Genomic DNA, 288,358 nt, shown 5'->3' on the forward strand with positions numbered 1-288,358 from the left:
ATTATTATTATTATTATTATTATTATTATTATTATTATTATTATTATTATTATTAATAATAATAATAATAATAATAATAATAATAATAATAATAATAATAATAATAATAATAATAATATCTATGAGTGTGCTGCGGAAATTCAAGTTACGCTCGTAGTGTGCCGCAAGTTGAAAAATGTTGGGAAACGCTGTTCTAGACCTTTAAGTGTAGGAACTTAGATTTTCCTTCATAAAACATTGGTTGATAAGGAGTTTTGCGGAGAAGAGAAGGAAGGAAAACAGGTAAAGAAGGGGAGAAGGAAGGTATAGCTTTTTTTTTTTTTTTTTTTTTTTTGTATCCGAAATCGTTGGGGAAAGAAAACTGAAAACTACCAATATTTGACAAAATCTCGATTATTGTAAAGTGGATTTTTGAAATTCAACACCTAAAAAGATGGAAAGAACAAATATTTGTTGTTCTTCCTTACATTTTCCGAAACCTTAGTAGTCTTATACTCAAGATTACAGCTAAAAATGAATTTTGGAGATTCCACTCGGAAGGGAGGGTAAAGATAATCTTGTGGTGCTGACGTAGACCTTCTCTTAAGGTCTACATAAAAGGTGGCTAAAGCAGCAGATACATAAAATTGAATGATTGCTGCGAGATTACATTAAAATATATTCCAATATCTTTCCTTGTTTCTTAAAAGTGCTATACATAAAACCATGGGTTTTATATATGAGAAGTGTTTGAATCACAGAAGATGTCTCTCTCATGTGAGAAAGCTACTTGGATAAGTTTCAGAACTGGGAAAAGTGACTTTAGTTTTGAATTTCCTGGAGAAATATAGCTAATAATTTTTAGTAACAATTTACACGATTGAAGATAATATTTCGATTTCGGCTGCAAGAAAACAAATTGGTCACAGCTTTGACAAAACCATTTGCATAAACCTCTGAGAATACAAATTTTGCCGCAATTTTTACCGAACTATTTCCATGAATAAGAGTGGATTCTGCTGCTACTATTTCAGCATTTATTGTTTAGATCAGTGGTGTCCAATTATAATGAGCCTGAGGGCCATAACCGTCTTTGCTAACTAGGTGAAGGGCCACAGCTAATAATAATAATAATAATAATAATAATAATAATAATAATAATAATAATAATAATAATAATAATAATAATAATAATAATAATAATAATAATAATAATTATTATTATTATTATTATTATTATTATTATTATTATTATTATTATTATTATTATTCCAGCCCTTGTAAACTCTCCTAGTTATCCTCATTTATCACCTTGAATGTAATATTTCAAATACATTTCTATATTTTTCTTTTGTAGTATAAGAATAATAAATATAATAATAATAATAATAATAATAATAATTATTATTATTATTATTATTATTATTATTATTATTATTATTATTATTATTATTATTATTATTATTATTATTATTATTATACTACAAAATAAAAATATAGAAATGTATTGGAAATATTACATTCAATGTGATAAATGAGGATAACTAGGAGAGTTTACAAGGGCTGGAATATCTACATTGAATCCTGTTGTTGCGAGCCGCAGAAGATGTAAAAGAGAAGAATCTCCAAGGCAGCTTCTGAAGCGGTTCTTCACAATTTTCATGGTGAATTGGTATGGTTGGTTTGGTTTGGTTAATTGAAGTAATCGTTCTTTCAGCAACGATGCCTTGCCTATAGCTACATTACTGACTCCAGTGTTGCCTTAGATGTCCGGGCCTTTTTGTTGTACAGAAGCGCTAAATAAATGCCTTATTTCGAAAGAAGAGTGGAAACATTAAAAGAATGAATATAAATGAAAATATCAGTAATAACAATTGTATGTTGTGAGAGCTTTGTGGGCCGCAGAAAATGGTTTGGCGGGCCGCATGCGGCCCGCGGGCCGCCATTTGGACAACTCTGGTTTAGATTATTATTATTATTATTATTATTATTATTATTATTATTATTATTATTATTATTATTATTATTATTATTATTATTATGTATCTTTTAGCTTACGTTTATTGGAAAGTACACTAACACAACTTTTGCAAAAGTTCCTTCCGGTTAACACCTCAAAAGAAGTTGAAGCAATTGTAATAGTAGGTGTCAACTTTTCCCCTATAGAATGGTTAATTTTTCGCGAATAATTGCGACAAAATTTTTAAACGGTGCTATAGGAAGACTGAGAAATAATTTGTTTATATATGGTTGACATACTTGTCTATAATTTTAAATTTATCCGAAACATTGTCTTTTCTTTACGATCGCATATGGTGTGACAATAGGTCCTCAAGCTGGTATCATGATAATCTTCTAGGAGTGATGTTTTACTAGGTAACTTGTATAGTTCATGCTGGCAATCTTTAGACTTTTTTAAATATTTGAGATTGGCATTTTAATCGGCAATGTGTGACCACCTAACTATAATTGTATTGCTAATTAATGCAAGAGCATACTGTATGTCACTGCAAAACCAAAAGCACGTCTTTGTAACTTATCCTGGGCCAAGATAGTCTAGTCACGAACGTTGTTAACCTCCTTCCCCAGTCTACATATTTATATTATCTCTCCACCTTCTTGGTGTAAAAAAATATCCCAGGCTGTTTCCAGCAACTAATAGTGAATACACTCATTTCGTAATTCCATGCAGTTGGCTGTCCCACGGCCTTTGAACTATCTGATCTTATCATATTTTATTATGTGCATAAATACCTGAGCAATACAAGTACTATAATGATCCATCTTTCTTTGAAAATTAAGAAGAATAGCACTTATTTTTCACACTACAAAGGTAAAGAAATGATGAGTTTGTGTAACTCTTTTTAGAAACGACAATTCCATAGATTACATACCTATAAGGCTATTTAATGACAACATACATTCCCAGTTATCAATTCCGCATCAGCCTCACACACATAAATGAAATTCAAAAATGTTTGACGGCCCTAGAACCCTGGATTGATTTTGTAGATTTTTGATACATTAGTGTACTGTAGCCAAGTTTAGGTTTTTATTACACCACTCTTCCTCAAGAGTGTATCCCAAGGAGTGTAGAGGAGAGCTAATTTATGCCATAAATGCAGCTTCTCACAAGCCCGTCAAGTTACAAAAATGAAACTCGGTATATAAACTCCTCATTAAAAATAAGGATAAACTTGTCCCGGCGTTTGTGAAAATTTCCATTTTAACGGATGGTGACGGGCATTTTCTAAATAAAGAAAAATGAATGTAACGATGTTTGGCAGCCTACTCCTTCTCGAGGAGCGCACCGAATTTGATTATTTTTGGTACATTGGTGATCTAACTTAAGCTTTTAATCATACTATCGACGTGAAACGTGAGAACGAGTGAAGGGTGGAGGTGGGAAAATAGTGACCTGTAAAAATAATAAAAAACGACCAATGGGTATCCAATGGGTATTGGTATCCAATGAGTAGTTTTCGATATCACTGAGATGAATAGTTACACTCCGGATGCTGCTTGAGTCCAAATTCATCCTCCATCGTCATAGAGGTAGAGTGGGAAGAGGTTAAAGGTGAAAAATAATCGAAAACGACCAATAGTAGTGTTCAATACATAGTTTTCGGAATCACTGAGTTAAACAGTGATTCTTCGGATGCCGTTTAAGTTCAAGTGTGACTTCATTGACATAGAGGCAAGAAAGATGGGGATGGGAAAGGATGACATTAAGGATTTTTGTCAGTACACTATCATAAGCGGAAAAGGACTTCAAATACTTTCAATAAACCTATTTCTCCCCACGCGAAGAACGGGAATTTCATCTAGATAAATGCAATTTGATCCTTGTAACAGGCTATACGACGTGGCTGCAATCATTACATTTTTATGACACTCATACGTAGGATACGTAGCTACCCAGAAAAACAAATACACTGCGTGGAGTTTTTATCACTTTCACTAATATGTAAGTAAAAGTAGTTTTGTTCCATCTTTGCATCTTATTTAAAATATTTTTGATCAACATTCAAGTAATAAAGAATGTAAATATCTCACAATTACTAAAAAATCCACTGTCCTTCTTTATCAGCAAATTTCACTGTTGTCATTGATCGAAATTCGCAAAAATAAAAGGAAAAAAACTTTTCTTAAAGCATTTAGAGGAACGTACATATTGTGTTTGTTAACACTGATTCTAGATATATAGTGGCGGGACACTAGTTAACCTTGTCGAATACGTAATACATATTTGTTGAGTAAGAGCGGAGTACCTATGGGCTACATTTTGTAAGTAACATACTGCAACGTGAGATGGGTTTTGTGGAATTGAAATATTCCTTCCGGCTGCGAGTCCTTCAGCCAGATTAGATGAAAAAGAAAGTGAAAAATAAACACATACGCTGAACATAAATGACGGCAGACAATAAATAACTTGATAATAGATAGACCTACCGTGACTATTAGATTATATAAACTGACGTAAATTCAAGAGTTAAAAAAAGACATCCAAGGAATCGTGGAATAAATTTCGGGACATGTGCTTTTTATTCACGTACTGTATCGTGTCGACCTTGTTAGTACTGTGTAAATAAGCTTAAAGATTTTAGTTGATATGCGTGTGTAGTACACGTGAAGCTTTGATACATTGATTCTCATGTTTTTTAAAATCTGAAACCAAAATTAATAGCAAACAACATTCACTTTTTTTTTTTTGTAGCTATAATATTCAACCTAATATTTGTAAGTAAATACTCCCTAGAAATGTGATATTCGTTGATGAACGAAGTAAATTCATGATTTTTCATGATTTTATCCTTTGTAAAGTCTCAGAACGAGAAGTCGGTGCTCAAGTTCTGAACATGAATGTACAGTTGCGACAAAAGAAAATACAGGATGTATGATTATCACATATTACGCAATAAATTTCTTTTTACTTGTAGACTGCATGACTCTTGGCATTTCAGTTCTCAAGGTTAATATCATCGTTAGCAGCACATTTTTGCAGCAGAAATGAACTTTGTAACATATCTACTATCATTCTTGAGAGTTCCTCCATGGCTATATGATTAGCATATGCACCTTCAGCCTGGAAGACCATTGTTCGATTCTCGATGAGATCTCAGATAATTAGGATTTAACAACGTTAAGCTGTGGATCCATGTCTCATATAACTTCAGCGCTAAAAGGAACGCTAAACTCGAAATCAACCAAATTTATCATTGTTTTACAGTTTTCCATAATTACTGCGTCTCATTTGTCCAAACCCTATAATTTTCGTCTTACATTTTAATTTGAAGATACCTTAGAGCAGCATTTCTCATTTTTCTTTTCTTTTTGAGCACACCAAAGTACGTTTCAAACTTTCGCGACAACCCTCCTAAATGCAAAAAAAAAAAAAAAAAAAAAAAAGCAAACACACATAAATATATACAATACATTTATTGTTATTATTATTGTGGAACGACTATGAGATACAAATCTCACAGCGTTAAAAGCAAACTTTCCAGCTTTAAACTTGGAAGATAAGTATGAAATAATCGATTGGCGATAATTTTTTATTTCTTTCTAAAGATAATTTCTTTGCGGAAGATGTTAGAAGACATTAAAAATCTTGCGACACACCAATGTGTCGCGATACAGTGATTAAAGAAATGCTGCCCTAAAGTACAAATCCATCGTAGTCAAATATGGACTTCTCATAGACAACTGAGAAGGGACTTTTTTTTTTTTTTTTTTGACAATTTGATTTGTGAAAATGCTTTATCATCGGATGCATCCATAACTACTCAACACATAAGGGTTGGTAAACACTAACTTCATATTTGAATTTCTGGGAACAAGCTAGCTTAAATTGGTATGCCTCATGATTTTCTTCCCGTTTCTTTATTTTCGACAACTCCAATATGGCGACTTTTAAGATGGCCGACATGATGCGCAATATACCTATTCCGAAGAGCTTCACACTCGATACTCAAATTTGATCTCAATTCCTCCACTCGTTTCAAAATTACATGATGTTTATATGCACTTTCTGCGTCCTGTATTCGAACTTTGAACCCCTTTATCTGCGGCCCTGTTTACAGTCTGCCATTAAAAACTTGTTTTTCTTGGTTTCTTTGGGTACTACATCCGATGATAGCAAGCATTTTCAGTAATTGAATTGTCAAAAAATGAATGGTCCCTTGTCATTAGCCTCTCATAGACCACTCAGAGATAATTCGGTCTGACGCTACTTTCTCCACTACGTCAAAGGTGTATAAAACAAGTGAGTGCATTTAACAGCATATTATCATTATTAAATTATCTGTTCTCCAAAACTTTCATGTTCCTTGTGGTTATTTTTTTGAAAAGTAAGTCATCATATACATACTGTGACGATATTTAACACCAGGATATTAATGTTTCACAATAAAAGAAAATGAAAGAAAAAAAGATTGAGAAATATTTTCGAATACTGTTTTGCTGGTTGTTTGTTGCTCGGGGATCCTTTTCAACACAAAGGCTGTAGGAGATAGGACAACAATATTTCAGTTGGAAGTTATCTCCTGAATTTCATAACGTATTACCTGAAATACCAGTCCCTTACATGGAAAAAATAAGTTTATGGAACGTATTTCAATGCTATATTTTAATTCCCTTCCCACATTACGATTCGCATTTCGTAATTTTGGAAACCACTGGGACATATTTACGCTTATTTTTAATGAAGAGTTTATGCACCCAGTTTCATCTTTCCCTGAACCAGAGTCATTCCATGTCAAATCACCTAATTTTAAAACATGACCGAGCTTCAATGTCTCAGATTGTCTTCAATTTTTTTTCATACATTAATACCAATTAAATTATGCTAAATGAATTCTTTCCGACTTTTTGGATGAAAAACGGGCCGGGGAGAAATTTTTGAAAAATGTGAATTTTGCTTCAATTTCACTTTTTGACACTCAGCATCATGGAACTAAATTACCATAACTTCCTTATTTTTGAAGTTATTGGGCTCATCCAGGTGTCAAAGGAAAGCTTAATTTTCGCTCTTTCAGTAGATCCTAAGTAGCCTTGCAAAAAGTTACACTGTCAAATATTAAGAGGCATAGAAAGAAATTTTAGGGATTTTCACAAATTGTGTCATTCAGTGGCGGCTAATGTTAGTGTTGCAGCGTTGCGCAACGACCAAAGTATTTCAAGAAAAAAATATTATCATCAATAGTAGTAAAGAACAGAAAAATACTTTTTAATACTTGCATATATACACTTTAAATAACATATTTTTTACTTCTGTAACTGTGAGTTCCGTTAATCCGTTTTAAAAAGCGAAAAATAATCCGTCACAGAGTCTCTAATTTATATTGTGTTGCAGCGAGCATACAACGACCAGATTCCTTCAGCGCGGGAATTGGAGTGAATGTTAAGTCTCCTTTCCCCTATCTCAGAAGTTAAAGGGACTGGTCGTTGCAGTGCTTCTGCAACACAGCACGGTTTCCAGTGAACGAGAAGGTTTTTCACGCTAAATAAGATTTCTGAATTTTCTTTCATTAGCAATTAACAAATGGAATTTGTTTTTATGCATTCATACTTTTAAATTACGGGACCATGCTGAAGCAAATAAATATAATGACAATTAAAAAAAGTGATTGCAGATAGAGGAGAAAACAACTAAAAGTAGACCCGCATTTACAAGTTAATTCTTAGCTTATATTGATAATAAAGGCTTCTTCTACAGTAATTTGTGAATCCAATATTAATAAGTCAGTATGTAGAATCGCTCCCCCCTCCCCTCCGTCTGTGGATAGTATTTTAGTATAAACGTATTTCTTTTATAAAATAAGTATATTTTATACTCTTGATAATTTCCACATAAAACTGTATGATGGGGAACGCCACACTGAATTTGGGACTAGTTTGCAATGCTCAGGGGCGTAACCACGAGGGGGGTCCACCGGGTCCGGACCTTCCAAAAATTTCGAAACTTGACCAACATTTGTAGACTTTCTTAAAAAACTATACTTGTTTAACAGAGAAACGATTGATGTAGACTAAATATTTTATTTTACGCCTCATCATGTACTCTTCTTTTCTTATAAAAATAATCGTTCTATCATTTTTTCTAAAAAGATAGATGACAGTAAGTAAGAATTACTTATCGTCTTTTCGGATGCAGTATAAGACAGGTTCCATAATATGTAGACGTATTGGACCTCCCTCAAATACTTTGAACCCCTCCCAGTTAACATTTCTGGGTGTAGAACTGGCAGTGCTGTTTGTTTTAATGTTCTTTGATTTTTGGCCTCTGTTACATGCTGATCCTTCATCTGGCGGGTTTCGAGGTTTCCTTTCCAGAACATATCACATTGGTAAACATTGTTTCGCCTCATGTGGTAGTATATTGTGTTCATCGTGCATTGCGTAACAACCAATGAATGATTGGAATGTAGTTTTTTTCTTTTACGCACATGTGTGTGTGTTGATGTATAAATATGTGACATTCGGAATTCATATACCAGTACCATTCGGAATTCATATACCAACTATTTTGTATAAGCTGTTTTGATTTTTAATTATTAGGTTTAATTTTATTGTGTGTGCTTTAATTCTGTAAATAACCTACAAATTCTGAATGAATTGTATACCATGACTTCTGTAAATAACTTACAAAAAACATTGATCGGCTTTCAACTGAGGAAAAGTTTGCAATTAATGCTTAGACAAAACAAGCAAAGGACAATTCAGGAGAGTGTTCGAAAAAAAATCCAGTTTAAATTTACAGGATATCTTATGGCAGTAGTGTTGTTTGCACCAGATACATTTCCTCAATTTATTTTAAATTTTCCTGGATAAACTGTGAATAAAGTGTCTTCAATGTACATTTTTTTTTATAACACTAATCTCTGCTACGAACTCTCTTCAGTCAACGCTGAAGAGGAACTCGGATCACTGTCAGGGACTGAGCTTGCTAGAATGAATCGTTCGCAATAATCTAGAAAAAATATTTAGTGAATCTACAAAGCTTCTGAAATTAATATTAACTGTACCTATGGCGTCAGTAAAAGAAGAAGTTTTTTTTTCACATCAAAAAGAATTGACACTTTCAAGAAATTGAATGTCCCAAGAAAGGTTATCACCATTGGTTATGCTTTCCATCGAAAAAGACCTGACAATAAGAATACTAGAGTTCAACCAGCATGTATTAGGCAGATTTGTTCCAATCAAAGAGAGAAGAATGAACTTACTAATTAATTAAGGTGATTAATCGGATTAAATGTTCTGCATTTTTTTGTTTTTTAAAAACAGAATTTTATTTAATTTAACATGTCACATAGCATTTGCATCTAAAGTTATGCTGATTAGTCAATGAGTCCACTTTATATCTTCTGTCTCTTATCGTTTGTACTGCAACACCCGAAACCACAATCCACCGGCCGCCACTGGTGTCATTGCTCAAAAGTTATAACTATAAAACTTTTGAAACTTTTTTGTACATTCATCTTACCACGTACATGGTATGGTAAAAAAATAAAGAGGGTATTTTTTGTATTTTTGTAATTATTATTTTTTGGTATTTTACATGTATGAAAATATACAGTTTTAAGTTTTGTTACAAATTGTGTCATTGCTCGTAAGTTACAACTATGAAACTTTTGAAACTTTTTAAATAGAATCATCTTAGCACATGCATGATATGGTTAAAATATAAAAAGTGTGCTTTTGTTATTTTTGTAATTGTTATTTTTGAGTATTTTACATGTATGGAAATATACAGCTTTTAGTTTTGTTACAAATTGTCATTGCTCGTAAGTTACAACTATGAAACTTTTGAAACTTTTTCAATAGAATTAGCTTAGCACATAAATGATATGGTTAAAAAATAAAAAGGGTGCTTTTGGTATTTTTGTAATTTTTTAAAAATTTTACTGTACGTGTACGGAAATATACAGTTTTAAGTCATGTTACAAATTGTGTCATTGCTCATAAGTTACAACTATGACACTCTTGAAGCTTCTTTTTATAGAATCATTTTATCACATACATGATACGGTTAAAAAATGAAAAGGGTGCTTTTGGTATTTTTGCAATTATCATTATTATTATTTGTGTTTTAAATGTACAGAAATATAGATTTACTGTTGTTTACAGATTATGCCTTTCCTCTGAAGTAGAGATGGCCAATTCCGGAATTTTACTTTCCGAATTCCGGAAAATAAGATCGGAAGAATTTCGGAATTCGGAAAAATTCCGATTTCGGGAAAATCTGGAATTCCGGAAAAAATTCGGAAAGTGAAATTTCCGAATTCGGAAAATTTTGGCCATCCCTACTCTGGAGTGACAACTGTCACACTTTAAAACTTTTTCAAATAATCATTTTAGTAAATATTAAGTATGCTTAAAAATAGAACTGGTGTAATGTGTAGTTTTGGTATTACCATAATATTATATTTTTGTATTTTACCTATGACTTTCAACTTTTTTCCTAATTGTACCATGGCTTACGACTATCAAACTTTTGTAACTTTTTATGGGATTAGTTTGCATTTCCTAGGTATGATTAAATAACAAAAAGGGATAGTTTTTTGTAATAATCTTGCGGTTTTGTGAATGGAAAATATAGGCCTGGTAATGTAAATGGTTGAGTGATTATTACAAACCCTATCAACAGAAATAAGAAATAATAGACTAATGTACATAGATGAAAACAATAAACATACATACCAGTAATCCTTCTTAGAATTATGTAGATTTACATACAAAATGTTGTGTCCTATATTTCACAGCTCATCCTTTTCATTGAGGATATGTTGTTTTCTTTCAATTTTGTTTTCAGTTACGTAAGTCCGGCCTGATTAGCTTGCAAGAGATGGAACAGGAACTTCCCAGATGATATTTTCGAAAGGTATCCAACAAAAGTCTTCATTTTCTGGCCAGTAGAATATAGAAGGCCCAGAACGATTCATGAATTGCAGTTTGATGTACAAAAATAATAATTACAAAAATACCAAAAGCACACTTTTTATTTTTTTAGCCATATCATGTATGTGCTGAAATCATCCTATAAAAAGGTTTCAATAGTTTCACAGCTGTAATTTACGAGCAATGACATAATTTGTAACAAAACTTAAGACTGTATATTTCCATACATAAAAAATAATAATTACAAAAATACAAAAAATACCCTCTTTATTTTTTAACCATACCATGTACGTGGTAAGATGAATGTACAAAAAAGTTTCAAAAATTTCATAGTTATAGCTTTTGAGCAATGGCACAATTTGTGAAAATCCCTAAAATTTCTTTGTATGCCTCTTAATGTTTGACAGTGTAACTTTTTGCAAGGCTACTTAGAATCTACTGAAAGAGCGAAAATTAAGCTTTCATTTGACACCTGGATGAGTCCAATAAATTCAAAAATAAGGAAGTTATGGTAATTTAGTTCCATGATGCCGAGTACCAAAAAGTGAATTTGAAGCAAAATTCACATTTTTCAAAAATTTCTCCCCGGATCATTTCTCATCCAAAAAATCGAAAAAAAAAATTTAGCATAATTTCATTGGTATTAATGTATGAAAAAAATTTGAAGACAATCTGAGACATTGAAGCACGGTGCTGTAGGTGATTTGACATGGAATTACTCACCAGTGTGTAGCTCACGAGGTACTCTGTTTTTGGCACAAACTTTTAGCTATCTCTCCTCGTATAATAGGCATTTTAAACAAAGTGAAATGATAAAAACCCAGTTTAAGGTAGGTAATCATTATGTTCTAAAATTCATTTCAAACAGTTCAGCAGTTTCTTTGCGATGCGATTACAAACAAGATCACGTCCATTTCTATATAGAGTTTCACATTTTGAAAACACTGCAAGAATAAATAAATAACAACATTAAAATTTTAGAATAAATCTTGAAAAAAAAATTATGATTAAAAGTAGTGATGTTACTCATTGCTAAAAATAATGTCTGTAAATTAGTGAAGACCAAAGCATCGAGCTTTAATGGGGCTTTTGTGACATACCCCTCAACAGAAAGGGACTTATTGTGAACGGTTTCTATTTAGTATGTGACACATCCATAAAGCTACAAAATTTTATCATAAAGTTATATATTTAAAATATGAAAAAGAAAATCTGTAAAATTCAACATTCAGCCTTAACAAAGGACCTCAATAGGCCTATTCGTACGGAGAATCGAACTACGTCTTCATTACTAAGATGAAATCTCTAATCACTTAACCACAAGAAATTACATTTTATTCAAGCGAAATTTGATTGGAGTACAACTATCTTTGGATATTCTTTTATATTTATGGATGAATACTTTAAATCCCGCATTTGAACAAACAATTTTTGATTATAATTGAGTGCAGTGAAAAAACTAAAGAGGAACATCAAAAAATACGCTACAAAAGTAGCTAGCTGTGGTCTACAATGCCATGTAGTAGCGAGCCATGCGCTTACCCGACATGATCCAGTTTAATGTGCACCATCTCACCAGTGTACGCTGTAGAGCTACATTCTGTTAACTTACAATTCGAATTATATGAAGAAATTCAAGATTTCTCTTCTTAATGGGTGAGGATGTTGGATATTCAATATTGAAAAATGAAATGAAATCTTTGAGTTTTACGTCCCACGGTTATGCCGGTTAGGCTAAAGGAGACGGTGATGATGAGAGATGAGTGAAATGGTGGAATGAAGAAAGTGGGAGGAAACGGGAGAACCCCGAGAAAACCCACGAGCACGGTGTTTGTCCACCACAAAGTTCACTTGGCGGGGGCTGGGGATATTCAATATTATTATTATTATTATTATTTTGTACTTTGTAGGCGAAATTTTACTTTTATATTGTTCCGGAAATAATTTGTGCTGTAATGAATAAGAATTCCTTGAAAAGTATAAGAGTGAGATAAATTATCTCTAAAAGAGGGATATTGCTGACATAAAATCTTGGAATCAAAATTAAAAAGGTAAATAAAGAAAGCCAATAAATATGTTACAAATTATCCTTTTTGCCACAATATGAATTATATATATATATATAGAGAGAGAGAGTTCGTTCAATAATGATTGGCACTCTCCACTCTCCCCTATAACTGGTGCCAAGTGGCAGTTGGAAATGTTTGTGCTATGAAACCCCACTAAATTGTATTGTTTCTTTCTGTAGGTAGCACGTAGCACATTGTACCAGCACTCGTTCCAACTTGCCAGGACGCTGGTGGACATTGAAAAGACAGCATGGAAGCAGACACACATGGGCAACGGTGGACAGTGTGATTTCTCTGGAGGGAAGGAGTGAATACTTCAGACATCCACAACAGATTATTAGCCGTATATGGGGACACAGCACCAAGCCGCAGATCCGTGTTTCGTTAGGTATCCGAATTCAAAGAAGGCAAAGACAGTGTTGCAAAAAACAAAAGCACTGGGCGTCCTGCAACTGCACGCAGACCAAGCAATGCCGCGCGAGTGAATGATTTGATAATGGAGCACAGGAGAATCACGTTTTATGAACTTGAGAAAGAAACAGGTCTATCACGGTATTCCCTCTACACTATCATTCATGACGATTTGAAGCTGCACAAGGTGTATGCACAATGGGTGCCTCATGACCTCGTCGTTGCACAGAAACAAAAGCGTGTGCAGATTTGCCAGCAGTTGATGCAACAGTACAGTGAAAATCCGACCAAGTTCTTTGAGCATCTGGTCACCGTCGACGAAACTTGGTTCCTCCACGGGACTCCAGAAAAGAAACGCCAGTCCATGGAATGGAGGCATACTGGAAGCCCTCGTCCCAAGAAGGCACGGATTGGACTATTCGTGCGGAAACAAATTGCGACCGTTTTCTGGGATCAGGAAGGGATACTGCTGGTGGAATGGCTCCCTCCCAATACGTCCATCAACACTGAGAGCTACTGCAGTGCACTGCATAGACTCCGCCGACACATCCAACAAGCCGACGAGGAAAATGGGACCCTGGCGTTCTTCTCCATCACGACAATAAACGGCCACATGTCAGTCGCCAGACAATTACCACAGTGCACGAACTAGGGTTTAGTATACTGCCGCATCCTCCATATTCGCCGGTACTGGCTCCTAGCGACTATGCTTTATTCGGCACAATGAAGGAGGGCATGATAGGTAAAAAGTTCAACACAAATGATGAACTCCACGCATTTGTCCGCCAGTGACAGAGGGAGACAAATAATGAACTCCCAAAGAATGGTTTGCTACACAAATAAGGAAGCTTCCAGAACGGTAGCAAAGGTGCATAGACATTGCCGGGAAATACCTCTAAAATCTATATTATAAAAGAGAACGTACAAATCCTTTGTTCCCTCATCACGCTAATACGGCTGGACCAATTTCTTTCATTTTTGGGGGGTTATTAGGATTTGGACCCTAGATGGTTTTTATCATATCACTTTAATTTTTAATTACCAGTGTCTTGAGATAATTGACCATTCAAGTGTCCATACGTACAAATCCTTTGTTAGTTCATCATAGGTATAAAAATAAACGTATGTATATGCAACCCGCATGACCGTGTCACTCGGCGGGTTAACATAAATGACAGGCGCTATAATGTTAACATTTACTGCAATTTGAAAGCGAAAAAGTAAAAATTATCTAAGTAACAAAGTTTATTGCGTTCCGGGGTGACCGCAGCGAAGCGGGGTGAACGCTGCTAGTAAACTATAATCGTTTGTTCAATAAATGGTTCCTGTGAAAACAAATTAATTGTATTGCCAACCATTTCTGAACGCCCCAAGTGTATATATATCCCATCGTGGAAAACAGCCCAAATAGTACTCACCCACAAAAATAAACTACTCCTCATATATTCCTTCAGAACAAATGAATTATGCTATACAGGGTTAGTATAAATGATTCATTCGTTTTGAAAACACTATATTTTCAAAAGTATTACACGTGCACACATGAAAGATATAAAAAAAGAACCAGAAACTTTATGAGTGTACATGTAATACTTTTGAAAATATAGTCTTGTCAAAATGAATGAATCATTTATGCTAACCCTGTATTGTCAGGTTACTAATGAAATATTTATTTACGAAATATGAACCAAATCGCTGGAGCCCGAAAAACTCGCCCTTAAGAGTAAACTATATTCCTTCTTCCCATAGAAACAGCTTATATTACAGTATGGATTTATTATCGAAAAAAATATATATTTATGAAATATAAACAAAATTGTTAAAAGTAGTAATTTTTCATTTTCACCCTTCAGAAGGAAATTAGAAAAATCCCCTTGAAAAATCACATTAAAACTATAAGTTTAAAATTTGGTTCAGATATGTTGAACGGCAGTAGCGTAGCCAGGATGTGTGTTTGGGGGGGGGGCAAGTGTTGTTATAGGCACACATAGAAAAATTACAAATATAAAAATATATAAACATAAAAATATATAAAAAAATTACAAACATCAAAGTACCAAGTACATTGCCGGACCTCTTTGGGGGGCCCGGCCCCTCTGGGCCCCCTCCTTCCCTACGCCACTGTTGAACGGTTTGGCTTCTAGCCGAGTGTGACGAATGGACGAACAGACGGACAGATGCCGAGAAACAATTTTTCCTATATGTATGGGCCATGAAACGTGTAAGTCCGTTAACATTTTGAATTCACGATCATCATACTTTCTTCTCTCCGTTGTTTCTATTTTTTTATTCGAAAAGGGAGGGGGAACTTCATAAATATGACTTTTGCCTGTCGTCATCTATAGTCCCCAATATCCTTTTCCTACCTAAAAAGTGTAACTAGCTGATATTAGAAATAGAAGAAAAGAATAACAAATCTAAGTTTTGTGGATAATTCAATTCCAGTATAATAGAAATACATTAATTCATAGGCCTGAGCAGGCGTTAGATTTGTTCATGAAGTAAGATTTATTTTAGCACACTTAGTTTCACAATATTTACTTTGACCACATTACGTTTACAGAACCATAAATATGAATCACTTCCTTACCATAAAAAAATGCAAGCCTCCAGATTCAAACATCAAAATCGCTACATGTCGCCTACGATAGTTAAATATCAATGTAAAACATATTCATTTCGTCTTCCTTCCTTCCACAATACGTGCTACCACGCACGTCTCATATAGCCAGGTTGCTGAAAGGGACGTTAAACTCAAAATCAACTTCTACCAAGCCGTCAGAACTCTTTCTCAAAACAATATGATCCAGTATATTTTCATGTCCATTACAGATTTATAAGGGGATACTAAATTACCTATTAAAAAAAAAAAAACCGTGCTTACTCGAATATAATCGTCCCCATAAAAAAAGTATCGGTTTTGAGAATTCGTTTACTGTACAGATACAAGTATCCTTATGAGATCACCACAGAAAATTTACATAACTATAAAATCAAAGACTCATCATTGCCTGCAAAACCAATGACTTCTTAAAAGTGGATTTTTTAAAAAAAAGTTTAACGTCCTAAGATTATGACAGGGCTAGGGGAAACGGTCATTATGATAATGAACGAAATGAGAGAATGAAGAAAACTGGATGAAATGAGAGAGATCCTATGCGTACGATGTTTGTACAATACAAAGCCCACTTTGACGTCATGAATCGAACAAGTATCTTTCCACATAATACCGATAGTGCCTCTATCTATTCTTAAAAATATATGCTTGAATTTACATACAGTGTTACATTTATCGTACGAATAAAATAATAAGCTAAAAGCAACAAAATGAAAATTAAAAAACACCTACCGGTATTCCTACTATATACACAATTAAAAGCATCTACCTGTATTTCTACCATATATGCAGTTATAAGCCCTACATTTAAAAAACGCTTATACATTAACTAAATATGGCATATACTATTGACAAAGAATGTTGTAGAACACCGAAACATTATATGAACCTTTACACCCTCTTTCCCCTCCATATGGGTACTGTTGTAAGTATGAATTATACTGCATAACTTTATTATTAGGCTAGATTACTAACAATCTATTCTTTTTCTCTAGATCTAAACAACGTTACATTGGTCCATACCTAGAAGCAAGAACTGGTTGCTTGAGCAGTTTAAGGATACCGTAGCTTGAAACAGGCCCGTATCCACGGGGGATTAGAGGTTCGAGTCCCCCTAAATATTTGCTGGACCTCTAAACTTTTCACGGTAGACATGCAAGTGAAGTACATTGACAAAAAAATCGTATGAGGGTACTTAAAAACGTATGTTACATGTGTAAATCCTGTGGTTTTTGGACTTTAGGTACAGCAAACGTATAACTGAAAACGCATGTTTTATAATACTTTCTGTATAAGTGTTCCATCTATACACACTTTCCGTATGAAATAGTGCAGGCGGTCATGATCTCACATACAAATGGGCGTATATAACATATAGCTGACGAATGTAACATAGGTAGCCTATATGTATATGATGTACGGAAGACAGTTAGATGTCAGACATCCCGTAACGCCATGATGTAACATCAAAAGGCAGTGCGTATGTAGCATGTGGGTAACGTATGCTCCGGACTGATTTCTGTAGTAAGCAAGAGGATTCCGTGTATTTGTATGTACAATATACCGCTGTCCGGATAATGGATTTTTCTCAGTGTATAATATAGTGATGAACTAAAATATGGTTGGATTGGCCCCTCCTAACTTCTCTAGCCTCCTCTCCTAATTTTATGGCTGCTTACGTTCCTGACGAGATCGAACCAATGAGTTCTTGAATAAGGGAGATGAATGAAGTAACCATTCGACTGTTAATTATGTTGCCTACATATAAGAAATTATATTTTTTAAAATCATAAGAATAAAACATTGATGCTCAGAAGTATTTAAAATAACAACCTTGCAAATACTTCTGAAAAATACGAACATTATAATAACATGGATTATTCATGTATATACTGTACATTCCATCTAGAGTAATTTCAAATCTCTACTTTACTTCCTATTACCTTTTAAAAGGTTGTAAACATTGAGCATTTCCTTTCCTTATACAATGTCATTGGAACTTTCTTAGTCACCAACTCTGATGCCGAAGCAATAAGGAAGAAAAACCTTCCGATCAAAAGATGGAAATAGTTCCTCCTCCGATGCATAGTAAAGGTCACGCAGGTAAAAATATGGTCTCTTGACAACCTTGCTGGAAAGAGTAGCAACGGAAGGTCAATATTCGTTATATTACATAGGAAATTATACATTATGTTACACTATTGTTTTATTGAAATACAAGATGATGAAGAGATGAAGGTTAATCAGTGAATGACCTTGTCATTCAACTTTTCTTAGAAGTTGGTAGAGGAGTCTCGTAAGGCGTAAAGTAGAAGCAATTTCGTATGTTAATTCAGTTCCTAGAATTCAAGTTAATGTTTTATTGCCTGCTTGAGCCGTAGTATAGTTATGTATGGCACCTAAGAAGTCTGGAATCAAATAATGGTATTCAACAGGGTTGTACCCTTGCACCCTGGTTCTAATTCTTCTTAAATGTCCCCCACAGACCAATATCTGTTCTCAAACTTCTTCAATGGTTCTGACCTCACAGTAATGTCTTTGATTAATCAAGGACATTGTCTAAGGTTAGAACTATGGCATTGTACTTGGGTAAATTATATGTATACATTTTATATAAATGTTTGGTTCCTACCTTGTTTAAATCTAATTTTCTCCTTCCTTACCATCTAAAATTAAATTACGTAACTTTCGTCATGACGCCAGCTTGTGAATACCTTAGTATTCCTGCATACAATTGATTTTTCCACTGATTCGGCTTCGATTTTTAATAATAATAATAATAATAATATAGTCCGTGTTGTTTGAGAGTAGTTCGAACTTCAGAGTTTAAAAACAGAAAAGCAAGTCGGACAGCTCCTATTACTAAACTAAATGGATTCTATAATACATCATTGGCATTCATCCTAGAATATAATAAGACTTTCATTCGTCGTTTTTAACCACACACGCATTTATTATCATTTAAAGTTGTTTTTTTTTTTTTTTTTCTATGTGGGAAGTGGTGAACCTTTTCTTAATATCTAACATATTGTTTTTGTTCTAAATTCCTTTTCGGCTTGTAAAAGTATATTCAGATCAATTTTCCAGTCCTTCTTGCTCTTCAGTTTTTAACTCAAGACGCCTACTAATCTCTTCATTTAAAAAAAAAAATCTTCATTCTCACTTGAATATTCCTTTCTCAAGACAAACATCGTTTTGACTATGAATATTAATGAGATCGGAAACTTCCCTTGAGAAAAATTTATGAACGAAAGGTTAGTCAGAATGGGATTTAAAAATAGCAGTAAGAAAGAGTTTCATAAAGATTTCACCTATGTTGACCTTAGTCAAGAAATAGTTTACTAACAAAAATAAAATAGCGAGTTTTCTATTCAACTTCAAGAATATGAAATTCTTCAGATAATTAATAGCATCCTTAATATTTGTGTTAACATTTTTTCAATACTTGATTCAATAAACATGTCATAATTATAAAACATTATGATTTTTTTTGTAGCCTAAAATCATGTGTCACATGTCCCTTCTCATTTGAAATATTGGTCCTGAATAATTCAAAATGGCCGCCATGAGGTCAAATGACATCATTTGGTCCACCCTGCCCCAATTACCCACATCCAAAGTTTCGTTATCTTTCCTCAAGCTGTTTTTAAAAAATGGTGCTAGACTTTTGCCTCACCCTGCATAGTATATACCATACCATATTCTATCTCATACCAGATTCTATGAATTTCGGTTTTAGTAGAGGGTAAGGATGGGTCAGTTGCGAAAATCACATTTCTCTATTATCAGTTTTGTTCTGCAGCGATCAATTTAAAATCGGAAATGGTTAATATCTATTACTTTTGATTTGAATATCGGCTCCAAAAACTAACGCTATTCCTAACTTTTCACCTTCTACAGTTTGGACAAATTTTGTGATGATTGATCAAGTAGTTCTTCAGATTCTGTCTTCCGGACAGGGTAAATATAACTATGCGTGTATAAAGGAGGTTTGGTAAACTAGACTCCTTAAAAACGTTTGTCAAACTGAGTTCAATTTAGCCTACGCAGTGGCATTCTATCTATTGTTTAACGTAATTACGTGAAATGTAGTAATATGGTAAGTACATATCAAATCAACAGGGCGATCGTTTACTACGTTTTCCACCCTTACCACAATTCACAGCTAAGTTCCGTTTCTCGAACTGCAACGCTACGTACAAATTAGGCAACGACACACTATGTCGTTCTGCGCAAGTTTTTTTTTTTTTTTTTCTGGAAATTTACTTCCTTATATAATGTTTGAATAAAATGTGAAAGATAACACGAAAAACACCAAGTGCCATCTTGTGTGCTCGTTGCAAAACGAATCAAGTGTTTCTTTTACTTGTAACCTTTTTTGATATCAGAATACATAACCAAATGAGTCAGTATATTGTGTTGAAACTTAAACATAAATATTTTATAGTGCAATATTTATATGTAACGTGTCATTATGTAGTAGTTAAGGAAATGAACTGAAATGAACTAAAAACTCGATTTAACGGATTGTGGATAGAAACGGACAATATCTGGAACAGCTGATTCAGTTTCAAAGACGTAATTTTAAACCTAAATTTTGAATTTACTGTATTGTAGGGTATATTTGAAATGTACCAAGTACACAAGGTGGACAGAAATATGGAAACGCCTCGTGAAATGATTATGGTATTAAAGTTTTCTCAAAAAGAAACGTGTAGGTGGCACTGCCGTGTCTGCCCAATTTAACCATCTGTATAATCTCCGTAACACCTGGCAAAATCTATTTCTAGTCGATACAGTGTTTTGTGCATTTGAGATTGGAGTCATGTCAGAATTGACGGAATCTCAACGAGGCCAAATTGTTGGAGCTCGAATGATGGATGCCTTGGTAAGCAAGGTAATATAAATGTTTGGTGTATCACGAGGCACAGTACCCAAGATTATGTCGGCATACAGTAAGACTGGGAAAATCGCATCGGACAAACACAAACGTGAACGAAAAATTGTTTTAGGTGATAGAGATGACGAACATTGCGCAGGTTGTGATGAAAAATAAGAAGTCGATAGTAACAGAAGTGCCTGTAGCAGCTCAAATGAATATTGTGCTTTAAAAGCCTATCAGCACCAAAACAATACAAAGAGAACTACGAAGTAAGGTATTTATGGACGAGCCTCTCACCACGAAGACAAATGCTACGAATAGAAGAAAGTGTGCCAAAGTTATAAAATCTGACCGTTGCAACACTGGCAGAAGATGATAATGTCGGCAATGGTCATATGGGCCGACATTTACACTATTTCCGACTTCTGGCCGAATTTACGTGTGGAGAACGTCATTCCAAGCTTACGATCCAGATTGCTTGCCACTACATGTGAAATATGACGGACCGTCATGATATGGACAGCCATATCGTGGTACTCCGCTGGACCATCGTTACCCTGCAAGATCACATCACTGCCAATGACTACATTATCAGATCCGTTCCATAGTAGAATGTCTGTTTCTGATGGTGATGCTGTTTTCAGGATAACAACACCCCTGCTCACACAGGTCACATCGTGCACGACTGGTTTTATGAGTACGAACAGGAAATTGCAAGCTTGCCATGGCCTCCCTAACCTACTGATCTCAATATAATCGAGCCCGTGTGGTCAGTGTTGGAGAGAAATTTTCGAGCATGCTCTTATCGCTAAAAGGGCTTGTACAGGTTTTACAAAAAGAATATTACACAATTCTTATGAAAACTATATTATATTAGCCACTCATATTTATTATAGTGGACTTATATTTATCTATCCCAAGAAGACTGCAAGAAGTTCTGCATGCCAAAGGTCGTCTTACTCCATATTAATCTCAGGCAGACGCTTTTGGTCGAGTGTTTCCATATATTTGTTTACTTCCTGTATCTTACACTGTCAAATTGGATAGTATGCTTGATTAAAAGTGCCGGCACTGCATTATTCTTTCTTCCGCAATGCACGTTGTGGATATTAGCCAGTACAGATTTAGTGTTGGAACTTACGGACAATCGGTAACATCGGACCCTTTATTGCTATCTTTTAATCCGTTAAAACAAGGGATATGTGTATTGCATGCCACAAACAAGATGTGATATCCCAAAACCGTGGAGTTATAAATGAATTGCAGGTAGATGAAGTTCTAAGGATGAATGTGTCGTCATTAACGGAAGCACATTTAACGACCTTACAAACAAGGTTCATCCTAGGAAGCGTGAGCAAACATGAAAATTGTTCAAGATACTAGCTGAAAGACTGTTCTTAACACGGGAAGGGTAAGGTTTACGCAATATATCATATTTGAAGATGAAGAAATGCAAATAAATAACGAAGAGCAATACCTTCAGCGTTGTTCCTCTCAATATGAGTAAAATAAATACTGAAGAGAAAACCCTTTGGCGTTGTTCCTGTCAGTTCCCCGACCAGGTGCCATGTCCCTTCTTGCCTAAATTTGGGCTCAAATATCATCGAGACTGTGAGTTTTGTGACCCTAAAGATAATTAATTTGGCACTATAATATCGGTTGTTTTGCACTTATTAGGTGCTATAATATTTTTAGGCCTCCCAACCTTCCAGACGATGGGGCTAAAGTTGGACTCGAACTGCGTAAGGTGTATTACTGTACGTCTCAGCACCCTAAAATATATGAATTTGACACTAATATCTGGTATCCCGGGTATTTATCATCTTCTTATATGTATTCATTTTGATTTCTTTGTAATTCGCTCCCATATCGAAATTCGAAAAAAAATAACTTCCTAGGGAATTAGATCTGGTAAAGATCTATCTATGGGTAAAATTTGGTAGTTCTAGGTCACTCCTTTCTGTGTGAAAAGCTGATGACAGACGAACGGACGGACACACAGACAAACCTAATTTATTATTATTATTATTATTATTATTATTATTATTATTATTATTATTATTATTATTATTATTATTATTATTATTATTATTATTAAAGATTGGTTGCGACCACGACAAACTTGAACAGATCGGCCGAGAAATGCATTCATCAGCATCCTTTGAGTGTTAATGGATTGACAGGCAACATGGACTGAATCTCTGTATTAGTGTTAATAACGGGATCATTTCTAGTGTGTTGTCTAAAACTCATGAGAAATTACACGAGACTTTTAGCATATCCTGTAGATCCAGTTCCAAAGCTACCGTGTTCAATTTGAAATTTGATTCTAACCATAAATCTTAATTTCATGCCCCTAATTAGCACAGTTTAAATCATATTCAATAATTCTGCGATTCTCGTTAGTACAGAGATTACTTTTCAAGTTATAAATATTGAGAGATAGCCTCCCAAATCGAAAACTTTACATTTGCGTAGTGATGAGTACAAGAATCTTGGTCTTGCAGTTTGTGCAAGAGTCTTGCATGCAAGACCAAGACCAAGACCAAGACCACGAATTGCGATGCAAGACCAAGAACAAGATCAAGGGGTGCAAGACCAAGACCATACCTGCAAGATCAAGACCAAGACCATGGGGTGCAAGACCAAGACCAAGACCAAGACTATTGCACAAGAGTCTTGCATAAGTACCGGCACTACTTGAATTTTTCATAGAATGTGAAAAGGAAAAAATCATTATATCTTTCAATGAATGTCTTGACTTCAGTAAAAATGCTGCTGGAGTGAATGTGTTCCCAGTAGTTTATGTAATTCGTGTGAGTGGATCTGCCCCTGTAGTATATAGCTGCAATATGTCGTTTTTTGAGTCATGATTAGCCTGTCGTTAGTTGTCTAGGATTGTGATCACGCGTCTTCCGTAGTAAGCCAACAAGAGTAAATGTAGTCAAATGCAAAGTCCTTGTATCTTTGGTATTTCTTTGGTACTTACTGGAACACGGAAAATTACAATGAATTGAAACCGTGTTTAGAAGACGACTGAGAGCATAATTCTATGAATTGTTACAAGGTATAAGAACTTCAGTGTCTGATTTACTTTGGTCATCGTTTGATTCATTTACGACAACTCATGATTGGATTTTGAGAAATCATACGAAGAATAATTGTGTCCATAAGAAGCGGATAAGCGAAAATAAACTAAAACATTATATTTAGTTTATTTAGGTTCAGGCATCCGTCGAAAATTTTTAATGTGTGCTCATAAAATTAACATCGAAATAACATTTTCATGACATTGACACGAACTTAGTGCATGTGACCGCAAGTTTGATTCCATGGGTGGATGCTTATACGTATGTTGAATAATTGTTTATCAATATAACTTTTAGCCTCCTTAGGTGCACGGCACAGCAAGGATTGAACGATATAACATTATGCAACAATAAATAATCCATATTCACCAATGAGAGTGATTTTGTACATTTATTTCTAATAACTTGGAGTTTGATGCCATTATTTTGTATTTCTAATATAGGTCAAAATTATTTATATAAATTGAGTTTACACAAAAGACATATACAGTTGAGTCGTTTTCATTTTTCACTCAAATTATTCTAAAATAGAGTAATAATAATAATATTCTCATTATTATTTTATTTTTTCTCTCTATTTGTTGGCCAATATTGCTAACATATCATCATCATCATAGCTATTCTGCCATTAATGGCAGGTCACTTGCTGCAACTAAGAAGCTTCGATGTACGGTGGTCCTCAGCTAGTCTCTTCGTCTTGACTAGCAATTTTCTGTTTTAATATTTTCCTTCAACTACAGTTTCCTTCCCCACTCCCTCTCTTTCCTTCCACCATACCCTCTTGTAAGTCCTTCATAATACAGTTCCTCTTCATCCAATGTCCCAATCGGTTCCTCTTCTTCCTCCTAATTACATCTAAAAGTCTTGTTTTCTCCCCTATGCTACTATCTCTAACACCTTCTCATTCGTTTTCCATTCAACTCATCTAATTCTCTCCTTTTTTCTCCATGTCCATATTTCGAAAACCTCCAATTATTTCGTCGCTTTTGCGTAATGTCCATATTTCTGCCCCATAAAGTACAAATTGGAATCAGTAAAACAAAATCTCAATATTTAATTGGAAGTTTGTTCAATACAAAGATTAACTATTCGAGGTTGAAAAGAAAAAAAATATATATATGACGCCTTTAGAGTGTAAAAATAATTTTGCAATTTATGGTATTTCAGTAATCTGTGCAGTATTGATTTTATATCATGCGTCTCAGGTGTAGCCTCCCCAGTTTGGGAATCAGTGGAGTATTGAATCTGTCAACAAAAAAAAAAGTTACAAAACGTGATTTATGTTGTAAGTAATGAAGCATGGGCACCCATTGAAAAAGAAAATAAAGGTTATCGCCTATGTTGTACACTATCATCATACTTACACGAAGGTAAATTAATCACTTTATAAACATACAGTACATTGTATTTCTCTTACTATTGGAACATTGCAGAATTTATTATTAGTGCTGTTGAATTTTTGTGACATTTGCGGTTTTCGGTTTTTGAGAAAACCGATTTTCTGAAAACCGAAAACCGCAAGTGCGGTTTTCAAAACCGAAACCGCAAATGCGGTTTTCAAAACCGAAACCGCAGATGCGGTTTTCAAAACCGAAACCGCAAAAGCGGTTTTCGAAACCGAAACCGCAAATGCGGTTTTCAAAACCGAAACCGCAGATGCGGTTTTCTAAACCGAAACCGCAAAAGCGGTTTTCAAAACCGAAACCGCAAATGCGGTTTTCCAAACTGAAACCGAAAAAGCTCTTTTCGAAAGCGAAAGCCGCCCGAAACCGTGTTTGCGGTTTTATAAGGGATTGTCCTTTTCAAAGTAGAAACAATGTTTGCTGTTTTTAATTACACCTTTTAACAATTGTGAAAGCATCTATCGATCGAGACAAATGTATTGATTTATATGTGTGTTTTAACTTTTTTTATTTGCTCCAAGACTATTATGGTAATATGTGCAGCACAGTGCGAAAGGGATAATTCGATGGTTGTACAAGTCACAGCTAAATTAGGGTGACAAATACTGACGTTCGATCCTTAGCTTTTTTTTTTTTTTTTTTTTTAGTTATTTCTTTGACGACTATTCAATGTACTTTTCGGCCGCAGGGAAGCAAACTTGACCCCACCTGATTTTCATATATGTTGTAAATTAGACCACCAGGAACACGAATCTGAAGGAATTTTGACATTTCGAATGTCGGAACTCGAGATATTCGAACATAAATTGACCATGGAAGCAAACTGGACCCCACCTGATTTTTATATATTTTGTAAAGTAGACCACAAGGAACACGTATCTGAAGGAATTTTGACATTCCGAATTTCGGAACTCGAGATATTCGAACATCAAGTGAAAACGGAAGCAAACTAGACCCCAACTGATTTTTATATATTTTGTAAACTAAACCACGAGAAACACGAATCTGAAGGAATTTTGACATTCCGAATTTCGGAACTCAAGATATTCGAACATAAAGTAACCAGGAAGCAAAAAGGACTATTTGATTTTTATATATTTTGTAAACTGGACCAAAATTAGCAATTATCTGAACGAATTTTGACATTCCGATTTCCCGATCTCGAGATACTAGAACTTATACAGTAGTTTTATGTAATATGTATAAAAGTAACGAAGAAAGTTCTGTCGCTTTTTGATCTATCACTTAGAGCATAGATATGTCACCAAAGACGTACCTGGAAGATCAAAAATAGTACCCATCAGTATCAATGACCTTCTGCCAACGTTCGGGATGGGCATGGATTCCTTCGCGGTAGAACTTGGTTTGCCGTGAAGCGAAGGTATCAAGTGCATTTAGCACCTCTACTACGGAGTTGAACTGGAGTCCTCTAAAGTGAGTGTCCAAGGAAAGGAACAGGTGATAACCGGATGGTATAATGTCCGGACAGTATGGCGGATGCAATAGTGTTTCCCATTCAAGGTGTAGGATGGTGTTCCGGCTCATTCTAGCTATGTGGGGCATAGCGTTGTCCCGTAATGGGGGAACCCCTTAGCGATTGAGAAGTGTTGGCTCCAGGGTATTGAGTTTTTCTTGAACACGGCTCAACTGCTGACAGTAGACAGTTGCATTGATGTTCTTCTCTGACCGCCCGGTAGCAGTTCCCAATGCACGATGTCGTGAGCAGTCCACCAAACACACAGGAGGACTTTCTGGCCCGGAAACAAATCATCTGGGACACATAGACCCAACTTGTAGTGCTTCCCAAATTGATGGAGGTGCTGGCAAATGGTTTCTCGCTCGACTAACATTGAATGTTAGCACCAGTTCCTCACATGTCTGTTCGGCTCAATTGCTACCTGAAGATCCTCATTTTGTACATGTGTTGGTCTTCCGGCACGTGTGGTGCGTCTTTCGTGAATGTTTCGTCACCGTTCTTAAACTTGCTAAACCACCCTTGCACTGTCTGCGTAATCACGACACATTCACCAAAGGCATGAGGTATCTTCCGCCCCGCTACAGTGGCGTTTGATCCAAGTTGGAACTCGTACAGCATACACGCCCCTATGACGCTCTGTGAAGGTTCCATATTCACTCCGTCCTTACATACGTTTACGTTGTAACTGAACTTCCACAACCAGGTAGAATGTCGGATATACCCACACCAACAACTGACCTTCGCCTTATCTCCATTCGCATTAAACTCACGGTATGAGGGTCAATTTTACACAGAATTCCACAAAAAGCGACAGAACTTTCTTGGTTACCTTTATATATATCTCTCAGGACATAATATGTTTCGTATAGAGAATATTGTGTTTTTTTCATATAGCGTCTATATTAAACTTTAAGTTTTAATATCTCGAGTTCCGGAGGTCGGAATGTCAAAACGCCTTCAGATTCGTGTTCCTCGTGATCTAGTTTACAAAATATATAAAAATCAGGGGAGGTCCAATTTGCTTCCCTGCATCCTACTTTTCAAACGAAACAGTTTTCCAGATTGTACATTTTGCTTCAAACTGAGTTCTGCCCTGGCTAAGAAACGTAAATTCGCTTCTATAAGAGTCTTTAAAGTTACACTTGAAATTGTCGTTCGGCATTCTTGTAGCTTGTGAAGGTATGAATAATTCAAGTATGTTTGTTACAACATCTACAAACGAATATTCATTCGTATAGAACCTCCAATACATTACATAGAAAACACATGAACTATACAAAGAAAACCATTGTGCATTAGAGCAGATCTCTTATTAGCAAATGATTCTGCACACGCGCACTGCTCAGATAGCCCAGAGCTTGAGCCTGAGCGCGAGTCCAAATTTAACTCAATCGCGATTGAGATTGTCAAAGGTGTAGCGGTTTACGGGGAATATATCATACCAACACTTTATCAACTAAGTTTTCTTAGATTTTTCTCCAATCCCAAAAAGCGGGTGGTTTTTCGTGATTAAGATATGTTTAAGCGGGGGACGAATATATAACCTGAAAATCGGGTGGTACCCGCTAAAATAGGGTAATAAGCCAACACTCAATAGAAATAAGGTATATCCCTATTTAAGATCACTACACATGCAACTCATGAAATTCAATTTGAAATATCATCCACTTAGACTGACATCTTTTATATTATTATTACTCTCTTCCCATATTTTTAAAAATAGTACTGCCACTCTTTCTTTTGTTAACAAAAAGGCACCACCTCCCTTTCTTAATATAAAGAAAGAGAAAAGAAAGAAAGAAAATCTCTATCTCAATACACAATTTTATTGTTGATTTGTTGCCACTCCGATAAATGTGAATGTTGTGGTTTTGCATGTGTCGACTGGCTTCTTATCGCAAGTCCCAGACACCTGCAATAGTTTATACTAGACGGAAACACCGATCATATTTTATTCTGTATCTTTTTACTTCCCAATAACGATAGCCCTGCCTCTTTGAGAAATTGCAGCTTATTTTTTTTTTTTTTTTTATTCTGCCAATTGTAAAAGTATAGAATTTCCCTACACTTTAGGACATTTTAAGAAAAAATACCTTCTTTTCCTTCTGCAAATTTTGATCATTTTTCCCTAAGCCGCCGAGGGAAATTTCCCTCCATCTGGCAACTGATAGCCGGTATGGGGAAAGATTCTTTGCTGTTTTCTCGTCGTTACTTGATATTAGTGCTGTAGAATTTGTGACATTTGCGGTTTTCGGTTTTTCGGAAAACCGATTTTCTGAAAAACCGAAACCGCAAAAGCGGTTTTCAAAACCGAAACCGCAAAAGCGGTTTTCAAAACCGACATTTCGGTTTTATGAAATTTCACTTTTTTCAAAAACCGGTTTTCGGTTTTTTCAAAAACCGATTTCGACAGCACTATTTATTATCCCTTATATCGAGAGTAAAATTTACCTATGAAAAGCATAAAATTTCTTAAAAGCAAGATTTGCAAGACTCTTGCAAGCAAGACCAAGAACAAGACCAAGACTGGGTGTGCAAGACCAAGACAAGGACTGCAAGATCAAAACCAAGACCACCCGGGTCTTGGTCTTGGTCTTGCTGCATTTGCTCATCACTACATTTGGGACCTCCTTCTCACTCTTAATAATAATAATAATAATAATAATAATAATAATAATAATAATAATAATAATAATAATAATAATAATGATAATAATATGAATTTTCACAGGTTAACCTTCAGATTTTTTTTTCTTTTTGGTAACCAATTTACATGATGAAACAACATTAATAAACAGAAAAAGAAATGACAATCAAATGCCATTTTTTGTTCGGCAGGTTGTTTTTAGAAAGACAGTTACGCAAAGTGCGCCAAATTCTACGCAGCTGTTATGCCTCACAACGCAATTTTTACCCCAACCACTTTTAAGCAAGAAGGAGAAGTGGAGGACCTTGAGTAACATTGAGACAGAAATGTTCATTCTGTTTTGCAGTTAAGTGCGTTGTTCTTGATGTAGGCAGTTTAGGGGGAAAAAATGGTAGAATCTGATAGGTGTGTCAGTGGGAGAGCCAATAGAAATTGAGGAAAACTGAACTACCTTCGGTGCGACAGATTGTCCCTCAGTCGCAGTCTCTCCTTGATATTGCGTCATATCTAGTCATCCATACCCACATGTTATGGCTTTCATTTAGCTAACTTCCTGCTTAGCATAAGAATTTCCGAATACACCATCATAGGCATATAACCATCCTTGGTGTAACCTTGAAGTTATATTTCGAGTTTTCCTTTTTGCTAGCCTTTTTTTTCTTTCTTCTTCTTTTCAATGGTTCCTTCCTGACATTGCCAGATACCGACCTAATATTGTATAAGATATACAGACTAGAATCTCAATAATACCTGACACATATGGCTTTATGTACTCCACGTATATTAGCAAGTTGTAATATTAGTTCCTGGTAAATTTCCATTGAAGTTGTATTCAAGTATCATGTTGTGTTAGCATTAGTTCTACACAGTGCTGTAGTCCAAGAAGTTTCAGAGGATATACGCTGGTTTGTGATAATTTATGATTGTCATAAAAGACATAGAAGGCATTTTTTTTTAAATGAACAATCTAAAACGCATTATTAATTCGATTAAAATGTAAAGGATGATTTACCCTTTTATAGTGTAAAAGCATTTCATGCTACTTTCTTCATGACACTCCTTACTTAAGTCACACCGTTAGTATCATAAATAGGTGTAGGTAGGGAGAAGGAACCAACTCATTCCGAGAAGGAATAGAAAAAATCACGCACGATGTGGCAGAACTAAAAAATTTAACTTTGTAGTCATTAAGATTCTTTTTCAATTAATTGATTCTGTATTGCTGAAAGTCACGTATTAACATTGGCGTGATACTGAAAATATTCATACCTTAGTTTAAAAAATATCCAACAAGTTTGTTTCTCTTCAGCAAAGACCAAGGTTTTATGCAATTTAAATATCACAGCAATCGATCTCCAGAACGCTTGGATATCCTCTCAGAATAAAAATGTGCCATTTCGCATCGATTTATCCCTTCATCCCAAAACTAACAAGGTTGTGTTTTGGTTCCTTCCTGTATAATAACATCCAAATAATAGTAGCTAGTAACAACAGTAACAATGAAAACCTTCAATAAAATATAAGATGTGACACTAACCTTGATAAACAATTAATCAAGTTTCCGGAAGCTACTTGCACCAGTTTGCTCAATAAAACTTTATGTATTATCATACTTGCCGCTAGAATACTTTTTAAATACCTTAAACATCACTAATAACAATACGAAACATAGAAAACTTGAACGAAGTACTTTGAACGCCCTAGAATAGTAAATTCGTCCTCTGAAGCTATTCACATCTCTTAACTCGAGCCGACCCCACACTTATCACATTAAAACTCTTAAAAGATTTTTAAAAGTTTGAACGAAATAACGTTACCTTAAAGATCTTATTATTTACCTTCAACACTAGTTTTCTTCTACAGCTATTTGCACCAGTTTACTTAAAAACACTCCAAAGAACATCTTCTGATTCTTCCCAATAGTTGTCATTTGCACCACGGTGATTTTGAAGCCACTTATTCAAGGGTTTATAAGCTTTGAAGTAGGTTGTACACTCTAATGACTAAGATTAAGCAGAGGGTATACCGTGTACCCTCGACTACAGCTCTGGTTCTACACCAGAATAGTATCGAAATTCAGAAATTATGCTCTTAGTAGGCATACGCGCAGGATTTTATTTCATGCTAGAGCAAATTCAATATGAGGATAAATTATATTAAAATTTGTAAAAACCATCGCCAAAATTAGATTATTTACAGAAAAGTTGTAATTTCCCGGAGGGGAGTCCGGATATTCTGGACATATACCCTGCTTGTTTCTGGAGTTTGGAATGAATAATTAGGATCTGTAAACCTTACCCACAAAAAATTGGTATCCTCCTTTATTCAATGCGTTCTTACATTCACAATTTAAATACTTCTAAAATATTAAAATTCGACACTTTCTTGAACCGAATTTTATCTTTGGAATATGCACAAAAAAGGTTGTTACGTCAGCATTGTTAAAGTGCACCTCTTGGCTGCATATGAATAAATAAAGTATTTACACAATGTATTTACTTCCCTTACAGGTGTAGAAACTGAAAGTGCATACTTTCAAAAGAACAATATAAAACTTAATTTATTATTTTATTTTTAAATTATACTTTTGACTAAATAAATCACTAAAATACATAAAACGTCTACATGAAAGTCTAGAGTGTTATAATTGTGCAACATAGCATATGCTGGTTTGGTGTAAGAAACTTTGGTTCGATTTCTTGGAGCTCATGTGTTTTGGATCTCACGTTAAGCTTTAGATCTTATGTCTCATCAGTGGCGGACGATGTATTGTGGTTTCAGGTGTTGCAGTACAAACGATCGGAGACAGAAGATATAAAGTGGACTCATTGACTAATCAGCATAACTTTAGATGCACATGCTATGTGACATGCGAAATTAAATAAAATTCTGTTTTTAAAAAATAAAAAATGCAGAACATTTTATCCGATTAATCACTTTATTTAATTAGTAAGTTCATTCTCCTCTCTTTGATTGAAGCAAATCTGTCTAATACATGCTGGTTGAACTCTGGTATTCTTATTGTCAGGTCTTTTTCGATGGAAAGCATAACCAATGGTGATAACCTTTCTTGGGACATTCAATTCCTTGAATGTGTCAATTCTTTTTGATGTGGAAAAAAAACTCTTCGTCTTTTGCTGACGCCATAGGTACAGTTAATATTAATTTCAGAAGCTTTGTAGATGCACTAAATATTTTTTCTAGATTATTGCGAACGATTCATTCTAGCAAACTCAGTCCCTGACAGTAATCCAATTCCTCTTCAGCGTTGACTGGAGAGAGTTCGTAGCAGAGATTAGTGTTATAAAAAATGTACATTGATCACACTTTATTCACAGTTTATCTAGGAAAATTTAAAATAAATTGAGGAAATGTATCTGGTGCAAACAACATTATTGCCATAAGATATCCTGTAAATTTAAACTGGATTTTTTCGAACATTCTCCTGAATTGCCCTTTGCTTGTTTTGTCTAAGCCTTAATAGCAAATTTTTCCTCAGTTGAAAGCTGGTCAATATGTTTTGTAAGTTATTTACAGAAGTCATGGTATATAATTCATTCAGAATTTGTAGGTTATTTACAGAATTAAAGCACATACAATAAAATTAAACCTAATAATTAAAAACCAAAACAGCTGATACAAGAGGTACTGATATATGAATTCCAAATGTCACATATTCACACATCAACACACACACATGTGCGTAAAAGAAAAAACTACATTTCAAATCATCCGTCTTGGTTGTTACGCAATGCACGATGAACACAATATACTTCCACATGAGGCGAAACAATGCTTACCAATGTGATATGATCTGGAAAGGAAACCTCGAAACCCACCAGATGAAGGTTCCGCATGTAACAGAAACCAAAAATCAAAGAACATCAAAACAAACAGCACTGCCAGTTCTACACCCAGAAATGTTAACTGGGAGGGGTCCAAAGTATTTGAGGGAGGTCCAATACGTCTACATAATATGGAACCTGTCTTATACTACAGCCGAAATGACAATAAGTAATTCTTAATTACTGTTACCTATATTTTTAGAAAAACTGAAAGAACGATTATTTTTATAAGAAAAGAAGAGTACATGATGAGGCGTAAAATAAAATATTTAGCTTACATCAATCATTTCTCTATTAAACAAGTATAGTTCGTTAGAAAAGTTTACAAATGTTAGTCAAGTTTCGAAATTTTTGGAAGGTCCGGACCGCCCTCTGCCTACGCCCCTGAGCATTGCTAACTAGTCCCAAATTCAATGTGGCGTTCCCCATCATATAGTTTTATGTGGAAATTATCAAGAGTATAAAATATACTTATTTTATAAAAGAAATATGTATATACTAAAATACTATCCACAGAGGGGGGAGGTGATTCTACATACTGACTTATTAATATTTGATTCAAAAATTACTGTAGAAGAAGCCTTCATTGTCAATAGAAGCTAAGAATTAACTTGTAAATGCGGGTCTACTTTCATTTGTTTTCTGCTCTACTAGATATTTTCTTTTTTATTTTGTAATTTTGCAATCACTTTTTTTTTTAATTTCATTATATTGATTTGCTTCAGTATGGTCCCGTAATTTAAAAATATAAATGCATGAAAACAAATTCCATTTGTTAATTGCTAGTGAAATAAAATTCAGAAATCTTATTTAGCCCGAAAAACCTTCTCATTCACTGGAAACCTTGCTGTGTTGCAGAAGCACTGCAACGACCAGTCCCTTTAACTTCTGAGATAGGGGAAAGGAGACTTAACATTTGCTCCAATTCCCGCGCTGAAGGAATCTGGTCGTTGTATGCTCGCTGCAACGCAATATAAAATTGGAGGCTCTGTGACGGATTATTTTTCGCTTTTTAAAACGGATTAACGGAACGGACAGTTACAGAAGTAAAAAATATGTTATTTAAAGTGTATATATGCGAGTATTAGAAAGTATTTTTCTATTATTTACTACTATTGATAATAGTAATTTTTTCTTGAAATATTTTGGTCGTTGCCCAACGCTGCAACACTAACATTAGCCGCCACTGTGTCTCATATAGTTTCAGGCTGGAAACGAATGTTAAATATAGAATAAAGTTTCAATATATGACATCGTATGTAATATATAGGCCACATGCAAGAAAATTTAGCTTTGATTTTAAATAATAATAATAATTCTATAATATTAACGCATTTCACAAGGTTATTTTAGAAAGATTTTTTAAGAAGGAAATAACGTTGGATGATTGGTTTGGAGATTAACGTCCCTTTCAGCACCAAGGCTGTACAATACGTTGACTTAAAATGACATATGAAGTCGCGTCATCTCTCTTGAAGTATTAAATGTTCAAATAATGCAAATTTCAATTATAACTATAGTTGTACAAACTATTGATTGAGTTTTATGTGTAATAGACATCTGTTGCTTTAACCCTTAACACAGCAAGCGGGGTCCTCTAGGGACCCCAGACGGTGATATTTGGTGATATTGCTGCAACTATAAGAACCAATTTACTCTGGATTTTTATATGTACCCTGTATTCTTTTGGGATATCTGCTACATAATTAGATCAATGATACGTTCGTTAAAAATAAGTTGAGAAATTAAAATAATACCTGGCACTTCATTTCGACGACGAGAGCAAGAAAACGTATGCCACTCTCCTAGTGTTTATTATTAAGGTATGGGACATAACCATATAACTATATTTAGATTTGAGCATTAATATTTGTGTAACCGCGTTGATTGATAGGGAAACTATATATATATAATTAAATTTAAATAATTAGATTTTAATTAAATACAATTTTAACATAAAGCGTGCAGCAGGCCGAAGGTAGTTTCCATTGACTAATCTGAAGAACTCTAAATTGATAGAAAAACAAGCCTGTCTTTGTTCTCAAAGCAATTCGTGACTAATTATGATAATTTACTTACAAATTTTGTGCGTTTCAATATCAAACTCATCCATGTAATTAATTATGTTACAATTCTATTATTTATTTTTTTTAAAAAAATGTAAAAATTGTTTGTAGAGTATTAATCCTTACCTGCATTCAAATATAACACATACCTAGATATACTAAAGCCTTTCTCTTTCGTTGAAACAAACGTCCTTAAAATCAATAGATCAAACTCAAAGGATAAAAACGTCGATTATTAAGTGAAGGTTGATAGTTTTTGTACATGAAGTAGAGAAGGTATCACTACTACTACTACTACTACAAAAAAAAGTATTTATACCTTTTACTGTCTTTCCAGTATCTGGGGTGTTGTCTGAATATATATAGATTTTTTTAAAACAAAGTACCGCGAACAAATAAATGTCCTCGTAATATGGTTCGTGGTAGTTGAGAGAACATTAAATGTGTATACCCATGACTAACCAAGCAATGTCGGAAGTGCGATAAGTATTTAATGTATATATGTGTGTCTTGTATATGTACGTATGTGTGACTCGGTGTCACTCGCAGTGGCTACGGAAGAAGGAGGTCAGGATCCGGAGCGAGGTCATCATTCGTTGATTGAGGACAAGGTGACTAACGTGCTGCCATGCAGGGAGAGTGGTTTACGAATGCATACGCGTAAAAAAATAACATATAGGAGGACAAATAGGTGAAAGTTTGTGTGTGTGTATATATACACACAATACATACACTCACTAACTCTCCTTCCTACACTTACTTATCTTGCATTTCATCAAATACAATGAAATAGAGTGCAGCAAACACAGGACATCTTTGATGTTCAATTTACACTTCTATTTTCATAAAGACATATAACTTCATTATGAGTATTAATCTTCTTCTCAAGCAATAATAAAATAGCCTACAGAGTTCACAGTCTGGTTAATGTATAAATGAGTCAAAGGCATAGTAAAAATCTGCGTCGAACTTCCACATATTTAGCTCTAGTAGTGTCCAAAGTTATTTTCAAAGTAAAAGGCATAGAGGAATAACATAGTGATCCCGTACTAGCTTCTGCAGTTATCACAATCTCTTTGAACAAAGTCGCATTCCATTTTAACGAACTGGAATACTAAAGAAACACGGAACAATACCTTATCACTGTGAAATCAAATGATCGTCCAACTTTCAGTGACTTGCTACTCCTGTTATGTTCTTGTTTGTTGAAGTTTAGCGTCTCCTTCAACATCGAGGCTGTACAAGACAGTTTAAGGTGGAATCCGAACCATCGAGAATAGGGATGGCCAGAACCGGTTCTTGGTGGAACCGGTTTTCGGGTCTGAACGGATCCGGTTCTAGAAGATCCGGTTCCGGAACCAGTTTTTCGGATCCAGGTCTGGAACCGGTTCTTCGGATCCAGGTCTGGAACCGGTTCTTCGGATCCAGGTCTGGAACCGGTTCTGAAAACAGAACCGGTTCCTCGGGGAACCGGTTCCGCTGGAACCTTTACTTTGTTACCATCCCTACCTAAACGCGAGCTGCTGGCAAGCTGTGAACAGTATGCTAGATGAAATGGTGGAAGCGACAGGCAGGCTCCCAGACGGCGGCAGTTTGTCTCATTTGGCTAAATAAACTGGGTAACTGGCAAACTCATTGGCTAAACAGGCAAACTGGCAAACTCATTTGGCTAAACACCCACTGGTGGACCAAATTTTTTTTCTGGGGGCACAAGCTGGTCTGGGCGGGGAAGGCACAAGCGCATGGTCCTCTTTGCATTACTTTTGAAGGTGAACTTTGTGCCTCCTTTACGGGTCTTTGGAGGCTTTCGGATCCAGGTCTGGAACCGGTCCCTAAGATCCGGTTCTGGAACCGGGTTTTCAGATCCAGATCTGGAACCGGTTCCTAAGATCCGGTTCTGGAACCGGGTTTTCAGATCCAGATCTGGAACCGGTTCTTAAGATCCGGTTCTGGAACCGGGTTTTCGGATCCAGGTCTGGAACCGGTTCCTAAGATCCGGTTCTGGAACCGGGTTTTCGGATCCAGGTCCGGAACCGGTTCCAGAACCGGTTCTGAAAACCGGATCTCCGAGAACCGGTTCCTCGCGGAACCGGTTCCGCCGGAACCGGAACTTTGTGGCCATCCCTAATCGAGAATCGAATATGGGAACACGTATCCCCAGTGGTGCTATTCTAATCTTTTAACAACCGGTTCTCTCTCTCTCTCTCTCTCTCTCTTTCTCTCTCTCTCTCTCTCTCTCTCTCTCTCTCTCTCTATATATATATATATATATATATATATATATATATATATATATATATATATATATAGGGTGTTCCATCAGGAAAATGACAAATTTTGAGGAATGATAGTATTGGTCATGATAGGCAATCGATCGAGATATCGATGAAAATCCACTTTATTCTACACATTGCTTCAAAGGTACATATCTCGAGAACTAATAAAGACATTGGAGTCATTCAAAAACTTGTTGCAGATAGGTAGCACACGTAATGGGCATTAGAGGCCGTTCATATATTACGTAACGCTATTTTTGATCAATTTTGCTCTCTCCCTTGTCACACTTCGTAATGCAAGGCTGAACCCCTCCACTTTGTTACATAACGCATTTTGATTTTTGTTTTTTCACCGATTTTGCTCATTTTAATGGCAGAATTTTTCATTATAAAATGCTTGTATTTTGAATACATTTGTAGTGTTTTTTCGCCAACAAATCAAAGTATTAGAAAATGGTAGTACCGTAATAATATTTTAACCCCATAAGATTGTTTAATTAACCAGTCTTAATCCTTCGAAATTTCATACTGTCGTTACTGTCACCAAACCTCTTAGGTCACCGATGATTGGCAAGGAGGAAGTGCTGCAGGAAGATACAGGTGAAACAGAATCTAGAGAATTGACATTGACCTCTTTTTTTCTGGAATCCAGGATGCTTCCTGTATTTGAAGTTTCCCAATGTCGACGATACAAAGAAGTTCTCTTCCCCATAGATCACAGATTCGACGTGGCTACACACATGAAGGACCAGGGACATCTCATTTATGAACAAGCTTTCGGCCATCTTCTTTGGGCTTCAGTTTACCCCTTTTCAAATTCTTCTTATCCTAAATCAGTGCCAGAATGTGAATAAACTCGATTTCTCTTGGGAAATTCAAATCTAAAGATATAAAATTCAGTATGAGTTAAGTATCTGACGAATTTTTAATATCTTATTTTGCTTGGATCGTTCTGTCGCGGAAAATATTATTTCACAAAAAAGAGTTTCTTCTGTTTCACATGCGAAACTTCTTGTAAAAATAGAGTGGGTAACGATTCAAATCAAAAGTTTTAAATCTATTCTCAGAAACAGCGATACGAGTGGGAACGCGAGGACATTTTCAATGGTGGGTACGATCACTAACAACTAACTCCAGAAAAGCGTGTACTGTAAATGCATTGCTGCGATAGCCACAAAACAGAGTTTTTTTTTTGTATTGAAATACACGCAGGGTTCGTCACCAGTCATGCGGGTATCTAGTAGCGTCTTCGAATCCCTTCTGCATTATTCAATTTATACAGGCTATATGTTCTCATATCCCAAAACAATATAAATATCTATATATATAATTTATTTATAAAAATGAAAAGAACTGAATAAAATTATTTGTTTAAAAGATTGTATATAAACCTGAGAATAAAAATAAAGATTACAGAAAAGAGACGTTACGTAACGAAGACATTAACCCCCTCCTCCTTCGTGTCATACTTCGTAAGACAAAGCAGAACCCCTCTCCTCCTTTGCCGCATTACGTAATATGTGAACGACCCCTTAGATACGTATCACATTTTTTACACTCCCAGATCCCAGTGTCCCGGACAAAATCTCGGAATTCATATTCAAATTTCTATCTGCCCATTCAAATTTCTGTTTGTCCATTGAATTGAAACAATTGAAAGTTGTTTGTTTTCACAAAAATACAAGCGAGAAAAGTACAGAGGTGTTTTCAGTAATTTATTTGGCATCTTTCTTTCACGTTGGTTAGGTCATGCGTTAGGTCATGTGTGTTTATGTCTGGGTATATATAACAAACGGTTCTGCGAGCTCGAAATATTTTAACAACCGGTCCTAGCGAACCGGTGCAAAGCGGCTGAATAGCACCACTGCGTATCCCATAAAAGACCCACATGCTAGTCATTAGACTAGGGGGAGGGTTACTTGCTACTCCTTGCCAAAATGGTTAGGGCACATGGTCCTGGGTAAATGGATGAGGAACAGAATTTTCGTTGTTAATCCAGCATCGTGTTAGATCCCCGACCAAGTAAGCTTGTGGTGGACAACATCGTGTCCGTGGTTTTCTCAAGATACTCCCTTTTCCACCCACTTTCTCATTTCAGAAACTCTTCCATCATGGTTCATTTGCCTTATTTATCGTCTTCCTTAGCCTATAAATGGCATAATCGTGGGACGTTAAGCTGAAATAGTTCATTCCATTTTTTTCAATCTAGAAGACTAATAATAATTGAGATAGTAACTGATATGTTATCCAGACATCTATATAAACAAAAACATCTGGCTTTCCATAGTTTTTTTTTTATTTATTTATTTATTTTTTTTTTTGCAAACTGCACCGCGTATGCAAAGAGAGAGATATACAGTACTTTAATGTACCTGTACTTTTTAAATGCCTAAAAATGCTTTAAGTAAAGTCAAAATTTGGGTTCACTCTTTCTAAACTACGAATATTGTAATCTGTTAGTAACTAAACAAAACTTAACTTTAAAAAAAATACGAACATTTTTATCTGGTAATAATTAAGTTGTGAAACGGTTTTCTTATTTGTGAACTAAATGAGTGTTGTCTGCTAACAGGAAAAAGGTTTACTGTTGGATTAACTCGGTTCAGATTTCCCATTTAACTTAGATCCACCTTGTTAACAATGTTGAAAAAAGTGTTAAAATTTATGAAAAAAAAAAAAAAAACAGTTGTATAGTATTGAGTGGTACTTTTACTCTGTCGTTAAAGAAAGTGAAATCACAAGAGAACGGACCTTTGAAACGGAACTCTGTATCTATCATCCACTTTCTACAGGGAACAACATAAAAAAAATAAAGTTTGCGTACAATACGTGGAAGTTACCAATGACGCAGGAAACTCAAAGATTCTGGTTATCCTAGCCACTACGTTAATCATATAAGACAGGAAGCATTAAACGACACAGTAATTTACACATGGATAATGTGTTAGTATTTAACATAATGTATCTTCTTACATTTGAAAATGGCAGGGCCGGATTAAGGGCATGTGGCTCCACTCTGATCAAAACCTGAACTATCTAAAAGGAAACATGAAGATACAATCATCATAAAATAAAATATGACCAAAAATATGAAACATATTCTTAACTTTCCTATTGTACTTTCACAGACAGCGACGCAAGCGACCCCCTCCCTTCACCAATCAAATCAAAACGCTTCGCAACAACACCTGATACTGGCATCAAACAGTAATTCTTCTATTCCATTTTTTTTCTTCGAGTGGTAAAGCTTGATTTCAAAATTGTAGTACGTAATTTAATTCTTAGTACAAGATAAAAGTCCAAACTAATAACATTTGATTATCAAGTAATTTGAGAGTAGCATGCTTGATATATTCTTATAGTCTTATTATAATAACTGCAAATCACAATGTTTTTGGAATTATATCGGGATGTGAATAATTTTAGAATGAATCAACAGTCTGTTGCTTTAGAATAGAATATTTAATTAACACAAACAGTCAAGCTACTGTCTCGAGTATCAATGTAAGTTAAAGGAAAACACAAAAAGCTGGAACGAAAATTTAACTTTCCAGGATCTTTTGACTGCAAGGGTTTTTACAATGTCCTATAAATATAGCTTTGAAGCTAACTTATGGTCTATGGATATGATCCTAAGGTTGGAGAGTCGTTGTTATTCTGTTAAGTTTCTGAGGTAATTTTTTAGTCTTTAGTTTGCTAGAACTCCTTTCCTTGCGTTATAGTAAAAATAAATATTCGCCCAGTTTTGTACCTCCCAATCCGGCGCCCGGGGCACAAGCCCCGTTTGTGCACCCTTAGTTACGAAACTACTCACAGAAATGTAAAATATTAGGTGAAGTCTGCAGGCTCCACATATTTTTCTAGCCCCAGGCCTTCGGATGGGTTAATCCTGCCCTGGAATTTGGCGAGGTGTTTGTTAAATAAAATCAAGAAATAAGTTCAAAAATTAGCCTAACCCATAAGGAAAATGTTTGTTATTGGGATTGTTTGCAAGAAAACACTTGTAATATTGAATGAAATATCTGTTTTGACATCTATTAGGAAACTCACTTCAGTAGCCCAACACAGAGATGAACTAAGGTTAAGCGTCTAACGCCATCAAACTCGTTGAAGAACCCAGACAACCAGGAAGTAGCGAGTTGTTCAGCAGGATTCGCGTGTCTTTTACCAAAACTAGACGAAAATCAAGACTATAAGTTGTTTTTAAATGTCGAAATAAGACGGAAAACATGGCAATAATTCTCTTTACGTTTTAGAGACCAGACAAGTAATTCACGAGTCTCTTGGACAACATTAGTTCTCCAACACTTAGATTTCGAACACAATTTTAGTGTTAGTGGTGTTATAGTATAAAAACTACTTGGGGATAAATTGATAAAGTGATTGTAAATACAATGAAAGATCATTTATCAGTATATTTGTAAAGATACAAAGTTATATAAAGAAAGAGCATTTATCAGTATATAAAGATACACAATATGGTTTAAATGTATCATTAAAATAAGTATAGTTTAAACATACAATGCAACTTAATACATTATAATCATACTCCATTTTTTAATATAATTTAACATAATTGGAATACGTATTGCGTTCCGAATATTTAATTTCTTCTTCAAAATAACTTACATTAGATAAGAAATTATGAAGTTCCGAAGTTAAATCTTTGTCATATGTCAAAACAAACATGATTTTTTAGGGAGCTCTAAAATATATAGTAATATTAATAAACATTTATTGGTTATATGGAAGAACCTATTACTAAAACATAATATATAACGTACCAAATACTATAGACACGCACAACAACAACATAAGGAGTACGTTGATTATTTTATACTTCAATAACATATTAACATATTTATTTTTCTGTATTTTCACGTATAGCCCATTGATTCACAAGTTAGCGTCGCGAATGTTCCATTTATCTTTTACCACTTTCTGAACGTAAAATATTAACATCCTTCCAAATAACACTATTCATGGATTGCTTTGTAATTATGTTGCTTTTCAGGCGTGATACTCATACGTAGGGTTGGATTTCAGATACTTTAGTTGGAGATGTATCGTACTTTATTAAACATCATGTTGAGATAATAGCATGCACTGCACCAAGTTCACTTTCGTTTTATTACCACTCATATATTTTTGAATATAAACGTACTTTTACACTGCAAACAAACGGTATATTAAATATTTCGAGCGATGAGTGTATTTTTGTTGCACTAGTATGCATATTACATTGATGGAAATTAAACTGATTTTATAGACTAAACCGCCAATTGAAGGGGCACAAGAAGCTAACTATATCTTGCTTTTTAAGACACCAACACTCCATTACCTTTGCTTTTTTTCGACTTCTGAATTGTTCGTCTCCCGCCCACCGCACAGAAGAGTACTCAGGAGGAGAATGAAGTGTAGTGTTATTAAGAAAGTAAAATCACATTTAACTCATTTTTCATTGTTTTCGGAATAAATATCGAGAATTAGAGATACAATTAATTATAATCTTTGACACTTTTATTATAATTCTGAAACATCAATTTTATAGGAACATTCACTTTTAAGCACTGTTTGTTTTAGAGCAATCTGGAAAGCCCCAAAGAGTTTTAAGCACTTTGTTTTGACAAGAGTAGAAAGAAAGAAGTTATTTTTACAAATGTTCTAATTAAGTTTATATAATTTGGTAACTTGTGATTATATGCTATTAGACGAGGTTTGTTTAAATTATTGAGTTTTTTTGGTATTAATATCTTATGACACTACCAACGTGTCATACGATTCGTTGCATTGCTTTCGTCCATCGTGGTGATTGTCCGTCATGGCTTTTATTTGTGGCTTTCACCTTCCTATCGTGGTTATTCTCTGAAAGTCATGAGTCAGAATCTAAGGTTGTAAAATCTGTTGACTCTATCTAAATCGCGAAAAGAAAGACACACAGAAAGAAAGAAAAGAAAAGAAAATTGAAAGAACTTGGCAAAGTATTTCAAATTGCTTTTCCTTCATCTTCAACTGAAACAAAACGACACAACATAATATTTTTTTAAAAAAAATAGCGTAGGTACGTATATTAGTATACATTTAAATACTTTATTTGAGATAAGAGCAAGTTTCATAGATACTACTGCTGTTTATTTCCTATTGTGTAGTTTATTTCCTGTTTAATTAGATTGTATAGCATCCTTTCCTACTTTGTTAATTTCTCTGAAAGGTGATTATTATTCAAAAATAACTTTTAATTTGTAATTTATTTCCAAGTAGCTGATGTTAGAGAAAAGGTTGTCATGTAAAAGCAAATACAGTTAGTGTGAAGCATAAACAGTTATACCTATCATTTGATTTTTGCCTTTCTGTTAGTATTTTCTTCCAGGGATACAGTTCTTTTATTGCATTTTTTTAAAATTCAGTTTCATTCCAGTTTCAATGGTTTTGTGTAGTGTTTATGCATTATAAGTACTTCTATTGTTATTCTATACAATTTTAAGTGTTGTAAAGTTTGTGCATATTCCGAGCCAGATCTAACACAAATATTTCCTAAAATTGCTCATAACAATGCACAACTAGGATCAAATTAAGTGATTTTGAGTCAAATTCTGATGCTAGCAAGTTGCTTGATATAGTTAATTACATAATCCTTAATTGCAAGAATATCAACAGCAAAGAAGTGGCACCGCGTAGCGTAGCCGCTTAAGCTCTCGCCTTCGGTGCGAGCAGTCCCGGGTACGATTCCCGGTGGGGGCACTCGGTCGAAAAAGTGTAAATGCTTTTTCAGGCCAGCCACCCTAAATGAGATTTTCCTGAATTTTCCACATTCACACCAGGCAAATGCCGAACTTATAGGTCCCAGGCAGCTTCCTTCCTTCCCTTTCCCCGAATAATGTGCTCGCCGAAGTGTCATCCCTCAAATGTGATAGGCTAAATGGCCATAGATGCCGAACGCCCAGAAATCTAAATTCTAAATCCTCAACAGCAAAGAAAAAAGAACATTATATTTCAACTTTGAGAAAATATTTGGTATTGTCATTGAAAAACTGTTAATAAAGACATTTTTAAAAATTCTAGAAGAAAAAAAAGTCTACCGTGGATAGGTGTTCAAAGAATTAGAGACAAGGGTTTGTTCATATTTTACAGTTTAGGCCAATCATAAGCTATCATTGGCTTATACTTTTTTCTGTGTGTCTGTCTGTATGTATCCTACAATTTTCATTTTTCTATAAAGTATCTCGATAAAGTATTCTCTATAAAGTATCCCGATATTTGCATATTCACCATAGTTACTGTTCTTACGTGATCTGAGAAAGACTGACAGAATTATAGTGCATAATCAATGGGGCAAATCCCAGGGGGTATGAGGGGGACATGTTTCTCCAATCTTGGAACTAGGGGACTGACCCCCCAATAATCCGATTTGGAATGTGATTTTCTGTATTCAGATTTCAGAATGTGTTCACGGCACTGATTTGTAATACTGATATGTACCACGACTTCAACCAATCGCCTGATATATAATATACAACAGGTTCACCTCAGAAATCAGATCCATCTACCGTAATATGAGTCTCATCTCTCTCTCTCTCTCTTCCCTGCCCCAAAATAAGCCTCAAATCTGCCCGCCTCTCAATGTTGAAGACAACTCTGCTCTCCTTATCCTTCACAGCATTGTTTTTCAACTTCATAAATATTTTGAATATTGCTTTAAAAAAAAAAAAAAAGATTATGGGAACGGTCTTACGCCCCCACCCCTCCCCCAATGTTGAAGATAGATTTAACTTCAAACTGTAACTCTGAGTCCCTACTAATATTGAAAGATTTAAATGCAGTAAAGATTAAGAATGAATTAATCGTCTTGGTTTGACTTTGGGCAAGGCCAGTTCGTTAAGGGCAAAATCCAGGACAACATTCTTCTTTCAGAGAAGTGCCACGAAATTCACTAATGGTTGATCATCACTACGCGACTGGCAAAATCTATGACAAGAAATTTTCAAGATAAAACGAGAAGAGCTTTATGAGAATCGAGATGAGACAAGACGAGGAAAGTTATTTTTAGTGTTGTCTCGTCACGGCAACGCTATACCACAATATTCGGCGCCTCGTTGCAATTGGTAGACTGAGAAAGTTGGACTCAGGATTGCCACATGAGTTGACACCAGCCAATAAGAATCACCGACTGAAGGTTTGCAGTTCTCTAAATGTAACAAATAACCAGTAAACTTTCCTGCATCGGATTGTCGCTTCCGATTAAAAATATATCTGCTTTGACACTCGTAAATGGTCAAGATAATGGTTGGATTCAATGGCGGCTAATGTTAGTGTTGCAGCGTTGCGCAACGACCAAAGTATTTCAAGAAAAAAATATTATTATCAATAATAGTAAAGAACAGAAAAAAATACTTTTTAATACTCGCATATATACACTTTAAATAACATATTTTTTACTTCTGTAACTGTCCGTTCCGTTAATCTGTTTTAAAAAGCGAAAAATAATCCATCACAGAGTCTCTAATTTATATTGTGTTGCAGCGAGCATACAACGACCAGATTCCTTCAGCGCGGCAATTGGAGCAAATGTTAAGTCTCCTTTCCCCTATCTCAGAAGTTAAAGGGACTGGTAGCTGCAGTGCTTCTGCAACACAGCACGGTTTCCAGTGAACGAGGTGTTTCGCGCTAAATAAGATTTCTGAATTTTATTTCACTAGCAATTAACAAATAGAATTTGTTTTTATGCATTCATATTTTTAAATTACGGGACCATACTGAAGCAAATCAATAAAATGAAATTTTAAAAAAAGTGATTGTAGAATAAAAAATAAGAAAGAAAATATCTAGTAGAGCAGAAAACAAATTAAAGTAGACCCGCATTTACAAGTTAATTCTTAGCTTATATTGATAATGAAGGCTTCTTCTACAGTAATTTGTGAATCAAATATTAATAAGTTAGTATGTAGAATCGCTCCCACCCCCTTCTGGGGATAGTATTTTAGTATAAACATATTTATTTTATAAAATAAGTATATTTTATACTCTTGATAATTTCCACATAAAACTATATGATGGGGAACGCCACACTGAATTTGGAAAAATGAAATGAAATGAAATCTTTGAGTTTTACGTCCCACGGTTATGCCGGTTAGGTTAAAGGAGACGGTGATGATGAGTAATGAATGAAATGTTGGAATGAAGAAAGTGGGAGGAAACGGGAGAACCCCGAGAAAACCCACGCACATGGTGTTCGTCCACCACAAAGTTCACTTGGTGGAGGCTGGTATCGAACCCGGAACCCCAAGCACCAGAGGTGAACGCTCTACCACTGAGCCACCGCGGCCCTCACATTGAATTTGGGACTAGTTAGCAATGCTCAGGGGCGTAGCTACAAGGGGGATCTACCGGGACCGGACCCAAAAATTTCTAAACTTGACTAGCATTTGTAGATTTTCTTATGGAACTATACTTGTTGAGCTGAGCGAAGCGAAGCTCTTATACTCGGGTTAGCCGTTTGGTTGTCCGCGAACTCCTCCTAGACCGTTTGGCCGATCTCAACCAAACTTAGCACGCTGATAGAGTATGTCGTCCTGAGTGACAACATAGGTCGAAATCAAAAATCCGATGTACCATCGAGGAATAATCACCGAAAAACGCTTCCTCCTAGACCGTTTGGCCGATCTCAACCAAACTTAGCACGCTGATAGAGTATGTCGTGCTGAGTGACAACATAGGTCGAAATAAAAAATCCGATGTACCATCGAGGAATAATCACCGAAAAACGCTTCCTCCTAGACCGTTTGGCCGATCTCAAGAAAACTTAGCACGCTGATAGAGTATGTCGTGCTGAGTGACAACATAGGTCGAAATCAAAAATCCGATGTACCATCGAGGAATAATCACCGAAAAACGCTTGCATAGACTTAACATGGGGAAAAAGTTTTCACGCGATTTTTTTGTCAACAATTAAAAATGGCATTTATTATTGCATAATGGCCAGGAATGATTACGTAGTTTAAGCTCGCTCAGCTCATTTCATTGCAATCGGGTACATCCATTGCATTCCTAGTTTAACAGAGAAATGATTAAAGTAGGCTAAATATTTTATTTTACGCCTCATCAGGAACTCGTATATCAGGTATAAAAATAATCGTTCTATCATTTTTTCTAAAAATATAGGTGACAGTAAGTAAGAATTACTTACCATCTTTTCGGGTGCAGTATAGGACAAGTTCCATATTATGTAGACGTATTGGACCCCTCCCAGGTAACATTTCTGGGTGTAGAACTGGCAGTGCTGTTTGTTATGATGTTCTTTAATCTTTGGCTTCTGTTACATGCTGATCCTTCATCTGGCGGGTTTCGAGGTTTCCTTTCCAGAACATATCACATTGGTAAGCGTTGTTTCGCCTCATGTGGAAGTATATTGTGTTTATCGTGCATTGCGTAACAACCAAGAAGGATGATTTGGAATGCAGTTTTTTTTTCTTTTACGCACATGTGTGTGTGTGTGTGTGTTGATGTATGAATATGTGACATTCGTAATTCATATACCAGTACCTCTTTTGCATCAGCTGTTTTGGTTTTTAATTATTAGGTTTAATTTTATTGTGTGCGCTTCAATTCTGTAAATAACCTACAAATTCTGAATGAATTGTATACTATGACTTCTGTAAATAACTTACAAAAAACATTGACCAGCTTTCAACTGAGGAAACATTTGCAATTAAGGCTTAGACAAAACAAGCAAAGGGCAATTCAGGAGAGTGTTCGAAAAAAAAAATCCAGTTTAAATTTACAGGATATCTTATGGCAGTAGTGTTGTTTGCAGCAGATACATTTCCTCAATTTATTTTAAATTTTACTGGATAAACTGTGAATAAAGTGTGTTCAATATACATTTTTTATAATACTAATCTCTGTTACGAACTCTCTTCAGTCAACGCTGAAGAGGAATTCGGATCACTGTCAGGGACTGAGTTTGCTAGAATGTATCGTTCGCAATAATCCAGAAAAAATATTTAGTGAATCTACAAAGCTTCTGAAATTAATATTAACTGTACCTATGGCGTCAGCAAAAGACAAAAAGTTTTTTTTTTTTTTCACATGAGAAAGAATTGACACTTTCAAGGAATTGAATGTCCCAAGAAAGGTTATCACCATTGGTAATGCTTTGCATCGAAAAAGACCTGACAATAAGAATACCAGAGTTCAACCAGCATGTATTAGACAGATTTGCTCCAATCAAAGAGAGGAGAATGAACTTACTAATTAAATAAAGTGATTAATCGGATAAATGTTCTGCATTTTTTTACTTTTTATTATTTAATTTAACATAATTTTATTATTTAATTTAACGTGCCATATAGTATGTGCATCTAAAGTTATGCTGATTAGTCAATGAGTCAACTTTATATTTTCTGTCTCTTATCGTTCGTACTGCAACACCCGAAACCACAATCCACCGGCCGCCACTGGTTGGATCGTGATCAACGTCCAGGAAGGTCCTCTATCCACAGAAAGTGTTGTTATTGATGTGGTGGGAATGATCCATCATGTCTTACTTAGGCGAGGTGAAACCATCAACACAGGTCGTTACAGTGTTGGTGCAATGTCGTTACAGTGTCATTACAGTGTTACCCCACGAACTGCACCACAATCTTGTCCACAAGCATTCCGAAAGAGTCAACGTATCATACATGGTGTCCTGATGTTGCGTAACTAGTAGCACTCAAAGAACGATGTAGGCCCTCCATGAGTTACATGAAACTCTTCCTCTAGCATTGCATTCTGCTGACGTCTCTCCCTGTAACTACCACTTCTTTTGACATCTCAATCAGTTCTTGAAAGAAAACACCTTTCCTAACGACCTAGCGGTGCAACGGGCGTGGATTCCAGAGTTTTTTCGCAACGAAATGCAATCATTTTCTGAATGATGACAGAAGTGTATGGTTGCAGACAGCTCCTATTCTAATTTACCAGATATTGAAAGTTCCATTTCTTGAATGCATTTGCATCAATCTAGTAAAACAAATGTCATTTGACAAACGAGGAATCTTTATTTTCTATAAAAAATACTTCAATCAGCATGCACTCAATTTTATGTAGATTATTGTATCACTAGAGCCTAGCATGTGTTTTCGTTCTTCATTTCTTTCTCGAGATCGAGATGTCGTCATGACAATTGTTTTCTGAATAAATAACAATAGACAAATGGTGGAGAGCAGTGCGAACACACAATTTCATTAAGGTTAGTGTAAAGGGACAAGTTTTGCCGATAGATGTCACTACAGTCTTCCTATCTCTCCCATGTATTTTTTACCATTCACGAAAATTTACAGTTTCTCTTACAAATTTCAACCTAGAGAGTTCATTTTTTTAGAGAATGAAATTCATAACCTATTAAAGGGAACAATCCGTGTCGATTTTTTAATTAGAATTTTTTTCATTGTTGAAACAGTTCCATTGATAAAGGTTTGGATATCTTTTCAACAATCAAGCCATTTCAAAAATGAAGAAAATTCTAAATAAAAATCGGCACGGATTATTGCCTTCGATAGATTATAAAGTTTCTTTTCTAAAAATTTGAAGTCTGTAGGTTGAAATTTGTAAGAGAAATAGTGAATTTTCCTGAAAGGTAAAAAATACATGGGAGAGATACGAAGACTGTAGTGCCATCTATCGGCAAAACTTGTCCCTTTAAACCAACCTTAAGAGGGATTTTTAGTCTCCAAAGTCTACATCTTTTTTTAAAAAAGGATTTTTGTATATATATATATATATATTAAAATGGTAAATGAATATTCTTTTCAAAATATCTTCTTGAAAGGGAGGGAGTAAAACTCTGGGTACGCCACTTGGGACAAGTATTATCTGTATTCAAGCCATAGACTCTAAATAATAAATATTCCATATTATTAAACTATATAAATATGGATAATTTGTGAACAGAATGGTCTTGGTACGTGTATTCCAAGGGAGAGGCTGCTTCAACACATGTTCTTTTCGATGAACCGATTCTCGACAAAAAACGTACGTTCTTATATTGATAAATTGGGAGCACGGTAGTTCAGTGATAGAGCGCTTACCTGTGGTTCATGGGGTCTCTGGTTCGATCCCCGACCAAATAAGTTTGCTGTGTACAACATCGTGTCCATGGTTTTTCTCGAGATACTCCTGTTTCCTCCCACATTTCATTCCACCATTTTTTCCATCATCATTTACTTGTCTTCAACATCCGTCTCCCTTAGCCTAAAGGGTATAATCCTGGGACGTTAAACTGAAATATTTCATTTGGTTTTCATTTGTAATAGATAAATCTGTATCTGAGAGCATGAAGTGCGTAAGTCCAATTTTGGCGAAAATTAATTAAAACTAGTTTTGTATATCTTTCGGAGGTCTGCAAAGAAATGGTTGGTTGTATTTTGTTCTGTACGGGTTGATGACGTAATTAACCAAGTATATAGTGTAATATGTCCAACATGTATTCGGTGCTTAAGTAAGTGTTTTTGCTGTTTTCTGGGAAACAAGGATTTGTGACGTACGCCCTTCATGCTCTCAAGTACAGAAATGAGTTTCCGAAGCATCTTGTAGATTTAGCATTAAAAGCTTACTTAAATAAGTAAATAAAACCCAATTTCCACAATATCATTGAAAAATGGCAACTGTATTACAACAACAATAATAAAATAGAAAAAGCTTGTTGTAGCTAAAAGATTTCATAAGCTCAGGTACTTATTTAGTATTTTAAGATCTGCACGTAGAAGTCAGATTGCATATTACGCAATACTGACCAGCACATATGAAATCTGGCATAGCTCATTCAGGAAGTCTTATAAGGTACAATATAGAGTGAGTGATTCATATCCAGTCTGAACTTGACCTTCAAATATTTCAACTAGTACTTGTTTGACTTATCTGCGCGTATGATAAAGCTGCAAACTTTTTTACCTTGTTTACAAATGACGTTGGTCACATAATAGGTTTGCCAAAGGTACTGGTTTTACTTCAGATTTACTACTTTTGTAGTTTTTCAAAAAATCAGATGGACATCCTGAACCAATCAAAGTTAAAATGGGAGCAGTTTTGTTTATATATTTCAAGTTCTTGTGCGCTGAATACGTAAACTGTTTAACATGGAATCAAACACTAAAGCATGTAGATGGCTGCACTGCATGATGTTTAGTTCTCCTATATGAAAGTAGAACTTAAAGAATATTAGATAGAATTTTTACACCTACAGCAGAAAGCATCATGTGTTTAATAAACTGTCATGTTAAAGAAGCATATATATGACAGTATATATATATATATATATATATATATATATATATATATATATATATATATATATATATATATATATATATATATATATATATATATATATATATATATATATATAGAGAGAGAGAGAGAGAGAGAGAGAGAGAGAGAGAGATTACTTATTTATTTATTTATAAGCCAATGAACTGACAGTGCATCACCAGCTATAACGTTCGTTGCATGGTCTGACAGATTTTCATATGCTCTTGCGACACCATTTTAAGTGTTTTATTTCAGTGCACAGAAGTGAGCCTAATTGCAGGAAAGACAAATAAGAAACATGTTTCATTCTTTCTAATTTTCTAGTCATGAATTTGAAGCACCGATGAAATTAGTTAACAGGTAGAAGGAAGTACTCAGCTCACTACCTCTACAAACCATAAAGAGCTATGGCTAGTCAGATGTAGCACATTCAATGTAATGATGCAGGGCAGTGCATCAGCTCTCAGGTTCATTTTTTTCTGGCTTTCTGAAACTTCGTTCGCTACTTCTTAATTCACGATTATGAAAAATGCTTCATGATGAAAAATGAAATGATTTTTTTCAGTTTTACGACCCATGGTTATGCATTGGTTATGCCTAAGGGAGATAATAATGAACGAAATGGTAGAATTAAGAAAGTTAAAGGAAACAAGAGAAAGCCCATACAGTAGTGATTGTCCACGTCAACGCGCACTTGGCGTGAGCTGGGATCAAGCGAAGGACTTCATTCTCCAGAGGTAGTGTTGTACCATTGAGATACCGGGGCCCCTCGCGATGATGAGTCAATACCAGAAAATACTTATTAATGGTCCAATTGGGAGTATAACCGGGAGCCACGCACTACGAAGTCGCGTACATCTATGAATTCAGCTAAGTACCTAGGTAGACTAACAAAATTAAAAGATAAAAACACACACGCACCTCTTGAGCAATCTGTTTCTTTTTAATGCTCATACTCGCACCCGTCGCAGACGGTACGTTTTGATGCTTATACTGACAAGAAGGAGTTCTTCCTCCATAAGAAGAGTTGTTCATAACCAATTTGTGGAAATCTTATGTAGGGTTAAAGAGAGCTTCTGGGAAGTAAGTTTTGTTTTTAACATGACTGTACAATACTTGTGATAAGTTATAAGAAAAATCGTATTGTCAGAGATCACAAATGAAATAGACTATACTGCATATTAGCATAATCTATTTTTTTATATAGCTATATTAAGAGGTGGTAGGCTTAAGCACGTCAACCCCTTCCCTACGCCACTGATGTACCGTGTAGATTTATGAACATACTTTGAATAGTATGGTTAAATTTAAATAAAATATACCAGTTTTTAATAACAGTTCTTATACTTCTTTTCCGCACAGGCAGCTCTTTCGGCTGTTTTATTAAGTGCAAGATGAGTCCATTTTGTCCTTCCTTTCCTACAAAGTTTTAACACTTTATAGGGCCTATATAGTATCTCTAATATGGCAGTGTATTACTTTGTGTGGAGATTTGTTTTCGTCTCCAGTTTCCACTTCAAATTACAACAATGACTTTAACAATATTTTAACACAACAAACCATATATTGACTTTTACTGCTATAGTACGGAAGGTATAACGTCGTTGGCTTCCCGCGAAAAGTTGTAGTGACGTTTATGGGGAGTGTACAGTTTGGTTACTCGTGGCTCGCTGAGCGCAGGAGACGGTTCGTAGTGATTGGCTACCCTCTTACCACACCTTCAGTGACGAGCAGGTCCAAGCGCGGGAAGCCAACGGCATTATACCTTCTGAACTATAGTATGTTCTGGCCACCCTGAAAACCAATGCAAAAAAAAAACCTAATATTCCTCGACAACGTCTTCAACCAATAACAGCATATAAACGCACTACAGCAACTCTACAAACAAACGCAGCAACTCGTCAAATAGGTTATACCTACAATACATTAAGTGTATGTTGTAAAAGAAGTGCATAAGGCTTGTAAACACACTACGTAAGATTCAACAAGAACTTCATATGAAGCATTTTATCGTACAGATCAGAAATAACGAGGAAAAGAAGCTGGAATCATTCAAAATGTGAGTATGAATAAGAATAGAAAAAAATAGATAAATGGAATGAGAAATAAATGAGAAGCTTTGAAAAAGAAATTAGGAAGAAACAACATTGTAGGTAACATTATAATTTGTTTTGTTTACAATTTTTCAGGTGTATTATAAAGACTAGGCTTACCCTGGAAGCCTTCCGCACTACTGTAGTGATTAACGTGATGTATGTGGTCCTGGGTTTGATTATCGGTGGAAGCCATTGAACGCACTACGGCGGTTAGGATTTACCTAAAACTGTAGGTCCACGTCTCACATAGCCTCGAATAGCCTCGAAACAATGAATAACTTCAATCAGAATTGTTGGCTAAGTGATCCAAATTCAGTACCCCCTGACTTCTAGGCGAGAATGTTAATAATCATTCATCTGCACCGGTTCATAAAGCAGAAGTAGAAGAAGAAAACTAGTTTGTACTGTTAGAGAAATTTCAATAGAATAATAGAAAGTATGTTGGAACGTAGACAAGGAAACGAAAGGGGGCATTCAGGCAAAGAAATGTCCGCAATACATTGAAATTGTTAATTTCCAGTAGCAGATCTCTTGGAGGCACAATACTTCTGGTGATAACATATAATTATGGAACATATGGTGTACGCAATTATTGTAAACACAAAGCGCGAAGTAAAAAAGGAGTTTAATGTAAGTTACATTTTACAAACAAAAAGAAAGAATAATAAAAGAGGAAGGAAGAAAGAACGAAAAGAAATGCAAAAAGTAAGAGTAACTCTCGGGAAGTCTCAGACTATTAGAAGTTTGAACAGTAGCTGGTTTAACAAACATATGCTGAGCTTCTAACAATTTTGCTCAAATATACATACAGCGATGCTTTCTGAGAAAATGAATTTGTATGCGTTCCTTTCTCGTATTATTGCACTCAACAAGATGAAAGGACAACAATTAATTTCTCTTCTGATTAATCTTTTAACAAAATTCTAACGAATGATATTAAGTAAGTGAATTTCTCAACTTAAGACCACTGTGGCACTCGTCTTACGCTAATTAAGATTTTACTTAAGCAGCATATAAAACACAAACGGGAAAAACTCAAAATACGTATATTAATCGAAATTTGGAAAAATGATACTAATAATGTTGCCGAATAATTAGCGCTTGTATGTTTTGCTCATGGGTTTGGTCGCCAGCACAGACAGAGAGTTGTTGAAGTGCGTTTCGGAGGAGTAATTCGGAAATTTCTATTTAAATTTTGTATTACAAAAATTTGACCACACCAGATTAGAGTGAGCATTAACTGTATACCTATTATTACTTTGATACTAACATTTTGCTATCGTGAGTCACAGATACTCCTGTCTAAAGCATGAAATTTGACGAGTTGGAACGAAAGATATACTGAAAATGATATATCTTGTTCTAATTATAAGGCGGATCAAATTAAAGCCGTTCGGAGCCCATATGTACACTATCAGTAGGTGATTATTAAAAAACTTGTACAGGAGCAACAAACATACACGGTGAATATGTCATGGTATTTGCAATTCAGAAGAAGTCCCCGTAAACGTTCAGGCACCTGTCCCACTGTACAATCAGCCGACGAGTTCGGTACAGGTAGACATCAGTTGGTTGTTGGGTAAACCACTTACTGACTGCATCCTAAACCGCAGCATCACTGTGGAACAGACCTTTAGTGCCTTCTTCTGTGGACATCACGCAAAACAGAACAGAAAAGAGTCCTTTTATTACCCCTTGTAAAGAGGAGAAGGGACGTCTTTGTCCAGTGAAATGTTGTATATACAGGGTGCGGCACGTAAAACCGGCCCGTCGTAATATTCTGGTATATTGTGTTTTTGGCAACACTTAAATAATCTATTCTTTGAGACGACAGTGAACAGTAACGTGTATATGGGAATCCTGGAGGAGTTTTATACACACTTGACCGAAGAGGAGCGTCAGTTATGTTACTTTCAGCAGGACGGTGCAACATGCCACACATCAGCTGCATCATTGTCCCTTGTGCATGAGATATTTACACCAGAGAGGACAATCATCAAAGGCTTGTGGCCTCCTCGGTCACCAGACTTGTCCACGTGTGACTTTTACTTATGGGGACTGTTAAAGGGAAGAGTATACGAAACAAATCCACACACAATTGAAGAACTCAAGACCAGGATCCAGGATGTCACCAATAGCATTACAACACAAGAACTGACAAGGGTATATATGAATCTCCTCAATCGTGCTCACATGTGTGTTGAAGTGGGCGGAGGACACTTTCAGCACCTGCTGTGAAGGTGAGTAGTCATATTCAATACATTACATTTCATTTATGTGTTGTAGTTAATCATATTCAATACATTACATTTCATTTTATGTGTTCACTTTACGGGCCGGTTTTACGTGCCGCACCCAGTATTTTGTTAGATGGTAGTTGATGCATTTTATATCCCCGCTTTTAGTGACGCTGAAGGTTTTGGGTAGGAAGCTGGTTGGCGTGAGAAGGCAAGGCTTGTTGAGGTGGTGCTTGCAGTGTGGGAGCTTTAGGGCGGCGGTATCTTCCTATATTTCTCTGGTATCGGCTGTGAAATCTTCAGTTTTTCTTCTTCTTCAAGTTTAGATTTTGGTTGTCTTTGTTGTATATGCCTTACAACCCCGCATGGCCGGTTCCAAGCCCGTGCTGAGAAAGGGGAGGGATACTTAGTGTTGTGCCAGTCCACATGCCATGTGGTGGCCTGGTTAACCCTAAGGGGGAGATAGGTGACAAGAGCTACGTGAGAACACGATAGATTCTTGTATATCCTGTGCCAAGAGCTGGCATCATTAATTAGTTGTTAGTGCGTATCAGGATAACAACCTACCGGCGGAGGTGAGGCCTTAGCTATTCTCCGTGGGCGACTAACTCGTCCGGGAGAGTACGTGTGAACTTGTCTCGTCCTCAGCGAGGTAGGTAATTTTCAACTGCCGCCCCTGCCGGCGGAGGTGACGCTTGGGCTATCCTTCAAAATGGTCAACTAAGCCGTGCCCTTGGGTACGAAAGATAAGGCTACGTGGTACGCCAACACGTATGAAAGAGTGGATAGTTGGTGTGCCCAGGGGAGCGGATCCAACGATCTACCGGGAGGATGATGTAGGTACTGCCCTCAAAGAGTGTGTCGTGCGTGCTCTTGCGTCCGGAATGGAATACCTAGTATCCAACGCACACACGTACCTCAGGAGCGCTGAGGTAGTGTTGCTGCATTCTTGTTGTTACCAACTGGGTGCAGTATTCACGACCCTACTAGAGAAGCCGCCGTTCCTAAATGGTCATTGTCTTTAAAGAGAGACAGTCAACATCAGCCATCGGGTCTTGTAATGTACGGTGTACCTCTACCGTAATCAGAGGAAGTCCCGTTTTACAACGATTTCTGCACTAATGCCATATATGCCACTACATTTTATTACAACAATACAATCTTTTGACTTTAACTGTTCCTACCAGAGGTACCGAAAGAGTTTCATTTGATCATCTCCTATATAATTCTTAAAATGAGCATACAAAAAGACATTATGTAATAAATTTTGCACAGTATAAACAAAAGTATGGAAGACGAAACAATATGTTAGCTTTGTTTGAATGATATACACATACAGAATCAAAGCAGTGGTGAAAGAAATTCAAGAGGAAAGCAAAATTGATATGTCTTGTTGATTTCATAACATTTCTAAAATCCAAAAATACCATATTTTGAAAATTGTTTACGATTCCCAATTTTTCTCGGGGTAGCAACGACTAGCAGTACATATAGGCTCCCACTAAGCGACAATTGAGCACAGAATGCCACATATAGGCTGTCGTAAACACTTTTCAAAATATGATACTTTTGGTCTTTTAAACCTTAACATCAATAAAATTTAAAGAACTATAAAATATGTAAAACTTGTTTTTTATTTCAAATTCCCGTCAGTGCATTCGGCTCCTATATAAACATCATTCTAATGTCTACATCAATAAAACCACTAGGCGGAAGGAACTCTGACACTGCGACGAAGTTCTTATGCCAAAATAGCAGGTTCACAGTGTTCGAAAACTTTTGAAGAGTAATGTACTACAGTATACAATACAAAGTCTGAAATAATGTTCTTGGGATACGAGGACTAACCATGTATAACCCAGTTAAAAATACGACACCTTTATGTTCATAGACGTACGAGAGTAATATTGCTGGGGAGTTTAGTATAGGAATGATGGGCAGTGGGAATATTCCCGATGGGAAGAAAAATAAAAAATGAGAATATTCCCGGTTTTTTCTCTGGTATATAAATTCCCGGGAAGGAATTTATTTCCATTTCTTTACTTTATCTTCCAAATTATAAGATCCATATGACTAATTACTTTTATTTTTATTTATTATGATTTACTTCTAGGTTTTAAGTAATTTGGAGGTTAAAAAAGTTAAAATTCGTTGACTGTACTTTATATAACTAATAATATGATTTTTAAAATTTCATTTCCATTTACACGAGAAAGTAGCAAAGTACTAACTTACAAATGATGAAAAGGGACCAGTTGGTAAAGTAATGTAGAAATTGTGTAGAAATAGAGATGAAATACTATCAATACACCCCGAAACATCGTTAGTAATAGACGTCGATCTGTCTCCTGTCTCTGACTCGAATTTCTAAAGAGGTACTCGGACTTCTCTTACAGGTGATTAACGCGTGAAATTTCGAGAAATAGGTACGAAGAAAGGTCGTATGTGGCAATGTTACGGACAAAATTATAAAGATAAGTCAGTGTCTTGCGAATATTGTAAACAAATATGTATGCGCAAATATTGATCAAATGGTGAGACATGTGTTTTCTGGCAGTTACCCAACCGAATTTGTTTATAACATTTAAAAATTTAATATGTTTTTAATAATAGTAGCAGTCAAGTTTAGAAAATCCACTTACATACAAATTTAAACCGTTTTGCGGTGTAAAAGTATGTAAACTGAATATACCATTTTTTTCACACATTTATTTCCATAGAACATATTGTAAGTAAATATACATTTATGCGTACTCTCTAAATATAATAAAATAAGATAATACCGTTCAGAATATACGTTTTAAAGAATTCTCTGGAGACAACAGTAATAATACACTATGATTTAAAAAAAAAACGAATTTAACATTGAAATCATAATATAGTAATATAATGCAATTTTCTTTGTAATTGTATACAAATTCCCGGAAAATTCCCATTTTTGGGAATCTTCCTGGGAATATTCCCAGTGAATACTCCCGAAAAATATCTTCCTTGGAATTTGCCCATCACTAGGTATAAATGAAGACCACAGGGGGAAAAGGAGGTAAGTCCAGAAACGGTTGAAAGTGAGTTAACACCTGAAAGGTGTATTTTGCATTGACTAAATCACACAGTAAGAAGGTTAGTCACTAAGAAATTTAATGCTAAAGAGTTTGCCCACAGGGGAAGAAGTAGGTAAGTTAGTGGAAAACAGGGTAATTGTGTAAAATTATATTTTTAAAAAACTGACTTACATCCTTTTTCCCCTGTAGTCTTAAATAATAAGACCCTTTACTATCCAATAAGAACTATACAGTACATTAGATAAATCGTTGATAGTATATACTGATACATTTTATGAAAATTAGGGAAAAAATTTTCCATATCAGAAAAGGGCAAGGATAGAAGAACTCGAGTCAGAAAGTCCCTAGTAAAACAGCTTCTGCATTGTAGTGACGGAGACATGAAAAGTCTCAATTTACTGATATTTTTCGGCATTTAAAAGACTTTCTTCTTTCCCGTGATCGTTCGACAATATATTTAAAAAATGATAATAGTACACTTTCAGATCTCAGAAATATTGTCCCCTATTTCTTGTTCCAATAACAATAATAATGAGAAAAGGCAGAGGAAGGAAATCATAGATTAGTATTTCATTATTATTATTATTATATTTTTCTCTAACCATGATGACAAGGATGTGATAAATCAGGTGAAAGGACATAAAGAGACCGAAAGAGAGCTTGCTACATTTATTTTTTTTTTAAAAAAAAGGAAGAAAGAAAAAATCGGAGCGGTCTCTCAGATTGATCGTTGCTCGGTCAGACTTTCATCAAAAAAGCTTTCTCGTATATTTTCTTCTATCATTGTTTGGACAGTAGCGCGCTCTTAAGAAAAAGCTTCCAAATTTCCCTTCTCTCTCTCTTTCTTCTTTAACTGTAGCTTAACTTTCAAAAGGGCATTCACCGTGGCCATGAATGTTGAATGTTTAAAAAGTCATTCTTGGACATATCAAAGCATAGCCTTGACGCATTGCAATGTGATACTTTCTCACCTTGGTCTGTATATATACTGTATGTTCACATATGCAGTATGTATATATAACACATATGAAATAATAGAAGGGAAAACAAAAGTTCTGTAGTTATACACAATGAAAACGTTCCAAGATATTTAATTCGTATACAACGCACTCGCATTATGATTTGTTAGAACAAAAAAATGAAAAGTGAAATTATAGTATAGAAGTATGAGTTGTTTTTATTTTTTCCTTCGAAATTACTCTTTTTTTTTTTAAATAAAACTGTTTCCTTTGTATGTATACATTATCAGTACCTAAACTACATAGCCTATACCTGTAGATAAACATCATGTTTGAAGATAGTGAAAGCTTATATATACACATAGTTGTTTGTGTCACTTGCTGTTGAACATGCTTTGTATAGAATGCTCTAAATTCGAATCACAATAAACACTCTCTAGACACCAACATGGAATTGTTTCGTTTCATACTTGTGTACTGTTCTTCCAATCAGCCGATACCACTGAAATGAGGCTGTTAGGCTTGATAAGCATAAGGCGTGCCGTGGTTTTGCTCTGTGCAAGATGATCTTACAAGAATGACCGTGTACTCCCTAACTGCGATGGATATTCCAGTGCCGACATCCTTCATAAGTTGCGTGTTGCATAAGGACATAAACTGAAATAAATGAATTAATGGTATTATTATTATTATTATATTGGATGAGTAGGCAGTGTCTTAGAAGCCTTAGGTTCAAGTCTTCTGAAGAACTTTTTTCTGGCCTTCTTTCTCTTCTTTCGTGCTGACAAAACCTACCGCAATTGAGTACTGAGAAATGGAACTGAAGTACTGCATGAAACAAAAATAGAAATCGCATTTGTTTATATATATATATATATATATATTGAAGCATATACACACATTTTATTCCAATCCTTATGTTTACTGTATATTTAGATATTTATAGAAAGCTGTTCATATACGAGATTTACATTACTTTAAATGTGAATTTTCTTGCCATATCGGTATTCATAGAACTGTAACAATTTCCTCTTCAACAAAATATTCCTATGGTATGATATAACAAATTGTTGCAAAACCTGATTTTTTAAAATATTATTACCTAGGTAGTTGTAACAAAGAAATTGTCCTCTATTTACTTCAAATAAATGTGTGCTGTAATTTTCTTTTCTTTCTTACTGATGCTCTAAAATCAATCATTTCAAATTATGGATTAACCGCACAAAACTAAAATCAACGTACGAGAAATAAATCTATTTAAAATTTTGGATATCTTTACAAACTACAGGTAAAATGGATAATATGTTGCACTTTGTATACAATGACAATCAAATAGAAGTTATGTGCCACAGCACTAAATATTTAGCTCAAAATTGCGATTGGCTAAATCACACTCAAACCAACTACTGAACTAGATGTTCCCATCTATCCTCCTTTACCTGGTGCCACTCCCTTCATAAACATCGCATACTACATCTAGCTCCTTTCCGCTCCTTGATCATACTTGACCCCTTTACGTGATTTCAGTTGCAACGTTCAATTCTAAAATCTTCTATAATAATAATAATAATAATAATAATAATAATAATAATAATAATAATAATAATAATAATAATAATAATAATAATAATAATAATAATAATAATAATTTGCTCTTACTTGATAAGATTTTGAGATCGGTATTGTACACTAAAATGACATTTTGTATTATTTTTTTTTAAAAATAGTTTTTAAAAGAATTTTAATTTGTATATTATTTAGTTTCAACAAATGTGGAGATCTTGAATAGAAATAGTAAAAACAAAATATCAAACATGTAGCGTCTGTAAAGTAGGACTAAAATTAAATTGTGTAGTAAATTGCACTAGCGGTTCGAGGTCTGTAGAAGCACCAGTTGCAATGTTGCAATATCAAAGATGTGTAGGTACGCGCAAGTGTTCCCTTCTCCCAGCATTCTTGAGTCTTGTCCAAGAAATATTCAGGAAATATGAAGAGGAAAGCCCTTTTAAGCTCTATTTGTATATTTATTGATTGAGGTGTATTCTCTAATATTGGTTTAATATAAGCTATTACCTTTTTTTTCAAACAACCACTATCAATGTACGTTTACACACTATTTATATACAAAACTTCTTCACTCATGTCATTGAACAAGAGATAGCATGTGCTGTAAGCCATGGATGATATCGTTAACCCGAAAAGAAGAAAAAAGCAAGAAAATTGCATATATTCATGCACGCAGTTAAACAAAATTATTTAATTAAGTAAACTATGCATTGTTTTTAAAATGGAAGATCTTTCTTCGTTCTTTTCGAGCTTCAAATTTTTCTATGACTTCTTTAAATCTGAAATGCTGCTCGCCAAGTTTTTCTGAAAAGAAAACATCGCTACCGCAAATATTTTCTGCTTATTTTATTTAGGGTACAGAAACACCTCTCTCCTTCGACAATATGCATTTTGTTAGCATTTCTTTGTATGAATATAAGGGACAAAGAGTCCATTTTCAGTAACCACGTATTTTTGTCTGCTGTTTTACTATAAAGAAGCATGAAATCTAAGATTTTTTCCTTCGAAAATGAAAAAATATATATATATTAGTTTAACATTCCAGCAATTTAGGCTAAAGAACACAGATGAGTATTGAAAGTGAATGATTTGAGATAATTTTTTATGCTCTCCGCCGGAAATCGAACATGGGATCATGTGCACGGAAGACACAGAACTAGGAATTAGACAAGTGGTAATACATTTTCTGCTTTGAGACTCGATCGCCCCCCCCCCAAGAATAAGATATTTTTTTATTTTAAAAATAAAACCTATAACAAGAATTTTCATTGCAACTGGAAACGTAAATCACTCTCTTTCTTTCAGTTCTTTTATTGATTTTTTTAAGAAATGCATCAATACTGTTTTGTGCTCAAGAGCAAAGGTTTATTTTTTACTGATACACTACTTTAATACCTAAAAATATCTTTAGTGTTAAAAAAAATATCCGGATGCACAACTATGTAACATATAGTACCAGCCGCCGCTGGTAAATTGTCATGACAAGTAGTGCTTTATTCATAGTGTAAGTATTTTGAACTCCTGTTTGCTCGCTCTCCACACCCTCTAGATTGGAAACTAATGCACTAAACGAAGTCCTTTATATTATGTTTAAAAGAAAAGGAAAACTGTTCTGTTTGAAGTTTTCAGAAGAAATTAATAATAATATTTTATGGATAATTAAAAGAAACTCCTACAAGAAAATTTTACAAAGCAAATCCATCAATATGACTAAAGCTCCTCTCTTGCATCTTGTAAAAAAAAGTGCTTAGTGCCATATTGTACATTCATAAATGACAAATTAATTTATGAAGTTCGAACAAAATATTTAGGAGCGATCAGATATTAGAAAGAGCACACTATTCGATTTTTGTTTATTACTAAACTAACCTTATTTGAGGATTAGAGGGAATTCCTTGAACCATTTTTAGTCACGTGCAGCATAGGTACTTCATTAAAGATTGTAATTTAAATACTACAACTATTGTATTTTTCCATTAGTTTAGTCTCTATAGTTTAGACCCAATATTTTACTTTGAAGTTTTAATTTTTTTTACTAACTTACAACTCTAAAATAACAAAATTAAATTTGCCCTATGTGGTCGAGCGGTTAACGCATGTGCTTTCTGTGTGTATGGCCTCGGATTTGATTTCCGGTTTGATACAAACCTCAATAGAGGTTTGGATTCCACTTTAAGCAGAAGATCCTGTTCTATAGCCTCTGTACTAAAATGGGACGTTAAACTCCAATAAATAAACAAAATGTAGGTAGTAAAAAAATTGGTCCTTAGTAAGTTAAGTTCAAAATTTTGATTTCGATTCGTTGAATAGTGTGTGGACACAAAGTCTTGGAACATACGGACGGTTTGATATCCAAAAATCGCCTTTTCGGCATGTAAGAGTGTCACGAAACGTGTAACTTATTAAGTTATTTAAATTCGATCGTTTCAAGATTACAAGATTTCGTTCATTTGTATTGTCGTTCTTCATTCAAACGTAAAAACTGTAAATTCAAACTTAACGACTTTTTATTGTGTACTATAAGGTACCATATATCTTTAAAATGAAAACAATGAGTTCAGGTAAATGTTTTAGAAGAACTCAGCAGTAGCTTTAGAATGAAAATTTCATGAACTTCACTGGCATAAACATATACTGTATGTGTACTGCATTGCTCACATTAAATTCACGTGAATATTTCTTTATTATTGTTGTTATTTAAAAAAAATTCTTTTGAGTATAAAAACAGCAGTTAACAAATTATTCTATTGAACAAGTCAAAGTTGACATGGATCGATGAAGAATGATTGGCTGCTAGTATGACTCATTTGATCGATTGCTATTTCTTAAATTATTATTATTGCTATCGGGTGTGACCTCGGATGGTGAACACCTAACTGTAGGAATTTTCCTAGACTTCCGATTGTAATATATGTATATAAAAGTGTTTGTATGTGTATGTAGTTAATCATTTCATATCATATTTGTCCTATTTCTTTAAACTTCCTGGACCATTTTAAATTTTGTACGTTTCAATTTTCGTCTGTTGGGTGTTAAAGGTACAGGAATTGTCTACATGAGCTTGAATATAAATTAATACAAATACAAACTGCATTGTAATAGTTTTATATAATTTTTACAGCCACTTATGGATTTATGAAATATATAGGAAAGACTATTATTAGCATTAAAAACAGTATAATTGTTAACACTGTACAGGAAACAAAAAAAAAAGTCTTAAATTATCTTATCGCAGTTAGAACTGCTTTTGCTTATTTGTTTAAAATGTTCTCTTAATGATCATAGGGAAATATATGTTACAGGTCATATATAGAACCCATTGAAGTGATCAATTTGCGATTTTTTTTTTTTTTAAATCTACATATCAGCTTTAGCATGAATAGCTCGAAAAATATTTCTCTCCTAGTCTACAATTCTTATGGGCCCCAAGAATTTAAACAACAGGTAGATGCGGAAGAGGAAAATAAAGAAAATATAATCATAAAGAGTTAATGATTCATCAGTTTAAGGTACGCAACAGGAGAGACAAGATTGAGTTTATTAAGGTTACTGGATAGCGGGGAAATGATAGATACTGAATTGTCCATGGCCTGGAAGAGTCAAAAATTGTTCTATGGCGGTAATCTAAGTGTTAATTAAGAAATAGTTGCAAGTTACAAGAAAAATTATCATAAATCGAAGAACTGTATAATGTATATTCACTCCACAACATTTTTGAAATTATAAGCTGAAAATTATTTAAAATTTTATACATGCACGTGCTTTTAAAGATCTTCCACTGAACTTATTTCCCAATACACGCACATGAGATGATATATTGAATGCACGAACGCTTCGTAGTGGTCATTGTTTGTTTGCAGTAAAAGTGAGCTAGTATTCGTGAAAAGTATTTCTGGAAAGTGCAACTAATACACGTCAAGCATAATTTTCACCAAATGAGATTATCATAAACGATGCACTCCTTTCACTTTGCACTTTCCAATCACCATAAACACTATCTCATTGTATTAGTCGCAATGACAGATTTTGTCATAGATATGAAAAACATGTACGATACTCTTCCTTATAAAACTTCGATAGAGAACTACTCGTTTAATACATTTCTCATATATATTATGTATTACGAACAAAGAAACATTACATGCCCATAATCTCGAGTAAAATTTACCTTAGCATCATTATTAAGGGAGGTATAGTGGTTTAATAGTAGAGTGTTGAAAATAGCAAGAGTACAAAGTAGCTTGTCCGAACATTATCGATACATTTGGATTTAGAGATAGGTGTACCACTGTACAAAAGTTTGTTGTTTCGTGTAGTAGTACGAGAAATGCATGTAGTAAAATTTGACTTCCATTATCAGTTTGAAATAAAGTATGCAACTACAAAGTGCATCAGTATAAGGTTAACCATTTCAAGCTTTCCTAACGTTCTTCAGATGATACATAGAAAAATTATTATCATCCTCTAACATCAGTGATCAAACTCATTGTAATCGTATGTAAGCATCAACTTAAACATATATTCCTGTACCCATAATTATATCTGCCAACACACATAAAATCTCATGTAACATTCGACAGTACATGTTAATTTTTATGGGCATGCGACCATTTCTAGGTGCTCGCGCAAATTTATGCTGTTCCATTTCTTTATGAAGTTCACTTCTCAAATCCATAGCTAGGAAGTGGCTAGTGGGGATCCGCCCCTGCAACCACCTTTAGTCCCTTGAAACTTTCATCTGTTTGTTAGTGTGTATGTACCAATCTAAAATAACCTCAAGTCACTCCCGCCAAAAATATTATCTCGGCCTGATTACGGGCCTGTCACTACTATAGGCTCGGATCGTGTATTTAAGCCTGCAACTGATAATAATTTAGTCGGTAAATATACATACTACTCAACGCTACAGGATAAAGTCATTGTGTGACAGCATAAATGTAAAACCATGTTTGTATGATTGAATACTTAGATTGAGGTTATAATGAAGCATGTATAATTTTTCAATCTTCTAACTGAAAGAACTTAGTTAACATTTGTAATAGTAACCGTATTATGGCCCACTCCGTGTACTTTTTATATTTCAAAAATAAACGTTCTAAAATTACTACTCCTATTTCTTACTTTAAAAATTTCCTACAACACGTGCAAGGGCTCGGAAAAAACCGGCTTTTTTGAAAAAAAAAACTCGGTATTTTGGACTTTGTTCAAAATTCTGCTTTAAATTGAAAGTAGACTTTGTTTCGCTTCTATATGACACAAAAAGTCATTTAATTAGTGGTTGATGCCGAAAACCTCGAAAATGAACCATGAATTTCGAAAAAATATTTCAAACAATTTTTCTTCAACATATTTCCGTTATGAATTCCAAAGGATTAACCAATGTATATAATAAGAATTTTTTAACCTCCTATATACAAAAGTAAACAGGGTTGGCAAGAACCATGGTTGTTTTTGAAAATTTCAAAAACCCGTTTTTTCGGGGAAGATTAAACCAGGTTTTTTTGGGTTAAACCAGGTTTTTTGATTTAGATATTTTGCTTTATGTATTTATATTACATATTCACAGAAATAAGTTTGTTTCGTCTTGGTGTTATTATGCAACAACGGGGTTATGCTGGAAGAGGTTCCATAAGCTTAAAGAAGTCCGGTCAGTAAATTTCTTGAATTGAGAAAATCCCGTCCCAGTCATAGGGAAAATCCCGTCATTACTTTAAATGTAAAACAATAACTGGAAAATCCTGTTATTGCTTTGCATGTAAAATTTAAAGGTCAACGTATCATAATCAGTACCCTAAAACTGAGGTGTTAAATTACAAATTTAGTATGTAGATATCATTGAAAGTCCAATCCAAGCTAATGTTGGAAGCTACGTAGGCAATCGATAAATTTTGCCAATTTCTATCAATATATTTAAGCACCCCTTAGCTTCTTCATAAAACAGCAGGCATTCAGGCATGCAGAAATATACAATTTGGTTTCGTTTCGTATGTTTAGACTTAACATCCTTAAATAATACCGAGGTTATCAAGAAGACTTTCGCTTAAAGTGATATCCGAACCGCTACTTGGTTTACGCATGAAAGAAGGGTTGTGGTTCGACCGAGAATTGAACATGGGACATCTTGATTAAAAGGTGAAAAGGAAATAAAACTAATGCAGATGGTTTGATATGTAGAAACGTCACCATGAAGTTCACACGATTCGCATTTTTCGTTCTTTTTAATTTTTTGTTTTAAACCAGTTATTAACAAAAAAAAAAAAAAAAAACAACAACACGGTTTACCCAATCCTCAAGTTTTCTGAATTTTTAACAAGAGGGATTCAACATATCATTAGGGAGCTCCCTCCCTACCAAAAAAAGGACTACGGAATATATTTAAGATAAATACAACTGCATAACAAACATGACTGAGTGGTTAGCTTTTGCGCTTCTATCGGGAAGTCCAGGATTCAACCCAGCATTCGACCATTCTGACAAAGCTTTTCTTCATTCCATCTGTGAATGTAGAAATAGTGCGTGTACTGTGAGTTGGCCGACTTCCTTTCTTATTGTTTTTAAATCGGTATTATTACTAATTACCTGCAGTGACGGTTTTGGGAAGGTTAGAGGGGCGGTCTTTCGGACTAAAGCCTGTTCCCCAAAGTTACGGAATGTCTAAAACAAACGAAATATCTATTAGTTATGCCTTTACTCATAAACTTTAAGATCCCGTCAAATAAAAATTACGAATGTTTACAAAAACTAAACATTAGTAACAAAAACCCCTCCCAAAATACTTTTCTAAATCCGCCACTGATTCTCAGTATAAAATGATCTTCAACGTTGTATCCGGAAGAGATTACTGCTAAATATATAAACGAAACGAAATATTAGTTCTCCCAAATAAAATTAGGGCTTTTTAGAAAACGAAACAATCAAAGAAACCCCTCCCAAAGTACTTTTCTAAATCCTCTACTGATTATTTGTATAAATTGGTATTCAAGGTTGTATCCGGAAAATTATTGCTAAATCATTGCACAGCTACAGTATAACAGAAATGTGAAGTACGGTTTGACGGATATATAGAAAAACGTAACTTTAACTTTTGCGCTAGAAGCTGGAGTACTAAGCTCTTAGAAATAAAACACGGATGACAAACTAAAATGATCTAGAGAAGAAAAAATGTTAAATAGCCTCTAAAATTGCCCTCAAATACTACATTCTTCTTGTTAGCTGTAATTCGTATAACATGTGCTCCATCCACCTTGATGGTGAATTTCAGAGCGAAATACGGCATTTAGGTCATGGAATCCTTATCTAACTATAGAATATACTATAAGAAAGCTATTTAGATAGAAAAATCATGAAAATGAAAAAAGCCAAAATTTCCAAAATTCTCGTTTTTTCCCCAAAAAGCCGACTTTTTATGTGAAAAAAACCATCGATTCAAAAACTCAATTTTGAGATACAGATTTATAAAGATTTTTCCATGCTGACAATAGAATATTGTTCCTTAATATCTGAAATATTAAATTTTTCTTCTTTCAATATGTAATATTGTAGAATGTAATATTAGATAATGTTTGCCACACTGCCATTCCCTTGATATTAATGTAATTTTCTTTAATTTAACAATCACGTTACTCATATACCCTTGTGTTGTGAAATGTGTTTAAGCCAACGAACAAGATATATGAAAATATTTCAAAGAATTTTCAGAATTTTTGTTCTCAACTTATTTTATAATTTTTTTGTCTTCTGTAAAATGTTTTTGAAGGTCCAACATATAAATGGAACCAACTATCATTGATAAAATGGTACCTTGGGTCTATTTTTGGAAAGCAATTAAGATAAAAACCTTATTTTGCAAGTGCAAATAAACATAAGCCATCCTAATAGAAATTTCTATTAATTAATTTATTAATAGAATCATCTAACATTAGTGAACGAATGGGAACGGTATGAGCCAGTATGACTCATCGATAGTAAAGTGAGATGTCAGAAATCATACTGATTCGGCTGCAAAAATTTAAAAATAAGATTTACTTGTATATTGAGAATACCTAAGATCGTCTATGAACACAAACATACCGGTAGTAATTTATTTCCAATTCGAACATTGTATAACATAGCAAAACTTGTTCATATCGTAAATAGCGCTTTGAAATTGTAACTTCAATTCAAATGTGAATTATATGAAGATACCAAAGCTACTTGTTTTCTCACCTGAACAACATAAAACAGTAAATCCACGTAAAACATTTAATGTCATCATAAACTAAACTATAAAGAAGACATGACCTTATAATTGAAAGTCAAAAGGCACAAAATGAAAGTAAAATCTAATACGATTCGATATGGTGAGCCCACGAGGGAACAAATCGTGATTGCTTGGGAAACGAGGCAATATAAGAGAAAGATTATAAAGCGAACATGTAAAGAATAAACAATTCGTGTGTTTACGCTCTTTGCAAGATAAACAAAACAAATGTTCTTAGAATTTCCAGCACAGTAAACGAGAAACATAAACGTGCTGTAGAACTCAAATTTCCGGGAAATGTCCAGTTCAACAGCTAGACAAAGTTGCTGTAGAGTTGACAAGCCTCCTTGTGTTTCAAAACAAGTTTGGAAAGCTGTTCTTCTCACGGATGTTAACACAAACAAACAGTAAATAATGAATACTTTACTCTTATTCTATAGACCTCTATTGACAACCGGGTCGAATCTAATTTTGTAATCATGATGAAATACTGTATAAAGTTAATTCTTAGTATCGTCATTATTAAATCTACTTTTGTGTTCATTATACTTCACCGATAGGGTTATGTTGATAATAACTTACTTTTTTAAATTTTACTATACAGTGAGCTAAGTCGTTAAGCTGGTGATTGCAAGGCTTGTCTGCTAGCAATTTGAATCCCGTTCAGGGCAGGAATATCAGGTTTTGATCTTTTACAACTTACTTCACTATCTCATTCATTTCTCATCACTTCATTTGGCTTAAAAGATCCAAACCATCCAGGTATTGGATGTAAAACTCAAATACACTACAAAACAATCAGGGGCGCCAAGAATAAAATTTTCTAGGGGGGGCATCTCCATGGTTGCTATATTATGTCTAGTATTTCTAATATACGTGGTTCTAATATACATTTTCGTGAGCCAGGGGGCCGGGCCCCACCCTGCCCTCCCCTTCGGGCGCCCATGAATACAATAGACCTATATTATCCTGTAGATTAGTTTAGAAAAGGGCGCGGGACGTCGAATAATTGAAGCACACTGCCCTGTAATAAAAAAAAAAAAAAACAATGCTTAATTCAAAAGTCACAACTAAGAGAATTTATTTCCATTTTTTCTCCCATAAAATTGTATGGTTATTAAGTTATTTTATTGTGTATGGCAAGAAGACTGATCTTTTCATTATTCTATACCTCTTCAAATTGAATCTTTCATGAATGAGACTTATAAAATACTAAATGTAAATATTAATAATACTTATTTTTTTAAAAAATAAGAAAAAAGGCGTCTATAATTTTCCGCATAACATTGAAGATATTGGACTAAAAGATTACATACTTTTACTTAACAGTTTTCGTTTTACATAACTTTTTTTTTTAATAAAGCTAAATTCCTCGATACGATGTTCGGTTTTATTAGGCTAACAACTTCTTAAAGACCTGCAGCTAGAATAGGAGGAAGTTATTATGCATTATTTGATGGAAATATATGATATAGGTGGGATAAATGGGGGGAAATTAGCTAGAAGAAAGATTATTGTATTTGATACAACATAGTATCATGAATAGATTTATTATTGTTATGATTAGTGTTAGTAGTAATAGTAGTAGCAGCAGGATCTTCTTTTTCTTATGCAATGTCATCTTGTAATGTATTTAAAGAATTCATATGCAACAATATACTCCAATGTACAGGATAATTGAAACATAACAATATTATTAATAATTGACAGCTTCAAAAGAACTGTTTACATTTGGTTAAAAGAAAAGTACTAAAACAGTATAATCATCTTATTTTCAATCTATCCTGTAAAATTAATTATTATATTTTAATATTATCAATGACAGTTTCAACAGAATGATTGAAAACCTTTATTTGGATTTAGAAATTGCCTTGAAATATTCCACAAATGAAAATTCAAGGCCTCAATGATAATGCAACAAGAAAAAAATAATAATTTCGCCGTTTAATGAGCAATTGTTAGCTAAAAATTGTTTATGTAATTCAATGTTTTAAGTTCAAAAATGTCCATATTTTTCGTCAAAGGAAACGAAATTAATTAGACTAGAAACGAAACATAATTATTATAATTGAGGAATATTAATAAACTTTCTAAAACAGAAACGAAGACTTGAAGACAAACCTAAATATTCAGCCAAAGGGCAAGAAGAAACAGTTGTGGACCAAGGAATGAGTCGATAAAAGTTCGACGGGGAATTCTAAATGAAAACATTTATCCTCAGATTTAAATAATTGTTATTAGTTCGTAGATACCCTTACAAAATTGGCAAGCACCAAAATGTAAAAGTTCCCCCTATTAGTCTGTTAGCTCATGTGCGTCTTTGGTGCACGAAATCTTGGGTTTGATTCCCGGAAGGAAAGTTTTAATTTAAACGTTTATTTATTTATTTAATATATACAACACAACAGGCTTAATACCCAATTACAGTGTTGTGTACATACAGCAAACGTTACATATATAAATTTCTTAACTATTACTACAGAAAATTTCTTGTTTCACACATGATCTGAACCTGTTTTCTGAGGGACTAAATACATCCACTTTATCAAGCTTATTTACAATGTCATTGTATAATTTACACAGCCTCCACATAGGGGATTTATATAAAATATTGCTCCTGGCCTTTGCACAATAAAATGTCCCTGTATTTTCTACTCTGGTTTTGCAAGTGGGAATCCGTAATGATATTTTCGAGACCAACTCCATACAGTCAATCTTATTGTTTAATAACTTGTATAAGAATAACAAGTCCAACATCCACCTTCTTTTTTCTAGAGTTTCAAAATTAAAGTTGTTTACTAGATCATTGTAGGAAAAATATTTGGGATAATTATTAGTTTTTTTTATATGTAAGCATTTTCAAGAATTTTGTTTGGATGTTTTCTATTTCTTGAGAGTATTTTTTATTATTGGGGGTCCATATTGTAGAACAATATTCTAATTTTGATCTAACATATGTAAAATAAAGTGTTGTAAACGTTGTCTCACTGGAGAAATCTTGCCCTATTCTGTAAATTAAACCTAAGTTTCTATATGCGCTGTTTGTTATCATATCTATGTGTTGATTGAAATTTAGTTCAGGATCAAAGATAACGCCTAAATCTTTGACAGTACTTGGTTTAGACAATTTAGTTTTTTTCAGTGTATAGTCAAAAGTGATAGGATTTCTTTTTCTCGTAAAAGACAGAGATTTACACTTGGATACATTTATTACTAATTTGTTGTCATCGCACCATGTTTGGACTCGCTGTAGGTCTTGTTGTAGTTGTATGCAGTCTTCAGTTGAATTAATTCTAGAATATAATTTGAGATCATCAGCGAATAGGAGAATTTCAGAGTTTTCAATAAAAAGTGGAATTTCATTAATAAGTAGAAGAAATAGCAGAGGACCCAGATGAGATCCTTGAGGAACCCCAGACAGAGTAACAAACTTTTCGGTGACATGCCCCTTGTATACAATAGATTGTTTCCGGTTACATAAATACGATACAAGATATTCTATTGCCGACTTTGAAAAGTTTAGGCTTGTTAATTTCGCCATTAGAACATCATGATCCACGACATCGAATGCCTTACTGAAATCGGTATAAATAACGTCTACCTGGCCGCCTTTGTCTAACTCCGTTGCTATAAAATTTGTTACAACTGCTAGGTTTGATGCAGTAGACCTATTGTGTAAGAAACCATGTTGATGTATAGATATAATTGGCTTAACGTGATTCAGAATTCGTGTATATAAAATACTCTCAAGAATTTTGGCAAAAGGAGATAATATAGCTATAGGTCTGAAGTTTTGTATTTCGCTTTTATTTCCAGACTTTGGCACTGGACACACTAAACTTTCTTTCCATAAGTCTGGAAAAGTGCCTGTTCTTATGGACATATTGAATATAGTATGGAGCGGATGCTTGAATATATCAATACAGCCTTTGACAACATACGGAGGAATACCATCCGGTCCACATGACGCTTTTGGTTTGAGTGCCTTTATAGCCACTTCAATTTCTCGCAGTTGAATTTCACCAAGTTGAAAGTTGTCATATTTGATTTGATTTTGTGTTTAACGTCCCGTTCAACAGCGAGGCTATATGAGACGTGGACCTACTGATTAACGTGAAATCTGTACCATATGAGCTCCCGTCGGGAATCGAACGCCATAGGCGCGTACGCTAACCGCTTTGATACGAAGGAGCTCCCGTCTCATATAGCCTCGCTACTGAAAAGGGACGCGAAACTTCACCAAACAAACAAACAAAAGCAAGTTCAAATGTCTATGTCTATTTTTTTCTTTGGTGATGACTATACACAGCTCCTAAACAGGATACAGAGTTGAAACTGGTATCAAAATTTTGAGTTTCTGTTGATTTCCTAATTAAAGTGTATACGCCGCCACTCCGTGCAGTGCGTCGCACAAGAGGACCCGACGCCTTTGCTCTGGTAATATAGCAGCCAGCACCTGTAGTCCAAAAAGCTGAGCCGGCATACGTCGAAGTCTCGAAAGACGTCCCGCACTAGACGACCTCCAAGAAGGACTTCAGGCTCACAAGTTCAGTTCCATAGAGGGAGACATCGAGGACAGCCGCCAGCGAAATCGAACCCAAGACCCCGACGTCCAGTGCCGAGCAGCGAAGAGATTCAACGAGTCTGCCAGGCAGCGCCAAGAAGAGAAGAGGAAAAGACTTCCAGTGGATTCGAAGCAAGGACTCTCACACTCTAACCAAAGTGCATCGTTAATACTCAGCTAAAAGTGACATCAAGCTCCAGTGCATCCAGACAGCAGTAAGCAAAAAAAACGTTAGTAAGCAAAACCATATTTTGATTTGTTCTCAAAAAGGTTTATTTGAGAAAGAAGAAAGCTGATATTATATTTAAACACATAGCCTTGCATTGGCATGTTCAAAATTTATTAGTCTCATTTGGTTAGCCTTCAGCTAACGAAACAACCGATCAAAAACCGAGACCCTTCAGGTCAATGTGATAATCGACATTAAAAATTCAAATTATCCCCTTTTAATTTAGAGCCCCGGATCTTTCATTGAATTAATTTCATCATTACATCATCATCATCCTTTATTAATAAAATACAAAATTCAATTCCTTATCTTTTATTTAAGTAACCTGCATCTTCCTGCTGCATAGTTTATAACTTAAACAATTAAGTAAATATTGTCCGGACGTTTGCTGTTCCAAACAAGCAATATTAATTTCTTAATGATAAAAATTATTTTGAAATAAACTTATAATTCAGCCCATTCTGGCTGCATGTTTGCTACAATAGGCTGCAGAAAACATGAAAAAATGAATTTTAAAGGTCCATAGCTCCAATACGAGGTACTCGCCTAAGAATTTTTATAAAGGGAGTTTAGCTACGTGCATATAATTTGAACTGCTCATCAACTACCTCTATAAAAATTGTTAAGAAGTACCTTAAGATTCTGAAACATAGATATTTGAATAGGGCACCTATTAGTTCCTAAATAAAGTCTTGACCCGACTACGGTAGGTCCCATAGTATTGGAGCTATGGACCTTTAAAATTCATTTTTTCATGTTTTCGGTGGCCTATAACTCCGAAAGGAAGCATTTATACACTCAGGTTGGTCTGTACTTTTCGTCTTATCTTGGTGTCAGGAATCTCCTCCCAACGTTGTCGGAGTTCTTTTGAAACACCCTATATTTAATAGTTTCCGGTTTTGAGACGCACACAACTTATCAAGCGATTTGGCAAGAATGGATAACATTTTGTAGAGTCTATCATTCATAACGTATGATGAAACATGGATGTATTACTTCATTCCAGAGAAATTTATAGCAGGGAAAAAGAAAATCAATTCAAAGAGGAGGTTATTGTCACTGGAAGAATGAGTCAATACACATGAACAAAAAACGTATCTATTCTTTTGGGATTAAGATACAGGGTCGACTTTAGAATTTTAATTTTGGGTAGGCCCGCTCCCTTGCTTATGGACCCATACACATTTGATTGATTAACGACAGTAGAAAATTACTTTTACAGTAGTGGTTGATGCTACTTGTTAAATAATTATCTAGCATTGATATAAATAGGGGAAATATATTTACTCTTTATTGTATCTTTTAGTGTTTATATATTTTTCAAAACTTTTGGGTAGGTCCGTTCCTACCCAGCCTACCTGCTAAAGTCGCCACTAATTAAGAAGCTTTCTCAGCGCTAAAACAAGCGTATTGTAATGGCATAAAATTACTCAGAAAAATAAGACAATTGTGTTTAATAAATAACGTATAGCACAAACAGTACTTTTTAATTTTGAACGCTTGGCCTTTTAGGCTACAGTTAAGATATAAATAACGTATATACCTATATATAACAGTTGATTTAAATAAATATCTCGTTTAATAATGTGTATTAGAACATATTTACTTTAGGAAACAGTAGAAATACAGATGGAGGCATCTAATTGGATTCAATGACCCACAAGTTGCATACGTTTCTTCATACGACAAATTTCAAGTTTTAAATTACACTATTATTAAGGTAACTCATGCTCCTTCCTGTAGAATGTAGTATGTAGGGCAGGGAAAGTGGCATATTTCCACCACGTTCCCATCCCGCTTCACAACAATAATAAAGCAATATGCCTCTTAGAACTTTATCCTTAATAGAGAGACAAGAAGTCCGTGGCAACCTACGCATAGGTTTTGTCAGTAAACATGCATGCCTCAAGAAACAGTAAATACACATATTGCCTGCAGTCAAGTCATGTTTCAAGATTTCTAAATCACGAAATTCGGAGGACGAAATTTCAATAGATTGTTATTGCACCTGGTAATGTCTTTTTCACAATGTCAAGGTCAGGGTAAATACGAAAACAAAACAGTAAAAAAAAAAAAAAAAAAATGACCTTGATTTTAAAGAAGAGGAAACATACTATTTGACTTTTAATGTACTAAGGAAGGAAAAAGAATTTCCTCCGACAAGAAAGAAAAAAAAAGATAAACCAATCAATACCAGCGTTCGTGAGAAGAATGATTGGTAGCACATGTCTTCAGTAAATAACACATTTACACTTTGATATAATGGACTGTTGCTTTGTAAACGTGTGTGGTAAGTTATTTACATGTACGGCCTTTAAATCGTGAGTCGACAATCAACACTATTTCACATTATGATGATATTTTGTCAAGATGGATTTGTACTGTTATTTCGTGCACGCAAAGACAAGACGTTCAATTAGGTAAGGTAAAAGGAGGGAAAACTTTATATGCAGGATGTAAAGTCTTCAATTTCCTGTACACTATTTGAATAATGTTAATAGGAGCGTGATAACAATGTGGGAAACCATAATAATATGGCGTCCCTAATGTAGAATTATCACCTAAAGGGAAGAGAAGATAGATTTAAGTGAAACAAAGAAGATTAGATGGGATTGTTTGGTCAAATTTTCCATTCGCATGTTTTTGAATCATTGGATCAAAAGATTCAATATATTTCAATCAAAAATTTTCTTGTACACCTTATATCTGGAGAACTAAATATACTGTAGCCAAACCCAAAGTATCACTTAACTCAGTATGATGTGCTCATTCCGTAGAAAATACGAAAACTCGATTTAGTGACCGTTCAAAAATTTTGTGGCCTCTGATCCAAAAACTAATTATTGGCCAAGATCGCAATCTTTTGATGCATTTTTGGGCCATTTCTAAAATTCTTGTTTCTTTTTCTGTTTCTTTTTTGTTTGATTTGTTCACAGAACTTACCGCTGCTCACATTATCAGAATAGATTTAGCATTTTTACGTTATTGTTGTTTTTGCCCTTACTTGATTTTTCTTTTTAGAGACCACAAGATCACAAGTATCCCAAGTTTCACAAGATCACAAGGAATCGATGTTGAGATTTTAACTTGGTCAAGTGTTCGCAAATGAAAATTTCTCTAATTGCTATTTGGATTAAAAAATGTATGAAACAAAGTTGTTAAATGTTAATTTGAGCCTTAAAAAGTAAATTATGCGATGGCTGCCTAGCAGTGTGTACTTATAAATGAAGATTTTCTTAATGATCGATGAAGGGCGAATTACTCCGCAATTGGGAATCTTAGCATCATTAATTATTATAAGTTACTGTAATTTATCTTAGATCACATAAGTTCCTTACCTGCTCATTAGGGATTTCATTTGAAAGTAAATATATAAAGGTACCCAAATTCAGAACATATTTCTTTTTTCCGAATGCTATCACGGTGACATACACGTATATGTATGGACGTGACACTCCACTTGTGTATAAAAAAAGACATACGGGATTACGAAAGAACTTTTCATATAAACCAAGAAGATGAGAGTGTGCTATAGAATTTTATTTCAGGTACTGTGCAACCATTATAGGCAAAACCTTCCTGACTAAAATGTCTGTCATACATTTTCTCATACAACTGAATGCCCAACTGTTAAAAGGTATATATGTATTTAAATACCTTATACAAGATTATTGTTCATGTTCATTAGTCGTAATATTAACTGGAACTTTAGTCGTTAATTTGGTTTAGATTAGGTTAGATTAGTTTACTCATTTTCCGAAGTTTTACTTTCGTCGTCGCAGAATAGACGGATAAAAACAATCCTAATTGAATTTACTCAGCACTGGATATGATCTAATGGTATGCTTTTGTTTAAGCGGTGATTATCTTTGTGTTTCAAGCGTAACATTAGTTTACTTGGAACTATTAAAATTTATATTTTTTCATTGTACTTGTTTCACCATAGATTAATTTGTTACTGAAATCATCAGCGCGTGTTATGATCAAATCATCAATGTGATTTACATAAGTTTTGTTTGAACACAAATATATAAAATTTTCTTCAGTTGGAAACAAACTGTTACTCCCACTATATCCCCTACTGAATAAAATTTACTGCACAAGTAGAAGGAATGCTTCTGTATTTACTTTGATGTGAAACAAAATAGATGAACTAGAACTTCATATATATATTTTTTTAGATAAGCTACGTTATGTCATGTATATGAACAATCCTCATCTAAATAGAACGTTACAGCCAGCAATTGAAGAAGATTTCACATTTATTTGAGTTGTCACTTATTACATGACCCACTACACTTTTCTATTTTGTCATATTCAAACACAACGAGTTTTACCAGTTACTTGAACACTTTAGTACCATGACAATCACTTACTTTTGACAATAGTTTTATACAGAGGTTGTTCAGTCTACATTTGGCCAATTTCGACTTACCTAAAAATATAGAAGAACCCATGGCGCCAGGTCCATAAGTGCTCGATGTGTTTCCCTTGGTTCCTAACAATTGCCCGACAGCGTAATTTCCACTGTAATAGGCTTCTCTGAAGAACTGGGAGGGGAATCTTGTCCCATTTCCTTTGCACAGCTTTCCAAAGTCCTTCCACAGTTGTCACACGCCGTTTTCCCAAAGCCCGCTTCAGCAATCCAAATTCACAATAGTCCATAGGACTTGCATCTGGAGATTTAACAGATACCTCATTGAAAGGTATCACCTGTATACCACTTGCCTCCTACATCTCCCTGTAGAATGCGAGGAACGATCGTGAGGTATGTGATGAGGCCTTGTCCATGTGAATGCGCACCAGATTGGTGTCATTTCCGTACATTGTTGGAATCCCATGCTCGTAGATCGGCCGCATGATCTGCTCCTGAAAATACTGCGAATTTATTTTGCAGTTCTTCGCCACCCTACGAATCTTCAGTTTACCTAGGTAACAGTAGCCAGTAACGACCATGAACCCTTTTGGTAAGGATTCTTTACAGACACGGACCCACTTTTTAAAGTTCTTGGCGCCTTTCTCTCGGTATATGATGGCTCTCTGTTTGCCACAGTCGGAAAGGTAAATCCATGCTTCATCGAGCGTTAAGGCGTACATCCACCTTTGTTTTGCCAGATGCCGTTCGTACAGCTTCCGGACGTTACACTTTCGTTCCTTTTGGTGAGCATCCGTAAGAATATGGCCGCGAGCTTTCATGACTTTTTCCAGCTTGAGTTGATGGTGTAACGTCTGGCTCACAGTCCCCAAAGACACGTCAAGACGATTAGTTATACACCTTTGTGTTGGCGGATTTTCTTGCATTGCCATTTTGCAAAGTTTCCTCTGCATGGTGGAGGTGGCCTTGGTGCATTCCCGCTTCCTAAGCAACTTCGTTTGTGATCCAAATGGTGAAGCTACGTTGCCCTTGTACTTTTTAATAACATTTTTTATTCCACTTAAACTTATGTTGCAACCATTCTCCAGTGTTGCAGTGTTTCCTAATGACAGAAACACTAAAGTGGGCGTCATAAAAAGCCGCAACATAGCCTTCCCAAAACCGGCTTAATTTTGGCGGCATTTTGGTCACAGAGCGAAAACCCACCCACTTCGAAACAAATTTAACACAACACTCACAACAATGGTCCTGTTTTGTGTGTTATTGTCGTCCGCGCGGAAAAACAACCCCGTTCCCAGGAAGCCACTGCACAACACTGCAGGACGCCATGAGCCAGGTCGAGTGAGTCCATTCTGCCCGGGAGGGGGAAGGAACGAAATCGACCAAACGTAGGCTGAACAACCTCTGTAAACCATATTTGTCACTTTAAAATCAGATTTATACACTGATTCATATTTCTGTTTAAAAGTTCTGGATTACAATGCATACATACGTATAAAATTGTAAGTTTTTCTCTTTAAAAAAATGCAAAGTTAAATAATCGTAATTGGCCATACAGCAAACTGAGTAACTCATTGAATGTAGCTTCCATAACCTCTATAGAGCAATTTACATGTAGTCGTGGTCTTGCATCACTTTAAACATTTACGTCATTAAGAATTCGTATGATTATTGCATCCCTGGTGTCTTCCTTAAATGAACAACGTAAATAATATTTGCAGTTTAAATACTAGACTGACGTAAAATGGTGTGACTCATAGTAGTAAAGACATATGACGAAGCCCACATTCAAAAGTGCCTATCCATAAAAAGTTTAGAGTACATCCCGTTAGTTGTCATTGCAACATAGTACGCACAGATTAAAATTTCTTTCTAAATGAATAAGAAAAGAGCAGCCATTAGTTGAAGATCACAAGACAACCTCGACATGAATAGACTGTGAATGGAGCATCAATGGAGATATTTTGATGCTTTATTTCCGTGGTCCTCTGACAAGCTACGAAATGAAACGAAACAAAAAAGAAAGAAAGAAAAAGAAAAAAGTACAACTCAATAAGCCGTTGATCATAATTTCTGAATAGTTACACACATATATAACTAGAGTTCATTAGTATAATGTGTGTGATGTAAAGTCATGTATTATAACTCCGACAGACTAGAATGGAATCTAATTTCCCTTTAATTTCCTTTTAAAAAATTATTTTCCATTTTCAACGTATTAAGTTTTCATTTGTCCTGCATTTTACTGCAATTCCCATAATTAAAACTACAAAACATCAATATCTCTTCCTCTGATTTATAAGTGGCTGAATTGTGCTTTAAAATTTATTTCTAGATAACTAATAACAGCACTTGTGGCACTGAGAGGCTGACCAACTCGCCTTTCATGTGATTGAACTTTTATAAGAATAATTTATATTGGCACAATTAACTGAATATTCAGTATATATGCACGTATTTAATCCTGCCCTTGGATGTGGTAAATGGGTACAGATGTTGATGATCATAGTATGGCAGAATTTGAATTTTCTTGTGCTCGATTGTATTACTAAATTCACGAAAAGTCAATCTGTCGTAAAGATTGCTTTCGGATGGAACATAATCAGATTGTGATCTCAATTGTCTTCCCGATGTTAAGGCTAACAATACAAATTAAAAGCAAAAAAATCGGTAAAGAGAAAAAAACCTCTATATCAATGAATGCCTAATGCTTATTAGAAATAATTACTTACCCTAAGTAATTTCCTGATGAATATATACTTTGTGAGTTTCTATTAAAGAAAAAACTCTTAAAATGTATGAAACCTCAGATACTGTAAGGCCACAATGTTTCCTTGAAATAAAATGCAAATCTTCGGTTCGTTCTCTTACTTTGACTAACATTTCTGCAAGTTCGGTAATGCCATATTAAAAAAAAATGCACAAGTCTCAAGTGAAGTGATACCACACTCTACTCTTGTCAATGCTCTTAACATAATTCAACATACATTATGATTCTCGAATATAAATATTAGATAATAACACGTCTTTAGTTACAGTTTAGAGTTTTCTGACAAGTGTTGAGCTCGTAAATTCTTCCGTCTTATTTTCCTAAGTTTACACCAAAGAGGGAACTGTAAGACAGGAAAAGCTTTAGTTTTTATGGTTGCAACGCAGGTGACAAAGACAAAAAATACCAATCATGCATTATAAAGTATTTTGTCATATTATAACATAATCGACAGACCAAGGTTGTTATATGCCTATATTAATACTTTTAATGTGGTGAAAACAGAAAGATCATTATACCATATATTTACCATTATCTCTGTCTCACAAATCGATTAAACTCTTCTTAGAAATATAAAAGTTTTATCTTCGTGAGACCAGTGGCGCACTCAGAAGTACTACCACTGTTAAGAACTGCAGAACGCACTGGTATAGGTATATAGTGAAAATAGTGATGAAGAGGGGATGATTGCACTTCGTAGTTGAAGAAAGGGGTATTCAATAACTTTGCCACTAGACATCTGGTGTGATGTAATACGCTTAGTTTGTTTCATTTTTATTCTCAGTTTACAACATGAACTAAACAAACAGAAATACTCAGCTCGGAAGCATAATAAAAGAAATAACTAATACGGGGCACCGCACTAAGCTTCCTCGCTCCAATTCCTTAAATTACATCACATTGTGCCACAGTTATCAATGAAACATTTTCTTGTGAAATACAAGAAAAATTATAAGGTCTTTTCGGAGAACTTCGCCGAAAGAAAACTCATCTTCAAAAGTAAACTATCCTTTGTTGATTATTCCGTAAAAATTTACTTGTGACATATGCTAGAGTTATTAAGAAATATTTATTTATAAAATAACTACAAAATCGCATGATTCGTATGTTACAAAACTGTAAAAATAGTCAACCCAAGAGTGAATTACCCCTTGTGGATATTCTCATGGAAATAATTTACAAAACATTATAGGAATATTAATATTTATTTATTAAATATGAACAAAATTACTTGAGTCGTTTCTGAGAAAATAGTCTGAGAAGAAACTCAGCCTCAAGAATAAGCTATCCATTGTGAATTCTTCGTATAAAATACGAGGGGCATACTGAAAGTCGTGAGCAACATTTTTTTTCACAACTGTAATCTTTATTTGTAAGTGAAACCAAATATATCATCTCAATCCATAGACCTTTCTTTCACTTTTCCACATAATCCCGTTTTTATCACACATTTTTCCCATCGTTCTGTAAGTTTGAAAATACCCTTGCAATAGAATTCCATTCGTAATTTACACAACATGGAATTACTTATTAATGAAATATTTATTTCTGAAATATGAGCAAAATTGCCTTAGTCGTTTTTGAGAAAATTGTTTGAAAATAAACTAATTCCCAAGTATAAACTAACCGTCGTAGATTTTTTTTCAAAACAAATGAGTTATGCCGTATCGCCAGGTTGTTAATAAAACATTTACCGTATTTATTAAATATAAAGAAAATTGCCTGAGTCATTTTTGAGAAAATCGTCCAGGAAAAGGAACTCACCCCCAACAGTAAATTACCCATTCTCGATTTTTCCCAGAGAAATAACTTATACCACAGTATGTGACTGTTATCGAGAAATTTGTTTATGAATTATGAAATATAAATAAAATTGTTAGAGCCATTTCTGAAAAAATAGCATTTTTTAAAATTTTGACCTTTCAGTAAACTACCCTTATCTCTAGGGGTAAGAAAAAATTCTAAACCTCTTCTGGAGAATTACATAAAAATCTTAAGTTTAAAATTCGTTGAGATACGCTAAACGGTATGGCCTTTAGGCGAGTGTAAATCGGGACAAACAGATGAACAGACAGGCAGATGTCGCAAAATCACTTTTTCGGCTTGTAGGGGCCATGAAATGTGTAAATCTGTTGAACTCTAGAATTAGGTATTTGGTCTAGGAATTAATTCGTGCGGTTGGTACGCACACATTGAAGCTGTAGTACAAACACAAAATACATAAATACCTTAAGAAAAATATTGTCCATCGCTAGCCACCACTTTCGCCCATCTGTCAGGCAATGTACGGATTCCGTGGCGAAAGAAGTCCTCATCCTTGGAAGCGATCCAGTCAGAGACCCATGTTTCGATATCTTCTGAAGAAGTAAACCGCTGTCCAATCAAATCGTTGTTCATGCAATCGAACAAGTAGTAGTCCGAAGGAGCAACGTCTGGTGAATACGGCGGGTGGGGTAAAACTTCCCATCCGACATTTTCTAAATAGGTTTCGACCGGTTTTGCGACATGTGGGCGAGCGTTATCTTAGGGATGGTACCGAGACCGAGACTAGTCTCGGTCTCGTCTCGGTCTCGTCTCGAATTATCGAGACGAGACCGAGACCGAGACGGACTTTTATATACCGAGACGAGACCGAGACCGAGACGGACTTCTAAATACCGAGACGAGACCGAGACCGAGACAGACCTCTATAAATCGAGACGAGACCGAGACGAGACTTAGGTCAGTCTCGAAAGTCTCGGTCTCGTCTCGAATATTGATATTGATATATACTAAAATGCCTTCACTCAAAATTTGTTTCGTTGCAGTGTTAGGTAATATGAGAACGGTTGACTGATGTACAGTGGCGTATTTAGGGGGTGGTTATCAGGCTCAAACCCCTCCCGAAATAAATTTGCGATATTTTTTTTGCATTGCACGTACAACGCAAATGTTTCTTACTCCGTTCCTCAAGCCTCTCCCGAAACAAAATCCATTGCTGATGCAAATAGAATTCTCTCTCTCTCTCTCTTTCTATATATATATATATATGGTCGCGGTGCCATCCAGGGCTGCCCTGCATGGGTTCCCGGGGCCCAACTTTAATTTTCAATGGAAGCAAGGGGGAGTGGTACCTCGTTCGATACATCTTTAAAAACTAAAAAGCGTTCTGGCAAAAGATCTCTCATATCGGGCACTGTATTTAAAATGGCCGCCAAGACATGTTGTCTCTACCAGATACAGTAAAACATGCAGTACCACTAATACGAAAACGATTGAACATAAATGAACCGAACAACAACTCAAATAGAAAATGTCATGTGACACATCGATTGATATTGTCGCGGAGCTCCCAGGGCCACCCTTCATGGGGGCCAAGGGCGCAACTTCAAAATTGTAAATGGAAACATGAGGTGAGTGATACCTCGTCCGACATATCTTTAAAAACTAAAGAGTGCTGTTACAAAAGATTGTTCATATGGGTCACCGTTTTCAAAATGACCAAGACATGGTACCTGCATCAGATAAAACGTCCAGTATCACTAATATGAAAACACCAGAACAAATATTCGAATAGGAAATCACAGAGGGTATTTATCATTCTATATCTCGGGAATGTTGCAACAATCTAAAAAAATGATTAGAGTGAAAGTACCATAATGGAAAGGAAGAAATCTAACTCTTAGAAAATTATTGCTCCAACCTCACTCTGTAAGTGAGTGAAGCGGGAAGGATCCGTAGAATTGCAGAAGAGAGACTTAGTTTTTGCAAATTGTATCTACGAAACAAAGTTATTTGAAATATGCTTTTATAAGAAATAAATATGTCTGTAATGTGATAAAGTATGTAAAATTCTTGTTAAATGGTACCTTCCATTTTGATTGCAGGCAAAGGTTTGATGTAAAAATGAATCAACTGAAATGCGAAAAAAAATTTGTCGAACAATACAATTTTAGAACAATATTTACAAACGTTGGTTTTGTTCAACAGTCGTCTGCATGATATTGGTTCCCTTCTTTTCCTTCTATGTCTTCTTGCATGTGATAGAATATGAGTTTCATGAGGTGTTGTCCACAGTTACATTCCGAATAACTTGGTAATTTCAGTTGTGATCCTTAGTAACGACAAAAATCTTGCACGCATTGCGTTAAATTATCAGGGGCGGGAAAACTGTTGTTAAACTTGGATTTCACCTTATTTTTATTCACCTTATTTCACTTTATTTTGATTCATTATAGTACCAGTCATTTGTACACACAAGTGTTTCAGACAAACCATATCTATTGCAAATAAAAGTGAGGTTCTCATTTGAGATTTTACCATTCATTCCCGCTTCACCTACTTACGGACAGAGATCGGAAAGATAATTTTCTATCATTTCCTCTTTTGCATCATGTCAATTATACTTTAATGATCTTTTTCTCCGGCATTTAACTTGAGCTGTGGAATGATAAATACATTTTGTGCTTTCCTATACGAGTTTTATTCTGCTCATTTATCTCCAACTATTTTCATATTAGGGGCCTAGTGGTACTGGACAGAGATGGAGTGGGTCAGTGGGTCAAGTTTTTGAGTGGGTCGTGGGTCAACAGCATGTGACCCACTGTGACCCACCACCCACCGTGACCCACTGCGATCCACCACCCACCATGACCAACTGCGACCCACCGACTCATTATGATCTACAAACCCTCTCTGCTCACTGCATTGTAGACAGCATCTTCTGAAGACTGGTAAATTTGTCTTCGTTTTACTTTCAAGACCTTCATTTCCCTTCCTTTTCCATTTGTTTCTGTCTACTTACCTGAGGTGAGTATATCTAACCAAGTGAAGAAAAGAACTTCAGGCACTTTTGGATATTGATATTTGTAATTATAATAATAGCATAGGACTTATACTACTACTTGGCTTTCGAGACCTGTGAGTTTTTAGAGGAGCTAACTACTGGAAAAAATACATTTTTGAATCACTATAATATATAAATTATTATATAAAAATTGAATGTAACTATGTGAATGTATCAGCACGGTCAAATTGCAAAGTCAAATGAAATTACTTTTGGTATATAGTTAGGCCTTATTTTCTAATCCAAACTGGGATGTTATATTGCTTTCATTATAATGCATAATATCAATATCCTAAGGATGTAGTGAGGATCCGAATTTTTGCGAAAAAAAATTAGTATCTCGCACGCCGTTAAACTTACGGAGCTGAAATTCAGTGTATTAACTCTTTATTGAAAATAAACAGAATGTGTCCTAGCATTTTTAAAATTCTCCTTTAAGGGGGGCTGGGGGGCACTTTCTATATATGGAAAATTGGTAGTAAGTTGGTTTGTAAAAATGATCGAAAGCGATCGATGTTATTTAAGAAAAAAATCAGAAACAAAAAATACAGTGCTTGGCTTCATATATCCATTGCTTTCTACTATAATAATTGCTGAAGCTTATGTTTATTATATGGAGCGCTTACAGCACAGAACAATCAACCCATAAAGTTGTGAGAAAAATAGGCATAAAATTTGTACTGTAAGTTTAATTACACGGAAATTTTAAGTTTGGATTGTACGCATAATTATATGGAAAATTTTACACTTTTTTCCCTTTATGTTGGACTACTTACCTTGATTTGGAACTTTCAGATTTCGTCCTTTTTTCCACCGAAAAGTATCGATAATTCAATAAGGAAATAATTATACTATGATATTTAATTGAAATTCATCGTAATTTGGCACATGGCAAACATCAGTGTGGTAATTGAAGGGGAAGAAGGAGGGAAATTCCCATTCACCTATGAACACTTTCCAGGAACCTCGTTCTCTTTCGCTTTCTAGACGGAGGAGGGAACTTGGTAATGGCATCAAACCTTCATGTGTAATTATAAAAATTAAATTTATAAACAAATAAGAAATCATCAGTTTATCAGGCTTTAATTGATAATTTATTCACAAGATTCCCTATCGAAGGCGTGGTAGATGAAGTTTCTGTTCTCCATGAGTTGACATTGCCAACTGATATGGTCAATATGGAAAAGATGTTGTGTAGTGATAGAGAGATGATACTTCTTGCTGAGTATTTCAAAACTGACCAAGAAAACTCGTTGTCAGACTTAAGTCTAACAAGCAGATTGTCGATGAGGAGTTGCAGAAATCGGGTAGAAGTATTATCAATTTCCACGACAGAGTGCGAACGGGGATTTCCCCTTATGAATTTACAGATGACTGCAATTAGAAATACACTAAGTGCTCAAACATTGTCTAACTTGTTGTTCATCAATGTTAATGGCTTACCGCTAGACAAGCTCAAAGTAGACGAGCTAGTTATTTCTTGGCTGAAGGATGGACATAATTTTGCTACAGATGATTTACCACGAAAAAGTTACCAACAGGAAATAAACCCGATTTCAGATTTGTTTTAAGGAGGATAATTACGAGTTATGGAATATGTATACTTGTATTACTAATGGCTTATTTGTGTTATTCAACTTTGTACCTACTTTTTAGTAAGTCTCTTCTTTGCTTTAGGTAAACTACTTTGAATAAATATCCATAATAATTGCAATTATGCATATTTGTTAAATTTAACGTGGTGTTTTAATGATTACACAAATTACAATTATAAGTATATTTTATGGAGATGCTCTCACAAAGGGTACCCGAACACCTTTATACAATATGAAAAACTGATTTTTCAAGTCTTTTGTGAGAAAAATACTGTGAACTGAGAAACCATAACCTTTTCCATATTGTACACTGGTATTTTCCTGCGAATAGAAGTTTCTTTTGGAACGCGTTCAGAAATTAACAATTGCAAGAATACTCTCTTAGTACAAATATATTTTAGGCACACACTAATTTCCCTTCATCTCGAAGTGCTTCAATTTCATCACTGACAAACAATTTACCATTTGATATTGTAAAGATCATGAGATCCACCGTTATTGTAACAGAGTGGTGCTTGAGCGATTGACTAGAAATTCAAACTCTGATTAGTGATAATTTCACATTCTTGTTTTATTACAAGTGTAAACTCTTTAGTCAGTACAGAAGAAGCCGTGGATCGTGTTCAGAGTTGATGACGATGGATTTTGGTGAGTTAGAGTAGGTCACAGTGGATGATAGTGGTTCATAGTGGGTGGTGTGTCACGGTGAGTCAGAGTGGGTCACGGTGGGTGGTGGGTCACGGTGAGTCAGAGTGGGTCACGGTGGGTGGTGGGTCAGAGTGGGTCACGGTTGGTGGTGGGTCACAGTGGATCATGGTGGATGGTGGGTCAGAGTGGGTGGTGGGTCATGGTGGGTCGTGGGTCAGAGTGGGCCATGGTGGGTCGTGGGTCAGAGTGGGCCACGGTGGGTGGTGGGTCAAGTTTTCACTGACCCACGCCAACTCTGGTGGACTTTTATCTGATACAGGCACCATGTCTTGGCGGCCATTTTGAAAACGATGACCCATATGAAAAATCTTTTGCAACAGCACTGTTTAGTGTTTCAAGATTTATTAAAGACGTATGACTTAACCCATATTTCGGTTTCAAATTTCTAAGTCTGGTCCCCTTGAAAGTCATCCCTGGGAGCACTGCGAGAACATTACTAGACGCGCCCCATGCCTTTCCTGTTTCACTTTTTGATTGTTCGTTTATCTTCAACTGCTTTCATATTAGTGGTACTGGACGTTTTATCAGATACGGGCACCACATCTCGGCGGCCATCTTGAATACGGTGACCGATATGAAAAATCTATGGATCTATGGAACGAGGTATTACTCGCCCCATGTTTCCATTTAAAATTTTAAAGTTTGGTCCTGGGACCCCATGAAGGGCGGCCCCGAGAGGCACCGCGACAACACCGTTCGGTGTGCCCCATGGCATTTTCTATTTGAGTTTTTGTTCGGTTCATTAATGTTCAATCGTTTTCGAGATATCTTCGTGGAAAGATTAAAATGGGTCATCCTCTCTCTCTCTCTCTCTCTCTCTATATATATATATATATATATATATATATATATATATATATATATATATATATATATATATATATATACAGCCACGGATCCAGTATATGATCAAGGGAGGAGCTAAACCATGGTTTACCACTTTATTCAGTGTAAAGAAAGTAGGATTGAAGCCCATTTTATCCAGTGTATACCTAAGCGTTAAGGGGAACTATAGTCCCTATAGCCCTCCCCTAGGATCTGCGATATATATACAGTGACGGATCCAAGGGGGGCAATAGGGGCTATAGCCCCCCTTTGACGCTCAGATATACACGGGATAAAATGGGCTTCAATCCTGCTTCACACTGGTTAAAACCGCAAAATATGGTTCAGCCCCTCCCTTGATCATATCCTGGATCCGCCCCTATATATATATATATATATATATATATATATATATATATATATATATATATATATATAACTTTTACTAGGTAAAGTAGGGTAAAAATGGATCCAAAATTTAATGGAAGTCGTATAGGCAGTATTGAGGCTATCTGAGACAAAGTCTATTGCTGAAAGTGAAATATGGGTTACTATTAGGGTTTTAGGGTGATATACCCACTGATCATTGAACCTGGAATACACGCATGGAAAACATTAGCACTAGCAAATTAGCTACGAAGAGGTACACCATACCATAATTCTAAGTCAAAAATGAAAGGAAAAAATAAACGGAAACGACAGACTGTACGAGAATAATACTTTCACTATTTTAATTTCACACCATTTATTTCGAGACTTTCGAGACGAGACCGAGACTTGGTACTCGAGACCGAGACCGAGATCGAGACAAGCATCTGTTGACCGAGACGAGACCGAGACCGAGACGGTGATTTTTTACTCGAGACGAGACCGAGATCGAGACCGCTATTTATCAACCGAGACGAGACCGAGACTGTACAGAGTCTCGTCTCGTCTCGTCTCGATACCATCCCTAGTTATCATGTTGAACAATAAGTTTATCATGTCTGTTCTCCCATTCTGGTCGTGTTCTGGCCAGAGCTTGTTTCAAACGCATTAATTGTCGTCGATAACGTTCTCCATTCATAGTTTCACCCGGTTGCAGCAGCTCATAGTACACCACACCTTTCACATCCCACCATATGCACAGCATAACCTTTGCACAGTGAATATCTCGTTTTGGTTGTGATGGATCTGGTTCACCTGGTTTCACCCAGGCCTTTTTTCGTTTAGGGTTCTCGTAATGGATCCACTTCTCATCACCCGTAATAATTCGATGCAGAAACCCCTTTCTGCTCTGTCGTTGAAGCAGCAATTCGCAAATGGTTTTTCGTCTTTCAACGTCTCTGTCTTTCAATTCATGTGGAACCCAATGTGACATCTTTTGAATCATTCCCATGGCTTTCAAGCGTTTGGAGACTGTTGTTTGATCAACGCCTAATGCTGCTGCAAGTTGTTCCTGCGTTTGACACGAATCCTGCTCGAGCAATGCTGTCAATTCTTCGTCTTGAAATTTTTTTGGCTGTCCAGCTCGCTCTTGGTCTGCCAAGCCGAAATCACCACTTCTAAACCGTGCAAACCACTTCTGACACGTTCGCTCAGCTAGAGCATGGTCACCATACACTTCCACCAAAATACGATGACTTTCAGTCGCACTTTTCTGCATGTTAAAGTAATGCAGCAGGACACCCCGCAAAAACACTTTATCAGGCACAAATTGCGCCATGTTCACTTAACTACAAACTGGTGTTGTTGACGCTTTAATCCACTGCCCTATACTACGAACGATACGCGATGACAGGGGTTTGCAACACATGTGTGGATACACGGAACTGTGGGACGCTCCGTTCGTTGCGCCATCTCTTGTCCACCCGCACGAATTAATTCCTAGACCAAATATTATTTTTCGCGACCATCATACAATCTTCGCTCCATTCGTCGCTCGAAAGTAGAAAGAAAATTATGAGTCGTAATTTTCATATTAAAATTTGATTCAGCAATGTCTAAGAGTTATGACTAACATATATTTGTGTTATAATTAAAATAACAAGAAAAAATATAAATTTTTTCACGATTGAGACAAAATCAATATATCTAATTTCAATTTGGAAAATTTTAAGCAAATGAATCTTTATTTAACATAGAGAAAATACTCCTTTTTTAACCGATGTTATATACCAAATATGTTCAACTGAAATAGTAAATTGATAAACATTTGCTACAGCATTTCGAAAATGTTTCTTTCTACTGAAATACGTCTTCTTTCGGCATCCTATCCGTAATATGATGGCCCGGGATGCATGGTTTGCTCGACTTATCTAGTTATGATCCTGGTAAGCAGACTGACCACGATCATACTGTTTTATTTGAGTACTATAACCTCACTAATATTGGATGTTGTATTCGAGATATAAGTAAATAGATTAATGTTAAACAGTAATAAAATGTTTTATTTCAAATCACACAATATTATTTTACAAGACTAATGGAGAGAGTGTGTTAGATAAATATGTTAATTTAATTTTTCTCATACCTAAAGGAAAACTGCTGCATCATACAATATTACCTCTCAAGCGTTTCAGATTACGTTTCCATATGTAAATTATAAATAGTTAAATTAAATATTTAAAAGAAAAATAGTTGAATTATTCATTTATAAGAAATGGCCAATTACATATTAACGGTTTTGTTTCGAAGGTTTCTGTTATTAATTCTCCAGATCATTGTGATATGCACTATTAATAAGTACACTACATTGTATGTAAATGATGAACATGAAAAACATTGCCAATGTTGCTTTCTTATCCTTGACACAATACTTAGGTACTACAGTAACAATGAGGAATTACTCATAATCACTTTTGCTCTTTCTCTCCTTCTCTTCTACTTTTATAATAGAAGAAATTCTAATGGGAGATGAACACTGCTTCATGTGTTATTGGAGATGTAAAATGGAAAAGTCTTTCAGACAAATTTAATCAATGAAGTTGAATTTGTTTAATGTTTACACAATCCTGCTTTACAAATTTTCTAACACTTGATTAATTTGTTAGCTTAAAGTCAAAATGAAAACATTGTGATTACTGATTCTGTATAAATGCATATTGATTACTTGAAAAAAAATAGAATCCATGGGTAGCATAGCTCAATGTAAGAAAGTAGTCTCAGGTAAAAAGGTACAAAGGTACTACAAGACAGGTGAGTTTTTGGTTGACAAACTTTGTGTCTCTGTTATGTGTTTCGGGATGCTTTCATTATTATTATTATTATTATTATTATTATTATTATTATTATTATTATTATTATTATTATTATTATTATTATTATTATTAATAGTAGTAGTAGTAGTAGTAGTAGTAGTAGTAGTAGTAGTAGTAGTAGTAGTAGTAGTAGCAGTAGCAGTAGTAGTAGTAGTAGTAATACCTTCATTTTATTGATATCTTCATTATTCATCTCATTTACAGGTTATATTAATCTCTCGCTGTATGTACTAAATATTATTTGATTTTTCATAGAATTTGGATTAACTTTCTTAGTCTCTATATTTCAGAATATAAAATAAATAAACCAGTCTCAAACACTCCACAGTCCATCTCACGAATGAAACCACCACTCAAAACTCTATACGTACTGTGCTATATCTGGAATATATACAAAACTCTATGACCTATAGAACCCAGACGTTCAATGTCGCATTCACAAAATAGTTCTCCGTTGACTTCTGTCCTTACCCAATTGGATTCAGTTTCTACTTTGTATTCCTATTTCTGCAACATCCATTGTAATATTGTCCTCCCATCTACACCTATGTCTTCTACATATAGTCTTTTTCCTATTGGGTTTCCAGTTAAAATCTTGAAAGCATTCCTACTTCCTTCCATTCTGGCTACACGATCTGCCCACCTGAGCCTCCTAGATTTAATGACCCTAACAATGTTTTTCCGGTAACTACTGAAGACCTAACATCTAAATACTACAGCTTAATCTCAAGACAAGATTATAGAATTAGCTCTCAGAGTAAAATAATTGTTCTTGTTTTGCTTTAAGTAAAATCTATAACTATTGAAATTTATAACTAATTTCCTATTAATTATTCCTGTTAATTGTATATTGCTTCTTTAAAAATCCATGAAAATAGCGATTGTTGCACATAAGTTTCCTTGTCTTGCATTAATACGCCACTAGAGGTTTTGCACAGGTCAAGCAAGATATATATTTTTACTGCTTCAGGTCACTTTCTCCGAGATCTTCCAAAATCAAGAAACCTTGTTTGGATTTTAAGAGAACAAGTCACGATCTCACCTTGTCTGGTGCCTTGATGAAGTTTTCTTCACTTCTGGACTACCAAACACCTTCAGTTCATCCCCATAGAGAAATCTCAAGATTACTCTTACGATATAGCTGGGTAGGCACGCGTTTTCGTTTCAGAACAAAGTTAGAAATATTGATTATAAGAGCTCGAAGGACGATTTTGTTATATCTTCTAAGAAATTATTTTTTTAAATAATAATAATAATGTACGATTTTTTTTAAAAAAAAATATATATATAATAATATGAATATTAAAGATGAGGAAAATTGTTAATGTTGCGATGAACAATTAATGAATGAAGGATGTTATATTGAGTTGAAAGGACTCCTTCTTAAACTACGACTAATTTCAGCTCCAAACAGTAGAACAATTCTTAAGCCTCAAGGGCGATGTTAAAAAGAAAAACCGTGAAGCTTTGAGAAAATTGCCTTTCATAAGACGCGTACATAATGCTGCTGCGTTAATGGGATAACATATCGCTAATAGACCTATGAATGTGAGAAATTAAATAAGGCTATATTTTGATAGTTATAAAATAAACTGAAGAATTTTTGTGTTATTGTATATGCACTGAGTTTGGGAATCATTTTATGGTAATTCTATTGGAAGAAAGTAATTTTTAGTAATGATCGTGTTTGCAAGGAGAGAGGTCCAAGGAGTTCTTCGTTTTACCCAATATTGAGAATGAATAATAAACGCAAGAACAGAAATAATGTAATCGCTAAGCGGTCTTCCTATCATCCGTACGACCCCAGTTAGATTTAGGGCGGTGGGATATTCGGATATTTTCATTGGATATTGAAAATCGATATAGATAACGGATATATCAAAATGTTGAATATCGAAAATATCGAAGTATGTAGAAGCATCCTATATCAAAAAATATCGAAATATATATAAATCAGTGATCTTTTTCAACATCAGTATTATGATATTTGAAAATATTGATCGATTGATCGATTTATAAAAATGTCGTACAGCCCTAGTTCGATCTCCAATTAGAGATAATATTTTTTCAGTTTTACTTTCGTTCTAAGAGACTCAGAAATGTACCCAGCCTATGGAAAGGGTACTACACAATCAGAGAGTACAAGCGGCTAGATCATACTATTGACTGCAGCACCTTCCTTCAGTGAGTGATAAAATGAAAAAAAATGGAGCCTTATCTGCACATTGTTAGTGATCTATCTTGATTTTTTTCGAATTGGAGGCACCTTTACCTGCACTGGGAGAATCAATTCTCAAATTTATTCTGGATATAACGCAGTGCCCGAGCTACAGATAGGCTAGTGTCCCGTCTCCCTTCTCCTTGTGCTCTCCTCAGTAGTGGACATTTTGCTATGGTACTAGTCATCAACGAGCATTAACATCATCTATCATTTTATGTTATCAAGCATTCGAAACTTTTTTAAAATGCAATCACAATTAGAGATGATCCTTAAAGGGCTAATCTTTGATCTAGCACTAGAGAAAAGAGTACTATAATTAGTCTGGAGTGTAATATTTGTTGTGAAATTATATTATAATTCTTTACTATTTTTGGAGAGAGAGCCACCTAGCTCAGTAGTACAGCACTAATCTCTGGTGCATGGGATGCGCTCAATCCCTGCTCGCGATGGGCAAGATCACCTTGTACGTGGGTTTTTCTTCCCACTTTATTCATTTCGCCACTTCATTCGTTATCCCGATAAAACCATGTTCCACCACGTTCCCGTTCAAATATATATACAGTGGCGGATCCAGGATATGATCAAGGGAGAAGCTAAGCCATAGTTTGTCGTTTTATTCAGTGTAAAGCAGGATTGAAGCCCATTTTATCCAGTGTATACCTAAGCGTCAAGGGGAGGGGGCTATAGCCCCTATAACCCCCCTTGGATCCGCCCTTGCATGTATAGCCCATATATATATATATATATATATATATATTGTACAAATGGTCCCTTCAACATTTTAGTAGCCCCCTCACTGTTCCCTTTCCATAAAAATAATCCTAGTTACACTACTGGTCTGACGACACTGTAAGTTATTTCAAGTTCTTTTATACCTAGGTAAATCCCCTTTGATTTGTTTTCCTTTTGTGGATTCATGCTTGATAGTTTCAGGTAATGTCTCTCAATACTAAGTAGTTAACCTGTTCTGTCTTTTTAGTATATTAACTTACGGAGATACAGAAGCATTGCAAAGTCGTAGCATTTAAATATTCTTTTCGTAAAATATTAAAAGATGACATGTGGAAAATACTGTTGTCATCCTTAAATAAGCTGCCAACAATTTTCAATAGTGCGATTATCGAACAGTATCAATATTTATAAATAATCGTCTTCCTCGATTTTCTTCAAAACTAGGCCAAAACCATTTACATTTACCTATATCATTTTATTCAGCTTAATGAGATTATCGACTAGTTAAACGCTAATTTCCCGTTAAATGCTAATAATAATAATAATAATAATAATAATAATAATAATAATAATAATAATAATAATAATAATAATAATAATAATAATAATTTTAATAATAATAATAATAATAATAATAATAATAATAATTATTATTATTATTATTATTATTATTATTATTATTATTATTATTATTATTATTATTATTATTATTATTATTATTATTATTATTATTGCTGTATCTCGGTTTAAACCGGTTTCAGCTTAGTAATCTGATGACCGTTTCTGGCAAGTGCAGATTATTTGAACAGTTCTTCTCCAAAGAATCTTCTGACCATATTACAGGTGTCTGTCTAGTGTTACTGATTTTTGTAGATTTGTTAGATGTTTTGTGTTCATCTGTTCAAGTTATGTCACAGTACTTTAAGGGATAATTGCTGTAGTTGAGATAATGATTTGTCTTACTGTAACTTTCTGACATTTCCATAACTTTTTTATTTCGTCAGCAAGGTCTTTATATTTGCTAATGTTCGTGCTGAATGTTGTACGTATGTTATGAGTCAATGGTACTGCTACATCTATGAGGGTTTCTTCTTGGTCCATTTTATTGATAATAGCGATGTCGGGTCTGTTTGCAGGGCACCGTTACATCTGTTCTGATTTCTCGATCCCAGTAGAGTCTGTATTTAGTATCTATTTTTAACAACTGGACTTCGTAGTATCGCTTATTATCGGTAATCAGTTCCATGTTATGTGCCAAGAATTGGTGAATATATATATATGTATATATATATATTGCAATATTGTTGTGTCTTTTTAGATAATCTGTGGACCCATTATACGGAATGAGCTTGTGATGAGTTCAATTGTTTCTGATGTGTCTCCGCTTTTTCTGTAGTTTTCGTCCGCTACATCCTGGTTCAATATGTATTAGGTTCAGCTTGGTATCACTCGGTCCTGTATAGCCTACTATTTCATAAACCCTACTATTTCAGATTATTATTATTATTATTATTATTATTATTATTATTATTATTATTATTATTATTATTTATTAAGAATTACTTTTTAGTTCCCACTATGTTTTGTTTTTCTTCATACCTGTTATTCTTTTTTTTCTTGTTAGTGGGTAATATTGCTTATTTTTTACGTCATAACTCTAACAAGATTAAGGAGGGAACTGACATAACCAAAAAAAGATGCTCAAAGAAAGAACAAAGACAACATTTCATGTTTCAAGGTCGTGGACATTTTCACGCCTTGCTTTACTACGAGTTCCCTCCAATATCCAACCCTTGTACAGATAAACAACTTGTACTCTTTCAGTAATTATGTCTCTAATGAAATTACGCAACACGATGTTATATAAGACTTATTTTCTTGATTCTTTTTCACAAAAAATGTAAGTTTATCTTAATAAGGAAAAAGGTATGCTTAAAACACGCAATACTCTCATCATGGAGTGAAGAAAAAACCAAAAGCGATGTCAATAGAAATTACACAACACGTTATTGATGTTATATTGATTACAGTACCAGTGTTACCAGATATCGAAGGGCAGAAAACCGTCAACACATCATAAGCTGACGTTCAAAAGATTTAATGGGTCCAATCTTCATTATAATTGCATGGTTAATCATTCAACTGTTTCTTTGTCCCATTCCACCACCACAAATCGTTGTCGAGCGTTAGAATGGCTATTCCAGTTGGAAATTCCCTCTTGGATTTCCAATGACGTCTTAAGCCCACAGAATGGATTGCCGTGAAAGAGATAGTTTACTCACGTAGACCATGAATATGTTTTACGGTTGTTCAAATACATATTAGTTTTACGTTCCACGATTAAGCAGCGAAGCAAAGGGAAACGGCGATGGATGATAACGACGAAATAAAGAAGTAGGAGAAAACCCACCATAAAGTTTACTTGGTGACAGTTGGGATCGAACCAGGGATCTCACGTATCAGAGGTGAACCATCTACCACTGAGCCATCGTGGTTCCCTTGAATAAAATTATACACTTTAAAACACTATTTTTTCATTTGTTAAAAGAATTTTGGCGTCGTTTTGCTTCTCACGTTTTTCTCAATACCTATGAGATTGGGTTATGTAAATCTCGATTAACGTCACAGTGCATGAAGAAGTGGCCGTTTTAATCAGTATAAAAACATACAGTGAAACCTGTCTTTAGCGGAATCGAGCGGGACTTGCAAAAATTTCCGTTAAAGTCAGGCTTCCGCTTAGTGGAGGTAGACCTTTCCTTTCCTTAAAAAAAAAAAAAATACGTGCTTATAAAGGGACACACTGGGAAAATATATTGCTGTACGTACATTGTTCGATTACAGTACTTCTTTCTTCTACGAATAAATACACAAAAAAATTAAAATGAATACAAAATATGCTATGCACACGTTTTCTTTATTTTTCTAATAGTCAAGCAGGGTTTTCTGTGTACATTGCTGCTTGACTGCTTGACTTTCCGCATACACTTTAGCCTGAGAAATTATACTAAGTGAATCAGAATCATTTTTTCGTAAGGCAAATTTTTGCAGTTTCTTTAAACTTCTGAGAGAATCTTGATATGTATTTATTCTACACTCTTCTTGGAACTCGGTATCGTATTCCTCTTCTTTCTCTATCTCGTTTTCTTCTTTCCAATATTCCGTATGATTCTTGATTAAGTTGCGGGGATTAAGGACAATTTGTGGGGTCAATATGAGTAGTGGTTGGGGAAGGTCAACACTGTCCAGAAATATTTAACAAAAGAACGAACATTTTATCGCAGATAGTGTAATGTATATGTCTCACAGAATGTTTAAACATCTTTTAAACGCTGTAGTCCGGAACTCAGAATTTTCCGTTAAATGTTTATTTTTCTTTCCGTTGTCCGCGTAACACAGTTTCCACTTAATGAAGGGAGTTTTACACGTTTTATTCTCCAAAATTCATGGGACCGTGAAATATTTCCGTTAAAGACAGTTTTCCGTTTAATAAAGGGTCCGTTGAAGACAGGTTTTACTGTACTACGATTCTCTTTTCTGAGTATAAAGACGTTACAATTTTCATATTAGTTTTGAATATAGAAATAAACACATTCAAACGTATTATGTAAATAAATTTACTAAAGAATAAAGCAATCTAGTAAACGACCTATTCTTTTAAACAAAGAACAATCAAACGAATGATGTAATGTGCATCCAATTGTGACTGATAGACATATTAAAAGGATTTTCATGTTTCCATCATAGAAAAGGTGTATCTTGAAAGTCAGATAATTTCAGCTTCTACGTACAGTTTCTCTGGCAAATCATGTTTCCTACTACATATTAAGATGGTATGTCCCTATGGAGACCTCTTTCGGTAATGTAGGCAATGTTGTAATGGACTTTGTGATGGACAAACACTGTGCAAATGGATGTTTTTCAAGGGTATGCCGTTTCTTCTTATTTTATCATTTCGTTCATGATCACAATCACCGTCTCCCTTAGCCTTGGCGCATAATTGTGGGACATCAAACTTTAAAAAAAAGGTACCCAGAGTCGATTTTAGGAACGGTTTCTTCCAATAATAATAATAATAATAATAATAATAATAATAATAATAATAATAATAATAATAATAATAATAATAATAATAATAATAATAATAATAAGTGAATCTCGTCTCACAGTGTGAAACTATGACTTCCAAACTATGCAAATTCAATGCTCAAACTTGAAGTAATACACCTATTAATACTGGTTGCAATAAAGTAAGAAGCTCAAAGATAGAACCTGTTCCTCAGAAGCTGAATCCATACCAGAAAGCCATTACTCGCTGTGCCTTATTGTTTATGTTCTATGTCGATAAAGTATTAAACAAAAAAACAGTCATTAATTTTAACCACTTTCGTAATGATAGTTAAGGGACGAGATAGATCATATTCTAGATCGTTCGCAAAAACAAGATTAAAAAAAAAACACTTCTCGATAACTTTTACATTTTACAGGTTTTGCTCTATGAAAATCTGAAACCAAAAGTACTAGTAAATTCAATCACTTTCAGTTTCGAAATAGTGTTATGAGTTGTGATGATGTATGTACGATTGAGACGTTGTATCAATTGAAAACCCCATTCGTCACTATTATCATTTCTGTTCAATGGTGATAAATTTTGAAACTGGAAATGGTTAATTTGAACCACTTTGGTTTGAAAAAAGGGTTAACGGAATGGAACTGAATGGAACGGAATGAAACTGGAATCAGTGAAATCTCTCCAGAGGTATGTTTAATAAAAATGTTTGAAAATTAAAGATCATGTGAACAATATTATCACGATGGTAATAGTACTGTAATAATAATAATAATAATAATAATAATAATAATAATAATAATAATAATAATAATAATAATAATAATGCGTATTCGTCGGTACTTACAATGTTTATTTACGTATTTATTTCAACACAATAGGCATTTTACCGAATCAGGGTTCTGTGTATAGAACCACAATTATATTACAATAATTTAATACATACATAATATTAGGTACACTTTTCCACACAGTGTTCGTTTGTTTACAGTTATGGTCTTCATTCACCGCATTACATACAAATTCTCCTGAATAATATAAGAAGGCTTATTCTGTGAAGTCATTAATACAGATTAAATATAAGACGTAATATGAGACAATTTGCATTACGAGTGTTGTTGTGTGATGTTAGATTATATATAGACATGAAATTAAACAGAATATTACATTTGGTTGAAAAGTCAAAATTTGATCCAGTAATTTTATCATCACATCAGATTTATCGTGACTCCCATTTCTTGCTTAACACAACTCTCTTAGAGCCTTTCTATTTGAACTGTGCCCCCTGTTGGCGCTACTATCGATATGTGATTTCCCGTACCTCCCTCGAAAGAGGAGGGACAAGTTGCTGCGGCCGACATCCTTCAATTGTTGAATGCGGAAGCCTTGCCACAATGAATTATTTCACGGACTTCAGTGTCCTCTGTCTTGCTAGCCACTCTAAATAACCTACGATCTTCACTCGTCAAGACCAAGCGACTGAATGACAAATTGACAATACAGCTGAGGTCATTCACTTCTTTTCCCTAACCAAAGGGGGCCGAAGTATAGTTCGCATAGTTTCCGAGGGCACAGGTGGAATAGACAGGCTCTAGCGTAAATTTTCCAGTCATACTTTTTCATAAGAGAATAATTTTTTTCTTTTTTTTAACATTATGCTTCCACTCATAAATGTAACATTATTCTGTCCCAATCTTATATATAACTGAGTAACATATATAATACACGGTCTACATAAAATTATATAATGAATAAGAGACTGAGACATTTCAAGAACTACTGTGTAAACTGAATCTGGCTACACTGCAATAGTAAATTCTAGAAACAAGTTTGGCGCAATGGTATATGGCTTCAGCTTCAGTCTAAGGGGATAGAAAGAAGATAAATCCAATTATGATGATCAGTTACATAAGGTGACCGGAATGGGATGACGAGACTTAAAAATGACAAGTATAAGGAAAAAAATGGGTTAATCTTCTACTCACTTTCACATAGTTACCATATATGGTAATGTTTTGTAAGTCAATATTGAACACATAACGTAATACAGCGGCGTCATTGGGGAGAGCATGGAGACACTTGCCCCCATATCTGACTCTAAGAAACGCATGCATTTTAATAAATTGTATATTGATGTACTGCTAAATAATGTGAAATTCTTATGTCAGTGAACAATCTTGTCCTCCCTGGCAAAATCTTACATGACACTACTGATGCAATACCTGTATTTGTGTAGGCCTATATATTTTAATGATTAGACACGTTGAATTTTCTGTCATTGTCAATATTGCAAGAATTGGTGTTTAATATTTGTTTTAATTATTGGCGTTTATCGTTTCTTTTCAACATCGAGGTTATATGAAACCAGTCTCGTGCCGTGGAAAATCAGTGTACATATGAATGAGGTCGATAGACCAGCCGCCAAGAGCCACCATGGTTGGCGCGAAACATAAAAAGAAAAAAAATCAAAAATAAATCCTGCTTTTCCTTGATTTTGAGCACTTTTCATTAAATTTTTCGTTCTATCTTATGTATGTGCATATGCACATCCTCTCGAATTTTGCGCTCCCTTATTTTGGCGCCCGGGGCCTTCGGCCCGCTCGTCCTCCCCACGGCACGGCACTTTATGAAACAGGACTACTCCTTAAAATGGGATATGAAATACTATACTGTTTTGTCTGAGGCAAATAACCACATTAACAATCGAACCAAGAATTACGTGCACAAAAACCACACTATATCCACTTATCTATGAAGGGGGATTGTTGGTTTATATTGTATGGAAGAATAGCCCCATTCTCCAACGTATTTTCCAAAAATTTGATTATATGACATTACTCATTGTTGAAAACTGTATCCTCGACTGAATTATGTTAAAAATCAATAACAACAACAAAACAGTATAATACAAACCATTGAAATATTGGAAGGTGTGGCCGGACAATGTTTTGAATGGAAAAAGAATAAAAAGTTGGACACTTCACCATTCTGATGCACATAACTCAGTTTTCTCTGATTTTATGATCTTGCATTACAATTTTATGGAACACCGAAGGTATTAACGACGAAACTACTATTACATTGGGATCTGAATCATAATTGATTTTTTTTATCCGAGCTGCTATACTCTGAACTATGGTTTAAACTTGTCCATGAGCGGATGTTTATCATAGAAGAAGTTCAGTCAAACAGAAACTATTTATTATTTCGTTACTATTATCATCATATGAAGAAATTAAAAACAAGAAGCTCCTGTAAATATTGTGTCATGTAATATACCTAGATAGGTCTATATATCGGTAGATACTTCAATTTACAAAGTCAGATATCTCGTTTAGAACCACATACGCAGGAATTTACTTCAGAAGCTTTTTGGGGTCCAAATTCAATATAAGGGTAACATACAGGGCTATTATAAAGGATTCATTTGTTTTCAAAAGGAATAACCGCAAACTCACCAAGTTTTCTGCGCCCTGTTCAAATGTTCTATATGCACCCCATTGACGTCCTTGTTCCACACATTTTGGTCTGCATTGCAGCATTGATGCATTTCCTGAGCTTGAATAATAATTGTCGTAGTGAGGGTACATAAACAAGGTCGTTAATGTAGGTTTACCTGCAAAGAAAGAAGTCACGGGGCGTTAAATCAGTTGATCTGGGGGCCAAGGGAACAAACCTAGGTCGTCCTCACCAACATGCCCAATCCAGCGATGCGGAAGATAATCGTTTAGTTATTCACGAACCTGGATGTTTCAATGAGGGAGTGCCCCGTCTCCTTGAAAGACAAAATCCAGAGAGTCAGCAGCCAATTCTAGAAATAATCACGATTGCAACATGTCCGGGTAACTTGTACCTATCACAATTTTCTCAAAGAAAAACGACCCATACACCTACGTCTATAACACTGTATAGAAAACATTCACCTTTGGCGAATCGCTTTCAATAGTCACAATTGAACGTGGATTTCCAGTACTCCACAATCGCACATTCATGTTCCCGGATAAGTGGAAAGTTGCTTCATGGCTGAATATCAACTTGCAGGAGAACTCATAATCCTCCAATGCATCCTTCATTTTGACGCAAAATTTCTGTCCACGGATAAAATCTTCCGGCTTTAATTGTTGCAGAAGTTGCACACGGTATGGTCTGAAATGTAACCGACGATGCAAGATTTCCCACACAATTTGTTATGATATCCCAAGTTCGCGGCTTGCTCGAGCCGTTGATTTTTGTGGACTACGCACGTAAATAGCCCTCACTATCTTCACTGTTTTGTCTTGCACTTTTGTTTGATAGGTGCTTTTACCTCTGCACAAATAACCAGTGACCATGAATTGCTGACTCCACTATCACTGCAAAATGCTTTGTTTACATGACGGTTCTTTTTCGTACTTTCTTTTGAAACAGCGTTTCATTGCTATAACAGACGAACATCTCGCATATTCTCAAGGCTCCTTTACACTACAGGATAAATCCTAGGATTATCTTCGGAAAAATGTTATGACGAACGAAATCCTACCCTTCTGTGCCATACACGTAAAGAGTTTTCCTGTCTGACCGAATGACGTTTCTTCAATATTATGAATTGAAATAGTTCTATTTGATAAAAGTACACAATTGAATCCCTATGCTAAATACATTATACTGATATTAATACCAGGCTCTATATTGTTAAATTGAATACATCTAAAAAAAAAAAAAAAAGGAACAAAAATCAGAACGGTGCTGGTGTACTTTTGGCGCACCACATTTTAGAGGATTTACAGGCAAAATTCAATACTTTGCATGAAAAGACATTATTATAAAGAACAAACTTCTGAAAGCAATAGAATTAAATACAAAGTAATACACCTGCATTTTATGTTTACAAGGGTAGGGTTACTAGTGTAAAATTATTATAAGTATTTTACGACGGATAAAATAAGTGAGAGACAATGTTTAGCAGAAGGGATACAGCTATTTTAATAAGAAATGTTAAAATTTCGGTAGTTTCTGTTTACATTAGTTTAGTTAATGTTAGGTTAAGTTATGTTATGTTAGATTATATTAGTATAGAGGTCGAGCATAATTTTCATAAAATGACAGAATTTCGCTTATTTCTATTAATATTAGGCTAGTTTAAGTTAGTTTAGTTTCCTTAGGTTAGATTTGGTTAGGTGTGTTAGGCCTAAGTACTTGCATCTTCCATTTCTCCCGTAAATTTTGCTTTTTTTTTTTACGTACTTCTGGACCCCTTCTGCGAAACATTTACCTAAGATGACCGGTCATATGAAAGATGACCGGTAATACTATTTTCCACCACGGATGTATTTCTGCACAGTTTACAGAAGCTGTAATTTATGTTTACAAGTGGAGCGCTACTACCATGATACCATGACCAATGCTATTCAAACTCGTACCATTGCCAATGGCAATGCCCTAACACACAGAATCTCTTTTCTTGTTTTACCTCAATTTTGGATAGGTCTAAACTCGTGATACTTTATTTGTTACTTTCCAACATGTCCTAATTTTTCTCAAAATTATGCTAAAATGCACAAATGGACCAGAAATTTTACATGCAACCCTTTCTCTTCTTATGACGGGGTTTTCCTATCCTATGACAGGCAAAGATGTTCTTGTGACTACGGGAGCAGCCAGTTGACAAATCCATGTTGTTCCACTTATTGATTTTAGTCTAACAACTGTATTTCGTTATGAACACTGATAGAAAGATAACATTCAGTACTGTACAGTTGAGCCAGACATTAAAATGTACAATTTCTCCATTAAAAGAGGAAAGTTTTCTAGCAATTTTAATATTTTGCAAGCAAGCCTTGACTACAACCATGTTTAGACGGTGATTTTCACAGCGCATATAAATTGTTTTTGTACTTCCTTTGGTATAAAACATGGTCTGACACCATTGATCAATTTCTGCCCCATCATATTGCACGATACAATTCCGTAAGTACGGAAGACTAGGAATTGCTTGAAAGTGCAAGTCCATTTCGTCTTCATTGAGGTAAGAAATTATGGGAAGGAATATAGTTTTGTCTTTCCACGAGAAGCACATTGAGTGGCAACTGTCCCCTGTTCCTACGTTGCTACACGCAAAAACAAACACTAGGCTAGTTATTTTTAAAAATCACATATACATGAATATGCTTTCTTCTACCAAAGTTAATGGAATTCATGCGTCGTATAAAATTTCGAAAAACATGCAGCTGATTACTTCAGCACGCAATGCATTTTCTCATTAATATTACAGACTGAATAATTGTACTGGGATTAATATTTATTCAGTGTTTCTACGAACAACTGTTTCAGTATTAAAACAATTGTATGGCTTATTTAATTAGCGCTATCCTATCGCAGAATCATTTGTTACGCTTTGCAATAACAACAGCTGTTCATTGGTTCCCGTTTTTGTGTTCAAATACAATCTAAACATGATAATATATTAGCAACTAATTCATAATTGTGCAGAGATATGCAGAAAAGAAAACCCATTCATGTTTAATTATGACTACAATTAATATAATGCACTCATGTGTTCGTTCAAATAAAATGCATTTCATAAGTTAAGGTAGATTGAGAGTCTTAAGAAGGGACGTCCGCAGGATTTTTTTCAAGGGAGAGAAAAAGACTGGTTCCAGTGAGCAAACGAAAGACCAACATAAGCAGAATTCCGAATACAGACACTTTGATATATATGTTTGCATGTAAAATAACAGTTATTCAAGTACAATTACTTATGTAACTATAGTAAATACATTTTAGTATTATGGTATTTAGTATAAATATGTTAAGTATTATAGTATGTGAGTAAACAAATTTGTATGTTTTAACATGCACTTCCAAGAACTAAATACCCTTCTAAAATCCAGGGGGAACTGTTTCACCCTTGCTGTCCCCTCCAGACAGCCATAATTCGCTAAGCACAATCCGTATCTTTCAAAATTCTAGTGGATACATTACAGACAATGTAGATTATTTTTAAAAAATGTAGAAAGTGTGTCAGATAATGTCTGCAAAATGCTATTAAATAAACTAATAACAGTTTAGCCTTACCTTTTCATGTAAACCAGAAATTTGATGACGTCATAATTGTTGGCAGTTCAATTATGGCAACTGCCATAAATTCATGGCAGTTGATGACGTCATAATTACTGAATACCCAAATTTATACACTATACGAAATGTCTTGCATGCAATAGCATTTTGCTTATACTGTCTGGTCATCTTCTGTATTATTTATATTCTTCATTGTCTTCAAGCTATTCACTAAAAGTTTAAAAAGTGGTGCTGAAAATAGCGAAGAGCCTTAATATCGTTTTGGCCAACATGCCTTGTGCAATACTATCAGCTTTTTGGAGTATGTTTTATAAATGTAACCTCGTATAATTGACCTTAAGCTAGTGTTGCATTATACTGCTCCGCAAGTTCGCTTGATCCCTCTTCAAACGCATTCACTTCGTTCAAGAAGACTATCATGTTGAATGGCTTATCAAAGTAGAACATGGAAACATGTAGCTCTTATAAAATACAAAAAGAAAAAATATGATTTAAGATAATCTTCCGTTCATTATTTCTCAGGTTAGTTGATTTGGAGTTTAGCGTTCCTCTTTAGCACCGAAATTATATGAGACTCGGACCTACAACTTAACTTTGGGTCCGAACCACATGAGATCATCTCGAGAATCGAACCAGGGGATTTAATTACTTGTAAAGTAACGGAATGTTGAAATGATACAGTTCATGAGGCGAGGAATGTCACATATACATGAAAGAACTGATATACCATTCAATTCATATACAATAATTTGTGAGTTGCATTATTAACTACAAAATCTTGTGTTGTTAATATTTTACAGTAAACAGAAGTACATATCCACGCCATACAAAACTTCGAACAGAACAAATTAACTAGTTTACTTGCTTTGCATTCCTTTGATGTTAAAAGAATATATTTCTCTATAAGATACAAAGAAATCGGTATTCGTTCAAAAGTTACTGGCGAGAGAATATTTATAGGGCGTATGTGCTATTCGCTAACGACTGCACAGTACAAATAAAATGTACATTCTTTTAATAGTTTGCCTGTTATTCAACTAATTGTCCCAAGTAACTCAGTTTTACGCTTATCCGTTAACACTAAATTTGAAGAGTGACAGATATCTTCAATCAAATACTTATATGTTGTAGCTAAGTGATGTGGAAAGAAACTGTCATATAGTAGTTAAGAAAGATCATAATATTTCTTTGCTAAGCAAAGAAACGAAGGAGAAATTTAATTAAAATAGAGCCAAAATAAAATAAGAGCATTCTCTTCCTCTTGTACATATTCAACCAGTGAGTTAGTGAATTCCAAGAAAATATTACAGAAAAGACTTTTATACTATTTTGTTTTTGAATAAGTAGTAAATATATAAAGAGTTAAAATCATTATTTTTGTTTCGAACCATCACACAAGTAACAAGTATCTCATATTACTCTTAAGGGTTTTCACTACAGCGAAATTAAAGTACCGTTAATTTTAGAGTTCTTCTGTAATATCTTCAAAACAAATAAAAATATTCGAAAAGCAGAAACGTAGTGAACTAGAGAATACCATTTCGCATGTGATACCTTTACCACAATTCACCTATCTGCTTTTGGTATGCCGCTATTTGCAGAGCCCGCAAAAATGCTAAATCTTTCTACAGTTGCAAATCGAAAAAAGATAGATGAGTTGTGATAACTGTATCAGAAGCAAAATCGTATTGTCTAGTCCACTACGTTTCTGCTTTTCGAATATTTTTATTTGTTTTGAAGATATTACAGAAAAACTCGCAAATTAGCGGTAGTTTAAGTTCGCTGTAGTGAAGACCCTTAATAAGAGAACATATTTCTCATTCGAGTGTAGAAAAACTAATTTTCATGCATAAAGTCAGTAACTGTAACGCGGTTGAATGTATTTACAAAGAGCATAAAAGCGAAATATGAATCTATTAAGTTATTTAATCACTTTTAAGTCATATGTGTGTGTTTAATACAGAAAACAATTAAGATCCAGTAAGAAATACCTTACTGATTTAAAAGGAGTTTAATAATAATAATAATAATAATAATAATAATAATAATAATAATAATAATAATAATAATAATAATAATAATAATAATAATAATATAATAATAATAATAATAATAATAGTTTTATTTTCTATGCTACGAACAGCTGTATGGCTAAAATACAACACCTTGTAAAACATCGATATAGAACTTTCTATAATGCAATAGAGAAAATAGTAATATATTGCTTGCTTAGATTGGAGTTTAGCATCCATTTCAGTAGCAAGGTTATATGAGACGAAGACCTATAGCTTAAAGTGGAATTCGAATTAGGCCTATATGAGCTTCCGTCGGAAATCGAAGACGGGTCTTCCACGCTGAGACGCGTAAGCTAACTACATAGTCATGAGGAAGCTAATTAATAACAAAGTAGTAATATATAGTATAATGAAGCATAAATGTTTGCTATGCAGGTTAGAGTCCTTGCCAGAAAAATAAATATTCAAATTCCCTACATTCAACCTGATTATTTAAAAATAAGTTTCGAAACAAAACAGTCAATTCTTTAGGGAAAAAAAATCAGAATCACGAAATCCAAGCAGCTTTATTTAAACGAATTAGTAGTAGAATGAATTTCAAAAATATTTAAGTAAATTATAAGTTTTACTAAATATTTTTTTAAAAAATTACATGTAGTGGACAAAAATGTTTCAATTTGTTGTCATATTTGTAACATATAGCTTGGTTAAAGTATACTGAAGATGAATATTAATAATTAGGAGATACGTAATTCCTTATTATAAAGCCAAATTAATTCATTAATCTATGTGACAAATAATCTGTCAATAGTTATTGTTCCATCCAGATGACTGAACCAAATTTTTGCTTGAGACTAACAAATGATTTCATGGACTACCATTTTTAAAATCAAGCCATTGTTTGATCATGAAACAAATGTTTTTCTTCTCCCTTACGCTCTATCTTTTATATGAGTCGTCCTGTTCCGAAACGACTCTTGTCCATTTACAGAAAATCCTACAAAACTTAGAAAAATGTAGGATCTGGATGTTTTGTAAAACTGGGAACACTTCAGTGTGATCCTGTGAAAAACTCGAAAATCCTCAAATATTTCCAGTTCTACAAAACGCATTGACCCCACGGTTTTTCTCGGTTGTCCGGGATTTTCTGTAAATAGACAAGAGCTATTTTGGAACTGGACGACGCATATGACTATCGAATTTCAGTTGACTATCATATATAATACCTAGAACTCCAATCCATCCCTTTACGTACATTGACATTCTATTAATTGATTTTGTCACAGTTGATTTCTAACAAAATATTTTGTACCAGTATTTCAGGTGTTTAGATCTTTCTGTAGCAGATAATTATTATACTTACTATTAACCATTCTAAAAAGCTTTATGTCATTTGAATCTATGATTTGAGAAACGTCATAAGTCAGCCATATGCCGAAAATGATTTCTCATGCAGTTTTGATTCTTGAAGCATAGCTACACCGTTGGGTTGTGATATGTCAGAAGTCACGCTAATGGTTCGTACAATATCGAGCTGCAACAAGTGTCACTGAGTTGAGAAACGTCACAAATCATTGACTTAACGGCATTATTGATATTATTGACTTATGACGTTTCTCAAATCAGCGATTCATTTATGTATAATAGTATTTATTGATTTGCGATTTTTTATGTATTTGTAAATCATTGATAAACAGAGATGAAAAAAGTGGTCTCAGTAGAAATTCTGAGATATTCCTTCCCTGCTCGATCTTGACTAGATGTCACATTGCCAAATTTTACTGTAAAAGTCATATTCAATTAGTAGCTTGCAAGTTATCTAAGAGATGATCATGAAAGTCAAATATTTGATAGTTCCTTGAGAAGTTAGTTTATGATCAGTCGAGTCAAAAAAGTAATAGCAATAAAATTTTGAAATTTTTGAAAGTGTGAAACAAAGACGTAATGCTAAAAAAATTTACGAGCATTTCCAGCATTTTGAAAAATGTTAGGACCATACACAAAAGTACAAACTAAACTACTTACGATTGTGACATTCATTCGCTTTTTCCTTTGCCTTTTGTTACGCGTATATTTTTAGCAGTATACCTAATTCACTTTAGTGGCAATTTAACTTACATTAGAAATGTCATATTTGGATAATAATACATAACACAATCTATAAAAACACAGACATTGCTAATATTAGATAGGATTTCTGTTTAAAGTTGCATAACAACTTAAAAGAGAAAACTTCAAAATTTTCATTTCTGGTACGAACTATCTTGCCTAGTGTCTCGTTTCTGATTCTCAGAGTAAGGAATATGTTATCTATTATTTCTTGCCCTGCTAATGTTGTAAGGGATGAAAACAAACGATAAGTATACAGAAATATGCATACTGTTTCCGGAGAAAGAAGCAGTAGTTTCTTGTGTACGTAATGGTTTCTTTCAAAGAGCTGAATACACTTTGATCTTAAAAACTGGCAAGGAGATTATGCGGCAGCAAATCATATTATTCTATAAGTCATATTGTGAGAGCAATGTATAACTTCATAACTTTAAACTGAACACATACTGGACTATATCATATTAAGAAAATTGTACACTTTTCTCTATCGCATCTCTGGTATCGTATTAAATGCATACAAGAACGTAATTTTGACTTTGGAGGGTCCGAAATTTTTACACTATATAACAGATCATGAATACAGCTAACGTATTAGTCTCTTTAATAGTATTTTGTAGTTGTTTATCTGGTTACTTTCCAAAATTTTTATATTATATACTGATGTTTCTATTTTGAAAATATCAGAAGTGTGATTGTGATTTTACGAAGAGTCTTAAAATGAAAGCATTAAGAACACCTAATTATTCAATTATGCGTTAGGTAAGTGTGTTGCATAAGTACATATTATTAGTTGTTGAGAATTGAAATCAAATCAATATTTTTTGCGATGTAAATATTTTATTATATAGTTAAAAAGTGGGCATTACTCTTTTGTTCTTGTTATAAATATATGGCAGATGACACGTGACGATAAATCAGAAAAACTTTTAATGCATACACTTTCTATCTTAAGTCATAAATCAATTTGATTAACTATTCACTTTTTGGTCATTTAATTTAATTCATATTCGTGTTAAATATTGTTAGTTGAACTCTATAACTTTTGAAATTTGAAGACATTTGAAGCTGCATAAGTCCAACCTAAAATATAAAAATGTTTACAAATGAATCAAATATATGCTTATCATAGACGTACAAATCTTTACGTCTTTAATACTGCAATAGGTCGTACGTCTAATTTGAGATGTTTTCAGGAGAGCCAAAAAAAGTTTCTCCATATACACATAGAACATAAATATGTTTCATCTGTTACATTAGTACTAACTTTTAATTATGTTTGACTTTTTGTGTTACTTTCATTACAAAATTATGAAAAACTAGAAATGATAACATTGTAGGATTAACGAGTTTAGTTTCTGTAACGGTTCTCAGTCTACAAAAATAGTGTGTGAATTATGATTATATTTTATTTATGTGTAAAATAATTACTTATATTGAAAAGAAATTATTTAGCACATAAATAAAATATAATCACAATTCACATACTATTTTTGTAGATTGAGAATAAATTACTAATAGTAATTTATTAACAGGTACTTGTCAGAATTCACAGTAAATTATTAGGTATTGTTTCGTCTACTCGAATTCAAATATATACATATTATGAGAACACTAAACTTATGTACTTCACTGTGTAACATTCAACACAATGGTATAAGCTACTAATAAATTATTTTAAGAATATTTTTCTTTTGTACTTGGTCTTTGAATGATGAATTCACTGGTGACTGAGGTCTTTTATCCTCTTGAGGCGTTACATCACGTGACTACTCGTGAAATTAACAACCATAACTAATTACTCACGATGTTCAAAGCAAAGAATAATAAATGAGAAAAAAGTCAGCAGCTTAATTTAGATGTTTTAATTTTATTTCCAAGAAACAATACGGTTCATATAAATGATGTTCACTATAGATGCATTATTTCTTCCATACTGTTATTAAACATTTTTCTTTGTACATTTCAACAATTAATTGCCATTTTGCATTGTTTTCTTTTTAATTCTTTCTTTCAATCTATGAACATATGAAGATTTCTCTGTATGTGTGCTATCGCATGAGTCCACGTGCTTGTGCGTGTGGATGATACTAATGCATATCATTATCCTCTTATTTTTTATTTTTATTTATTTATTTATTTATTTATTTTTTGAAATAGCTTTATTATTTATACGACACTTCATTGTTTTATAGTTTGTTTTTATGAAGTCACACTATAATAATTATGACATTCCGTTTCTTAAGAAAAAGATGATACTAAAGTTATTGAGATTTAGCTTAATCTATTTCCCGCCAAGATACTTGATTGGTCTACCATGTAGTTTGTATTCGAATTCTGTATACATGCTAAATCTAACAGTTTTTTTTTTTTTTACTTTTATTGTTGTAAAATGATGTCGATCGACTGACAGCCAACAAATCAAATTAGGTAATCATTTCCAGGGAAGTTTCAATACTTAATTATCTTGAATATAGAGGTGATTTCAAGCATCAATGAATGATGAATAATATTGATTTGAGGTTTGTCAGAACTTTTATTTATGATTTACTCCTTAGCAACAACGTGGTTAAAAGATAGAGCAGCCAGCCTACTTTGTGCATGGCATGGAGGTCAAGTTATATCTCGTCAACTCTATTTGTTCCCATTGCATTTTTAAAACAATAGGAGATAGCTTAATACTAATAAAGCACAGTGCAAAAAAATATTAAGTGTACTCGATTTATTGCTGCAACAAAATAAATTAGATAGATCTAAAGCTAGTAAATTAATTCCATTTTTTATTTTATTCTTATTGTTATCACATATTTTGAAACGTTTTTGTGTTTGAGCCAAATAAGTTTTTTCTTCCTCTAAGTTAGTCACTCCTTAAATTGTAGACTGAAAATAAAATCCGCGCTAAGTGTCAAAACTAGAAAAGTTCGGTTTAATGTCAAGATGCGGAATATGTGTCTAACACTGCTCAGTGAACAACGGACTATCTAGTATTCACTGTGGAAGTAGTTCAAATAATTGCCAGAAGAATGCACGTGGGTATATATCCCACCAGTTCCGAAGTAACATTTGGGTTTTTTATTGAACATTTTCATTTTGACACTTAGCACACATTTTATAGTCAGTCTACAATTAATATAGTTGCACACTCAAATCGATTATTATAGCTAATGTTCAAACTTTCTTGGACATTACACACAATATATATAAGAGGTATATACCTCACGCTCATGGTAGGGTTATTTTGGAACATAATATATGTATATTATCTGTCAGAAAAAATATAGGACTTATTATTTTCTTTTTAATCGTTTTTAAAAACAATATTATCTTTTGAATAGGAAGATAAAAAAAACAAAGATTATCCCCTAATCTTATAATGTTCTCTTCAATTAAACTAAAAGCTTTCAGTTTGCTCCGTTTTGTGTGTCGGTATAAGATATAGTCTATCAGTAGCAAGGTCTATATCATATCCTTTCCTAAAGCTCTATCCACAGTCACTCGATTTGTGCATGCTATATAAATAATTGTATTCAAAATGTCTGGTAAACCTTCAAGTGTAAGGAAATTTGAAAAAAGTAAAATGAGTACAGGACAAGGGAAGACAAAACATAGGTACAATAATGAAAAAGAACTTGCAGAAGTTTAATAGATAAAGTTTCAGTTAGCAATGGAAGTTGTACTCTGTTAATATATATAGAGAGATAATTCTCTTATAAAATGACTAACGTTCCCGCCTTTTGTGTAGGAGATTCGGATCCGATTCCTGGTGTAAGTAAATTAAATCCGGACCCGACATTAAGTATTTTGAATTATATGTCTCATACAGTGATGGTGTCAAAATGAATTTTTACTCTAATAAATAACAAATAATTCATATCTGAGAGAACAATTTTCGAGATTGTAGATAAATCTCAGTACATTTTGCTTAGGGAAAAAATTAAAAAGAAAGAAAGAAAGGGAGGAAGAGACTAGAATGCCCACGAGAAGAGACGAAACAGAATTTTCGTTACGATATATGAGACGAAAAAGAGCTCTTCTAATAGAGACAGATACTTTTCGATACGAGACTTCACTTTCACAACATCTATTCGAGACGAGACGCCCTCAACTCTTGTCCTGTAGACAACCCTAAATAGAGGGCTGCGATGGCTTAGTGGTAGAGCTCTCACCGCTGGCGTGTGAGGTTCCTGGTTTGATCCCAGCTGCCGCCAAGTAGGCTTTGTAGTGGATAAACACCGTGTGCGTGGGTTTTCTCCAACTTTCTTTATTCCATCATTATCGTTCGTCTCATAATCAGCGTCTTCCTTAGCCTCGGCACATAATCCTAGGACATTAAAATCCCCCATCTCCTCCCCCAAAAAACTAGAAGAGACAAGAGATTTGGAAATTCTTAGACAGAGACTAGCATTACTCATAAAGACTATATAAACAAGTAAATATGATACCTATCTTCGCATACTTGCTTTATGGAGGAATCTTTAGTATATACGATACAAAGATGTGAACAAAATATATCAAATCTAGAGAAGCTGTTACCGTAGTACTATTATTGACGACATAAAAATAGTTCAAATTTAAGAAATGGAAAAGAAAATGTGTCCTTTTAAACCGTAAACACTTGATTGAATGTGACCACATCGAGAGGTGGTCTTCATACTACTACAACTTTCCAAACGGCTAAAATAACTCCTTAATTGTTGATCCACCACTTTCTCTCCTCTTCAATGACTGATGATGTAGAAACAAAGGAGGGGAGGTAAGAATGAAACTTCTTTTATATATATATATATATATACATTATAATTTATTTTCTTTTTAAGAACTAGAAAATCAGTTCAAGATCAAGAGCAAGGTAAACATAATTGAAATTCCCGCAAGGTATTTGCGACTGATCATTAGAATGTGCACATGTAAGTTTTTTTTTTTTTTTTGTATCCAGTAAAACTTGATTGGGCATATTTGTAGAGAGAAGCAGAACATGTGCTTGGAGATACTTTTCAAGAGAAACAAAAGGAGGACTTAAATTTCCAATAATATATAAGAATTATTATTATTATTATTATTATTATTATTATTATTATTATTATTATTATTATTATTATTATTATTATTATTTTGTTAACGTAGAAAGAGTAAGTGATAACCAAGAAAAGTATGTTCGAATTGCTTAAAATATTATTGTGTAAAAGACAAAGCTATGCTCAGTGGAGCTAAAGTAATATATAATTTGGAACCTTATTAACGTAATTTGTTGTCTTTATAGTATAATATCTGAATAGCAAATTTTAGAATTCATGAATTATACATAAGTAGACTATTAACAGGAAAATCATATATTTACCTGGTTATCCTTGTAATACTTACCTGTTGGAATCTGTAAAGAAACTTATAAACCTAACCTACGGAATATTTAACACAGCCTAATCTAATTTACAGCATGCTTACTTGAACTTAACCTAACTTAAAGGTACATGCTATGTTATAAGATGTACGGACAGATTTATGTGCTTATTTTCCAAAATTCTTTTGGATTTTTTAACTAGAATTCCACATCATTAGAACACATGCTTTTTTTTAAATTTTTGTATCTAAATTTTTGCACTGTTCTCACTGGATAAACATTTTTATTGTTTCATTTTCCCTAATTCCCAATATTGAGAACTAAACTTTTCGGAATGTCATTCTTTTTTACGCATCACTAAACCCGCCTAATGACACACCTGCACTGTATAATATTGTAAAGTGAATTGTGGTTGCCATGTACCTAAAATCTGCATTATTGTTTGATGATTACACTTTTCAAATTTAACAAATGTTTATTGTTAATTAATATACGGTAACAACGCTGTATATGCAATTACTATTTATTGATTTGCAACAGGAAGCAACAAATTAGTAAGGAAACAGAGTGTTCATCTACGTATAGTCAGTGTCGTTGCGTACTCCTACGAAACATGTGTTGGACTTTCTTTTGCTAGTAAACCACAACTTAATGAAAATGATTATATAAATATTATATAATTGGAAGTTTACCTAGGTATATTCCTACCTAGGTATATTCTTATTCCACCGATTTTCTATTATCATTCGATTCCATCTATATTGTCCATTTGTTTTCACCTTTTATTTGAATATTCTTGTACAAATATTAAACCTTTTATGATTTCCACCTTTTTAGGTAAATTTTAGACTTTCACTCAAATAGCAACTGCTTTCTTACTATTTATCGTAGGATCATGATCTATACCTCGTTTTCTTTTTTTTTTTTTCCAGGATAGAGCATACTTTCCAACAGTGCCACTCGTTTGCCGTATTATACACCAGAAATGGGAAAATCGGGTAAAGCCGGGAGATTTTTCGCAAAACATTTTTTGGGAATTTTTGCGCCGCTCTGGCCCGGGCCTGGGCTCACGTAGGGATCTGAATCTTTTCTAAAGCATACGCTGTTATATATATAATACGTGTGCAAAATTTCAATCTTGAATCTTGAAAACTAAGGTCGGGATAAACTTTTTGAAAGTCTGAGGGTGACCCATTTCTCATATATATATATATATATATATATATATATATATATATATATATATATACTTAAATATAGATATATAATATATATATATACTTAAAATGTATTGCGTCATTACCATTTGACTAAGTACATCGAGCCCTTTCCAACGGTACCACTCGCATGTCCATATGATACACCTGAACCGAAAAATTCGAAAGAAAAAAAAACAGGATTTTTAAAAAAAATCTCTCCAAAATACTTTGCCCCTCTGGTCCGGGCCCGGATTTGATTTTTTTATTTAAAAAAATACATTGTTATGTACATAATACGTGTGCAAAATTGCAATCTTGTATCTTGAAAGAAAGGGCGAAAAATTGTTGAAAGTCTAATTTAGGCCCTATATATACAGGGTGTTTCAAAACAACACCGACAACGTTTGGGAGGTCATTCCTGACACGAAAATAAGACAAAAAGTATAGACCATCCTGGTTCCGCAAATGCTTCCTTTCGGAGTTATAGGCTGCCGAAAACATGAAAAACTTAACTTTAAAGGTCCATAGCTCCAAAACTATGGAATCTACTGTAGTCGGGTCAAGACTTTATTTATGAACTAGTAGATGCCCTATCCAAAAATACATGTTTCAGAATCCTAAGGTGCTCGCGTAAGAATTTTTATAGAGGGAGTTTAGCTACGGACATATCATATGAAGTACTCAACAACTACCTATAAAAATTGTTGCGGAAGTATTGCAGGTTTCTGAAACTTGGATATTTGGATAGGGCACATATTACTTCCTAAGTGAAGTCTTGACCCGACTAAGAAAGGCCCCATAGTTTTGGAGCTATGAACCTTTAAAGTTCATTTTTTCATGTTTTCGGCAGGCTATATCTCCGAAAGGAAGCATTTGTGGACCCAGGATGGTCTATACTTTTTGTCTTATTTTGGTGTCAGGAAGCACCTCCTAAACGTTGTCGGTGTGGTTTAGAAACACCCTGTGTATATATAGTACACACAAACACACACATATATATTACTATTTCGCCTAGAGTCATGGTTCAAACGTCATTTTCTTTAGTATTAGTTGAATATACCCATGCTTCACACGGGGGCTGTATTAGGAAGTCAACGCCTGTGGAAGTATCACCATTGATCTCAGCGACCGCGAAAACTATGGATTTGATACTAATATCGGTCATTTTGGGCTATTTTTTTTACATGTGTCGGATCCACACACCCCTTCCCCCGCTGACTCCCGGCCCGCATGCAATTGTAACTAAATTTGCAAGTCATCGCTAATGGAAGTGTCACCATTGATTTCAGCGACCGCGAAAACTATGGATTTGACACTAATATCGGTCATTTTGGATTACTTTTATGTATCGGTATCTCACCCCACCCCCACCCCCGGTGATCCCCGGCCCGGAGTCGAATAGCATGAATTTGGAAGTTAATGCGATCAGTTTCACCATTGATTTCAGCGACCGCGAAAACTATGTATTCGACACTAATATCGGTCATTTTCTACTACTTTTACATGTCCCGGTAAACGTCCCCCTGAGACCCCCTGGTTCTAATTTTGACAAAAACGTTTAACTCTGGTCTGGAGCCTAGACCAAGGTATTCGTGACTAAAATTTGGTAACTCTCGGTCAATTTGTCTGGTTCCCAAGCCGGTTCCGGTAAACGCCCCCCTCAGACCCCCTGGTTCGAAATTTGAAAAAAGGGCTTGGTTTTGATCTGAGGCCTGGGCCAAGGTACCCCTGACCAAAATTTGGTAACTCTCGGCCCACTCGTCTGGTCCCCAGGCCGCACACAGACAGACTAACAGTGTGAAAAACTTTTGAAATTTGCCTTAAGAAAAAATAAAAAGTCACGCCCCTTCGTTCCCAATTGGCGCCGCCAAGTTGACTATCCGGTTCCAAAACGCAACTGGGGTGTTCTTTGATCCATCCTCGACTTGACCGATAAAAAATCCCGGCTTAAATACCTGTTATAGAACCTAAATAAGCGGTCAAAATCTATACTAAGCCATGGTAACAAAAGTTACCAAAAATCCTAAAAGGGTTAATCACAAATATGTAGTATGTATCGTACGCGATCGACGAAATACATTTGATCGTAATCAAGCTTGGCGTGCTAGTTGACCTTGACATTAGTATGTATAGTGAAGGCCTTCGATTCCGAACATCAAAGTTGGGGTTTTGAATTGGTCAAATTTTCGGGGGGGAAAATCTAAGTGTTATTACCAGAAATACATTTAAGAAACCTGTTATTAAATGTTATTCTGAGGTATAGGAAAAATTATGAGACGGTTGATTAGCTATGTCATAAATGCAGTGTTTACTTACAAGATAGATTTGCTATTAAATATATATATATATATAATAGCAATATATGATGGAGTAATTTTAACCTTAGTAAGCAAACTTACTGGATCCTACTGGATACCTCCATAGGACCAATGGTGTCATTCAGATCTCTTAACAACTCCTTCTATGATCAGTATAGTATTAATATTATCATTATATGATTATAGCATTATTTATTCCAATGATACTAGTAATATTCCCTGTACTCTGATCAAAATTAGAAACGAATTGACAGTTCAAAACCACGTGAAAATTACGTCACGTGGTTATTAAAGTCACCGAGAAACGGATAAATCATAAATGTCATGATGATGGTTTAGAGTAGAGGGTTTCTGTAGAAAAGAGCAACAGCCTTACAATGTTGTCATCTTGTAACATATACTCAGAAGTGAAAGACAGTACAGCAAATGCTTCAACGGAAAACTCACGGCGTGGCAATAGGACAAGAGATGCTCCTCCAAATGTCAATTCCTTTTTTACGTTGATCAGAGTACAGGATTAAGTCATATAGCATCTTTATATTAACATTCTATATTTCATTTTCAAAAATAGTACTAGAGGATTACTGTTATCATTACTTTCATAAGTACTGGATCTAGAAGTGAAGAGACACTTTTTACAACCGTATCCAGGGTCGGCTCGGACGAACCGGCTGATAATGTCACCACTCCATAGGACCCACAAAACATTTTCATTTTTTAAACTCTTACAGCAACCCAGGGATAAACAATTTCTGCTAATTTTGTGTATATATCAATTTATTTCGTATAGTCTGTAGTAAGTTACAAGTAATTAGAGTACTTTTTTTAAGTACAGTAAATTGCGCAGACAATTCAATAATGTTACACTTTTTTTTCTTTGTTAGAAAGGTCTCTCGAAATGGCCTTTAGTTACGCCGTCTGAATTCATCTGTTCTTTGTGCAACACAAAACAGAATCAAAGACGTAATATCTTCTTGCACTCATTTCACACTTTCTTGAGTTTGAACCATTTGCACAGTTGAAGGAAGGTAAAAATTAGTCATGTCCTGACTTCACCACCTTCGCATTTTTAAATCCGTGTTTATTTGGATTTTTTTTTAAAATTCTTAATATTGTACAATGGGCTATCTGGAATGAAATTTAGACTAACTGCAAATTAGAAAGTTACAAGTACTAGTGTGGAGGTGAATTAAAATAGGTTGGTTGAGGTTTATCGTCCCTTCTCAGCATTGAGCCTATATGCGATGTAAATCCTCATTTTTAAGATAAAATCCAAACCTCCATAACCATAATGTGTTCAAATTTCAAAGCTCTCCCACCGAGAATCAAACCCGAGATCCTGTACCCAAGGCGCGAGCGTGCTAGCAACTAGACGAGTAGGAAGAATGGAAGGATGAAAAGTTTTGAACTTAGCTAAGAAGTAAGGTTGCCTACAAGACGATAGGGGACTAAAAAAGACACATTTTCTGAAACGAGATAATACTTTCAAGTACTCAACTTTATTAGGAAGATAGTGCTTTGTGATTTTCTCGACTTATGCATTTAATTGTTATTGTTCAACGTGATGTCCATATTATGAAGATACCGATTTGTTTCTTATTCTTTTTTCTCAGGTATCTAATATGAAATAATGGAAGTATAGAATATCAGATCAGAATGCAACACGTCTTTCAGAGTGGAGTAATTGCAGAAGAAACCTATCCTAAGATGAAGCAGACTTCGCAAAATGGTGCAAATCCCATGCAATATTCAAAATTATACATAATTATATTACATTAAATGTAATACATATTCAAGATAGTAACATCACAATATAAATTTTAAGAGCACCGTATTTTTATCTTATGTCATCACTAGAGCAACCCAAAAGCATAAAAAGCATAATAGCAATATATATAAGTGATTTTCAAAATATTTATGAAGTTGAAAAACAATGCTGTGGAGAATCAGGGAAGAAGAATTGTCTTCAGTGGCGTATTTAGGAGGCTATCGGGCTCAAGCCCCCCCCCCCAAATAAATTTATTAGTTTTTCGCATTCCACGTACAACAATAATCCTTCTTACCATTTCTAAGAATGTTATTGACATTTCATTTTCTTATGCTCTTTGTTCAGAAATAATACTGTATTTGTCAAATTTCATTCCATGTAAGAACTGCGTCCTTTTGTTCTTTCTTTCGTCCTTTCTACTTTTCTGTTTCCTTTTCTTGACGTTACTTTCTTTCATTTCGTCTATCATACTTTATCGACCGTTGTCAGTTGTGATTCAAGCCGGCCGTCATCAGTAACACCAAAACTAAGAGGAGTTGATAAGTGAAACTGGTTTTCCACACCAACTTGCGAGGCTATCAACATGACAGGACTTTAGTTATCATAACAAAGGAAAAATTATATCGTTTAGTTATTTTTAAAATAAAGAAATATTTGAATTAAAGAAAATTAAAACGGGGGAATAATTAGCCCGAGAAATTAGGAGGACCAACAGGATGCTTTCTTTTTCTTGTATGAATAGAATAAAGGGTTAGATTCCCTCCTAAATTTTTCTATTATATCATATAAGATTTATCGGTCTGCAATTCTTGCCATTATAACTTCAATTTATGCATAAATTAAAATATATTTTATTCTCAAACTCAGATGGGCAATTGCCCACTTCCTTCCTTGTGTTGGGAATAGCCCCTCGAAACAAAATCCTAAATACACCTTATTCTAGAGAAGGGAGATGAAACTCATATTACGGTAGATGAATCTGATCAACTGTTGTAGGGTATATTATATATTAAGCGATGTTGATGAAATAGTAGTACATATCAGTATTACAAATCACTGCCGTGAACTCATTCTGAAATCTGAATACATGCATATTTATAATTGGTATCTTTCTAATTAGGCATCCACAAAGATCCACGTTAAAATTGTTTTATAATAATATAATAATATAAATAATGACTTTCCCAAAACTATGAAGAAAGAATATCTATTATGTATGACTCAACAATACTGTTTGAGCAAAATGATGATAATCTCAATAACATTACAGGAATCGTTACAGAAATCTGACGCATGTCATATACTCTTTAGTTAACAGATGTAACCTTAAGATCATGGAGAAAAATATTCCAGCAATAGATTTCTTTTCTTTGCTTACGAAGCATCCTCTCTCAAAAGAAAAATTGGGACACGCGGAAATACATAGGAACAAACCATGGTTCGAACCAGCAAAGAAGAGGAAACAGGCAAAATTACGTTGGCTACAAAATCCGAATGAAATAACTACACAAAATTTCTAGACATCAGGCGGGAAACTTCCAAAACTTTTAGAACAAAGAAACGACATTTTTTGAAAGCTAAAATTTAGGAACTTGAAGATAATAGTAAAAATAAAAACATTCAGGACATGTATAACGGGATCAACGAATTTAAGGAAGGCTATCAACCTCGTGCTTATATTAAAGAAAGCTGATGGAATAGTTCTCACTGATACAGATAGCATTTTAAATAGATGGAAAGATTTCTTTCACGATTTTCTGAACACGCAGTCAAAAACTAATGTGCGTGCAGAAAGGGAGATACTCACCGCAGAATCGTATATTCCAGAACCCAACCGAATAGAAGTAGAAATCGCTATAAAAAATTAAAGAAAAACAAATCTCCGGGTGTAAACGAAATTCAGGCTGAGCTAATTTTAGCTGGAGGCGAAAAATTGTGGAACAAGATACACAAACTCATTCTCCTTATCTACAACAAGGAAGAACTGCTACAAGAGTGGAAAGATCAATGATGTTCCAATCCACAAGAAAGGCGACAAAACTGACTGTAATAATTATCGAGGCATTTCTCTTCTGTCAACATCCTATAAAATCCTTTCAAACAATCTATTAGCAAGATTGACCTCATACGCAGATGAAATTATTGGAGATTATCAGTGTGGATTTAGAAGAAATCGATCAACTATCGACCAAATATGTACCATTCGCCAAATACCCGAAAAGAAGTGGGAATACAGTAGCCCGGTACATCAACTATTTATTGATTTGAGAAAGGCTTACGACTCAGTTAGGAGAGAAACATTGTACAACGTTCTTACAAAATTTGGAATACCGAAAAAGCTAATTAGATCAATTAAGGCATGTTTAAATGAATCCCAAAGTAAAGTCCGGGTAGGAAAATTTTTGTCCACGAGCTTTCACGTCGAGAATGGCCTGAAACAAGGAGATGCGTTGTCGCCAGTATTATTCAACTTTGTACTAGAATTCGCTATAAGGAAAATCGAAGATAGCAACCAGGGCCTAGAGCTCAATGGTGTTCACCAGGTTATGCGTACGCTGATGATGTAAATTTAAAAGATGATAGAAGAACAATAGAAAGAAACGCAGAGATCTTATTAAACGCTTGTAGGGACATGGGTTTAGAAGTAAATGCAGAGAAAACTAAATACATGGAAGTGCGTCGGGACCGTAATACGGCAAATTATGAATGCGTTAAAATATTAAATAATACATTTGATAGAGTGGATATTTTCAAATATCTAGGATCAATATTAACAGACGACAATCATATTCACGATGAAATTAAATGTCGACTAAAAACAGAGAATTCGTGTTATTCTTCAGTTCAAATTCTGTCGAGGAATTTGAAGCTTAAAATATATAAAACGATAATTATACCTGTTGTTCTGTATAGTTTCGAAACATGGTAGCTTGCTATGAGGGAAGAAATAGACTGAAAGTATTTGAGAACAGGACGCTCAGACGAATATTCGGACCCAAGAGGAACGGGAATGGGGAATGGCGGAAACTTCATAACGAGGAACTACGTAAATTATACGGCTTATCAAACATTGTTAGGGTCATCAAGTCTAGGCGACTTAGGTGGCCAGGACATATAGCCGGGATGGAAGAAAGTAGGAACGCTTTCGAAGGTCCGAATATAAGACCAATCGGAAAACGACCATTAGGAAGACCTAGTCGCAGATGAGAAGACAATATTAAGATGGTACTCGCAGAGATAGGAATACAAAGTAGAAACTGGATCCAGTTGGCTAAGGATAGAAGTCAGTGGAAAGCTTTTGTGAACGCGGCATTCAACCTCTGGGTTCCATTAGGCTATATAATTAGTTAGCTTACGAAGCATGAGTATATGCCTAGGCTGATACTACAAATAGATTAAATGCGCATTTACTGAAAAGATGGATTCTACTGACATTGGATAGTCTATATACTCTTCGTGAGCTAGGGCTAGGGGAGAGGAGGAGATAAGATTTCATATCAGGTTACGTCACGCACAGTCGCACGCCTTCATTCTCATTAAAAATTGAAAAGCCAAGAGAAACAAGTTTCATCTCACTTCCCTTTGTGGCAGTCGGACACAAATCATCACACTTATCTGCAAAAAGCACTTTTCAAATCGGATTATTGGGAGAGCCTCCAGTTCCAATGTTGGGAGAGGGGGACATGTCTCCCCATTTCCCCAGAATTTGTGCCCGTACCTACAGCTGAGACAACTTTCCAGCATGAGGAGAGGGGCATATCCTAATCTGGCATTTATTGCAATTTATGACCAAGTAGCGGAAGTGGAATTATTACATATTGATGACAGTACTAAACGCACTAAAGCACGAAGTTCAGTTTCAAGTACTACAGAATACGATTCTATTTTTAAAAAATGGAAAAGCCGAGAGAAGTCAATTTCATCTTACATTTCTTTGTGGCAGTCGGACACAAATCACCACACTTATCCCAAAAAGCACTTTTTAAGTCAGATTATTGGAGGGACAGTTCCCTCCAGGCCCAAGATTAGAGGAACATGTCCCCCTCGTCTCCCTCGGGATTTGCGGCAGTGCACACAAGTGAAACAAAAACTGACTCGAGTAAAGCATATCTCTTTACAATGCATTAAGTAGAAATTCCATTAAATATTAAAGAAGCTGGTTGCATAAAATATTAATAAATAGATCAAGATATTTAGAATATTTAATGTATAGTAAATATTTTACATTATACACGATTAATATAAAACAATGACTGAAATTAACAATAATGCGTAATAAAGCATAATTTGGAAAAAGAAATAAAGCATAATTACACAAAAAATAAAGCATAATGTGGGTTGCTCTAGTCATCACCATAAGTTTTTATAATCACTTTTAAGAAGTCTCGATTATGCTCCATTTCTACTCCCGTTAATATCGTTCGAATAATAACCATCTACGTTTATGTCTCTTTGCTTCTACAATACTTATGTCACTTCTTAGAGCACTTCTGTCAATTACTTTGCAAGTAATGTCCTTTAAACATTTATTTATGTAGCTTCAAAGTCATCTCAGAACACGGAAGGCAAAATCTGAACTTATTTCCATTTTTAATAGACACGCACAAGCAACAAAGCCTTATAAATCTTGTTACGCAGATAAACAAATAACTCTGGTTCTGTTTACCATATGTTATGAAATACAAATTCTCATCACCTTTCTTTGATATGATATTAATATTTCGTGAAATACGTAACTTCTATTTCAAACCGTAGTAGCTAATCTCTTTAGGAACAGATGTTAACATTGTACTGCAATAACTGATGGACGAAAAACAAAGATTCGTGATCTGAGATGACACTTCAAAATCTATTGTTCTTATCCATTTCTCAGCCAAAGATTATTTTTATGCCGACTAATGCTGTGTTTCTTTCGAGTGCATACGTGGCTGGTGTTGGCGTGTCTCTGAATAGGTAGAAAATTTACATTTGACCTTCTGCCATTTCGGAAGCTTCATGCTGAGTCATTGGAGGTCGAATAAGACTTTGGTTAACCAATGTAGCTCTAATGACGTAAACACATATATATCCCATAAAACATGCAACAGGTAAATCTATTATTAAGTTCCCGCAGAGTAATGGACCAGAAAGCAAAACAACACAAGGAACGTAGAGTGTCATAGACAATAGGGACAATAGGCATTCATTTGTATCTTGTGCTGACGTTGAAATCGGATAGAACTAGATAGAATATACATTTTTCCATTATTTTTCTCAGCCACTATTTCTAAAAATAAAGATATATTGTGCCTTGTCCTCATCCTTCAGGCAGATATATTGGTGATACTCTGCTAACCTATGTGTTGACAACAAATCTGTTGAATACAGAGCGCTGAATTCGAATTTTTGCTAGAGACTGCGATGGTTCAGTGGTAGAGCGTTCATCTCTGGTGCAAAGAGTTCTCGGTTCGATCCGAGCTCAAGTCAAGTTGACTTCGTGATGGACTTTGGTTAATTTGCATCCGTGAGTGTTCTAAGGGCTCTTCTATTTTCTTCATTCCATTTTTTTTTAAATTCATTTTTATCATCACCGTCTCCTTAAACTTACACGACATGACCATGGGACGTAAAACTGAAACATTCCATTTTTCGAACCTTTGCTACCCGGAGAAAAAAAAAATCCACCCTCCTCTTGTATGAACTGGAATGTAAAATGTTTTCTGAACTTACGTACGTTCAAAAACATGTTTTTAAGGTCAACTGTACTTCTAATGTGTTATTTATTTTAGTGGAAACATTGAACTTCAAATTATTTAAATTTTGACTGCAAAATTCATCAGTACACTTCCGTCACAATATTAGCTATAGAGCAGGAGTTTTCAAACTGAGCGGCGCGCCACCCTGGGGAGGCGCGGAATGTTGTAAGGGGAGGCGCGAGGACTTAGAAAATAGATTCTACTGTTAGAGACAAACTTAGAGATCTCTTGCCCCAACCACTACCCATTTCCTTCCCACAACCCAGGGCTGATCTTAGGCATCACGTGCACTGTCATTCTCTTCAATGTTGCCGTACTTCCGTAACCTATCATAAACTGAACAAAATTCAGCATTTTTAAAAAAAGTAATGAATGGAAGATAAAAGAAAGGGATAACAGAGGGATGTGGAAACGTTGATTTTCAGGTAACGGGGGTCATAAATCTCTAACAAATGTCTCCAAGGACAGGAGGGAGAGTTTTGAGGACTTTCCAGATTGAAAGAAAAAAGTATCTTTAATTCTGTCTGCTAGTGTACAAATGATCATATTTATAATGCAACACGCATACTTGAGTTTGTACCCTTCTTCCCAAGTTCCTCTCTACATCGTTGCCTGAATTTTAGAGCTCAGTGAAGAATGAGTATCCGGAATTAAGTAAGAAGGCCTTGCGAGTGCTCCTTCCTTTTGTAACTTTCTATCTCTGAGAAACCTGATTTTCAGCAATGGCGGTGATTAAATCCAAATATAGGTCAAAACTATATCTCCAGAAAGAGATGCGTCTTGCCATTTCAAAATATGTACCGAGATTTAGTAAACTGTGAAACTCAAAACAAGCTCATATATCCTATTGACTTTGCTCAGCATTTAAATGTGTCGGTTTTTGTTATGTAAATCCAATCTCTGCTCGTATTTTTCAATTTTGACATAAATATCTGACTTACCACAGTTTATAATTATTAACACCAGCTAATAACATTAAAAGGTGAAGTCAGTGTGTACAATGTACATCACCTGTGTTAATGAGATATTTTCATTAGTGATTAATAAATGTAACATAGTTAATCATAATGATAGTCTTTCTTTTAGGAACACATGTATTTATGTTGTTGACACATTCCATTTTTGACAGAGGAGGCGCGTTCAGAGTTTGGTGGTTGAGGGGAGCCTGAACTGCAAAAAGTTTGAAAGCCCCTGCTATAGAGAATAAAAAACACATTTCACACGCTTCTCAATACTTGGTGACCAGACATCTCGTTTATAACTGGAATATCCCTTTTTACTTTCGAACGACGATAAGAGAGAATGATGTTCGAAAAAAAATTAATTCGAAATTTTAATGGATTTACACTTTTTATGGTCTTAACAAGTCGAAGAAGTTATGTTAATATCCGTCCGTCCGTTCGTTCGTTCCGACACGTCTGGAGACAGAACTGTTCAACGTATCGGCACATTTTAAACTTAATGTTTTTATCAGATTTTCCAGGAAGGGAGGTTTCAATTTTTTAAAGGATAGTTTACTGAAGGGTGAAAATGAAAAAAAAAATCCAATTTTCTCAAAAACGGCTCTAACGACTTTGTTTTTGTTATCGACATTGGCTTGGCTTCATTTATCCGTTGCTTTCTGCTATAATAATTGCTGAAGCTTATGTTTATCATATGGAGCGCTCACAGCACAGGGCAATCAACCCATAAAGTTGTGAGAAAAATAGGCATAAAATTTGTATTGTCAGCTTAATTACACGGAAATTTGAAGTTTGGATTGTACGCATAACTAGATGGAAAATTTTACACCTTTTTTCCCTTTACGTTAGTCTACTAACTTTGATTTGGAACTTTAAAATTTCATCTTTTTTTCCACTGAAAAATATTGATAATTAAACAAGGAAATAATTATACAATGATAATTTAATTGAAATTCATCGTAATTTGGCACATGGCAAACAGCAGTGTAGTAATTGAAGTTGAAGAAGGAGGGAAATTTCATTCACCTCTGAATACTTTCCAGAAACCTCGTTCCCTTTCGCTTTCTAGACGGGGTAGGGAACTTGGTAATGGTATCAAACCGTCATGTGTAATTACAAAAATTAAATTTATAAACAAATAAGAAATCATCAGTTTATCAGGCTTTAATTGATAATTTATTCACAAGATTCCCTATCAAAGGCGTGGTAGATGAAGTTTCTGTTCTACATGGGTCGACATTGCCAACTGACATGGTCGATATGGAAAAGATGTTGTATGGTGATAGAGAGATGATACTTCTTGCTGAGTATTTCAAACCTGACCAAGAAAAATCGTTATCAGACTTAAGTCTAACAAGTAGATTGTCGATGAGAAGTTGCAGAAATCAGGTAGAAGTATTATCAATTTCCACGACAGAGTGCGAACGGGGATTTCCCTTTATGAATTTACAGATGACTGATATTAGAAATAGATTAAGTGCTCAAACATTGTCTAACTTGTTGCTCATCAATGTTAAGGCCCACCGCTAGACAAGCTCAAAGTAGACGAGCTAGTTATTTCTTAGCTGAAGGATGGACATCATTCCACTGCGGATGATTTACCGCCAAAAAGTTACCAACAGGAAATAAATCCGATTTCAAGATTTGTTTTAAGGTGGAAAATTATGAGTTACGGAAAATGTATACTTGTATTACTAATGGCTTATTTGTGTTATTCAACTTTGTACGTACTTTTTAGTAAGTCTCTTCTTTGCTTTAGCTAAACTACTTTTGAATAAATATTCATAATAATTGCAATTATGCATATTTGTAACTTAAATTTAACGTGATGTTTTAGTGATTACACAAACTACAATTATGAGCATACTTTATGGAGATGCTCTCACATGAGGTACCTGAGCACCTTTATACCCTATGAACAACTGATTTTTCAAATCTTTTGTGAGAAAAATACTGTGAACTGAGAACCATAACCTTTTCCATATTGTGCAGGGGTATTTTCCTGCGAATAGAAGTTTCTTTTGGAATGCGTTCAGAAATTAACACTTGCAAGAATACTCTCTTAGTACAAGTATATTTTAGGCACACACTAATTTTCCCCACCTCGAAGTGTTTCAATTTCCTCACTGACAAACACTTTACCATTTTATATCGTAAAGGTCAGATCCACCGTTATTGTAACAGAGTGGTGCTTGAGCGATTGACTAGAAATTCAAACTCCGATTAGTGACAATTTCACAGTCTTGTTTTATTACAAGTGCAAACTCTTTAGTCAGTTCAGAAGAGGCCGTGGATCGTGTTCAGAGTTGATGACGATGGATTTTGGTGAGTCAAAGTAGGTCAAAGTGGATGAGAGTGATTCATGGTGGGTGGTGGGTCAGAGTGGGTCACCGTGCGTGGTGGGTCATGGCAGGTCACAGTGGGTCAGAGTGGGTCACGGTGGGTGGTGGGTCATTGTGGATCGTGGATCAGAGTGGGTCATGGTGGGTGGTGGATCAGTGGGTTGTGGGTCACGGTGGTGGTGGGTCAGTGGGTCGTGGGTCAAGTTTTCATTGACCCACGCCAACTCTGGCCATGGCATCTCGTGGTTGTAAGAATAGACCAAATGTATGTTGTTACATCTCTAATGAATTTGTTGCACGCAAAGACAGAAAATTACAGATTTTGTAAGAACAGCATATTTCGTATACTTCCATATGAAACTTGGAGATCAAGATAAATCGTGAGCTCAACACAATGTGTATAGGTCTTGTGTGGAGGAGTTACGGAACCGGAGCACTGGAAAGCGGTCATCTATGTCATTCGCAATACCAATGGTGTGGAGAGAACCCAAAAACCACAGCGACGATTGCTACTTCTGTTCCTGTGAAATTGTGGGACACAATACTCGAAACAAGACAAAGATAGTGTATCCCAATATTCCCTCTGCACCCTGCAATGAGACCTGTGCTGCACGGCCCAGACTTGCCTGTTCCGACACCTTCCATCAAGTCTTGAGTTTGTAAGTGATCCTAGTTCGTACAGTGATTCAGTGGAAGGCAGTGAAATAGAAGATGAAGTTTACAACCTCCCTAGTGGATCTCGTGACCCTATACCACTCACTCAAAGCCAGCTCAATGATCTAGTTAGAGACCTAAATTTGTCTAAAGAATCTGCTGAACTTCTTGGTTCCAGACTTAATGAAAATAATCTTCTTTTTTTTTTTTTTTTTTTTGTCTGTCTGCATTCACATTAAACAAAACCTGTTCAGTTATTTAGTGTAATAAGCTCTTTAGTTTGCTAGAAGATAAAAAATAAGGTATAATAAAGCAGTATTGAATACGGAAGAAGACCCAAATTTTGACATTGATTTGTAAGAAAACTTTACGTGACAGGAAAAAAACGAATTCATTTTTCGTAATCAGCTAGGAACAAAGAATTAAGTTCACTATTAATCAAAAAACAACCTCACTTTTTTTTTTTTAATTTGCAGCCCTGTGTAATCTAACAACACAGCATAATTCATTTGTTTTTAAAAATCTACAACCGGTACTTTAGTCTTTGGGGGTGACTTTTTTCGGGCGATCTTCTCAAAAATGACTGAGGCAACTTTGTTCGTATTTCATTAATAATGTAAAAACACGGCTTAATCTACTTGTTCTTTAACTGTCCACAAGAGGTAGTATACTCTTGGGGAGTTTCTCAGGAGTTTTTTTTTTTTTTTTTTTTTTTCAAACACGACAGCCAATTTTGTTCACATTTAATTACTGTAATAACCTGACAATACAACATAATTTGAAATATATCCAGAAGAGATCGTTTAATTTCGAAGATGTGTTTGTTTTCGGACGTTTCTCTCAAAAGCGACTCAGGTGATTCTCTTCATGTTTCACAACTAAATATTTCATTAATCACCTATAACGTTCGGTAAATTACTTCTTATGAATGTATCCACAAGAGGTGGTTTATTTTTTTGGACGAAGTTTCCCGAAAACGCCTTATAATTATTTTTGTATTCACAAATAAATGTTTCAGTAATAAGTGAAGGATAATATGATTTAGTTTAAGAAATTGGATCGAAAAAGTTTAGTACATTAGTCCGTACCTTTTATTTCAGAAAGTCGTCCGTTGTTCCGAGAAAAATGGAAACGGGGAGCAAAATGTCCAGTTTTATAAAAAAGTATTCCCTTTTTGGTTCGTTGTTACGTAGTATACTAGTAATTTCTTATATGGACTTCTACAGTGTTTTGAAGGAAATCCCAATACTTCTACAAGAAATTCACTCATCAAACAAATCAAACAAATATGAACATTGAAGAGATAATTAATGCCCGTAATCCTGGTTCTGGTTAAATATTAAAGCGTTAAAAATTGAAGCAGGGACAAAGTTAAATGAATAAAAATAGCTTAATTTTGAAAAGCTTGATATTTTTTCTCACTGACATGAATTACAACATAATATCATTATACATAGCTTGCTGTCATGCCATTTTGTCAGGCCTGTATTTATATATTGTGCGCCCCTGTGCTCGAAATAATTTGCTGCCCCCGCATAAAATCCCCCTCCCCGAAAACGATCTATATTAGAGTTGAATTCACAGTTTTTGGGGTCGCCGAGATGAATAGTGTCAGTTTTAATCCAATTCAACTTTAAGGTCATACTCCACTCCCCAGGGAGGGGGCCAGATTTTAAAAGCAATCAAAAACGACAGTTATTAGTGTTGAATTCATAGTTTTCGAGATAGCTGAGTTTAACGATATCAGATTTCATGATATTCAAGTTCATCCTCACCCCCTCCCTTAGGGTGAGGGTGGGAGAGAATGATTTTTTAAACAAATAATCAGATAAGCTAGCTAATTAGTAACTACTGTATTTAGAGCGAATTAAACACGAACATATTTTCTCGCACTTGCGCGGGATACTGCGGTTTGCTAGTTTTAAATATTACTTTATTGTGATTTTTTTGAAAAAAAAAATCAAAATTTTGCCGCCCTACATTCTGCCGACCTGTGCTAGAGCACACTATAGCACTTACCTAAATATGGGCCTGCATTTTGCTAATTTCTAAATTGGTCACCTTACTTAGGTGATTTGCTGTCATACCGTTTCGTTAGTTTATAAATATGGTCACGCTACTTAGGCGGTTTACTATCATGCCATCCACTTCTTCAACGGTTCTGATTGAATTTTCCATTCCTGGAACGACAGACAACAAAGAAAACAAATTACTAACTCAATTAAAACGAAAGTTACATGGTGACCAAAACTGCCCTTTTCATTAGTGGCCACCCTGTATATAATATAGTTCTGGTTTCGTGGATATATATATTTTTTCCTGTTTACTTTCGTTATTTTCAATTAATAATTGATAACAGAAACGTTCGTAACAAGCGTGTAAAGACTTTGAAACGTAAAGCTTTAAACCCAATTGTAAATTACTAACCAATAACAATAATAATGTAAATACAATATTTCTTTCAAGTAAATTTGTTTGGAAACGATAAAAAGAATATAAAAAACACAAACACAGAACCTATCACAAAAGAAGTCTTATTACAGTGTTTGTACTATATCGGCTATAAATAAGTGACAGGCGGTTCAAGGAGCTATAAAACAGAATACAATCATTTTATATTCTGACAAGCCATCTGTCTTTACGGCCAGATAACATTCATTCAACTTTCCCCCTCTTCTCCTCTTTCCCATTAAAACATTAAATAAAAATATATATAAAATAGAGAAACAAAACAGAAAAGAATGGACAAATGATTTTCGAGGGATGAATAACGTAACTTACCAACCGCAAAACTCTCACTTTCTCTTGAAATGCTGAGAAAGTTTTTCCAAGCTTAATTTTCTGTCCCACGCATTTTCGCCATTGTGTATATGATATTTGTTGTTCTTTTTTATGTATATAGTATTATTGTTATTATTTTCTGTTGCTTCTGTGGTTGCCAAGTGAAATGTGGTCTCATCTTTTATTTTGTGCCATCAGCGAAGGAAAGAAAAAGAACCTTAAAGAGATTCTCCCATCTGTGTCATTTACTTCTCTTCCAAATAATAATATAATCTCGTCAACAATAAGAAAATATAATAAAAGAACATTTTTAGAGAAATTCAATTGAGTTTGTTTCATTTCTTTATTTGCAGGATAAAAAAGATAACCTTCAAGAGAGTTTCTCTGACTGATTGTCCACTTAGGATACGCAGGTGCATCCAGCCATCAGAAAGTTCTTAAATCGTTTGGACTTACTGAACTACGCGCACACAAGGACCATGTAAATTGGCCTTTCTACATAAAAACTTGCAAACTCTCTTAGGAGATTTATTGTCACCATTCTAAGATTTAAAATACTTAATGTTATACATACAACGCAACCGCAGATAGTTTTTTTCTTTAATGGCTGCTCTGCAGTTCTACAACACGGAACTCACATCAGTAATGGGTGTGAAAAAATGAAATGAAATAAAATCTTTGTTTTACGTTTAGTTATGCAGGTTAGGCTAAAGGAGACGGTAGTGATGATGAGAAATGAATGAAATGGTGGAATTAATAAAATGGAAGGAAACGGGAGAACCCGAGAAAACCCACGCACATGGTGTTTATCCACCATAAACTCCACTTGACGCGAGCTGAGATCGAACCAGGGACCCCGCACACGCTCTAACACTGATCCACCGCAGCTCCAATGGGTGTGAAATTCGCTTTGCACCTCCCACCCCCTTCCCGTCGCATAATCATTCCCCGCCTCTGGGGCCTCCAGTGATGTTTTACTTTCAAGATATTTTATTTTTAAATTATGTTATTAGGTACAAATATTACAGGAAAAATTTGACATTGTATAACCGTATATCCTGTATACATACAGAGTTATTTTTTTCCTGTATTAATTTAACTTTATATTCTTTACTCAACATAAAGAATTCAATTTATTCAAGAAGTGAAAAGAAATCGAGTTGCCCACATTACCCAACCTATTCCTTCAATTGAATTTTCTCAATCGATTCTGTAAATGAAATAGAATTTCTAGTTATATGTTCCTCGACATTGCCCTTTAGGCAAAGAAGGTGGATGAATTAATTAAAGCGTATTATGAAATAATTGGTGGAATGAAAATGTGGAAGGAAATGAAAGAACCCGAGGAAACCCACCGACATGATGTTTTCCACCACAAACTCGCGTGAGTGGGGATAAAACCAGAGACCCCTCGCACCGGAAATGGGCGTTTTCTAGTACTGAATCACCGTGCTTCTTCTCAATCGATTCTGTAAAAATCAATTTAATTGCACACCCCTTACTGTATATATTTAAGAGTGTAGCGACTGTTATGTGCTGACACTGAGGTATGTCGTTTCCAACGAATTCAAACTATCTTTATTAGAGAGGACAAACTAAACTCAATTCACGGTACCTATAGAGAAGTGTGATAAATCTACGTCGCCATGATGTTTACAAATCTTCGAAAATGGCATTCGTAGAATTCTGGATTTCTACGCTCTTTATGAACGAATTGCTTACATTTGACTTTACGTCCTGAAAATCACCCATATTATTGTGGAAACAAACCTGGATGTGTACCAGCCACGCACGTCACAACTTAGCTTCCCATTGATATCTTGTTCCTACTCAGGGAACGCTGTGCTAGATGGCTTTATTCCTAATTACACTTTTCACATTCAACCAGCAACACTACCAAACTCCATACATTCTACAGGATGATAATGGTCTTATCCAAAGCCGTGCCTCTAGGTATTTAGGAGTAAGTGTTTTGAAAAGTAATCAAACTTGCACTACTCAAATGGCATTTGAAATCTCTAATGAGGATTTTTAAAAACAAATTCCTTATCCCCTCCCAAATATGGGACAGCTTTAACCGTTGCTTTCACTCTAGGAGGTCAATGGCTTATTTTCTGAAGTTAACTCAGATGTATGGAATTATCTATAGCTTAGTCATACATGAACTCATGTGTATAATGTGTATGTGCTTACACGGAATCTATTCCGTAAAGCTTTACTACAATATACCGGTAAATACTTGCTTGTCTGCTCTTCAGGAATGAAATAGATGAGCCAGAATGACTACTATAATATAGTGGGCAGATCAGGAGAGCGAATAAGTATACTGCAGTACACAAGATCGAACTCAACACAAATTGGAAAATTTGAAATTTATAAATCGAGTCTTTATTGCTTCCTACACACACATATATATATATTACAACGACTCACCAAAGGTAATCGTTAACCCTGGTTCGGCTAATAATATAAGTAAATTTTTAGTGGTAGTAATTATTCACACCTTAAAATATCTTCCGTGATTACATTTACTAGTATTCTCACCTTTTATACTGAAATTACAAAACGATGATACGTATTAAACAATTTTATTCGTTGATTCTCTTTGAACGAATATGCACACAGACTGTCTTGCAATCGTACATGTTTGTTAGGTTTCTATAAACAACTACATAGCAACTAAATATACAATAATGTATATATCTTATATATTTTGAAAACATTCTTCTTTTGTTATTTTTAAATTAACATTATATCTGGTATAGTGCTTATGTAGAAGCACTTTCTGCCCAAAAATACAAGTAATTATCAATTTATACAAAGTATCTCGTTGTAATATATATATATATATATATATATATATATATATATATATATATATATATATATTTAAATCTATTTATTCATATTAAACTTCGTTCCATTTGAGCTAGAAATATGATTCTACTCTTCGGTGCTTACACACTGTGTAGCTTTTCGTTACAAAATTATTGTAACACACAAATCCATTTCAACGTCCTTTAAAAATCTTATATGAATCTATCAAGAGCGTACCTATATGCGTGTCTTGTCTTCTGTGTTGAAGAGTATAAATGAAAAAAATATTACACCCTATAGTTAAAATTGATTGTAGTTTTCAACCGCACTTCTTCAAGGTATCTCACCTACTCAAGGCAAAGACAGGGTAAATTTTCCGCCTTTTTCTTTCTCAATGATTATTTCAACTTTTAAGGTCAACTATTCGTAACACCAGTTTCGTACCTTTTTCGGTATTTACGAATTCTTTAAATATGGATAAAATAAGTCAACAATAATATCTATTGGATATGGCTTCATTTGCCTCCTTAAATCATGATTACATTAACGTTTCCTCAAGCCAAAAGCTGCAGACGAATCTGTATTAAAACTGTGATTTAATATTCTTTCAGAGGTCGTTCAGAACTCAGAGCGCTAAATACCAGTTCAAGGTCGCTTACTTCATGGATTTCCTGCGAACCAGAAAGGTCTTGAATACAATCGTTAAGCAACTGTTCATCTTAAATTAATGCTAATGGATGAGATACTGAAACTCCTTTTAAGTGTTATAAAAGACCTTTTAGCATTCATACATGAAATACTTTTGAAGATCGAGAGAGACGCGGAACTCATTACGTTTCTCAAGAATGCGAGGAAGTAAAATAGTTATAATTCCAGATTATATCTAGCTTGATTTGTCTGCAATAGTTAGAAGTATCCTAGGTTAGTTAGTTCTAAAGCGTTAATTTGTGGTACACTGAATTGTAAGTTTATTTCTGACCAATTCCACAGTTTTCTCGAGGTACTTCTGTCTGATTTAACTTAGTTACAGGATCAAGTTTACCAACTAATTTCATCATATCATGGTATGTTTTAACTTAAAAGAATATAAACATGAAACATTAAAAATGCTAGTTTACTTTGACAATGTAGTTCTTGTAAATCCAATTTTGAGCTAACAAATATGTTTCAACATTTTACAGGCTTCCTAGTATGCTAAACAGCGGCGTGCCGTCAAGGGGACTAGGGGACTAGGCTAGTCCCCTGGCGTTTTAATTAAAGTATTTTGTGATAAATATATACCAAAGAAAACGAAAACATTGTTTGTATTTTTCTATTTTCGTAAAATAACACTATTTCAATTGTTCTGACACAACTATAGTCAGCGCCCGTGTGCTGGGTGCGACAGTGAAGTGGAGATCGGAAACGCTCGGGTTTTAATCGGCTTTTCTCGGGGAAGGGAACAGGGTCCAGCCAGCTAGTCCTCATATTATGTTGTCTAAGCTCTAAGCACGGGCGTTCTGTCGTAAGCGAATTTAATGCTCGTTTGCTTTTTACAGTTAATAGTTTTAAGGCAATTAAATTTACAGTATTAACCTTGACACTTTAAGAGATCTAATGAAGTGTGAATTTTTAGATTATCAATATATTTTGAAAATGACTCAAAGAATAAAATATGGAAGGGGACTCGTTTGAGAAACCGAGTCCCTTGCAGCAAAGCGATGGCGCAAGCAGTGATATTACTTCAATTGGTATAGGGGACAGTAGGGGTGGGAATCGGCCGTTTCAGTGTTGTTTTCTGGACCAATTATTCATGGTATCATTTGGATTCCTTAATTTTCAAGAAAAGCAACAAATAATAACCAGTGGTAGAACAACTCCAAGCATTTCCATTTAGACAAAAATGAAAGATTATATACATAATATCAAAACGGATTATTTTGCTTGTTCGAAATAGTTAACTGCATGTAAGACAAGAAACAAACTGTATTGCTGGCCTTGTATTCTGTTCCACATAGAAAAGAACGTGTGGAAGAATGATGGCTTTTGTGACATGAACAATTTTCACAAACCCAAGTTGCTCCAAGAAAAATGTTATTCATACCTGTCCACAATAACTAAATTGAAAACTTTCGGGATACCAGAATTGATTTTCAATTGAGCGAGCAGTGCAGAAGTTGATTCAAACCGAGAACTAATGAATCGATTGACTTATTCCTCTTGTTTTATGGCTAAACAAGAGCTGTCATTTAGAAGTCATAACCAACAGGAAGATTCTGTCAATTAGGGAAATTATATTGAAGTAATTCAGTTACTTACTAAGTACGACACTAAATGGACTTGCAGGGGCGCCTGAAGAAATTTTTCTAGGGAGGGGCCCATCTCCATGGTTGCTATGTTGCGTCTGGTGTTTCTGGTATTTAATGTACGTGGTTTTCCGTATTACGTATACATTTTCGTGAGCCAGAGGAAGGTCCGGGCCCCACCCTGCCCTTTCGTTGGGGCGCCCATGTTGACTTGTCATCTTCACAGCATGGGAATGTTTAAAGGAGCATCAAGCAGAATTCAGAATTATATTATTAAATGTGTTGGTGAGTAATTCTGGATAAAATTAAGTCAGAAATAAACAATACACTTCTTACAGCAATAACGTTGGACAAAACTACGGACATTGCAAAGATCTCTCAACATTCAATCGGTACGTGAAAGACGGCAATTCATGAAAGATTTATTTGTTTTGCAGGTGTTACTAATGATTGCACTGCGACTGCACTAAGTGAACATGCTTTCCAAGTTCTCTCTCACTTTAATTGTAAGCAAAAGCTTGTAGCACTAGGTTATGGATGGGGCTGCCACATTTTCTGGACATTTGAACGGTTTGCAATCTTATGTGAAAAGGTGTTTGAGTGCACTCACCACACACTGGTATGCTCACAGTCTAAATCTCGCTGTTCCACAGTCTCTTAATCACATCAAGGAATGTAAAATATATTTTAGAATAAGTGGCATTCCAAATTTCTTTTCATATTCATCGAAACGCTGTAACGCGCTTGCTGAATCAGAAGTAACTAAGCGATTTCCAACGGTTGCCACTATAAGATGGAATTACAATTCCAAAATTGTGAATGCAGTAAATGAAAATCAAATAGAACTCTTACGGTGTTCTGACAACATTGTAGAAGATTCAGATAATTGCGACACCGAAGCTTTCAAGACTACAAAAAAGAAAAAAAGAAAAAAATGTGTGAGTTATCATTGAAGGATTTCTAATTTTGCATTTCTACTAAAAGTTTTGTCATTTTTTTTCGCACACGGATATACTATTCAACATTGTTTAAAGTAAAATCTTGGATGTGAAATATTGCATCCAGAAAGTACAAAAGATGGTATCTCAATTTAGAAATGCAAGAAACGATTTTTAAGATTTATAGAAAAGTAGAATTGGATGACAATGGGAACCTTCTAATAAAAGACGTAAAGTAGATGACTCAACAGATTCAGAAATTAAATACGTGCGTCTCTTCAATGACATTATTGATACTGTGATTTCAAGATCTCAGTGAGTTACAATTTCTTGAGCTGTTAGATTTAAAGAATTTTCAGTGCTTGAAATCTCGATTTCCTGATTGCTTGTTTTTGGCTCTTAAATCAATTTACGGGAGTTCTTTTTATTTTAATTTTAACAATTTGCGGAGTGAATTAATATAGGTTTACAGACTCTTAGATTTTTCAAATAAAACTGTGACTGAAATTATCCATTTCTTGAAAGAAAGAGGCTTGGTTCAAAAAGCGTTTACAGAAACATATAAATTGTGTTATTTGGTGTCAACAATATTACTCAGGATCTCCACTCTACAGCACACATTCTCTTCGAACCTAGTCCCCTGTGAGAAAAGTCACGGCACGCCACTGATGCTAAAGCATTTGAGGATTATATTACATGATCTTATAACAAAAGAATATTCTTAAGATTCGTTCAACAACAGTAGTAACAATTGTAATAAAAGAATCAAACACACTGAAACTTGCACAATTATTAAAGTAGTATTGAAGTCTTTATTAGGAGTAATCGAACAACAACAGATACAAATTACTAGTAAATGGTTCATATTTTTCGAGTACAGTAACTAAATTATTAATAAAAAACTATTTCAGCAGGATAAAAGCTATTAACTGCACCATATTTTGGCGAGGAACAACATCGATTTTAACGCCATAAAAATTCGTTTCTTTTAGTTTTCTCACATAGATAATTCACTTTCAATCACATTATTTTGTTCATCTTAATGTGATTTATTAATTGGTATGTATCTTATTTTTAGGTAATATCATACTTTAACAAACACTAAAGGCTAAAAGTTTATCATAATTTTCGATTCTATCTCCTTAACCATACTGTATACTATCGTCTTGCTAATAGTATAATGAAAAGCTTGATTAGTGTATGTTGTTTCATCTTAATAGGTGGAGTGATTATCGTACAGCATACATTTTTCGGTTTACCAAAAAGAAACTTGTTTTTATGGACCTTCTCAAAAACTGTGCATGAGGATTTACACTCATCCATTTCATTTTGTTGAACTCAATGAGAAATATCAATTGTTATATGTTTTATGTTTGAACATTTTTTATTATTATTAAACGCTGATAATGTTGTTGAATATCCAGTACTTACTGTGTGATGGCTTCATGAATACGTGATTTTCTTTTCCTTTTAAATGTATCAAATAGTTAGGAGTCTTAAGTTTCATTCATTTTGTAAGTAACCAAGAATACACTATTTTCTTAAAAGCCCACTTCATCATTAACTTACCTTCAGTAAAAAGTTATTCTATAGCTAATTCGTCACTTAAAAAAAAACTGAAAATAACGGGAGAAATACTGCGTTCTATCCAATTATGGAATATAGTAACAAGTCAATCAGAAACAAACGTAATTCATGTCTTTGAAGTAGTATTCATTTAGGCTATCTTTCATTTCAGGTAGAGTATTATTTACAGAGGAAGACAAGAAAAGCCCAAAATACCTCTAATATTTCATGCGGTACCTGGCTGTGTTGTATTCTTTTAGAGGAAAGAAAACTATAGGCTATTTCATTATAATCAGGGGTAAAAGTAGGTCGTTCTCCCACTTCCAAAAATATCCATGGCGCCCTCCATTTTCTAAAAAATTAAAATAGTCAAAGATAGGCACAAGGTATGGCGTGACGTCATGCGTTTCCCTACCTTTTCAAATCCATATTTCCCCCTGATTATAATAAGTTTTCTACATTAATGATGTAAATCAACATAATTGGTATTAATAACATATCTTCATATTTGGTTCGCAAAGACTACAAGGAAGTATTTATCATATTATATTACGTAACTCAATGGTTCTCGACCATTTAATGGTCATAGAACAGTTTCCTTTGTTGAGTGTACCTGCGGTATACTTACGTATCCTACTTGTTGGCAACACTGCGGCAAATTCTTATTAATAACTAGTATTAATTTTTTAACATCTCTGGAAAATAAATATTTTTAGGATTTTAGAATAGTTTTCTTATTCTTTTCGTTTTAGATTTATATTGAATGACATTATTTTTATTTATTTTCCACCTTCATTATCACGTTTCCTCGAACGTTCCGCGGTACACACATTGAATCACGCGCCACACCGGTTGAGAAAGAGTGACATCTTATTACAGGCTCGAGTATCCCAAAAGAACTAACAATATAGTTTTAGTATTTTGTGTATTTTAGTACTAATTTGCTAACGAACATCACTAAACCTTACTTTAAAGCATCTGTTTTGTTATTTCTATTAATAATGTTTCTTGAAGTGACTTTTGGTATCATAGGACATGCATTGTTTCAGTGATTAGTAACATCCACACTCTTCCATGCTCTTTAAAGGTACTATACTGTAATCACTCTAACTTTCGTCTTCTCCCGCCAATCGAATAGAGTAGACGATTCTCAGAGTGTTACATTCTGAACATACTTTAAGTACATGAAGAGAATTTAATATGGATTTGTACATCGGTAAACTAAGTAACTCACTCCCTTAATAAACAAACAATTTTAATTAGTGAACCAAAAGTACAAAGTAATTAGAACCAAATATTGTTGAAACCATTTGGTACCAGATGAGACTCTCCAAAAATACCTTGATTAGTGGTAGGTTCTAATAGCTCACATGATGACTACTTCATCGATTGGTTACATCTGGCAGCAGAAAACTCAGCGGAAGGAAGAAACCGAACATAGAGAACAGTGGGTATAGATCGTTAGCAGGAGTCATTTAAGTCAAATTTCGCTATTTTAATTTTCTAAATAATTCTAGCTTAAGGTAAAATTCAAAATTTGAAGAAGAAAGAGCTATTATATAGAAATGTAGAAAGTACTATGGGTCAAAGTACTAAGATTTTTTTTTATCATACCTATTATTTACAAATGAAGACCACAGGGAAAAAATGAGGTAAGTCAAGAAATGGTCGAAAATGAGTTAACAGCAGAATTGTATAGCCTGAAAGGTGTAGTTTGCATGGATTAAATCCCACAGTAAAGAAATTTAACGCTGAAGATTTCGCCTACAGGGAAAGAAGGACGTAAGTCAGTGGAAAACAGGCGTTATGTAAAGTTATAAAAAAAACTGACTTGCCTCATTTTTCCCCTGTAGTCTTCAAAGGTGAAATATATTATGGCCATATACAGCCAGAGCCGGATTTAAGTTTGATGAGGCCCTAAGCTATTGAAAGTAGACCTAATTGTTTATATATATATATATATATATATATATATATATATATATATATATATATATATATATATATATATATATATATATATATATATATATATATATATATATATATATATATATATATCCCCAGCTGTCCTTTGTCAACTGACATTTTAGGGAACAGGCTAGAAAATGGGGCCCCATTATTTAAGTCATAGGATCACACTGTTGTTGTACCTAGATTTAATTTTCTTTATTTTTTATATTATTTTTGGATATATATATATATCGGGTGTTGCAAAATAAGTGTTACAACTCTTGGGAGGTGACTCCTCCCACTGAAACAAGAAAAAAAGTTCTCTTGAACTTTCTGCTATCGGACATAGTTTCAGATCTACAAGGTGCCGAAAGTGTGGGAAAATGACTTTCGGAGGCCAATAGTTCGGAAACTGTCCAACATAAAGAGGGCGGGTTAAAAATTCACTGAGGAAGTCATACCTGCTCTATTGAATTTTGTATGTTTGACAATCCTACCATGCACGTGCAAGGGATTCCCCAAAGGAACGTAGGGAGTCCCGGATAATCTACCAAATGAAACTTGGTCTAAATGGATATGAATTGATAGGCTTTCTACCAGGTAACAATAATTCGTTTGTATTAAGTCGATATCTGGAACAAATACAAAATGGCGGACACCTTAATGCCCGTTGTGTGTGGTTGCATAATCGCCAGGTGCGAATGCTGGCCAACAGTGAAGTTCTGAGTATTAAGTGTAGCGAATTTGTACTCAAATGCTCTACAAAGTCATTTGGAGTGTCGGTAGAGCATAACAGATGAAGCAGGGTGATTCACATGTGTGGTAACACTTAACGAAAAATGCCCAGAAATGCACTCATACTCAGTAAACGTGAGTTCAAAGCGTCCGAAATGTAAGGATTAGCGTCGAGAACATGAAAGCCATTGCCAATTCACCAATAATATTCCTTGAAACCGATGCAATATGATGTGCACGGTTGCATACCAATAAGGATGCAACAACTCAGGCCAAGTTGAAATTGTGCAATTGGACTCACTAAGAAACTGAGTAAACTAAAGAAATGTCACTAGTGGGATCGCGATGATCGATATTGAAATGTGGCCAATGTGTGTGTTGATATCAACATGAAGCTAATGGACAAATGTCAACATGTCTCACTACTGCTGGAACACCGTCTCACGTGCGAAAACTAGGAAAATAAGTTGTACACTCTGATATTATATCTGGTGCACCCTTTGGTAGAACATAAATAGAACACGATTGTATCAATGTCTATGTTTGTTTGGGACATTGTCCCACAGTCGACACATATGAAAAGAAATCTCTTAATGCATGGTTCAAATTCTGATAGAGCGTGAAAATAACAAACTTGTATCATGTCCCACGTCTTCTGGGACATATGACGTACTGGAAATATAGGAAAATACCTCCAGAAATTCGTATCTTACACACAGTGCACATGCCAAGACAAAGACGAAACTGAACCCTTCTGGCACATTTAACACTACAGCTGGAATACCATACATATGGAAAATAAAACGACATGAGAAATAGGAAGAAACGTCTTAAAGCTCTGATTGTTTACAACTGTGCAGTAGGAGTAACAAAATGAAACACACAAGCATGTCAGGAGGCTGTACAGGGGCGCTTGCCAAACAAAGTGTGTACTCCTCAAAAAAATGAATACAGAGAAAGTGAGGCTCCTTCGAACGTCACGGCTAGAGCGCTCGCTTTTGCTCGCGTGGTCGCAGTTTCCAATCCTACTGGGAACCCACGGCCTCAGATTCAATACCCGAGTAGTTACTTTTCTATTTTTCGCACGTGGGATGGTGTCCCAGCAGTAGTGAGACATGTTGACATTTGTCCATTAGCTACATGTTGATATCAACACACACATTGGCCACATTTCAATATCGATCATCGCGATCCCAGTAGTGACATTTCTTTAGTTTACCCAATTTCTTAGTGAGTCCAATTGCACAATTTCAACTTGGCCTGAGTTGTTGCATCCTTATTGGTATGCAACCGTGCACATCATATTGCATCGGTTTCAAGGAATATTATTGGTAAATTGGCAATGGCTTTCATGTTCTTGACGCTAATCCTTACATTTCCGACGCCTTGAACTCACGTTTACTGAGTATGAGTGCAATCCTGGGCATTTTTCGTTAAGTGTTACCACACATGTGAATCACCCTGCTTCATCTGATATGCTCTACCGACACTCCAAATGACTTTGTAGAGCATTTGAGTACAAATTCGCTACACTTAATACTCAGAACTTCACTGTTGGCCAGCATTCGCACCTGGCGATTATGCAACCACACACAACGGGCATTAAGGTGTCCGCCATTTTGTATTTGTTCCAGATATCGACTTAATACAAACGAATTATTGTTACCTGGTAGAAAGCCTATCAATTCATATCCATTTAGACCAAGTTTCATTTGGTAGATTATCCGGGACTCCCTACGTTCCTTTGGGGAATCCCTTGCACGTGCATGGTAGGATTGTCAAACATACAAAATTCAATAGAGCAGGTATGACTTCCTCAGTGAATTTTTAACCCGCCCTCTTTATGTTGGATAGTTTCCGAACTATTTGCCTCCGAAAGTCATTTTCCCACACTTTCGGCACCTTGTAGATCTGAAACTATGTCCGATAGCAGAAAGTTCAAGAGAACTTTTTTTCTTGTCTCAGTGGGAGGAGTCACCTCCCAAGAGTTGTAACACTTATTTTGCAACACCCGATATATATATATATATATATATATATATATATATATATATATATATATATATATATATATATATATATATATATCCAATTTTTTCTTTTAAATTTTTGGGGCCCCCAAAAGGGTGGAGCCCTAAGCTATAGCTTGTTTATCTTATACGTAAATCCGGTACTGCATACAGCTTAGAAATATAATCACGTATAGTTTAGAAATATGCTATGATCACGTGATGAAATCATAATATGATCAGAATGTTGAAAATGATCTGCCAAATTCGTATGTCAAGTTGAGACATAATTTTGACCTTCAAGTTTTTAATTGTCTTTTTTAACGATAATTTGTAAAAGAAAAACTTACTTCGAATAGTTGTTAAATTCTTTCATGATCTCAATTGAGGTTTCATCAAGTTCTATTCTCACTCACTTATATCGAAGTTGTAAGTTAAATGTAAAAATTTATCAAAATGATCGGCGATGATGATGAAAAGTAACGGATGATTCTCGGTTCAATCGTAATAATTGAATAGTGGCGGTCAGCAAGGGCGCCAATTTCTCTGTTACTTTGGGAGTGGGTATTCAGATGTGTGTTTGGTTGCAGACAAGGGTCTAAGAAGGCATACATGAGGATTTTAAGACAAATTTAGTTCAAATCATGCCAAATAGTGTAAAAATATATATTATTATTAAAAAAAGCTATAGCAGGATATAAAAATACATATTCATAAAATTACATGGGGCCCACATTAGCATTGGGAGAGCCCGGCCCCAGGTTCGGCGCCCTTGGCTGTCACGTGACAAAATTAAAGGATATCAGATCTCATGAGAAGCCATATTTACCTTCCTGCATAAGAAGCATTCCTGTAAGCTTTTTAACACAAAGATAAATCAATTTTAAGAGGTCAAGATGGCCTAATGCTCATTAATATAATCTCTCTATGCATTAAACTTTAATGCTTCACTTTGGTAAAATTGTGCAAACAGCAAAAGTCCTTCTATTCACATAGATCTATAACTCTATAGTAATAAGAATTAATTTTCCAAGTTATATTATTAATATTAAGCACGCTTACATGAAAGTATATGTTCATTGCAATGTTAAAGAAAAAGAAGAAGAAGGAATCGTTTTATTTTGATAAAAGCAATCAAGAAGTAAACATTCAGATGTTAAGAAGAGGAAACCATCTTTAGAGTAGCGAAAGCATAGAAGAAAAGGCCAAAGATCGGACTTAATAAAAACTTTTTAAGAATGGACAAAAGAAATCCCATTAAAAATATATAAACAAAAGAGAAAGGGAAACCAAGTGAACATTTACGGCTTCTCTCCAATTTTAACGACAATTGTATTTAAACTATATACAAGATGATTTTGTCGTCGTTTTACTTTCTTCTTCTTCTTCGCTGAAAAATAGTCGTCTGTTTCTTTCTTGTGTTGTGTGAGCGTTGGAGTAGTCTCAGCTGAGAAGGCGGGAGCAGAATAAAGAGCATGGAAAGGAAAGCTGTTCTGTGGATGGATGGAGTAAAATTCTAGGTCAAGTGCAGAACGAGTCAATGGCCGCTTGTGAAGGTGACGATCATTGAAGGGGCTTTCTCTCCAGGCGCTCTCCCCTTCCCCTCCAACGATCTCCATTCAAGGTCTCGGCTTCAACACCATCTGGAGCAACAGCCGGTAGAGATTTCATGGAGAAATCAGCCTTGCATCGCAAGATCTTTCTAAATGTGGCAGCGACAACCAGTAAGCATAAAGTGAATGTTCGCCGAAGAAGTAGATGATTCCAGAATGGATATGTGGAACTGGAACTGGAAGAGAGACTAGTAACTGTGATTACTTTATTTGGAAACTTAATGTAGCATTGTTACAGTTAACAATATATGGTCACTCCTGGTGTCCAATAAGGGCTATGGATGACGAATGGTACAAGTTTAACTTACCGCCCGCTGGATTTACTCACTTCCCTCCAACAGAGGTGGTACTGTATAAGCTACTAACAATGGATAATTACATATGTGTACAGTATAGTAACTTAAATACACTTTATTAATAATTTTCAAATTGCAATTAAGTTAGGATTGAGCACATATTCGAACTTCAGGAAACTTTGCATCCCATGAAGGATTGAATTATTCAGAAAATTGAGGGTTGTTAGAATTGAATGCATATTTGAACTGCGGATCTTTGGAAAATTGGGGCTTAACTGGTTTAACCTAATTAATATGTCATTTATTGGAAATGGGTAGGGTTGCATATGGATTATTCTAAGTGTAGATTTTTTTTTCACACAGAGCAATTTTAGCTTCTGTGATACATTGATCTGCATAAAAGGAAAATAACACGTTATATATATATATATATATATATATATATATATATATATATATATATATATATATATATAAACAAACTCATTATTTATTGTCCTTCGTTATAAGCAGCAATTTATATATATGCTCACATTTAAATGCATCATCCCAACCATCCTTTAATTTATAGAATAATAGATCACATAATGCAGGGTAATAGGGAACTACACTTGTAACTAAACGGCTTAACGAAAGACTGCATAGATTTTGTTTTTGTTTTTGCAACGACGCGTCCTTGTCTTTCTAAAGTCATTAAACTAGTTATCGAACTAATTTGTTTAGAGCAAGAAACAAGCTTCTGACTGGCACGTGTCGTTTTTCGAAACCTTGATAACAATACTGCATATCTGGTCCATATTGTTAGCAGGGCTAGAATAAACCAGAAACATTTGTTATACTCACTATTTAACTAAATCTCTGGCCTATGGAACCCGAAAGTTCAATACCGAATTCACAAAAGCTCTCCATCGACTTTTGCCCTTAGCGAACTGGATCCAATTTCTACTTTGTATTCTTACTTCTGCGAGATCCTTTTTAATATTGTCCTCTTATCTGCGCATGGATCTTCCTAATAGTATTTGCCAGATTAGATTTCAAGTTAAAACTTTGAACATGTTCCTACTTTCTTCCATTCTGGCTGCATGACCTGCTCATCTAAGCCTCCTAGACTTAATGACTCTAACGATGTTAGGTCATCATCAACCGCCATTTTGTTCGTTTCTGAGCGTCGTGACCTCATTGACTTCACTAGTAACATGTCTATTGTACTATCGCCATTTTGTACGATCTTCAGCTTTCCTTAAGACACCCTAAAGCCATTTGTGTAGTTTATTTGTTCTATCCACCTGAAAGGGTTTTTTCTTGTCTTCTCTTATAATCAATTTTGCCTTTCATGATGATATGTACAGTATATTATCTCCATCTTGTGGTATCATATGTCCGAAAAATTCGAGAATTCTCTTAGTGACTCGACAAGAGAGACATTCAGAAATATTCAGTTTCTAAATAATAGATGTATTAGTCTTGCCGTACAAGGTGTATGTAACTTGTACCTCAACATCACATTCCATATATATATATATATATATATATATATATATATATATATATATATATATATATATATTATCAGATTCCTTCATGGTCCAAGTTTCACATCCGTACAAGAAGATAGTGAACACTAATGTTTCGACCAGAGGAATCTTGGTGTTGTTTGTGATTGTTCGGTTCTTCCAGATCTTAGTTTTTGTTTGGCGATACATCCAAGTATGATCCTTCTTCTGATCTCGTTTTCTGTACTTCCTCTATCACTGATTCTTGATCCAAGGTAGGGAAGGTCATGTACTATTTCCAACTCGTTCAAACAGTTTGTGAGTTGGATCTGTGCTGGTCGATTATCATCATCCTGGATTAATTGAGGTTTAGTTCTAGTCCTTATTGTGTACTAATATTTCTCAGAGTTCTGCTCCACTGGTAGCAGTGAGTGTTGTGTAGTCAGCAAAGCGCAAATTGCCGATTTTTATTCCACCAGCTGACAAGCCAACTGGCCAATCATCAAGAGCTTCTCGTGTAATACATTGACTGTAGATGTTGTACAGTTGAAAAAAAAAAAAAACAATGTACACTCTTGTCTAATACCACGAGATATACTGACGTATTCTCAGAAAACTTCATCTACCTTGATGGCTACTCTGTTGTAATTGTAGAGACCTTGTATCAGCGAATTCAAACGTGGGTGGGGCATTGATATTGTCCAGCACTTCTCTTAACTTGCTCCATGATAAACATAGTCAAGCAGTTTCTTATAGTAGAGGAAGCATATAAAGATGTTAGGTAAATTATACAGTTCTTTTCTATACAAGTTTCCACCATTCCTCATTCTCGTCCCGCTTGGGTCCGAATATTCGCCTCAGGATTTTATTCTCAAACATTTTCAATCTGTATTCTCTCCTTAAAGAAGAGCCGTGTTATGGAACCAAACAGCAGGGCCATGGTTATCGTTGTATATGTTTTATGCTTCAAATTGCTCAATAGAATTTGCGAAAATAAAAGAGTTAGGACTCATTAATAACACAAATTATCTGTTGTCAGTCGACTTTTAATTTCTTCGTGGATACACTACGCTCATTCATATGTTAAATACGAATACACTACCTAAGGGACTCCTTAAGTGTTTCTCTCACGAAACTTCACATAATATGTTATATGACCGTATATAATATAAAGTTATATAGTTCGAAACCTTCAAAGAATATCCTATTTTATGCTTCTACAAATAGGAACCGTAGCTCTTGTGAAGGGTGAAGTCAAGTCCAAAACACCGAAAAACTACATAAATAATAGTAAGCATTTGGTTTTATGTAGATCTACATTTCAAGTTACATTACTAAAAATACCGAACCTATGAATTCCATTAGCCGTACCATGTTACCACCTACCCCCTCCGCTATGTTACTATAAATAGGTTCTATGGCATTTCTGAAGGATCATACTCAAGATGCACAATTCGTTATAGCTTCAAATTTTAATGATAGAGCTATTTTGGGCAATCAACATATACAATTTTGTCATATACATTTTCCTCTTAAATAAAATACCATTAATTAAAAATCTAATATTTTGTTCGGAGAAATCCGAACCCAGGGACCTTGCTCCTTTGCTATGATACTAAAAGAACGATATCGTGGAAGATCGGATCCGTAAAACAACCTTTGCCATGGCTCCGAAGAGCTATATAGATTACCAATGACAGTCACTAATATTAGATAAAATAATATATACGTATTATGACATAATGGTTCGTGTGCACAAGATCATGAATAATTTCTTTCACTATGCTCTAGAACTCGAAACAGGCACTTCAATACAGCTTTGGATTTTGATGATACTCCCGATATTTCACAGATACATTTCACAAGTGCATTATCTAGAAGGTGATATTTATTTTATTTATTTTCATATAACCTTATATTTTCATCTTAAGAGCGTTAGTTCAACTACTTTTAACATTGTGCTTGAGGAAGGGATCCGGACCCAAGTATTCCCTTCGCAGCGCCACTGTGCATCACATACGACATTTTATAAAAGAAACGTATTTCATCATTATTATCAACACAACTCAGAGGTGGAATGCAAAGAGTATATGCATTAGGGTGTATCGAAAAAAACTTTTTTTCGAAATCCGGTTACGGCTAGTGCGGATTTTTGGCCAAATGGCATCAATAAAACGTATAAAAAATCTCAACTCGATCAGACAACTCCTTCTGCTGCCGAGTAGAGCCCAAATATTAGAAAAATCAACAAAAGATTCACTTTTCAACTGATTTTCCAAAAAATATTTCCTATATTTTTCGGTCTTTTAAATTATTGAAATAGCATTGGAAAGGAGAAATAAATACATAAAACAAATTTATTACGGTTATTTCTGTACACCACAAGCATAAAAACCTAGTTAATTATTTGTAAAAATGCACTGATTTTCTGGCGTATCGTACAATAAAACTTTAATATAAAATTATTGAAGTTTCTTGAATAACGAAGAAAACACTTTAGTGCTAAATTCTAAGAGCAGTAATAGTATAAATAATTTGCTCCCAATGCCGTATGCATCTGATTATCACACTAGATCATCTGCCGCCCACGTCTCCCCGAACGCCTCTTCTCTTGTACTTGCCCAGCTGAAAGGATCGGTTTTATCAGTCGCCAGTAGTCAACCAGCTGTGTCGAACGTGATTGTCGCTGCTTGAGTTATTTATTAGTGCTGTAGGAAATTTTAACTAAATAATTTGTTTTCGTGTGAAGTGCAGTATGTAGAAGTGAGAATAGTGTTTCAGTTGTGTTAAGTACTTTTTATTAGGAAGAGAGTGACAGATACGCTGACGTTATGGCATGGACAAGTTTGTTACGGTCTGACGTTAGGAATAGCATTATTGGGACACCCAAGGAATTGGGTAGAACACAGCTACCAACCGTTGAAATGTATTGAGACAATACGTATGGGAGCGAGAAGAAAAAATGAGAATTTCGGGATCCCGGAAAGAGCCTTCAACAAAGGATTTATCTTCTGTCGTCGCCAGGAAGATTGTAGAAAATTGAGATTCGCCTCAATCAGCGGCGAAGCAATTTTCAGTGTCAGAAGGATTGTTGCAATGTACCATAATATTGTCCGTGACTTGCAAAACTCAGCAAAGTCCGGTTTCCAAACTTCTGCGAAACGAATTGCTGATTTTCAACAGTCTGCCAAAAATATTTCATTTGATATAGCCTTTTGTAAGTGTTCCGATCCTCTTGCCTGCAACCGCGAAAAAGGAAGAAAAGTGTCAGAGCTAGAGGTGCTTTCTCTTCTAGATCAAAGAACCACAAGATTGAGGCGTAATCTCAATTTTCTACAATCTTCCTGGCGACAATAGAAGATAAATCCTTTGTTGAAGGCTCTTTCCGGGATCCCGAAATTCTCATTTTTTCTTCTCGCTCCCATACGTATTGTCTCAATACATTTCAACGGTTGGTAGCTGTGTTCTACCCAATTCCTTGGGTGTCCCAATAATGCTATTCCTAACGTCAGACCGTAACAAACTTGTCCATGCCATAACGTCAGCGTATCTGTCACTCTCTTCCTAATAAAAAGTACTTAACACAACTGAAACACTATTCTCACTTCTACATACTGCACTTCACACGAAAACAAATTATTTAGTTAAAATTTCCTACAGCACTAATAAATAACTCAAGCAGCGACAATCACGTTCGACACAGCTGGTTGACTACTGGCGACTGATAAAACCGATCCTTTCAGCTGGGCAAGTACAAGAGAAGAGGCGTTCGGGGAGACGTGGGCGGCAGATGATCTAGTGTGATAATCAGATGCATACGGCATTGGGAGCAAATTATTTATACTATTACTGCTCTTAGAATTTAGCACTAAAGTGTTTTCTTCGTTATTCAAGAAACTTCAATAATTTTATATTAAAGTTTTATTGTACGATACGCCAGAAAATCAGTGCATTTTTACAAATAATTAACTAGGTTTTTATGCTTGTGGTGTACAGAAATAACCGTAATAAATTTGTTTTATGTATTTATTTCTCCTTTCCAATGCTATTTCAATAATTTAAAAGACCGAAAAATATAGGAAATATTTTTTGGAAAATCAGTTGAAAAGTGAATCTTTTGTTGATTTTTCTAATATTTGGGCTCTACTCGGCAGCAGAAGGAGTTGTCTGATCGAGTTGAGATTTTTTATACGTTTTATTGATGCCATTTGGCCAAAAATCCGCACTAGCCGTAACCGGATTTCGAAAAAAAGTTTTTTTCGATACACCCTAATATGCATGTAGGAATATAGGTGTTTTCTTACGCAATAAAAAACTAAAAAAAAAAAATTATTAAAAAAGAGAAAGAAAAAGAACTGACTGGTTCAAATGGATCAGCCCTGCGTACAGATCTGCAAAATTTGGATTTTTTTTAATGATCAATGAATAAAATACGCATAATGTTAAATAATCAACAAATTTTTGACATACAGTATTTTTAATTTTGTCTGTTCCGTTAAAAGCAAATTCGGTGCTTATATTTTATTTTCTATTCATTTATTTATTACGGCTGTGTAATACGGAAACTAGAGGATATCTTAGCTTAACATAGATTAGAACTACATGTATTCCCTCCAAGAACAAAGCCAAGACTACACACACTGAGCAGAAGCTTACTTACTGCTACGTTATATTATACTGTGATAAATCGAGCTAGATTCCTGGTGGAAGAGCGTTGGACGCTTGCAGTGGTTCTGGTTCGAATTCTACCTTAAAGTATAGGTAAACGTCTAATATAGCCTCGGTGCTGAAAAGGGATTCAATTTATAAACGTATTTTGTTACATTTACTTAGAGATGGTATCGATACAATCTCGGTCTCGTCTCGATAGACAAATAGCGGTCTCAGTCTCGATTTTTTAAAATGGATTCCACGCATTTCTTATAGGTTTATTGATGGTAGTCGCAACTTGCATCTGGATCGAACCACAAACCTGATCTCGATCAAATTTTCAAAATAGATGAAGTTCGAGTCTGGAGTAATTTTGATCATTTCACTTTGATGATGCGATTTAGGGAAGGGAGGGGAGGGGAGATATATCTAAAACTGACAGAAATTATTCCCGAATCTATAGTTTTGGGGATCGCTGAGATGAACAGTGACACTTCCGTTGCTGTTTAAATCCAAATTCAGCCCCGCAACTTGGAGGAGGGAGAGGTATAAAAACGATCGAAAATGATCGATATTAGTATCGAATCCATAGTTTTTGGGTCATTGAGACGAACAGTAACACTTCCGATGCGTTTAAATTCAAATTCAGACCTTTATGTCCAAAAGAAACATATTCTTCTTGTGAGAAAGACGGGTATTTTGTTAGTAAAATATAAAATCACTTTCTACTGGTTTTCTTCCTCTTGACAGCACTTAATCACTTAACACTATATATGTAGTTAATTATATACTGTAGTTTTCCTTATTTCCTATACCAAAGAAGTTACTTCAAATACTAGACTAAATATACTAATATGTAGCTTTATTTGTTGAGTCAAAAGAAACATTAACCAGAATAACTTGACTATATAGCATACAATATGTAACTAATATATATAAAATCCGTTAAAATATTCACTTTTTGCGAAACTGAAACATATAATTCATTAACAAAATTATAGCCGTGATGGTTTGTTTAGACGGTAAAGGATCTACTTATCAACAGACACCTTGGCTTCGATCCTTGATGGAATTATCTGAACTAATTTTACTCTCGTTCAAATGTGGCTCTAGGAGTCACCCAACCTATGTCAAATGGATAATTGGGAAACCTGGCGGGAAAAAGCATCCAGAGCATATGATCACATTACCTCTCAATACCGAGGTTATGGAAGTGTAAAGGTGTACTTTACACCGACCGTGGGGATTTGACCCATCCGAAATGAAGAATGTATCTATAGCTTCTAATTTAATAATAGTAACGTTCTTAATCGTGTATCTTTTCCGAACTACAACTACTGAATTCATAAGTAAGTTCTTCATCCTATATACTCTATCTATTGTGAACTGTAACTATTGACTTAAAGATAGACATTAATTATATTGCATGACAAATATCATTAATACGTTTTCTAATTTCATAAATGTAGAAAAGCATATTTAAGAATGAAGTAATACTGTACTTATTTAACATTTTTTGTATGCACATTTACATTTTTAGATTCTTTCTAGCAATTTTATGGTTAATATTGCATTTTAAAAAAGAAATAGTTTGTTATAAGCTTTTAATGTAAGTGTCTAACCAATTCTTTGGTTTAATCTGATGCTCTTCCTATTTTCGTGATCTTAGCCTATCTTATTAAGGAATACCTATTCCTATGTTTGGAATTTAGATCTTATGTGTTTGCTTCACAAAATTAAAATTTCGGAATATATTGACAATATGTTCTTCGAATACAAATGAAAATGACTGGAAAGAGAATAAAATATATTAAATATCATTTCAAAATTGTGTGCCCTTTAAAGCACTTGTGATATATCAAGTGTTTCGGACTGGCATTTGCTTATCCCTTTTTTTCCCATGCATACGCCTACGGCTGAGGCCTTACAAGAACAAGCGTTCCAATATCTTACATAAGAAACGCAATGAATTTTTAGTAGAGGAAATTTCAGTAACTATTTTGTCAATATTCAAGACAAAACCGAGACTTTCGAGACTGAGTTTGGTCTCGTCTCGAATCTTGATCTCGGCCCCGTCTCGAACAAATCTGGTCTCCTCTCGAAATTTAGAGATGATACCAAGACTAGTCTCTGTCTCGGTACCACACCTAAATTTACTTGAATGTATGAGTTACTGGGATTAAAATATATTCAAACTAAATTGATTGATGAGTGTTGCTTGGGATTTTGTTTTTATAATAATTATTATAGCTACGTAAAAGTATCATGTGAAACCGAAACATAGAGAGCCAGCAAACTCCTTCCAGTTTCGTCGCTTTTGAACAACTGAAGGAAGCCCGTAACGCCTACTTTCTGTTTCTTCCTCTTATTGTCTCTAATAGTCCCACAGAATAGTTTCTGATTCAAAGACTTTCGATGAAGGAAAGTGACATCCCAAATATATTGTATTGTAAGGTTACGACCTGTTTTCTCGCCTACATCCATTGCAAGTTGTTCAGTTTTCTCCTCCCTTGTTAAAAAAAAAGCTCCAGTGACCTCCTTACATATGTTTGCCTTCAAAGAACAACCAAACAACCTACATATTACAGCTGCCATTTTGTGATTTTTTTTTCTTTTTTAAAATTCACCTATAGAAGTCTTTTAGTTAATTCATACCACTAAAAAATTTCTATCTTTTCTAACAATAACATTTGCAATATCTATTTGCACACTGCAAACAATTTTTGGAGGGTAACATGAATAAGTAACTACTGTCTGGTTTCCATCTTTTTGATCATTGAACATAAATCCTAAAAGCAAATAATTCAACTTTTTTATGTAATAGTTCGGGAACTGAGAAGAGATTCTCTGGTTCTCTGGGGCCGCACTAGGGTATCTCGTCCGGGAGCACTTTAGATTCTTCTTTGCCTGAAAATTGATTTAGCAGATCACTGCAGTTTGAGCCCTTCTTATTAGTATAGCTATAGTAGATACCAAACGTACTTTTGATGTACGCGATCTCGGGTTACATTCGTGATGGAAGAGCATTGGGCGAATTGCGGAGGTTCTGGTTCGAATTCCACCTTCGCGTGGGCCACCGTGGCTCAGTGATGGAGCACTTACGTCGGGTTCCTGGTTCGATCCCCGGCCAAGTAAGTTTGTGCTAGACAACATTGTGTCCGTGGGTTTTCTCTGGGTACTCCCGTTTCCTCCAACTTTCTCATTCCATCAATTCTTCCATGATCATTCACTTCCCTTGATCATCGTCTTCCTTAGCTTAAAGGGCATATTCGTGGGACGTTAAACTGAAATATTTCATATTTCGTTCTCAATCAGCCTAGTGCTTCCCGCATAACTTCTAATTTCCTATCATTTTGGTTGTAATATAAGTATTTATAAACTACCGCTGAGGCAGGCTACTTGTGACTTAAACATGTTCTTCCGGGTTCCCAATACATATACTAAATGCTTCTTCCATTAATACCATGAGCTAATTTCAGGTTTCCATTAGTCACTCTATCACACGAATAATAGCCTTAGTACATTAATGATCTTAATGATTTTCACCTTCAAGCTGAATTACAATGTTATTTCTCTTTCTATCATCCTGATTGTGTTTCCAGAAGAAAAGATGTTATGTCATTTCTATCTTCAAAATGTTCTTGAACTTTTATCACTTCCCAAGCAAATGGGTCATTTCTTTGTAATTTTAAAAAAATATTTTCTTTGATAATAATTGGCAAGACAAAAACAAAAAAATAAAGAATATATCTTATCAGTCTTTATCGGATACGGTAGCTTGTATTGGATTAATTGCTACTAATAATCTCAAGATTACAAAAACTGAGTTAATCTGGAAATGCCAAGAGGGTGTACATTCTTCCGACAAACAGTAATGATATATTTAATTGATTGAACTTAAATTGTATATATATTTTTTTTTCGTTTAACAAAACGTGGTGAATCGTATGGCCTTCAACGTGCTCACATTTCATGCAACATAAGTTTGTATAACACTGGATGATAAATAATGGAGAAACATTTTTTAAGATAAGTATTTCCTTAAAGTAACCAACGTAAAATTTCTGATTTGATTTTTGAAGAACGTACTGCGAAAGTTATTTCGTAGTCTAATAAACTCGGGAACAGGAAAATTCGGTGTAGGAAATCTCGGTGTAGGAACATTCTGTGCGCGGAAAACTTGGTGTATGGAAAATTCGGTGTGGGAAATACTAGGTGTACAGAAAGATTCAGTGTAGTGGACCGTAGGATCCATTAGAAACTTAAGTTTGAGGATATAGGAGCGTATTAGGTTTAGGTTCAAACTTCGTATAGAACGTACTTTTACTGTCTACTTACTATAAGGAATTTAAAAAATGTGATCGTGTAATAATTTCAGTTCGAGATGTCAACGGATTTTAATATTTCATGACCCTTACATGACGAGAAATTTGTTTTTCGATGTCCGTTTGTGTGATTTAGCGAAGCGACCATAGATATCAATCGACATTTAATTTAAAACTTAGATTTTATGCTTTTTTAGAGGGTGTCTCCTAGAGTTTTCTACTTCCGAAAATAAATGTAGGTTACTGGACGAGTAAAGTTGAAAATTGCAGATTTTTCAAAAATGTTCTAAGGATTTTGTGTCTATTTTATAAATAAATTTTTAAATCTAAATTCTTCAAAAACGACATAATTTCTTTATTTATCATATGTTACTCAAAGGTGTAAAATAAATGCCTCAACTAAAGTAACTACGCCTGATTGGAGGAGAAGTCAATAAGGAGCAAATAGGGTTGCAATGTTTGTTTACCTCAACTTAAGGCAAACAAACTGAAGTGTCTGATTGGAGAAGTCAACCATTTCTACAACTATTATCTGATAAAACCATCCTATTTTATATTGCCCATCCCACTAAGACTTTTTAAATCAATATATTTTTGCACCTTACATATGTATATATATGTTCTATGATGTACTATATAGAAAGTGTTTTTAGATATTTCTATAACTATTCTCTGAACTTGTAGTTGCAGTTTTTTATTTCTGACAAAAAGTATCAGATTCAGTGTGTGATGAAAACTAATTATAGTAATATCCCACAAAAGACTTAAAAGAGATATCGGACTCAAAGCAAAAAATAAATAAATAAAGTTTCTTTCCTTGAAATACGTAATAGCATTTTATTCGGTACATTTTATGGTATTTTCGTTTTTACAATATGAAGTCTCGTAAGTTATCGTAAGTGGTAAAATGTAATATGCATTACACCAAATCCACCTTACACCTATCTTTCCCCACACCGACTTTTCCGTACACCGAATCTTCCTACACCGAATTTTCCTAGACCCTATTGAAATAATATAATCAAATTTCTTTACACATTTCGTTATTACGGTTAGTTAACAACTATGGTGCGTTCACTGCACAAGAGAATCTCTTTTGTCTCTCTTGTTAAAACAATTAATCCAAAGCCATGAATAGTCTTACTATATAAGAGAATCTAGTCCACTTCTGGTCATTTTCAGGATATTTCACCTTTAAAATCTCTATTTAAAACTCCTTCCAGAGTTTAAAGATTCATGTCCAGACATTGTAAATAGCTCTTATAGTTAATAATACAAAATGTTAACTTTTCTATGTAAATAAGCGTATTTTGCAAATTTTGTCTCTTTATTTCACGACTTATGCAACTGAATTTCATCCCCTTGTGCCCCGACTGCCTCATATGTGTATTAGCGAGAGTTGAGAAGATGGAGAGCCTACTCCTACGTTCGGTGCTATCTCCTTTTAACGTCCCATAGTAAGAGATGGTGATTTGGATGACAATCGATTCTACCCCCTTTTTGATATTTTCCGAAGTGACCAACTTGAAAAAAAAAGAAATCTTTGAGTTTTACGTCCAACGGTTATGCCGGTTAGGCTAAAGGAGACGTTGATGATGAGAAATGAATGAAATGGTGGAATGAAGAAAGTGGGAGGAAAGGGGAGAACCCCGAGAAAACCCACGAGCACGGTGTTTGTCCACCACAAAGTCCACACATTGCGAACTGGGATCGAACCCGGGACCCCAAGCACCGGAGGTGAACGCTCTACCACTTAGCCACCGCGTCCCCAAAGTGACCAACTCCGGTTTCAGAATACTTAGGATGGAATACAAAACTGACAATAGCACAGGCTAGCAATCTTCTCAGCTTCCGATCCATATAGCACATGGCGTCTTAAACTTGTGACTAGCTGAACCTGCGCTGTCTACTCAGCGCATCGTTCTGTTATGACCAGTGGCGGCGGTTGAGCGTTAAAAGTGGGGGGGGCAAGACATGATCTGAATATTTGCATATAAATGTTAATTTTCCTGCTTGTTTCTAATATTTTGTTTGACGAAAAGTTATATAACTAATAGGATACTATCTTCTTTCAGTTAAAATACCGTATATAGTATTTCATATTTTATTAAGTAAATTGACGAAAGCAAAAGCAACGCCAGTAGGTAGTAGCCCTTTGTACTCTAAAACTACAAAACTGTAAGAAGAGATTTGATTCCTTGCTCATGAACATCTTAAAATTCTGTCTGGAAAACTGTGTGATCAGATTATTGAATAACAAATTTGCGAAACAAATAAAGAGAAAGGATAATATTAATAATAGTAATAAATAATGATAATGAACAACTTAATTTTTAATTCCACATATGCTATTAAATGTCTGTTATTACTCTTAGAAAATGAAAGAGTAAATACTACAAGCATATGCTACGACATTTAAAGAAATATTTGCTTTTGCAACTTCCCGAAACATGTTCGTTGCCGTTAGGTGCAGTTTTCACTTCAAAACACGACAATTCTTAGAATCACTCCATACTCCAGTTATACAAAATAACACTAAAATCTAGAATTATGTTGAAGTCACTAAATTTAATTGTATATACACTAGTACACCCCCTAACACAGCTCTACACTCATATATTGCACTACAAAACAATGGAAAAGATAGAAGTTGTTTCTTAAGAAATTAAAACGCAATTTCTGTAGTTTTCTTTACTCCACGGGAAGACAACCAATACATACTCACGGAACGGCAAATATATGGCACCATTTTTTCTATGAACCAGTAAATATATACAAAAAATTTACTTTTCTAAATGAAACTATATACATTAATTGGTTACTTCAAAAAAGTGCGGGGGCAACTGCCCCCCTTTGCCCCACCTAATCGCCGCCCATGGTTATGACCATGAATCTCTTTCCCACTGTGCATGTCTCCTTACTCACACAAGTAAAGGATAGGATATTCACACAGGAAGTGAATTGCTATGTATATATGTTGGCGTGAGTTTGTAGCAAATTTGTAGAAGTACCACAATATCAAGAAATAAATCCATATCCGTCCGAGTAGACTTCATTGCGTCCCTCGGGGCCTTTGAAGTTGCCAGCATGCAATAGGTTTTGCCATTCAGATTTAAGCAAAGCGCCTGCAATGACGTTTAATCCGCCATACGTAACTTCTGTACTGGTTACCTAACATCGTAGTTTCGGCCTACAACAATGTTAATCTTATGGGCTCAAAACTGCTCATAAAATGTTGAATAGAACAATAACGACATGGTTTTTAAAAATTTGAGTGGGAACTTGACCATCTACACAAAATTTGGAATAGACCAGTGAAAACGGCACGTTTCTAGCATTTGTGGTTTTCGAGATCTCATTGTCGAAAGGATTAAAGACAAATATGTAAACCTAGCATTTTAATACATAGACTAGCTGAAAGTGCGCTCTCTACACAGTGCATAATTCCCATATAAGCATGAATCTCCTTGTTATTTCTCACGTCTGTACATGTTCCTTTACAGACACAATTGAAATACGTCTTGATAAAAATTGGCAGGAGATACCGTAAAAAGGAGATTTTTTTAAATATCTCTTACCGTTTACAAGATTTGAACCTACTTCCGGTTGGAGTTTTTAATTCATGTATGATCAGTGTTTTCTTTCTTGTTGCATGCAGTATGTAATAAGCAAATACATTACACAAATAATTAGTTATAATGTCAGTGATATATGGTGTTTATCGGGCAAAACACTCCAAATAATAAAAATTCAACTTAGACTGGATAAATGGTTATTCTTCGTTTTTCATTATTATTTGGCTATGAAACAAACGCCCGAGAGGTATGCAACCCCCTATACAATTATATTCTGTTGGAATGTATAATGCGTAGGATATGCTACTTTAGTTTTTCTTTTTTAATTTAAACACTTCCAGTGTACCCGTAAAATATAATAAAAAAAATAACAGCCATGTTTTTTTTAAATATTCAATTAGAACTGGACAATCTACACAAAATTTGCAATCGATCAGTTAAAACGTCATCTTTCTAGAGCCTGTAGTGTCCGAGATCTCAATGTCGAAAGAATTAGCCACAAACATATAAACGTGCAGTTTAAAAGAACTCCAAAGATGGCAGCACAATTCATTTGCATCGTTTTTGGAAAAGGCTTATTAAAATACAACTTTGAACAAGAATTTAAAGAATAAACTTTATGAAAAAGGTCTATTTAAATAATTTATTTAAAATACACATACTTTAAAATATTTGTTTTTGTTAAATATGAAATCACAAATAACCGTAAGTCAAAGGTTTGAAATCAAAAGTTATAAGTTGGAGCTCAGGGGTTTTTGTTGCTATTGTAGCATTTTAATAGATAGATTCTCAACGTGGGTGCTTACGGCTCTAAGGGGGCATTCTTGTTTCCAAAAGTGACGCTGAAACAAAAAGGGGTGTTTACGAAGTGATAGACTGTTGGAATTTTCTTTTGTTAGAATATTTTTTTTACAAATAATAATAATAAGTTGATTATAATATGCATAGAGAGATTCCTTTAAAACAGACGCTCAAAGGAAAACCCTCATTGGTTCTTAGTTTTGGAAAGTATGGTTTGAAAAACGTAAGAGTACGTTAAAAATAATAAAGGCATTTTTTTGGGGGGAATATATATGTAAGGGAAAAGATGGCTAAAGTAACACAAGTTACAGAAATAAAATTTCCTTTCACTTATACATATATAATTGGACCTTAGAGCTAAAAGAGCCAATGTCCAAAAAATGTCAATTTTGAGCTATAGACCCACATATCGTAAATCGGAAAGCTGTGCTCTTTCTAACTGCATTAAGGGCCAATGTTCTTCTATTTTGCGTATGGAAGCAAAACAATATACTGTATATGGGGGATCAGGAGGAAAATCTAAAATTTAGAGTCTCAACTTTTAACGCCGTTTACTCAAGGCTTGGTTCTTGGAGGTTTCATAACCGTTCCCGATATCCCAGACCATAGGTGTCCAAACTCGCGAGCCCGACGCTCGTGAGCTCGGCACTCACGCTCAACCGGGCTCGGGCTCAATAATTGAGCGCGAGCCCGAGTGAGCCCGAGCCTCAATGAAATAAGTGAGCGCGAGCCCGGGTGAGCCCGAACCCACTTGAGATTAGTGATCGCGAGCCCAGTTGGGAGAAGTGAGCGCGAGCGCGAGTGAGTGCGAGCCCAGTCGAGAGACATGAGCGCGAGCCCAAGTGAGTGCGAGCCCAGTCGAGAGAGATGAGCGCGAGCGCGAGTGATTGCGAGCCCATATAAGATTAGTGAGTGCGAGCGCGAGTGAGCGCGAGCCCAGTTGGGAGAAGTGATCGCAAGCGCTAGTGATCGCGAGTCCAGTTGAGACTGGTGAGCGCGAGCGCGAGTGAGTGCGAGCCCAGTCCAGAGAGATGAGCGCGAGCCCGAGTGAGTGCGAGCTCAGTTGAGAGAAGTGAGTGCGAGCGCGAGTGAGCGCGAGCCCAGTTGGGAGAAGTGATCGTGAGCGCTAGTGAGCGCGAGCCCAGCTGAGACAGGTGAGCGCGAGTGAGCGCGAGCCCAGTTGGGAGAAGTGATCGCGAGCGCTAGTGAGCGCGAGCCCAGCTGAGACAGGTGAGCGCGAGCGCGAGCGAGCTCAGTGGAAAATGGCCACCTTTGTCCCAGACTGGCGTTCCTTTGACGCCGAAGTGATATGTCTCTGCTAGAAAGGGTACTGAAGTACGAAATGTAGTTGTTTGGAATCAAAGCAAGTTCCAAACAAGCAAAGTCACAATCTAATGTGCAGAAATAATCCTTAAGTAAACAAAATGCGTTTAACTTGATTCCAACCAAAATAATGATAATAATAATTTAGTAATCAACATAACGTCTAAGTGGCACAAATTACGCCAGGAGAAACCTCGGCGTCCTCCCCTAGTCCCCTGCACATTTATTTTGGAGCAAAAGTCTTCGTCGTTTCACAATAAACATACATGCTCATGTTGCAGGTTTCTTGCTGCGGACTGTATCAGACTCATCTAGATTTTATGTTTGCAAGTACATTATTACATACAAAATACATTTATGTCTGTAATTACTCGTCAGTCTGCATGAAAATATCAACAAGATGTGGGCTAATAGTTTAATATAAAACGTTAAAATGCTTTCATGGGGCAGAAATGATTATAAATGTATCAAACTATACATCCAGTATATCCTATTTTATTCAATAATTAAATGGTTCATTAATGCATTTACTCGTGTATTAATTATTTCATGCAGTTATGATTTCAGAATATTTTCCGGGGAAGGGAATTTGCATAAGCGGGGGGGGAGTAGGGGTGAAAGCATTATTGCGAAAACATTGTTAATCAGGTTGAGGACCATCGATGAAGTTTTCCGTGGGGAAATTCCGCAACTTCTTAGAGAGTTCGCTTCCCCCGGGTCACCCTCTGAAATCGTTACATTTCATTTCATTTTCTCATAATAAAGCAATTAATTTCATATTGATGTGCTTATTACTTGGCGTATATTGTGCCAAATGGGTGGGCATTTTTCTGAACCCAATTGTTTGTAATAGAAATATATCTAACAAATATTGTAATCAATTCTGGTTCTTTTAAGCAAATAATAATAATAATAATAATAATAATAATAATAATAATAATAATAATAATAATAATAATAATAATAATAATAATAATAATAATAATAATAATGTTTTACCTTTTAATGATTTATTGCATTTTACATTAAGATAGTTGTTTTATTTTTATATATATTTTCTCAACTATTGTATTATTTTAAACAAAATAAATCTGATTGGATTTCTAGAGTTAGGATTTGGAAACAGCATGTTTCTGAATAGTTACATTTTGGTATTAGTATTAGTTATGTTCTTAAAACCCAGAATTTAAAGCCCATGCAATCATATTACGGTCACCACTACACTTACAAAATTCTGCTTTGCCTTGCTGTTTATGACCATAATCAGCCAGAGTTAATAGATGGTAAACATGTAGGTATGGTTTCTTTCTATTTTCATAACATCTGAAAGACCTTGAAAAATAAGACAATAAAATGCCCGTAAAAAACCGTAACATGTCAACTTCACACGCTCTGCATAAAGTTCCTTGTATCATACAAAGGTGAATGACATTTGCCATGTTATGTGACTATGTGCACATGGAACAATTTCGCAAAACCTCATTTGCCTTCCTCCTAGTTATTTTTTTCCTTAAACATTTTTTTCTTACATTCGAAACAATTGCAACATAAGGAATACTGAGTACTTTCCATGAACTTTGAAATGAACTTAGTATTAAAATATCTTAAGTTCTGTACATCTTATGTTTAATACGTACTAACGCCCTTTTTGCTGTGATATATCATTCGGTAGACTAAATAACCAAATGAATCAAGTTCGATGTCATAACAGGAAAGTAGCTACATAGTCTTACAGCTTATTATAGAGAGGCTTAAAATGATCCATGAATTACTTAGAAACAATGTTCTATTATGATTATCTCTTTATACAAGAATTTTAGGAAAACTAAAAATGGTTTAAAAGATAGCGAATTTGACCAATAATTAGTTTTTGGATCAAAGGTCACAAAATTTTTGAACGGCCCCTAAATCGAGCTTTCGTATTTTCTACGGAATAAGCACACGACACTGAGTTAATTGATAGTTTAGGTTTTGCTACACTGTATGTAGTTCTACAAGATGTATAAGAAAATTTTTGGTTGAAACATATTGGATCTTTTGAACCACTTGGATCAGGGGCCACAAAATTTTTGAACAGCTCCTAAATCGAGTTTTCTTATTTTCTACGGAATAAGTACATCATACTGATGTGAGTTAACTGATAGTTTGTGTTTGGCTACACTATATGTACTTCTCCAGATATAAGGCCTACAAGAAAAGCTTTGATTGAAATATATTGGATCTTTGGATCCAATTATATAAAAGAAGTTCTGCTTGTGATTGACTGATCAACGGCCTTAAAATTTGGACAAGTAACGTAAGAGACCTCTAGGGAAAGATTTCTGCAAATTCGACGTGGAAGAGGGGGGAAATGGAGATAACAATTATGATAATTAAGATATCAATGTCTCGCAATTCCTGAAGGCTACAGGCATGAAATTTGGTATTTGGACTTTTAATTTAAAATAATTAAGCTCTTCTTTTAGCATCTATTGATGTTTAACTTAGAATAGAAGTAAAAGGCGTGATAGTAGTTCGCTAAGACCCCCATAAAGACGTACGAATTTCGTGTGAGACTTCGATTTCAAACGAATTCTGTATGAAAGGTGCAGAATGAAGAAGTACAAAATATTTTCCGTAGTAGCAAGTATGCAATATTATTGCTGAACACTTTGTATTTAGTATGCTATTCATTATTAGCTCGAATTACCTGCAACACAATTGTCTCATTTGCGAGACAATATTTCCCCGGCCTACGTAAAGTATCTAGCTTGTAATATTTGTTATGAACAGTGCCGGATTTACGTATAAGCTAAACAAGCTATAGCTTAGGCCCCCGTTCTCTTGGGGGCTAGAAAAAATAATGAAAACAACTGTATGTATATACATTTCCAAAATACAAGAAAAATAAATAAAATCAAATCTACATATTGCAACAGTGCTTCGTGTTGTCTAGACTCATATGATGTAAGTATTGGGGACCCTTCTACTAGCCTACCTCCTAAAATATCACTGTTTTTTTCATTTCTGTATATAGTTTCTTCATCACAATACTTAAAGGACCCTATTACCTTTAATAGCTTAGGGCCCAACCAAATCTAAATCATACTCTGGTTGTGAATCTTGAATACAGAAAGCGAATATTTGCTAGTAGGTTCTTCATACAGGCATCTAAGAAGAAAAAATATGCACCAATAGAATGCACATTTTCACTGTTCGTTAACTACTGGTTTCGGTAAAAACTAATAATAAATAATCCACGACTTAAGAAAATGACTGTGAAGGTCAGCACGATCAACCGTACGCTTCTTTTCCTCCAGAGGTCATCCGTAAAGGACGAAAAAAACCACATGTAATATGTTCCGCTCTGTTAGGGTAGGAGGCAATCTATGTGCATCTTACATCTCCCAAGGTGAAATGGAAGACACACGAATTTCCTTCTTTGTTCCAGGATCTACAAGTCTTTTTTCTAGTAAAAATGTCGCGTGAATATCTTAACACATGTTACGAAATGCAGTATTAATTTTACCTTGATAAGTGATTCTTTAAATGAAAGTGACATACACGACACATCTACTGTTACGAGACAAACACACTAACCGCTGGACACGCATGAAGTTTGGTTCTGCACGTTGTGATCTTTTGCTCCATTAACATTACAAATGTCATTCAATTGCAGAAATTTAATGTAGATGGCACAGGGGGATGAGGCAACTTTAAATCTTGTTCGTGCTAACCAGTGGATTTACTAATTCTGAATGATAAACAGAAACTGATTTGGAAAATATAAAGATTGTTTATGCGCTTTAAAACTATTATTAATTTGCTATTTACGCAATTTCTGCATTCACTGTTCCTATTTCAATGAATTGTGGTGGGCAATATCGTATTCATCATTTCTCTCACTTAACTCCTATGGCCGCCCACGGATTTCATGGACACATTCTGTGAGAGCTTCCCAAACCTTCCCAGTGGATTCATAAACTTTCAATAACCCTTCACTCCAACCCCATGAGTATCATGTTATCATTGTTGCCAACTTTTGTTTTTATGAAAATAGCCAAATAACAATAGTACAGAGTTAAAAACTCTTTGTTTCTTCGATTTGTTTTCCATTATTTTAAATTTAGAAATTTGAAGACCTGTGGAAACTATCGCTTCGTTGGCGAGGTTGACCGTACGTACGACCACTCAGCACAGGCAGTTCGGTAGGAATTTCAAACTTGAAACAAGTCGCGATTGTAAAAAGAAAACTTAAAAAAGAGATACTTTTTCGCGGTCCCTCCTCCTGACATTTGTCGGGGTTGCCCTCCCTCATGTGCAACCCTGCTCCCACATTCTCATTCCATCATTTTTTCCCATACCGTTCACTTTGATTAATATCTGCTTTAGCGTATCGGACATTGCCGTGGGAAGTTAAATTAAAGTTTTCATATAACTTAATCGGGATTAACCCCTTTAATGAGAGGTGCGTCTTTAGACGCGTTAATAGATGGCGTTGAACCGGGTAGAGCATCTTTAGTCGCGCTTAATAAGAAAAGACCTCTCTCTCTCCTCGGGAGTACGTCTAGAGACGCAATATTTAGATCAGCATGATTCTACTATTTTGTGTGATGTTTTTTCTTAACCTCGGATATCAACGCAGCAAACACAGTTCCCTCACCCCAGTAAAGGGGTTAATGATCAAACGATTATCACTTAACATAGATTTCTTTTGAAGTCTAAAGCGCAGTTGTAATATTATACCCAAGGGCGCCGATTTCTCTGTAAATTTGGGGGGGTCATTCAGATGCAGAAGGTATATATATGAGGATTTTAAGACAAATTGCGTTCAAATTATGCCAAATATTGTATATTCATAAATATAATAGGTGCCCATATGAGCTTTAGGGGGCCCAGCCCCCCCGGGATCAGCGCCCTTGATTATACCCTCCGTTAAAATATTCAAAATTAAGAAGATAACTTGAATTTCAGAAAGTGCCTTCTCCTTGGATGTCTCGGTTTTCTCATGGCTATATGGTTATCATACGAATGGAAGGACCTTGGTTATATACTCGGTGGAAAATCATGTACTTCGGACCCCATGTTAAGTTACAGGTTCACGTCTCACATAACCTCGGTGTTAAAAGGAACGCTAAACTCCAAATCAACTAAACCAATAAACGTTGCATCTTTTATTAAATCATTACAATTAAAATAACTCAAAACAATTTCAAATTTTGCTTGTCAGATGTCAGGCATAGTCGTATAAGAGACAGAAATTATATTACAGAAAACTAAGTTGACATACTACCGACATTCAACGTATGAAAAATAGTGAATTCAAACACATGGTGAATACTGACAAGATTATTTTTTAAAAATGTATTTATATCTCACTTTAATTAGTAGGTGTTAGATTAAATCGGTGAACGTTTAGTGAACAGCGCATGTTCGCTCACGAGCTATTATTACCAGAATATTATTAGTGAAATGCGATAAACATCGTTCAAAAATCTTGTAATGCAAAAATAAATCTTGTCATGAGGAACAACTGGAGGTGCAAAAAAAAAGCCTGCTTTTTTAGATAGAGGTTTTCTTTCATAAAAGGCCGGCTTTTTAAAAAAAACGGAAAGTTTTACTTTTTTCACTTATTCAACCACCGCCTTTGGTTTCCGGCAGTGAATTCTACAATTTGAAAAATGTATTTACAACATTCACTACTTGTAAGTCCTATTTTCAATCTAGGGCTGGTCATTTTGATTGGTTTTCAATCTGGAATTCCCGGCCGCAGCCATACATACATGTATATTCTGCGTAATCTCTTACATAAAATATGTCTTCAGGTCCTAAAACGTTATTAACTAAAGTTTCAGTTAATACATAAATCGTAAACAATGATGTCTCACGAAATCCAACTATAGATAGTCCTGAATTTACGTAAATAGTTCCAGGACTCTTTACGTAAGGCGAAATATTACCTTAACTAGAGCTCCCAGACGTCCCAATTTAGCTGAGGCAGTCAAGGATTTACATCATCTGTTCCCCTAGGAATTGTTCGAGATTCCAAATGTTCCGGTCTTTCTCTAAACTGCAAGTTAATATTGGTTTGATATTAAAAAACGTTTTTAAGTAGTCTTCGGTACTCAATTGACTATTCATTGCAACTAGAAACCTATTGCATCTACTAATTTGGCCTATTTTATTTTCTGTTCAGTAACCGATTGTATTTGATTTTTAAATTTTTCAAGTTTCTTTCTTTCTTTCTTTCTTTCTTTTTTCATTTTTTAAGAATATGGTAAACATCGTGTTACAATGGGAAAAGAAAGGTAGAACGTGCAGCTGCTTCTTCATTAAAATTGAAATGTTAAATAAAATCTTAATTATCTTGCAAAAAGCCATGGGGAAAAACTAGGTTTCATTTTCAAAAAGGTAAGTTTTTTTGTTTTTTTTTTTTAAGTCCTTGCATCTCTAGTAACAACAATTTGTTCTAGAACCATGTCAAAATTCAGGTGAGGTAAGAAATCAATTCACTGAAGTAGTTTTTTTTTAATAGAAAAAATAATGGAAATTATTATGAAATTGCCTTTTGACTACCAGTTTGTTTGATAAGAATTAACAATATTGTTCTATTGCTACAAAAGTAGACTTGATTTAGGGTAAGAAGCGACTCCCTTGTCATTTTCCTTGCTGGCACATCTCGGATCAGGCCCCCCATAAGAACAAACATCTGAGAAGCCGTGAAAAAATCTTTTTAAAAAAAATTTTTTTAAAAAAAAGTTTTCACCTTTTTTTTTTTTTTTTTTTTTTTTTTTTGTTGCACGTTTGAAATTCTGACCTAACTGTCTGTGGTGCGCAGTTATACTTACAGCCAAACTTTGCCAGCGATATTTTCCATAGAAGCTCTAAATTTTAAAATTTAAAATAGTCGAAGGAAGAGAGAGATTTTAAACCCGTAATTATTGTTACTTGATCATTTTCATAAAAACAGAGTAAGAAACAGTGCGGCAATTATTGCGGAGAAGGGCTCAGAAAGTTTGAGCGGTTACTGAGCCGGTTTGAGAAGTCCCCACAAAAACTTACCCGTTGGTCCATGAAATCTATGTCGCGAGTGGGCCTTCTCAGATTTTTAGGATTTACTGGTTCCATGATATCAATAAATGAAGACACCTAATCAGGAGATGAAAGCTGTCGAAAATTCGAAAGTTCTCTTACAATTATATGAAGGTTACCGAGAAAGTTCTTTCTCTTTTTGTGGAGGTCTGTGTACAATTGGCCCTCACACCCTGAGTTGAATGCGAATGGAAATAAAGTGAAGGTCAGTTGTTGGTGTGGGTATATGCAACACACTACCTAATTGTGGCAGTTCAGTTACATCATGAACTTGCGAAAGGTCAGAGTGAACATGGGACCTCCACATCCACAGAACATCATAAGGGCGTGTATGCTGTACGAGTTCAAACTGGGGTCAAACGCCGCTGCAGTCTTTTGGTGAGGATGTCGTGACTACGCGGACAGTGTAAAGTGAATTAACAAGTTTAAGGACGGTAACGAAACACTCGAAGACGAAACACTCGTGCCGGAAGACCAATACATGTACAAAATGAATATCTTCATTCAGCAATTGAGGCGAACAGTGGCCAGACATTTGAGGAATTGAGACTACAATTCAGTGTGAGTGCAGAAACCATTCTGCAGTACCTCCATCAACTTGGGAAGCATTACAAGTTGAGTCGATGGGTCCCTCATGATTTGACTCCGGGCCAAAAGGTAATGCGAGCAGACACCTGTGTTTCTTTGCAGTGTCGTCTGAGGAAGGAGCTATTTCTGAACAGGATGTTGACATGTGATGAGAAGTGGATCCTGTAGGAAGCTTCACGGCGCCGTCATCATTGGTTAGCATCCCATGAACCGGTTCCAAAACAGCCGAAACTAGCACTGACCAGAAGAAAGTCCTCTTGTGTGTTTGGTGGACTGCTCACGGCATCGTGCATCGGAAACTGCTGCCAGCTGGTCAGAGTATCAATGCAACTGTGCACTGTCAGCAGTTGAGCCGTGTTCGAGAAAAACTCAAAACTCTGGAGCCAGCACTTCTGAATCGCAACGGGGCCTCCTCTTACAGAAGAACGCTAAGCCCAAGGATGACCCGGGAACCATTCTACGCCTTGGATGGGGAACACTATTGCATCCGCCATAATCCCCGGACATTGCACCGTCCGATTATCACCTGTTCCATTCCTTGGACAATCACCTTAGAGCAGGGGCGGATCCAGGACCAATTTCTGGGGGGCGGTGGGTTGTCATACTGTCAGTTAGAGCTACTTTTAAGAGCTCCAAACTCTGGGATGGGTTTTATATATATATATATATATATATATATATATATATATATATATATATATATATATATATATATATATATAAAATAAAAAAGTTTCCTCTTCTGGGGGGCCGATCGCCCCGAACGCCCCCTCCTAGATCCGCCCCTGCCTTAGAGGACGCCAGTTCAAATTCCTAGTAGAGGCGCAAAATGCACTTGAACCTTCTTCGCTTCACGGCCCACCAAGTTCTACCGCGATGGAATCTATGGCCTTGCAGAACGTTGGCAGAAAGCCGTCGATGCTCATGGCAACTATTTTTGATCTTCCAGTTACGTCTTAAGTGATATATCGATGTTGGAAGGTGGTGGGTGAAAAAGCGACAGAACTTTCTTGATTACCTTATAAAAGAAAGACATATTAAATCTATATCAGCCTATAGAACCAAAAATAAGGGAGCAACAAAAATAAGTAAATGCAAATTAAATACTTGGATGGAGTGGATAGATAATTGTACTCAGTTCTTCCTTAGGTACGATATATATTACAGCTTATAGTATTTGATTCCCAATAGCTGGTGATGCAGATTTGCAATGGATTTGATTGTTTCTGCAAATAATATGAGAAGAATTTGGCTTAAGATTCACTCCTAAGAAATAACTAGATGTATTTTGATTTCCAAATCACATGTGCACTTAATCAAGGACGTGTAAAGACGTCATTTTTAACCTACGATATTCTGAGATAGATTGTCCTATCATTTAAAATTCAAAATTAGCATTGCTAGTAAAGCATTTTTAGTGCTTCCTTCGTCCTGTTTTAAAAATAAATTAATGGCTTATTTTAATAAGGAGGAATCAATGGACTACAAATAAGAACATGTGAAAAGGCTAGGTTGAACATCCTTGATGGACCACCGCACAATTAACCACATATACTGTACAGGTGTTCATAGAACGTGATTTTGTCTTCATGAACACGACAGCTTTTACTTATTTATTTGTTTATTTGAAGATTTTTTAGTGTAGTAGAATTTTAAATCAGATCATGAAATATTGTCCTCTGGGTTGAGTGATAGATCTCCACGTGGCTGAAATCGACATGATGACGTCTTTGAAGTGGTTTATTTTTAATTTATTTACTCACAGAGCATACTCGTATATCTTGTAGTCACTATTACCTAATACTTACGGACTTAAAATAAATTATCTGCATAACCGATTATTAGAATACAAATAGTGTAAATATATTTATTTTATATGCGAAGAGTAATTAATAAATTTTGAAATAAAGAAATGTAAGCAAATACAAAAATAAAATTGACCAAAAAGAACTTTAGGAAAATATATTAAATAAAGAATAAGGGAAAGACTCGTGAATTATTTACCGTATGGTAATGTGTGGCTCAAAGGGAATATACAGTAAATGAGAAATTGTTAGAAATACTAGGACAAAAAAAAATTATTTGTAAACAGAAAAAAGGGCTTAGGCACTACTTGCAAAACAAAATTTTTAGAGGTATGTGGTAGAAGATACGATGGAAGGAGAACGAAGGAGTGAGAAAAAGAGAGAGAGATTCTTATATTGACAGTAAGTATGGAAATAAGTACATGTCTATCAAAATAAGAAATTCGAAATAATATTTAAAAGTGAATTTTCCGCTAGCAGATCGTACTTACCTTTATCTTTCTTAGCTTCAATCGCAAATCTCCGACTGAGAAATCCTGTTTTAGAGAACACAACTCTTCTTCTTACCCGTTAGTACTCTCCGTGAAGATTTATTGGTATCTCAGAAAATAACGAGCATATCAACATGTAAACCCCAAGCATAAATAGAAAATTCATTCATTTCATTTAGCCCAGGCAACACGCGTGTTGCCGGGAAAAGAGAAGTCCGTATGCCATTTAAAACAATTCCTCAATTGCTGAATAACTGATAGAAACAGTAAACCTACTGCCTCTTCTGGGTAAGGTTATAACGACAAAACTGGAATAATATTTTTTAATTTTTTTAAAAAAATATGAATCCAAATACAATACATATAAGATAACTTTTGTAAACTAAATGTTATTTGATTCTTTAATATTGTTGTAGATTCCATATCGCATGTGAAGACGAAGAGGTTAGTGGAAGACCGTGGAGCATGGAAGCTTCTCAGTTGCAAGTGACCGGCCAATAATGGCAGAGTACCTATGATGATCATGATGATGGAGTTTTCATATTAATTTCTGGACTGTATTAATGAGGCGCTGCGGTGCCGTACAAGAGTATATTTTCGAATTATAAAAATCAAAACTGATTATGATTATTTTAACAATTCAAAACGAATAAAATAAAGTGATATAGTGATTAATTTGATACAATTAGTTTAACTTGGAGACCATAATATACCTGTATTTCCAGAATATCAGGAATAAAGTAATATTATATGCAAATAGAAGATCAATTTTACTATTACACCAATCTCTTTATTTATTTTCATATCTCTTTATTTATTTATTCATGGTTGTAAATGGTTTATTTTTTAAGGAATTAAAGTTTTTGTTTTTTTAATTGATGTTCTCCTTACATATACAGTAGACCTAAATCAAGTTATTCATATGGATCTTCCCCCCTTAGCCACCTAATAACCCAATTGTATGTACGTATTTGGTACAGATATGGTTTAGTTACTACAACCGTTCTCATTTTATTCTTATTAGATAAAAGTAATATTTTATATATTACTTGGACTCGCACCTACTTTGATTTGTTGTCGCTGTTTGATGATGCAGTGGGGTGAAGGCACGGTGCAGAACAACTTGTTATTATTATTATTAAAGTTCACATTCCGCTATCTTGTCGAAAATAATAATAATAATAAAAATATCGCAATAGGAGCAAATTAGTACAAATTTCTGTATTTTTCTTTCTTTTTGTCATTTAGTCCCAGGTGGAAGTAAAATAAATAAATAAAATGCATCACTGACCAAATTTATCCATATGATAATATACATAGCGTCTAGAAATTGAACTACGCTACCAACGAGCACACTGAGAAAAATCTGTTATCCGGACAGCGGTATATTGTACAAATATGCGGAATCCTTACTACATAAATCAATACTGAGCATACGTTATCCAAATGCTACACGCACTGCCCTTAGATGTTACAGCAACTGGTTGCAGGATGTCTGACATCTAACAGTCTTCTGTATATTACATACGTATGCGTACGCTACAAACATCAGCTAAATATTACATACATCTATTTGTATGTGAGATCCTGACCACCTATATGCTGTTCTTTCGTTCGTTTATTCGGAACACTTATACGGAAAGTAGTCTACGTATAAAATTTCCTTTTTGAGTTATACGTTTGCTGTACGATAAGTCCAAAAACTACAGGATTTAGACATGCTACGCCACATACATGTTTTTTTTTTCTCTCTCTCTCTCTGTGCAACAGTAACATAGGCCCTAGTACTGTGATGTTGATGTTAATAATAATAATAACAACAATAATAATAATAATAATAATAATAATAATAATAATAATAATAATAATAATAATAATAATAATAATAATAATAATAATAATAATAATAATAAAATATTTTAAACTACTTTCCATTTTAAATAAGTTAGTGAAGAAGAAAATATGGTAAGGACTTTCAGTTAAAGGCATTTACGTACATGGCACTTCTTGTACTTTTTGATATTGAATTTCAACTTAGATTATAAACGCATGCAGAAGAGCCAACTGGCAGAGAGAGAGAAGGGGAGGGGACAAGATAGAAAGAGAGAAAGTGACCGTAAGAACAATCACTGAAACGTCACCAAAGTACATAGTAATAAAAGATTTTTAATCATGCAAAGATTTTTCTTTTATGAAACATAAACTGCATTGAATATTATGTACTCGTACCGTTTGAATACAAAGCAATTGATCATTTATGTGTGGCTTTCTCTTCGCTTGGTTGTTTAACGGTAAATGAAAAATAATTAGTTAAGGAAAGTACAAATAATGATCACTCTTAAAGAATAATATTTATTTATTTATTTTTCCCTTTCCAGTGGTTAAGAATATTTACAAAGAGCTCACTCAGAGACATTGAATTTCTTGTCTTTTGTTTTAAAGGTAAACTGGATTTGATCCTGTCTCTTGAATAAGAGAGGACGGAGCAATCCAAGGAAAGGCCGTGGGAAGATAGAACCACAACCTTTTACACTAAAGATCACAACCTAAATACACTTAAGAGCCCATTCAAGCAGATGAGAAATGATGATTTAGTAACACAGAAGAGAAAACAACTGAAATGTTTACAAACGGATCCATTAGCTTAATAGAAATTTGTTCGAGTCAACTTACAATTTGTTTCAATACTTCAAGCACATTTTTTTCTACGGAGAAGGTCTACTATAATTCATGGGTAGAGGTGGTAGTAAGGTCATCAAAGAAATTAGGTCATCTATTCAACTCGGCACAAAGCAAAATTTACTAGGTGGAGGAAGAAACGATTCTTCATCAATTACGTGTAATACGTACGTACTACATGTTATTCTATGTCTCCGTTTGAACACTTTACAGAGTCGTAATGTCTTAATTTTTTCAACTTGTGTAGCTATACATGAATATAAGTAGCTGAAAAATTATTTACGTTGTTCATTTTCATGGAGAGGATCTGTTACACTAGCGTTCTTAAACAAAGATGGTCCGTGAACCAAAATATTCCCATTCATCTCAGATTAAACATTGGTCTAAATAAGACAGAAAAATACATTTCAAGTGATTTTCTAGCACACTCTGTAGTTCAAAATCCCTAACAGTATATATATAATGATATATATATTTATATATATATATATATATATATATATATAATGATAAATTTGTTTTCGAAGGGAACAAGGGTCCGTAGAGCATCCCGAAATAAACGCGGCCTTTACTTGAAACAAGAGAAACGGTGTCTTACACCATTACAAGTTTCACCACACTTGTTTTCATTGTCTGAATCGTTATATACGTATTTTGTTTGCTTGACGTAATTTTTATACACTTCATCATGCATATACCAAAACTGGAACAGTATGCTGTACGTCCACAGAAGTCTTGACTATTTTCTCCTGATATCCTGTTGGCTGGAAATGATTTTATCATGGGAGTCATTGATCAAGCCAAGAGACATAATGAGACTTCAGATCCAGGAAAAGAATAAATGAAAAAGCACGTTACTCCTGGTAAGATCTTTTTACAAGTTTATTGAAGTGAGTAAAGGCATGGTTCAACCTTCAGCACGACATACGTCTCTCTCTCTCTCTCTCTCTCTCTCTCTCTCTCTCTCTCTCTCTCTCTCTCTCTCTCTGTGTGTGTGTGTGTGTGTGTGTGTGTGTGTGTGTGTGTGTGTGTGTGTGTGTGTGTGTGTGTGTGTGTGTGTGTGTGTGTGTGTGTATGTGTGTACTTTTCCACAACATTTTATTGAAGAATGCGATTTTAAATTTCTATAAGGCGTATCTCGCAACATAACTGTTTATCCAAATTTATTTCATTTATCAACATTTCTGGATATCCGGATTACGTCCAGAACTCATTAATCAGAGTCACTGTTTAAAATTTCACTGTATTTATTTTGTACTGCCTTACCAATTACTCCTATTGTTTAGAAGTAAAATGGTCAAGGGTGGGTGAGTGGGTTCAGCCGGCCCTCCTGCCTAAAAAAATGTACAACTATTATAAGCGTTTAACGAAAACAATAATAACAACAAAAATGTCCTGAGACATATATACCAATCGATCCTATTGAGGTGAACAAAATAGTATAAGTGAATGTAAATCCTCATGCGTAGTTTTAAAGAACGATCAACACAAACATATTTTTGTAAACCTAAAAATTGATGTTGTCCGATAACCACGGCACCTACTAAGATGAAGCTGATACATAAGAATAATGTCATCAGACTATTTATTGTGGAAGTAGAAAGTCGACAATGTATGGAATGGCTAATGAGAGATATCCTAAAATTATGATTAAATCTTAAACTTTAATTAATATTTAAATATAATTATCCAAAGATCAAACACATATCAATTGTTAAATCATATTTATTATAGCTGAATAAATAACATTTTTGAGGATAAATTCTCACGCATAGTTATCCAAATTTAAAAAAAAAAAAAAAAACTTTTTGGCCGTTCGTTGCCAATTTTACAATATGAGGTGTACACCAAACAATAGAATCCATCGGACAGAACAAAATGAAATGCTTCTCAAATTCTGATGAGTAGTTTTGGAGAACGTTAAGAAAAACTTATTTTTATAGCGCTGAAAAGAATGTCGTTCTTTGCCAATCTGTTGCATTTCATAGTTTTAATTCTGTTCCAATAGATTTATTTATTTATTTTATGTACTGTAAATATATAATATATCCTACTATCAGACTGTATCTATTATTCTTTGTCTTCTCCTAACGGTGACGCACATATTTCTAACAAAATAACAACAATGACACAAATACTACTTGTAAAGTATCCCACATAAAAAATATCGATTTTCTTAATATATCGTTGTTTCCTATTGGGTATTCATTGGGGATGAAGTTGGTCCAAGAGTTGAATTTTAAAAGAATTTTTCAAAAAGTAGCTCATTTCTACCGTGCACGGCACCATTACTTATATCCAGGATCAGGGTAATTACATCAGTTTATAATACGTACATAGGAAATCACTGATGCTTGCATGATCGTAATACTTCGGCGAAGTATTGGAAACACTTAGAAAAGAGATGAAGACAGAATTTAAATAAAATAACTTGCATACACTGCCTAATTAGGTATACTCATTTATTACTTATCAAAATTTTAAGTACAGTTTCGCACGAACTCGGGGTCATTTCCCGGTGGGAACTCACATGGTTCGGATCTCACGTCAAGCTGTAAGTTCATGTCTCATATAGCCAGCCTTGCTTCTGAAAGGGACATTAAACTAAAATCCAACCAACCAATCCAAACACAGTTTATTTATACATATACATTCCACCATTCACTTAGAAATTGAAGAAAATAAATGAGGCAAAAAAAAATACACGTAGTAGCCTATGTATGGTCTGTAGAGCAGTGATTCTCAGCTAATGACGTAGCAGGTAAAAATAATTAACATAATTTAATTAAACTCTCCTTTTTAGTTTAACGTCCCACGATTAAGATCTGCAACTAAGGGAGATGGCGATGACGATAATAGTGAATGGATAATGAGTGAAGAAAGTTCATACAATATTTTAATTGCATATCTTTCAACGAGTTATTTAAGTTATATATCCACTTAAATATATGATATATCACTAAATTTCAACGCAGGCAACTGGATTCTATACAAATGAGTATTCGTGGTACTGAAGTTTTATTCGATAAATACTACAGATCTGTGTTTAAGGTCATTCTGGATACCAATCTAAATATAGGAAGAGCTTATAGAAATACTGAAATAATCAAATTCTCTTATCAATTGCATTTCTAGGAAATGGAAAAAAATGTCCTGTTGAAGAAATCAGATGATTAATTTTCCAGACTGCAGGGGTCACTTAATTAAAACAAAAATAATAATTAACTGAAACTTGAAGTGTAGTTATTTCAAAGAACACTTTTGGTTATTGGTATGAGAGTATAAATTATTTATTTCAGGTAGTCTAAAAAGTATTGACAATTTTGAGCACGAGATGGCATTAGTGTCTCAAATCTCAGGGTATATAAGTTGCAGCGGGTCAGACCTAACGTCATTTGGCATCTGAGAGTTGAAGCTAGTAGATGTGCAAAAAAATGTTGGTATTCCTGTAACCGGACATAAAATATTGAACCGTCAAAATGAGTGAACTAGATTTTACAATTTTATTTCGATAAAGGCGAAAATACGTCTCAGGACCACGAAGAAATGAGTAAGATACGTTATCAAAAGCAGCGGTCAAAATCGTTCTAGAAGTTTTGAAGTTCAAGATGCTTCTCGTAGTAGGCAACCAATCACAACAAAAGTCGATTAAAACTGGCATCTAAGCAGACATACAACTTAGATTATCAAAACATCCATCGCCAAACAGTATTAATCTATCTTAAGAAGGCTGGCTACAAAAAGAAACTCGGCGTTTAGGTGTCAATTATTTAACTTTAAAATATTTACTCGATCGAATTTCTATTTATGAACGCAACGAACTAGAGACATTTCTGAACCGGTTGATCACGAATGATGCAAAGTGTGGATAGCCTACGACAACAATGTGTTTCAAAGGTCATGCCCCAAACGAAGGGAAGCTTGACAGTCTGTGGGAAAGCCCACATTGACGCAGAGAAATGTTATACTGTACGTTTGGTGGGATTGGAATGGCATCATACATCACGAACTGCTGTCGTCGGCCAGACCGATAGACTCGGACCTGTACTATAGACAACTAGCGCGAGTACACATAACAATTCAAAAGAAGCGGTCGGAGCTAGTCAACAGAAAGGGTGACGTATACCACTCTGATATCGCCAGATCGTATACATTTCTAACGATCCGTAAGAAATTGGGAGAACTTAGCCGAGAGACTTTAATGCATGGAACGTGTAGCCCAGGTCTGGAACCAACGCACTTTTATTATTATTATTATTATTATTATTATTATTATTATTATTATTATTATTATTATTATTAATTATTATTATTATTATTATTATTATTATCGGAAAAATGGCAGAAAGTTATTAAAGCAAATGGTGTATATGTGGTTTCATTATGTTAGTTTGAAATCACAATTAATTTATTTTCAGTGTTTACTTTTAAAGGCTCAATACGTTTAGTCAACCTGATATTTAAGGGAACCATTCGATATTCTACAATTTCTTTTTGAAAAGGTTTTTCTTTCAGCCCAAAAATTAGGCAGCCTTCAGAAGGTTACGACTTCCCATTAACCAGCAGCAGTTAGCCTATGTATCAGGTAGTTTAATTGAAGATCACTGGATAAACATTTTGCTGTAACGAATGATATTTTACTTTTAATTCATCATTGCAACATAATTTGTTGAAAACAAAATCTAGTTGGAAAGCGAAAAAAGTTTCCCTATTCTCAAGACACTTCTTCAGGAGATCACAAGGTGTGAAACAGAAAACCATTACCATTACACCTATTAATATGTAGTTGCTTAACAAACTTTCAGACAATATACGAGGCCAATTCTCATTGAAATAATTGACAAACAACTACTATTACAGTGGGGAAAAAGTGGAAAGAAGACGGATAAAGTTTCTGTATTTAAGATGTTATCTGGTCATCCGTTTGGTAAAACTGAAAAAGAAAACAGCCAGGACGCCGATTATCAGATTGAAACTCTGGACCTCGTAATAAAGAAGCGTAACTCGTAAACAGTAGCATAAGACGCTCTGTATATTACAAGACAAGAAACGTAGGACACTGAATTAATTGGATGTTGAACAAAGCTTTTAGCAATAAAATTTTTGTCAAAGGAACAATTTTAACTTACTGAACTTTGCCACAGGATGTAACTGAACAGTTGTAATGAATATACGAATGCTAGTACCACCATTAGGTAGACGAAGGGGCTTTGACTGGAGGTATTACTAGGTTAAATAGAGATATATATTTTATGTGTGTCTAAATGTATAACTCTTGATTCCATTGTTAAGAATATATTACTCAAAAAAATTCTACTCACATTGAGTACACGCAGTAACTATATTGACTATAGACAGGTCTTTATAAAGATGTTAAAGCGTATCGTTAAGAAAAAAGAAAACACGAGATATATAAATAAACAATATTTACATTATGATTCTTAGTTGTTAACGAGTTTAATTTACCAAAATCTCTTTGTATACAGTATTTACTCTGTAAGTCCGGGAAATAAAATATGTGAACAACTACTTGATGGATCACCATTAATTTTGGCCAGAGTGTAAAGAATTTAAAGTTGGGTATGCAAGTTCATTGACGAAGATACTCAAACCGGAAGTGGTAGAAATAAACCATTTACTGTTTTAATGTTGATCACTATAGAGAAAAAAACTATAATACAAAGTAATATATAGTTTTCTGCAATCGATAAAGCTTCAAAAGAATTCAATTCTTCTTCATCATTAACTCTATACTAAAAGCAAAAGTCATAGAAATCCATTACACTTCCGGTTTCAATATTGATCTCCATAGAAAGAAACGATAAGAGATATTGGGAAGCGGTTTCTTCGCATCGATTTAGCATTCTAAGAATAGGTACCATCCTCTCTCTTTATATTCAAACCGGAAGTAGTAGAAATCAACAACTTCTGGTTTTAACATTGATTGTCATAGAGCTAAAACGGTAATAAATAGTGAAAATCGTTTTGTTCATTCGTTCAAGTGCCTCAAGCAAAATCTACTATCACTTCTGGTTTCAATATTAATTCAGAAAACATCAGCTATAGAAACCAACTACTTCACAAGGTGCACATGTGATTGCTACAAACTTCCGATTTTCTTTTTTTTATTATTATTTAAGACCACACGTCTTTTACTGCAGACTCTCTGTGTTCACTACACTTAATTCTTTATTATCTTGTGCTACTGAAATATACAGTATTGATTGCTTACTATGGAAAAAATAGTAATAAAAAAGTTGCCTCTTTAAACTACTTGAATTTATATTATAGCCTAAGTATTGAAACTTTTGCAAGATACGTGGTTACATTAAAAATTGTCCATACTGTACCGGAAAATACAGTAGTACATGAGTTCTAGTTTATTAAAATTTCCTGTACTATGCAAGTCGGGACTAGCTAAATCGCTTTAATCACACGTTAGAAACGGTAGATAGTACTCAGATTCCATTTGGTAAAATCACATTTCATGGAAATGATGGTTCCGCTACCCTTATCACAGATACTTCTTTGCAAAATTAGAACATTGCTTTTACCGTCTTGTGGATAAATCAATGTTAACAATTTACTTAATAATCACGTTTTCACACATCTGGATATTGATATCCTATTAATTATTCGGAGGAAATGTACTTTCCAACGTAAAATAATTATCTAAATCGATTTGTTCTGGAGATTATCTGGAAGAAGCAAACAAACTGATAAGCTTATAATTAAGTATTATTATTATTTAATAGTGACTAAGTGTGCCAATTAGGAAGTGTCCGTAGTGCCATCTGTTGGTCATTCTTGGTTTTAGTCTTGAGAAAACAATAACATAGAAAGCTAATAACTTCAGCTTAATTAGCCATTTTTTAAAGTTTACCTTTCAATTTTCCTTCAACATATTATGTCTACTGTTTCTGTTTCTTTATTTTTTTCCATCCCATTTATTATATAAAAATTAGAAGTTCAGCAATTATTGGAGCAAGAATATTGATTGATTGATTTAAATTCAATGTCCCTTTTCAGTCATATGAAAAATCAGGAATATTGACTGATTCATTGTCCCTTTTTCAGCCACATGAGGAATCAGGAATATAGATTGATTGATTGAAATTCAATGTCCCTTTTCAGCCATATAAGGAATCAGGAATATTGATTGATTGATTAAAAATCAATGTCCCTTTACAGCCATATGAGGAATCAGGAATATTGATTGATTGATTCAAATTCAATGTCCCTTTTCAGTCATATGAGGAATCAGGAATATTGATTGATTGATTCAAATTCAGTGTCCCTTTTCAGTAATATGAGGAATCAGGAATATTCATTGATTGATTCAAATTCAATGCCCCTTTTCAGCCATATTAGACGGAACTCATTGCTTCTAGTGGGATTTGAACCATTCCTCAGGTTTATCTACGAGGCAAGCATCATCATCAGGAGCTATCCCCGTTATCACGCGCATTTGTCACTTTACTACGAAGGAGCACTTTTAGATTAAACTAGTGTGTATACATAGGGGTGGAAATGAAGGAGAATGCGGGGGGGGTTGTAAAAAGTTCAAGAAAGAAAGGAAAACGGAAAATTAATTAGAATTAGACGAAGATGAGAAACAGGAAGAGCTTATCATTTCTTCGTTTCGTTCCGTTTAGAACATATGGACGCCGGTTCTCAAGTCTCAACAAACAGTGCTTAAGATCGCAAAACACCCCGAATCCAAGTGAACATGGTTTTTGAATACTCTTTTTTTTTTTAATGAAATTTCAATAATCACTCGTTATTTTAAAGAGATACAGTGGCGTATTTAAGGGAGACTTCCGGCTTAAGCCTCCCCCGAAATGTTATTTATTATTTTAAAGTAAATGAAGTATCTTGCATAATTTTCACATTTCCAGGAATGAAGTTAGCAAAGCCCCCGAAACAAAATTCCAAATACGCCACTGGTGATATATATATATATATATATATATATATATATATATATATATATATATATATATATATATATATATAGGGATCCCATATAACCTGGCAAGTAATCTCGACGTTCCTTTGGAGAATACCTCACACACATCTTGCGTAGGTTTGAAGCATAGGCCTACATTTTTCAATCGAGCAGGTATGAGTTCGAGTGTCATGTTCTAAACCGCACTTTCCACATTGCGTTGGTTTTGAATTACAACCCTCTTAAGTTCATTTTTCTCATGCTTTCGGCACCTTATATCGCCGAAACTATCCCTCACTGACTAAAGTTCCAGAGGACTTTTTTTTTTGCTTGTTTCGGTGTCAGAAATCAGCTCCCGAAGTTTGTTCAAATAGTTTCTTACCACGCCTATCTATCTATCTATCTATCTATCTATCTATCTATCTATCTATATATATATATATATATATATATATATATATATATATATATATATATATATATATATAAAGTCCGACTAGCTTGGGTGATAGTTTGAAATGTTAGGTGAAACGCTTTAATCGGTCCCCCACAAAAGTTTGCTTCCAACGCCGCGGCGTTCCTCTGAGGTTATGATCTCTTCTTAAGGTAGTCCGATTGCACTGTGTCCCCTTCCATTTCTATTGCTGAGTATACATATTTGAAATTTGAACTTTATAGCGAAGACTTCCTTGATATGAATACGTAATACTAAGCGACATCTCACGTGCATCTAGAAACATGTGATACTATACAAAGTACAATCCAAACTCTTGTTGAAAGTTGTTTTGACTTTTGAACATACGAATGGAACATAGAACTTATTATATCATTTCACGATTTAAAAAAAAAAAAAAAAAAAAAAAAAAAGTGTATGCTGTCTACTAATATCCTGTCTGCGACAAACGACTTGTCTTCATGCCAACGTCACGCCTAAATCACCAAAGTTTTATCGATGCGGCGTGATAAAAGAGCTAGCTTTGTAATTAGAGTGTGCATTGGGCCACGGAATGGTTGATGAAACGCACAGATATTCTTGGGTAGTAAATGTGGCCTTGGCTTAAAAAAAAAAATCCATTCTTTTGAAATATGCACGAATGTTTTGGCTACAATTCGTTTTTTGCGTGTATTATGGCACATGGTCTGCACTGCAGAATTGCTAAAAGGGAAAGAATTTTACTCGGCTGTACTGTGACAATTATTTCCTGCATTATCCAATATACACGTAACCACAAATGCCAATAGTAATCGAGAGGATTATGAAAGAATGCCATATACAGATTCAAAAAAAATTGTAAATCTTAGTACTATGATAACTCAGTGAAATTTATCTGACATCCTTCAGTCCCGAAAATACTTCTTACTTTATAAATAATCATAAATCTCTGTTTGGGGAACTATCCCACTTTTTAAAATAGGTCTATCATTTTTAACATCAGAGCGAATTACATTCATAATTACATGTAAATGATAGCAATTGAACTCATTCGTGGCTATATGGTTAAAGTACGCGCTTTTGCGCAAAACACCCGGGTTCGATTCTCAGTGGGAGCCCCACATTAAGCTGTAGATCATGTCGGTAACGAGCAACTGAAAGGTAGCCGATAAAAGGTGACGAGGAACTGAAAATCGTAGCAGAATAACTGAATATATCTTTCGAAAAACACAGAGAGAAGGACAAATTAGAAAGAACAGTCACCGAAAGAAGAGGTAATATAACTTAACAAAATAGAAATGTACAATACAATTTATCACGGGTTTGGACCTATCATATATTCAAATAAAGTTTATTGTATTCTATTCAATTGATATCTATTGACAATAGTTGATCGAAAATGAATCATTTCTTGCTATTGACTTCTTAATTTGAGTATGTAACGCTTTGTCACTGTATATTTAGCTACAATTCTAATTCCTTCGGTGATTAAAGGGGCAGACTACTAAATATTTTTCAAAAGCTAACAATTTTTCTTTTGCCCGTTTTTCGTAAGTGAAAAGAGATAATGAAATGTATCTTACCACAATAATAGATAATGTTATTCTACACCGAAAAATACGAATCGTAAGAATTTTCAGTGTTGCCATCCATAGAAATTACAGTGTGACCAGAATTTGAATTACCCAAAAATCTAGGTTAAGGTAGCGACTAGAAAAACGAACTCAACGGTTATTGATGACTTATCATGTTGTCTAGGTTCCTTGTTTACTACTTTTTAAATAATATTTGTATTTATTTTGTAATAACTTATATAAGTTATTACAAAATAAATACAAATGTTATTTAAAAATATCGAATAGATTTTGACGTATGAAACTGTTTTAGGTTTTCCAGACCTCAATAATGACAGGAAACTATACCTTTCTAAATTGATCTTTCAGTTTAATACTGACAAGAAGGTCTACACTAAATTAAATGCTTCGAAAAAGTAGCTAAAATACAGCAAGAAGCTTTCAAGTAAGTAAATCCATCTTCAGTATGGTGAGATTGTCCCATGTCTTTCACAATACCGTACATCAGCATTGTTCGTTTGTAGATTTTGATTAATCATCATAATAAAGACTTTCTCTTTCACACGAACCAAGTATCTCGTCTTGGTCTTCCATTAATCTCGAGTTCTGTTATCTTAGGCTGTTGGATAATAGGCATTCACCTGAATATCAGAAGTGGAACAAATGATCTGCTCAGTCCTTGATTAGGTTAACATCCATTTAGGATTTTGATCTTAATCTCTTTGAGCTTTATCACTGAGTAATGAATTATTACGGCGCTAGACACACAAAAGATTAATGAATTTGATTGACTTTCATGATAGCTTTATGTTATTTCTCAATGTTTAATATGATCGATATACGGTAGTTTTCTTTTTTTTTTTAATAAAAAAAAATAACGTGTGGAAAACAACCAGGCATATATGTTAGAAAGGCGTGTTTGTAAGTGTGTGCAAGTTGTGTGTATGTACAATATATCTTTCGTGATTTGATTTACTGGATAAAACTCATGTTTACATTTTTTTTTATCATACTGATTCTTGTCATTTTCTTTCTCATTGTTAAATAATTATCGATTGTCACGTGTCATCAACTATTGATTTATTGGATTGTTTATGCGGAAACAAAATTTCCTGCCAAAATAATGTAATTTTCGTTCTGTTATGTTATGGATAGTAATAATGATAGTGATAATTGTTGCTATGTAGAATTACTTCTTACTAGTTACTTCGTTTCTTACATTTAAAAAGTGTTCGAATTTTGAAACTTTCGAATAACGTTTGAGGAGAATTAACTGTCTAGAATGAATAGGCGCTAATAATTGAATACATATGTATCAATCACCCAATATCTATTATATTTATCCTTTATGTATAAAACAATAATGTGCTGGGTGTGCATATTAATGTCTACCTACAGCCTTATTCATGGATATTATTATACTCAGAAGTAAAAGTGAGGGGGAACGTGGGAGCAAGCCGTCCCCCACTTTCTAAAAAAACAATGGGCAAAGATAGGCAAGGGGGAGAGCGTGATGTCATGCGTCCCCCTACCTTTTCAGATTCACTTTTACCCCTGGTTATACCCATGAATATTATTATTATCCATTAATAATACTATTATCAATATCCATGAATATTATTATCCATATTAATATCTATGAATATCATGGATATTATTATTATATTAATGTCTACCTACAGGCTTATTTATATTCGAGGTAAATGTAAATATTGTTTACCAGAGTTTTGTCATTAGGCGTGCATTCACGGATCAAATTAAACAAGAGCAGGAATGTTTTCCTAATTAATATTTGAACATTTTTGAGTTTGCGAATAACATGTATTTCTCTCAGATGAAACTATGAAACACATGCATGCAAATCATGAAAACTTTTTTAATAAACTTGAGAGTCAGGCTGAAACATGGTATTATTCTTTTGACTCAAGGACAAAATAGCTATTAGGACTCCTCTCAGCTTTTAGTGATAGGATGGTAATTTTTACGAATGTGAGTTCCCTCAAGCCGCCATTGCGTTAGTATCTTCTAAATGGGCAGAGTGGAGTACTTCTACCTTTACTATAGTGCTAATAGTACGAGTCGGCTTCTGACAGGCATGTAGCCAGGATTTCGAAAAGGAAGAGGGTCCGTGATATGAAATACTGTGGTTATCACAGAGGCTCGAGCACTCTAAACTATTTTACTGGAATATATGTTGGCTCGTTTAGTCAAGATTTCGTAATGAGCGCGCGGGGGGGGGATGAAGTACTGAAGGCCCAGGACGTCGATCAATCTAAACTACTTTACTGGCAACATATATTGGTTTGTTAGGAGAATAAAATGAGAATATGTTAGTAAGTATTTCAATAACAAACTATGAAGAAATTTTGAGTAGCTAAAAGAATATAAAAAGGCATTGAAAAGGATTTTACAATATCTGCGGTCCTTTCTCTGTTGAATCAAATGATAACAGAACTTTCTTTCCACATAACCTTTTTGTTTTCACTATTCCGTCAATTACTGTCTGTTCTTAATGACAGGTTAAAGGAGCAGTATAAAACTATTTCTGAAATAACATGTTCGATACTGCAGAGAAGCTGTGACGAAAAATTATAAAAAAATGTCCACATTGTTACAGAACGGCACTACGCTTTCGAAAGCTTGAAGTTTCCCTGACTAGTAGCAAAAATTCTGAATATTCCGTAACTTTTCTAGAAATTTCAAATTCCTTGACTTTTCCAGGATATCTCGCTCATTCGCCATCATGTATTGCAAGTAATACAAATCTCCTCACAAGAAAGAGTAACCAAAAGATTGCTGTAGCTTTTTATTTTTAACGCTTTCTTCATTTTTTTCTCGTTTCTTTTTGTTTCATCCTTCCTTATTTTTTTCATTTCTGGTTTCGACGGGGGCCTCCGGACCCCCCTTAACCTTGGGCTACATACCTGCTACTGTTCATCTCTAGTTTTCAATAAATCTACTGACATTATCAATATTGTCAAGCTTTACATTTAAAGTTTCAATATTTATACACCATTTTTTTTAGAAAATAAATCTCGAACTTCATTCAGTTACTGTATGACCTTTTATTGTTGTGTTTTACACTGGTATGAATAAACATATTGTGTCTTTCCCTAACAAGAAAAAAATAAGGAAGGTCAGTTCAGCTTTTGTATGTGTTACGAATACTTTAAAATATTTCGTTGACGCATTCTTAACAAATAATTTAATGCTGCAAAAGACACTTATATTGTAACTTCACAATAGCAAGTACATTGTCCTCGTAACATATACATACGAGAAGGTTATTCGATGATTCGCATATACAAGTCAGAGAGAACGCCATGGAGTTCTGTTTCTTAAATCCATTTTGGCATTTACACTGTATGTGACTGTAGAACGTAACTTGGGGTCATTTATTTTGATAAAGATGGAAGAGGAAATTTATTTAAACATTTCTATTGAAAGGTTAATTTAAATTCAAATCCTGATTAGGATCTTACTCTGACTCAAAATATCAAAGTCAGTGCTAAAATATCACACTCGGTATCTTTTTATTGGAATGCAACGACATTGGAATAAGGGTGTTTTTCACATAGAGATATGAATTTGGTTCTGATAATATTTGTAAATTTCTTTATGCCACATATATTCCTAAAGATCACATTAAATTTAATGATTGAAGTATCAATAGATTTATCATAATCTCAGAAGTAATTGGTGTTAAATTCAATATGGCAGACGCTAAATGTCATATTACTGAAACCCAAAAACATCAGTGTTAAATATTTTGCATGAGGTGTCAAATGAGAAAAATATAGATGAGAAATTATATATATATATATATATATATAGGGTGTTTCAAAACAACACTGACAACGTTTGGGAGGTTATTCCTGACACCGAGATAAGACAAGATGTATAGACCATCCTGAGTGCACAAATGCTTCCTTGCGGAGTTCTAGGCTGCCGAAAACATGAACTTTAAAGGCCAATCGTTCCAAAACTGTGGGATCTACCGTAGTCGGGTCAAGACTTCACTTAAGAACTAATATGTGCGATATCCGAAACTACATTTTTCAGAATCCTAAGGTACCCACAAATTAATTTTTATAGAGAGTTTGGCTATGGGCATGTAATTTGAAGTACTCTCCAACTACCTCTATAAAAATTGTTGCGGAAGTACCGCAGGATTCTGAAAGTTGGATATTTGGATATCACCTCCCCAATGTTGTCGGTGTTGTTTTGAAACACCATATTTATTAGATTAGGGGAGTGCACCTCACCTTCGTTGTAAATGAACACTATTTAAAATGAGAAGCTAGTAGTGAAAATAGCGGAACTTTCTACCATTATCTATATTTCCGTTTGGAGCTTAAAACGAAGCGGAGAGTTGCAGGAGGAGAGAATACTTTTGTCCTGTATGCCACTTGGGAGCCTCTTTATATCTATATCTACCTCTCTCTCTCTCTCTCTCTCTCTCTCTCTCTCTCTCTCTCTCCATATATATATATATATATATATATATATATATATATATATACAGGGTGCTAATGAACTATGCCGACAAACTGTAAGAGTTGATTCCTTACATCAAAATAAGAGAAAAAGTTCGTATGGACCTGTGGGGAAAAATGCATAGTTTCAGAGCTAGGACTGTCCAAAATCACGAAAAAGCTAAATTTCAACAGGCCCTATTTCAAATTCCAGAAACTGTGGGTGGTGGTCCTTATCAGAGTAAAGAAAGTCACGCATACGCAATCCAAAAATGCATATTTCATTAATTTTCAGTGGATGTACAGAGTATTCCATACACTGTGAAATTCCGAGACATGCCATCAACCGAATTTTGAGATATACTCTGACTTTATGATTGGCGAAAAGAAGGAAAAATGATAAGCTTTGATAGCAGTAAACACAGAATCCTCTGGCGTGATGTCCGAAGTGTTAAGGATCGTCAGCAGCACGGTTTCTGGTAATCGGGAAAACGCATGCTGCAATGCTTTCTTTCACACTTATAAGTGAAGAAAACGTGAAATATATCGTGACGAAATACATCGCATCACACATTATTCCAAACACAAAAATCATGGAGCTGCCCGTTCCTAACACTTCTGACTTCCCTCCGAAGCATTGAATATCCATTGTTGTCAAGGCTTACCTCCTGCCTACTTTGGACCCTCCTTGAAATCAGGATATATCTGAAGACTCTATTGAGAGCATATCTGAGTATTACCCTGTAGGGAATACCCTGTATACCTATTGAAAATTGACGAAATATGCCTTTTGGATTGTGTATGAGTGGCTTTCTTTACGCTGATAAGGACCACCATCCACAGTTTCTGGAATTCAAAATAGGACCTATTGAAATTTAGCTCTTTCACGATTTTGGACAGCGTAGCTCTGAAACTATGCACTTTTCACCATACGTCCGTATGAACTTTTCTCTTATTTTGATGTGAGAAATCACATCTTACAGTTTGTCGGTATAGTTCATTAACATCCTGTATAAAACTCCATTCTATGCATCTGCGTTGTTATAGGTAAAAAATTGTCACATGTCATTTTGAAGAGTTTCAGTGTGATTGGTATTTTGATAGTTATTGGTGCCTCCCTCCTCATGAAATCCTGGATCCGACCCTATATATATATGTAATTCAACTGTAGCTGTTCGGATTGTATTGCAGCGCCCGGGGCGAGAGTATGTGACGGCGCCCCATACTATTTCTTCTCTCTTTTTTTCATTTTTTCTCTCCCGAATTTTCCGCCCCCTTACTTTAGCTCCCGGGGCCGTCGCCTCTCACCCCCCTCACAGCACGGTACTGGATTACCTTTAATGCAGTCATCTGCTTGCAAACTAGTGCCGGTATACTCTTAGATTAATAATAATAGTAATAAATAAATAACTGAGTAAATCACGTTTAATAAATTACTGATGTATAATTTCGTAAAACAGTCTTTTTTCTGGGAGTATGAACATATGAAAGCATGAATAATATATACAACTTATTTCAATACGTTAATAGGCCTACTTCGTCGTGTTTATTTTGCAGAATCAACTATCAATATTCAGATCTACTCTTGATTCCAAAAGATAAATTATCTCACATATGTATATATCTGCGTATAAACCAATCTATTCGTGAAATATAATGTGCACTTTGAAACTAATTTACGATATTACAATCTCCGCAATCACTGTATTAGTTCAGGAAAGATTATGGATAATTTCAGTACTGTGTGATTTAACTACTAGATTTCCAGTAATCCACATCTTAGCATTCGTATTAAATTGTGTATAGCTGGCTCACTCTGAGTACCTAATGATAACTTCTTCTGTGAAAGCTGTCAGTCAAAACTCTTGCACGTATTAGAAATCGTAAAATGTTTCCTTTAATTGGGGTCAAGATGCTGGGATAAAAGCTGGGAACGTCTCTCGTGTTGAGATGTGAGAAGTAAGATGACTAACGCCGCGAAGATTGAGGAGCGCTATACTGATCCGGTAATTGGTTCTCATCGTTTCATTTCTTGTTCCTTTGTTTCTCTCAACATATAACATTATTTTATCTTTTTTCTTCATAATTAGAGCCATGTGCTTTGTGCAAAATGTTCTCATCAATGTCATATATATACACACATTATATATTGTGCACACAATAAGAACTGTGTTTACCTTCTACCTGGAAATACTTATTGACATTTTGACATTAAGAAAAAAAAAAACTTTAATAATAATAATATGTAATGTTGAAAAGTTAGAATAGGATCGATCTCAGCTACAGCTATTGTTCCTGAAAGCACTATGAGACAATTGGAACAAATAAACGCATAACATCTTTCTTTTTTTTTAAAAAAAAATAATAATTTGTGACACCTGTTATATGGACAGGAAGTTCTTTGGATAAAGAACTTGTCCAATAATCTGCATTTGATAGAGAAGGCCGTCAGGTAATTAACTTAAAACTGGTGTCTTAACCGAGATATAATAATAATAATAATAATAATAATAATAATAATAATAATAATAATAATAATAATAATAATAATAATAATAATAATAATAATAATAATATGAGTATTAGTGAAAAAGGAATGGTTATCATAATTCATACAAAAAAAGTCTCGTTTTGGTCAAAGGCATGAGGAAGAGGAGATTTTGGAGTCAGAATTATTAAGTAAGATTAAAAGTGATACTGATTTTCAGGATCATGTAAGTACGAAAATTAGGATGGCTTGTTATGGCCCATAGTCTGATTCACACCTGTGATGATAATTAAAAACAATGTTGATAAATTTTTCAGTTACTGCAACAATTAGAGTATATTATAATAATTCATTTGTGATACTCAGTATTTCCTTAGTCTAAAGAATTTGGAGTTCTACATTCCTTTTCAGCACCTAGTCTATATAATATAAGATGTGGAATTATAATAGCTCCATGTGGAATCCGGATCATATTAGCTTCAACCAGAAATCGTATTCAGGTCTCCTGCCTCGAAGGCATTTGTGCTGGTCATATAGGCAAGCCGAGTTATTAGCATAAATAGCAGAGCAGCAGGATGAGAAGTTTAAGATTTTATTTGTCGTCGGGGTCGGTTGGCATACTCCATTTTAAAAGAAAGAAAAAAATATTTAAGAAAACTGTAAGCAACAAAACAAAAACAAAAATTGAATTTATTATTAGAAACATTGGTCTGTCCGTACACATCCATTACATTGCAATACACTGCACCATCTGCTCATAAAAAAATAAAGAAGGAAAAGTTCTTCAACCAGCCCCGGTCTCCCCTATATGATATTTTGTAGAAAATCCGGTATGCTGACTAACATCTTTGGCACCATGTGCAAACTTACGTAAACCTGAAGCTGTGCGCTAAATGATTTGTTCACAGTTATGAACTGTGTTATTTCTAAATTCTTATTACGAAAACAGAAATGAGTGCACAGTGATATGATCCTGAAAAAGATTATATAACGAAGCAAGTAGAAATTTTGAAATAACGTGAGGCATCGTTGTGTGTGTACTACTTGTTCCAAAATACTGGCTAACCCTATTGATCACTTTCGTAATGTAATAAACATCATTGTTTTCACATGAAAATTTTTCTCGCTCACAAGAGTAATATAATTTCAAAATTTTCATTACTGAGAACATATTATTTAAGTTCATGATAAATACAAAGCCATTGCAAGAACGGTAATCAGAAATAACCATTAACAAACTGTGCCTATGTTCACTGGCAGAGGTGATTTGAGAAAGAAGAAGAATTTACAGAGAAACATTTGTCATACTTACCTGGCCAGCAATCAAAGTTCAGTCTCATGAATGTGAGAGGTCAATGGCTTGTCCACTTGTCCTAAAGATGTTCAAGAAAACATATTTGTGAATATTCAATGACCTTTTGCAGAAAGATGTGTCGTAATGTTGATATTGGTGCAAGCGAAACAACAGAAACAATTATCCTGTTTATTCTTGGGAAATTTCCACAACCAACGAAACAAATATTTTTTTAATAGTGATAAATGTATTTACGATTGGCACATTTTATTTCAATAAAATATATTTATATTTGTAATCTGAAACTTGTTGGTAATCTGTAGTTTAGGGTGCAAACGTATTGTACAAGCTTAAGAAACATTTTGTTTTACAAAGATCAATGACCAAAGCTGTAATGATGACGAAAGATATATATGTTTGACCTCATTAAATATATTCTATTTGACCAACACAGATACATATATTTTTAAAGGAAAGATCAAACATAAAATTACAAGTGAAAGATCTTCGGGATTACAAATATCATGAAGAATGGTCTAGAATTTTTAAAGTTGTCTTCGGCATATATTTTGCATGTTTGCATGTATTACACTCGAAGAGAGAACATACTTCTTCCCATAGATGGCCATTTTCCATTGGGCTCGCTCGCGCTCGCGCTCACTTCTCTCAACTGAGCTCGCACTCACTCGGGCTCGCGCTCATCTCTCTGGACTGGGCTCGCGCTCACTCGCGCTCGCGCTCATTTCTCCTAACTGGGCTCGCACTCACTCGGGCTCGCGCTCATCTCTCTGGACTGGGCTCGCGCTCACTCGCGCTCGCGCTCACTTCTCCTAACTGGGCTCGCACTCACTCGGGCTCGCGCTCATCTCTCTGGACTGGGCTCGCACTCACTCGGGCTCGCGCTCATCTCTCTGGACTGGGCTCGCACTCACTCGGGCTCGCGCTCACTTCTCCTAACTGGGCTCGCGCTCACTTGAGCTGGCGAACACTTCTTCCAACTGGGCTCGCGCTCACTCGGGCTCGCGATCACTTCTCCCAACTGGGCTCGCGCTCATTCGCACTCGCGCTCATTTCTCTTAATTGGGCTCGCGCTCACTCGCGCTCGCGATCACTTCTCCCAACTGGGCTCGCGCTCATTCGCACTCGCGATCATTTCTCTTAATTGGGCTCGCGCTCACTCGCGCTCGCGATCACTTCCCTCAACTGGGCTCGCGCTCACTCGGGCTCGCACTTACTTCTCTCGATTGGGTTCGCGCTCACTGGGGCTCGCGCTCACTAATCTCAAGTGGGCTCGCGCTCACTCGTGCTCGCGCTCAATTATTGAGCCCGAGCCCGGTTGAGCGTGAGTGCCGAGCTCACGAGCGTCGGCTCGCGAGTTTGGACACCTATGATACAGACACGGACAATGACACGGAGAACAAGTCGTATTAACAAATGCTGAAACAAATCTTCAATTATGCGCTTATTCACCTAAAAATCACCTTCACTAACATGTCTGCTCACTAGGAGCGAATCCCCAGCGTGTACGTTAACATATACTTACGAGAGAATACCTATAACGACGAATGATGTACTCAGATTTTGAGTACAGTTTCAAAAGTTCATTTCCGTAAGCTGTAAAGGCAGTAATTGCTATGCTATCACAAATTGCTATCACAAATTAATTGCAACTTTTGAGTTGCATACACACAAACTACTAGGGAATGAAGAGCATGTACTAACAAAGAGTACACTGGAAAATGAAATAACATGTTATAACAAAAATTAAAATAAGATGATAATCGATACAAATGTAGAGGATGAATATAGCATGTCCGAACTTCGCCAAGTATGGTGGAAGAATCTATTTGTTTACTTCTTCTTGATCAACCGCTAAGAACATTTATAAATCCATATGTGGCTTTGTTATACGCAATTAGTACATTCAAATTCACGAACGATGACGAACTGAAGGGTACGAAGGTACAGTTGCAAGTAACAACCATAGTCATAATAATATAGTTCAACTAAACAACGTTGAAAATAGTGGACAATCAGGTTTAAGTAGAAATGACCAAAACTGAATAGTTTGCATCGATCATTCCGAAGAAATTTGGAGTTATACTGAGCATAGTTTGGGGGGGAAGCGAGCATCCCCGGTGGATATACTTCAGCTGACTTCTTTGGGGGGGAAGAAAATGTGATTGAGGGGGAAATTCCCCCTCATCTCTCCCGGTAATTTGCACCCTACACACACACACACACACACACACATATATATATATATATATATATATATATATATATATATATATATATATATATATATAGATAGATAGATAGATAGATAGATAGATAGATAAATAATTGGCTTGGGGCAATATAGTGCTAAGCCGCATTTGTAAAAACAAAATCTACTCGTTGCTGTTGACAAATTTGCAAAAATTGAGATTAGATGGCAGTAAATATCGTAAATGGTGTTCTTGCCTTCATTAATTTGTATTGTAGTGCAGCGATAAATTTCGTTGCACAATACGTATAAATGTGGCTTAAAGTTATATTACTCCAAGCCCTTGCAAGTTAGTTGGAAACCTGGGGCCCGTAAAATAGTGTTTCTAATCGAGTCCCACGTCTTGTAAGTCCATTAGGTTATGTTTTCTCTCTCACTTGAAGAAAGAAAACTAATTTTTTAACGGTGACTTCCCTCCGGAGCAGCCTCTACTTTTAATTATGTGTTTGCTGTTTGAAGGCATATTGTCCTGTTACAATACAATAAATATGAACATTTCTTAATTTAAGTCAAATTTAAGAGTATTAAAACTGAATTTTTGAAATTGTGCGTTGATTATAGCCTGTAATTTGTTAAAACAACACCTATCAAAGAAAATTACAAGTTAATGAAAGGTCAAGCAAGATGTTTGTGAATATGAAACTTACATCATAATATCACTTTGAGTCAAGAAGTTATATATGATAAGCATAATGATAATGATAATGATAAGCATAATGTGGTTCTAGTTTTCGATTGATCTTTACATTTCTTTAAGTATATAAATGCCAGTTTTTAAATCGCATAACATAACGGAAAAAATAGTAGCTACATTATATAAAATGAGGTAATTTTACGAACTGCGTTAAAACAGGAAATACAATTATGTTAAAATATTGAGGTAGTTTGGAATCTCTTGCCTGTCAGATGTCAATTAACAGATTAATAATTTCCTTCTATAACAAGCAAGACTTTATTTTACATGAATTAAAGACCAAAATATAAATTCAGATTATGCTCTTTTGCAGGAGACCAATCCGACAAGCTTGGAGCCTTATATAAATGACAGCGAGTTGGTACAAATGACAAATACAACTTACGGTATAAATGTTAATTTTCGACCCATGTTGTGTAGATGCTGGTCGATTACTCGACGAGATGCTGGTTGGTTGCTCACAAGGGAACCTTCCGAAAATGATAGTTGCAGTGAACGATGTGACCTATGCCAATTGAAAGAGCTGTAACAGAGATGTTCATTCTCAAAACATTAGCTGCCCATAGCAATAGGTTCAAGAAATATAAGGGGTGGAAGTTCGGGAAACAGCAAGGTTGGACAAAGGGGAAAATGTGCAAATTCCGCAAAAAAGGGGGGGCACAGCAAAATACAATGCTGACAAGTGATATATAGAAAGAGACTTGCCACAATAGGGAACAAATGAAGGCCACCAGTGGGGTAAACAGTGTTGCCAACTGCAATGAAAAGTACATGTTTTGCAAAGAGCACTATATGAAGTGAGTGCAATATTCAGTGTCAATCTGTCATGTAGAACAAAAGATATGACGTGTATAATCAGTGGTACAATCTAACAAAAGAGAATAGAAAAAAACAGAAGTACGAAAAATACGGAAAAGACGAAGTTGGCCATGATGCGCTACATTTGATCACGAGTTGTGCATATTAGAATGAACAAAACAAGAAAGCAACAACTATGCAGGAAACCGACGTACCTAGAGTCGAAAAGAAAAACGAGTTCCAAAGTTGGCAGCACTGGCCATGGAAATCCAGACAATTCTAATATAGTTAGGCCACTCACTTCACAAAAAGAAAATTCCGGCAACAGGCATTGGCCTTCGCATCATTTGTGCATGCTCGTCAACATTGTACGTGCAATTGTTCGATGAGACAATGGTCCAAACAGAAGATACATTTGCAGTGAGCACAGCGGAATACTGCCAATCTGTCACACATGGTACAATGATCGCCTGTGAATGTCTCGAAACAGTACTCTAGAGCCCAAACAAACTATTTGCTGAGCAAAATAATATATTCACATAAAAAAACTACATACGTGTTACAGTTTCGCCAACTAACACTTTGGCTTCACTTTGGCCTCAGCAAATAGTTTGTTTGTGTTTAAGTATATACAATACAAAGCTTCTACTTATGGAAAAAAGTACTCTAGAGGTGTCGGAACCTTTGGTGGTCTTTCTATCACATATCCACACCTGTAGAAAGCAAACATAATCAAAGGCTTGATCTGCTGTGTGTTGCTTTGTGCAGTACTATCACCGCCTATATGATATATCCAGAGTGTCCCACCTAACTCTGCGACTGAAATAGTTACAAAGCGAAAAAAATGTGACACATCCAGTTGTGCAGGAATCCATGTCAGCGGGCGACAAACTTCTGTGAGACGCAAATGCCCCCAAGTCCCCCATCATAGGGTCCCAGGGGCCAACTTCAAAATTTCAAATAGCACTATCGGTCGAGTTATATTTCTTTCGATAAATCTTGTAATATGCAACAACGCGTATCAGAAATATTTACTATATGGAATTTCAAAATGGCCACCAAAAGTATCTGCTCGGTGACAAGAACAACGTGCATCTTTTGCGGCCATTTTGAAACCTGTGCTTCATATAGCAAATGTTTCTTATATGCGGTGTTGTATCTATCCAGAGAAATATCATCCGCCTTTTGTTCCTATTTGAAATGTTGCGGTTGACCCCTCGAGCCTTATGATGGGGGCCCTGTGAGACTTGCTTCTTACAAAGTTTTCTTGGCCCTCGACATGAGTACATTCCTGTGCAATTGGATTTGCAACATCTCTTTTCGCTTCGCAGCAATTTGAGATCACAATGTTCGATGCCATGTGAAGACACAACATATATTTGTGGCGGCCATTTTGAAAACCATGCTTCATATACTAATTGTTTCCTATAGGTGTTGTTGCACATTCCATGATCTATCGAAAGAGGTACCACTCAGTCCCTGTTGCCATTTGAAAGTTTGAAGTTGGCTTCTGGGGCCCTATGATGGGGATTCTGGGGGCACTTGTTTCTCACAGACTTTTATCATCCCCTGACATTGGTGCATTCCTGCATAACTGGATCCGTCACATTTTTGTTCGTTTCGCAAATCTTTCAGGTCACAAAGTTTGGTGGGGCACCCTGTATATTCCCACATACGACCCAACCATGGAATAATGTTCATTACTTCCATTATCGGTTGTTGGCTCAACCCAACCATTTCATGTTCCCCGACTTGACATTGCCTCAATCACTCTAGCATTAATGCATTCCGAGTGATGCCTGTTGCCGGAATTTTCTTTTTGTGAAGCGAGTGGCCTAACTATATTAGACTTGTCTTGATGTTCATGGCCAGTGTTGCCAACTTTGGAACTCGTTTTTCTTTTCGACTCTAGGTACGTCGGTTTCCTGCATAGTTGGTGCTTTCTTGTTTTGTTCATTTTAATATGCACAGCTCGTGATCAAATGTGGCGCATTATGGCCAACTTCGTTTTTTCCGTATTTTTCGTACTTCTGTTTTTTCTATTTTCTTTTGTTAGATTGTACCACTGATTATACACGCCATATCTTATGTACTACATGACCGGTTGACACTGAATATTGCACTTACTTCATATAGTGCTCTTTGCAAAACATGTACTTTTCATTGCAGTTGGCAACACTGTTTACTCCATTGGTGGCCTTCATTTGTTCCCTATTGTGGCAAGTCTCTTTCTATACATCACTTGTCAGCATTGTATTTTGCCGTGCCTCCCCTTTTTTTTTGCGGAATTTGCACATTTTCCCCTTTGTCCAACCTTGCTGTTTCCCGAACTTCCACCCCTTATATTTCTTGAACCTATTGCTATGGGCAGCTAATTTTTTGGGAATGAACATCTCTGTTACAGCTCTTTCAATTGGCATAGGTCACATCTTTCACTGCAACTATCATTTTCGGAAGGTTCCCTTGTCAGATGATCCTTGGTCCTCTCCCTTACCTTTTTATATTGTATAAATTTCGTCAGTCAGACCCTGAGGTTCTCCATAACAGCCTTGTTTGTTCACTTAATTACCTTTTACGCTGCGTGACTGCCGGAGAACCTCATTAGTCCACGATAAGTGTGACTGTTTATCCAAAATTCTTTTGTAACCTAATTTAAGTACACATACACATTTTTTTTTACATATAATTACTAGAAAACAATGCTAGTTATTTCACTAAACTTTTTTGATATATTCCTTTTTGCAATATGTTGAGCTTTTTTTTTCTCAACTCATGTCATAGTTCCATTACAGTCCCCCACTGATGAGGAACTGTTTCTGAACATCACCGTAGTGTGTGTCACTCCTTTTTTTTTTCCTCAACTCATGTCATAGTTTCATTACACAACTGTAGTTGAAAAAAAAAAAAAAAAAAAAAAAGAAGTGACACACACTACGGTGATGTTCAGGAACAGTTCCTCATCAGTGGGGGACTGTATTGAAACTATGACATGAGTTGAAAAAAAAAGTTAGCTCAACATATTGCAAAAAGGAATATATCAAAAAAGTTTAGTGAAATAACTAGCATTGTTTTCTAGTAATTATATGTAAAAAATGTATGTGTACTTAAATTAGGTTACAAAAGAATTTTTGAATAAACAGTCACACTTATCGTGGACTAATGAGGTTCTCCGGCAGTCACGTAGCGTAAAAAGTAATTAAGTGAACAAACAAGGCTGTTATGGAGAACCTCAGGGTCTGACTGACGAAATTTATACAATATAAAAAGGTAAGGGAGAGGACCAAGGATCATCTGAGCAACCAACCAGCATCTCTTCGAGTAATCGACCAGCATCTACACAACATGGGTCGAAAATTAACATTTATACCGTAAGTTGTATTTTTCATTAGTACCAAAACGCTGTCATTTATATAAGGCTCCAAGCTTGTCGAATTGGTCTCCTGCGAAAGAGCATAAATTGAATTTGTATTTGGTCTTTAATTCATGTAAAATAAAGTCTTGCTTGTTGTAGAAAAAAATTATTAATCTGTTAATTGACATCTGACAGGCAAGAGATCCCTAACTACCTTACTATTTAAACAATTATGTCAATTGACGAAGCTATCGTAAAATTTAGGATGTTTTGCGTTTTTTTTTTTTTTTTTTTTTTTAAGCAATTAGTATACGATACCTCATTTGTCCGGAAGACGAGAATACATACCACTTAATCACATTAAATCAATATGAATATAAATGCCTGGTAACCCTTAGCTGTTTCGTTAGGTATGTGCTAAACTTCACTGTAATATGATCTGATAAATCCGTATGAAAATATTGTGACAAACAACACCAAAATCGAGTAGTGGCAAACTGAATGCTATCATTTCAGAGTAGATTTCGAAAAAAAAAAAAATAAAAAATAAAATAAAAAGACTTTAAAGGAAGGAAGTGTGTATGTATGTATGTATGTATGTATGTATGTATGTATGTATGTATGTATGTATGTATGTATATACAGGGTATCCAATATACAATGCAACGCGGAGTTTGGGATAGTAGAACTTTTGAACCTGAAGTGATACAGGAATAATGGTTATACCAAAATGAAGCCTTGTTCATGTATATACTTTTAAGCTAGGAAGCATAGATTGAAGTACACTAGGAACCACACAGTGTTGCTACATGTAACCGAAGGTGTAAATAATTTTTTTTGCAAAATATGTTAATTGAATCATAACTTATACGTATGGATGTTCTGTCGTTAATTTTCAGTTTGTTTAGTTGGAGTAGCTTGGAAAGTATGGAGCAGAAAAAAGAATTTTTCATTTCCACCGATAACTAATCGGATGAGGCCCCTGTAAGGGGTTACTAGGGAAATCGTATTTTTCATAAATTAACACACTGAATTGGCAACTGCTGATGCTTCAATGCATCAAAAGGTGTGTTAAGGATCTGTCTACGTTATTCAATTCCTGAAAACAATGAAAAACAAACTTTGAAATTATCATGATAAAACGTTTACTTACATGCACCCGGTAACACTGCTACTATCAGAAATGAGTTACCAGCTCTACAGCGGATGCTGGGAGTGTCCTCTGTTTTGATTCAAACACTGGTTCACACGTTTCACCAGGTTGGCAACAACTTTACGAAGATTAGAAGTGTTAATGTTCTCAATGGCACCGCGAATGTTCGTTTCCAGGTCTTGAATAGTTCGAGATTTGTTCTTGTATGCCTCTTGCTTTAAATAGCCCCATAGAAATGAATAGCAGTGTTGCCGGATGCATATAAGTAAAAACAAATTTCATTATAATTTCAAAGTTTGTTTTTCATTGTTTTCAGGAATTGCATAATGTAATTAGATCCTTAACACACCTTTTGATGCACTGAAATATCAGTAAAGTTGCCAATTCAGAGTGTTAATTTATGAAAACTACGATTTCCCTAGTTACCCCTTACAGAGGCCTCATCCGATTAGTTATCGGTGGAAATGAAAAATTCTTTTTTCTGCTCCATACTTTCCAAGCTACTCCAACTAAACAAACTGAAAATTAACGAAGAACATCCAAACATATGAGTTATGTGTCAATTTACATGTTTTGCAAAAAAAAAAAAAAAAAAAATACACCTTTGGTTACATCTGGCAACACTGTGTGGTTTCTAGTGTACTTCAATCGTTGCTTCCTAGTTTAAAAATATATGCATGAACAAAGCTTCACTTTGGTATAACCATTATTCGTGTATTACTTCAGGTTCAAAAGTTCTATCCCGAACTCCGGGTTGCATTGTATATTGGACACCCTGTATATTTCTCCTTCTGGTCTATTTAAGTGTCCCTTGCTTTCAAATTTTCTAAAATATAAATATAATATTGCTTCAGTTTTTTTAAAAATAAATATTAAAATTACATACATTACAGTAATTAAATTTCGCGTAAAATACATTTAAAGATCTCAAGAAGAATTCAGTAAAATTAACTTGCTAAAACTGTCGTTTTTTTTTAAGAATAAATAAAATGTTTCGTAATATAAATTAATAAGCTAAGAAAAAATTATGTTACATGTATTTAACACTATTAAGAGCTACTCTTGTTTGTTGAGATTTAAAGAACCTACAATTAAAATAATACATATTTCGCTCGACTTTTCTATGAACGTAAGCTTCACAGTAGTTGCTATATATAAATTTCTTACCTTGTAGGGTCAAGAAGTTTCCTTACTCTATGATCTATTAGAAAAAGAAAATGGCCATGGAATTTGCAAAACAAAAACAAATGCCAGCCTCAAACACCACTGATAATAAGTATGAAAAAATGGGATTTCCATTCCCAAAGATGTTTCGACAATGAGATCACAGGTCAGATGTCAAAATTCGTCGAGTGGATAAATATAATACACTTCAGATAGTACAGAATGCACTTTTCCTTCATTTTCGTTTGCATAGCGGTTAAAATCTTGCAGGTCGTTATAATCTGGACTTGGAATACATTTCTTATATTTTATTCCTGAAGCAAACACCTGTTTAATGTCGGTCTGCAACATAAGCTCAGCTATACACTACCGTATGTTTACGCGCGTAAACTAACGATGTGAGTTTATGCGCGTCATGCAGTTCATGCATTGTGCATGAATTTACGCATATAAGCTGAGGAAAGCAGTTGCAGAATGGATCGATCGAAAGCAAAGTTTTAAGGGCGGGTACTACCAATGTTATATTGTTGAGAAAAAGAATAAAGAAAAGACGCTAAAGAAATACATGTAGGTATGTTTGGACAAGGAATAGGATTTTAATATTAGACAAGGAAGGATAATCCAACTTTCACTGATTATATCAAATTTTTATTTAGATTGTGATGGCTCAGTAGTAGAAGGTTCATCTCTGGATCGTGAGGTATCTGGTTCGATCGCAGCTCGTATCAAATGGGCAGGGTGTAGCCAGCAGGTTTGTGTAGGGGGGTCCGTCGTTTTTGAGGGGGGGCAGCTACAATGTACAAAGCCAAAAAAATGTGTTGCTGCTAGTGTTTTTGAGGCCTGAAAGAAAGGAAAATTTTGGTTTCCTTCTGGAAAACTAAAAACACTATTTTAGCTTATTATTATTATTATTATTATTATTATTATTATTATTATTATTATTATTATTATTATTATTATTATTATTATTATTATTATTATCCATAAATTATATTCAAGATAGTTTTTATTATGCTAAATCAAGAACTACTGTCCGGGACCAAACGCTATACTTTTGTGCATAACTATAAAGGTAACCAAGAAAGTTCTGTCCCTTTTCGTGGATGTCTGTGTTCAATTGGACCTCACCGTGAGTTGAATGCGAGTGGAGATAAGGCGAAGGTCAATTGTTGGTGTGTATATCCAACCATACTACCTGGTTGTGGCAATTCAGATACACCGTAAAGACAGAGGGAACGGCTTGGGTACAAAACCTCGCGGCCAGAACCTCGCGGACCAAAACCTCGCCTCCCAAAACCTCGCGGCCCAAAATCTCGCCGGGCCGAAACCTCGCCTGGCCAAGACCTCGCCGCCCAAAACCTCGCGGCCCAAAATCTCGCCGGGCCGAAACCTCGCCTGGCCAAAACCTCGCCGCCCAAAACCTCGCGGGGCCAAAACCTCGCCTGGCCAAAACCTCGCCACCCAAAACCTCGCGGGCCAAAATCTCGCCGGGCCAAAACCTCGCCTTGCCATAACCTCGCGTTCCAAAATCTCGCCATACCCAAAATCTCGCCTAACCAAAACCTGGTTGTAATGATCGCGCGACACAGAATCTCGCCTGGTCTAAATTAAGCGAGACGTAGTGTCGCCTGGGAAGAAATGTTGTCAGGATAAAACCTCTTCACGACGGTTTCTTCAATGTAGAATGTTCTATCGCCAGATTTACAAAACTTATTAGGTTTTGAAACTTGACATTTTGTATAAATCTTCTTGCTCCACAAGGGCACTAGCTCCAGATAAGACAATATTTTGCGAAATGCATGCCCTAAGGAGGAATGGAATGGAATGCCTTGAATGAATTTTGCCGTTCTCCAGATCTAAAAAAAAACTACTAAGCATAGAACCTTTACGTTTTGGTACAAATCTTCTCCTTGTACCATAAGAAGGTATGTTGCAAAATACTCCTCGTAAGGGAGTGTTGAAGTTTGGATAATTCTTGAACGTTGGCTTGATCTCAGGACCCACGAGGTTTTGGCGGCGAGGTTTTGTCCACGCGATGTTTTGGGTGGCCCCGTGTCATTTTCCTATTTCACTTTTTATTATGTTTATATGTCTCCAACCGTTTTCTGTTGGACTTCGCTTATCAAAATATTTCTAAAACTGGTTTACTGGTCCCAAAATCTAAAATTCAGAGTGGGGGTGGGGCGACTGCCCTCCTGCCCCACTGGCACCTCTGTCTAGCGGCTGCAATATGAAGCTATTCCACGCCCTTTCATATGGTTTTAGTTACATTTACTTCGGACTCTTGACTGCGAAGACATTAGGTTTTTAAATAAAATTAATTTGCTGAGCAAAATTGAACTTTATTGAAAATGAACTTGGATTCATTGTCCTCTGAACGTCCTAAATATTACTTCAATAAATTATTGACTTAAAAAACAACCAATTACATAGGCTTGCAGAAAATATTCTAAAGTTAGCACAACATGAAGTGTCCTTCAAATATTACTTTTGAAGCAATGGTTTTAAATGCAGGTACTATCAATGTTGTGTTGTTGAGAAAAAGAATAAAGAAATAGACATATTTGGACAAAGAAGTGGCTAATATTTAACAAGGCAAGAAAGAATAATCCATCTCTCACTGATTATATCAAAACTTTATTTAGATCGCGGTGAGTCAGTAGTAGAGGGATCATCTCTTGCGAGTGGAGTCTCTGGTTCGATCCCAGCTTGTGCAAAATGGGTTTTGTGGTTGACAAACACCGCGTGCGTGAGTTTTCTCGGATTGTCCCGTTTCCTCCTATTATTTTTACATTCCTCTTTAGTGATGAGCGCAAGAGTCTTTGTCTTGCAGTTTTTACAAGAGTCTTCACCAAGACCAAAACCAGGAATCCCGATGCAAGACCAAGACCAAGACCAAGATCAAGTGTGCCAGTGCAAGACCAAGACCAAGACTCGGTGTGCAAGACCAAGACCACCTGGGTCTTGGTCTTAGTCTTGCATTTGCTCATCACTACTCCTCTTCGTTCATGTCATCGTCGCCCTCTTCTGTACCCTACACAGTAGCCTATAAGCGTGGAACGTAAAATTCGAAGATTTAACTTTCTTTTATTTAGAACATACAATGTAACAAGACTAATTAACATATGTAATTTTTATACTTGCGAAAGTCTTCTATTCTGTACTTTCCTCCTGGAGATGTATTTTGGCGAATAATCTTCGCAAGAAATACTCAAAGTTTACATAGAAAAAATAAAACTGGGAGTATGCGGCTTCAGCCTTTAATCAGGGGTTACTTTCCACCGGTCCAAAATATAGCTTAGAGAGGAAATTATTACTACTGGCACCTCCTACTTTCTAATTTTAGGTAAATATCCTATAAAGGTAGATGCTGGAATTAATTTCTTGTCGGAAAATAAATTGCGAACAATGGCGGATCCGCTTCATTCGCTTCACTCAGTAAGGCTTAGCTTTTTCTTTCTTCCTTTTCTTTTTTTCTTTCTTTCTTTGTTTTTTTGTTTGTTTTTAATCGCTGGACGTTTTGGGGGGCTTGAAGCTTACACACATAGGACTTACTAACATTATTTTTTAAAAAAAGAAATCCTGAAATTTGGCTAGGCTTCAGCCTGAAATCCCCAAACCCCGTAAACCTTCCAATGATTACGGTTGGATGATATTCTTGGGCACAAAGAGCTACCAAGGGAAATCAGTTCACGGGGATTTTTTTTTCGTTCCTGAGTTGACATTTTTGTTGGATATATGCTAAAAAATCAGAATGTGGTTCCTGTGCCGGTCCAGAAAATACACAATTTTCTTTACAAATATCGATAAATCATACTAAGTACTGATACCAGTACCATGATTCTAATATCAATATTTGTAGATTTCATGCAGTTTTGTGTAGGAAGTGAAATGTATAAATACTGAAGGGAAAACATTGCACAGAAACATTATGTTCCTATGTTCAACATATTTTTTGTATGTGGTGCAAAGTATCCTGACCTATGATGTTACTTTGCACCAAAGTTTATATTATAGTAATCACGGTCATCGTGAATGTTTACAAATGCACTTGCACGAATGTTTTCCTTATATATCTAGCTATTATATGTTTAAAATATAATGTTCTAAATCATTACGTTTATAAGTTACATGCGATTTTCTTTAAAATTCATTACATCTGCTGCAAAGTAGATGTCTTACGGTACTGGATGATCTTTGTCTTAAACAATATCACCTACTCACGAAGCTGTATACATTTCTTGGAAAAGCAATCAGAACGAACATAATGTTTCTGTGCATTCACTTTACCGTACCCAAAGAAAACCTTTTATCTGCAGCTATAACGCCTACAGGTAATCTATTATTGAAATCTAGGCCCTGATCTAGGACGGGCTCCTGGGAGGGAGGGGCAGTGAAAGATTTCTGCGATGGTCTGCCAGTGGGGAGCGGCGAATGACCCTTCGTCCCGTGCTGCAGAGATTTCTTTGAATTTAGTGCAGGTGTCCTCTGTGGTGCGTATTGTATTCAAATTTTAAAAAGTGGATCAAAGAATTTTCCACATAAGAAATATATACCATATAGGCCTATTACAAAGAGTATTATTGCTGGAATTTTAAACGAAATTTACTAAACTAATTTCGTGCAAATTACTAACTCAATCCTTTATATAAATTTTATATCTCTCTTTATTGTTAATAATTATAAGAAACAATATGTTGAAAGTTACTGTTGAAAATAACACTTTTTGAACCTCGTCACCGTTATCACTCTTACAATTTTCTCTACGAGACGAGAAAGTTTTCGAGTCTCGTGAGCAACACTAGTTCATCCAAGTCTTAGATTTCAAACATCATTTCAGTGCTAAATGATCCGTATATAAAACCTATAAATTATAAAAGTAATTATACGATCACAATGAAGAGCATATAGGAACGCCTAAGATATTCAAATTATTACACAATATAGAAAAATACTCCAATAAGAATTATGGTTTAAATATTGTTAAATTACATCCTTCTTAGACTTGTCTCCTGAAGCAGAAGGATTCTGAGAACTATTAGATAAGGGAATACATTTTGTACTTAAATTTACAAAACGAGACGAGAAGTGAATCCTCGAGAATCCAGACAAGAAAGAAGTTTTCGAGAATTTATACAAGTCGAGACAAGACTTCAGGAGGAGTGGTGTGATCACCAGTGGGAACTGGCAAGTCATCTAATTTAGATTCCAAATTAATATAGAGGTTTCCCTTTCATAAACCTCGTTAAACTTAATCAGTCAACTAAGCTTTATTAAGCTGAACGAATGTAACTTATGCGTCCACATGTAAACGTTTATTTACAGATATTTCTCTCGAAGATGGTTTGAATTATGTTGTCCAAATTTAGCGCTATCATAATGATCGTGTATCTGGTTTCAAAATTAACTAGATAAAAGGCCCATTTAAGGGCTGTATGTCAACTTGACATCGAACAACTTGCACCAAATTTACTTAAAGCTGGCCATTTTTCACTTCCATTCTTGGCAATTTGCCGAACAGGTAATTTTGTCACCGAAAATTTTGTCACAGTAATTTCGTCAGTGGTAATTTTTTCACCAAAATATTAGCATATAGGTAATTTCGTCACCGGAAAATTTTACACAGTAATTTTGTCATCGGTAAATTTATCACCACAGCATTAGCATATAGGAAACTTTGTCACGAAATTTTTTCCCCTTTGTTGAACTAGGTATAAACAAAGTAAACGACCAAAAGAGCTTATTTATCTTAATCAAACTTGGAAAATAATTTAGTTGGTGTTATATTGTCATTTTGAATTTATTCCTACATCCATATTAATATATGTATCTGTATACGAAAAACAACGTATCAGTCTCGGTCTTGTTTCGATCAATATTTGCAGCTCCTCCCTGACAAAGCGGTTAGCGTACGTACCTTTGGCGTGGTAGACCCGAGTTCGTTTCCTTGCAGGTTATGTGCTTCGGATCCCACGTTAAGCTATAGTTCGCATCTGATGTGGCCCCGCTGATATAGTCGCAAGAGCCTGAGCAACAGGAAATTTGTTTGAGATATCCTCGGTACCGAAAACCAACATTAAACCCCAATAAATTAATTCCAACACTTTGCATTCATTATACTTGAATAGCCAGAGCACATGTCTTTGAAGTATGGGGTTCCAGGTTTGAATCTTGGTGGGAGATCATTAAAAAGTTTCAACTCATAACGGTAGCTTACATTCCATGTTAAACCGTAGGTCGACATCTCGTACAGCTTTGATGTTGAAAGGGACGCTAGATTCCAAGCCAACCAACTATGCAATTTATATTTTGATATTTTAACAAATACTCTGGTTTAATCTGATAGTTTTCCTTTTCCCATGATCTTGCCTTATACTGAAATTCTAATCTCTACCAATCGCTGCTCTGTTGAGTGAGCTGTCGGCTCGACTCGATAGTGAATGAGCTGTAAGCCGACCCGCTCGAGCCGTTCAGAACCCTAAACCCGAGCCGAGCAGTTTTGAACTTGTTTGGCCGGCGCTCTCTAACTTGTAACGATTTTTGGTTCGAGCCCAAATACTTGCTCCTCCAGAAATCAGACCCAGAACCACGTGAATAATGCCTTCCCTCCTAGACTTCACGACTACCGAAGTCAACAGTCAACTCGCTTTTAGTATTTAGATACAAATCGCCTATCTTTCATGTATATACACGGTGTTGTAATAATAATAATAATAATAATAATAATAATAATAATAATAATAATAATAATAATAATAATAATAACAATAATAATAATAATAATAATAATAATAATAATTTGTAGTAGCAGTAAGTATCATTGATAATAATTATATTGTCAATGTAGGATATCTGAAGAAAGTATTTGAAACTACACACAACATTGGGCTCGATTTGGCTCGACTCGACTCAAATTCGAGTCGAGTTTAGAGCCGAGTTGGAGGAAATTTTTCGATCCGAGTTTTCGAGTCGAGCTCAAATATGTCTGTTTCGAGGCGAGTTGAGTTTCAATGAAAACTCGCTCGAACTCGCTCGTGCCCATTCTTAACTGTCTCTCGTTCACGGTTTTGTTTAGGACTCTCAAGTAAGGCTCGATCGATATGTTGTATCTCGGTCTAGTTTCGATTTACTAAAGTCTGTCTCGTCTCGAAATTTAAAGAGGAGAAACATGATACTTAGAGTAATCTCGGCCTCGGCATCACCATTAGAATATGTTACGTATGTTCAAGTTTAATTCTAGAACGCTTGGAGCAATTTCAACGAAGTTTGACACACATATGACATACAATCACAATAACATTGTAGGGCAAGATATCTCCGGTCTCCCTAGCGGTGGATAGAAGGGTGACGTATAAATAATCGAGAACGACCTACATTCATGTCGAATACACATTTTTAAAGAGTCGCTATACTGATTGTTGAGAGTCCAGATGACATTTAAGCTCAAGTTTAGTCTAATAGAACAATAGATCTCCGTAGAACCTTATGCTAACTGTTAGAAATGAATAGAACTATTGAACCTACCAGAAATTTTGAAAACAAATAAATTGCACGTCAAATATACATTTCAAATATTTTGAATAAACTTTTATTCTTCCGTGTATACAGTTCAAAGACTAAACCATATTCGATTACCGATTAAAGAAAGAAAAAAAAAACGAAAAAAAATCATAATTTAACGTCAAACCATTAAGGTCTTTCGGCTGAAGGAGGTGAATGATTAATGAAAGTGAATGATGATGAAAAATTAAACTTTGTGCTCTCCTACTCTGAATCAAACCTGGAACCACGTACAACAAAGGAAATACGCGCTAGTCACTACACTAGCAGAGAAAATTGCTCATTGCACTCTTTCGAGTACAAAGGCTATATGACACGGTGACCTTCAATTTAAGGTAGAACCATAAGCACCGCAATACGATCAAATTTCAAGGCTCTTCTCATCAGGACTCCAACCCAGGACACGGTGTAAGGAAGGCGCAAGTGCATGATTGTAAATATTTTGCCGTAATTTAAATGTGTTATACGGAGTATTCATATAGTTTTTGGCCAAGAAGAAGAAAAGAAAAGTTGTAAGCTGTTGTAGTTTTATTCATTGCTTATAGCATTGTTTCAAATTCTTTAGAAATAAATAAATAATAATAAAAATAAAAAACTTCCACTGAAATCTAGTTACATAAATCTAGTTTCATACTATCCTTCGATATGGACAACAAACCCATGTGCAAAAATCCTGCTGCTCTGTAACAATAGATAGCAATTTCCAAGAATTGTCTCACTTCCCTCTATGCTCTGTACCTTCAACCATAAAATACAAGCATCATATGATCTCTGCATCTTTCGGAATGATGGGAGAATTTTGAAAACGCTACGTCTCATTCAGAGCTTACGAAGCAGAGATGGGTATTTTTGCTAACTCTCACTCACACTTACCTACCAAAATCTTCCTTTTCAATGCTGCACATGGAATGCATTTCTTATGTTCTTGTCTCTGAAGCAAATGAGTCCACGTAAGCGCGAAGCGAGTGCGGGCTCGCGATCACACTCACTTCTCTCAACTGTGATCGCGCTCACTTGGGCTCGCGCTCAGTAATCTTAACTGCACTCACGCTCGGTCGCACTCGCGCTCACTAATCGTAACTGGGCTCGCGCTCACTTCTCTCTACTGGACTCGCGCTCACTCGCGCTCGCGCTCAGTTTTCCCAACAGAGCTCGCGCTCACTTGGGCTCGCGCTACTTTTTTCAACTGGGCTCGCGCTCACTTGAGCTCGCGCTCATTTTTTTCAACTGGGCTCGCGCTCACTCGGGCTCACGCTCACTAATCTCAAGTGGGCTCGCGCTCACTCGGGCTCGCGCTCACTTTTTTCAACTGGGCTCGCGCTCACTCGGGGTCGCGCTCACTAATCTCAAGTGGGCTCGCGCTCACTCGGGCTCGCGCTCACTTCTTTCAACTGGGCTCGCGCTCACTCGGGCTCACGCTCACTAATCTCAAGTGGGCTCGCGCTCACTCGGGCTCGCACTCACGTTTTTCAACTGGGCTCGCGCTCGCTTGGGCTCGCGCTCAATTATTGAGCGCGAGCCCGGTTGAGTGCGAGTGCCGAGCTCACGAGCGCCGGGCTCGCGAGTTTGGACACCTATGCTTCTTCCCATAACTTTATGAAGAACTGTAGGCCATAGATCTCTATCTGGTCTTTTCTTTCTCTTTAAAGGAAACATGGATAATCAAAGAGCATCGAACCAAAGAATTTAAATGTATAAATAAATTTGTGTAGCCCCCATGTGGTTATGAACACGCGTGCAAGAGTTCGATGTCTCCATGACCTGCAGCCAATTCCGCCAGATTTATCCTGTTCTCTGACAAGCACAGCTGAAAACTTGAAAAGTTCGATTTTCATGTCACGAACCATTTCTAAATATCCTCATGGAAATCTTAGATTTACACCAATCTTTTCAACTCTATTTTTAATGGTAGGATACTACTTAAACTTAGGTTGATTGATTGCTTAAGGTATTTAATGAGGACGCCAACACCGAGGATCTAAACTTGGAGTCACAAAACGTTTGAGGTCAAGAAATACCGAGTTTCTTCATTTTTTAATTTTTTTTTTTTTTTTTGTACACACTAATTCTCTCACCACAGTCATTATCCCATAATTAACTTACTTTTTATCACTGTCTTCTTTAGATTATTGAAAATGATAAGCGTGAGACATAAACTGCAATTTTCTTTCAGCGATAGTAGCAGAAAAGAACTTATCGCTAAAACTTATGTATAATCTATATATTTTTTGAGGTAAACTATTTAAAAGTAACTATATGCATGCTGATGAAAGAACACACCTAGGTAAATATCATAAGTAACGTATTTCGAGCAGTGAGTACGTAAGCCACACTTCTGTTTTGATGAAATGGAATGCCAACTAAATCCATATTGATACCATAAGAAAAGTGGGGTTACCAACATGTGCCCACAGTTTAAGTTCTATGGTAGCAACAGAAGTACTTAAATATTATTCTTTCGGCGCCTAGCCTACAGCCTTTGCACACTGCACCTAAGCAGACAGTTTAATTTATCAAAGGAACATTTAGAAGAAGTGTAAACGTTACCATGCGATACACAACAGAGGATGTATTTTGGTGCTAGAGTGAGAGAAAAGCACTTATATATTGTACATATTACCAAGTAAAGGGAATGAAGAAAATTCCTTTCATATTGAAAGAAGTTCTCATAACCCCTAACTTCTACTATACATATATAGAGATCAAGAATACCTAACTTTGAAACTGCATCGAGGATAACCTGAACTACGCTTACCAAAGTTAAGCTGATCTAAAATAAGCTAACCTAACTCAGAAACATCATATTTACAGCGATTTTCTTGTGGCTGGACTAGCGAAAACCTGCATTCAAGAATTCTTGTTCAAAATAAATGTGTGCTTGATTTTTCCCTCATGCAATATGGTTAATCTGCTCTGAATTGGTGATTTACAAGTCGTTTGTTTCGATATTCTCTTTCCAATAAGAGGGTGACTATAGTTTGAATCCCGTACAGAGAAGAAGGTCCACAGTTTATTTAAGAAGGTTCGGAAAAGAGATTAGTAAAATCCAACCTAACAATACATCTACTTTTTAAAGTCAAATAAACATTTTATTTATACTTAATATGAAGGTAAGAAAACACTTATTTTGACATTATTTTGAAACAGGCTGGAAATCCAGTATGATTGAATTTATTGAACATCAGGAAACGTCTCTGAGGTTTTGATACTAAGACCGATCAATTTTGTATTCCGAAGAACAAACACACTCTACATCTGTAAGACTCTGTTCCTGTATGTTTAACAAAACCAAGCAGACTATATGTCGACATAAACTTGTTTCTGAACATTGTCTTCAAGTGATTTTAATGGATAATAATTTACTCAAAAAGTAGCTAAAATATTACAACGTAATACACACAAACAAGTTAAAATTTCAACAGAAGTTTCCAGAAGCAGGAGCAATGCCCTCAAATATTGTTGTTTTTAAAGAAAATATGTTAAATATCATAATATGAAGGTTACTTACCTTTTGTACCGACTCTTTTCGTAGGTTCACTACTTTTCATAATATTGTATATAACCGCAAATTTGTAACGGAAATGAGGAAAATTCCTTTAATATTGAAAGAAGTTCTCATAAGCCCGGATGCTGAATACTACGTAGATCTACATAAAAATAATAGATATTTTTTACACATATTCGTGAACGTTCGAACAACCTTAATCCTGATCAATATCAAATAGTTATTTTAAGTCCACATATAAAACTATTGACTCGCTCATCAAAACTGTAAACGTTGCATTAAAATAATAATAATAATAATAGGAATCTCTCCTTTTCCATAGTCTATTACTTCATAAAATGATCTGTGTTATTTTAATTTGTGAATTGAATTTCCTCATTTTGTTTGGGTCCTTATGCAAAACCACGTTATGAAAGACGAAACCTACTATTAAAGAAAGTCCCAAACCTCTGGTCGACTTTATATTCGAGGCAAATAGACAAACAACAATATTTCTGTTCACTTCAATATCACATTAGTCAATCTAAAATTTAACCATTATTTAGAACTAAAACTTCACAAAATACATGAAAGTGCATCAAAATACTGTACCTGTAAAAATTCCGAGTTTATGAAATGATTATCTTATATTAAAATGATGTATATACTTTTTAAATACATAATTACTAGTTGTTGTTCCCGAGCCTTCGGTCTGCTGTACTCTATGAACAAGGTTAAAAATGGATTTGAAAAGATAGGGCACGTAATTTCCCGTGCCTATCTTTACCTATTAATTTATTTATTTTTAGGAAGTGGAGGGACGTAGTGACATCTATTGTCATAAATATTTATAATTAAGATTACTGTCCTCACAGACTGAGATCTTAGACTTTTCTTAATGGAATTATGTTCTGCAGTATAATTGGTTCACTTGATTGAACAATACATTTGTATATTTCAATTTGGTACACTTGAAGTACGTCAATTGTTGGTGTTACACAAATTAACAACCTTATCTTCGAAGAAAAAGGAATAAAATTACATAGCACAATATTTCACAAATGATACCTATAAGTAGATAAATTTATTATTTGATGTGTTTTGTGTCGTATATGCTATGCACTATATGAGAAAAAAATGGAAGCAGTTAACATTTCCTTTTCTGCATGAGTCCGAAATGTGAAAGCTTCGAAACATGGGAAACAAACAAACAAACAAACAAACAAACAAAAAGGAAAGAAGAATGCTGTGCATATAATGGATATAAAGGACAAGTAAACCAATTTCTAACATATTTCTGGGGCTAATACCAACACATGTTGGTCGAAATATGAGTATCAAAGTATTAAACAATACATATAATTAAGGGAAATCAACAGCATTTTTTTAGTTTTACGTCCAACGATTATGCCGGCTAGGCTAAAGGAGACAATGATTATGAGAAATGAATGAAATGGTAGAATGAAGAAAGTGGGAGGAAACGGGGGAACTCCGAGGAAACCCACGCACACGGTGTTAATATTTCAACAGAGTGCAGTGTACTTTTACTCGCGAAGGACTTCTCATCCCTATGTGGTTCCCAATGATGTCGCTAGGCCTTCTTTAAGATGTTTAAACCCACGAACTAATCATATCTGAATAGCAGGAAACACTATTTTCAAACTTTATTATTATTATTATTATTATTATTATTATTATTATTAGTAGTAGTAGTAGTAGTAGTAGTAGTAGTAGTAGTAGTAGTAGTAGTAGTAATAGTAGTAGTAGTAGTAGTAATAGTAGTAGTAGTAGTAGTAGTAGTAGTAGTAGTAGTAGTAGTAGTAGTAGTAGTTGTTGTTGTTGTTGTTGTTGTTGTGGTAGTAGTAGTATTGTAATAATGAGTATTTACGCTACATGTAGAGTCAAGTAAAGTTTTTGCTCATCTTTAAACTTCCAAACTACGCTATGCATAAGTGTCGAAACTCTTAAAGAACGCCTTTGTTCATTCGTCCGTGTGTCGACAGGTATAACATAAGAGACACCGAGAACTGATTCTTTGCAATCGATTCAGCATCCCAAGGATAGCTTCCATCTCCTCAGTTAACTCTCTGTTCAAACCAAAAGTGGTTAAAATTAGTCATTTTCGGTTTCAACATTTATCGCCATAGAAGAGCAATGATAATAGATAGCGAGATTTTTTTTTTCAAACGATTCAGCGTCTCAAGACAACATATCATAACTATCCACAACACTCTACCAAAATTGGAAGTCGTTCAAATTTACTATTACTTCCTTTTTCAATACTTTATTGTCATAGAGCAAAAACGGTAAGGCTATCAAGATGTGCCTTTTTGCAATCGATTCAACGTTAGAGGAATAGGTTCAATCTTCCCGCTAGCACTCTATTCAAACCGGAAGTGGTTCAAATTAGCCATTTCCGGTTTCAACATTTATCGACATAGAATAAAAATGGCAATATATAGTGACAAGCGGTTTTCTGCAATGGATTTGAGGTGTCAAAGGGAACATACTATCACAACCCGCAACACTCTACCAAAATGGAAGTGATTCCTGCATCCGGTTTCAACACTGATTTCCGTAGAGCCAAAATGGTAAGATATATCCTGAGTTTAAAGGGCTAGTAGTCTTGTTGTGTTTTCAAGTTGGTATTGTTGATGACGTCATAAGACTTTGCTTGACTTTGCTTGCTTTTTATTTCAGTTTCGCATTATTTACATTGAGTTCAGTGTTGCCATATTGAGGGATAAATCTTACATTATAGAGATTTTTCTCGACGATAGGGATTATACAGGGTGTCCTAGGAGGAAGGGGCAATATTTTGGAAATAGTAGTATGAGTGATTCTAAGTTAAAAAGTTCATATGAACATAGGTCTTAATCTCAACGGTTTGAGAGCTACAGGTTGTAAACCATTTTTGAATTTGTTGCGTATTGTTCACCCTGTAACTATTTTACATAGGTAAGACATAGAGGGTTTGAAAGGTGATGGTATGACCTTTCAAACGGTATGCAGCGTGTGACAGTGTTATCTTTGGAAGGGAAACTATTGACGGAAATTTGAGAAAGTTAAAATTATTAAAAAATTGGATGGCAACACTGATTCCAAATATCCTCAATAACTTCTTTTCCAAAGATACCACTGTCACATATTGTATATCGTTGGAAAGGTAATTCCATCACCTTTCAAATCCGCTATGTGGCACCTCTGTAGAATAACTACAGGGTCAGCAATACGCAATATAAAGTAAAAAATGATTCACAACCTGTAGCTCTCAAACCATTGAGACTAGGACCTATGTTCATATGAACTTTTTTGCTTAGAATCACCCATTCTATCATTTCCCAAAGTATCCCCTTCCTCCTGGGGCACCCTGTATAATGAACCATTATCCCAAAGACTGTTGTCTTCTTAATTTTCTTTTTTAAAATAAATGTAGTGTTTGTCCTCCATCACCACCACCAACATCTTTATAAACCATTTTTAGGATGATTTAGAACGGAGAAATGAATAGAATAAATAAATAGAAGCTAATGAAGAAAATTGAATTAAGTGAAAAATACCCTTGGTTATTAGCAGGATTAGCTACAGCACCAAAGGATAAGTATTAAAATAGTAATTTTATTTGGTACACATATAAATTTTCTAGCAGAATACCCGTTCTTTGCGTGGGAAGAATACGTTTCATTTTGGACATAAAAGGGTGAATTTGGATTTAAACGGCATCGAAAGTGTCACAGTTCATCTCAGCGACCGGTAAAACTGTGGATTCGATACTAATATCGGTCATTTTCAATCATATATGAAGGCAAATCAAAAATTATGTACACTTTTCATTCTACAATTTATTTACATTAAGCTAGGGTTATACTATGCACGTCGTTTTTCTACGTAATCTCCCTCCTTATGAATGCACTTGGCCCAACGGTCAACGAGCTTACGTATTCCTTCCAAATAAAAGGTTTTCGGTTGGTCGTGAAGCCACATTTGCACCGCATTTTGAACTTCTATATCTGAGACAAATCGGCGACCACGCGTGGATGATTTGATGGGCAGAGCGATGAATGATGTTCAAAGCAGCTGCTACTTCATTGATAGTGATTTGCCTATTCGCTAGAACCATCTCTTGAGCTTGCTGAATGCTGTCACCTGTAGTGGAGGTTGATGGCCGTCCTGCTCCCTCCTTATATGCGTTACACTTGTTCGACCACTTTTAAATTTCTCGAGCTACAAAAACACAGTTTTACATGATAGTGCAATTCTCCCATATTGCGATAATAGTCTGCGATGAATGTCTGACCCTTTGACACCCTCCGACCAGAGGAACCGTATCACTTCTCGTTGTTCCTCATTGGTGCAAACTTCTAATGGAGCAGCCATGATATATCTACAACAGAAGGAAGAAAAATGGAGGAATTAATATCACACTTTCACAGCATTACCACAAAAGTATAACAATAAAATATGCGAGGACAGAAGACAAAGTGCGCAATGTAAGAAAAGTTATGACGAAATTGTAGATAATTTTTGACTCGCCCTCGTATCTATATATATCTTTCCCTCCCCTAGGTTGTACCGTCAGAGTGAAATGATAAAAGCCATCCAAAGACCGAACCTCGTTTATTTTGAAAATTTGATTGAGATTGGTCGGGTGGTTCAAGAGATATTAAGTCACATATGTATATTAAGCTTGTAAATTAGTAGTCTTTGTGATGTGTCAAGATGTTTGTTTATATGAATCCCTTTTGAGAATGTTTTGTTTTAATAACAATTCTTGAAATGAAGCCCCCTCTTTTTAGTTGCCTGAAATTTGGTATCCCTGGTTCTGGTTTACACCAATTTGGTATCTCAACTTGTTCCGGAGGTATGAAAAAAGTGGATAGAGATTACTATATTGCTTTGAATGACGTATTTGTGGATTTTTAAAAAGAAAATGAATGTTGCTTTCATTTGCTTCTGTAACATTATAGAAATAGTTTATAGTAGCGTAATTACAACAAGTTCTCAGAGAATTACATAATTTTAAGCAGTATTGGTAACTCTATTGATATTTTTAATATCTCCGAAACAGTTTGGAATATCAAATTGCTGTAAACGACATTATTATGTTTACATATATTAAAAACCATCTACGTGATTCGATCTGACACTTTTATCTAAGTATTTTTTTTTTAAATATAAGATCATTTGATAACAAATTTCTTGTAACTCTTTTCTCATTCATTCGAAATAGGTCATATTATGATCATATTAGTATTCGACTCTAAGGTACTTTGGAAGTGCGTTGCTCCTTACAAAAAAGGAATTAGAATTAGAAGGAATTAGAAAAGGAATTAGAAAAAAATACAACTTTATATTGTGTTGGGAATATTCTTAATTTGGTAGCATTGCAGAGTATGTCAAACGATCTTCCCATGTCGATATTTGCACCATACAAAATTTCAGCATTTTTATTTAGTAATTGAAAAGTTACAAGAGCATCTCTACACAAATAGCCTACCTGTATATTATTCATTAGTCTTTATCATACTATGAACACACCATAGGGAACTTACACAACTACATAGTGTGAATCCTTACGGATTTTGTTTAAGAATAAAAATGCAATATTCAATTTGTTAATAAACAAGTTTCAAGCAATTTGTTTGAAAATATAAACGCAGTTATCAATTTCATAATTTGATGGCGGTCATCTTAATACGCGTATTTTCTTACGTCCTCTTTTCAGCCGCAACAACTTAATTTGAATTGTGTCTTGATAAACATGGACAACAATTCCTACTTTATAATAGATCTTAATGAAGAATTTTAGACATACATGACCGAAGATAACTGTTATCAGAAAGCTTATATAAGCTAACTAGAACTAACTAGAACTAACTAGAACTAACTAGAACTAGTTATAATGAAACGAAATGAAATCTTTAAGTTTAACGTTCCACACTTATGCCGGCTAGGCTAAAGGAGACGGCGATGATGAGAAATGAATGAAATGTTGAAATGGAAATGGGAGAAAACTGGAGAACCCCAAGAAAACTCACGCCCACGGTGTTTGTCCATCACAAGGCTCACTTGGCGCGAGCTAGGATCGAACCAAGGACCTCATACACCAGAGGTGAATTCTCTACGACTGAGCCACCACGGCCCCTGGCTAATTATGATGTAAATAAACTAATATTCCTGTGTTTTGCATATTTTTTTTAAATTTCCACTTGAAAAATTAAAGAAAGAATCGCTGAATCAGTAACTAGCTCATGTTTATTTTCTTCAATGCAATTTTACGTGTTAAAGTTTTAAAAAAATCCAAATAAAAGGAAATTCCAAGGAAAAACAAATTCAGGATACGCCTCACCTACAGGCATTATTAATTCACTCTTTCCTGAGATAGATAGTGTAAAATTCCGTGAATTTGAATTTTTATAGTAGATCTTATATCAGATGCAATGACGTCCAAGCTCTCCACGGGAAAACAACAGAATACAATAAACACCTGGCCAGAATACTCAACGAGATACGCGAAAACGAGTTTTGTAATCGAGCGACGCAACCATGAGCTGCGCGTGGTCAGTCATTTGACGTCATGAGCAGAGCATATAAATATACCTTTTAGTTCTCAGCAACCCGTGTAATAAATAAGGTGCACCTTAGAGTTCGCTGTTTATATAAATAATAATGACAACAAGATTTTAAAATTTCTCTCTACATACAAATAAGATATAGGCCTATAGCAGTTTAAATTTTGATGCAGAATTATCTTTCTCGACAATACCTAAGGACTAATAGAGAAAGTACACTTACAAGTACGGTACCGTTGATACATGCTTTTCATATATATATATATATATATATATATATATATATATATATATATATATATATATATATATATATATATATATATATATATATATATATATATATATATATATATATATTTGTAGTAGATGTAGTTATGTTTAAAAAGAAAAACTATTCCCTATTAATCACTGATATAATATTATGAATCTGCTTTGGCTGTTTAAAATATTTAGTTCAACTCAAACAATAAAAATGTAACTAGAAAACAGTTGCGAATAGAAGAGTAGTTCTTCCTCTTTTCTTTCTTGGCTGATTATTTGCTATGAAAATCACCAAATATTATATAAATATTATATATATATATATTATATTCTATAATGTACAAACCATAGTTTCGTCTGAACTGAAACTGGGATTTCCAAAACAAATGTTTTTTCTTCCTCAATTCTGATCTGTAATTAATGCAATTGACGATAAACACAGTAAATACGATAAATTATAATATAATTGGTGGTACAATAAAGTAAAAAAAAATGATGCCATTCGTTGAAACAATTCCCGAAAATTTTTATATTATAACTAGCACCAAGAGAATACTTTGTAAGTTAGAATTTAAGGGTTGGATATCCAAGAACCAGGTATGTCCACTTTTAGAATTTTTTCCAGAGCTTCTTGCTTCTTGCTCTAACTTCACGTGATCACTGTATCTGGGTACCTCCTTTAGCATTATAACACTGAATAGAATAATCGGATCCACATAATTCTTGCACACAATGTAGAGTGATTTTTTTTCCTACGGGAACATGTAAAAATTTAAAATTTGCTTTAAAAAATGAACCTATCTAATTCTTGCATTCAACCCTTCAACTAAACATGTAAGTCAGATTTTAGGAAGAGTACTCTACTCTGAACATCAATCAATTTTTTCTATTAAAATGCCCAATTATACAACATTAGTATTAATATAGTATACTTCCAACAAATATTATCAAGAAAAATATGCGCGAAAACCCATGGTGAAATATGACGTTCTTAAATAGACATAGAGTAGTCTATAGTTAAGTTATCTTAAAATGAATTATCTATAACTTTCGTTATTTTTGTCCCTTAACATATGCAATCCCATTAACAATTTTGCAAATTGAGTTTCGTACAATTAGAAAGGGCATGATGATTGAGAGTAAAGAATTGCAAATGGAACGAAGACGTGGAAAGGAAAAGCAAGGACATCGAAAAAAAAAAATATATATAGACTCAATACTGTCCACCAAAGCACACATGAGAGAAATTGAACTAGGCTGAACCATCTTGTCACTACAAAGGTACACATGAAATCAAAGTGTATAAATGCTAACCAATAAAAAATATATTCAACAGCACATAATTGCAAATAGATTAAGCGATATACACGTCTCTCTTCTAACCTGGGTTTATAAATTTTAAGAATTGCATGGTAGGGTGCTTACCTCTGGTGCATGGGATCTGTGGTTCGATCCCCGGTCATGTAAGTTTGTGGTGGATAACATCGTGTCCGTAGGTTTTCTCGGGGTACTCTCGTTTCCTCTCACATTCTCATTCCATTAATGCTTCTGTCATCATTTACTTGCTTTAATAATAATCGTCTCCCTTAGCCTAAAGGGCGCATAATCGTGGGAGGTTAGATTGAAAAATTTTATTTCAAATTTTAAGAATCAGGCCACATTGCTGTAAACCATTATTTCAAACGAAATAATCGTTTTAATATTTACTTTAAAAGCCCCACATTTATGCTCTGTGGGTTAAAGAACACAAACAATAATTACAGAAAAATGGGTTATGTTGAGGATGTGATAGGAAACGAGAAAACCCCGACAAACACAATGTTTTCTACCACAAACTCGCATAGCCTGAAATGAATCAGGGGCCTCTTGCATTAGGCATAACAGCCTCTCACTGAGTCACCTTACTCCCAACAATTAAAAGGTTCATTCTAAAGGCATAACTCGTAACACCATCCAAAATAAGTGAACGAAGGAGACAAAGGAAAGTGAACTGAGTAATGCGATCCACCTTAGGCAACCCTGCATGTGAATTCTATTTGAGAAACCTATTGCACAATACGCCCACAATTTTACTGCAGATATTCAAGAGAGAAAGAAGGCCGAACGAATGAATCAATAAAGAGAACTTGTAGTCCCCACGACCGAGGAAATGGGTGAGTTAAACCACATACTCGGAAGTCTCAGAGCGCCGAGTGACTCATCAGCCATTCCGCTCAATGTCAGAGTGAGTGAGTCATACTGCACCAAAAAGCTCTAAGCACAACGAAACAATTAGGCTTTGTAATAGCCTTCTAGGTGTAATTACATTTAGATTTATCGGAATAATAAATTAGTAAATTGAAGGAAAATTAATGCTGTACTTATTCATTTCCTTTTAAATGAAAGAGGTAATTGCTTACATAATTTACTGTTTACATATAGCTTTTTTTCATTATGCTAATGATGTAAATATGATTATTTCATGACACACACACAAAATGCAATTATAATAAGTGCATTATAAGCTAATTATAATACATTTTGAGAAGAACATGTTAAAATTGTCTACTTATAGATCCAGTACTTACGAAAGAAAATTAATTCTGAAGTACTATTTTTGAAAATCAATATAAAAAATATTAATATAAAGATGCTATATGACTTAATACTAGTCACTATTACTAGTATGATTGGAATAAATAATAATACTATAATCATAAAATAATATTAATACTAAGTCAAGTTACTATGCTGATCATAGAATGGTTGTTAATTGATTTGAATGAAGCCATTGATAATACTATTCTACGTATATTAAAACACAATTCTCTCTGTAACGAGTAAGTACGTCAAAAACTCAGGGAAAAACAGCGCAAAACAAACTTGTATTCAGTATAGGATTACAGTATTTGTCGAGGAATTTGAAGCTTAAAATATACAAAACGATAATCGCGCCTGTTGTCCTGTATGGTTACGAAATATGGACGCTTGCTCTAAGAGTAACGGGAATGGGGAATGGCGGAAACTTCATAACAAAGAACTACATAATTTATATCGTTTCCCAAACATTGTTAGGGTCATCAAATCTAGGAAGCTCAATTGGGCAGGCCATGTAGACAGAATGGAATAAAGTAGGAACGCTTTCAAAGTTTTAACTAAGTTTGAAAGTTTTAACTTTCAAAGTCCAATCTGAAAACGACTATTAGGAAGACCTAGGCGCAGATGGGAGGACAATATTAAGGGTCTTCACTACAGCGAAATTAAACTACTGCTAATTTTTGAGTTTTTCTGTAATATCTTCATAACAAATAAAAATATTCGAAAAGCAGAAACGTAGTGAACTAGACAATGCGATTTTGCATATGATACCGTTATCACAACTCATCTATCTGCTTTCGATTTTTGCAACTGTAGATAGATTTAGGATCTTTTGCGGATTCTGTAAATAGCGTCATACCAAAAGCAGATAGGTGAATTGTGGCAAAGGTATCACATGCAAAATCGTATTGTCTAGTTCACTACGTTTTTGCTTTTCGAATATTTTTATTTGTTTTGAAGATATTACAGAAAACTATAAAATTAGCGGTAGTTTAATTTCGCTGTAGTGAAGCCCCTTAAGATGATTCTCGCAGAAATAGGAATACGAAGTAGAAACTGGATCCAGTTGGCTAAGGACAGAAGTCAATGGAGAGATTTTGTGAACGCGGCATTGAACCTTCGGGTTCCATAGGCCATAGAGTTAATTAGTTAACTAGGATTCTTACTCCTAACAAAATGTTTTCAGTTTTTATTTGCAGAAAGCATACAACGAGGCTTATGATATTCGGTCAATGATGTGTCAAAAGAATAACTCGGTCAATGTTTCTAGAAGTGGTCCACGGACCACGAGTGGTCTTCGAGTTCTGTCCCTGCAGTTATTTTAGAAAGATTATTAGTCCAAAAGAGACGAAAAAAATCAAGTGAAGTGCGTATCATACATTATAGTTTGGAAATGATATTTGCAAGTCTTTAATTGTCTTTCCTCTAAGTCTTTAATTGTTTAAAAAGAAAACTAATTATTTCCTTCTATTAGACTAATACTGGCAATTATAATTAGTACTATTTTTGAAATGTAAGGATACTGGTTTTAAGATAAGCTCAAAACATTAGTTATTTATACATAAATTTGGTATCATAGCGTACAAGAGTAGGGCGGTCCATAGAACATTCTAACTAATAAAAGTGGCCCCACTGGAGAAATACTTTAAGAAACATGGAACTAGGTGATGTTATAATGACAATTGCTAACAGGTCACCGTTACAACTCTTATGAATCAGTTCTCAACCAACCGTAAATTATCAAACCTTTTCTGCATTCCAAATCAAGAGAAAGCTATTTGCAACACTTATCACAGAGGTGCGAACTTTATGACACCCATTCTAGAATCATTTTATTATATATGTTAGCAACTAATCCATTAGGCCTATAATATTATATTAACTTGCAGAGATACGAATACAAATACGTATTTAGATCTATCAAAAAATGCTTTATAACCTATTTTGCATTAATAAACTTTCTTGTATTGTATTAACTTAGCACCTTATATTCTACCGAATGAAAGGAAAGGATGGCAGAAGTATATGTAGTTAGATGAATCATGACTTCTTATATTTAGTTGCTCATTGTGTTAGAAAATGAATTAATATATTACTTTTAATTAGTACATTGAAGTTCAAGCGAGGAATATTTTTTTAGTTACGGTATATAATTTTTAATAATTACAATTTTTGCCTTTTAAAAAGTTTACCGAAGTACAAACACTGTAATAACCTCAGTAGAATTACGTGTCAATATTTCATAATTAAAACGTATTTAAAAGTATAAAGCATTCACGTTTCTGCCGCCGGTAGCTTTGTTGTAGTGTAACAAATCACTTTAAAATAATCTTAGGTAACCATCCACCGTTTGGTCAAAAAGCTGACTTTTATATTACATGTAGAGATGGTTTGTGATTTAACAAAGCGGACTTCTTCAGACTAACATCAAAGGCGGGTTGCGTTAAAAAAAAAATGATTTTACGAAAATATACTTGCTTGCGTCACAATAAACATCACTAACCGTTGATTCAGTAACAAGAAAAATAAATGTATTTGCGTAGGTCCTACCCACGAGAATCCTAACAGATGTGTACACAGTTTAGCCTGGGGTCATACAAATAATAATCTTTTACTTTCAAGGGTCATAGAAGCAGGAGAAAATTATTGCAGTTATGTAAATAAATAAATCGATATATTAAACATATTTAAACATTTTATGAACCCTTTATAATGAAAATTATATATATATATATATATATATATATATATATATATATATATATATATATATATATATATATATATATTTTTTTTTTTTTTTTTTTTTTTTTGACTGCGTTTGTTCTTCGTGGTGTGTAGAGGGACCTGAGGCCATTCTGTTCAAAGCTTTAGAACCAATTTCTGATGACTGAAACACGACATTATTCGTTTCTTAAAACTAACTAAAGAAAATGAATAGAACAAAGCCGAGTACTCATAAGGGTAGGTACGTTTGCATGATATTTATCGAAAAGGTTCTTATGTTTTCATGATAAATAGATATTAGAATTCTCCCGTGGCTAAATTGTTAACGCTCCCTTCTTTGAGGAAGAAGATCTAGGCTCGATTCTCGAGGAAATATATATGGTTCAGACTCCATTTTAAAATGTAGAAAAGAAACTAAACCTTGAAAAAACAAATCGATACAAATCTATTCAGAAGAGCAGTTTATTGATGGGGAGTCATTACAACAAATGTCACAGATGGTACTATAGTTTCAGTTAGAGGTTGATTTGAATCGAATAATTAATCGCGAAAGAGAAAATTCTCTCGATAGATCTCCTACCTTTTATTTTTCGACCTTCTGCCCAGAGTCAGAGAATTAAAAACCGAGAATTAAAATTAAATTAATGAATGACATGGTGGTTTAGAGGTACAGAGCACTAGTGTTACTCGAGAATCTCGAGAAATTCCTCGCGTTTCGTGGACAAACTACATACCCTGTGTCACGAGTGGGTTAACCTACAGGTCACAATCACATAATGTTTAATAAAATTTTCTTTTCATTTCATTTTCAGTTACCGTAAATACTGTACATACAATTTAACTGTTTTTTTTTCTTTCGAAGTTTCTTCCTTTCCTTGTCAAAACTAAAAAAAATAAAATAAAATAAATAAATAAATATAAAAATGCAGCACTAAACATCACGTCGTAATGATATTAAAGCTAAATAAGTTATATTATCAATATTTCACTTCAATAAACTTATTATAACCTACGACATAGGCGATTCAAGTGTATTTAAAACATTGGGAACGCTTATGAAAATTAGTATGGCAGAACTATTCAAAGAACACTTAGCCATTAAATGAAATTGAGAATGTAATCATACCATAGGCTTATCCTTTATCTAAACAATATAAATGTACATAGTTTTATTTATTCCATTTTTGTTTGTTTTCTGAATGTCTAAATTGGTCAAGGTCAAATTTTCAATTGCCTTGTCACTGTAAACCAGTTCCCATATACTCATAAAATTTAATACAGGAAGGAAAGCATACTTGACATTTTCCCCTGAACCTCATTAAAAGTCAAGCTTATCAAACATGCAAAACAAACTAATACCTATGCAAACCTTCATATAAAGTTAGTTCTAATGCCCATTCACAATGATACGACAGTCTTCCGATTCGGGGAAAGAAAGAATTAATCTGTATTCAAAGTGTTTAAAAATATTGTTATGCCACATGGTAACATTGTTCCTTTTCTAGGTAAGACTGAAAATATTGTAGCAAGACTTAAATTTCATAGGATATAAAGAAAGCTCTCCAAAATGTTTCCACGAAAAAAAAATGTCTGTCTTTAACCTGTTATACAGTGATTCATACATCTCACAAAAATAAATAAATAAGAATAAAAATAAGTTGTTGATTTTGGTGCTCGACATTCCTTTTCACGTTGCGGAAATCAAAGCAAATATTAATTTTTCTCTGTATAACTATTAAGTAGTTAGAAGATACTAGTTAGTGAAATTAAATTGTCGGTATGTTTCCCCCTTACCAAAGAATGCGTCTTTAAATCAATTGTGCTTAGTTGATGAACTGAACAAGAGTGAAAATCGCTTGCAAACTGTTTGAGACGAAACGAGACTAAAAACATGTCTCGTCTCGAGTTCATCACTAGGCATAATACAGTATTATAATTATTGGTTCCATTTTAAATTACATTTTATATTTTTAATTATAATTCTTAATACCTTAACATAATCATTGACACTGTTGAACAGGGTAAAAAAAACGCCTATTCATGACTGCTATGTCTAGCTGATAAAAGAAATATAAGAACTTACAAAAAATTGTAAAGATACAAGTTTATCTTACAATTTTAATTCAGAAATTTTGTTCTGTAAATTACGAGTCTAGTAGTAAAATATGTAGGTAGACGATAAAATTCTTATAGTTTGTGTGTGTGTGTGTACACTGCATAATTCAAAACTACAGATAGATTCAGGTGAGATCCGGAAGGAATTTTCCTTCCCGGAGGAAACAATTCTTCCTCGTGTAAACGTTGATCATTTTAACTAAATAACCTAGTATACGTAAGAATAGGGTTGCCAGATTTTGTAAACGAAAAACCGGGTCATCCATCTCGGATTCTATACAAGATCAAGTTTCCTAATCATTGGATCAGAATTAACTAATTACCTATCTTTTCTTGGTTATTACTACAATTTTCCAGTTCATTCTATACATAGTTAACACAAATGAAGCTCCACAAGGGATGTATAAAAAGTGTGAAAAGATAATGTAAGAGCTGCCTGGCGTTCCTTATTCCGCATTCCGATTGTTGTGTTTAACAGGTCTTAAATATTGCGCCAATTACGACACACCTTCCCATTTATGATTTTTCCTTTGTTGAGTCATCATCTGAGTTAGAAACATTACCCTAAAAGAAACACAAATTTAGCACGTAGCAAAAAAAAAAAAAAAAAAAAAAAAAAAAAAGCTAAATGCAGAACGATAAACAAAAACTAAATCTCTTGAAAGACTTACGCAGGCTCTCCAAAAGTTGGCAGAAAACAAAATCCAGTATCAAAATTAAACAGGACACATACCTTTATGTGTGTAACTGACATTTCTTGTGCTAGAGTAAGTTGGTACGGAATTTTAGCTTGAAAATTACTGAAACTTTTATCAGATAAAGGAAAAAATATAAATCTAAAATTACTGAATGCGTGCACAACATCTTTAATATATTTATCCACACATGGGAAAATATATTAAAGATAATTCAGTTCTCAAAAGAAATTGTGCCTAAGACGGCATACAGGACGAAATAGACAGCTTAGATGCGGTTAACAAGCAGCGACTGAGAGCAGTATCATCATTTTTGTTGATTAAAGTTTCAACAATGAAGCAGTTCTGCACTGCCGATTGAAGTATAAAGTAACTATGATAGCAGTTAAAGCCTGTCGCAAGGGAAAATACGTTCTTTTCTATTGAAAGTGATGTTCAAGAATTATTTACATAACATATGCCTCCTCGTGAACATTTTCTTAAGTCTTTTTTTTTTTTTTCCCTCTGGAACCTAAATAACCCATAGGACGAAAGAATGGATGTGATTTCAAACTCGTTGGTTAAGTAAAATTAGTTGACTACACAAATCTTCCAAAAATCTTCCGTTTTTAGATGAGACAAACTAGTTCCTGCAGGTTGATTTTTTTTCTCAATCTGGAGAAGGAAAACCGGGACAAACAGGCTTCCATAAAATCCTTTTTCGGGACAGTTAGTTCTTTCACTGAAAACCGGGACGTCTGGCAATCCTACATAAGCTTTTTAAAGGGAAAAATATGCCCTTTCCCCGAATAGTTCCACCTTACATCCGGGCAAAAATGGCTGAATTCACCACTGTCCAATACATTACTCGTATTGCATTTATAATTCTTGTTTGAGTACTTTGAGACGCCTGTCTTTGTGGTGGTTGAACCCACAACCAAAAACGTATTGAAGCTACTGATTGGAAATAAGTTTTTAATAAAAGATAATAGGTTACTACAATATTCTTCTTCTTCAGGTCCTCTACTTCGAAGGATACTGGCTCCACTGGCTTCCTTCTGGTGTATTATTATTATTATTATTATTATTATTATTATTATTATTATTATTATTATTATTATTATTATTATTATTATTATTATTATTATTATTGACAATTGTGATTGTGTTTTGTGTTCTAACGCAATATCGAAGATTCAAACAATGAAGTGTAGACCTACTATTTAAAGTGAAATCTGATCAAACTTCTATTAGAATTTTAATTCAAAGCATAGTACTCATAGTATAGATAAACTTTCACGAAACAAAGGAAGAAGAATGGCATATGATGTACGCATGGATTGATTCTTCACCTTTTCGACTGGTGCCTCTCATTGTAAATCCTATAAATTGTTCTTTGATGATTGCGATCCCGAGATCGATTCCAGATTGTATTAAACTCCAGATTGAATAATTACAGTATTCCTTATTATCTGTTTTGGTGCATACGGTACTATCTTCCTTTTCAATAGCTTGCACCTTCCTCGGTATATATTACTCCTGACAGAGGCGGACTGGGAGTACGATGGCCCACCCGGAGAATGATGCTTAAGAGCCTTGATGAATACTGACCTGATCTGGAGTCTTTACTGCCCTTTTAGGAGTGCACCCTTAGCTGGAGACTTGGATGGCTAAACCCCCGCCCCTGTGTATGCGTATTTATAGCCAAGTATTATTTCACTTTCTTTATTTTCTACAGTCTGAAAATCTTTGCAATGAATCGTACATGTACCTTCAAAGCAGTGACTGTTTATATTAAAAGAGAACTGAATATGATACGATTCCATCTTCAAAATTATGAGAAATCTAATTTTCATGAATGGTACATGCAAATGAGTTAATAAATTATAATAAACTTAATTTTATTATGGAGCAGGCAATTGAGGAGGGAGCAGGTTCGAATCTTGCCGCAGTACATCCTGACTGAGGTTTCCCAAGGTTTCTCTCAGTCACACCAGACGAATGCCGACTTGGACCCTGGGCGCACCATTCCCAATTTCTTTGCTCGGAGGCGTGCGTTGGGAGACGTCATTTCCAGGTCTTGAGACGGGCTTAGGTCAAAAATGCCATAAATGCCTATTCAAATACAGTTTTCCTTTTTCCTAAACATTCCTTTTTATTACTAATCGCTGTGAAATGAAGTGAAACGAAGAAAATACCAGAAAGCTCATCGTTAATCGAGTTCCAAGTTACAACAATAATTAATTATAATATCTTTCCGTGACCTGTTTGTTTCGGGGGAGTCTTTGTATTAAAGACCCATATGAACTTTGTAATCTATACATTCCCCCAGGATGATTTTTTCCACATTTTGCATAAATGCAATTCAAATTATATTATTTTTATTGTTACTATTAGTAGCGTAACTAAAATCGCGTGCTACAACCACCCGTAATATTCGCAAATGGGCCCCGGCCAATATTTGTGCACTATTGTTAGGTATACCAAGTTAGAAACCCCATCGTGCTATCCCCGTCCTCTTTATCAACTCGAACATTTTTTTAAAAACTATTTTTGCATCAGCCATAGAGACCTCCTTCTACCTGAGTTTTGAAAACAAGTAAAAAAATAAATAAATAAAAATCATGAGTTAAAAAATAAAGGTTTGCAAGAAAGGAGTGGTGCGTATCCATTGGGGTTCACTATGTCCCGTGTACTTTATATATACGATAAAAACAAATTGTCCCAATCTAAGGTCTTGTTAATTCCCACAGCTTTGTAATGTCTGTTACTCTTGGGTAAGAACATAGAGAATATTCATGAAAATCCTCCTACAGTAAGGAAACTGTGTTAGACATGGAGTTGGAAAGAATCGGATCCCCTGAGCACAGCAATGTCGAAATCAGTCACATGGCCCGAAACCCAAGAATTCGGGCCCTTCATGTTTGGGCTTAGGGTCCTTGCATTCGATATCAAATATATTGCGCTGTCCCTTACTGACATGCAGCATCAAAGTATTGTCTTGTATTATTCGGTTGAATAACATTCAGGCAGGTTGATAAAGAAACTTACTTTTGTGAGCAAAAAGCATGGAGAATATGGCATGAACGTCCTTTGGGGCCCGATTTCTTGGGCTTCGGAGCCAAATTTACGACATCACCTGTGTGCTCAGTGGAAACCGACTCTTTCCAATGTAAGCACCAACGTCCAAAAATTCGCTTCATTGGTGAATAGAAGGGACCCGAACCTATACTTTCGGGGCCAGATATATGGGGAATCAGACCGGGTTCGATTTGTGACCACCGCTCCCTCAGGAGACCATGACCTTGCCATTGCCACCTCCCACGTCCAATAACTACAAATTTCATTGATGAATAGAAGAGACCCACGCTCGAAATTTCGGGGCCCGATTTCTGGAGCTTCGGACCCGTTTTCTCACATCATTACCGCTCAGGGGACCATTATTTATCGTCACCACTCGCGTCTAACAACTCCATGTCTAACACGGTTTCATTACCGCAGGAGAATCAGCTCCATGTTTTTATATGCTATCGATTGCATATCACAGTATTGAATACAGACTTCTTTTATTTCTTATGATTTTTCAACGAAGTAGGCTACGGGTTGGGCACGGGTCCCCTTTTCCTGGTACCCCCTTCGCTAGCACTGCGGGCCCCATTAGTTACACCAGTGGTTACAATGAACAAGAACGGAGTTTTGAATTAGTTATAACAAATCGAGCGATATCTTAAGTAATTTTGCAGAGGAAATTTCCGGGTATCCGGGCGGCCCAGTCCGTCTCTGACTCCTGAACAGGGACGCACCCACGCGGATGATCCATCGGGTGAGGGACTCCTTCCTTCTACAACTTCGTAACTCGCCATAGACTTATACACTTTCTTAATAAAACTATATTTACTATATTTAGCAGAGAAATGATTGGCGTTGCATACACATTTCATGTTACACTTCATTTATGCTTTTCTTTTTATAAAAACAATCTTTTCTATTTTTTTCCTTGAGAATTCAGGTGAAAGTACTTAACAAGTACTTATCGTCCTTTCAGATGCAGATATTCTCAACAAAAATTTCTGGCTGCTCGCTTCAGCTTCAGAGGTTTGAAGCCATTGTTGTATATTTTAAAATGTGAGCAAGTACCTGAGACATGTTTTGAAGAACATACCTGTTCTCTATAGTTATCTGAAGAATGCCAAGCCAATGAGGCTGATTTGTATAGCAGATGAACATAACAAATACACATTCAGCTTTATATATAAGATATAGTTAATCTTCTTTCATCTGTGAATTATCTTTGTTGAACTAGTGGGATAAAGAAACTCTGTTAAATACAGTAAATAAGATCACGCGAAATATATATTTATGGCTGAATGAGTATGCGTTTGTAATAAGGAGTAAGAATATTTAAATATTTTCACTTAAACGTTTATGCAACATATCATTCTTAAGTGTTTTGCGGTTTGAATATTAGCGTTTCGCGAAACGTACGTTTGAGAATGAATGAGATATGGATAAAGTAACCGTTACCACTAAAGTTCTCGTTATCATTAAAGTGGCTGCTACCATTAAAGTCATCGTTACCATTTAAGTTGCCGTTACCATTAGTCATCATTACCATTTAAGTTACCGTTACCATTAAAGCCATCGTTACTGTTTAAGTTACCGTTACCATTAGAACCACCATGATCCTAATAAGATGATATGAAACAAACGATGAACGACAAAGAAGAACGATTATGAAAACCTGCACCATCTTGGATTTTTTTACTCCATTGATTTATATAGGGAAATTTATTTTTTATATTTTGCTTCAAAATGAACTGAAATTTTAATGGATTAATTTCACTGGCTTCTTCTGAAAGCCTACAGTATTTAAATATATATTACTTCGTGAAAATTAAATTGTGTTCTTTATAATTCTAATATTTAATAATCAAAATTTCATTTAAATATCTTAAATTTATACATAGTTTGCAAATTATCTTTGAAAAATCTACAAACCCTTAACTTAACTGCAAGAAGAAATCAGTAAAATCACAAAATTACAATTCCAGTTTATTTCAAGCTAGACAGAAATATAAAATGAATGAGTTTGAAATAAAGATATTCATATTCGTCTGAATCTTCGTTTAAAATTTGGTTCTAAACCGATAGAAATGAATGTCCAAATTTTTGTTTGTACGTACATCACTTTGAGAAGCTAGAGTTTGCCCAATTATTTTTCCAACTGCTTGAAACAAAGCATAAGCAGGTTTTCCCCCTTAACTTGCTCTACGAATTCACAGTTAGAAATATAAATGTGCGGAAATAAATAAAAGTAAGCGCTGATTTTTTATTTTTTTTTTATTTAAATGCTTTCAAATACGCGCGTTATGAATATAAGGAACAAAAACCAAATTTCTATAGAAATAGGCAGTCACGTATTTGTGTTTCCTGTTTTTTTACCAGTCAATCTGATGATATAGAGAGCTAATGCAAGTATGTTGTGTTTACAATCAATAGTTCCTACAAACAATTAAGCAGACATTCCACACACGTGCATTTTTTCTTATTATTATTTTCCTATTTACACTTTACGTTACTATCACTAAAAATAGATTTTAAAGATTATTATGATTTTCTTTTAAAATGTCATTGGAGATTCGTCATTGCTTCAGAGTTAGTATTTGTAACTTCGCGGTAGATTACGTTACGTTTATTCCTTTGCTTCCGTCCCGAATTACCTTATCACTAACTGAAATTTCCGTCCCAAAACTACATACTGCAGTATGACTCATAACAACGTGAAAGGAAAACGTTATTTTAAATAATAATAATAATAATAATTCAATTCGTGGTTCTTTCCCGCGATAAGCAAGAAAACGAGGTGATGTAAAACACACCTTTTATGAGTATTAGAAGAAAAGGAAGAAGAAAAAACTTGAAGTTCAGGGCCAGCTACGTGGCAACTACGCTTTTTTTTTTTTTTTCAAGCTCCGCCAACTTCTGTTTCTCAACGCTTATCTGTTTGTTATTGTGGTGTGTGTGAGTACGAAGAAATCACTTGAACGAGTGAAACGGATGTCACAGGTAAAGTCACAGTGGCGGAACAGGAACAATTTAGAACTTAATTTCCTGTGTCGATTCATGAGTCACCTTTTTTACGATTTGTCATACGTTGTAATAGTAGGAGTTAGTGTGCAACAGGATGTAATATACTGCAATTAGAATATCCAAGGTTCGATTGCCGATGCTATTCTCCGAGATTTTTCAGTTATGACTGAGGGAACGCAGCACACTGCATATACAATATTAAAATAAAATTTTAAAATTCGAAGTTTTGACATAGCTAATGCATATACGTAGTAATAACTGAACCAACATAGGTGAATGTATAATATATTTGCTTTCAAACTGCAGCATGAAGAATTCGAACACATGGTCACCATCTTCCCTGGGTTTTTGCTGTTCTTTCTTCCTAGATCAAATCTGGAACATGGGATGGTAGCATTGTGCTGGGATGACCAAGCTTCCAAAACTCTTTCCAACTTCAAATTATAAATTATCCCAGAATAAAATGGCCTCTTCTTAGATTTATTTGACAGTGTAATAATAATAATAATAATAATAATAATAATAATAATAATAATAATAATAATAATAATAATAATAATAATAATAATAATAATAATAATAATAATAATAATAATAATATTGATTGAGAAAACATTCGCAGTGTTAGCCTGGTTGATTTTATAGATTCTAATGAAAATATCACAATGGGAAAAAATGGAATGAAATCTTTTAAGTTTTACGTCTCACATTATGCCGGCTAGGCTAAAGGAGACGGTGATAACGGGAAATGAAGGAATTAAGAAAGTAGGAGGAAACAGGAAAACCTCGAGAAAACCCACGCACGCGCTGTTTGTCCACCACAAAGCTCACCTGGCGCGAACTGGGATCGAACCAAGGACCCCATGCACCAGAAGTGAATGCTCTACCACTGAGCCAACGTGGTCTCAATATTACAATGGAATCAAACTAGGTAAATATATAACATATTATACAATAAATTCAACTGCATATTCGCTGCAAAAATCTTGCTTGTATATAAAAAGCGTAGTAGAATGAAAAGTAACGTTTTCAAGTAATGCTTTAGAACAATTATTCAGCAAAGGAGCGTGCAGCAGTGGTTTAGAGGTAGAAACGCTAGCCTCTGATAAAAACGGTGTGGTTAGGGAAGGGGGAGGATCCAGGACGGACTTCTGGGGGGACGGTGGGTTGTAATACTGCTACTTAAAGCTACTTTTAAGAGCTCCAAACTCTGGGATAGTTTTTTATTTATATATACTAAAATAATAAAGTTTTCTCTTCTGGGGGGGTGAGATCGCCCGATCGCTCCCCCCTGGATCCGCCACTGGGTTAGTGATATTTTTTATACCATGTGAATTGGTTAACAACATTGTATCTGTAAAGTTTGCTTAATATTCTGTTATTTCTTCCGCCTTACTACTGGGAAAACAGTAGTGACAATGAGTTTTCGGTTGCCATAAAACATATACACGGGAGAAGCTTTATCATTTGTCAACATCAAGAAATATTCCTGCACCCTTGAATTTATATTTACTCTTTGGGCTGGTTCAATAGGAACAAATAATCAAAATCGGTCTACTGGTGTAGGAGGAGTTAACCGTCAAACATTTTTACATTATATATATCAAATGTTTACAATAGAAAACATATGATCTGTACCTGGAAGTACGAGTTCTTGGCAAATCTACAAAAGAATAATATTAGGGGGAGGAATTTTGTGAAATGTCAATTTTCTGGTATAGCGGACACAATGCCCATCAAATACATATAATATTATGGTTCGTTCTGAAATTTAAAAAAAAAAATATGATAATTTTAAAGCGCTTATTTTTGCGTATTTCGTCAATTTTAAGCGTTTAGGTCATTTTGTATCATTTTTCCTAAGTTTCAGTTATTTTTAGCCATTTTTGGCATTTTTCGGTATTTTTTATTTTTATTTATTTATTTATTTATTGTTCTTTTCATTTTGGCAATATGCTCGAGATTTCGCACCCAGGTAAACACATTTTCTCATAAGATGAAATTTATAAGCAAAAGAAAGAGGATCTGAACTACATATATTAGTCTTTGTTTTGAAAACTGACTAGTGGTTCGAATCCAACTCTAACTAGTAAGTTCAGTCTCATAGCCTCAGTGCGCTGAACAAGGATGATGAACTCAAATAATGCAAGTAATACTATAAACAAAATAATAATAATAATATAGAAAAATACTAGCTTGTTGTCTCTGTCTTCTTGATATTACCATATTATCTCATGTAAGTCAAGATTCTTATACTGAATGATAAAATGTGCAAGTGAATTTACACACACACACACACACACACACACACACACACACATATATATATATATATATATATATATATATATATATATATATATATATATATATATACAGTGGCGGATCCAATATATGATCAAGGGAGGGTCTAAATCATAGTTTGCCGCTTTATCCAGTGTAAAGCAGGATTGAAGCCCATTTTATCCAGTGTATACCTGAGCGTCAAGGGAGGGCTATAGCAACCCATAGCCCCCCTTGGATCCGCACCTATGCATGTATGTATGTAATGACTCAGTTCTTATACGTAGTATCTTTGATCCAAGCCTCAATCTATCCTTTTTAATTTCCTGCTATCTAAATACCACTATTTGAACCATAAGGAAAAGAAGCGGCTGCTTAACCCCTGCTTTGCTGACTAAGCTACCCAAGCAAGAACATGCACGTTAATTTATCCTCTTAGGTAAATGGGCTATAACCTGCCTTTCAAAAAGAGCATTTAAAATAGAACATGCCCTATTATAAATTTCGACTTTGAGAGTCAGCAAATCTTAACTAGATTTCTTATGGTCATGCAACTGTTATTGTAGCCCTGCCTTAAATAAAGCAAAGCTATTTTTTTTCCTTCTAGACAGTATATGAAAACAAACATGGATTGGGCAAAATAATTTCCCGTGTGGTTATTTCACCCGTTATTTCGTGTATATTGCTTCCGGATGGTTCGCGATCATCTCATGTCTGTTAGAAATTAAAGCAAACTTCCTCTTGCCTATATAGCATATTTGTCATTGGCACGGAAGATCCGGGGTTCAATTTGCAGTGGGAGATCATGTGATTCGGGTCCCACGTTAAGCTGTATATCTACGTAGATGTCCTATAGTCTCATGCTGAAAGGGACGCTAAAATCCAATCTAACCAATGAAGAAATCAGGGCATAATTTGTTCGAAGTAAGACTGAAAAAAAAATGGAAAAGGAAAATAGGAAATTATTGTCGAATAAAATATTAAGTTCTAAAAGGATGTTTTGTACGTATAATATTCTTTATTTGTTTCTCCTCCTTAATGAAAAACATACAGTTGCTCAATAACAATAATTTGCGATCACTATCATTTACTACCAGTCGTACGCAGAGATCAGTGAAACCGGAACGTTTTATCTAATACAAGTTCCGGTGACAAAAAACAACTGGATCAGTTTGAACCTGTGACAAAATCACCGGTAAAACATTCACCCGCCTCTTGTGTCTGACCACGCTGGCGTCTCAATTGCGTGTTTCCCCACAGGTTAACCAGTGCGCATGCGCTGCAGACGTGTAGAGTTGTGCCGTGAAGTTGAACCACGTCATTCTAGCCTTTATAAGACCAAGGCCGGCCTCAAAATCACAACAGTTGTGATTGCAACAGCCGTCCACGAGGTAGCAGCAGCAAAATCAGCAAGTTGCTACAGCTAGGAGGGCAACTCAAAGTTCCTTTAGTTGCCGCCTGCCGACGCACGTGCTACTCGCCGCCGCTTGAGGTGCAACAACAACAACCTCGTGTGTTGTTCTCTGGGATTCAAAGGTTTCGACTGCGTCTAGACCGAGTATCCCGTGAAAAAACTTGAACTTTTTCTCTACATTTTGTTTATTTGCTGTTGTGTTGTGTTTAAGTTCCTGAACAGTGGCTATCCCACAAATCTCAACCATGCCAGTGCCAAGTGAAGAGTTAGTGTTGCTAAACCCACCTGTTGAATGTGACGAGTGTCTTTTTTCACCGCCGCCAATGAAGCACAGGGACACAAGAGACAGTATTTCATCTACTGACAGTGATATTTCCATGACTTTTGTTGAAGGGACTACAACGCCCCCAGTAGTTGTTCGAATAGACCCCCCACCCGCAGAATTGTCTGATAGTGGATCCGATTCGAAAGATTCTGGCTGTGATGTTGTTGATTCTTCGGAACCTGAGTTCATACCCCCGGACGATGAACTAGCAAACAAAATCGTCGGCCAAGTTGAATTTTACTTCTCTGATGTGAATATCACGAAGGACGCTTTTTTGTTGAAGCATGTGAAGAGAAACAAGGAAGGGTATGTCTCACTTAAGCTTATTTCTAGTTTTAAACGTGTGAAGCATTTATCAAAAGACTGGCGTGTTGTGGCCTATGCTCTTCAACGCTCTCAAAAGTTGGAGATCAACGAGGCCAAGACCAAGATTCGACGTGTGGACCCTTTGCCTCAGTATGACGAAACAACACCTTCAAGAACAGTTGTGGCCCTTAACCTTCCAATTGACAAACCCACCATTGAAAATGTTGCTGAACTCTTTTCCAGTTACGGTGATATTGCCCTGATTAGAATCCTGCGACCTGGAAACCCCGTCCCAGCTGATGTGCGACAGTTTGTAAGCCGTCATCCTGAAATTGGGTCTTCCGTTTGTGCGCTAGTGGAATTTGAAAAAACCGAATCTGCCAGACGAGCTGTGAATGAAGCATGTAGTGGCAACAAGCAAGATTGGCGGGGGCTACGAGTAGTAGAACTCGCAAAAGGCTCTTCAAATAACAAGAAAACGTCGAAAAAAGATAATAACGCAGCAAAAAATAAGGAAAATGCAGCCGAAAAGGACCAGCAACAAAAGACTGATTCTACAACGTCCACCAAAAGTCAGACGTCAGAGAAGAAGAAGAAACGACCCAAGAAATCCACAGCTTCAACATTAAAGCCAATCGATATTGAGTCATCATGCCCAAGTGGTTCAGAAGGTGATGATTCCACACGGTCAAATGATTCATCTTCACGGCGACGGGTAAATCAACACGGATCCTCGCCAATATCTAGTCGTAGAAGTCCACAACGTAGAAATTCCCCCACCAATTTTCTTCGAGTTGAACCACAAAATGTCAACTCGCGCCAACAAAAATCTGCCAGCCTTCCCGATTCAGGAGCTCTTAGCCCGTGGGTACAGCGACGCCTAGCAGCAGCAGCTGCTGCAGCGGCAGCTTCAGCGGAATCCTGCAGCCAGAGTTATCTATCCACGAGACCACGAAGTAACAGTGGAGCAACTCACGGTGCATTGACGCTTCCAGAGAACGTGATTCGATTCCCGAAAGGACCAGACGGCACCCGTGGTTTCCAGTGTGGCTACAGGGAAAAGATGATGCAAGAAAAGTTATCAACAGTTAACAGTACCATCGCCACAGTATGTTGAGTGTAGCAGTCTTTCATCAGTGTTGTTATTGTTATTTTTCTTTTGTTAGGCTGAAACACAAAAAATGCAGTGAGAAAAAAGACCGGTGGTGGAGGTGAACTGTGACAATTGCAAAAGAAGGTTGAGGGTGCATTGACTTGACCACTTCGTAAGAAATTAAGAAGTAAAACAAAAAAAGACTCACTTGTTAATTAAGCTACTATGGTTGTGTGACTACTGAACGAACCATGTGTGACAGTAGGACAGAATGCGTGAATGAGTGTGCATTTGATGTGATGCTGATCCGACCGTGACAGGTCGTGGTTCCGTTCTTTCAGTTCCACTCAAGTTGAGTGACTATTTTTTAGTGACAGCTACTTTAATAATTATTATAATTATTTTTTTCTTCTCCTTCCATTCACTTTTTGTACTTCACACGAGAATCCACTTTTTATGTATATATTTGTTATTGAAAAAACAAGAAAACACTTAACTTATTTTCTAGAGGATAAGAATTCTACGAGTGAATATGTTTTGTTATTGTTTATACAGACCAAAGACGTCAATGTTGTGAAAAAAATGTTCTTGTTGTGTTTGTAAGAAAAAAGAAAAAATCGTTTGATTAAACACGAAAAAAAAGTTCAGTATTACTTTAAAAATGAGTTTTTCTTGAATTATCATTTTGCAATATTTCTCAAATACTTATTTGTTATAGAAAATTTGAAATCTTTTTTTTTTTTTTTTCTTGTTTACAGCATTTGGTGGAAGAATTTAACTGTAAGTTATTTTCTTACTATTATGTCTTTGTTCAGAAATTTGTGTGTACAATTGTTTTTTCCGGTACGTTTTTTCTTTCTTTCTTTCTGTTAGAATGTGTCCTCTAATGAAACGTATTAAAAACAGGATATGTATATATACATTCTAAAGTACACATAAATATCCGAACAGTGACATGCATTTCGAATTTCACTGCTTGCTAAGGTAATAAGAAAGCAAAGACTTCTTTTCTTATTGGCTAAAGTCCAAGTTCATGTGTGTGTGACATGAATATATGAAACAATGCGTGCTTTATGGGAATTCTTCTCTGGAGAGTAGATGCCCTAGAGGAGATTTAGAAGGCAGATATTTCTTTTACAGGTAGGTATAAAAACGTAAGTATACTCATGAAATACACTTTGACACAAATATGCACATACACAAACAAATCACACAAAGAAGTAATTCACGTGACAGCTCTAGTTTGATAATACAACTTACTTGCCAGTAAAATTAATAATTACAAATGTCGTGATAACATTCTCGTGACTTATTTTCCACTTTAATTATGTCTATATAACATCAGTACTAATTCTTAAAAAATATTCTTTAAAAAAATCCGTGTAATTACTACAAAAACACTAAATATTTTGAATCAAACTTAAACTAAAAACATAACAATCTTTTATATGTTTTCATACACTATAAAAGCATTTTATTCACTGCATAAATAAATTAAAATGTATCGTGAAGAAAAGGAGATTGTGAGTGACTATCCATTCTGTTTATATTTGATGCTGACTTGGAAATATTTCTAATACACCATGGTCAGTGTCAAATATCTAAACAGAATGGATAGTCACCCACAATCTCGTTTTGTTCATGATACATTTTAATTTATTTATGCAGTGAATAAAATGCTTTTATGGTGAATGAAAGCATAAAAGATTACAAGAAAACTACTAATAACAATGACCCCTTTCTTTAAAATGGTATTGATTAACTGGAAGGTTAACGTTCCTTTTCGGCGCCGAGGTTATAGTATGAGGCAAGTCTACTTCTTAAAAGCCTGATTCGACTTTTTATCCAGGATTTTATTTGTCTATAAAACCCTGGGCCTGATACGTAGTAGTTTATTAAGAAAGGAAAAAAAAATAAAATAAAAAGATCTCATATGAAAGAAAATGTACAATAATCAGGGGAAATTCAGAAGAATAATTCTAACAAATGCCTTATAATATGAAATATATACTTAACACTAATATTAGTGTCCTTATTTTCGAAAGTAATTAAAATAAACTGGTATCTTGATTCAGAGAACAATGGAATTTTGACTTCAACTTGCTAGATTGATTTCCCCCCTTTTTTTTTTTTTTTCACTCGACTAATGTATATGTATAAAGTACGAGTTATCATTATAATAAATCAAACTGATTATAAAATATTTCCATATGCACAAATAACACTTCCTTTTCACATAGACTATGGTATTCAGATGTTTATCTTGAACATAAATAAAACGAGTAATCCTCATCAATTTTCAAGTAGATAAAGTAAAAACAACCATCAGTCTCAGAAAATAAGAAAATAATAACCAAAGCCTCAAAACTTCCAATTTATTTTTATTATCTTAATTACTTTTTTAAGCAAGGACACTGATATTAACCTTGATTGTCTTCAAAGATTATTATCAAGAAAATCAAGTAGACAGAATATTCTCTCAAGAATGCTTCTTGTGTGTTTGAGGAGGGGCAGAGGGTGTTGCATATGTGTGCGTGTTTTACAGTCTGTCTCCTTTAAAGATCAATCTTTTTTTTTTTTTTTTTTTCAAATGACAAAATCAAAAGATATCGCATAATGGCATACCACTGATAACATCCCCGATCTTAATTAATACATATACGGTACATAACAAACCTTCACTCACTCAGAACAGATGATAGAAAGGAAAATAGGACATACACGTTCGTGAGGAGGAGGGAAGAAGTGTATTTTAAATGTGCAATATCATGATGTATTATCATTATTCATAAATAGAATTAATACTGAAAAATTACTCAAATACAATGCATACTTTTTTTATATATATAAAAAGATGATACTAGTGTATTTAGATCCTTAACAATAAGAAGATGATTGTCTCATTATCATAATACAATAAAGAAAAAAAACTTTCACAACAAAATTGTAACATAACAATAAGAACACAAGATAAGGGAAAATATTGAAACAAAGTAAAAAAGTATAACTGAAGCCAGACAACCATGCTTATGACAAAAGGAAAAAAAAAAAAGACATTAGGCTTATAACATGTGAGCAGGAGTTTTATTTTTTTCTGAAACATAGTTTGAGGTTTTTAGAAAGTGGCAGGGCAATGAACCACGTTGAATGGTGAATTCTCTCTCTTACTTCGAACTCTCCCAAGAGAAAGTGGGTGTAAACCTTGAACTTCGAAGTTTAAACTTGCGCAGGCAAGAGAAATCTTCTCTCTCTCACTACCACCACACATCACGATTCCAATATGAAATGCTATGCTATGCTTTTCTTTCACTCTCGTCTCGCTTTTATTTATGTCCATCGAACGTAACTGGCACATGTTTCTTTATACAGCAACAGTTAGCTGTTAGGGAGAGAGATAGGGGATAGCGGAGGATGTTTTTTTGTTTTATGTGTATATGTCTATTGATTCACATAAAAGACTTTTTCACAACACAATGGCGAATTTCACTCCAAATAACAAAAGATATATATTTTCCACATATAATTTATTTTTTATATTTCATTGTTTGTGGAGAGAAACACTTTTTTCAATATTGTTATATTATGTTGTTTTTCTCCTTAAGGGAAATTAATCTGGTTTTAATTATACGTTACTCGTTATTCAATATTATTATAATTTGATAATTATGCAGCGGACAACAAGACACTATAGAGCGTTCACCTCTGGTGCTTGGGGTCCCTGGTTCGATCTCACCTCGCGCCAAATGAGCTTTGTGGTGGACAAACGCCATGTTCGTGGGTTTTCTCGGGATTCTCCCGTTTCCTCCCACTTTCTTCATTCCACCTTTTCATTCATTTCTCATAATCACCGTCTCCTTTAGCCTAACCGGCATAACCGTGGGACGTAAAACTCAAAGATTTCATATTTTTTTCATTGTTGTTAATTAATGTTCAAAGATTTCATTTCATTTTTTTTTTTTTTTTTTTCAACAAGACACTGAATCAACTCTAAACCTTTTCAAACTCCCTACGGTCAATAGTTATTTCTGACAGTTCTTTAAATCCTAAAGAAATGAATGTTAGTTAAACTTTACAACCATGGGAGTTCAAAAGGGTTCGTTCCCTAGCTGAGCCTTTCTGAAATATTGTTTGATTGCCTACGGTTACGCCAGTAGTCTTGTATGTTATTCCTTCAATAATAAACAATTTTAGATTACAGAATGCGTTTTTAAATTTTATTTAATAGATTTATATACACATGTAACGCATTTCTTGTAACGCCTCTGCAGTATACCTAGATATATATACCTATAGAGCTACTACTTTACATGATACTTTGTAATATAATAAATAATCAAAACAATTCTACTGATAAGAAAATATTTTAAGTATACTAATATAGAGAGATCTTTACAAAAATGTACTGCCTTTGCATAACCAAATTCACATTTGAAGGGGTTACTGGATAAAAAGCTTAGGAGAAAGCATTGCAAATTTTAAATTTGTAGCAAGCAGCTAGCTTTATTTTGCTGAACTCTCTTTCATTAGATGCTACTGACACTGGGGCTATAAGAGCAAGGTGACAAGTGCTGTTTGCCAGTTGAGTACATTTCTCATATTTTGAAATTTACTCATTACACGTGATAATGATACTTCTTCACTCACGTATTGATCACTCACTATTTCCAACTCAGATAGCACTGCAAATGTATCATCCACTTTAAAGCTTTTGGATATAAAGAAACTGTTCCTTCAACACGGTTAATATTGATATTTTCTCTCTCTATGGGTGTACTGAAAACTGAGAAAAGAGGTTTGACTATTTCTGCATTGCACTATGTACTTCTGATTTTCCTTGGATAAGGTAAATAGCATATCTAATACTGCCATAAAATATTTTGAATAAGAAGACTCCAGTGTATGATTAACTTCGGACTCAACATTGTTATCCAGAGATTTAGGTGCAACACGACGACGGTGATGACGATTGAAGTCAATTTTAGCATCGATACCTAAAGAGTCTGCATACTTAGCAAATTGTAGTATACTCTTCCTAAATCGCTGAATAAACATCTATGATTTCTGCTCCGTTACAAGACCATTCCCATTTTAAAACGAAATGAAATTAAATCTTTCAGATTAACGTTAAATGATTATGCTCCTTAGGCTAAGAGAGACAGATCATTAAGGTAAGTGAAACAATGGAAGAATTGGTGGGATAAGTGTGTCGGAGAAAACGGGAGTACCCTGAGAAAAAAAAACACAGACACAATGATGCCCACCACAAACTTACTTGGTCAGGGATCGAACCAAGGACCCCACACTCCCCTTTTAAGAGCACAAGGGGCATCTTCTATGCATATGAAAATGAATGTAACGGTGTTTGTCCACGAACTTCTCCGAGGCCACTGGATTGACTTTGATCATTTTTGGTTCTTGATTAACTGGACCATAGTTTAACTTTGTTTTTATCACGTTACTTGGGTTAAAATGCATATCTTAAGAGGGAGCCAGTAATTTAAAATTTATGCGAAAAATTAAATAGCTCACAATACTCTAAAGATAGGAAGATAAATCTTGGTACGTAATCTTCATTGAAAAGAAAATGAATCTTCATTGAAAAATAATCAGACCTGTATCCCAACGATTTTTTTTTAATTCCCGATTTAAGGGATGGCAAGGGGCAATCTTCTATTTATATAAAATTAATGTAGTGATATTTGTCCGCGAACTTATCCTAGCTGCGCTGATTTTGATTATTTTTGGTACATGAGTGTACCTTGGTCTAAGTACATTTTTGGCAAGAGGAGAAGAAGGCGTAAGGAGGTGATTCATAAAAAAAAAAATCGAAATCGATCGATATTAGTGGACAATTTATAGGTTTTCAGGTTGCTGAAAGAACTTAGAGGATAAAGGTGTTATATATTTATAACAAATTGAATATGTCGGGAAAATTGACTTCCACAACTTTGTCCGTTAACACACCACCTTCATCGTTTCTAAATATCTGCACTCAGGCGAGGATTCACTAAATAATGTGTTAAGTAGCATGATTAACATATAGCACCACCAAAATGGAACATTTTTTAAAAAAAGTAACATAACACCTTTATCCTCTAAGCGCTTCAATTAATAGTAACATTCCCGACATCGTTGAAATCCATGTTCAGCCCCGTCGGTATAAGCTGGAGTGGGAAGAGTGTGGTATCTAAAAATAATAGAAGAAAATTTCGATATTAGTGTTCAATCCATGAGACGAATAGTGACACTGCCGATTCCGTTTAAATTTAAATTCATCCCCCATGCGCATCCTTTGGGGAGGAAGGGGATTAAAAAATTTACATGAACTTATTCTCCTCGTCCAAAAAATGGGCATTTCAGCTAGTATATATATATATATATATATATATATATATATATATATATATATATATATATATATATATATATATATATATATATATATATAACTTTTACGTGTCACAGTCATATTCTTTAGGCTACAAAAGGTAATGGTAAATGAAATAGGATGATAAAGAGATAATTAGTGAAATGGAAATCACATGTCAATGCATTAAGATTAACACTGCTCAAGTCTTGGACTTTCTTTTACACTTTATTCGGAACTAAATACACCGTAGCTATCATTAATTTGTAAGGTTTGGAAGTAAACAATTTCCCTCCGTCCCACAGCTTAAATTAGCTACCGTCGAACTGTGTGGTAAACTTCTTGTTTTTCTTTCATTTGAGTGCTAAGGCAACGATATCAATGTGGTATTAGATACATTGATTAAACTATTCATAGATTTCACTCGAATGAACAAAAGAACGAAACCTATGCAGGGAAAGAAAGGAGAAAAAAATGTTCTGTGATCTAGTTATTTGTGACTATTGTTTCCTGAAACATTTTAATCAGGCTTTAGCTTTCGGAATGTAGTCTCCAGTACAATTAATTCTACATTTTTCTCTTACTTTCCCTGGAATGCGGCCTTGGCAGTGATATCCAGTGTTTACCAACATTAGTATGCGTTCGAGCCAAAAAAGGGGGGAATAGTCTTGAGTGAGCAGCACTTCTTTTTGGTTCATTGTTTACATAGTACCTCGACACAGAATCACAATTACGTCGCTCTGGCCTTCGTTGTTACGTAATAACTCAAGTTCACATGACCAAAAATAACGCTCAACTAACCAGAGAAAAGCATTAGAACCTTATATTGATACTCTTCTTTATGTTAATCTAATTATCAATGGAAGCTACTGATCAGTTTTTTTTAAACTATGTAGATAAAATAATTTTAGTAGATGTATAAACAATGAATATTCGATACTATAATCAGGGTGCAAAATCATAACACTCGAACTGGGGGAGGGGAAAAAAGAAAAAAAAACTCTTCGCACTGGAATATTTCGACATAGAGTTGAGCTCACTTATTTAACCATACATAATTATTAAACTATGTAAGATTAGAGATACCGCTACCCACTGATTCACCCATTAATTACATATTAAATACATATGCTAATTACAAATGAATTACTATTACCGTAATTCACTTCCAAATTATGACAAATGGATCACTTTATTCATCCTCAGTATGCTTTTAGTGCGATTAATTTCTCTCAAGAAATATTAAATAGGGGAAATTCCCCCAGCCCCCAGAATTTTGCACTTTGACTATAACTCAAAAGCTATCAAGAAAAAAAAAACATATTTATCGACTTATTATAATGGAGTTGTTTTGAAACGTTTCAATAAGGCTAAGGCCATCATAGAAATACAATTATCTTTAATAAATAATAATAATAATAATAATAATAATAATAATAATAATAATAATAATAATAATAACAATAATAATAATAATAATAATAATAATAATAATAATAATAATAATAATGTATGTGTCAGTATGTGTTTGTTATAACTTTTCTAATAGAAAGAATTCATCCGGAGCTTCGAAATTTTGTACCAAATAGATCACCAGATCTAATCTCGAACGAATTCATTTTTTCGATTTTCGGCTCGAGAGGATTTGCGGAAGTGGTCGAAATCTGCCAAAATGTATGCATGTTTCCCGCTGTTCCTACGAACGCCTGACAGGTATGCAACCAACATTACTATTAACCTATGCATTACCTAACTAGCAGGTGACTGGACATTAGTTGTTCTCAACCTTGTTTATCTGGCACCCGCTTTCATAAACCGTGCAAACTTCACGGCCCCATCCCCCTCCTTTTTGCTCGTTGGTCATAGGTGGTTTTCGGCTGCCCCCTTCTGCGACTCAGATACAGCTAGTGTATTATATTATTATTATTATTATTATTATTATTATTATTATTATTATTATTATTATTATTATTATTATTATTATTATTATTATTATTATTATTATGTTAGTACTTTCAAACCACTGACAATCCTTTCCACATTTTTTTAAAAAACTTAGGAAATAGCTTTAAAAACAAAAAGTTGCAGATAATGTCGAAAGAGAGCAGAGCAGTATTTAGGATTTATTTTCGGTGCTGTTGGTAACAAAGCTGTTTAGTGATCGATTGACAACTGGCTCTTTTTTTCTTGTTTCAACGGTGTCGCTATTGTGCTTCTGACAATAGCGCAGAGTGTCGACACCTGCAGTATTGGAACCATTCACAAGCTATTATTCGTTTCACTAATTTTTCAGGCTGGTGTTCTGACCCAAGTTTATTTTATGGTGCTGTAAATGTTCTATTGACTTTGTAATTTCTCGTTCGTGTCAGTGTCTATGTGAAGTCAGATGGCAACTTCCAGTTCAAAGTGAAGTGAAAATTTATACTAGTTATGGTTTTACGGTCATTGAAAAAAGATGATATTCAACTAGCACAGTGTGTTGTGCCATGCTGTTCTTTCAATGATGCTCTCCTCCCTATCCGATTGGAACGACATTTGCCAACAGTACATCCAGCCCTCAAAGACAAATCTAAAGATTTATTTTTATTATAGAAAGAAACTCGCTGAAACGTATGAAGTTGGGCTCCCCTGGTACCTTTCACGAGAAAAATGAGAAGGTGCTGTAAATATAATATGAACTTTTCTTTCTAATAGCTAAAGGTAAAAGTACCTCATACTATTAATGAGACTTTTAAACCTATCAATTGCAACCAAAATTGAACTTGGGGAAGAAAACCAGAAAAAAAATTGACGAAATATCGATTTCAGACAATACAATGAAACATAGAGCTGATGAAATAGCCTTAAATATTAAAAAATCAAGTAATTGAAAATGTAAACAAAATCTCCATTTTTTTGCTCTGCAATGTGTTGTTATTTAATAATATACTGTCGATTCGTAAATGAAAAGAGGTTAATGAAAGAAATATTGTTTTCAAGAAATTTAAATGCCTCATCCAAAGGTTCTGACTCTTTTTTTTTTTATCAGTAATTATTTTATTGAAAATAATTTAGCTTGAGGCAGAGTTGTGGGAATATGTACTGATGGAGCTCCAGCAATGTTAGGTTCGCGGTTTGGATTTATAAAGCTGGCAAAGGACAGAAATCCTACAAGCATTGGCTTGCACTGCTTAACTCAGCAGGCAAGCTTTAGCTGCAAAAACTATACCAGAAAACCTGAAGCAGGCATTATATTGTCTATTAAAGTTGTTAATTTTTAAAGACAATTGCTCTCAATGCACGTTTCTTTGAGGATTTGTGTGACGACCTCAGTGCTGAAAATAAAACTTCATTTTTCCACGCTGAAGTACGGTGGTTGTCGAAAGACAATAGTAGGCTATATGAGCTTAAGTCAGATGTGGAAATATTTCTCCTAAGTGTAGGAAATTATGAATTTTATAGTTCTTTTACCGATGACATATTTGTATTTTCCATTTCATATCTTGCTGACTTTTTTGAAATATTAAATAATCTCAAACTCCGAGGTAGCGACACGAACACACTAACTTCTTATGACATGATAAAAGCTTTCATGGAAAAGATTCTATTATGGAAATGCCGTCTAAATGCTCCTATACCCAACCTTTCATTTTTTGCTCGGTTAAATGAATTTCTTGACAATAAAGACTGTGATTTTGCCATATGGAGAGTAATATCAACTTACACTTCGTCTCAGTCTATGATGAATTCAAGCGACATTTTCCTGATTTGTATGAAGAAGATTGGCAGTGCAAATTAGCAAGAACATCTTTCACCATTAGTGTGGGTTTAGTTTCACACGAAATTCAGGAGAAAACAATTGAATTGAAGTGTGACTCAGGTGCCAAAAGAAAACAGCTTAAGTGAACGTCTTTGGAGTAATTTTGGGTTTGTTTTCTGCGTGTTTACCCAAGGGTAGCAAAAGAACCCTTAAAAGTTCTTTGTGCAGTTTTCGACAACTTACTTCTATGACTCAGGATTTTCGACATTGACCACAATAAAATCAAAATATTGCGATCACTTGGAAGAGGAAAGTGATCTCAGATGTGCTTTGTCAAACTTATCGCCAAGTATCAAGAAACTTGTGAAGGAAAAGCAATATCAACCATCACACTGATAAGTTTTTGAACCTCATCTTATACACTGAAATAGTGTTTTGTACTCATTTTTGATAATTTTGTAAATAATAATAATAATAATAATAATAATAATAATAATAATAATAATAATAATAATAATTTCCATAATTATTTAGTTTTTAATAAAGTAGAAATCTTCTTGAATACTAATAGGAAAGACAAAATGTCAAATATGTAGTGTTTTGAAGTTCGCTAAAACTAAAGTGTAAATGTTTATTACGAGCTGTGTTTTATTCATAATTTTACATTTTATTTCTGTCGTAGCTTGCGACTCTCTTGCTTACTCTTCAAGCCCCCAAGGTTGAGGACCACTGATTTAAAAAGTCTACCAAGCTAAAACTTCCCCCATGTAGTTATTTATTAGTTCCGAATGTATCTAATATTTAATTATTAGTTTTGAACTTTATTAATCGGATAATGAAAGTTGTTAAACTCAAAGATGATGATGGATAATAAAAATAACCCATGGCAATGTACCAAGCACCCAAAACGGATCATTTTGTCCAGTGATACCTAACATATAAATAATAATAATTATAATAAAATTGAATTGTGGAGCAGCTCAATATTCTGAATCTTAAGGACTCAGCTAAGATGTGAAGAGCTAATAAAATCACTAATAAATTCACCTGTTATTATTCTTAACAAATATTTTTTTCGAAGCTTGAAATATACTTTTAATATACATTAAAATCGACTGTTTCTAAGTACTTAAGTTGCTTTCATTGTGTATTGATTCTTTACAATGTACGTAAATACAATGTACTATAAACAACTGTATGACTACCACATCAATCAGAGTCCGACACTTTCTGCATAATTCTTTATATGGTTTCGTGGCTCAATACAGTGTTTTCCTAAAGTACTCTCATCACAAAACTGGTTGTTTAAAACCAATTTCTTTCTTTTTTCTTTAAGATTTTAGAATCTTGCAGTGAAAAGAAGAGAAAAAGGGATTAGGGCAGATTAAGGGGAAAGGGTCAAAAAAAAAGGAGAGAAAGAGATAAGGATATAAAAAGAGAAAAAAAGGTGCTGGAACATTATCTCTGTTCCCATCAGGAGGCAACATTTGATTCAACATGGATACTTTATGAGAACCTTTTCTTGCCCTGAAAGAGAAAGGTCTGTATTTAAAAATTCTAGCCCTAGTTATGACGAACTGCTTTGTAGCAATTACGCATTTTAGTATACGATTTATATGTTTGTGTTTCTATTAAATTTGACACATAAGTTGCTATCAAAAATCTATTTTTTCCAAAATACATAAAACATCTTAGTTACTACGCAACATTTTAAAGATAATTTTCAATGTAGTAATAAAAGTATTATTACGCATGTTAACAAATTTAGTTGTATCATTTGCTTTATAGACGTTGCGTTTCTTCAGCTTTCGTATTGGTATCAGATTAACTTTTTAAAAAAATACGTATTTCTTACGTGAAACTCGATTATCATTTTCATACCGTATTTTCCTATATCAATAACTTGCGTATCTACGACCGTAGGGATGCGCACGAGACAAGATTTGTGGCTGTCTCGTCTCGAAAATATGCTGTAAAAGTGATGTCTCGACTCGAAAAATGTATATTTTTCTATTGGAAGAGCCGTGTCTCGACTCGAATTTTGTCGGGAAAATTCTGTCTCGACTCATCTCGTGCGCATCCCTATACGACCGAAATAAAGTTTTTGAGAGAGCTTAAGCTGTTGGTTAGTTTTCTTGCTACGAAATTGGTCGGTTTCAGATTCAAAACCTGGGGTTGGCAAATTCCGATAGTTTTTTCCATGTTCCCTCTCAATGTCATCATGTAAATATCGGGGTGATATAAGTACAGACCCTGGTCGACTTTCTTCACTTCCTTTTCTGTTGTTATTTGTCTTGATTTGTTATCGATTCCAGTGTAGACTTATCTTATGGGTTGTATCTGGAAATATATTAAATATAAATAAACTCATATACGAGACTTTTCGGTAACAAACAACTATGAACCTATTTATACTTGTATTCACTTTCCTTAAATCATTCCATTTTTTTTACGGGATACTTGTAAACAACACTATAGTAAATCACTTTATCATTTATTTTGTTCATTTATGTGTACGAAACCATGTGGAAGAATAGGAAGTAGATAAACATAAGTAACTGTAATATTTTCAAAGTTGATAGATAATAAAACATTGTATATGTTTGTAAGATTTACACAATGTACTCTCAAAGTTGATTAAAAATTTACATTAAAAATTTAAAAGAATTCATTTTGTTAATCATCCTCGCTACTCTACGGATAAGTATCTACTCTACATTTTGTGTAGTGCAGATAGATTGACTTTCTTTTTCATCAAAAGTGTCCAGTATTGTGTTTAAACAAGATAACAACATGTGGAAAAGGAAAACTTTAAGGATTAATTGTTAATATATGTGATAGCAATAAATGAAAATTTGTTCTTCATTTTGATATCAATAGATAAATCTTCAGATCTATTGGAGATTTAGGAAAATCATTGGGTATCTTGTCTTAGTAATGATAACTATAATTGTAATGGAAGAATGTTAATTAGTTTGTGTAAATAAAATATACATCAGTTCAGATTGTAAAGTTATCTGTAAAAGAAAAAGACAACTTAAAAATTTGGTGAACAGCTATAGCTTTATGAAGATAGAAAGTACATCGAAATACAATGGCAAGATTTTCTTAGGCCTTCGCAGCAAAAACAGATTTCATGTGAAAACAGGCATTACGATGTGAAAACAGGCCCATGATGAAAATTTCTCAGCTGTAAATTAAGTATCAGCAGCTCTTATCACTGCATTTTCTAGTGTTGCAAGCTAAAAGACGTTATCCGTATGTATTCGAATTTTAATGTATGTTTCATTTGCAAATATATTGAGAAATGTTACTAGTAATGTGGTTTCGAATTGAAAAAAAAAAAAAAAGTCGTCCTTCACTGATTTGAGAAAATATTTGCTATCTATCAGTAAGCCTACACATTGCTGTTAGGGGACCGCGATGGCTCAGTGGTAGAGCGTTTACCTCTGGTGCTTGGGGTCCCGAGTTCGATCCCAGCCCCCGCCAAGTGAACTTTGTGGTGGACAAACAGCGTGTGCGTCGGTTTTCTCGGGGTTCTCCTGTTTCCTCCCACTTTCTTCATTCCACCATTTCATTCATTTCTCATAATCACCGTCTCCTTTAGCCTAACCGGCATAAAACTCATAAAACTCAAAGATTTCATTTTTTTCATTGCTGATTTGCTGTTAATGTTTAATCTGTAATGAACATTTAACAAATTTCCTCGATTTTTTTTATCTACTTCTTGTTCTAAATAGCAAATAGTGTTTTTTTTTTCTTTCGAAAAATTGACTAAGTCGAAGCCCATACTTGATCTTCCATAACTCTGTAAGCAAAATCTGTCTCCATGCCAAGTTTGCTCAGGATTAAATTAATTCTGTAGATCAACTACAATATTTACTTTCCTTGAGACTGAGCTAGAAAACAGAATTATGAAAATAATGGAATTTTACTTCGTCAGATTCTTAAGCATTTCTATTAGATGTTTAACGCTATTTCGTGCTTATTCATAAAATACATAGGACGTTAACAGCGTACTAAGAAGTGTTACTGCTGTGATGATCTAGTTATTGCAAGTTAGACTGTTTCCAAGTTAGGAAACATAATAACTTTACAAAGCAATATCAAATCAAATGACTATTCGTTATAATGGTTTCAATTTCACAACTAACTCTAATATTCTTCATAATTCTTAAGCATAACTTATAACCATTTAAAAAAAGAAGAAGAAGATGCGCAAAATCTAGAAAACTTGACTTCTTTTTTGTTGCAAAGGGATTTCTGAAGATGCATATACAAACATGCTTCACGTAATTACCTACTGAGCGTGTGGGACTCTTTAGAGCAATAAATTAATAGTTAATTTAAATAACCCTCTTTCCAGTGCATTATATTTGTTTCCAATATTTTAAATGCGTCACTCGGGCATTTTTCGTCATAGCCACGCAGGCTTACGCTATTTTATTTTATTTTTTAATCCAAAGCCTTCACGTTGTTCTTGTATTTCAATAGTGGCAAAAGAATGATTATTCTGTTTAAGATTTCAATGGAAAGGATCCCTAAAAACATAATTAGCAATTTTCTACTCGTAATAATTAACTTAATGCATTAATGTTAAACTTACACACATTAATTGTTACATAGCTAATAAATAAAGTACAGTAGAGCGTCGATTATCCGAAGTAATTGGGGGACATGGGTGTTCGGAAAACTGGTTTGTTCGGATAATCGAACTGTACACGTTTATTTGCCAAAAAGAAGTACTGTACAGTAAATTTATTCATAAAAACAGGCATCTCTTTAAGTATTACAAAGTAACGTACAAAGGCAACTTTAGTAGGAATATATAGTATGTGGTATAGTTTATTAAACAAAAATATGTACATATTACATACGCATTTTGCATGAACAATACACACAGTACACAAAATTAACGTTTAAAGAATCCTTTAAGCGAGCGAGTACACAGTTCGGTTAAGCGGTCGTTCGGTTGACCGACGTTCGGATAATCGACGCTCTACTGTAATTTGTATCTCCTGAGGCAGGTAGATAAGAAACAACTAGTATAGATAATATAGCCTACGTATATTAAGCAATATTGATTATTTTACTACCCTTAATTTTAGGGGAAGGAAGAAAATGCGAACTTCCCTGGAAAATCACATAAAAACCTTCAATTTAAAATTTCATTCAGATACGTCGAATACTATGGCCTTTTGCATCAGGAAGAACGGACGAACAGACGGACAGATGTCGAAAAATTACTTTTTCAGTCTATATAGGCCACGAGACGTGTAAATCTACTAAAAACTCAATTTTTTTCTAATGATCACCATACTTTCTTCTCTTCTTTTGTCGTCCGAAAGTAAAAGTGAAATTGCATATTTTTTGTTGTTGTTGTTAATGTCTCGTTTTTATATTAGTCTAATGATTTCAAATATTGCGTATATATATTCTTGCATGTTTCAAGGACACATCAATGTTTAACAGGAAATCAATAATATGAATAGTGAAGATAAGAATTAGATTCATGGCCAGAGCGACCTTTAGTTAGGTACTTGTTTTGGTGATAGCTAGTAACTTACTTAGAAACTGAAGTGATTGATTTAGAAGTAAACTAGAGTGAACTTTTGTAGTCTGGCAGAGATCATACACTTCAAGATAGTATTAATCAAACAATTTGCACGAATAAATTCTTCAGTCACCTGATTATAACAGAACATAGATCAATCACTACTTATGTAAATATGAAAGTTAATACGCTTAACTTTTGGTAGTTAGCACTTCTTGAAAGTTTCTTTGATGTGCCTTAATTTATATTAAAATATAAGTTTTGATATTTGAGAATTGTATAACCTATCAGAACATAATTTTATAAAATGAAAGAATTAGCAGCAAATTCAATTATTTACAAACAGCTGATTTTGCATGAAAAGAAAGTTTTATGTTGTTATGTTACGATATAAGACAATATATGAGGCATATGTAAAATTTTAAAAAAGCCAATAATTTTTATGTGGAGTTGGTAATACGGATGAAATCGAGCATGCGCAGGAGTATGCGTTAGTATTCTGTTCTTGCAACAGAGGTAGAATTGCGTACGTGCAGCTAGCAGTAAGGTGAAATGGTAACCGTAATACCAAATATGAAGCGAAATCTTTCATAAAATTTTTGTATGTCAAAGGACAGAATATAGCTGAAAGCCATCGGGGACTATGTGCTATTTACAGACCAACAATAGTGAGTGAAGGGAATGCCAGGCAATGGTGCAGAGAGTTTCTGGAAGAGCGTTCAAATATACATGACGATGAGCGTAGCGGAAGACTAGTATTCAGATCCAATTGCCGGTTCACAATAACTGAACTCGCCAAAGAGTTTCCAGAAGTGTCTGCGGAAACATTAAATCGAATTGTGACAGACAAACTGGGCTATCACAAACTGTGTGGAAGGTGGGTGCCAAAAATGCCGACAGACGCTCACAAAGAGCAAAGATTGACAGCAACATGAGATTTTTGGCCCGCTGAGGGGAGGATGGGGATGATCTTTTTTCTCAAATGAGGATGGGGTTGAAATCCGGATATTGTACGCACTGGGAAGTCGAAGCAAAAGTCAATGCAATGGCGGCACTCTGGTTCTCTAAAGTGAAGAAATTCAAACATACTATCAGTTCACAAAATCATAACAACTGTGTTTTGAAAAACTGTGATTCTTGTGGAATCCTTGAAGCCAGGACGAACAATTACAACAGATGTGTGTTGTCAAACACTGAATAGTCTGCGATATGCCATCCAAAATCGGTGAAGAGGAATGCAACGCTCTGGAATTTTTCTGATCCATGGCAACGCCCGACTACACAGCTGCTTGTACTATTGAGACACTTCAGATTTCGATGAGAACTGTTGTCACCCCCCTTTCAGCCTTGACTTTACTCCAGCTATTTCTTTCTTTTTCTTCACCTGAAAAAGTGGCTTCAAGGGTTTTCAACGACAGTGAAGTGCTCAAGACATCAGTTCTGGACTGGCTACTCTCGAGACATATTTCTACACAGAGAGCATACGGAAGTTTGTGCCATGCTACCAGAAATATCTGGAAGTTCATGGTGACTATGTCCAAAAATAGCCCAGGTATTTACTTCTATAACAATCACAATCAATTTCTTCTATAATTTTACCCCCCCCCCCAATATTGAAAGGTGAGGTCCTCGACCCTCCAATATAATCCGGTCGAGGAAGAATTAACAAAAAGGAACAAGAATTTCTGTCGTAAACTTGGTCGTGCCTTTAATTCAATATTAGGAACAGCCTTCTTATTCAATAGGAAACGCCGTTTTCAAAACAGTTTCTAATAGAGCACTGAAGCTTCAACCAACATTCTGTTAGCACAGATATGAAAAGTGCAATTTTTATTTTGCTGGAGTAAATTATTTATTTATGAATTGATAAATGAAGCAAAATACACTGTCAAACTAGCAGATTGTATCTATTGTTATTTGGATTTTTGTAACGGCGACACGTATATTGAAATACCCACATACTATTTGTAATGAATTTATACCAAAAGCAAAAAAGTTTCTTAAGCTAACAAGATTTAGCACGAATATGTCATCTATATGTTTGTATAATTTCTTTAATGCATGGAACTTCATCTAAATAAATTCAGACGTACTGATGTGCGAAGGATAACGTCTCGTCACAAGGATCATCGTTGCTGTTATCGTTATTGATCGATGTTACTTTATACATGGTTTGCTATATTACATTCCAACAAAGAGTATAACGATTTATTTCAAACAATGAAAAATATGGTTGTAGGCATGGAACAGTATTCTTTTATAATTATAATTATAATTGATTAGTTCTTGTAGGACTTGAATCAAAATGGCTGCCAGATGAGTACATGAGTTTAAAAAACTATTTTTTTCAATTTTTAACTTTTTTAACAATCTTACTTTTAGACATGTTTTTGTTTAAAGTTTGATACAATCTTTAGATTACTTAGAACAATTTATATATATCTAGTATGCTATGTAGTTACAATTTCTTAGTGTTAACAGCTCTATTTAGATCAGGCTATTGTGTCTCATGGACGGACCATTTTGGTTACATCTGTTACCGTAACTTTTGAATCAATCACAATACAAGAACAATTCTAGTCGACATGGCTCTATGTTCGCAGCACTAACGTTTAATACCCGACAGGATCCAATAGAATAGAATAATTACTTGTAAACCAAATAAGATGTCTTAGCCTGAGTTACATTTACTCTATTTATTTATTATTTGAAATTAATTCTTTAATTTGACGCCGCAAGCTTAATATATCCTGTTGGTTAAAGGAGACGGGTAATTAATGATATTGAAAGATGAAGAATTGGTGGGATGATATTATACGAAGAAATGGGAAAACCTCGAAAAAACACGTACATTGCCCACCATAAACTTACATAATCTGGTGTTCCTGAGGAATCATTCTTACATGATGCTGATCGGTGCCCACGGAGGTCATTTTAAAGTGCTGTGTCATCGGAATGAAATCTGAGAAAACAACGGTGAACGCTGCGCTAATTCACCTTTTCTAGCCCAAATACATTGCTAATGTTTTGTTTTCTTGTAGCTTGTACAGACTGCCTCAATTTGAATTCGTAAAGAATAATTACTCGCAATTGTGTACTCCATGGTGCACTTTCAACTAAGGATGGCCACAATGTTCCGGTTCCGGCGCAAACCTGGATCCGAAAGCCCCCAAAGAGTCGTAAAGGAGGCACAAAGTTCACCTTCAAAACATTGCAAAGAGGACCACGCGCTTGTGCCCTCCTCACCCAGACCCGCTTGTACCTCCTAGAAAAAATTTTTGGTCCACCAGTGAGTGTTTAGCCAAATGAGTTTTCCAGTTTGCCTGTTTAGCCAATGAGTTTGTCAGTTACCCAGTTTGTTTAGCCAAATGAGACAAGCTGCCGTCGCCTGAGCGCCTGCCTGTCGCTTCCACCATTTCATCTAACACTGTTCACAGCCTGCCAGCAGCTCGGGTTTAGCGTAGGGATCGCCACAAAGTTCTGGTTCTTGGAGATCCGGTTTTCAGAACTGGTTCCGGACCCGGTTCCAGCCCTGGATCCGAAAACCCGGTTCCGGAACCGGATCTTTTAGAACCAGATCCGTTCAGAGCTGAAAACCGGTTCCACCAGGAACCGGTTCTGGTCATTCCTACTTTCAACGCATTGTCTCTTGACTGTCTGGTACCTGTGACGTTAGACGCATATTTCAGCCCATCTTTGTGTTGTGTTGCTGAGATAAGTTTCCACTAGAAGTCAAGACGGATGTTTCATTTGGATCAGCCTATTATTTAATTTAAGATACTATCGAATCTGTTCAATGAAGTCATTATTATTAAATTCTTGTATAATGGTGTTTCTAATCTTGATTCTCAATCTATTCTTTTACTACAGTTTCCTACTTTTCTAGTTATATGTATAATATTCTTGGAAAATACAAGGGGAAAAACCTGGCTAACCTAGACCTACTATTGTTTACTTACTTCCTTGGTAACCTTGTCTAATAAGTGAGGCATATTAAATAGTCCAGAACTAAAACCTTACTTAGAAAGAATTATCTTTAAAAAGAAACGCAAGAAGGTGAAAGAAGATATATTAGAGAGATTTTAAAATGACTGAAAATCTTCATTTTATCCAGTGTAAACTGCAGAATTTAGGACCACGTTTTGATTCCAGTCTCTTCCTCCTTGGTACTGTTTTGAATAGATCTTACTTTCGGCCAAAACACAGACAAATTTTCAATTTTTTAGTGCTACTTTATATGTTATTATATTATTATGGCATATACTATTTCCAATAGCGATGTTAAATTTCACGAATAATACATTTAGTCGTATTCACTGTTTCTCTCAGTATTTAACATGAAGGAGCAGATTCGTCGTGAAGACAATAATGAGATGTTTGGGGTCAGAGTAAATACAGCGGCAAACGCTTAGTCCCGGTGGCTCAGTTGTAGAGCGTTCACCTCCGGTGCTTAGGGTCCCTGGTTCGATCCCAGCTCGCGCCGTGTGGACTTTGTGGTGGACAAACACCATGCTCGTGGGTTTTCTCGGGGTTTTACCGTTTCCTCCCACTTTCTTCATTTCATTTATTTCTCATAATCACCGTCTCCTTTAGCCTAACCGGCATAAGCGTGGGACGTAAAACTCAAGGATTTCATTTCAAAACGAATTTTTGTTCAAATAACAAGTTTCATTTCTCTAACATTCCAGGATTCCGAGATATAAAAGTCTTTCCTCCCCGCCCCTTTTCTTCCCCTCTAAGACATACATCAAAAAACGCTTAAGTACATACCTAATTATTTCAAATGTAAAGTCCAAATACCAAATTCTATGCTCCTAACCTTCAGAGGTTCCCAGAGATCGACATGTTATTATAATAATTACAATCCCCACCCTCTTTCATTTCCCTTTTCTTTTCCTTTTTTTTTTTTTTTTTTTTTTTTTTTTACTAAAACGTCAAAAACACTGAAACACATGTCAAATTATTTTCAATGAGAAATGCAAATACCAATTTCAAGTCTCTAACCTTAAAGGATTGTACATATTAATACAATAATTGTAATCCCCACTTAATTTTTTTCTCGCCCTTTTTCTTCCCTTCTGGGCCACATATTAAAAAAAGAACGTTGAAATACGTATCTAATTATTTTAAGTGAGAACTCCAAATACCAAATTCCATGTTTCTAACCCTTTAAGTTTCCGAGATATAGGCATATTATTATACTAATTGCAATAATTGCAATTACCACCCGCTCTTTTACTTTCTATATCTTCCCTGTCCCTTCTAATTTAAATATCAAAAAGCACTTAAACAAGTATCAAATTATTTTCAGTGAGAAACCCAATACCAAATTTCAAGTATCTAACGTCAAGAATGATCAATATTTTCCACCCCATTTCCTCCCTTCCTCGTCGAATTTCCAAAGTCCTTCCTTAGTGGTATCCTACGTCACAAAGCCTATAAACTGTCGAAATTTCAAGTTTGTAGCTTAAGCGATTTGGCCTGTACGGTGATCTGTCACTCACTCACTCAGTCACTCAGGACTTTGCCCTTTTTATATACAGAGATTTAAGATTTTATGGGAAAGCCATGGATTTTGTCCTAAGGTCGCCAGTGTCTTAGAAATGTAAAAGCTTTGCTATAAACTTTAAGCAATCAACTGACTGATCTGCGTCTATATGTATTATGTAAAATACCGCTTATGATATTTATTTTGCTCGTAATAAAAAAAAAAAAAATAGAAATGATGAAAATTCAAAGACATCCATGATTTTAGCGTAATGCTGCAGGAGTTCAGATTATTGAATTAATCATAATAGCCGACTGTATAAGATAGACTACATTAAATTCCAATGTGGCACAAAGAAAATATGCAGCATTACTATGCAGTTTTTCAACGTTATAACTCATTCTGAAAATATTATCATAGGTCTCACAAACAATCGAATTTTAATCCTAACTCGATTAATATATAACAAAAGGCAGATCTATACAACTACTGACTTGAGATGAAAGTGGCATACTTGTAGTACGTTTAAAGATATACTAAAGACTAAATGATGGGGTGTGCGCAACAGTGGTCTAACCCCGAAAAATGTGAAAATGAGATTTTGATGTAATCTTTTGTCATTTAAATTGAATGGTCTTCCCACAGAGTTAGATAAAATTCACCTAGTAAATTTTATATAAATACATATGAATATTTTAGTTCTGGGTCTTAATCTAAGGCCTAAAATATTCAAAACAGGAGTCCGAATCTGAATTTCGAAATTTCGGGTGTGGATCCAGGAACCGGATATCTGGATCCAATATTCGAAACTTCGGATCCGGATCCAAGATCCAAAACTTCGGATCCGGATCCAAGATCCGACATTTCGGATCCGGATCCGAGATCCAGATCTTATAGGATCCGGATATCCGAGATCCGGATCCGTCTGGCCATCCCTAGTATATACAAAATACTACCCACAGTCGATGGATAAATCACGTGTACAACATTGTCGCAGTGTGTTAGGGAAATCAGCGTAAAAGGGTGGTAATGAGCCGAAAGAAAGAAGAAACGAAAACAGAAAATGCGTGTTTTTGCTTTGGGTGCATATGTTGCCCGTATGTGAAAGAGACACAGATTCATCTCAATGTACGAAGATGGGATAACACGCAGGAAGGATGCAAACGCCATTTGTATAGATAGCTAGCGAGACAGTATTGCGCAGTGGGTTGCATATATCGCTAAATGGAAACTTTGAGATGGATGTTGGAAATGAAAATGTCTGTAGGCAGTAGTGACACAAAAACAAAAATATTATTAATACTATTACTGTTATGTTGTACGCGTATATTCGTAGTGATGTTATGCTGATACTCATGCATGGTATTGATATTACTGTTGCTGTTTATCTTACGTATGTGGACCAGCTGCTATTACATTCTACTGTGCTATGAATTTTTGTTCCCATTACGCGATATATGCAACCCACTGCGCAGTACTGTCTCGCTGGCTGCCTATACCAACGGCGTTTGCATTCTTCCTGTGTGTTTTCCCATCTTCGTGCATTGAGATGAATCTCTTTCGCATGCGAGCAGCATATGCACCAAATACACGTATTTTCTGTTTTCGTTTCTTCTTTCTTTCTGCTCATTACCACCCTTTTCGCCCATTTCCGTAACACATTGCGACAATATTGTACACGTGATTGGTCCATTTTCGGATGTTCTGCTTTCTTCGCATGGGTGTGTTCTACTTCATTGCATTGCGTCGACTATGGCTCGTGTTTCGTACATTTAACCTTTTCCGATATCTCTTCTCGTTCTCGCTATTTTCCACATAACCTCATTTTGACCCCATTTTTATGTCCCTATTTGACCCTTTCAATGCGCTTGTTGGCCAATATAAGTGTCACTTCTTTTTAGATGTTCTCTATGTCTGTGCAATCTTATCACAATCGGCGTGTTACACCGAGGTACCTTGCCTTGTGAGTATAAAACTGTAAATTGGTAAAATGATTATACGAACAACAATGAGAGCATTTATCAATGTCGAAAAATATATAAGTTATTACACAATATACTCTAACAATGAGTATGGTTGTAATGTTATATATCACAGCCTTCTTGCACGTTATCAGGAGGGTTCTGATAATTTCTTGATGAAATTAAAAGAAAAAAAATCAGGACATAAATTTTGTAAATACATTTATAAAACGAGCCGAGATAAGGAAAGCTTTTTTTTTTAGAATCGAGACGAGATAAACACAAAATTTTGCGAAATGAGACGAGAAAACCCGTCTCGTAGGAAACATTATTTCCTAGATAAAATTAGGATCTCCACAAGGAATAGTTGGAGGGGGTATTACCTCCTGGTACCTCTTCTCCAACTCCAGTACCAAGAGTGATGTCACTATGATTAAAGGAAAAGTATGAATTACACTGAAAATAAATTCACACCTATGATTCCTGTAAAGTAATTTTGACAAAAGAAAATGTCAAGATGGCAAGAGCAATAAACATCATTTTTTTGTATTTTCTACGCACTGCTTACGTCACTGCCCCACCTCTGGCAAGCCTTCTACTTTTAAAAAAAATCTTAAGAGAACAGCACACTTATTTATGGGTAGCGGGTTTGAGAAGTGATTTTGCACTTGGCTACCCTCCAAGAACAAGACGAAGACGTATGAACTTCCTGTTGTGTTTCAATTGGATACGTTTTCTTAATGGTTAAGTATTCTTATTAACTAACCTTTCGAATCCGTGAGAGATATTCTCTCTGTCAATTATGTAACACTTTGGCTTTATTCGTCGAAGCAGTAAGCAAATCGTTACATGCTGCGTATTTACTTCACCGTCCCGATGAACTAGTTTTGACAAGGTAAGGCGGTATGTAAACACTTTACAAGGTTTCTTCAACACACATATGTCACACACATATGTAAGATCTATAAAATGACAAACTAATTCCGTAAGATACTGATGTCCTTGAAGGTTTATTTCGTTAAGTATTACCGGTACAGGTGAAGAGGACGTTTGCTTCTTCTTCCACTATTAGTTATGTGGTATACCTCAATATCATTGTTAAAAACGTTTAAAATATATAAAGAACAAAGTATCCTATATATTAAATTATTTTTTTATATATTATTAGATTGTCTACGTTTTTTTTATGTTTAATTGCTGCTTAGCACAAAGAAAAAAGTCTTCAAGTAATTTCATTTTGTCAAAAATTCCTAGAAATAACAGCATAATTGTACACGAATACATTATATCTCAGTGAATACAGTAAAGGCAGGGATAGGGAACGCATCGACAATGCTCACTTCCCAAGAAGGCCGAATAAGTGATGAAATGAGTCATGGGTCAGGATCAATTGAATCACTTGGGTCACGACCGGGTCTGAGTCACGCTTCTCAGTCCGATCTGAGCCAGTAGCCCACAGACCTAGTGATCCGAACAGACGCGGAAACCCAGACAGATCCAGTGACTCGAACAGCCCGGCGACCCAGTAGGAGTTGAAATATCATTTCTGCTACACACTACTTAATTTTGTAGTTGATTAATGATGTTCACTGCTTAGAGCTCGAACATTCATTTGTTTGATTCTCGGCGTGATATTTCTTAATAAGGATACCATGTTTGGAATATTTCATGTTTTCACAAATATAATCTCATGTTTATTCCTTTCCCAAAAAAATGGTTTAGCCTATACAAAAAGAATTAATAAATTACTATTTAGGATCAATGGCAGCTCTTATATTCTAAATGATGAGTGTTATAGGTCGATTCCTCATAAGAAAAAAACACGTAGATACTGACACGTTAATATTCTAATAAACTTTGTAGTTATCTTTCAGTGCAATGGTTGACAGACGCAAACAACAATGAGGAAGAAAATTATATTTAGTGAAATGATAATTAGAGAAGAGAAAATAATGTTAGACTTTATTACATGTTAGACTTGCACTAGTAGTCTTAAACATACTCTTCATCTGTATGAAGATGTTTCGTGGCCGGGTCATGGGTCTGTTCGAGTTTGAGCGGGTCAGTCCGGAACATGGATCTATCTGGGTCACATCGGACTGTTCGAGTCAGACTGGGTAATGTGTCTGGCTGCCTCTAGATGTCACGAGTCACCAAGTTTGTGACTCATTCAATCACTGGGCCGCATATGATAGTTTTAAATAGATATATAAAACTACACTACATAACAATACAGAAATATATTTGACATATATGACGTCAGAATTATATTTCTGGTGTATTTCATATTTCGTATCCTGTAGGCTTTTTTTACAACAGGCTCAGAAGGCTGTGCTTTATGACTCTGAAGACCGGTATATGACTATGAAGACTTGGTATAAGCTAAAGCTTTGAAATCTAATCATTTTGTAAAGCAGAGAAGAAATTATTTTTAAGTTGTCTTCAATAAACTTAATCTTCATTATTAAGTTACCTACAAGACAAGAGTTAAGGTTGTCTCGCCTCGTAAAGTGAATCCGTTTCTACTGGAAAAGCTCTGTCTTTCTGGGATCTCGTAACAAAAATTCTATCTCGTTTGGTGAAGAAAGAAGAAAGCCTTTGAATTTTTGTAGGAAATATCAACCTATTTTACTATGTAAAAATACGTATACGTACCTTAATTTCATTTCTTTTACACGTAAAGATACGTTTTATGTATGTGAGAAGCAAATTAAGGACGGCATTACTCGAATTGAAGGTTTCTTTACTTCTTTTCTAATTCATGGTATCTTGCGGACAACAATAATCCTGAACGTATCTCAATCGCTGTATTTTCACCTGACTTCCCTTCATAGGCTCTTTCCGAATTGCATTTATGACTCGGTAGTTTTTTAGTTTTATTTTTCAAGGAAATGTTTTTTTATACACTAAGACTAAATGTTTAGTTATGCACGAGAAAAATATCACCATCATCATCATAGATACTCTGCCATTACTGCCGCAACTGTATTCACGTACAATTTTTCTGTTTTGATATCGTCCATAATTGAAGCCTCCTTCGCCTCCTCCCTCTCTTTTCGGCCACCATACCCTCTAGCACGTTCCTCATGATAACAGTTCCTTTCTAGCTAGTGCCTCAATCAGTTTTCTTCCTCTTCTCAATAATATCTAAAATTGTTCTTTTCTTCCCCACCATTTCTAACACACTCTCATTCGTTTTCCGCTCTACCCAACTAATTCTTTCCATTCTTCTCCACATCTACATTTCGAAAGTTTCACAACACTTCTCTAGGTACTGTTAGCATAGCCTTTAATTATAATTTCTGTCATTTGTGGTTTAATACAAGCAGAGAAATACTGTTGTGGCAGTTCTATCTTTTACACCGCACTTTACTTAATATATAGTGTCAAAACTTATCGAGTCAATACGATAGCACAGTAAGAGAGCAGCCGAGTTTGGTGTACAAGTTCATTATCTCAGCCTCATTCTATACAGTGATTGTATAAAGATAGAACATATGGGGACTTGTGGAGGATATTCACATTTTTTTTATTCATCTAAAGTATTTCACTATCATTCAATTCCATCGGTTATTGTCAGTCCACTCGAACATTATCACACATCATGAGTATCTGTGTTCTCACTAGCAGGTGTATTGTAAAGGCATTTATTGATGAAATGGAGATTCCATTAATGGTTCGTTTCTCGCGTTTTCAAAACTTCTACTACTTTTTCAATTGCAAAAACTCTCTGTGTTGTATGTAAGTGGTACTGCACACAAGACAAGATTTGGGATTATCTCATTTCGAAGAGGTATGTTGAGGGAGCAGTCTCGTTTCGAAAAGTTCATTAATTTCCTTGGAAGATCTATGTCTCGTCTCATGATTCGATAAGAAAATTCTATCTCTTCTCGTCGTGTGGGCACACTATCTCTAAGTAATTGTTCGATCTAGGACTGTCCATTGGCGACAGTTGAGGCCATTTAGTCTCGAAAAGGTATCTCATGAAAGTGATGTCTCAAAATGTGTATGTGTTTCTATTAGGAGAGCTCTGTCTCGCATTGTAGATTGTCACGAAAGTTTTCTCGTCTCGTGTGCAGTCCTAGTCCGATATCTTAATTACTAAGATTTATTCAAATGAAGTCATGCTTAAAAGTACAAATAGAAATGTTAATTAAATATTTTCAAGAGTCATTTCAGCTACTCTGTTGACTTTTACTTCTTCAAATCTGTCAAGCAAACATTGCATGAGAATGGGAATTTTAATTTTTTTCCTCATGAAGACGAAAACGTAAGATATGGACATTTCAAGTTGTTCTGATGGAACCAGTTACATAGGAAGCATCTCCAATTCAAAATACTTTCGAATTATAATAAGTGAAAATGATCATAAAAAAAATATAAATGTATCCTGAAGTAAAATGTTATCTCTCCATTTTTTAAACTCTTTAAATTGCATCTTCTCATTTGTCTTCAGGCAGTATTACTAATATAACCTTAATACCACTCATTCTAGCTTTGAAACTTCTTGTATAAAATAACAGACAAATTCTGACCAAAGCATATATTAACTAATAAATAATAGCGTTACAGTTTCGGCAAATTAACTTTGCCTTCATCAGATAATGTCTCTGATGAAGGCAAAGTTAATTTGCCGAAACTGTAACGCTATTATTTATTAGTTAATATATGCTTTGGTCAGAATTTGTCTGTTATTTTAATATAACCTTAAGAGTATTCATATTGTTCTTCCAAACACACTAAGTCCTAAGGAATTGCAAAAATTAACTTAATATAGTGTCGTTGACTTTGCAATGCATTGTGTTATTTTTGTAATTGGTTATCCCAGGACTAAGTGTAGCTGACACAACAAAATGGATATTGTTGGTAAATAACATTTGTAAAGTATAAAAAGTTATCGTTCAGACCTTTGATTACAGCGATCTGAGTTCGAACTTTTATGAGAGTTCATGTGTTTTGCATCTCAAGTTGATCTGTAGTCCAAGTCTTATCTCACAGATGCTGAAAAAGAGACGTAAAATTGCAATATAATCAACCAATTTGAACACAAAAGCATTAAGACTAGTTCGCTAGCCTAGTGGCTAGCGCTAACGCCGTTGGTGCACGGGATCCCAGGTTCAATTCCCAGTTGAGACAGCCTTGAAATTTGAATGCATTACGGTAGATCGGATTCCATATTAAACTGTAGGCCCACGTCTCATATAGTTTTGGTGAAGAGGACGCTACACTTCAACCAACTAACAAAAAGCATCAAAAGATAAACATTTATTACCTGGTAATACCATTCTACTGTATGTTTCAATTTAAATCTTATGTTTTGGAATGGCAAATGTTGTAACTCAAAATCTTCTATTGCCAACAGGGCTCAGTTGGTTCGGATTCCACATTAAGCTGAAGATCCACGTCTCATATAGCCTCGCTGCTGAACTATAATCCAACTATACTAAAATCCAACCAACCAATCAATATCATTCTAAGAAGTAAAATAAAAAGCTATCATACTTTCTTCATATATTCCAAGAATATATTTAGTATATTACTGAATCAATGCCGCACGAGGGAAATGTCAAAATTCTAAACTTCATATGGAGTACAATTACGTCTTGTAAAGTCATGTTCATGTCCCTCTGATAAGGAGCTTTTTAAGCACTATCTCAGATTGTTTCTCTGTATGGTATTTTATTGAAGTAGCATATTTAAAATACTAACTTTTCTTGTCTATAATTTTGAAGAATGCCTCACGAAAAGATTTAGGATTTAGGATTTAGATTTCTGGGCTTTCGGCATCTAAGGCCATTTAGCCCTTCACGATTTGAGGGATGACGTCCCTCGGCGAGCACACAATTCGAGGAAAGGAAAGGAAGAAAGGATTGGGGAAGGAAGGAAGCGGCCTGGGACCTATAAGTTAGGTACCACCCCGACATTTGCCTGGTGTGAATGAAGAAAACCCAAGAAAACCTCATTCAGGGTGGCTGGCCTGAAAAAGCGTGTTACAGTTTTTCGACCGAGTGACCCCACCGGAAATCGAACCCGGGACCCTCACGAAAAGAATAAGATAATTTCTGGAGAAGGCTCAATCAAGGAGTTTGACTGAATGCTTTTCATACCTGAATAAAAATAATTCTGGATGGTAGCTCTACTACGCAAGATTGATATTTTGAGGAGTTACACGTTACGGAGGAGCACATCTATAATATTTGTATATCGGTGTAAAGAGGATTGCGAGTTAGAAAAAAACTTGGAAAACAGTGTTGGAGGAAATTTATTATAAAGTATACACTTCGAAAGAATTAGAGGTACAACTTTCAAGTAGAGAAGTATCTGTAACGTTGACAACGAAACAAGACTTGAGGGCTGTCTTGTCTCGAAAAGGTGACGTGAAAGTGATGTCTCATCTTGGAAAGTGTATATATTTATATTGGAATATGTTTATCTCCTTTTGCCTCGTGACAATTCTATGTCTCCATGATTATAGCCTATTGAGAATAATCTCTGGTAGACAGTAAAAATGATCACATGCTAGAAATTTTAATTTTGTCTGGTAAACATCAATCACTGAAGGATATCTGCATCTGTAGCTTGTACTACCTTTGTTTCAATAGTAGATAATTGAATATGGATAGGTGCCATTTAAGTCACCAATCACCATTACCCATGAAGATACAAATGGATTGAGTTCATTAACGAACTCAGCCGAGATAATTGGTTGAGATATCTATTGATAAAATATAATTCCAAAATCATGTTTCGCTCAAGAGTTATCACGTGAAGTAACGGACGATTAAAAGTCAACGTTACCCACAGTGGTCGAAGTGAGACGGTATGCGGTGGTATGCCATACCACCTCTGGTTTTTCAGTGATGAAGACTACCGTCTCTGGAAAGTGGATGCTAATATACACAGTAATTGACGAATAACTTTGCACGTCAAAGATTCTCATTGAATTGTTGGAATTAGGTTAATTTATTATTTAGAAATAATTTCTAAGTTGGCAACACCGAAATATTTGTTACTTTTACTACATTTTGTTTATAAAATGAGGTGTATACACAGAAGTTCACCTTTTTCTCCTATCAAGAACTCGTGTTGGTTGCCGATAAGGGTCATGACAGAAAGGAATGTATTATGGGCCCAATCCAAAGAAAATAGTGCATTGAGGCGACTCGTTTAAACTGAAATCGGAAAGGATTGTTATGAGTTCGTCGGGACCAAAAGGAATGCATTATGGGCCCAATCCAAACAAAAGGTAGTGTATTGAGGGGACTCGTTTAAACTGGAATCGTAAAGGATTATTATGAATGCCATTGCACGAGGCTACTACATTAGGCAATTTGGCGCCTCGTGCAATGGCCGCCCCCTTTCTCCAGAAAGCACAAATCTTAAAGGCCACGATTTTAAGCAGGGGTGCCCACAAGAAGGGGGGCTATGACGCAAACTGCGTCATTGAAATATTTGGGGGGTTAAAAATCGATATAAATATGTTTGAGGGTGTGTAAAAATTAATCGAAAATATTTTTTTTATGGAGAAACACCTACGGATAGACAATTAAGGGGGAAGTGCGTCATGGACATGAGGGGGGTGGGCACCACTGTTTTAAGTGTGCTATCCCATCATTAACAATAAAGAGGAAAAGATCACTCGCACTCAGAAAGGCCTAAACACTACAAATACTATCTCGTTGTGTCTGTTGTTTTCTTTAAATGATAATCTATTATGTTAGTGAAAGATATAGCAAAAACACCTGCAGAAGAAAGATGATAATCCTTTTTACGGAATTTAATATCAAGCTTCAATCGAACTAAACATGATTCATGAATGTGGTATTCAAATAGAAGGTCAGCTTAGTAAATTTAATTATCATCATCATGAAGTCTGTTTTCAACAAGAACTAATTATTTTAAATAATATAGTTATGACAGATTTTGCTTCCCCGTGCAAATGCACGTGTTGCACATGTGATATATAGCTGGTCCTGTTCGGTATTTCTTTTGTGCCTACAATGATAAAGAAATACGTAACTAAGTCTGGTATTTATAACAAAAAACGTGTAGTTTATCCAATCAAAAAATTTGTTGTTTTCATTTTTTTAATGTATTCTTGCGTCTTTGTAATATTGGATAACACTGTGAATATGTGTGCATGAGTGTGTCCCTAATATTTAGATCTTTGTGGCGATTGCTTTTAATTCAATCTGATTTTCGTAACGAATGGAAGTTAAATATTTTCAGTATGGAGAAGTTCTTAGTTCTTTACATCTTTTTCCAATAAATTCATTTAAAAGGAACTTAATCCTCATGACATGAATTTTGCTGTGTTTCCTTATTATCTTACTAAAGCACAATGGGAGGCCAAAGTTAAAGAACATACGCGGCTGACATAAAATCTGAAAATTTGAGCATGAGCGGATTTAGGTGTTGTCTGCTATGGAGGCGGGCAAACTTTCCGGAGATCCGGAATACTCTCAGATGAGTAGGGGTCTTGGAGTGGTCCCGCGAGAAATTGTTTAAAAATCGTTCATAGAAAAATTCGGTTTTTGACAGTTTCGTGTATAATTCTCTATATACAACATAAAGAATTATACACAAAGCCCATCCATGCTCCCTTTCCCCGTAATTACGGAGAAGTTCTCCCATGGTTTTGAGTCATTATATAAATAGAAATGCAATCTTTTAGGCAACATACCCTCACTGTATTGCAACACTTAGCGGTATGGCGAATCAAAATCATAATAAAACATACAGTCTCTGCTTTTTTTTTTCACTTCGAACACTGGTTACCCATTAAGAAAAATTTTCAGTTTAACCCGGCGGCACTGACGCCAAGTCTCACAGACCCGTGGCACCTGTTTTTGTAGCTTGTTACTAGTAGCTAGCCGTTGGTTCTGATTAGGGGTTCAAATTGAATATTTTATTTTTCAATGAACATTTCTCAACATGATTTATTACCTTGTGACAATATATTGAAACTTTTGAACTTCTTAATATTTTTCATAAATCTTCATTTTTTTCCAAAGATACACTAAAATATAACATTTGTATCAGTGGTGGATCTAGAAGGTAAACACTGGAGGGACCGGCCACAACCCAGATTATGATAGGTATATCGTGAGTTCAATATACACTTTCAAAAATATATAAATAATAGCTTAAATTAGTTTTGTCTCTTGGAAAACTGGGGTGCTTAGGACCCCCAGCTTCGGGCTAGATCCGCCACTGATTCGTATTGAAATTCGCAATATACTTGTTTAAAATACGTAATACAAAATAAATGTATCAACAAAAAATGTAAACAAAAATTATTAGGTAAAGATTTCAAATTTAAGAAATGGATCTGTGAGACTATGCGCCGGTGCTCAAGTCACATTAACAGACACCAGTGCCGCCGGGTTAATGTCCCACGAATAAGGGAAACAGATAAGTAAGGTAAGTGATTGATGATGGAAGAATTGTTGGAATGAGAAGGTGGGAGGAAACGGGAGTACCCGGAAAAACCCACGGACATGATGTTTTCCACCACAAATGTACATGGCCGGGGATCGAACCACGGACCCCACGCACCAGAGGTAAGAGCACTACCGAACTACCATGCTCTCCTACCTATTATTAAGACATTAACAGATTGATCCCATTAACAAAATCGACCTAGATAATTGCTCTAACTATCTATTAAAAACTATTTAAAAAAAAAAAAACTTGTTTCCGTTCAAGACATCTAGAATATCGGACGTACTACCATTACAATATTATAAGTTCATTTGCGGAATCCTAAATAAATCAAGTGATGATCAGAAGATGATTCTTCTGTTATTTGGCTTATCTAGGCATTTAGTACAAGATACTTTTACGAAAATCACTACAGATTAAAACGAAAGTACAGCTTAATAATCTGCTTTGGGGAGATTATCTTACTAAAGGCAGGTCAACCTATTTTAGTATTTCATGGCAAAAGTTTATAGTAATAAATTTAATATGGTAAAAGAAAACATTTAGGAACATCTCCTTACATATGATTCTCATTTCTAATTTATGCAGACTGTGTTCAGCATACTTTTATTCCTTGTCACTCTGTTCAATTACCATTTATTTTCATTTACCATCCATATAATTTAGCCTGAAAAGCATGACAGAGAATGATAAAAAATTAAGGTTTCACTCCATATCTAATTATATAGAACAGTTTGCGAATAAAAACGTGTTCGTCAGGCAATGAACATTAATAATAATTAGATTCATCATCTCATATGATCTGTCTTTCCTTTTAAGATATTGAGGTACACGCAACTTCATAATCTATATGTATCATAATTGTATATATAAGCCATTGCACTGTACATAACTTGCAGGACGAGACCAACGGCGTAGAAAGTTTCTAATTATCTACTTGCCTCACAAGATATTTAAGTTAATGCGAAGTTTACTCTCCTTTTAAGCAGAGAATGTTCAGAGTTGTGATTCAATTAGTTCAATGTCATTCTTTGATGCAATATATGGTTCAACTTACACATATATTCACAAATAAATATATTTCCTACATGTAAAGACTGCAATTAACGCGAACAAGAGCACGTACAAGTTAAGTTACAATACAAAGTAAATGATTCAGCGAACATTTTTGAGATGTTAGCAATAACTGTGGAGTAAGCAAAACATTTAACACGACAATAAATGATGTAATAGTTTCGAGGCGTTGCTACTATGACTCTCCGACTCTTTAGAGTTACATCAGTGTTTGAATACAAACATTATGTATACTGCTTTGTAACGTTAGGTCAACATGTCCTTAATTTTATATAATAACATGTACATCTCTTGTAATAGGATCATAACATGTACAATTCTTGTAATAGTACTTCGTACGCTAAAATAGGAAATTTTTAAGAGTAGGTCAATGACAGAAGTGTCACTCGATACCAGACCGGTATTTATATATTGTGTGCCCCTGTGATCTAAATAATTTGCCGCTCCCGCACAAAATTTGCCGCCCCCTCCCGAAAACGACCTATATTAGAGTTGAATTCACAGTTTTTATGGTCGCTGAGATGAGTAGTGTCAGTTTTAATTCAATGCAACTTCAAGGTCATACTTCACTCCCCAGGGAGGGGGCGAGATTTTAAAAGTAATCGAAAACGACAGATATTAGTGTTGAATTCATAGTTTTCGAGGTCGCTGACTTTAACGGTATCAGTTTTCATGATGTTCAACTTCATCTTCAACTCTTGGGTTGGAGGTGAAAGAGGGTGACATTTTTAAGAATAGTCAGGTTAGCTTGCTAATTAGTAAGTACCATAATTAGAGCGAGAGCGAATTAAACACATATTTTCTCGCGCTTGGATGGGACTCTGTGGGTTGCTAGTTTTAAATATTACTTTGTTGTGAATCTTAGAAAGAATTCCAAAATTTTGCCGCCCCCTAAATTCTGCCGCCCTTTGCTCGAGCACAGTATAGCATTTACCTAAATACGAGCCTGCTCGATGGCTATGAGATCTTGAGTTCGAACCTTATTGCTGATCATATTAAAACATACTTAACTAAGATTTTCTTTGAATGTACCAAACGACAGAGACTTCGTTTGCTGTCTTTCCTTTGCATTTACTAAACTAGTTAGCCAACTTTTATTTCCTTCCTCTTTATATGATTTCTTTCTTAATCATTTCTGGATTTTTAAATTGGTCGAGACGGCATTTTCGACTCAGCACTCTGCAACACTGAGTTTATTATAAAATAGAATTGTATTTTAGATATAATTAATATTAAAACGTTACGGCTTGTGTTGCAACCAAATTGACACAGATATAAATCAGAATCTGAACAAGAAATTAAATCAACGTAATTGTACTAAAGTAATAGTTATATTGGCACTGGATATGTTTCATATGCGCTACAAAATACGTATAAAAATTCAGTTAATAAATTGTAAAAAATATAAACTGTATCAAATAGTAAAATTATATTTAATGTGAGTTCAAAACTCTTGTACGTACTTAACAAAGTTGGCATCTTTTATTCTCTTTTAATGTTTCGTACACAAAATAAGCATATTACCAAGACAAATATTCAGCAATGGCAACTTACAAACAAATGTTAGCAATTTACAATGTGGCAATAAAATGTTGGCAAATGTTTAAGTATTGACAAAATACCGTGTCTGCTGAAGCCCAGGAATGAAGTCACAGAAATGTGGAGCATATGCGTAAAAGGGAGAAGGATTTTGGAAAAGGGAACTTTGTTCTTCCTTTTAGATCTGCTTCTGCTACACCAAGAACTACACTAAGCTTGTTACGAGTTAGTTACAAATGCAAGTTTTATGTTAAGTAAGTAGTTATATTGTGACTTATACGGTATTCAGGATTTCTGCAACTTTGAGATTTTTAAAGAATAAGTTATAAAAATACGTAAAACTTTAGAGCAGCACAGGCTCAAAGCCAGTAGACTCATAGCTACAGAATATATAAAAAGAAAAGATATAAAGCGGTGTAGAAAAAATGCTTTATTTCGTTCAGTGCATGACAAAATACCTGAAAGGCTATAAAACTGAAAACAAAAGCCTATACATGTGGGCATTGTCGTTAACTAGTAGGACATTTTGCCAGGAGAGGCCGTGGATTTCTAAGAACAACACGGCTTGAACTTGCGGTCCAACGATATTCTAGGTGGGACAAATAGTATTCTGGGCTAACCACCCATAACCTCTTCTAGTTGCGTTTATGATTATAGGTTTTAAATAGAAAACTAAATCTCACCACACACACAGACAGACATACACACACAAACACGCACACACACACAAGAGAGAGAGAGAGAGAATGAATGAAAGAGAGAGAAAGCATCGGAGAGAGATTTTGAGACTGACCATATTGATACTACAAAGAGACCAAGAGATAATGAAAGAATAATGCTGATCATCAAAAGGGCTCCCTTAGCAATTTGTTAGAAAAATTGTTTGGGATAGGATATCACAAATGCACATGTGAAGTGCTTGTTTCCAGGATCGAAAAGTTCAAAATATACTAAGCGCAAACAGCAGCTGAGCTTCATTCTGGCAAAATGGTTAACGAGATGCGGAAGATTCGGGTTCTTCCTTGTGTGTTCATACACGTAATTCGGCACCAATGCGACACGTAGCCTCGTTGCTGTAGTAACGTGACATTGAAATGCAAACAAGTTAAAATAAAAATCAGGACGTACATTGTATGTACGGTACAATTCAAAATTTTCAGGTAAGATCAGGCCATCTACCCTATCCCTCACTGCAGTCTCAATTAACATAAACATTGCTCTTAAACCGAGAAATGTATAGGATCATTCGTTTAATGCGTCATAATTCAGAAAATACACAAAAGTAAAAGCATACAATTATGGCTTAAATAATTATAACTTATATAATGCAAGTAATAATAATAATAATAATAATAATAATAATAATAATAATAATAATAATAATAATAATAATAATAATAATAAACACTGGAAAGAGGAGATAAATCGATAGGTCTCATGAGGCTGACCAAAATGACATGCCTAAGAGTGAATTACCGTGCCTACTTTTAAAAAAAAATCGATAAAACTAATCCCTACAGCGTTCAAAAATTGTTACAAGCGCGGAACAAAAACAGACTTTTAAAAAACGCCAGCTATTGAAGTGAAACTAATACTAAAACATATCAAATTCTTCTCTTCATTATAAAACTAGCAAGATGACGGTACACATTATGGTTAAATATAATAACTTAAAACTATCATTAATTCTTAAGCTTTAATTTTAAATATCTTTCTGTTAATATTTTCAGCATTGAACATATTTTTCTTGTTTGGAAATTTTCCATCTTCATCATTGCTATTTGTAATAACCAGAGTTTGGGGAAAACATCTATTTCGCAGTTGTGCTGATTGTGAAAGTCGCGTTGGTAAATAATAGAACAAGACTGATGCGGAAAAGCACATGACTCGTTCAGTGTATACATAGTTCCCAAAATTGCAGCCAGCCAAACTCTTTAGAGGAAGTACTAAGATAAGTAACGCACTGTAAAGGTTTGACCTGCGTGGTATGTTCATGTGACGCGGCGGTTTCTTTTTCTGTCAACTACAAAGAATCTTGTCACGCTATTGATATTGATGAAAAAAAATAAATTAAGATATGAAAGAACATTCATTAAAATAATGATGAATGAGCAGCAAAATTCCACAAAAATCATTTTACGATTAAAAAAAAAGAAGAAGAAGAAGAAGAAGGTTAACACTGGTTCTTTGATGATGTGTGTGGTAATTGACAGACACTACCGAGAAGGAGAAAGAAACAGAGACAGACAGAGAGAAAATATTTGGCTGTGTCTCATCTCAGATCACAAGACAACAACGCGTCTTCCGTAGTCCCACGAACGGCGAACTGCCAAAAAATTAGGCCTTGTGGGTACCTCCACGTGGAGCAACGTGGCGAAACGTTAGCTCTAACTAGCGTTCTGACGGTGAACTAAAGATCGGCCGCCCACTATTTGTTACGTTTAGGATAGTATATACAACATAGCATGTACTCTACATGTAAAAATGCTTGCTAAATATTTTGAATAGTTAATTGGAAACAAATCAGATGTTCAAATTCAGCTTCATTTAAATATTTTTCAATGACATTAATGATTAAACATTAAACGTACTCAAATGTAGCCAAATAATAAGTGTGGGTCCATTTGATGTTCGGTTGCGGGTTCGAACCTCAGTGCGAGGCATAAGCAAAGACACAGGGAGCGTGTGGGTGCATTACCCCCAAATCGCATCCATTCTTATACGATGGTAACTCACCATTTCCCCCTATTTTTTTTATTAAATTAAGAAATTACATTCTTAAGCCCATTCTTAAACTTCAGTGTAAAAACACAATCCAATTTGAAACAATAAATTAAGTGTAAACAATATATACAATGATGTAAGCACCAAATTCTATACTAAACCAATTGAACTGCTTGGATGCCAGGTGGCCTAACACTAGAAAAATATATAAAAAATGGAATAATGCTTTCATTCACTTCTATAAATGAATACTTTTTTTTTTTAAATGTAAACAGTAAGTTATAAAACCGTAAACTTTATAATTATAGTTTTGGTTTCCAACGTAACAAAAGATGAATTGTTCATGAGCTGTTGAACTTCCAATTTTACTCCATATTCATCTGCATCCAAGCGGTCCAACTGATTCCCGAAGGCTCTGGATTCGAGTCTCTCTCTCTCTCTCTCTCTATCTTTCTACACCCCCCATATATATATATATATATATATATATATATATATATATATATATATATATATATATATATATATATATATATATATATTGCACAGACTTAAAAGTAGTCAGTAGATATTTGTTGGACGTGTGGCTACATCACGTAAAAATTAATCAACAATTTTCTATGTAATAATAATAAAACAACAATATTATTTTGTTAATCTAATATATTACATAATTGTCCATTATACAGTTTCAAAATACCCTCATATTCTTCTCACGCCACCAAGTTGTGTCGAAATACATTTTTAAAAGATACTAAAAGAAAAGATTAGCAACCAATGCATTAGCTAAGGAAAGGGAAAGAGACACGAAGATAATGTTTTTTTCTTCGAAATACTTTGATCTTTTTCGTTTCTTGTTGGTAATCCTTAAGTACTATGAGATATTCATACTGATCGAAAGATCACACTACTTACTTGCTACTTGCTATTCCTAAGTCTTGTTTTCCAGTCTCCCGATGAACTAATAATATGGCAGCACCTACAATAGTACTAAAGTAATAGAGAAAGAGAATCGTTTTTCAATGGTTTTGTTACAATATTTTCGATTTAGAAAACTTCTACCTCTGGAAGATTATTATTATTATTATTATTATTATTATTATTATTATTATTATTATTATTATTATTATTATTATTATTATTATTATTATAAAATATGATTTATTTTCAAACGATGACCTGTTTTCCAAATTAACACAACATATGTGTATTTATACACGCTACTTTGTAAAGCCTAAATTAGAATTTGGATTTGTGATATGAAACAATACGATGCAAAAGTGTTTTATTATATGTAAAATGAAAATGAAATATTATTCTTATATTTGGGTTTAGATGGCCTTACAAACAGAAGAAAAGTTTTCGATACTGCTGCTGAGTAAAGCAGTATTATTTATTTAAAACTATTCAAAAAGTATTGTTTTTCCTCAGGGCGTAGTTTATTCAAATTTGAGTTGATATAAAAAAATGCAAGGTTGGTTTAGATGGGAAATGATACTAAGTACTAAATACTGTTTACATATCACTGACTTCAAATTGTCTAACCACAGAACACGAAGTTGTACAATTTTAGTTCCTTTATAATGAAAATAAAAAAAATTAAGATGATTGATGATTGTCTAAATAGAAAAAAAATTAGAACAATTTTATTGATTCCTTTAATGTGATGACTAGAGCAACATTCTTCTAAGTGTAGTTTTAAGACGAGCATTTTTATTTTATTCTTTGTTTGTTGGTTGGTTTTCAATAAAATTCAATCTTCAAAGCTTGAATATTTTAATAACGTGACGAGGGACATATTCTGCTTACTTGACTCATTTTGCATTACACATGATAATTGTTCTTTCATTCTTCTCGTGCATGTTTATGTTCTGATGCCACATAAAGTATTTGGAATATTTTTGCTTAAAGCTGCTGAAGATATTGAAATTATTATTATTATTATTATTAATCAAACTTAACAACATATAGCTTATTTCAATTGTTTCCGTAATGCTTATAGAAAAGTAGCCATATTTGCATCATAAAGAAAACCATACTTACACCACACAGCGATTATTTAAACTTTTAAAAATTATAAAAACTTCCATTTACACCCCCAAATATTTTTCAACTAAAGCACTGTTATTTACTGTTCAGTAGACTGAGACAAAATTATTAACCTCTCTTTCATTAAGTTAACTAGCTGTTGCCCATACTTGCAAAGGAAGAATAGATTTATGGGAAATAATTGAATCCCCTTCCCCTTTAAAATATTGATTTCATTGAAAGTGCAATGATAAAAATACAGAAAATACTCTACTTTTGGTATAAATATTAGCAGATTTAAGTGAGTACTAAATACCTTCCAAAAGTCATTTCAAAGGTCAAAAGTTTTCCCGACCCCGAAAACTATGTATTCGACACTAATATCGGTCGTTTTCGATCTTTTATGTCTTTTCCCCTACCCCTCCGTCCTAGGTATGCAAGGAGGGTCTTACCCCAACAACATCTTTTCCAGACTACAAGTAATATGTTTACTAAATTCGGTTAAAATTGCTCCAGACATTCTAGAGTTAAGATGGAACACATACACACATATATATCCATTTTTTCTTTCAGTTTAAAGTACATCTATTTTTATATAATTACATAAAGATTATTAATTATTATGTTCTTTGTTTTCTTTTGTACAACTTATTTTCATGAGAAATAGACAGACTCGGTGATCCAAAACAGACCTGGAAGCAGCCGAAATAACAGCTTTGCTGCTGTATCATTGCAGAATTCTGTAGTTTATTTATGATGTTCACTATTCGACCTAGAACATTAATTTGTTTGATTTCCGGTGAAGATATCATGTCTTGAATATTTAAAATATAATTTCATGTTTAATTCGTCTTCCCATGCTGCAAAATAATATTTTATTTTTTTACATAGACTACACGAAAAGATTTATCAAAACACTGTCTTGGCTCAGTGACATTTTAACATTCTAAACGGCAAATTTTACAGGCTTGCACGATTAGACTTTGACTATGGCTCATAAGAAAAAACATAGCTTACTTTTATTTGGTTCTCACGCGTTTATACTCTGATAAGCCTTGTAGTTATCTTTCAGTGCAATGCTTTGGGAGACAGACGCAAACAAGAGAGAAAATTATATGTTTAGCGAAAATACAGAAAGGGAGAGAGAGACTAGTATTTCTTACAACTACATTAGCAGCCTCACATGTACTCCCCACGTCAACGAACATATTTCGTGTTCGTTGTCTCCGAATCATACCGGGTCTGTCCGAGTCACTCCGGGTCTGATAGGATAATGGGTCTGACTGTCTCTGGATCCCTTGGGTCATGGATCACGAACTTCGTGACTTGTTTCATCACTGGAGTATGGAAATAACCACTGAGTGTGAGCACAACATTAACCACTTCTGGTAAATAGCACTTCAGTTGGAAATATTATACGAGACTGTTAAAAAAGAAGTATGAATGATAAATATAAAAAACAAAGAAAGTTAGTCTTTTAAGAAGATAAACTTGAAAATTGTTCGGCTATTAAGTTAGAATTGTTAAGTCTTTCACTGAAATGGAAAGCACTCAACTTGTCATATGCTTTCTCAGAAACAATTTAGTTAGTGGATCTGTTAACACGGTTCAATGAACACTGACCACAAAAATAAAAGAGAGAAAAGCGAAAACAGAGTAATTTGCAGAGTAAATGTGAGGTTGTTCGAAGAAAGAGCTTTTTCAAGATCTTAATAACGATAGACTACTGTGTGAAATTGAGTAGAAAGATCGATGGAAGGATAGAAAACTTCAAATTTGTCACCATATAGAAGGAGGTTGACAACCTTAAGACCATCTATACCAGTAAATACCATGTGATGGAAAAAGTAGAAAGTCACATGAAGTAAACAATACACTAAAGTAAGTAATATTACTGTTCCCAAACGGAATAATCACTATAAAGTGTCAAATGTGGTATCTGCAATAGGAAAAAATGGTTGTATCAAGAAAGGAGTTTCTCATTTATGAGAAAACTGTGGTTCTGGCCCGCAGCAAGGAGGCACGATGAAGTTGATGTTAGGTTGTGATAATCTTATCCATTCTACATTTGATTTCTCGTTAATACCGATCAGGGCTAGCTCTATCATATGTGCAACACAAGTTTCGAGGGGAGACAAATATGTTATAACTGTATTATTTAAAATAAATTTCTTTTTGGAAACAGACTTCATGATTATGGTAGTTAAATATGCTAAGCGGACCTTGTACTGTATTTGAATATTACAATCATAAATCATGTTTAGTTAGCATTAGTTTAAGGTCACATGGACAGTGCTAAAGCAAATGGTCAAACAAATTCCAGCATGAATTGCTTGATTGTTGTCAAATACAAGAAATCAATTCTCGAACAGTAGCGAACACCTGTTCCATTTAGTTAGTTGTTACAGTTTTTATATGAAAACTAATCTTGTCTTTGTTAGAAACAAGTTCCTTATCATTGAAGGTGGAAGTAAGTTATTATTTTTTTAGGAGGTGTAGAAGGAAAATCAAGAAATAAAGTTAAAAGAGCTAGTTGCACTGAAATTGATATATTGACATTGAGACTCGATATTGAATTCTATAAAAAAGTTTACTATCCTTCTTCTGCAGATGTGCTTGCTTCATCTTTCACTATCATAATAGATTATTATTTAAAGAAAAAAAAACAGATACAACGAGATTGTATTTGTAATGTTTAGGCCTTTCTGAGTGCAAGTGATCTTTCTTTTCCCTTCGCTGTTCATCATTGGGTAGCATCCTTAAAATCGTGGCTTTTAAGATTTGTTCTTTCTGGAGAAAGGGGGACGGCAAATGATGTCATTACATGAGACGACAAATGGCCTAGGGTCAGTCCTGATACCGATGCCTATAGACGTTCTATGTTAATACCGATATTTATTGCCTTCTAATGTGAATTTGTATCTTATGTTCTGTCGGATATATATGTGCTTTTAGTTAACCATCTATGCGCTTCGAATGGGACAACTAACCTATGAATCTGTTAACTTTATAGATCCATCCTAATTACTATTAACCTTTTCTATTTATACTAAAGAAAACAGGATTTTGAAGAACGTGAATAATAAATTAGCTACTGATAGATTTTGAAACTCTGCAGTTTTCCCTCTACTCCATAGTTTAATCTTAATATAATAGTTTCTCATTTCTATCGGGAGTCATCTCAAGGAATCACTCACTTGCTCTTATGAGAAGTCTGATTTCTTCACATTCATATCTAATCCAAGGATGGAAGAATTAGACTTTTTTTTAGAAGAAGGTGTCTGCGCATTCCAGGTTCGGGCATGTGTAATGTTCATCTTTCAAGATTGTTGTCCTGTGACAAGCATTCCAAAGCGGTATGCGCTTTTCACATGTAACTCCTAAACCAAACTTACACAAATACGAAATTAGGGATGCGCACGAGACGAGTCGAGACAGGATTTTCCTGAGAAAATTCGAGTCGAGACACGGCTCTTTCAATAGAGAAATATACATTTTTCGAGTCAAGACATCACTTTTACAGCACATTTTCCAGACGAGACAGCCACAAATCTTGTCTCGTGCGCATCCCTATACGAAATGTAACTCCTAAATCCTGACTAAACACAAATACGAAATGAAATGAAATGAAATCTTTAAATTTTACGTCCTACGATTATCAGTATATTTTTATCCTCAAAAAGAATCAATCGTCACATCAATGAACTTTACAGGATTTACTCATTCTTTCTATACAATCACCCAGAGGCAGTGGTATGCATCCACCCATAGCACTACTGCGAAAGAGCACCAGATAGGAAGGAGTTAAGGGGATCAAAATGATTGCAGAAGCTTAAGGTTCGCAGTTTCATTATTATCATTATAATTTAATTCGAGATCTGTTTATTTTCATTTTGACAGGTATCATTCAAACTAACACACAGCCTATAGGTTCACTTACTTAAGGAGAAATCAAGTTATTCTCTTTTATATGGAGTTATCCTATTATATTTGGACAACGCTGCGGAAAAGTTGTGGTTGACCTTTTTCGGCATAAATTGTTATTAACTTCACTTACGTGTTACTGAATACGGAAGTTAGCATTGCGCATTAGTCAAGCTCTTAATACAACGCTGCAAACGACTATGCATAAGGTCCTTTTAAAGTTTTTAAATGGCCGCATGCGAAGTATTCGTGTCAGTGACGATTATGGTTTTTTCACTAGTATAAGTTGCTATCGAATAATAGGGGTGAAAATCTTTTATATCGGACACCGTGTCTACAAGGTGTCTGAAATTAATGTATATACTGTGTAAACAAAATACCTCATCAATTAAAGCAGGCAGGTGTAGAATTTTTATAGTGTTATGCATCTTTAAGGACGTAAATGTTCAAAATAGCCAACTTTCGCTGTAATACATAGTCGACAACGACATAAGAACAAAGCGACATACCAGTTGTATTATTTCTGATAGAACATCACAGGCTTGCTCAACTCGCTCTTCTTCTTCTTACAATTCTCCAAAGGAAGAAATCTAGGGAAGGGGGACTCGAATCCGGGTACTCCGCAGCACATTCCCTTCGTTCTATCTATCTCTCGGGAAATTTACGATCGCGAAAATCCCGCATATCGACATGAAATAGGGATGGAGTCTGGACCTGGTGGACCCTGCCCACGTGGGTGCATCCGTGATGTAGATACGGGTACGGGGACACAGGAAAACGTAACTCCAGTAGCGTAATCGGATAGAGTGAACTTCCGAACATGAATGAGCTTACACATGTCATTATGAAAGAATGCTCAGTCATGGCTTGCAAAACACTGTTGTACAGCTGAGATTACCTTCACTGTTTGTTGAGAAATGTTGATCTTTCAGCGACTCTTTCAGTTTTGGAAATAAGAAATAGTCCCAAAAGGCAAGGTCAAGTGAGTAGTAGAGATAGGACAACAGCTTAAAACCACACTACCTGACAGATGCTAACGTTGCGTGAGCTTTATCAGCCGGGGCATTACTTGCCAATAACAACACATATTTCTCACTGTGCTTCTGCTTCAGCACATGACGCAATTTCCCAGCAGTGCTCTGTAGTAATTTCCATTGGAGTTGCTGCCGGAGGTTATATAATCAATGAGGATCACACCTTCACAATCCCTGAACATACACGATCCTTTTTAAATGGTAGTGTGTTTAGGTCCCACATACATGGCCTCAAGATCTTGTCCATTATCATTGAACGTTAACAACCTAATCATCGCTGGAACAATACAGGCCTAGGATACAGGAAACATTCCCACCATAATTTTATCTGAGAACCGACGTAGACAGCAACGAAGTGTCCATTCTGCTTACTATAGTGTTGTTCCGGAGACGAGGAATTTCTCGTCTCGAAAATGAGACGTGAAATACCTTTTTGAATTCGAGACGAGACGAGAAGAGGAATTTGTCTAATCTCGTAAGCAACACGAGTTCACGCAAATCTTAGATCTCAAACAGTTAGTGTTTTAGTATTGCATGATTTGTAATATGAAATTATAAATTGATATTGACAAAGTAATTGCACGAATACAATGAAGAGCATATCTCACCTCCTACACAAGTCATAACACAATACTCCAATAGTTATATCACACCCTTCATGGACCTCTCGTGACATGGAAAGATTCTTGCAACTTCTAGATATTAACAAAAGAAAAAGTCAGGACATAAATGTTGTATACACTTTACAAAATGAGTCGAGGAAAGCTTTCGAAAATCGAGATAAGATTAGACTTTTACAAAAATTTACGAGCGAG

General features: G+C 34.9%; 1 protein-coding gene and 1 long non-coding RNA gene across 2 annotated transcripts; one reads left to right on the plus strand and one right to left on the minus strand.

Moving 5' to 3' along the window:
• Positions 1 to 60,535: 60,535 nt before the first annotated feature.
• Positions 60,536 to 195,834, minus strand: LOC145679732 (uncharacterized). The gene is made up of 3 exons (XR_014130513.1): positions 195,772 to 195,834; positions 133,767 to 133,927; positions 60,536 to 60,957 (listed from the first exon to the last, which is right to left on the minus strand). It is a non-coding gene; the product is annotated as an uncharacterized LOC145679732 (long non-coding RNA).
• A 45,033-nt stretch (positions 195,835 to 240,867) lies between these two features.
• On the plus strand, positions 240,868 to 243,329 carry Achl (La ribonucleoprotein translational regulator Achilles). The gene has a single exon (XM_081745828.1). The coding sequence runs from the start codon at positions 241,189 to 241,191 to the stop codon at positions 242,689 to 242,691; it is 1,503 nt and encodes a 500-aa protein (XP_081601954.1). The 5' UTR covers positions 240,868 to 241,188; the 3' UTR covers positions 242,692 to 243,329.
• Positions 243,330 to 288,358: the final 45,029 nt, after the last annotated feature.

Source organism: Thermobia domestica, chromosome 2 (assembly GCF_964235325.1).
Source record: "Thermobia domestica chromosome 2, izTheDome1.hap1.1, whole genome shotgun sequence".
Classification (NCBI taxonomy): domain Eukaryota; kingdom Metazoa; phylum Arthropoda; class Insecta; order Zygentoma; family Lepismatidae; genus Thermobia; species Thermobia domestica.

Coding starts and splice junctions, on each gene's coding strand:
- Achl (XM_081745828.1), top strand. CDS start 241,189: ATGCCAGTGCCAAGTGAAGAGTTAGTGTTGCTAAACCCACCTGTTGAA.